This window comes from Hemitrygon akajei, chromosome 11, assembly GCF_048418815.1.
Source record: "Hemitrygon akajei chromosome 11, sHemAka1.3, whole genome shotgun sequence".
Lineage (NCBI taxonomy): Eukaryota > Metazoa > Chordata > Chondrichthyes > Myliobatiformes > Dasyatidae > Hemitrygon > Hemitrygon akajei.
In genome coordinates, this window is record NC_133134.1 from 43,234,162 (window position 1) to 43,482,982 (window position 248,821).

At 42.0% G+C, this 248,821-nt stretch overlaps 2 protein-coding genes and 1 pseudogene across 2 annotated transcripts; 1 reads left to right on the forward strand and 2 right to left on the reverse strand.

Annotated features, from left to right (window-relative positions):
• Positions 1-15,671: 15,671 nt before the first annotated feature.
• LOC140735537 (methionine-R-sulfoxide reductase B1-like) lies at positions 15,672-30,532 on the reverse strand (annotated as a pseudogene).
• A 61,068-nt stretch (positions 30,533-91,600) lies between these two features.
• Positions 91,601-191,107, forward strand: tex2l (testis expressed 2, like). Its single transcript, XM_073060725.1, has 13 exons — positions 91,601-92,030; positions 117,803-117,891; positions 118,416-119,876; positions 134,145-134,345; positions 136,249-136,582; positions 139,761-139,999; positions 156,229-156,363; positions 161,133-161,232; positions 162,809-162,941; positions 173,983-174,120; positions 175,019-175,231; positions 184,957-185,077; positions 190,392-191,107. The coding sequence occupies exons 3-13, from the start codon at positions 118,446-118,448 to the stop codon at positions 190,524-190,526; spliced, it is 3,180 nt and encodes a 1,059-aa protein (XP_072916826.1). The 5' UTR covers positions 91,601-92,030; positions 117,803-117,891; positions 118,416-118,445; the 3' UTR covers positions 190,527-191,107.
• Positions 191,108-197,958: 6,851 nt separating this feature from the next.
• Positions 197,959-232,624, reverse strand: LOC140735539 (large ribosomal subunit protein uL3-like). Its single transcript, XM_073060726.1, has 10 exons — positions 232,473-232,624; positions 232,041-232,233; positions 230,227-230,395; positions 225,042-225,177; positions 222,709-222,895; positions 216,883-217,043; positions 214,863-214,964; positions 206,366-206,461; positions 204,960-205,079; positions 197,959-198,090 (listed from the first exon to the last, which is right to left on the reverse strand). Exons 1-10 carry the CDS (start codon positions 232,473-232,475, stop codon positions 198,034-198,036), a joined length of 1,224 nt encoding a protein of 407 aa, XP_072916827.1. The 5' UTR covers positions 232,476-232,624; the 3' UTR covers positions 197,959-198,033.
• Between the last annotated feature and the right edge of the window lie 16,197 nt (positions 232,625-248,821).

Consider the following 248,821-nt stretch of genomic DNA (forward strand, 5'->3'; position numbering starts at 1 on the left):
CCTCTATTCTGAGGCTGTGCTGTTTGGTCCTAGATTCACCTACTGTAGGAACCATCCTCTCCATATTCACTCTATCTGAGCTTTTCAACATTCAATAGGTTTCAATGAGATCTCCCTTCATTCTTCTAAACTCCAGCTAATACGGGCACAGAGGATACAAACGCTTCTCATACATTAATTCCTTCATTCCTGGAATCATTCTTGTGAACTTCCACTAGACCTTCTCCAATGCCAGCACATCTTTTCTTACACAAGGGGCCCAAAACTGCTCACAACAGCCCAAGTGAGATCTAACCAATGCCTTATAAAGCTTCAGCATTACATGCTTACTTTTATATTTTACTCCTCTTGAAGTGAATGCTAACATCAGCAATACCATTACTCAGAGAGTGGTGAGTGCGTGGAATGGGCTGCCGGCAACGATGGTGGAGGGAGATACGATAGGGTCTTTTAAGAGCCTCCTGGACAGGTACACGGGAGCTTAGAAAAATGAGGGCTATGGGTAACCCTAGGTAATTTCTAAGGTAAGGACATGTTGGGCACAACTTTGTGGGCCGAAGGGCCTGTATTGTGCTGTAAGTTTTCTATGTTTTTATGTTTATCCCTTTCTTTTAACCTCACATTTCTTTCCACCTCCATTTCAGTCACGTCTTCACATTGAATTCACTATTTTGACAACACATTCTAGGCATTTTGCATCTTCAATCTGATGAGGTAAGGAGATGAAGCTTCCTTGCTGGAAAACGTGCAATGTAGGCACACTGTGCAAGTAACCCACGTCAGATGATCTTGATCTCACCTAAAATTTGTGTCAGTCAGGGCAGCCGTGCTGTTTAGCATGACTCAATTACCAAGAATTGCAGTTTCAAGAATCACTAACAACAGTTGAAGCTGTTTAAAACTGAACCTTGACTGCAGCTCTGCGTTCATTGCCTCTGCTGGAAGTCATTTCGCACCTTTGGAAAGGATCTAGCAAACAATGGTACAGGACAGACAAGAGAAGGCTGCCTGATTTTAAAATCCCCAGCACCATCAACCTTCAGGGGCATGTGCTAATATTATTTAAAATTTGGAAGTTCAAAATTCAAAGTAAATTTATTATCAAATTACATATACTGTATGCCACCATATGCAACCTTGAGATTCATTTTCTTCTGGGCATACTCAATAAATCCATAATAGAATAATAACCATAATAGAATCAATGAAAGTCCACACCAACTTGGGCATTCAACCAGCGTGCAAAAAAAAACTGTACAAATGCGAAAAGAAATAAATAATAATAAATAAGCAATAAATATTGAGAACATGAGATGAAGAGTCCTTGAAACTGAGTCGATAGGTTGTGAGAACATTTCAGTGATGGGGTAAGTGAAGATGAGTGAAGTTATCCCCTTTCGTTCAAGAGCCTGATGGTTGAGGGTTAATAACTGTTCCTGAACCTGGAGGTGTGGCTCCTGTACCTTCTTCCTGATGGCAGCAGTGAAAAGCCAGCATATCCTAGATGGTTGGCATCCCTGATGATGGATGCTGCTTTCCTGCAACAATGCTTCATGTAGATGTGCACTGTGGTGGGGAGGGCTTTACCATGATGGACTCGGCCATATCCACTACTTTCTGTTCAAGCGCATTGCTGTTTCCATAACAGTCAGGCAATATACTCTCCACTGTATAGCTATAGAAGTTTGTTGAAGTTTTAGATGTCATGCCAAATCAATGCAAACTCCTGATGAAGTAGAGGTGCTGCCCTGCTTTCTTCATAGTTGCACTTAAGTGCCGGGCCCAGGACAGGTACTCCAAAATGGCATCTGATGTTGACCTGTTGTGACGCAAGGCAAATTGGAGCAGAACTAAGTTGCTTCTCAGGCAAGACTTGATATGTTCTCAACCTCTCAAAACACTTCATCACAGTGAATGTAAGTGCTACTGGACAACAGACATTGAGGCAGGTTACCATGTGCCTCTTAGGCACTGGTATAATTGAAGTCTGCTTGAAGCAGGTGGATACCTGAAACTGCCAAAGTGAGAGGTTAAAGATCCTAGTTAACACTCCAGCCAGTCGATCAGCACAGGTCTTTAGTATCTGGCCAGGAACTGTGTCTGGGCCGGATGCTTTTCATGGGTTTACTCTCCTGAAGGCTGCTCGCGTGTTGGCCTCAGAGACTGAGATCACGGGATCATCAGGAGCTGTTGGAGTTTGTGATGTTCCTCCATGTTTTGATGGTCAAAGCAAACACAGAAAGCATTGAGCTCATCTGGAAATGAAGCCCTGTTGTTGCCTGTGTTGCTTGATTTAACTTTACAAGAGGTGATAGTATTTAAGCTCTGCCACAATTGTTGAGTGTACTTCATTGATTCAAATTTAGTCGGGAATTGCCACTGTCTGTGCAACGGCTTTCCGGAGATCACACCTGGACCTCTTGTTACCAAACTTAAATGCCTTTGATCTGGCCCTCAGCAGATTACAGATCTCATGATTCATCCAGGGCTTCTGGTTGGGAAAGTGTCTGAATGATTTTGTGGGGACACACTCTTCTACAGTAGTTTGAATAAAGTGTGTGACAGCCATGGTGTATTCATTCAGATCCACAGATGGATCCTTGAGCACGGCGCAGTTCACCGGCTCAAAGCAATCATATAGTCACTCCTCGGCCTCCTGCAACCCCCTCTTCGTTGTCCTAATCTCCATAGCTTTTCTCTTTAGTTTCTGCTAATACGCAGGTAGGAGAAGGACAGCCAAGTGATCAGACTTACCAAAATGATGTCTGGACATGGCATTCCTTATCTTAGTATAATAGTAGTCTAGGGTTTTTTGACCTTTGGTGCTACAGTTTATATGCTGATGGTAATTGGACAGGGATTTCTTCATCATGCCTGGTTGAATCTCCCAACTATGATTTAAAATGCATTGGGATGGATTCTTTCTTGTTTGGAGACGGCATCATGCATTATCTCAAGCGCTTAATTATAGCCAATGGCTGGTGGTATGTAAACTGCAGCCAGGACTATGGAGGAGAACTCACTAGGTGAACAGAATGGATGACCTTTGACTGTTCGGTGTTCAAGGTCAGGGGAACATGAATTCGACAAAACCGCCACATCGTAGAACCATCGAGAGTTTATCGTAAAGCACACACGTCCAATTTTGCCTTTTCTGAATCAGTGGTTTAGACCATTCTGTGAATCGAGAGGACTGCATGTCTGATCCACTGCATCTGGCATGCTGGGAGTAAGCCACATCTCATTCAAGCATAGTACACAACAATCTCTCATTTCCCCCCGAAACAGCAATTTTGCCCTCAGGGTCCTCAATTTTGTTCACTAGCATCTGCATATTTTCTAACCACATGCTGGGTTGGTGGGGGGGGGGGGGGGGGGGAGTCTCATCTCTCTGCATTTCAGCCTGGCTTGGAGCCCCCCCTCCCACCTCGCTTCCAATCCTGGTCATGGCGATAAACCTTCGTCCACTTAAAGGTGCCGTACCTGCTTGGTCCACTGAGTCCTTCAGAAGACAGTGAAATCTGTAGATCAGTAAGTTGATTTAAAAGAACAGTATATTGCTTAAAGAGAAATTACATGCTGCAGATTGCAGTGAGAATAAATCAAAAGAGATAAGTTTAGAAGTATTGTACCTATTCCACAGAATGTTGCCATGGCTTACCACTGCCTTCTTGTCATTTTGTGGCTGTATTGTGCTTTATCATAACTATATGTGTTGTGTCATACCTGTATTTGCTATGTGTGACCATATGTACTGTGTTTAGCACCTTAGTCCCAGAGGAATGATGTTTTGTTTAGCTATATATATGTGTATGGTTGCATGACAATAAATGAACATTCTCCATATGTTCTGGATGGTATCCTTTTTCTTGTGGGCCCTAGGTTTGCACTCATCCAGAGAGTATTCAATCATGTTCCTGGTTTGTGCTTTGTTGGTGGTGGAAGGCTCCAAAAATATCCAGCCTCATGTTGTTACAAAATCTATATGGCTGGTTCAGTTGAGTTCCTGGTCAACAGTGAAGCCTGCCCCCCCACACCTGAGGATATTAATGATGGGAAATGGGCAATGATAGACTCATAGACCTCCACAGTACAGAACTGTTTGGCAACTAGCCCATGCCAAGCTATTATTCTGTCCAGACCCATCAACCTGCACCTGGACCACAGCCCTCCATACCCCTCCCATCCATGTACTTATCCAAACTTCTCTTACGTGTTGAAATCGAACCCCCATCCTTCACTTCTGCTGGCAGCTCGTTCCACACCCTCACCACCCTCTGAATGAAGAAGTCTCCCTCATATTCCCCTTAAACATTCCACCTTTCTTCCCTAACCCATGATCTCTAGTTCTAGTCTCACCCAACCTCTTAGTGATGCCACTAAGTATCAGAGGTAAGTAGTTCAACTCTCTCGTGTTGGAGATGGTCATTGCCTCCCACTTTTATGGACATATATGTTAATTGTCCCTTATCAGTCAGTATCTGAATGGCATTTATGTCTTTTGGCGTGCAGATGTATACCGTTTTATTTACTGTCAGGTTACAAATAGAATTGAACATAGCACTATCATCAATGAACATCCCCATTTCTGACCTGAAGAAGGACACAAAAGTCCTTGCTAAAGCAGCTGTAGGTGGTTGAACCTAGGGCATTGCCCTGATAAACACCTGCAGTGATATCCTAAGGTCAGGATGTCTGACCTCTGACAACACATCTTCCTTTGTGTTAAGTTTGACTCTGATCGCTGGAATGTTCCTCTGCTGAGTAACTTCAGCTTTACCGGGGACCTTAATTCCACACTTGCTAAAATGCTGCCCCGTTGCCAAATGACACAAAAGCTGCATCCATATCTCTGCCTGGCTCAATCTGCTTGTCAGTCTTCACCAACCCAACCCCATTCAGTCCACCACTGCAGTTCAGTCTCCCCATTCTCTTTAGATTAACTACTTCTCCATTCCTCACTTAGTCCCACACATGGTTTTGACCTAAGATGTTAACAATTCCTTTCTTCCCTCACCCCACAGATGCCGCTTGATAGGTTGCGATCCTACAGCGGATTACTTGTCTAGTAAGCTGAAAGGAAGGCATGGGAATCCGGTGAATTTAAAGTGATTGCAGTTGCAGAGGACCTGACACACTGAAAAAGAGCACAGAATCAGGGCCTTGCTGACAGAAAGAAACATAAACCTGGGCCATGCTGAGTGGGAATGGAACGTGGGTCGCATGAATCCCAGAGGACTGTGGGTATAAGGACCCAGTGCATTGAAAGGGAGTATGATAAACATTACCTGGTGAGCAAAATGCCAAACCATTAGCATTCCCGGATAGGGGATAATGCATTATAGAGGTCTTAACGTTCTCTGATGTTTAAAGTTAAAAATTAGTTTTAAAAGATGTGTTTCAAAAAGTAGCCTCAAGGTACTTATGGATAAGGAACCCATTTGGTCATGTAACCCAACTATTTAAAAATGCTAATGTTCCCTCTTCGCCTCAGCTGCTCTGTTCACCATCTGACTTCCCAAATCTCTCTTAAATAATCCCAAAGCTTTTCCTCCCACTGCCACATTATGTTGTTAGAAAGTTAGTATATTTACGAAGAAGTTTCTTAATGTTTCTAAAATCACCTTTAAATTTATTCTGGTTATTTCAACCTGATTCTCCAGTTTCAGTTCAGTAGTTTAAATGAAAATACTATACATCTTCTTAACCACCCTTTCAACTTACATGGCAACATTTTGAGAATAACTTTATGCCCTTTACCATCACAATTTATTAGTTCACCTCTCCGACACCTTCGTCAGGTTAAAACAGGAGCTCAAGGATGAGTTACTTGTTATAAATGTGGTGTGGTTTTCCTTCACTCTGATGTCAATAGTCAATCAATTTACCCTCATTTCTTGCTTGGCTGAAATCCAGATACCCCTGATTTTTCCTCGTAAAGTTGCTGCGAGACAATTCAAATTGGAGATATTTAGACTTGTTGACCTTGACTATCCAGAAGTTGAATCTTTCCCAATGCCCCCTTTCCTGATGATGGTGTACATCTGGAGTAGTCATCAATAAACAATGCAGAAAATACTCAGCAGGTTGCACTTCAACTGTGGACAGAAAAAAAAGACAGCATTCCAGGTCATGGTCAAGTGGGTCCACTCTGCAAATATTGTCTGACTTCTGAGTATTTTCAGCAACACTGTATAGCAGCCTATAGTTATCCACCAAGAAAAGCCAGCACATAATTAACTGATTTTACATTATGCAACACGAGTGATTCTGCAGATGCTGGAAATAAGTAAAAACACAAAATGCTGGCAGAACTCAGCGGACCAGACAGCATCTATGGGAGGAGGTAGTGACGATGTTTCGGCCTGAAACGTCGTCACTACCTCTTCCCATAGATGCTGTCTGGCCTGCTGAGTTCTGCCAGCATTTTGTGATTGTACATTATCATTGTGGAACATTGCCATGCACAAGGTTTTATTACACTCAGAATGACTACACTTTAAAAACTATTTCTAGGTGCATCACTTCACTATAGAGCCCAAAGACCTGACAAAAACCTATTAAGTCCCAACTATGGTGTCAAATTTCCAAACAATGCTTTAGATTGGGTATGGATTTTAATTTTAGGCATAGGCAGATGCATTATGAACTCCTCACAATAGATGGCAGCCTTGATGCAACAGAAGCATTTTGGTCTCAGAATGGGTTTTGATTTATCATTTCATTTGGTGATTCCTGACTACCAAATCAGACACTATATGAGGAGCAAAGATGTTTTCTTTACTATTTTAACCAAACTTCAAACCACAGTCAATATCACTAAATGTAAATATTGATCATTTAGCTCAGTATTGATGGTGGAACTTTCATGTGCAGAGAACTTTTGCTGTACTGTTTACAAAATAATAAAATGAACCAACATTAATTGAGAGGGTATAAACTGCTTTTCAGTAGCTAAAACATGTAAAAGGGGAAAGAAAAATACATCTATTTTCCAATAAACTTAGCACCAAGGTAGAAAACACCATAGACCAAAATCTTTTTGTTTTCATTTTAGAAAGCAATAATTTTAAAATTAATGCTTATGATTTAAGTGAGTTCATAAACACATCTTAGTTTCTAATTTGTCTAATGTAACTAAATTAAATTGGATTTCATTGTGAAGATATTCACTAATATCACAATTTGTGCATAAGAAATTGGAATTCAAAAGCTTTGTAAAATTATGAAGAAAATGAATATTAGCTTCCATTATATATTCACTTTTGGATCTGAAAGTCAAATACAAAACCTAAAGAAAATTTATACACTTCACATTACATACGTTTTATGTGTATCCAGCATAAAAGCCAGGACCAGCAGGCTCGGGGACAGCTTCTTCCACCAGGCCATCAGACTGATGAACTCACACTGACTTGAGTGTATTCTATATTACATTGACTGTTCTATTTATTATAAATTATTATAAATTACTATGATTGCACATTACACATTTAGATGGAGACATAATGTAAAGATTTTTACTCCTCATGTATGTGAAGAATGTAAGAAATAAAGTCAATTCAATTCAATTCAGTCACAACTGTGCGACGACGACACACGCAGCGTATGGCAAGGACTGCACAGCACCACACACTTCAAGAGGAAAAGCAATAGTACAGCCAACATTGCCGCCTCACTCCCGGACAAGCCAAATGTTTTTCACGCTCGATTTGAAGTTGATAGGAATGAACCCCAAAGGAGACCTGCACCTTGATTATCTCCGAGGCTGAGCTACATAAAACATACCAATGTGTCAACAGCCGCAAGGCAGCGGGGACGGTCTGTATCTCAGGGCGTGTCCTCAAAGTGTGTGCGGAACAGCTAGCTGGTGTGCTTACGGACATTTTTAATCGCTCCCTCGCCCAGTGTGTGGTGCCCTCCTGGTTCAAATCGTCTATCATTGTCCCTGTACCTAAGAAAACCAAGGTAGCATGCCTGAGCGATTGGCGCCCTGTTGCACTCACCTCAATTATAAGCAAATGCTTTGAGGGGCGGGTTAAAGACTACATCTGCTGCATGTTACCACCCACACTGGACCCCAAGAAATTGCCTACCGGTCTACCAATAACGCCATAGCCACAACACTACACTCTGTCCTCATTCACCTGGAGAAGAGGGATGCAAATGTTAGAATGCTGCTCCTGGACTGCACTTCAGCATTCAGCACCATAATTCCTTCCAGACTTGACAGGAAGCTCAGAGACCTCGGCCTGCACCCCACCTTGTTCAGCTGGATCCTAGACTTCCTATCATATCACTGATAGGTGGTACGGATAGGCTTCCTCACCTCTGCCTCTCTGACCCTCAACACCGGTGCCCTCCAGGGTTGTGTTCTGAGACCCCTCCGCTACTCCCTTCACACTCACAACTGTGCTGCCACACACAGCTCCAAGCTGCTGATCAACTTTGCAGATGACACGACTTTGATCGGCCTTATTTCTAGTGGTAATGAGACAGCCTACAGAGGAGAGGTTGACACCCTGACACAGTGGTGCCAGGATAACAACTTCTCCCCCAGTGTCCAAAAAACAAAACAGCTGATTGTGGATTACAGGAGGCATGGAGACAAGCTCGGCCTGATCAACATCAACAGGCCTGCAGTTGAGAAGGTGAGTAGTTTCAAGTTCCTCGATATACTCATCACTGACTGTACACGCCGACTCTGTGACAAAAAAAAAGCACAACAGCGTCTCTTCCATCTAAGGCAACTGGAGAAGTTCAACATTGGCCCCCAAATCCTCAAGATCTCCTACAGGGGCACCAGTGAGAGCATCCTGACTGGCTGTATCTTTGCCTGGTACGGGAACCGGACCAACCTTGATCACTGGGCACTGCAGAGAGTGGTAGGGACAACCCAGAGCATCTGTGGATGGGAACTTCCCTCCATTGAGAACATTTGCAGCAGCAGATGCAGAAAGAAGGCCTGGAAGATCATCAGGGACACCAGTCACCCCAACCATAAACCGTTTCAACTGCTTCCCTCTGACAAACGGTACCACAGCATTAAAGCCAGGACCAACTGGCTATGGGACAGCTTCTTTCTACAAGCCATTTAGACAAAGAAACCCAAAAGAACCCATTAAAAAGAACAACAAACCCCCAAAAGTGCAGAGAGAAAAAAAAAACAAATCATGCAAACAGTAAAAGGAAGCAAATGACATTTAGAATGAAATTGAGTCCCCCGGGACGAATCCCGGAGCAGCTGGACCAAGCCACAGCCTCAGCCTCAGTTCACATGTAGCAGAGTAAACGTCGCTGAGCAGCGAGCAGAATGAACCCGACCCTCACCTCTGGTCCCAACATCAAGCCCTTACAGTCCTTCTGGCCCAGCATTTAAATCGTCCAAACATCGGGTCATTCCTCGCTCTGAGACCCGGGCCCTGTCCCATCGATAAGCTCCGGGCCTCTATGGCTTGGCCCGTACCTAACCTCTCCAGATTGGCCTAGCGCTTAGATTGATCTGACCTCACCCTCAGCTTAGGAGGACAGGTCTCAACTCTGTCTCTCTGCTTGCCTCAAATATGCCTCGACTTCCACTCAAACATGCCACAACTTTGCCCCATATAGATTTTTTTTTTACAGAATAAGTGTTATTCATGAAGTATTTAGTTGCATTCCTTGCTTGGTTAACCACCAATAAGTAGGTGCTCACCTTCAGCAGCACCATCTTAAATCGGAATTCCCATGTTCATCTCCAATCATCGAGCAAAACATAATTCTCCATAGTTCCTCTCAAGAGGACTCTTGAGGGTCCTTAAGGTGAAAGGCGAGAAGCTTAAGGGGGACATGAGGGGAAGCTTCTTCACTCAGATAGTCGTGAGAGTGTGGAATGAACTGCCAGCACAAGTGGTCCATGTGAGCTCGATTTCAATGTTTAAGAGAATTTTGGATAGGTACATGGATGGTAGGGATATGGTCTACAGTCCCGGTGCAAGCCATTGGGTGTAAGCAATTTAAATGCTATTCAGCATGGACTAGGTGGGCCGAAGGGCCTGTCTCTGTTCTGTACTTCTCTGTGACACATTCCGCTGTATAATCCCACAGGTGTAAGTATGGGAGCTCTTAAGAGGAACTGCAGAGAATTTTTGGTTTCCTGAGTGGATGAAAAAGTGGCATAATGCAACAATGACAGCCAAATACAGTGTACATCAAGTCTATTGTAGACAGCAGCATTCTGGTACCTCACCACAAGATCATGCTCATTGGAAGGTTCAAGATGACATGTTTGCATGATTGCCATTGACTGGCATAGACAGGAATCAGCACTGTAAAGTGAAAAAAGACACTACAGATGCTGGAAATCTAAAATAAAAACAGAAAGTACTGGAAATATTCAACACCACAGGCCGCATCAGTGGGGATCAGTCAATCAGTCAATGTCCCAAGGTGGTTACCCTTTGTCAGACAAACTATCAAACATCTCTCAAGATAATTGTTCTTTCCGCATTCTCAGATCCACATTTAATGCCATATGCATTAGCATGTGTAAGCTCTTGATCTCTCTCTGCATCAACATTGCCTCATTGTCTCAAAGGAGTTGTGTTCCAAGTTTTACTTTATCCTTCAACACATCGTAATAGATGATGTTTCCTTCCTTTTGAACATCAAAGATCATGAACTCCAGTAGCACCTCCATTCTAAATGTGCTCCAGATCTTTCCCTGCATCTTCACTTTTCTAAGGCCTCATCTTTCCCCCAGGTCCTACCCTCCACTGGGTTTTCAACATCCCTTCTGATCTTCCCCTCACTGATCCCAAATGATCAATCCTCAAGAGACTGCAGCTTTATCCCTTAATGTCCCTGTCTAAATGAGTTTTGAGTTCAACATGACATTTTGTGATATGCGGAACAGTCTTTCTTTCAGTCTTCCCTTGGCCCACTGCTTTAACTCTTTGTCCAGTGGATCGATGACTGCATTTCTGCTGCTCATAATCACCCCTCCCAACCCACATTCATGCAGAACTCCACAGTTGCAAAACCTTTGTTGCTAATTTACCCACTGCCTTCATGCTCACATGGTCAATCACTGACTCTTTTTGTGGATCTCTCTGTTGCTATCTCAAGGGACAGGCTAGCTACTAATGTCCATTACAAGCTCAGTTACACTTTTGACTACTTTTCATCACTCAATGCCTCCTGGACTATAATTCCATTTTCACAGTACATCTGTCACCATTTTATTTGCTCCACAGATTTCATACAGGTGCCTCTCAAATGTTTTTATCTCCAATCTATGGATTGGTATCCACTATTGTTAACAAAGCCTTGACTACATCTCATACATTTCCCATATCACTGCTCTCACTTTGTCTTCTTCAGGACAAAACAAGGAAAACATTCTTTTGGTCCTCATCTTCCTCCACAATTGTGGTCATTCTCCACAATTTCTGCCACCTTCCGAGATCCCATGGCCAGACATTTATTCCTTGCTGTTCCACATTGAGCATATTTCAGGAACTGTTCCCTGCACGAGTCCTAATCCACTTTTCTGTTCGTATCAACTACCCACTTTTTTTTACAGCACTTTCCCTTGTAACTGCAACACCTGTCCATTCATCTCCTCCCTTCCCAGCACTCAAGAACCGAAACAGCCTTTCAAAGTAAAGCAGCCATCCACTTGCACTTCTTTCAGAAAATGCACTGCATTTAGTGTCACAACATGGTCTCTGTTACTTCTGAGAAACGAACCACAGATCTGAGATTGCTTTGCAGAGCACCAATATTCAATTCGTAAGGTTAACCTGAGCTTCCTGGTGCCTGCAACTTTGATTCCTCATCCCAATCCAACTCTGACCTTTCAGTCTTTAGCCTCCCATACCGTCAGAAAGACCCAGTACAAGCTTGAGATTTAGTACTTCATTTTCCATCGAGGCATATTGAAGCCTTCTGGTCTCAAAATTGAACTTCACAGCTTCACGTAACTTAATTTTACAGTTTGTATCAGTTAACCATCTGTAACATCAGCTCAGCACTTTATTCCCCCATCCCTCCTTCTTTTTCTTCACCTCTGAGGGAGTGGAGGACATGCCCAGCCTGGGCTGCTGGACTTGTCCTCGGGAACAACATGTAGCACATTCCTTTTTATGCATTCTCTCCCTCTCACTGACCAGATACCTTTACAGTTTACCCCTATAGTCACCTACCTTTACACTATCTGAGATTTCCTCTCCTCCCCTACCACCTCTGTAGCTCAACAAGTTTCTTTCTCCCCAGTTCTGACAGAGGGTCTTCATTCCGAAACACTGGCAGATGGAGTCAATCTGAAACGTTGATTGATGAAGTGATGCACTTTGGAAGGTCGCACTTGAAGGCAGAGTATAAGAAACTCTATTCCTTTGAGACGATGTGGCAGTGTTGATGCAGAGAGAGGTCAAGAGCATGCACAAGCTGATGCATGGCAGTAAATGTTGATCTGAGGATGCAAAAAGAACAATATCTTGAAAGATGTTTGATAGTTTGTCTTACACCTTGAAACATTGACTCTGATTCTCTTCCCCAATACAGCCTGTGCGTTTGAATGCTTCCTGCATTTTCTGCTTTTGTTTTAGATTTCCTCTACTGCATTGAGGAATAGAGGGCTCTTGGGATCAGTGTCCATAGATCCCTCAAAGTTGTTACACATATTGATAGGGTAGTTAAGAGGCCTATGGTGTGTTGGGCTTCAATAGCCAGAGGGTTGAGTTCAAGAGCCATGGGGTAATGTTGCAGCTCCATAAAACTCCAGTTAGACCACACTTGGAGTATTGTAATCAGTACCCATTATCTCATTATAGAAAGATATGGATACTTTCAAGAGGGTACAGAGGAGATTGACCTGGCTGCTGCCTAGATTATAGAACACCTCATGAGGAAAAGTTGTGTGAGCTAAGACTTTACTCTTTGGAGTGAAGGAGGATGAAGGGCAACTTGATGGATGTGTATAAGAACATGAGAGACATAGATGGAGTAGACAGTCAGTGCCTTATTCCTAGGGTGGCAATGACCATCAGGGGACATCCTTTAAAGGCACTGGAGGAAAGTTTAGGGGTGATGCTAGAGGTAGATGTTTTTGTTAAACCACAGAGAGTGTTAGGTGCCTAAAACACACTGCTGGGATTTGTGGTAGAGAATGATATAATAAGGATATTTAAGAAATTCTTAGATTGGCACATGGACATAAGAAAATGTGTTATGCGCTATATAGGAGGGATTGATTGTGGAATAGGTTTATATAGGTCTTAAAGGTCCATACTATGCAGTACTTTACTATGTTTTATGTTAACTATTTCACTTTCAGACCCAGTCTGACATGTTGACTAATTTTGTGTTTTTATTTTAGATTTCCAGCAGCAACAGCTTTTTTCTTTTGTTGGCTACACAAAGATCAAAGAGTCTTTATAAAGCTGAAATATTGATGACTTTACTTAACATCTAGATTTGCAAGAAAGTAAACAAGTTTCCTTTTGTTCTGGAATTAGCACGAATTGTGGAGCAAGATTGAGAGTGCGATGCTGCTTTAGGCACCTTGCCAAAAGCGTTGAATTTACCCTCTGAATCATTAGGCAAATTCATCCAACATTTATATTAAAGAGAATGAGGAAAATTATTAAGTATGGTTTCCTCAACTTAAATGGGACAAATGTGTAATTTAAAAAGAACATAAATTTGCAGGCAAAAGAAATTAACAGAAAATGAAGATTCAAAATAATTTTATTCTTTTAAATTATATCATACATTTTGCTTTTAAAGCACTGTATAACCAGAAACAATTAGTCCAAGAGTGTAGTGTGTGAAAGGAGAGCCTCACCTTCTAATTTATCAATCCCTTCCTCATATTCAAACCTATTTCCAAATGCCCAATTTTTAAACATTGATGTCAGAGTACAATTATCAGTACTAATTGTGAGCAAACTGATAACTGTTTGAGATCAAGTTGCAAATGTGATCAATTATAGCCTAATCAAATGATCTTCGCTCTTTATTTTCTTTCTTGTGAGAAATGAACTCAAACTTGGTCACTACATGTAGATTTATACTGTTACGTATCCCGTAACTGGATCACTTACCAGCAAAGATAGAGAGGTCCGCTGAAGTCTGATGGTACCATTTTTAAATGGTTTTATTTATAAAGGGGCACAAAAGTAAGGTTAATACAAACATTCAGATAACATACGTCGTCAATACTCAATCTAAAGCGCAGGTATAGTAATAATCAATAAGAAATAAGCTCTATCGTTGTCTAGGGGTAAGGTATATATTGTCCGCTGTATATCTAAGAGTCTCTTGCGGTCACTGCAGTTCCACCAGCTGCCGTCTTCTGGGGTGTCGCGGTGGTGCACTTTTGTTGGAGAGAGAGAGATAGAGATTGAATGAAACAGTTACCCGGCGGGTTTTTTCCAACCTTTAGGAGTTTGATCCGTCGGAGTCTCGTTGGGGGGTGGCCGTTCACTTGTGGCCTCTCCTGTAGCTAAAGCCGTTCTTTCGTGGTGAGGTCGCCAATCCCAGGCAGGGAAAAGACGCACACGAACCCCCCCACCGGCTGTCGCTATTAAACGCTGTCACAGGATTTCTAGCGTGTCTTCTGGTGCGTCTGGGGGGCCGTCTTTACAACCCCTCTTTTATCTGAACTCACGGGGTCTCAGATGTCAATCAGGTTGGGATGATGCAATCTCTCTCCGTCTCTCCACCCACGTTGCCCTGAGGGTATACACGTAGTACAGTTCCCAATTCACAAAGGTGTCTCCACGAGACAATGACCACAGTCGCCAGCTTCTGCCTCGCCGTGAAACGAGGGACACCGCACGTATCTCTCTCTTCTCTTGGGTCATTGACCCCCCCCCTTCACTAGGGCTCTTGCGATTCTCACAAAGGAGGGGGCTGGGATCATAACAATACAGGACTATGCTTCCCTGTCAAATACTAAGAATCACCCATGTTTCCATCTGTCCTATAGAGTACGTCTTACAATATTCACAAGCAACAACTATTTATTAAAATACTGTCTATGATTGTAATGCTAAAACAATATTGTTTTTGTGTGTTTGGCAAAATTCAATATCACACATCTATAATTTACTTAAGATTCTAAGAAGATTACTTTAAGTCATATATGTCAAACTCAAGGCCCGCGGGCCAAATCCGGCCCGCGGTGGAATGATCTTTGGCCCGCGAGATAATATCTAATTATTATTAAATCTGGCCCCAGTAATCGAAGCACCTATGGCGTATGATATGGCTAATGCTGAGTTTATTCAGGTACCAGGTTTTCAGGGTTTTTAGTGTTTATTCGGCAGTCTTCTTCATAAGAAACGGAATTTGTAAAGTGAAACACTTTGTAGTTATAGCAGAGACTGAGACACATGAGAGCAGGCTGAAAAAACGGAGGCAATGAAAGCTGCGTTCGCACGCGTCCAACTGATCTGGCCCGCATGAAGTTGCATTTTGCTCAATCTGGCCCGTGACCTAAAATGAGTTTGACACCCCTGCTTTAAGTGAAAGTCAAACCAAAGTGTTGCATTTTCTTAATATACTCGAAGATGTGCTGTGTGATACAAAACATATTTGAACAAACTATTAAGACCGTTTTCTAGTGCAAGTACCAGAGGTAAACACACATTTCAAAGAAGTTCCAAATTCCAAGTGTTCCCAAGTTCTAATCAATATTTGTTTTAATCAATCTTATCAAAAGAGATTTAAATACAAGCTTTAAAAGTCATTCTAAAGCAGCATGTATTTTTGACAGGATAATCATGCAAATTTCTATTTTCAGGACATTCAAGGAAGTTTATCCAGAAAACTTCATATAATGATTAACCAACAGAAAATACTGGTGTACAGAGGTCATTGCTGCTGCTTTCCAAAAGAAACAGTATACTTGACTGCATGGCATTTTTAGACAAACTGCTTCTTCCAGCTGATTAAATAGTCAGTACCATGCTCGTTTCATCTATCCAGAAGAGCTCCGCTGACTGCAAATGAAAAATAATAATCAATCTTTTGCACATTAACAGCCTTTCATATTATTTTTGCTCTATTGATATTTTAAGGGTTCATCTAGGAATCAGACATCTCCTACAACGAACATACTAGTCACTTTAGATACAAATTGAAAATTGAACTGAAATAACAATATTCCAAGCAGTTTTGAACTTATTATGAATTTACCTTTAAAGCATCTTAACTTTCCTAACGAGATAATCTCCATGCCATCTTTAACAGACTCTCTATCTCCCCCCACTGCTCTCCACAAGGATCGCTTTCTCCATGATTCTCTGCTCCATTCATCCCTCCCCCCAATCTCCTTCCTGGTATTTACTCCGGAAGTGGCAGAAGTGCTACACCTGTCCATTCACCTCCTCCCTCACCTCCATGCAGGGTCCCATATACACCTTCCAAGTGAGGCAACCTATGAATCATTTGGGGTCATATTCCATCTCATATTCCAAAGTAGCCCCCGATCTGAAGGCATGAATGTTGATTTCTCCAACTTCCAGCAAAAACTTTTTTTTTTCTCTACTCTTCTTCAATTCCCTATTCTGGCCTCTTGCCTCTCTCTCCTCGCCTGCCCATCACCTCCTCGGTGCCCTCCTCCTTCCCTTTCTCCCATGGTCCATTCTCCTCTGCTATTAGATTCCTCCTTCTCCACCCCTTTGTCTTTTCCACCTATCACCTCCCAGCTTCTTACTTCATTCCCCCCGCCCATCCACCTGACCACCTACCACCTTCTAGCTTGTTCTCCTTCCCCTCCCCCATCCCACCATCTATTCAGGCTCTTCCCCCTTCTTTTCCACTCCTGATGAAGGGCCTCAGCCCAAAACATTGACGGTTTATTCATGTCCATAAATGCTGCTGAGTTCCTCCAGCATTTTGTGTGTTAATGTTCTTAAGCTCCATCATAATCATAGTTTCAAAGCTGAGTGGCCAGACATGTTCATTTTCCTATAAAATCAGTCCAAAAATGCACGTTTGTGCTCCAATATTGGCTTTTTTTGGACCACTCTAGATTTTAATTGTTTTTATAACAATTGTGCCAAAACTGAGGGAATTACTCTGTAGTTTAAACTACATCTGTAATATCTTTTTTTTCTCTATAAAAGCACATCATTGACTTTTAGGTCCAAATACTATAATTGCTTTATGTTTGCAAATACAACCAACATAAAATCAGATTGGATCTGAACTTCAAAATCTGTACCATCATTTTATTAAAAACATTGAGTACATTAGTTTTAAAAGCATATCACATATCATATTTGTAAAACAACTTTGAACCCAAAAAATCAAAATTCTATACCTGTGAGTCCCATTCTTTAAAAATATGAAATATGATGGTTTTTAAATAACAAAGTTATTCACAATATTTCAGTTTCTATCTTAAATCCTTTAAAATCACAATATTGTATATTACTTTCTATAAACTGTTTAAAAAGTCTATTTTTACTTCCTGGTCTATATGTGAGAACTCTTCAAGGTAACTGGTTGACTGATCAGTGAGTTGGAGCAGGAAAGAGAACTAGGCAAGAGAAGGGGCGCAGGGAGAAGAACCTGCTGACTATTACAAAAGCATGGAAAATATAACTGGGTGAGTGGAGCATGGAAATTCATTTCTGAGTAGCTACAAACATGGTGTTCAAGAAACAACCATTAGTAATTCACTTCAAACTCAGCAGCATGGAAAATTGTAGACTGGACCAAAATAGAATTGCTCTGTTACCTCAACATTGCTGTCTACCACCACTCCTTAACTAATCTGGCACAGCTTAAGCAAGTTGTAAGGAAGAATGAGCAAATCTTGCTCTATCGCATTGTATAAAGCAATAGAGACTTAACGAAAAGGACTACTGGCTGTAATAGCTGTGAGAGTTGGTTCAACTAAATACGGAGCTAAATAATGAATACTTTTGATCTGCTGACATTTTAGTTTTTGAATTTTTAGCTTTTCATGGTTTACAATTTTCCCTGTTTATTGGGCTCTATTGTGGAAAAAAAATGGAGCATGTGTTTCACAAATAAAAATTCTCAGTTAAATTGATGAAAATCCCTGGTTGGAATACTCATTTATGTGAACAAAGGATTGGGGGCTGAATTCTTTTAGGAGACACTGTGAGTAACAGATTAAATTTAATACAGGAAAGAAACACTTTGGGAGAAAAAGTCAAATACATTATACATTAAATGGCCGAGACAGAGGGGCCTGAGTGTTGAAAGCAGCAGGACATTTTAATGGAGTGGTTATTAAAGCAGATATGATCCTGAGATTCAAATAATGGATAAAGCATTTAAAAAGAAAAGAGATTATGTTGAAGCTGTATGAAATGCTTTAAGGTTACAACTAGAGAACTATGCCCTTTTCTGTTTACCCTACTAAGGATGCAAACCAAAAGTCAATCTAAAATTAATCTGGATGGCATTTCAAGGAAAACATTTTTCACCAATCTGAGGAAGGATTGGTGGGTGCTGGGAGGGGGTGAAGATTGAGGTGAATGTGATTTCTTGCATCTCTCTTTCCATTTCACACCTTACCAATCTATCAATCTCACTCTCATCCTGCAAATCATCCCTCAATCACAAATGAGAAAATCTGCAGATGTTGGAGATCCAAGCAACACACACAGCATATAAAGAGTGGAGTAACATTTGCAATTTTCCAGTCCTCTGGCATCATGCCAGAGTCCAATGATTTTTTGAAAGATCATTTCTAATGCCACTAACTCTTTCAGAACCCTAGGGTGCAATTCATCTGGTCCGGGTGACTTTAGGTCTTTTAGCTTTTTGAACACCTTCTCTCTTGTAATAGTAACTGCACCCATTTCTCTTCCTTCACACACTACAACATTGGGCATACTGCTAAAGCCTTCCACAATGAAGACTGGTGCAATATTTGATGCATGACGGATCCCATTGGAAATGGCAGAATTTACTGAGAATTATGTGCCTGACTTGGAAGCTACTGGGGTGCTAGGTGAGGACAAGAGAAACCCTGTCCCTGATGGGGTGAGGCCATGCGTGAAATCGAAGAGATGAGGTTGAGGGTAGTATTGATGATGGAGGGAGGGAAGCCCCTTTCTTTTAAGAAGGACATCTCCTTAGCTCTGGAATGAGAAGATCATCCTGAGAGCAGATGCTCCCTCAATGCTGTTTTCTGCTCAGACAATTAACCCACAACTCCCCAATCACCCCTTCCTATACCCGAATGACACCCTGATCCCTGGGTCCAATACAACCAAGTTAACCAAAGACCACTTCAACTCTCTCTCAACTAGCTCATTACCACTACGACCCCCACCCCAACTCATTTAAATGCTTTTCTTCATTTGCACCGCAACGGTATAACGCATAAAAGCAATGCTGATAGACAATTCAATAAAAAACACTTCACATTTTATGTGTTTATGAATTTTGTTGCAATAAACCCACAATCTTGTCGCCTTTGACACCAATAGATTCCTGGCCAAGAAGTTCAGATTCAGTGGAACAGGAGTTTGATTAAGTACATTAATATCTTGTTTACATTATTTCTTCTTGACTCAAGTATGAGCAAAACTACTCAGGTGGATTTGGATTGAAATTTATAAAATCTAATTTGAAATTGATATATAAAATAAATAAGGAGAGAAAAATCAAAAACACATTTACTGTATGAGATGTCATTTTGTTTAGAATATATACAAAGTTCTTGTAAGCCAAATAACCATAATGCACATACCTCTCCGGGACAAATTTCAACGAGCTGCTGAATATTCAGAAACGTGACTGGCCCCGTCTGGGTCCATCATTAAGGAATTCATGACCAAGACCATTCCCACACTTTCCACAAGAAACCTGAAGTAACACATTATAGTAACAATCTATTCAAGCATCTTTGCAAAGTGCACCAAATCATTTCCTAGACTTACAAGATGATAGTGAGTTTGCCTAAAATGATGGATTTTCTTTCATTGCTATTAAGCACAAAAGCATTGTTCATCGATCCATATATTTTAGTAAATTCCATGATAGTAGAAAACTTATTTCCATTCATTATTAAAAATGTATATTTCTAAATTACAAATTCTCTTTATGCCTGCAATCTTCTTCCCATTTTTGAAAATAATAGACAATTTGCAAACCCGATTAAAACACAGGTGATCATATTTCTCATGTTGTGCTTAATGGTAAGCTCAGCTGGTTTATGTAATTTATCTGTTATTAAAATTGACAAAGTTAGTTGAGCTAAGCCAGTCTGCAGAATATTACACCACGACATTGAGTATTGGAATTATAATAAATGTCAATGGACTTCATTAAGTGTTTTGATAAGGTCTGCATGGTAGGATGCCATGGAAAGTTAGATCACATGGGATACAGGCAGAATTAGCTAAATGAATACAGAATTGGCGATGGTAGAAGGTTATTTTTTCAGACTGGAGGTCTATAACTAGTGGTGTTCCCCAGAGTGCGGTAGTAGGCCCTCTGTAGACAATTTGTCATCTGTATCAAATATTTGAATGAGAATGTACAAGGCATGGTTAATAAGTTTGCAGGTGACACTAAAATAGATGGTAAGATAGACAGAGAAGATGGTCGTCAGGATTTTCATTGGCTAGGTAAAGGGGTTGAAGACAGACAATTGGAGTTTAATTCAAGTAAGTGCATGGTGTGGTATTTTGAGGAGACAAATGAGGGCAGGAATTTCACAGTGAATGGTAGGGAACTGGGGAGTGCTGTAGAACAGAGAGACCTTGGGGTACAGGCACATAGTAGCCATAAAGTGTCATTACAAGGAGACAGGGTGGTGAAGGTGGATTTAGGCACACTAGACTTTGACAGTCAAGACACTGGGTATAGAAAAGAAAACAAATCCATTTGTGCTTACAGACAAAATCAGATGCACATCAGCTCTGGCAGGGTTTGTAGGCTATTACTTCCTACAAAACAAAACCTAACATCAGGAATGGCCGTGATGCTTCACTCCCAGATTAGCGTCAACACCTTTTATGCATGCTTTGCAAGGGAAAATAAAACTACATCTTTGTGAATCCCCACAGCATCTGATGACCCTGTGACCTCTGTCTGAGGGGGTCAACATCATCAGAACATCCTATACACACAAAAACACACACACACACCTTATTGTAATTTATAGTTTTTTAAATTATGTATTGCAATATACTGCTGCCACAAAACAAAATAAATTCCCATCTTATGCCAGTGATATTAAAACAGATTCTGATGTTGGGATATTACATTGCATTGTACAAGACGTTGGTGGGGCTCTATTTGGAATATCACGCTCAGTTTTGGTCACCCAGCCAAAAAGATGCCATTAAGCTGGAAACAGTGCACAAGATATTTACCGGGTATGTGTATGTTGCCAGGACAGGAGGGACTGAGATATGGAGAGAGGTTAAGCAGTGACTTTTTCATTGGAGCATGGGAGAATGAAGGGTGACCTTACAAGGTGTATAACATTATGAGGGGCATAAATATGTGCACAGTCTTTATACCAGGGTTTGGGAATCTAGAACTAGAGGATGTGGGCTTAAGAGGGGAAGAGACTGAATGGAACCTGAGAGGCAACTTTCACCTAGAGATCGGTCAGTATCTGGAATAAGCTGTCACAGGAAGTGGTTGATGCAGTTACATTAACACTTAAAAGGTACTTGTACAACTATATAAATAGCAAAAGGTTAGCAGGCTATGTGCCAAATATGAACATACAAGACTAGTGAAGATGGGAATCTTGGTTGGCATGACCAGTTAGGCCGAAGGGCCGGTTTCTGGGCTGTATGACTACATACTGAACTGAACAAGATGTCCATTTAAAAAGGTTATTTTAAGAGTGCTGTGGAGCAACAGTACACTGCCCATGCATTATTGCCAAAATAATATAAAATAATAACAGATACGCATAAAACTGTTCCAAATTTTCCATTTAATGTCACATTGATACTCTACCTTAAGTGTATTATGGCCTTCCTTTCTTTTGGACACGCTGTCTGGATGAATGGTTTCGGTAAAAGCAGGCCATGGTGAGGAGTGCTCATATTTGGCATGGCTTGAAAACAATTCATGTCCACACTTTGAACAGATGTATATACCTGATTAAGATAAAATAAATGTTGAAAGAAGCCATCACTCACCAAACTGTAAATGAGCAACGAACATACAACAGTACATTTAATTTTGTTTATGATTGCAGTGGTTCCCATGAACTCAATTTTCCAAAACTTTTTGCTTAGAACTGGATTGAAGAGTCACATTTTCTGCATTTATTTGATTCCATTTCTATCAATAATAATAAATCCTAAAATAAATTCATGGATTTTTTGGAAGTTCTTCAATTTCCTTGCTAGGCTCCCTGAACATATTACATACCAACACACAGAGGAACTTGGACTTCAAGAGTGGCTTCCACCAGGATCCAAAGCATTGCTACAGGTCCCCCTCAAGTTCAGGTGTAACCCATCCTCTTTGTACAGGCTGTACCTTCCCCAAAAGAGATCCACTGATCTATAAATCTGAAGCCCTGCAACAGTTCTTCAGTCACGCATTCACCTGCCAAATCATTCTATTCTTAATCTCAATGGCATGTGGCACAGGTAGCTCCTGATTTTCAGCTTTCTACCTAGTTCCCTAAAATCTCTATTCAGGACCTCAGCTTTTCTAACCATGTCATTGGTGCCAATATGTATCAGGACTTCTGGCTGCTTACCCTCCGCCCTTAGAATGCTGTGGACTCGATCCAAGACCTCCCTGACCCTGGCACCTAGGAGGCTACATACTATCTTGGTGTCTACTGCACCACAGAATCTCATCTCTATTCCTCTGACTCTGGAATCTCCTATCAATACTGCAGTCTTCTATACCTCTCTTCTCTTCAGATCCATGGCACCAGACTCAATGCCAGGGACCCAGTCATTGTGGCTTCCGCCTGTTAAGTCATTCCCCTCAACAGTATCTAAAGTGGTATATTTATTATTGAGGGGAATGGTCTCAGGGGTACTCTGCACTGGCTGTGCATTTCCCTTACTTCTTCTGACAGTCACCCAGTTAATTACCTTTCTCCTGCAACCTAGGGGTGAATACCTCCCTGTAGCTCCTGTCTATCACCTCCTCATTGATCCTATCTTTCTATCACCTCCTCATTCTCCCGTATGAATAGTTTGTGTGCCTCCATGGTACAGATCGGTGTGACACCACTACAGTGGGAATATACTGTTTGTTTCCCATGTTAATTGGTAGACACTGGTGTGCAGCTCCCATGATCACCCTTGGATCCCTGTTGACTTCAGAAGGAGTAGCAGACCGCACAACACCATCTACATCGGTGGTGCTCAGGTGGAACAGGTCAAAAGCTTTAAGTTCCTCAGGGTGAATATCACAAATGACCTGACTTGGTCTAACCAAGTGAGTCCACTGCAAAGAAGGCCCACCAGCGCCTTTACTTCCGGAGAAAGCTGAAGAAATTTGGCCTGTCCCCTAAAACCCTCACTAATTTTTATAGATGCACTGTAGAAAGCATTCTTCTAGGGTGCATCACAACCTGGTATGGAAGTTGTCCTGTCCAAGACCGGAAGAAGCTGCAGAAGATTGTGAACATAGCCCAGCACATCACACAAACCAATCTTCCATCCTTGGACTCACTTTACACTGCATGCTGTCGGAGCAGTGCTGCCAGGATAATCAAGGACACGACCCACCCAGCCTACACACTTTTTGTCCCACTTCCCTCCGGGAGAAGGTTCAGGAGCATGAAGATTCATACGGCCAGATTTGGGAACAGCTTCTTTCCAACTGTGATAAGACTGCTGAACAGATCCTGACCCAGATCTGGGCCGTACCTTCCAAATATCCGGACCTGACCTGCACTACCTTACTTTCCCTATTTCCTAATTATGATTTATAATTTAATTTTTTATTATATTTACTTCGATTTGTATTTCAGGGAGCGCGAAGCGCAGAAACAAATATCACTGTGATGATTGTATGCTCTAGTTATCAATTGTTTGGTGACAATAAAGTATAAAGTATCCCCATGGGCTGGTCTGCATCCTGCTACCTGGCATGTGTTGTGTCATATTGACGATCTCGCTGACCACTTGATCCACAGCAAGACAGCAGAAAGGGGGTTTCACGGAGGCTGATCGGTTCTGCACGATAGCTTTTTTCCCCCATGTGGTAAAGCCCAGTTATTAAAGGAGGTCATCCTGATGGCCTCAGCCATGGAAGCGTTAGCCATTGAGACTGCGCTGACACGGCTTTTGACCAAGATGGTAGCCAGGAGGACTATGACCCTGCAGAACAGAATGGCAAAGGACTATATCCTGGCAAAGGAAGGAGTTGCCTGCGCCATAATGGGGCAGGAGTACTGATGAGTCAAAGAATATAACAGATTTGGCTGACCATATCCAACAGACGGTAGATAAGATACTTAATGTGGGATATCAGTTCCATAATAATTATTTCCCAGGGAGTGAGTTGGTGACCCTCTGGAGCACTAGGAGGCTGATAGACTACCAGAGTGCTTTGAAATGTTACTATAGACATTCTGCTTTAATACCTAGTCATTTCACAGTTGACTTTTAATATGATGGGGCGGGTATATAAAAGCCTGCGGACTGGACATAACCGGATTGCAATATTTAAGGACTGGAATTATTGCAAAGGGTTAATCTTTGTATCTGTGGCCTTGAGCGTACATGACTGGGACAGTGAGAATGCAATGTGACTGTAGGAATACAACGTGAGAACAGGAAAGTCCGGTGAACACAGGGTAGGACTCCTAAATAACTGTGGCAAGTGAATATTGCCCGATGACACTCACATCTATAGTGATAAAGACCTTTGAGAGGCCGGTCATGGCTAGCATCAGCTCCTGCCTAACCAAGGAGCTGGACTTCTTGCAATTTGTCTATCAGCACAATAGATCTACAGCAGATGCAATCTCACTGGCTCTCCACTCCACCTTGGATCATCTGGACAATAGTAATACCTACATCAGGTATTATTGTTACAGCTCAGCGCTCAACACATTCATACCTTCACTTCTAATCAACAAGCTCCAAAACCTGGGCCCCTCTCCCTCCATCTGCAACTGAATCATTGATTTCCTCATCAGGTAACCACATGAACTTCAAGTTTAATTGTCACTCAACTATAAATGAATACCCATGAATATGACCAAAGAAAACAATGTTACTCCATGGCCAAGGTGCAAAACACAGTACCAATTGTCATGCACAACACAAGGCACATATAGCACATATAAGATAGCAGTAAAATATAGTCACACAAAAAATATAGTCCAAGTCTCAGAGTCCATGAATGTTGCAGTGGTCTGCAATTGAACACAACACAGCTTTTCTTCTACCGAGTGACTGGGGTCAGCACCAACAGCATGGATGCCACACCTGACCGCCTCCAGCACTACAGTGGAGTGCACGACTCTGGCACCTCCCCCGGGCAGCTGCAAACAAGCAATACTGCAGCTTGAGGATTAGTCCTTGTTACAACCAAAGCCACGCAGTGCCCCCACCATTCACCTATAAACCAATGAATTGGGCTTGCAGCACCCCCCACCACCAGTGTCCAACAGGGTCTTGCAATCACATGAAAATCGACTAAGACGATCACTCACTGTTAGACCGCACACAGCCTTTGCTCTTTCTCTGATGCAGGCAACAGCACATTCCACACCTAGTCCAACTCCTTCAGTTTCGCTGCCAATGAGCAACTGACTGATGGGAAAGATGGATGGATGGATGGATGGATGGATGGATGGATGGATGGATGGATGGATGGATGGATGGATGGATGGATGGATGGATGGATGGATGGATGGATGGATGGATGGATGGATGGATGGATGGATGGATGGATGGATGGATGGATGGATGGATGGATGGATGGATGGATGGATGGATGGATGGATGGATGGATGGATGGATGGATGGATGGATGGATGGATGGATGGATGGATGGATGGATGGATGGATGGATAGATGGATAGATGGATAGATGGATAGATGGATAGATGGATAGATGGATAGATGGATAGATGGATAGATGGATAGATGGATAGATGGATAGATGGATAGATGGATAGATGGATAGATGGATAGATAGATAGATACTTTATTCATCCCCATGGGGAAATTCAACATTTTTTCCAATGTCCCATACACCTGTTGTAGCAAAACTAATTACATACAATACTTAACTCAGTAAAAATATGATATGCATCTAAATCACTCTCTCAAAAAGCATTAATAATAGCTTTTAAAAAGTTCTTAAGTAGTTTAAATACATTAAATACAATCAACCCCGGCACTTTAACATATCTTACTCCTGGCGGTTGAATTGTAAAGCCTAATGGCATTGGGGAGTATTGACCTCTTCATCCTGTCTGAGGAGCATTGCATCGATAGCAACCTGTCGCTGAAACTGCTTCTCTGTCTCTGGATGGTGCTATGTAGAGGTTGTTCAGGGTTTTCCATAATTGACCGTAGCCTACTCAGCGCCCTTCGCTCAGCTACCGATGTTATACTCTCCAGTACTTTGCCCACGACAGAGCCCGCCTTCCTTACCAGCTTATTAAGACGTGAGGCGTCCCTCTTCTTAATGCTGCCTCCCCAACACGCCACCACAAAGAAGAGGGCGCTCTCCACAACTGACCTATAGAACATCTTCAGCATCTCACTACAGACATTGAATGACGCCAACCTTCTAAGGAAGTACAGTCGACTCTGTGCCTTCCTGCACAAGGCATCTGTGTTGGCAGTCCAGTCTAGCTTCTCGTCTAACTGTACTCCCAGATACTTGTAGGTCTTAACCTGCTCCACACATTCTCCATTAATGATCACTGGCTCCATATGAGGCCTAGATCTCCTAAAGTCCACCACCATCTCCTTGGTCTTGGTGATATTGAGACGCAGGTAGTTTGAGTTGCACCATATCACAAAGTCCTGTATCAGTTTCCTATACTCCTCCTCCTGTCCATTCCTGACACACCCTACTATGGCCGTGTCATCAGCGAACTTCTGCACATGGCAGGACTCCAAGTTATATTGGAAGTCTGATGTGTACAGGGTGAACAGGACCGGAGAGAGCACGGTCCCCTGCGGCGCTCCTGTGCTGCTGACCACCGTGTCAGACCTACAGTCTCCCAACCGCACATACTGAGGTCTATCTGTCAAGTAGTCCACTATCCAATCCACCATGTGAGAGTCTACTCCCATCTCCGTTAGTTTGTGCCTTAAGATCTTGGGCTGGATGGTGTTAAAGGCACTAGAGAAGTCCAGGAATGTAATCCTCACAGCACCACTGACCCCATCTAGGTGAGAGTGGGATTTGTGCAGCAAATACGTGATAGCATCCTCCACTCCCACCTTCTCCTTATACGCAAACTGAAGAGGATCCCGGGCGTGCCTGGCTTGTGGCCTCAGATTCTGTATTATCAGCCGCTCCATGGTCTTCATCACGTGCGACGTCAAGGCAACAGGTCAGAAGTCATTCAACTCCTTTGGTTGTGGTTTCTTCGGTACCGGGACAATACAGGATGTTTTCCACTGTCTGGGTACTCTTCTCTGCTCCAGGCTCATGTTGAAGATGCGCTGTAGTAGTGCTTTATGTTCTTAATGTTTAGCAGGGTTTTGGAGTCATAAAGTATGCTTACAAAAGACAGTAACACCTTTGGTTGACCAAGTAAAAGCCTCTGCATCCAATCTTATAAATTGGAAATAACATTTCCCCCTTGCTGACAATCAACACTGGCGCACGTCAACGATGCGTGTTTAACCCACTACTCTACTCTACCCTCTCTCTACACACCTACGACTGTGTGGCTAGGAACAGCTCAAACATCATCCATAAATCTTCTGATGACACAACTATTGTTGGCAGAATTTCAGATGGTGACAAGGAGGTGTACAGGAGAAAGATAATCAACTGTCGAAATAACAATCTTGCACTCAGCGTAAGTAAGACCAAGGAATTGATTGTGGATTTCAGGAAGGGAAGTTGAGGGAACACACACTAGTCCTCAAGGGATCAGTGGTGGAAAGAGTGAGCAGTTTCAAGTTCCTGGGTGCCAACAACTCTTAAGATCTATCCTGGGTCCAACATATTGATTCAATTACAAAGAAGGCACGAAGGTGGCTCATTTCATTAGGAGTTTGAGAAGACTTGGTCTGCTCAAGAAGACAACAGCTTTCATCAGAAATATCCGCCATCCAGGCCACACCATTTTATTGCCGCTTACATAGGACAAATTATACAGAAATGTTAGCCCAAGGTACCCCGTCTGCCAATTACATTAGAAACACAAGAGATTCAGCAGATGCTGGAAATCTGGAGTAACACACACAAAATGCTGCAGGAACTAAGCAATTCAGGCAGTATCTATGGAGGGGAATAAACGGTTGATGTTTAAGACCAAAAGGACTGGGACAGAAGTCAGGAAAAAAAAAGGTGGGGGAGAGGAAATACAACCTCAGAATCACACAACTGTGACCACTTTGCACTATAAACAAGAGAATATCTGCTGAAAATCCAAGCATCTTTGCATTATAATTTTTTTTTAATTCTAATTGGGCTCTTTCTTGTACAATTTTGTATAGTCTATGTTATTTATGTTATTCATGTTTTTCATGTGAATGTCAGGTCTCAGATACTATCTGCCTGGGATGCTGCACCTTGTTTTTCACTGCGCCAGATGCATTTGAGCATATGCAAATAAACTCAACTTTGACTTCAACACACACAAAATGCTGGAGATACTCAGCAGACCAGGCATCTAGGAAAAGAAAGTACAGCATGTTTCTGCAGAAGGGTCTCGCCCGAGACATCGACGGTACCCCTTAGATCAGGCATGGGCAAACTACGGCCCGCGGGCCATATGCGGCCCGTTAAGCTTTTTAATCCGGCCCGCAGAACTTGATGAAATTATATTAATAAACCTTGTTAACACCTCAGATCCATCCTGAGAATCGCCACAACAAAACTAAATCCAGACTTTGATGCGCTGGCTAAAAAGGGAGACCAACAACACTGTTCCCACTGAAATTAAAAATAAGTTTCTTCGTTGTGTTATGTAAAAAATGCATTTGAAAATATTTTTTTCAATAAGCCTTACATGTTACATGTCATTTCTGTTAAGTGATGGACATGAGTAGTGCGCAGGTGCACGTACGTTCTCAAAATAAAAAATGCGCTCCAGATCAATCACTGTTCTGTCCTTGTGCTGGTCGTTGTTGAGTTTTGGCACAGGGGACAATTGAATAAGAAGGAGCAGGACAAGTAGACCTGCATCTCCTACCGTTTTTGAAATAAAGACAGTCAGGAGGAGAGTGACGATGATAATATCTTGAAGGATAACAGAATTTTCAGTGCTTTAAAATAATAACTGTTACTATTAAAAAAAGCTGTATTTTATTCATTTAATTTTCAGTGTTTTAAAAGTCATTTCAATAAATAGCTAAATACCATGGGACTTCAAAGATAGATATTTTGTTGTAATGCATTTGTTCATTTTCAATTGAAATTAAAGCACATGTTTTCTACATATCCCATGATATTTTATTTTCTCTTATGAGGTGTATTACCAAAACACTCCGTCCATCTGCTCCTGCTCCATCTCCCTGTCAAATTTTAGAACCCTTTGTGGCCCACAAGTCAAAAAGTTTGCCCACCCCTGCTTTAGATCCTGCATGACTGGCTGAGTTCCTCCAGCATTTCGCGTGTGTTGCTCGGATTTCCAGCATCTGCAGATTTTCCCTTGTCTGACCTCGTTTCCTCCAGATTCTAACTTGTGCAGTCTCTTGTGTCTCACTATCCACAACTCCAGCAATCCCTGTGTTTTCTGTAAACTTACTAAATAGTCCGCTGGAAGTTTTTTTTACAGAAGTTATAAGATCCTGACCACTGGAGACGGACAGCCGGGGTGGGGGGAGAGGAATTGCAGACATCATCTGGTCTCGGCTGTCTTCACTGGGCCAATTCCAGCCGCTATTTGCAGCCGGCCACAACATTTTGTTACCAATAATAAGTGCCCAACGAGGCCAATTTCTTGACGACTACACATTACAGAAGTGAAGGAGAAAAAGATTCCCGCCCCCCCCTTAGATCACGACTGCTTTTCCTTGGTTTGGAAGTTTCTAGACAGTGCAGTCGGAAGTGATTCGGTCAGCCCGTCGATTGATCGCTGAGCTGGGTTTTCACCCCCGAAAGAATCGGACAACCGTCCTCCACACGGCAAGTGACGAAAACCGAAACTAATGCCGACGGCGAAGTTCCGCGCTGTACGGCTTTACCGGAGCCGAACTAAAGCACATCAACTCCAGCGATCGCCGACTCGCTCCCCACTGGCCCGAACTCACCTGGTTTGAAGTGCTCCTTGTAAACCTCCCCGCCGGAAAAAGCGCAGAAAGCCATTTGCCGCCGCTTGCAGTCGGGACTCGGCGCTGCGCCGTTCAAACGCTCGGCTCCGCACTGCCGGGGCCCTGAGCATGCGCACTATAGCCCCGAACGGCGGCTGCCGGGGCCCTGAGCATGCGCACTATAGCCCCGAACGGCGGCTGCCGCTGAGACAAAGAAACATACGGCGGTCCGAAATCCACCCACGACTGCTCTGAGTTCGTGAAGCAACAAGTACATCCCAAGCAGCGGCTTAATGCAAGTTTTGTCTTGAAAACATTCGTGTTTTCAATAAAAGCAAGCACTTGCCAAGAGCTCCTTTAATACCCGCTGATTTTAATACGTTGTAGCGGTGCTACACGCAGCCCTTAAACTTACTGCAGTTAAAGAAGATTTTATTCAAACTTCGCCGCTTCGCTTTAAAGCCTCCCTGATCCCACCCTCCCCGGGCGTGGATGCTGTAGGGGACACGTATTCACAGTCCTGGACGAGCTTTTCCCTTTGTTGGTGAAGCAGACCTGGCCTTTATGCCGGCGCGCTGGCTATTTGTGAGCCGGTTCGAGTGCGCTAGGAATTGGGTCGCCACAACGTGTGTCTATGCGATGACATTGACACACTAAGTATTAAGGCAGATAAATCAGTTAAGAGCCTGAAAGGAGGAAGGAAGTTCGTGGAGGGAATTCTATAGGTATGCTGGAGGTTTGCAAGTCATTGGGCGTATTTAAGGCAGAGATAGATTAGCCAGGGCATCAAAGGGTATGGGGTTAAAGCAGGGGAGTGGGGATGACTGGAAGAATTGGATCAGCCATGATTGAATGGTGGAACAGTATCGATGGGCTGAATGGCCTGCTTCTGCTCCTATATTTTATGGCCTTATGGTCCCATTTTTAACAGAAGAGTCCTACTTGCACCACCAAGTTCAAGAACAGTTACTACTGTCGTGGTTTTTCGTGCTTTTCAAATGACCAGGAGACGCAGAAGATTCTTCAAGAAGGGTTAAACTTTAATTTGCAAATCAAAGCTGAGACAGTCATTGAGCTGGTCGCTGACTGCCTCCCGATTCTCGGATACAGCCGCTTTTTTAAGCAAACCTGGTTTAGCTGCATTAACATATCCAAGCGGTGCATATCACAGTTACTATTGTTTTTACCTATTGACTTATTTGTTCTAGTCGACTATATAGTTTTAATTACACAGCAGACATGTTCAAAGCAAAATATCCCTACATATTGTCTCTACATTGCTTTAGTTACACAGCCGACAAGTTCAAAGCAAAATATCCCTACATATTGTCTCTACATTGCTTTAGTTACACAGCCGACATGTTCAAAGATCCCTGAGTTACTGTTCATTAACACATATTGTCTCTACATTCAATTGGATACCTGATTAGCATATATTGACACATCATTGTCCTTTAGCATTTCACACAGTTTTGGTTACACAGCAACTTCACAGCTGGCGACCGCTCCCAGCCACCTCTCCCTAGCATATACCAACACACCATAGTTTTTAGCATTAAGTTTTATACTCCATAAAGTTTTATACTCCATAATATTCATATTCTCCAATATATTCCCCCTTTGAGACCCCTCTGGGTCTCACACTCACACAGAGAGAAGACTAAGAGTCTGCGCACAAAAGCCCCAATAAACTCAAGCACTTATTCCCAAATCTCGGGTTAAACTAAAATTTCCTGCGCCAAGACCTCAAAGTATTCTCTCCCTGTTACCCTGGGCCGCTGAGCCAAAAACCTGTCCCTTTGTACCTGAGACAGGGAAAAAGACTCAAAAGCCCTTACAATCTACTCCCACACTGTCGTTCTGCTCCTGTTCATCCTGCAGGTGTTGTAGGCTGTAACGATACATTTCTGGTGTTTCTGTCTCCACTACGCCAGCTTCAGCAATCGTCACGAGCATCGGAAACTGTTTGGTTGCAGCACGCACTACAAAAGATTTGAGACAAGGAAGAAAACAGCACAGCACAAGCACACAGCTCAACAACACAATACTGACAGTTATTGCTACTTTAGTCATCCATGCTCCCCATCCTCCGAGTCTACTTTCTAACCAATCAAAGAACTGATGTCCGAACCCTGCATTCTGTTGGACCTCCGTCCGCAGATTCCTTAACTTATCCATTGCTCGGGTGAAAGACCCTTCTGGGCTAGTATTGTTCGGTATGAAAGTGCAGCATTGGTCTCCAAACATTACACACACACACACCCTTTCTCTGCCAAAAGCCAAACCAGTACCTGTTTTGCCACGCCACCCTGCTAGTTGCAGCTAGCTGTTGCCTTAAGGCCTCCAGTGCATCATCGGTGTAGTTGATGAACCTCTGTTGATTATAGTATATATAGTTTATCCATTCAACAGTTTTGCTTACCCCTATCACAGGTATGATAGCTTCCCAGTGAGCATCTCGTGCGGTGTCAGGCATGTTATTCGATTGGTTTGCATGCGGTAACTCATCAATGCTAACGGTAAAGCATCGACCCAATTAAGTTTAGTATCTGCACAAATTTTGTTTAATTTGGCTTTCAGGGTTCCATTAATTCTCTCTACCATGCCCTGCGACTGAGGGCGGTATACACATCCAAACCTTTGCTTTATCCTCAGCGCCTGTAGTACCAGTTTGACCACTTTCTGGATAAAAGCTGAACCATTGTCTGAGCTAACTTCTGTAGGTATTCCAAACCTGGGGATTACTTCATTTGTCAGGAATTTCACCACTGTCTTTATCATGTCTACGTAATCGATCATTAAATGTTTAAATGGTCCTTCAGGTACGGGAATGTGGCCTATTGGGGTTGTAATTCCCTTCCGAACATTATTTTGTGCACATACCTCGCACCGTGATAAGACAAAGTCCACTGAAGCCTGTAAATAAGGTGACCAAAAACCATCCTTCTTTATTTTCCTTATCACTTCCCCCTTTGCACAATGGTCAATCCCATGCGCTTCTGAAATCAGAATCGTCAGTAGAGGGGTGGGCGCTACCAACAAGCCGTCTTCCGTGCTCCACAAGCCTTCCGGGTTCTGCTTGGCCCCCCTTTTTCTCCACATTGTCTGTTCTGCCAAAGTTGCCTTACCTTGTATTTCAATTAGGTCCTCCACGTCAGGTTCTGGAGTTAGGCTTACCTGGGGGGCAATGACGGCTGACATACATCCAGACGCTTTTCTAGCTGCCTCATCTGCAGCTTGATTTCCCTTTGTTATTACATCGTTTCCCTTTTTATGTGCCTGGCATTTGACCACAGCCAATGCTTTAGGTTTCATTATGGCTTTTATTAAGTCTAGAATTTGCTGACAATGTTGTATGGGAGCTCCGCTACTTTTTTTTAAAAAACCTCTCTGCGTCCACACTGCCCCGAACAAATGGCATACTCCGTGAGCATATGCTGAATCAGTATAGGTGTCTACTGTCTCACCTTCCATCATTTCACACGCAGCTGTCAAAGCTTTGAGTTCTGCTAGTTGGGCGGAACACGGTTGGGGACAGGACTCCATCCGAATAATCTTATAGCTCGACTGATCCTGTTGCACTACTGAGAACCCTGCATGATTTCCATCATAATCCCTATAACAAGAGCCGTCTACGAACAGAACCTGTTTATCTATATCCTCTAGTGGTTCTGACCGTAGATCTGCTCTCAATTTGGCAAATGCCATCGTCTTCCCTACACAATCATGGGGTTCTCCTTCATAGTCTAAAGGGATAAAATCGGCTATATTACTGGTAGTGCATCTCTGTATAGTTATGTCAGGAAATGTCAATAGCATCTCCTGCTTAATAGTATTGAAAGCTATCTCCGCCTCTCCAGTCCACTGTAAGCCGTTCTTCAAAGTTGTATGTCCTGCTTCTTTCATTATCTTTCTTAAAGATGCCACAATCTCAGCATATTCTCCTATCCAATCTGAGCTGTACCCTGCCATTCCCAAAAATGTCATCATCTGCCCTACAGTCTGGGGTTTTGGGGCCTTAGCTATTGCCTCAATCTGATCTGGTGCTATCGCCTTCACTCCCTTGGATATTACCCTGCCTAAGTACTCCACTTGCTGCGTGCAGAATTGCAGTTTCTTTTTGGATACTTTATGTCCTCCGTGCGCTAGCTTCTCTAACAGAGTTACAGTGTCCTGCTTACACTGTTCCTCGCTATGGGAGCAAATCAACAGGTCATCCACATATTGTAACAATGTACTTCCCAACGGCATGCCCTCTAGGTCTGCCTTCAATACCTGATTAAAAATGTGTGGTGAATGTTTAAATCCTTGCGGCATTCTGGTATAGGTATACTGGGCGCCTCTGTAGGTAAATGCAAACAAATACTAAGCACTCCTATTTAAGCAACCCCTGCACTGTCGACGCTATTCCTTCTTTATTTTCTGGTCTTAGTGGGTATCGTGGTCTCCTGGGTGGAATTGCTCCTCTCTTTAGCTTTATTTCCACCGGACTAGCTGTTTTTATTTTCCCTACGTCCGCGTCATGCTGTGACCACAGAATAGGCGGCAACTCATCTAACCTTTTATCTTTCTGCTGGCCTCTTTCCTTTCCCAGCAAGGGCATGTGTGGTTGGGGAGTTATTTCGACCTCTCTCACTGTCCCTACCATATCTACACTTACCATTATTTTAATACAATTGTTGTCTTCTGATATCCACACCTCTGGCGTGATTTTCCTCCACACTGTTACGGTTTCAGCACTCTTAACTAAAGGTCCTAAGTCTTTAGACTGATATCCCTTATTTATCACCAACGTTACGTGGGGCGCAGCCTCCGGTATCCTGTACCATTTTTCTAAAAAGGTGTTCCACTTAACTTGTAGAGCTGCCCCTTGCTTTCCAATCATCACAGCCTCCCCTTCCAGGTGCTGCTGGGTACATACCTCTAGGTGCCACCGCTCCTCTAACTCCCTGTTCTGAGTCTCGTCAAAAATCACTGTACAATGTAGCTCAGATTTGGGCACTACAGCCCTAGGTAATACAGCCTGCACGCCTTTTTTCCATTTTTCCCAGGTTTCCTGAATCTGATCTGCAATGTCTCCTATCCAAAAGGCATTAGCCTTCTTGTCTTCTTGCACTATCAATTGAACCCCTGCTCTTTTCACACTCAGCCCATTTCTGGAGCATTCTAATTTTAATTCCAGTTTCAACAAGGCATCTCTGCCTAACAAATTAATCGGAGTTCCTTTAAGTACTAGCACCGGCAAAACAATTTCTTTACTTCCCATTCTCAACCGCACTGGAGCCGTGCACTGTGTTAACTGTGTTTTCCCGATAACCCTACCGTCTTAATAAACTTTCCTGACATGGGAAGGTGAAGGGCAACTGTGGCTGGCTGATTACATTCCCAGCACAATCTCTCTACCTCTCTTTCCCACTGTCTTCTCACTGGTCTCCTTTGCCCATAGCTCCTCTGTCCCCCTCCTTGGGACTTCCAGTCCTGTCTGGGCTGTTTGAATTTAGTTTGTTCCTGATAGAACATTTGTGGGGATGCTCCCTCAAAGTTAATTATTGGCATGGGGTTTTCCAGCCCTTGTCTTACAGTATGATCGGCCCCTCCATATAGCAGTGTTTTGTCCAGTTCGATGGCTGTTCTCGAACCGGTGGTTGTTGGCAGCATCTTTTTATTTTTCTCTTTTTCCTTCTTTTTGAGTTCTTCGAGCTGCATTTGTGTTAACTTTCTTTGCACCTCTTCCTGCTGCTCAGTCAACCTTCGTTTGTCTTTCCGGTATTTCTCAACGGCATGGACTACGTGGTCTCTAAATTCTTGTGGGGTCTTTGACGTTAGCCCAACCACCTCCTCCAGTTTGGATTTTACTTGTGGCGGCATTGCATCCAAAATGCTATGTCGGAACAGTGAGGTCATGAATAAGCTATTCTCCACCTCTTGCTCAGTCTCCAGTCTCCACCTTTTCAACTGGTTTTCTACGTAGGCTGCTGAGTTTTCAGTGTCTCCCAGTGGATCCCCTTTTAAGGCTTTGGGGTCCACTTTGGGCGGATAAAGCTTTCTGAGGGCCTGCCATACCCTCTGCCTCACTCTGTCAAACCCGTCTCCATCAGTTCTTGGGTAGTTCGAGTTTACTATGCCAGCCATTTCCATTAGTTCGTTAAATTTGGAGGTTCCCATCAACCTTATCAACAGTGCCTTCAAATCTCCCATAGCCAATAATCGTCCTGCTGTTTCTTCCTCAAAGGCTCTCATCCATTTCCCTGCTCCTTCATGTAAATTGGGCAGAGTGTTTTTCAGCCCTTCTAGGTCCTGGGATCCCCAAGGGATATACTGCACTTGTCCTGATCCTTTAACTAACAACGGCATCATTCTTCCTCCTCCTTCCCACCTGCCCTGGCTTTCCTCCTCCCCTGACTCCCCATCTGTCTCTGGGTATGTCTTTACTGCCTCCCACACAAATGTCTCCGGGGTTCTGCTCTTCCCTCGGTCTCCCTGTGGAGTCCTTCCTTTCTGTCTTGATTCAATGCCTGGTGGGCCCCTTGAATATTTTTCACATCTCTCCTGGTAATCCCATTTTTGTAACTTATCTGACTCTCTCTCTACTTCCGCAAGCCGCTCCCCTACTGCCTCCTTCTGCACTTCTAGGCTTCTGCCCTCTACCTCTTCCCCATAAATTCTCACACCCTCTCTCTCTCTCCACTTAACTCTTGCTCCTCAAATGAGTCACCTTCTCTAGTCTGTTTATTCCTATGGTATAATCGGTACTCCTCATATTCCTTCGCCTCCCTCAAGTATATCATCCGTTCAATCTGTTCTTGCATTTCTCTCTGTACCTGTTCTATCTTTATCTTTTCTGCCTGCATCTCCTGCCATATCGCCGCTTTTTCCTTCTCATATTGTTTTTTCTCCCCCTCATTATCCCAAACCTGTACTTCTCCCTGCATGTTTACTGTTCCCGTTAGCAGGGGGCACTGCTTAGGGGTTCCTTCCTCATTATAGGGAGGGGGGTTTTCTGTTGCCAACCTCTCACTGTACCTTTCTCTCTCTCTCTCACACACACACACACACACACACACACACACACACACACACACACACACACACACACACACACACACACACACACACACACACACACACACACACACACACACACACACACACACACACACACACACACACACACACACACACACACACACACAGTTTCTCCAGCACCTCTGTATCTTTCTCACTTGCAATCAATATTCTACCTGTCCTCCTCAGCCTTTCTCCCTCCGTTCTAAAGAGTTTTAGCACTTCCATTTCTTGTTCTCTTTTTTGCTCCCTTTTCTTAGATTTATCTTTTGATTTGTACTTTTTAGTTAGTTCCTCCATTTCTGCGCACAAACTTACATCAAATGTTCCTTCTTTTGGCCACTTTGTGACCAGGTTTTTGGTTCTTTTTTCCCATTTTTCTGAAGTTTTTGTGATCTCATTTTGAAAAAATGGGAATTTTTTGCTCAGAATCTCTACTGCTGTTCCTTTACCTGTCATGTTATTCTCTCTTGTTAATGTACTTTTTTCCCTAATTCTATTCTAACACCTCACCCGAGCAGACCCTTCTCTCAAGGCGGTAACGCGAGGACTTTTTTCCCTAATTCTATTCTAACACCTCGCCCGAGCAGACCCTTCTCTCAAGGCGGTAATGCGAGGACTTTTTTCCCTAATTCTATTCTAACACCTCGTCCGAGCAGACCCTTCTCTCAAGGCGGTAATGCGAGGACTTTTTTCCCTAACTCTATTCTAACACCTCGCCCGAGCAGACCCTTCTTCTCTTAAGGCGGTAACCGCGAGGACTTTCTTCCCTAACTCTATTCTAACACCTCGCCCGAGCAGACCCTTCTTCTCTTAAGGCGGTAACCGCGAGGACTTTCTTCCCTAACTCTATTCTAACACCTCGCCCGAGCAGACCCTTCTTCTCTTAAGGCGGTAACCGCGAGGACTTTCTTCCCTAACTCTATTCTAACACCTCGCCCGAGCAGACCCTTCTCTCAAGGCGGTAACCGCGAGGACTTTTTTCCCTAATTCTATTCTAACACCTCGCCCGAGCAGACCCTTCTCTCGAGGCGGTAACCGCGAGGACTTTCTTCTTAACGTACTAACTTATTCGTACTTACCCTCACTGCAGTGTTCTTGAGCAATCCTCTGAGCCTCCTCCGTTGACCCCAAATTCTGCCAGATTCTTTGGCAGCGGTTCCACATTTCCGAGACTCCAAGACCTCCTCAAAGCCAACAGAATTCTTAGTCCAAATTGTCGCAAAAAAGCGCTTTCCTTTTGTTTTGGGTGCACCCATAATTCTGTTAGCCTTGTGGGGGTCCCTAGAGGACCGGGAAGCGTTCCCAATCTGCCGTTTCCCTTCCGCGGGTCTCTGCCCTATCCTGCCGACTGACGCCAATTATGTCGTGGTTTTTCGTGCTTTTCAAATGACCAGGAGACGCAGAAGATTCTTCAAGAAGGGTTAAACTTTAATTTGCAAATCAAAGCTGAGACAGTCATTGAGCTGGTCGCTGACTGCCTCCCGATTCTCGGATACAGCCGCTTTTTTAAGCAAACCTGGTTTAGCTGCATTAACATATCCAAGCGGTGCATATCACAGTTACTATTGTTTTTACCTATTGACTTATTTGTTCTAGTCGACTATATAGTTTTAATTACACAGCAGACATGTTCAAAGCAAAATATCCCTACATATTGTCTCTACATTGCTTTAGTTACACAGCCGACAAGTTCAAAGCAAAATATCCCTACATATTGTCTCTACATTGCTTTAGTTACACAGCCGACATGTTCAAAGATCCCTGAGTTACTGTTCATTAACACATATTGTCTCTACATTCAATTGGATACCTGATTAGCATATATTGACACATCATTGTCCTTTAGCATTTCACACAGTTTTGGTTACACAGCAACTTCACAGCTGGCGACCGCTCCCAGCCACCTCTCCCTAGCATATACCAACACACCATAGTTTTTAGCATTAAGTTTTATACTCCATAAAGTTTTATACTCCATAATATTCATATTCTCCAATACTACCCCCTCAACCATCAGGCTCTTGAATACAAGGGAATAACTACGCTCACTTGCCCCAACATTGAAATGTTCCTACAACCAACGACCTTACTTTTAAGGACTCCTTATCTCATGTTCTTGTTATTTATCGCTATTTATTTATATTTGCATTTGCACAGTTTGTTGTCTTCTGCACTCTGTCATTGATCCTGTTATAGATACTATGTAGATTTGCAGAGTATGCCCACAGGAAAATAAATCTCAGGATTGTATATCGTGACAAATATGTATTTTGATAATAGCATTTACTTTGAACTTTACATTTACATTGCTTTATTATTGTCACATGAGCAAAGGTATAGTGAAAAACTGCATGCAGTCTGCATAGACCATTTCATTGTAATAGTTAGTACAAGGGAATGCAATAACAGAATGCAGAATACAATGTTACAGAGAAAGTGTAGTGGAAGGGAACAGTCAGGTTGAAGGCCATAGCAAAGTAGATTGTGAGATCAAGAGTCCAGTTTATTATACTAGAGGACCTTTCAAAAGTCTTACCATAGCAGGATAGAAGCTGTGTTTGGTGTTCTATAAAGCATGCAGTTAATCAGATTTATCATCACTTTCTTGTATGGTGAGAAGTTTGTTGTTTTGCATGTTCATATTTAAACATATGAACGTGAAGGGAATGGAATGTTGTGGATGATATGCAGACAGAAGGGATTCATCCACGTAGACAACACTGCTCTACCCTTATCAATCACCTTTGTCACCTCCTGGAAGAAGAATCTCAGATCAGATTTGTAAGTCGTGACCTGTCCAGTTTGGAGATCGATTTTGCCACATGCCACGTCCACAACACAGCTAGTGAAACTGATAACTATGCAGGTTCTCAGTCATCCAGGTCACTGTATACCAAGCAGTAGTAAATCAAGGCAACTGGACTTGCTGTGTTGTCTAGAAGATGTTTCGCCACTCATCTGAGTTCATAAGCTGGAAAACTACCCACCATGGATCAGAACTCAAGAAGCCTCTCGGATGAGCTGTGAAACGTCTTCTAGACAACACAGCAAGTCCAGTTGCCTTGATTTACTACTGCTTGATAGTGAAACTGATGGTTTGCTATCTGACTCCTTGGTAATTCCCATGAATTGGCATCTGACCCACCAGTTGATGTTTCCTGCGCTGCCCCGAATGTCACCAGAGACTCATTTCCACACTTCTCCAGGGTTCTATTTCCTGCACTCCCCTGTGACTCAATGGAGTCCAGGCTTCCATGCTCCCTTTCAAACCTACTGGATTCACTGGAAACTTTATTACAAAAGAAGTGAAACATGTAAAAAAAAACATGTATTGGATATTAATTACATGAAATATTTGGGAATGTTTCTCAGCCCAACTGGTTAAAATCCAGAGTTTGCTAGATTTTTGAGAGTTTGCTGTAAATAGTTGAACCCAGTTGGATACATTCATTTCTTCTGCCAGCCATCAACTTTAGCATGTTGTTGGGAAAACTCAAAAATGTCTCTCAGCAGTAACATGGAGGTGATGTGTTCGGAGACCGGGCAAAATGTGTCTGAGAGCAGGCCCATTTGTGCAGGAAGCAGGGAACAGGGCCTGGTATACTGATGGAAAGCAGCTGAAGCAGAACAATATGAGGCTAAGTGCAGTCAAATGTATAGTGTACCTGGAGATAGAGAGAGAGGGGTATAAGATTTGATGGGAAAGGAGTGGGAGAAACTCAGAGTGTAAGGTATGGTTCCAGAGCAGGGGTAGCAGGTGAAATGGTTCATAGAGAATTGAGGATAAAGTTCAGGGACAGATTGAGAGAGGGGAAGGTATTGAATAACACGGTGTGCATGTATGTCAGAGAGAAAGAATAAGTGCTGAGTGGCACTTACACACAACCCTACCCAGCTGTGAGCATTAATATGTATGCAGCAGAATTAGTACTCCACTTGAGTTGGTACCTTGCCAGTTTGTGTGGTAGCTGGTGTGCAAAATTGCCTGTTGTTGAACTTACACTCCACATACTGTGCCAGGCAGTAATCTTGATAATTTTGCAAATATGTCACAAAACCTGCCATGTTCTTATAATAACTACCTTTAAAGCAAATGCAACATTTGAAGAGATATGTCAGTTGCTGAAGCTACTGTGTAATTTGTGAATTATGTAGAGGAAACCACTTTCTCAGCATGTCTGAAGATATAATATGCAATGCCTTCAAACTGAAAAACTGAAAGAAGGAAATGTGTAACTACATATTTCACATGTTTCTGCAAAGTAGTAGGTAGAAGATGATCACATTTGTGATAGCAAAGGACTATTTGATTATAATTATTTTACCATGGATAGTTTTAGATTAAGTGAATAGACACTGAACTTGATTAAAAGTCTTTACCAACTGAACTTTTTTTGTCCAAAAAGCAAGGCAAATTAATTGTAATGTATTGGCATTACTATCCATAGAAGAATTACTGAGTAATCTAAAGAACTGTCTGCTTATCTCACTTGGATTGGATGTGTCAAACAAAAAATAACCACAAGCTGTTCCCACATCTGATGTGTTATTTGCTTCCTATGACTAGGGTGAAAGTGTAAATCACTTCTCCATCAGGTGAACCATCTGATTTATGGCGTGAATTTCTTCATCAATGATTGGGAAAATCAGCTCATTGAATAACTTGTTGGGCTATGTGCAGAAACTTGCAATGTAAAATATGGTGGGGCTGAACAAGCTGGAAAATAACAATGTATATTGAAAATTACAGGACATGCCAGGGAACCAGATATTTGGTATTGGTCCAGTGCTCACTTTGTCCATGACTGCCCTCAAATATCAGCAGACTGATCTACACTTGACCAGGAGTGCTTTGGAAAGATTCCAGTTAGTTGGGACACTTTAGAACCAGTACATTTTGGTCCATATAAGCAGCTGCCCCAATTAGCCAAAGTTTCATCAGAAAAAAGACAAACTAATGTTTAACTGAGTAATAAATTATGTATTTAAATGAAATACAGAACAAATTAGAACACTACTAATACTACTACAATGCTATAAAACTGTGCATTAGTTCCCAATAGTTATTGATGGAGGAATTCATCCAGTGTACACTGCCATGTTCTTTTGATTGAATGTAAACGAACAAAATCAGCACAGACAGCAAGAGCAGATAATGAACTGCCTTCATACAATGCTGTTGACTATCGCATCCTCCAAATCTTCATTTTCATTGGAGTATTCAAAATGATTGGCGATACCTTCAAATTCTTTGTAGTTTCTAACTTGTTGAAGTAATTAAATAATTTCATTTGCAATCCTAGCAGTTTATGGCATCTCCAAGCCTGAATGCTTGAAACTGCAGTGGGCAAAACAATTTGGAATTGATTTACTACTTATTTCTCGCCAACTATCAGTGACAAAAATCATTGCTTTTTAACACAAATACATGCAACTGACGCACAGTGTAGTGACTAACAGCTAGACAAGTGCACACGACTGATGCTATTTAGAAACAGTTTGGCAATGTTTTCCTGTCCCAATTAAGCAGCATAGTGTCTTAAATAAACAAAGGGCATCCCAGCTATTTTCTCAATTAGCTTCTGTTCTTTAAGAGCTGTCCTAAATAAGTGGTTTCCCTGATTAACAATAGCCCAATTAACCAGTATCTTTTGTAGTTCCACATTTATGCTGTTTATGGTAGAAGAATTGAAGCACCTTTCCTAATATGTTAAACCTTGAGAATTATAAATAGCTAAAAATAGCAGCATGAGTTCCTGTCTCTTGGATCAGCACTAAGCAGAATTTTATTGATATTTTTGAGAAATTTAAGTCATACTTCCTACATCAAGAAAAGTGCTCAACACTATTGAAAACATCAGTAGAGTATGGTTGACTTCTCTAGGTCTCCATATAGTCACATTTCAGAAAATGGTAGAGGCTAATGAAATAAAAATGAATTGTTAGTGACTGAAATAGCTCTGCAAATCAAAGAAAGTTTTGCAGAGAGGCTCAGAAAAACATTTATCAAATCAGGCACAAAGGCTTTCTTTTGGCTGAGGAGAGGAAAATTAGCATACAGTAATTCTTTCATGCCGTGAAGAGTTCTTTCTCAGGACTAATGAGTTGCCTCAATCAATGCACTGAAGTGCTTGAGTTGGCTTCAGACAGGAATACACCAGAGTGGAATGATATACAGAGGGGCTTCACCATCTGAGAAATCAGAATTGCTACCCTAAGTTTGGCATACAATAATTGCCTTTCTGATCAATGGGAAAACACAAAACCAACAACCTCCCAATTGATGTCTGATTCGAACTCAGGAATATATTGGTTTCTGAAAGTTGATGCAATAATTTACAGGAGATGAATAAAAATCCAATGGAATACTCAGATCTGGCAAAGGCAATAGTGTTCTTATTCAGCCTTTTCAACAATGAATATAGCCTGGTCACCTGAAAAATCACATTTCAGTTTTTCAGCATTGAAAGCTATTAAGTTTGTTCATATATATTTTTAACTAGAGTGTGGAGCCTTGATTGATAAGCTGTTGAAAGGTAAGTGGGCATTACAAAAGACAGCTTCAAAAGAAATATGTACCCACAAGAAGAACTGCACTGCAGAAAACACAATAACAAAAGGGTATGCCCTTCTAAAGAATATCAGCTGCTTAATTGTAAATAATGGTGAATCTTGGTTTACTTATTATTAATATTGGGATAATTAATGAAGTATTTTTTTCTTTTTAATGTTGGAAGAAAGTTTGTGATTCACTAGTCCAAATGCATGGGGGCTTATCAGGATACAGTGGGTGTCCAGTCCCTGCGAAGGACTCAGAACCAAAGGTCATAATCTGAAAGTAGGGCTTTTAAACCTGAAATGAAGAAAAACATTTCCATAACCAAAGGATAGTACACTCTTCAAAATTCATTGCAACTATAACTTCTTCTCTTATGTCTTTCTTTTCTTTTCAAGGTGGTTGGGTTCAGTTTGAGTCTGTGATTTGCAGTTCAAACTACTGTTCTTCGCAAGCAGTGGGTTTTCAGACTGGCTGTGTGACCTGGTTCTTCGCTATCTCCAAGAATGTTCTGGAAGACCTTGGTGGAGAGAGGGAACCTGTCTGAGATACTGAAGTGCTGGATCAAGGTCTCCTTGGGTGCTTTTGCTATTTGCTTGCATGGTGGAGGGGTGGGGTGTGTTGTGCTTCTACTGGCAGAAGCGGAGGAAGGGGAGAGTCGATTCTTCTGCTGTTGCTTGTGCATGGGAGAGGGGAGGGGGCTTTGAGGTTTTGATGTTTCCATCATTTATTCTGTGGGGTTTCCTGTTTCATGAATGTCTGTGAAAAGTAAGAATTTCAGGTTGTGTACTGTTATACATTCTCTGATATTTAATTGAACCATTGAAACTAGTTTACTCTGCCAACCCCTTTCAAACTCATTGTCTCTGCCACCAAGAAAGACAAGAGTAATAGAAATATTTCAATATTCTTCCTGCCCCCACCCTTTGATCCCTTCCAAATCACATACTATCCTGACTTGGAAAATATTGGCATTCTTTTATCATTGTTGAATGTAAGTCCTGAATCTCCCATCTCAACAACATGGGAACAATGGCTGTTGAAGAAGGTGACTCACCATCATTTCCTTAAAGCAATTTGAGATGGGCGATAAATGCCAATAACATTCTGAAAGTTGGCTGAGTTTAATAAAAGAATCCTGGGAGGGACTTTCTGTGACTGCTGACTCTGCAAAAGTTGGTCATTGTCTGAGGATAAAGAAGCGAGGAAAAAAATACTCAGTGGGTTTGAATATTTGCAATTACCGATCCAATCTATGTTACAGAGTATATCAAGGCAGGTTTTTGAGCTGAAAAAGAATCATGCGATATGGTTGAAATATAGTGTGAACTATGATGGAACAGGATTGAGGAGCATGTAATGTAGCCCTTGTTCTTGTGCTCATAAAATGACACAGGAGGATAGAAAGATACAGCATTTTCAGAGGGAGTTCCGGCATTCAGACTTGATGAAAGAATAACAACCTACATTCAGTGGCCAATTTATTAGGTACCTCATGTAACAAATAAAGTGTATGTTTGTGATGTTATGCTGCTATAGCCATCCACTTCAAGGTTTGACATGTTGTGCATTCAGAGATGTTCTTCTGCAAACCACTGTTGTAACGCATGGTTATTTGAGTTAACTGTCGCCTTTCTGTCAGCTAGAACCAGTCTGGACATTCCTCACTGACCTCTCTCATTAACAAGGCCACTTACTGGATGTTTTTTTTTTTGTTTTGTGCATCATTCTCTGTAAATTCTAGAAATTGTGCACGAAAATCTCAGGAAATCAGCAGTTTCTGAGATACTCAAACTTCCTAGTCCGGCACCAACAATCGTTTCATGGTCAAAGGCATTTAGATCACATTTCTTTTCCATTCTAATGTTTGATCAGAAGAACAGCTGACCGTTTTGACCACATTTGCATTATTCATGCATTGAATTGCTGCCACATGATTAGCTGATTAGATATTTATATAAATGAGCACATGTATAGGTATACCTAGTAAAATGGCCACTGAGTGTATTTCCAATAAGGATAGTATATGACTTGGAATGGTGATAGTGTTTCAATATGCCAGTTTCCCCATGTCCTTTTTGGTGATAGAGATCACGGATTTGTGAGGAGCTTCTGGTGTGGCCTAGATGAGCAGCTCCAATGCATTCTTTAAACCATTGATGCCCTGACAGCCTGCATCTATGGTGTATACTGATGCAGGGAATAAGTATTTACAGTAGTGGATGGGGCATCGGTCTGCTTTGTCTTCAATGTTGTTGATCCTGTTAAAAGTTGTTAGAGCTATACTCATCTAAGCAAGTGGTGAGTATTCAATCACACTCATGCTTTTCGATTTTTAATTGGCAGAAAGGCTTTGAGATGTCAAAGGTGAGTCACCTGCATTAGATATTCAATTTCTGTCCTGCTCTTGTAGCTACAGAATTGATGTGGTTGGTCCAGTGAGCATCTGGTCAATGGTCATCTGCCCCCAGGATGACAAACTTGTAACGTCATTGAATGTTAGGGGTAGATGGTTGGACTCTCACTTGTTGTGGCATTAGCCAGTCTATTCTTGCAGTATGCAAGTATAGTCCAGTTTATTTCCCGAGGAGTTGCAAATGGAGTTGAATATTGTGAATTTATCAAACCCAAAACAAGACAAGAATGATTGAAGCTATACCCTGTATGTCATCTACTTGCACATAAACCCAATACTGCTTCTATAAGCAATGGGTCTATTCAGAATCTTTCAATACTAGAAGATTTCAGAAGTATCTTTTCACTTTTCTGGGATAGATGGATCTAATAATACTGGAACAGCATGGATACAAAAGTGGTTCAGGAGCCATTTTTTTTAAGATGATGGAAGTAAAAAGTGGGTGATTCTTGGGAACTGGCATTGAGATCACTGCTATTTTCAATCTACTCTATGTGAACATACAGGGCATAATTTCAAAATCTAATTGATATTGGACTCAATATGCAATAAACAATGTGGCCATGAGCAACTGAAATTGGGATAATATAAACAGGCTGGTAAAATGCCAATAGGTTTTTACCATAAATAAATATTGAGTAACACATGCGGGAAACAGAATTTTGAAGTGGCCATGTGAATTAAAATTTAGAAAGGCTTCTGAGAGTGCATTATCAATAGCAGATCTGCAAAAGGTAAGTCACCCATTGAAATGTGTGTTCGAAGAGCTCACCATTGACAATAAGTACCAGTTCATTGGCTTAATTTTCCAGTTTTATCTAAAGCAAATCCAGCAGTGGATATCATCCAAACAGTGTGACATTTGAAGGCTAATATGGTGATCCAGCAAGCTGGTGATGCGACTACTTTAGCAGGCTCTTGGCCTACTTTATAAAAGTAAACACTGTTTATTTGGAAACTTTTGTATTTTAATGATATTCCGGAGGCAAGTTTTGGGAAAAAATTGTAGGTATGAGAACGAAAGATATAAAATTAGATAAGCAAAAGGAATTACAGCTAGCTATCTGACATTAATTAGATAGATAAGAAAGGAGCAAGGTGTGGTAAATCATGTATACCTGTCTAGACACGCCCCTCTGCTGACTGCTCCTGTGGCTCCTCCCACAGACCCCTGTATAAAGGTGATTGAGGCACTGCTCCTCCGTCACTCATTCAACATGTTCGTGCTCCTTTTCGCTGTTAATAAAAGCCTATCGTTATTTACTCTACTTCCAGTCTCCTAGAGTTATTGATAGTGCATCACAAGGTAAGAGGAGTCTCGCTTTTATTGAAACGTTAGAGGAGGAATGTCAAAGAGCAAATAGAAATGCATATAATTATTTAATAGCTTTCATGGTCTCAGAGACTCTCAAAGCATAAGAAAGGTAATGATATTATTTAAAATTCAGAGCTAAAGTATCGGAAATACTGCAGCCATCTGTGTTCAACAAGTTTGAATACATAGCAGTGTAACATTGACCAGATAAGACATTAGTAAGGCCTCACTTGGAGTATTGTCAACAGTTTTCGGCCACATATCCCAGAAGGGATGTGATGTCATTGGAGAGAGCCCAGAGGAGGTTCATGAGGATGATTCTGGAAATGAAGGGGTTAGCAAATGAGGAGTGTTTGGCAACTTTGGGCCTGTACACATTGGAATATAGAAGAATGCTGGGGGATTTCATTGAAACCTACCGAATGTTGAAAGGACTAGATAGGGTGGATAGACAATGTTTCCTGTGGTGGGGGTATTCAGAACTAGAGGGCACAGCCTCAAAATTGAGGGACAATGCTTTAGAACAGAGGTAAGTAGGATTTGTTTTTTAAGCCAGAGAGTAGTAAATCTGTGGAATGCTTTCTTTGCACAGACTGTGGTGGAGACCAAGTCTGTGCATATATTTAGGGTGGAAGTTGATCATTTCCTGATCGGCCAGGCATCAAAGGATATGGTGAGAAGACAGGTGTATGGGGTTAATTGGGATCCAGGATCAGCCATGATGTAATGGCAGAGTAGACTCGATGGGCTGAATGGTCTAATTCTCCTCCTATGTTCTGCGTGATGAGGGTCTTTACTAATGGACACTGCATTTCTGATTCACCATTCTTTGATGATATTTTGGATACCACAGAGGCTAGTAGGCGTAGTGGAGTAGACTAATTTTACAACATTCTGTAGCTTCTTATGATCCCCTGCAATAGCACCCCCCCCCCCCCCCCCAGCCCACACCAGACAGTGTTGCAGCCTGTCTGAATGTTCTCCATGGTACATCTGTAGAAGTTTTTTAGGTGACAAACCAAATTTCCTCAAATTCCTAATGAAATATAGCTGCTGTCTTACCTTCTTTATAGTATTGAGAAATATACCTGAAATATAATCACTATGTACTAGCTATTTACTATACTATGTAATCACTCCTATGTACTGAATATTACTATGTAATATTTTACTAGACACATTTTGCTATATATTGTTTTACTAGATACCTTGTATTCTCTTAGCTACATACTGTGGCAGTTAAAGAACACCTGTTTAGCTAGCAGCACTATTAGCTGAAATGTACTCCATGTATTACACTCAGCCTTTGTTTAGTAAGAGATAACGGTGGCGGACAGGATGGTGCGAGCAGGAATGTAATGTGAGGGAGGTTGTCTGGAAAAAATAACCTTGGCCAGGAATAGGGCCCCAATGTGAACGGGTGAAAAATAACGGTGGCGCACCGAGAGCTAGGCAAGAGCGATTGATTAGTTAATATATAGATGATATGCAACTAAAAATTGATTGGGTATGCTGATGAAACCGAAATGTAACTGAGATAAGAAATTACTATAAAGAATGCTGTACATCGGAGCTCGGTGGGCTTTCGGTGACAAGTTCATTGATTGCCTCAGCCTTTGTTTGCAAATAAAGGTTTAAACTTCTTGAACAGTTGTCTGTGTCTCCAGGTCATTTCAAGTAATCACGACAATAGCTGCATCAATATGCTGGGATCAGGTTACAGCCTGCAAGATATTGACACCCAGGAACTTGAAATTGCTAACTCTCTCACTTCTGATCCCTCAATGAGGATTGGTCCATGTTCCCTCATCTTACCCTTTCTGAAGTCCACAATCAGCTCTTTTGTCTTATTGACGTTGAGTGCAAGGTTGTTGCTGCGACACCACTCAACTAACTGGCATATCTCACTCCTGTACGCCCTCTCATCTCTGTTCAAGATTCTACCAACAATGGTTGTATCATTAGTAAATTTATATATGGATTTTGAGCTATGCATAGCTACACAGTCATGAGTATAGAGAGAGTAGAGCAGTGGACTAAGCACACATCCCTGCAGTGCACCAGTGTTGATCGTCAGCAGTGAGGAGATGTTATTACTTATCCACACAGATTGTGGTCTTCTGGTTAGGAAGTCGAGGTTCCAGTTGCAGAGAGAGGTACAGAGGCCCAGGTTCTATAGGTTTTTAATCAGGACTGTAGGAATGATGGTGTTAAATGTGAGCTGTGAACAGCATCCTGACATAGGTGTTTGTATTATCCAGGAGATCTAAGAGCGTGTGGAGTCATTGAGATTGTCTCTGCTGTAGCCCTATTATAGCAATAGGCAAATTTCAGTTGGTCCAGATCCTTGCTGAGGCAGGAGTTCATTCTAGCCATGAACTCTAAGGTATACCTCTAAGGTGATCCCTCAGTTCCAGGGTAAAACAAACCTATTCAGTCTCTCTTTATAACTCAAACTCTCAGTCCTGATCACGCGTTTAATTTTTTTCTACCCCCTTTCCTGCTTATTGGCATCCTTCCAATTGCTTGACAGTACGATAAACATGGTCTCATGAACACCTTGCTCAGTTGTAACACTAAGACCCAACTCTTACACTCAGTGCTCTAACTGTTGAAAGCAAGCATGCCCAATGCCTTCTTCACCACCTGCCCACCTGTGTGACACAACATTCAAAGGCCTATATACTTAGACCTCTTAGTTTCTCTGTTCTCCAACACTTCTCTTGGCCCTTCTCTCTACTGTGCAAGTCCTGCCCTAGTATAACTTCACAAAATGTAACCCTTCACATTTGTCCAAGTTAAATTCCATTTGTCATTCCTTGGTCTATTTTCCCAGTTGATCTAGAACCCTTTGTGATCTAAGGTAACTTCCTTCACTGCCCACTATACCCCCAAGTTCTGCAAACTTACTACACAAGCCAAAAACATTCTCATCCATATTTTTACTACAGATAACAAACAACAATGGACCCAGTACTGATCCCTGCAGTGTTGCAGTAGTCACAATAATCACTGATCACAGGCCTCACATTTGAAAATAACCCTCCCCTACCTCTGACTCCTACCACCAAGCCAATTTTGCATCCAATTGGTTAGCTCACTCTGGATCCTATATGATCTAACCTTCCTGACCACATACCATGCCAGACCTATCAAAGGCCTTGCTAAAATCCATGTAAACATAGAAACATAGAAAACCTACAGCACAATACATGCCCTTCAGCCCACAAATCTGTGCCGAACATGTCCTTAGAAATACCTAGGGTTGCCCATAGCCCTGTATTTTTCTCAGCTCCTTGTATCTATCCAGGAGTCTCTTAAAAGACCCGATCGTATCCACCTCCACCACTGCCACCGGCAGCCCATTCCACACACTCACCACTCTCTGCGTAAAAAAACTTACCCCTGACATCTCCTCTGTACCTACTTCCAAGCACCTTAAAACTGTGCCCTCTCACACTAGCCATTTCAGCCCTGGGAAAAAGCCTCTGACTATCCACACGATCAATGCCTCTCATTATCTTATACACCTCTATCAGGTCACTTCTCATCCTCTGTTGCTCCAACGGAAAAAGGCCGAATTCACTCAACCTATTCTTATAAGGCATGCTCTCCATTCCAGGCAACATCCTTGTAAATCTCCTTTGCACCCTTTCTATGGTTTCCACGTCCTCCCTGTAGTGAGGCAACCAGAATTGAGCACAGTACTCCAAGTGGGGTCTGACCAGGGTCGTATATAGCTGCAACATTACCTCTCAGCTCTTGAACTCAGTCCCACGGTTCATGAAGGCCAATGCACTGTATGCCCTCTTAACCACAGAGTCAACCTGCGTAGCAACTTTGAGTGTCCAATGGACTCAGACCCCAAGATCCCTCTGATCCTCCAATGTAGGTAGCATGTACTGTCCCACCCTCATCAATCCTCTTGGTCATTTCTTTAAAGAAAACTCAGTTATGATACACAATTTCCCACACACAAAGCCATGCTGAATGTCCTGGATGAAAGGTGGAATATCTCTTTGTACTGTACTGGAGAAGCAAGCTATTTACTTAAGCCAACATTAGTAATACTTAAGCCTGGAGAGTTTGGTCATGGGGATACCACGGAGGTGGGTAGTAGCTTGTTAGTAAAATGAGAATGCTCTATTTAAAGGTTAGAATAATCACTTTGGGTTTGATGATCTTTCCTCACAATTCATTTCTTATGTTCATAGACTGCTGAAAGATAATGCTCAAAGTACATTTGGTTTAAAACATTTTCAGCATTTACTTAAACTGTAGCCTATCTGACCATAACCCCTGCATGTTGTATGTTATTGAGAAGTACAAGAGCAGCAATGGTATGGAATCACTATTTAGTTCTATTCACTAGGCTGTGTATCAAGTAGTTTCTTTACCATTCATCATGCTTCTTGAAGCACTGCAAGGGAAATTAGAGATTGTCATGGAAGGAATGTTGTGAGGCATTTCTGGGACAATGTAATTTTCACCATATGGTTCTGGATAGGAAGCCCACTAAAAAAAATCCCAGACTAAAGAACTTAATAAAAATGTTGTTCCTGTGATTTTAAGCATAAATTTATATCTTACTAATAATAGTCACAGAGCAATACAGCATGGAAACAGGCCTTTCGGCCCAACTTGTCCATGCTGACCAAGATGCCCATCTAATCTAAGTCCAATGTCCCCATGTTTTGCCTATATCCCTCTAAACTTTTCCTATCCATGTACCTGTCCAACTGTCTTTTAAATATTGCTATTGTATCTACCTCAACCACTAACTTTGATAGCTCATTCCACATACACCACACTCTGCAAGAAGAAGTTGCCTCCCAAGTTTTTTTTTTAATTTTCCTGTCATCTTACATTTATGTCCTCTAGTTTTTGATTCTCCTTCCCTGGGAAAAAAAAGACTGTGTACATTCAAAGTAACTTTGTGCCTCATTATTTTATACACCCATATAGGGTCACCTCTCAGACTTCTACACTCCACTGAATAAACTCTAGCCTGCCTTTCCTGTCTCTGTAACTCAGCCCTGGCAATATTCTCATAAATCTTCTTTACACTCTTTCCTATAACAAGGTAACTACTATTGTACATATTACTCTAGATGTGGCCTCACCAATGTCTTGTACAATTCCTTCAGAAGATGGTGATAGGTCTTAACCATCACCTGCTTGTTTCCTTATGATAATGGTATGCATTAAGTGATATTAGATTGGAAATAACTGCCATATTGTTGTCATGTCTCCGTCAAGATAATGCATAACTTACAAGATATCTGAAACCTTTAGACCAAAAAATTCGAGTACATCCTAATGTTCCTATCACCTAAGGCTCAACCCAAACTTTTCACCTTTTTTCCTGCTGTGTTTTCACCTGGAGCTAAAGAAATAACACTCAATATGTGAACATAGAGATGAACATTGCCATGATGTAAAACCTGCACCAGTTCTGTGGCTGCCATCATTACCAGTTCATGGTCAGACAGGATCTGAATCATACTTGAAGAATATGAGATGATTGTAGCTGACCCCGAATTCTCATTCTGGGACAATACTGGCCTCTTGCCAAGAAGCAGCTTCAGAAACCTTTCTGATGATTTTTCTGGATACAGAAAGTTGATGGTGCAAAATCAGATTTGTACCAACACTGTCCAACAAAAATTTGGTCAGAGATTCAATCATTGAACCATATAAATGTTGCACCACATTATGACACATTTACATAAGTCACAGAAAGTATAAATATTTCATTAATAAAAGATGCACTAATGCACACTGCAGCCTCATGTTTGAATATGCATACCATAGATGGACTGAAGTACTGTTTAGGATATCATCAGCTGTCTCATAGAGATCAGTATGCAATTTTAACATCCACTTATTCTGCCCTAGCTATACAAAAGAAGATGATTACATTGCTTTTTAGAAGTGAACGCTGATTGGCTCTCAGATTGCAACAATTGGCTTCATTGGGTGGGAAGCACTTTGAGACATTCTGAAAGGTTTGTGAAAGGCAAGAATCTTTCCTTTTTCAGTAATATATTTTAAACGTATCAGGTGTGGCTTCTGCTACATACCTAGATATTCTTAGCAACAGTTAAAATTACACTATGATCCCAAAGCCATCTCAAGTGCACATGTAAGGAATTCTTCTCTGATAGTCATTGACTTGGCTTTTAATTTATATTTAGTCAGATGCTCAGCTAGCGAAGTTAAGATCCGCCTTGGATGAATCTGAATGCAATTAAATAGATAGCTTTAAAATGAATTGGAGAAAATACTATAAGTCAGTGTTCTTAAGGGAATGTAAACAGTTTTGAGTGAATTAATCAATCGTGATACAGGTTGGGACCAACGACATAGGCAGGTCCTGAAGTGTGAGTTTCGGGAACTAGGCAGAAGGCTGAAGAACAGGACCTCACAGGTGGCGTTCTCAGGATTGCTGCCAGTACTACATGATAGTGATGGTAAGAATTGGAGGAGATGGCAGTTGAATGCGTGGCTGAGGAGTTGGTGCAGGGGGCAGGGTTTTAGATTTTTGGACCATTGGGATCTCTTCTGGGGAAGGTGGGATCTGTACAGATTGGATGGGTTGCACCTGAACTCAAGGGGGAGCAATATCTTTGCTGGTAGGTTTGCTAGCATGGTTCGGGAGGGTTTAAACTAATTTGCAAGGGGGATGGGACCCGGAGCGATACAGAAGTGAAAGAAGTGCATGGAGTAAAGCCAGACCTAACATATAGAGAGGCTTTGAGGAAAGAGCAGCAGAATAAAGGGCATTAAGGTAGAAGGGCTAAAGTGTGTATACTTCAATGCAAGAAGCATCAGGAACAAAGGTGATGAACTGAGAGCTTGGATACATACATGGAATTATGATGTAGTAGCCATTACGGAGACTTGGCTGGCACCAGGGCAGGAATGGATTCTCAATATTCCTGAATTTCAGTGCTTTAAAAGGGATAGAGAGGGGGGAAAAAGGGGAGGAGGGGTGGCATTACTGGTCAGGGATACTATTACAGCTGCAGAAAGGGTGGGTAATGTAGCAGGATCCCCTTTTGAGTCAGTATGGGTGGAAGTCAGGAACAGGAAGGGAGCAGTTATTCTATTGGGGATATTCTATAGGTCCCCTGGTAGCAGCAGAGATACCGAGGAGCAGATTGGGAGGCAGATTTTGGAAAGGTGCAAAAATAACAGGGTTGTTATCATGGGTGACTTTAACTTCCCTACTATTGATTGGCACTTGATTAGTTCCAAGGGTTTAGATGGGGCAGAGTTTGTTAAGCGTGTCCAGGATGGATTCCTGTCACAGTATGTTGACAGACTTTCTGGGGGAATGCCATACTAGATCTAGTATTAGGTAACAAACTGGATCAGGTCACAGATTTGTCAGTGGGTGAGCATCTGGGGGACAGTGATCACCGCTCCCTGACCTTTAGCATTATCATGGAAAAGGATAGAGTCAGAGAGGATAGGAAAATTTTTAATTGGGGAAGGGCAAATCATGAGGCTATAAGGCTAGAACTTGTGGGTGTGAATTGGGATGATGTTTTTGCAGGGAAATGTACTATAGACATGTGGTCGATGTTTAAGAATCTCTTGCAGGATGTTAGGGATAAATTTGTCCTGGTGAGGAAGATAAAGAATGGTAGGGTGAAGGAACCATGGGTGACAAGTGAAGTGGAAAATCTAGTCAGGCAGAAGAAGGCAGCATACATGAGGTTTAGGAAGCAAGGATCAGATGGGTCTATTGAGGAATATAGCCCCTTAAGAAGGGGCTGAGAAGAGCAACAAGGGGGCATGAGAAGGCCTTGGTGAGTAGGGTAAAGGAAAACCCCAAGGCATTCTTCAATTATGTGAAGAACAAAAGGATGACAGGAGTGAAGGTAGGACCGATTAGAGATAAAAGTGGGAAGATGTGCCTGGAGGCTGTGGAAGTGAGCGAGGTCCTCAATGAATACTTCTCTTCGGTATTCACCACTGAGAGGGAACTTGATGACGGTGAGGACAATATGAGTGAGGTTGATGTTCTGGAGCATGTTGGTATTAAGAAAGAGGAGGTGTTGGAGTTGTTAAAATACATTAGGATGGATAAGTCCCTGGGGCCTGATGGAATATTCCCCAGGCTGCTCCACGAGACAAGGGAAGAGATTGCTGAACCTCTGGCTAGGATCTTTATGTCCTTGTTGTCCACGGGAATGGTACTGGAGGATTGGAGGGAGGTGAATGTTGTCCCCTTGTTCAAAAAAGGTAGTAGGGATAGTCCAGGTAATTATAGACCAGTGAGCCTTACGTCTGTGGTGGGAAAGCTGTTGGAAAAGATTCTTAGAGATAGGATCTATGGGCATTTAGAGAATCATGGTCTGATCAGGGACAGTCAGCATGGTTTTGTGAAGGGCAGATTGTGCCTAACAAGCCTGATAGAGTTCTTTGAGGAGGTGACCTGGCATATAGATGAGGGTAGTGGAGTGGATGTGATCTACATGGATTTTAAGTAAGGCATTTGACAAGGTTCCACACGGTAGGCTTATTCAGAAAGTCAGAAGGCATGGGATCCAGGGAAGTTTGGCCAGGTGGATTCAGAATTGGCTTGCCTGTAGAAGGCAGAGGGTCATGGTGGAGGGAGTACATTCAGATTGGAGGGTTGTGACTAGTGGTGTCCCACAAGGATCTGTTCTGGGACCTCTACTTTTTGTGATTTTTATTAACGACCTGGATGTGGGGTTAGAAGGGTGGGTTGGCAAGTTTGCAGACGACACAAAGGATGGTGGTGTTGTAGATAGTGTAGAGGATTGTCAAAGATTGCAGAGAGACATTGATAGGACACAGAAGTGGGCTGAGAAGTGGCAGATGGAGTTCAACCCAGAGAAGTGTGAGGTGGTACACTTTGGAAGAACAAACTCCAAGGCAGAGTATAAAGTAAATGGCGGGATACTTGGTAGTGTAGAGGAGCAGAGGGATTTGGGGGTACATGTCCACAGATCCCTGAAAGTTGCCTCACAGGTAGATAGGGTAGTTAAGAAAGCTTATGGGGTGTTAGCTTTCATAAGTCGAGGGATAGAGTTTAAGAGATGCGATGTAATGATGCAGCTCTATAAAACTCTAGTTAGGCCACATTTGGAGTACTGTGTCCAGTTCTGGTCGCCTCAGTATTGGAAGGATGTGGAAGCATTGGAAAGGGTACAGAGGAGATTTACCAGGATGCTGCCTGGTTTAGAGAGTATGGATTATGATCAGAGATTAAGGGAGCTAGGGCTTTACTCTTTGGAGAGAAGGAGGATGAGAGGAGACATGTTAGAGGTGTACAAGATATTAAGAGGAATAGACAGAGTGGACAGCCAGCACCTCTTCCCCAGGGCACCACCGCTCAGTACAAGAGGACATGGCTTTAAGGTAAGGGGAGGCAAGTTCAAGGGGGATATTAGAGGAAGTTTTTTCGCTCAGAGAGTGGTTGGTGCGTGGAATGCACTGCCTGAGTCAGGGGTGGAGGTAGATACACTAGTGAAGTTTAAGAGACTACTAGACAGATATATGGAGGAATTTAAGGTAGGGGGTTATATGGGAGGCAGGGTTTGAGGGTCGGCACAACATTGTGGGCCGAAGGGCCTGTACTGTGCTGTACTGTTCTATGTTCTAACTGTTGTTAATACGTGGTGTCAAGTTGCAAAATTAAAGAGTACTGCTATATTATTGTTCTAATCCTGTGACACAATTAAACTTCAGATATTTAATACCATACATGCGCTTAAGTTTTATGGCAGACTGAGCAGAATGAATAATTCCTACTGGGAGGGCCTGAATTCAAAAGATAATAAGCTCCAGGAGCCACTGAAGTTGAATGTGCAGCCAACAGAATCCTCAGTGTTACAAGAAAGCTCCATTCATTGCAAAGTGCTTTGAGATATCTTGACATTAAAGTGTTACATTACTATATGTCTGTCTTGGTTTTAGATTACTGCTGATGGAAAAGGAATGCTGAAGTACTTCTTGGCACTTGTGGATGCTTGTAATATTTTAAACACTATGGATGGAATTGCTAAAGAAACCATCTATCTTTTATGATTGCCTCACATGTCCAGATTGGCTTTTTAAAAGGAAGAATATTTTCTGTTCAATTTTACATGCATAATTTGCTTTCTTCTATTTCACTTACTACAATTTATTTAAAATGTATTTAAATCTGGACTGATCATATTATTCTTCTCTCTTGCGATCTGGCATTTCTTATAATTGAACTTTCTCAAACCTATAGTAACTTGTTCGGTCTTGTTCATTAAGCTTTTGTTCACTTCTTCCTTCTCTTAACATCCATCTTCTAATCTAAACGATGTCTCTTGGAAGCAGCCAGAGCTATTTTACCTTGTCATCGGTTCTGTCACTGACATTATTGTTCCTGAAGAGAGTTAAAGGATGTTACCAACAGGAAGGCAGACACTGTCAGTCCTGGTTTCCTTTATTCCTTGAGCAGATCCTTATAATAGATAATGCCAGCTAAATTACCTAAACATGGCTATTACTGATCCTTTTGCTCCAGATATAAAGAGTGTTGGTTTTCATCTCCTCTAGATAAATTGTAAAGAATGGCTATCACGATATCAATATGTGAGACATAGTCAACAAAAACATGATGCCTGCTGCCATTGTGGACTGAGTTAAGGTCTCTGATATTGAGTGTTACTCTTCCTTCTTCATGCTTCAAGATTGTTTAGTGTAAAGGAGAACAAAATGTTTGTTGCTCCAGATCCAAAGCAGCATAAAAAAAAACAATAAGCATAAAATCCACAATAAAGAAACAAAGCAAATGCACTATAAGTATGAATATTAAAGCAATCCTATAAAACACAATGTACAAGTAACTGTTGTATATATCGACTGACTCCATGAACATACACTCCATGTGTATGTAGTGGTGGTGGGGCGGGTTAGTGGGTAGAGATACTGGTTAGCCTGATGGCTGTTTTTGAGTCTGGTGGTCTTGGTGTGGATGCTGTTTAGCCTCTTCTCTGATGGGACAAACAGTCCATTAGCAGTGTGGGTGAGATCCTTCATGATATTGCAGGCCTTTTTCTGCCACCTTTCTGTATATATGCCCTTGATGGCGGGTAGGCTGATGTCGGTAATGTGGCGGGCAGTTTTAACTACCTATTGTTGAGTTCTTCTGTCAACCCAGTGCAGTATCTGTACCATGCAGTGAAGCAGCATTTTAAGGATGCTCTCCACTGTGTCAGGGTACGTAGGCGAGTCTTGACTCAAACGCAGAGCAGCAGAGATGATTTAGTGTGAGCAATCATATTGATAATAAACCGCAAAATAACAATCCACAGGGGGCCACAAAGCAAGAGAAGATAGATACTTAACATAACAAGGCAACAAGATAAAAACCGAAGGCTAGGAGCAACTGGTTGAGGCTGGCTGGTTCTTTGAGTGAACAAGGACTGTGAGTGAAAGCTGGGTTCAAATAGGCTGTAGGTGGTGAGTCAGAAGCGAGTGGCAGGTGACTCCTGGTAACTGGGTGGAAACTGGGAGGTACCTACCAGTATAGGCTTGATGGGAGACCTCCCCCCCCCCAACAATTGCCTAGGATGATCCAATGGATTCAATGGAACTCCTCGATGAGTGATGAATCCAAGATGAACTTGGATGGCATCAAAGACCTCTCCTCTGGGCTGTACCCTTCCCAGTCAACCAGATGCTGCACACCCCATCCACGATGACGTGGATGCATCAACGAATGAGCCATGTACACTGGACCACATCCCACCACTCTAGGTTCCAGAGGTGCAGCTGGGTTGAGGGGTCTGTGGGCAATGGGCTTGAGACAGGACACATTGAAGATAGTGTGATTCTGAGGAGTGGAGGCAGCTGGAGATGGTAAGTGGACTGGATTGGTGCAATTGGTGATCTTGAAGGGAGCAATGAAATGGGGCGAGAGATTGCAGGAGTCGGTACGCAGGGGTAGATCTCAGGTGGACAGCCAATCATGGACCCCAGCCCAGAGTTGTCCAGCTGGGCGCTGCTGGTGGTTGGCTTGGTGCCAGTAGACGCGGACGGTAGCTACGATAATCCAGTGCCCTTTTCCAAGCATTCCAGCAGCTGCAAATCAGGGCCCTGGCAAACAGGCCATCTACCGTTGTTCTTCTTTGGGGAACAGTGGGGCTTAGTAGCTATGAAGCACTTCAAAGGGTGACATACCCGTAACAGATGTGGTGTGTAGAATGCCCAGAACAGGTACTATTTCCAAGTAGAAGGGTTAGAGGTGGCGAAGCATTGCATAAACTTCTCAACTTACCGATTGGTTCTTTCTGACTGACCACTGGTCTATGGCTGATAGCCAGAGGACACACTCACTGAGATGCGAAGGTTCGCTGGAAGTGGGAAACGAATTGTGGGCCCCAGTTCTATGCAATATCCTGATGGAAACCATGGTGGCAAGCTACATATTGGAGAACCAGGTCTGCCACCTCAACAGTTGACAGAAGTTTGAGAGGGCAATGAACTGCTCCACCTTGGAGCACCAGTCCACCTCTGTCATGATTACCATGAGCGCATTGGAAGGAGGCAGACCTGTGATGAAATCCATGGCGATTCGGGACCACGGGTGTTGAGAGACTGGTAGAGCTCAGAGGGCCGCTGGTTGGAGGAACTGGACTGGGCATATGGAGGACAGGCAATGATGAACTGTCAAACATCTTCGATCGTATTGGACCACCAGAACAGGAATCACAGAAAACCCAGGGTTCATCATGCACCTGGATGGCTGGAGAGGGGTGAGGAGTGGGCCCACTGGAGTGCCACAGAACACACGGCCACATGCACTTGTCAGGTGTGTCAGCCGGAGCAGGCTCGTGCTGTAGGGCCTGCCAGATCTGGCTCCCAACAGACTGTCGGTTTTCGCAGTGTGCTCAGTACACTGCTGTTCACTCTGCTGACTCATGACCGTGCTGTAACACACAACTCGAACCACATCATCAAGTTTGTTGATGACACGGCCATGGTGGGTATCATCAGCAAGAACAACAAGTCAGCTTACAGAGAGGAGGTGCAGCAGCTAACGGACTGATGCAGAGCCAACAACCTGTCTCTGAATGTGAACAAAACAAAAGAGATGGTTGTTGACTTCAGGAGGGCACAGAGCAACCACTCCCCGCTGAACATCGACGGCTCCTCAGTAGAGGTAGTTAACAGCACCAAATTTCTTGGTGTTCACCTGGTCCCTCAACACCAGCTCCATTTCAAAGAAAGCCCAGCAGCGTCTCTACTTTCTGCGAAGGCTGAGGAAAGTCCATCTTCCACCCCCCATCCTCATCACATTCTACAGCGGTTGTATTGAGAGCATCCTGAGCAGCTGCATCACTGCCTGGTTCGGAAATTGCACCGTCTCGGATCGCAAGACCCTGCAGCGGATAGTGAGGTCAGCTGAGAAATTCATCGGGGTCTCTCTTCCCAGCATTACGGACATTTACACTACACGCTGCATCCGCAAAGCAAACAGCATTATGAAGGACCCCACGCATCCCCATACAAACTCTTCTCCCTCCTGACGTCTGGGAAAAGGCACCGAAGCATTCGGTCTCTCACGAGCTGACTATGTAACAGTTTCTTTCCCCCGAGCTATCAGACCCCTCAATACTCAGAGCCTGGACTGACACCTTACTGCCTATTGTCTTGTTCATTATTTATTGCAATGCCTGCATTGTTTTGTGCACTTTATGCAGTCCTGGGTAGGTCTGTAGTCTAGTGTAGTTTTTTTTCTGTGTTGTTTTTTACGTAGTTCCGTCTAGTTTTTGTACTATTTCATCTAACACCATGGTCCTGAAAAACGTTGTCTCATTTTTACCGTGTACTGTATCAGCAGTTATGGACGAAATGACAATAAAAAGTGACTTGACTTGACTTGACTTGAAATAAAATGAAGTGAGGCATTTTATGCTTAATGAAACCTGTAACACATTTTATTGAATTCCAAAACCTAAACACAAAGGTACGCTAAAACTCTTTATGTAATAACGTCATCACATCAGACCAGCCTCTTAAAGCAAAACCCCAACTCAATTTGTCAGTGGTTGTGAATTATGTACATTTCTCCCAGTTATGTTACCCCACACAGGCCCCCACAGAATTCACTAAAACTAGCATTGTGAGCCTATCTGGAGGTCGGATGAGCTGCCCAGCTTGGATCCTATGGAGGGTGGAGGGTGGAGGAACTGCAGCTGCCTCAGGTTCATCCAGAGGTGCGTTGACACCCTCAAGGTCACGTGGTGTTGGCAGGGGCATGGTAGTGGAATACCCCAGATCCTGGTGGGCGGTTTCAGGTGATCTATTGAGATATGTTCAGGTTTACTCCTCTTATCTATTATAAAAGTCATTTATCTTAAGACGGCCTAAGGGGATGTTGGTGTGTTTCATGGCAGACAGTAACAAACGAGGCAGAATATAGATCAACAGAAACCCAAGAGTGCTGTATGCCATGTTGGGAGGTAGGAATAGGTGAAAAGGAATCAAATTTACTAAGGAGGGTGGAACGTTGTTGGTAGGCTGACCAGGCAGTCGTGGTGTCAGGAATGAAATCACCTGGCTGCCTGTATACCAACTCAGCTGCAGATGACTGCAGGTCCTCTTTTGGAGCTGTTCTGAGCCCCAGCAGGACCCAGGGGAGATGATCATGCCAACACTCATCCATTAAGGAAGCCCTCTGAGCAGCCTTTAAGGAGCAGTGATACCACTCGCATAGGCCATTGTACTGTGGGTGATACACTATAGAGTGATGTATCTTAACAGAGGTTCTGGGCCATCGCAGTCATCGCAGTCTGAAATTAATTGGGGACTGCAGTCAGAGGATGAACGCACGAGCCACGTCTGTGACCATCGATGATAGAGGGTCAACCTCTGGCCACCTGGTGATACAATCCACCATGTTCAGAAGGTGCATGAAACCATGGGGGGAGGGGGGGGGCGGGGGAGGAAGAAGACCAACAAGGTCTACATTGACATGGTTAAACCGTCGCTCAGGGACCTCAAAAGGCACCAATGGCACCTGAACATGATTGTTAATTTTTGCCCACTGGCACTCCATGCAAGCTGCAGTCCAATTACACAAGTGTAATTGAGTTGTGCCAAATAAACCAAACTGTAACCAGTTTTTGTGAGGCCCTCCGGCCTAGATACGAAAGGCGTGTATGGAGTCAAAAACAGTCTGTCTCCAGTTTGCAGGCACAATGGGGTGAGGGCAACCAGTTGAGACATCACACAGGAGAGAAACTCCACCTTCCCTGAACTTAATATTGTCGTGGTTTTTCGTGCTTTTCAAATGACCAGGAGACGCAGAAAATTCTTCAAGAAGGGTTAAACTTTAATTTGCAAATCAAAGTTGAGACAGTCATTGAGCTGGTCGCTGAATGCCTCCCGATTTTCGGACCCAGCCGCTTTTTAAAGCAAACCTGGTTTAGCTGCATTAACATATCCAAGCGGTGCATATCACAGTTACTATTGTTTTTACCTATTGACTTATTTGTTCTAGTCGACTATATAGTTTTAATTACACAGCAGACAACTTGTCTCCTACATAGCTTTAGTTACACAGCCGACACGTTCAAAGCAAAATATCTCTTAGCTACTTTTCATTAACACATATTGTCTCTACATTCAATTGGATACCTGATTAGCATATATTAACACATCATTGTCCTTTAGCATTTCACACAGTTTTGGTTACACAGCAACTTCACAGCTGGCGCGCTCCCAGCCATCTCTCCCTAGCATATACCAACACACCATAGTTTTTAGCATTAAGTTTTATACTCCATAATATTTTATACTCCAATAATATCAGCCAAGCGCAGGCCTATGACTCCTGTTCAGTAAGCCTGAACCTCTGGATCAGTAACCTGGGCAGCTGCCATGCCAGCATAATCAATCCCTACGTGTACAGTAGCAATGAGTGGCCGTGAGAGGCAATCAGCCACGGCATTATTTTCTTCCATGATATGTCATACATTCTTTGTGAACTCTGAAACATAGGCCAGGTGGTGTTGCTGCCGTGCAGACTGTGGGTCTTTTATTTTGGCCATCGCATGCATGAGGGGTTTATGGGAGAAAATAAAAGTGGCAGACATCCAGACAGAGACCAAGAAGCTCACGGTCAAATATGCTGTACTTCCTTTTGGATTTGGAACTGCCGGCTGAAGAAGGTGAGTGGGTGCCACACACCTCCAACCAACTCTTCGTGCACAGCACCCACAGCATAGTCTGAAGCATCGGTAGTAATGGCTATGGGTGTGCTTGGGAGCGGGTGCACCAGTAGGGTTGCAATAAAGAGAACTCATTTGGCAACATCGAAAGCCCTGGTCATGTCTGCTGACCAGTCAAGCACGTGATTAGGGGTATTGCCTTTAAGCACACTATACAGGGGGAATATATGTTCAGTGGCTCCTGTAATGAAGTGCTGATAGAAATTCACCATGCCTAAAAACTCCTGTAGTTTTTTAGTAGTGCAGGGCAGTGGGAAATCCATAATAGTGGCTACTTTTGATGGGAGGGGTTTCGTACGCTCTGTAGAGATTTGATGGCCAAGAAAGTCAATGGTTTACATGTCAAACTAGCATTTGGCAGGGTTAATAATCAACCCAGGTTGGCTGAAGCACTTGAAAAAAGTGCGGAGGTGAGATACATGGGCGGATTTGGACACACTGATGACAAGTATGTCATCCAGGTAAACAAAAGGAAATCTCAGTCTTTTAATACAGAGTCCGTCAGCCATTGGAAAGTCTGTGCTGCATTTTTCAGTTCCAACTGCATGTGTAGAAATTCAGAGGCAATCAATATGTATCATGTTCAGGCAGGTTTTCAAGCAGACAAACCATCCCACAGTTGTGAAATTGCTGAACAATGCTACCACATAGTAGACTTTGGTGTTATTGGTGGAGATTTCTCACAGAGTGAAACTGGCCATGACATGAACGAACCAAGCAACGGCATTTTGCTCCCAAAACTCTGGCATTTTCAAAGCGACTGCATTGGCCAACATGTTCAATTACTCTGGAATCGTCCTGGAGCATCAGGGTCACCAATGTAAGTTTTTGCAAGTAAAACAAAGTGAGGCATTTTATGCTTAATGAAACCCATAACACATTTTATTGAATTCCAAAACCTAAACCTAAATGTGCGCTAAAAATCCTTACATAACAACATCGTCACATCAGACCAGCCTCTTAAAGAGAAACTCTAGCTCAATGTCAGTGGTCGTGAATTATGTACATTTCTACCCTACAATCCCGTCCAGTTCTCACTGAGAGAGGATGGTCCTGGGGTCCATGTAAGATGCACCCATCTCTACCACAAAAGGCCTGGAGGGATTTGGATGGTGGAGAATGGGAGCAGTGGTGAAGTATCTCTTGAGCTACTCTCGAGCACCATTATTTGCTGCTCAGGGTGAGGGTGAGCAGCAATGAGGGTGGTGTGAGAAGCAATGGTTTGGCTGTAGTTCCTGATGAAATGGTAGTAGAAGTTGGAGAAGACCAAGAAGTGTTGTAGCTGTTTGAGGGAGCTTGGTCGGGTCCATTCAATGACAACACAAACTTTCTCTGAGTCCGTGGTTATGCCTTGGGGCGAAAGGTCGTAACCCAGGAAGGAAATGACTGAGGTGTGGAATTGGCATTTCTCTAACTTTCAGTACAATTGGGTTTCAAGGAGATACTGAAGGACTGATCGGATGTGACAGATGTGGTCTCGGGGGTCCTTGGAGAAGATGAGGATGTTGTCAAGGTAGACAAACACATACCTGTGTAGTATGTCTTGGAGGGTCTTGTGAATGAAGGCTTGAAAAATAGCTGGACTGCTGGAAGGTCCAAAAGGCATCACCAAGTATTTGTACTGGGCAGTGGGCGTTATGAATGCTGTCTTCCGCTCACACCTCTGGCAGATGCGGATCAGGTTTTACACGCTCTCTGTAGATCCATTTTGTTGAAAATCTGGGCCCCGTGGAGTGTTTTGAATGCGCTATCCATCAAGGATAGTGGTTCTTAAATTATGATTTTGTTGAGTCCACAGTTGTCAATGCAAGGACAAAGAACCACATCGTTCTCTTTGACAAAGAAGAATCCTGCACTGGGGTCAACTGTAGTGCTTCGGCGATGTAGGAGGGGAGAGCTAGGACAGACAACCTCCGAGAGGAGTGGTGCCCAGGAGGATGTCAATCAGGCAGTCATGTTCCAGTCCAGTTCTCACTGAGAGAGGATGGCCCTGACCCCCATGTAAGATATACCCACCTCTTACTGTCTGTGAGGCTGCAAGGTGCTGGCTTCCCTTTGACTGAAGGCCAATGGGGATTTGGGGAGACTGAGGGTCTCCTCCATCTCCATGGATTTATGGGGTGAAGTCAATTGAGGTTGCAGTAGGTGGGTCCCCAATTCAGCAGTGAACTAGATGACCAGACGAAGTGAGGGCTGTGAGTGGAGAGCCAGGGGTAACCCAAGATGAGAGGAAGGTTGGGTTAGTCGATCAGGAGGAATTGGATGGACTCGTAGTGTTCTCTGACGCTCAGGCTGTGTGCATGCTCTGACGATCCCAGACCACAAGGGATATCTGTCAATGGCCGTGATGTAGAAAGAGTGCATGATAGGCTCAGTATGGAGTCAAGTCCAAGCTGCACACGCAAAGTCCCGTCCAGAAAGCTGCCTGCTGTGCTGGAATCCAGCAGAGCCTCCAGTGCGCGTAGAGCCATCAAGGTGTGGAGGAGGACAGAGAGAATGAGACGGGCCATGGTGCTGGAATGAGGGGCCTTGAGGAGCTTAGCAGACAGAAGGCCCTCGTCACTACCTGGTGGTGCCACAGGGGTTCTGAATTCCATAGTGTAATCCAGCACTGAGCATGAGCCTTGACACAGGCAAAGTATCTAAACCACAGCCTCACTTCCACTTCCCAGTTGGTCAAAATCCTGGCACTTTTCAGCAGTACTTATTGCAGATGGTGGCTTTATTGTCCCAGCTAATGGCAGCCCAGGTTGGAGCTCGACCAGTCAAGAGAGAAACGACGAAGGAAATCTTTGCTCAGTCCATAGAATACAGAGATGGCTGCAGCCTGAAATGGAAAATGGACTAGAGCGGGGTGTTGCGGCATCATGTTGGGGTACCAGAATCTGGGGCTGAAGAGAGGAGGTTGACTAGCGCAAACGAGACAGAGAGCTTGTTGAGAGTGGCGAGCAGCTGGTCAATGGCTTCCTTCTGCTTCTGGATTATGTACTTACGTCAGCAGACGACTTCCTTTAGGCAAACAACCGCAGCTGGGTCGATAGCTGGTTCACCCATCCTGTTAGGATATGTAGAGAAGGCTTGACCCAAACGCAGAGCAGCAGAGACGATTTAGCAGTGAGCAATAACTTTAATGATAAACTGCAAAATAACAAGCCACAGGAGGCACAAAACAAGAGAGAATGGATACTTAACACAACAAGGGAACTGAAGGCTAGGAGCAGCTGGCTGGTTTGATCTGTGAACAAGGATGGTGGATGAGAGGTGGGTTTAAATAGGCTGCAGGTGATGAGTTGGAAACAAGTGGCAGCTGATTCCTGATGGCTCGGTGAAGACTGAGAGGTGCATGCCTATACAGCCTGACACTCTGAGCATCTGTAGAAGTTCATGAGTATTGGCCTTCCTGATCATCCTAGCACAACTCAAGTATTAAACATCTGAAATATTCTTAGCTTACTGCACCAGAAAACTGCTTTCTCCATTGAAGCTCTAGCAGTAGGAGACAGATTAAACAGTGTCCTTCATTTGTCATGTTAGGACTGAGTTGAAAGCTGTCAAGTTGGGCTTTAAGATGATTCAATTTGTTTAACAGTGGAGATACTGGCCCAGAGCCTAGTCAAATGGTGATGTCTGCAAGTTTTCTGGCATTTTTCAAGAGCAGAATCATATGACTGGTCTACATCAAAACACAATGCAAGTGCTTATCTAATGCCCTTTATCCTCTGTTAAAGTCATTTAAAGGCCACTAGTTAATATTTAAATTACAAGGCCACTTATGACCAAAATAATACTTGGAAATACCTTAAAACTCTCAGATTTGTTGTAAATTAGGGGAGTTGTGCTTCTTATTGTTTTGAACGAGTTAAAAATAATTTGCAAAGGAATTATGGCTACAATGGTTTGTGAGGACAGCACAATGAATCAGCAGGGATAAGCATATTTATAGGATTTTTATCTGTTGAATTTACTGTTATAACTAACAAGAAAAGGATTGCAATATTAACTCATCTTAACATTTGGATGTATCAGTGAGAAACCTTAATTTTGCTGAAAGAAGCATTTATGAGAGTACAGAGAATGGTTGGATATAATTGCTTCCTGAATAAACATTGACATTTTGAGCCAAGGCTTTATATTGCATGGATTTTACAACCAAACGACTTAAGTTTTTCTTTAACGTACCACTTCAATCAGTAACTAGGCCAGAAGTCGACTTTAGGATTTCACTAAATGCATTTTGGGCTTTCGAAATGAAAACAAAAGAAGCCAGTACAGCATAAAATAGCCTTAGTGTGAGAATACGACTAGAGCCTAGTAATTACTGTTGATGATGGTGACAGATTTGATGGGGAGAAATTCATCTTTAATTGCATATTTGTAGTGCTGGTGACCAAAGAAACACTTTTCCCCAGAGAGTTTGGATGGCATTTATTTGTCTGGTATTTTAACATACATTAATATCCCCAGTAGATTATCAAGTAAAGGAATGTCAAATTATACATTATGGACCCGTCCATCATTACTGCTAACAGAAATTTCTAACTCTATATCTCTAGATCATATGTCATATTTTCTTTAAACAAATAATGCAACCAAACCAAATTTACCTCTCAGCTAAGACCATAAACTCACCATGGTGGGGAGATAAAGAGAAAGCAGATATACTTAGAGCATTAGTTGTGACAGCATTATAAGTGTGTAATTCTGCATTTAGCAAAAATATTACTCCCACATATGAAAAAACATTATTTCTCACTGCAATATGCAGCCAAAATACTTACTTTTATACTAATGTGTTTTGGAGCTAATGCACCATCAATAACTCTCGGAGACGTGAGTCGAGGTAGGCTTTTATTAGCTGGAAGAAAGCACCATCAGCAGCAAGAGCCCACCACACAACATCCTGGAGACTGAGGGAGGAGCAGTGCCTCCAATCGCCTTTATACAGGGGTCTGTGGGAGGAGCCACAAGAGCAGTCAGCGGGGGGGGCGTGTCCAGACAGGTATATGTAGTTCACCACATTCACCCCCCCCCCCCCCCGTTTGAAAAGAGAGTCTCCATGGGGCGAAGTTTCTTACAAGTATATTTACAGGTTAAGTCTATCAGGTGGTCAAATCTGTCGCCGCGATCTACGTAGCACCAGCGCCAGTGGTGATTGCACCAGAGATGGTGGTTGTGCTGGTTCTGGCCTGACTGGAGGTGTCAGCCTATTAGGCGTCAGTGATCCCTCATGCGTGTGCGAGGCACCCAGTATATGAGTGTGCGAGGCACCCGGTATGGGGGTGTCGTGAGGAGTCTGTGTAGGGCTTGGTGTGTGCGGTGTCAGGTGGGTATACACCTCAGTGGGTACGGGGTTCATAGTTACCGTGGAGTGTTCGGGGTAGTGGTCTGCTGCTCCTGCGGGTGCCAGGTCGCGGACGGAGACCGTGTCCTCCCGCCCATCAGGTAAGACCATGTAGGCATACTGGGGGTTCGCATGTAGTATGTGAACCATCACGACCAGCGGGGAGTATTTATTGCTCCTCGCATGTTTCCGGAACAGCACTAGCCTTGGGGACGTCTGCCAAGCTGGTAGGGTGGTCCCAGTGGCAGACTTCCTGGGAAAAGAGAATAGGCACTCGTGAGGGGTGGCATTGGTGGACGTACATAACAGGGAGCGGATGGAGTGGAGTGCCTCGGGGAGGACCTCCTGCCAGCGAGAGACTGGCAATCCCTTTGACTTAAGGGCTAAGAGTGTGACCTTCCACACAGTGGCATTCTCCCTCTCCACCTGTCCATTTCCCCGGGGATTATAGCTCGTGGTCCTACTAGTAGCAATGCCCCTAGCCAGCAGGTACTGGTGCAGCTCGTCACTCATAAACGAGGACCCTCTATCACTGTGGATATAGCAGGGATATCCGAACAGAGTGAAGAGCTGGCGCAGGGCTTTTATGACGGACGTGGCAGTGGTGTCGGGGCAGGGGATGGCAAAGGGGAACCGCGAGTACTCGTCAATAATGTTGAGAAAGTAGACATTGCGGTCGGTGGAGGGAAGGGGGCCCTTAAAGTCAACACTCAGTCGCTCAAAGGGGCGGGTGGCCTTGATAAGTTGGGCCTTTTCAGGATGGTATGGTAGAAGTGCAGTTTGCACTCAGCGCAGACTTGGCAGTCCCTGGTCATCGTCCTGATGTCCTCCAGGGAGTACGGCAGGTTCCAGGCTTTCACAAAATGGTAAAATCGGGTGACTCCCGGGTGGCAAAGATGTGCATGGAGGGCGTATAGCTGGTCGAGCTGCGCGCTGGCACATGCTCCCCGGGATAGGGCATCAGGGGGCTCATTGAGCCTTCCAGGCCGATACAGGATATCATAGTTGTAGGTGGAGAGTTCTATTCTCCACCACAAAATTTTATCATTTTTGATTTTGCCCTGCTGTTGATTGCTGAACATGAACGCAACTGAGCGCTGGTCGGTCAGCAAGGTGAACCTTTTGCCGGTGAGATAGTGCCTCCAGTGCCTAATAGCTTCCACTATGGCCTGGGCTTCTTTCTCCACCACGGAGTGGCGAATTTCAGGGCCTTGAAGGGTACGAGAGAAGAATGCTACTGGCCTGCCTGCCTGATTGAGGGTAGCAGCCAGCGCGAAGTCGGAGGCGTCACTCTCTACTTGGAAGGGAATGGTCTCATCCATCGCATGCATCGTTGCTTTGGCAATGTCCCCTTTAATGCGGCTGAAGGCCGCGCAGGCCTCGGCAGAGAGGGGAAATATGGTGGACTTGACCAGGGGGCGGGTCTTGTCGGCGTAATGGGGGACCCATTGGGAGTAATAGGAAAAGAAGCCCAGGCACCGTCTGAGGGCTTTGAGAGTGGTGGGAAGAGGGAGTTCTAACAGGGGGCGCATACGGTCGGGATCAGGGCCAATGACCCCGTTCTCCACGACATACCCAAGGATAGCGAGTCGGGTGGTTCCAAGCACACACTTGTCCCTGTTATAGGTAAGGTTCAGAGCTTTGGCCACTTGGAAAAGTCATTGGAGGTTGGTGTTGTGATCCGGCCAGTCGTGACCGCAGATGGTGATGTTATCCAGATAGGGAAATGTGGCCTTCAGTTGGCACTGGTCCACCATCCGGTCCATTTCCTTCTGGAAGACAGAGACACCATTCGTGACACCGAAGGGGACACGCAGGAAGTGATAGAGCCTGCCGCCCACCTCGTCCCGATATTCTGTGCCCTGCACCACCAATGTCGCTACACAACCCCCCCGGATGTCTGTGGAATGCAACCCAGAAGCCATGGTGACCCTCTGGCTTACCGGCTGTGTCACGAGTCCACAGCATTGCACCGTGTCCAGGTGAATAAAACTCTCAGTGCTGCCCATGTCAAACAGGCAGCTAGTCCTGTGCCCCTCCACCAGGATGTCCATCATTGACCTTGCAAGCTGGTGTGGGGCACTTTGGTCGAGGGTTATGGAGGCCAGAGTTGAATCGCTGTCTTGGTGCCCGGTAAGCACCCGTGGGTCGGAGGCGGGGCGAGGTGGCGCCGACAAAGATGGCCGCCCCCATGCCTCACACGCGGCGCTGCTCGACCCCGCTCGTGGTTTAGACTTACAGACTTTGGCAAAATGGCCCTTCTTTCCGCAGCTGGAGCAGGTCGCTTCTCGGGCCGGGCAGCATTTTCGGGGGTGCTTTTCGAGTCCGCAGAAGTAACACTGTGCGGACTTGCGACTGGCAGCAGTTGTGGTCGCTTCGCTGGAGGGTTTCGGGGAGTTTGTGGACTCGCGAGTGGCAGCAGCTGAGGTCGATTGGCCGGGTGGCGGGGTCTGCGGCGTTCACGGGGCCGGCGGGAGATTGCGCGGCTGGACAGTGTCAGCATTGTGCAGAGCAGTCTCCAGCGTGTCGGCCAGCTCGATCGCCGAGCGTAAGGTTAGATCGGCGTTTTCCAGCAGCCGCTGGCGCACGTACACTGACCTGATCCCCGTAATGAAGGCGTCTCATACCAGGAGCTCCGCACGCTGTTCCGCCATCAGTCCCCTGCAGTCGCAGGCCTGTATGAGTGTCTGTAGGGCTCGGAGAAACTGCCCGCTCGACTCGTTGGGTCGCTGCCGCCACATCGCTAAGTGATGTCTTGTATAGACGGTGTTCACCGGCCGCAGATACTGTGTTTTGAGGGCATCCAGTGCCCCTTGGTAGGTCAGCAGGTCCCTGATAAGGGAGTATACCTTCGGACTGACTCTGGAGAGGAGGATTTTGTGCATGATAGCAGGCTCAGTCACGGGAATCTCTTCCCGGTATGATTGGAAGCATGCAAGCCAGAGTTTAAAGACAATAGCTGCTTTTGGGGCTTGAGGATCGATGTCCAATTTTTCCGGACGTAAAATACTCTCCATGTTTTAAAATTCCAGCTAATAAAATTAATGCACCATCAATAACTCTCAGAGACGTGAGTCGAGATAGGCTTTTATTAGCTGGAAGAAAGCATATTCAGCAGCGTCAGCAGCAAGAGCCCACCACACAGCATCCTGGAGACTGAGGGAGGAGCAGTGCCTCCAATCGCCATTATACAGGGGTCTGTGGGAGGAGCCACAGGAGCAGTCAGCAGAGGGGCGTGTCCAGACAGGTATATGTAGTTCACCATAGGAGCTCCATTTTTTATATCATGATTATACTTAAACACTAAAGAAAAGTATTATCCAGAATTATTTTCTCTTTGAAACACAGAACATCATCTTCGAGGGCTCAGATTCTCTGACGTTTGATCTGCAAATTTACAAGCTAATGAAGTGCCTCTAATAACCAGCTAAGATAACGTGAATTTATTTAGACCATAGTAGCAGGTCCGTTGTCTTTGTGCTAAACGTTAAATTGGAAATATGCTGCAAAGATACAATATTTATGTTAACCTCAAAGAAAGAAGAGATACTGCTAGGGAAATTACAGAGAAGTAATTTTGCTTTCCAGTACAGTAAAGCTGGTTGAAAGAACCTTTCTAAACAATTATCTTCCATTTACTAAAGAGGTTGCTCTAAACCTTATCTATGCTTAGGTCACATAGAAGTACAACTAATATGATTTTCACTACTGCCCAGAACATGGGATTGACATGGTGGAGCAGCGAATATAGCTACTCTCTCATTGCTCTAGCGATCCATGTCCATTCCTGACTCCTGATACTGTCTGTTAAGTTTGATTCTTCTCCCTGTGACCACAGGAGATTCCTCTGGATGCTGCAGTTTCTTCCCACATCCCAAAATTTGTGCAGTTTGTAGGTTCGTTTGTCACTTTAAACCGCTACTGCCCTGTAGGTCTATAGTAACACTTCAGCTGAGATGATGGGAATATGGGGAGAATAAATTGGGATTTGTGTAAATGGGTGTTTTACAGATGATTGAACTCAGTGGTTGATACACCTGTTTTAATGCTGCAAGACTCTGTCACTCTAACATAACAAAGGATGTCATAGTGTAAACAGGCTATTTTGCACTTCATGTCTGCTCTGCCTTTAGATTATAGTTGATCTTTTACCTCAGAACTACTTTTTTGCACCAACTCTATATCCATTTATTATGTTGCTCTTCAATCAACCATGGAACACCTGAAGAGCAAAGATTCATATATCAAAATACTCTTCATTAACTACAGCTCAGCATTCAATACAATCATCCCCTTAAAGCTAATCAATAAGCTTCAGGTCCCAGGCCTCAGTACCTCCTTGTGCAACTAGATCTTTGACTTCCTCACTTGCAGATCCCAGTCAGTAACAACATTTCCTCCACAATCTCCATTAGTACAGCTGCACCACAAGGCTGTGTGCTTAGCCCCCTGCTCTTCGCGCTTTATACTCATGACTGTGAGGCTAGGCACAGCTCCAAAGCTGTACTGATGATACCACTATCATAGGTCAAGTCAAAGGTGGTGGCGAATCAGCATATAGAAGGGAGATGGAAAATCTGGCTGAGTGGTGCAATAACAACAACCCTCACTCAGTGTCAGTAAGACCAAGAAGCTGAGTATTGTCTTCAGGAGGAAGAAACCAGAAGCCCATGAGCCAGTCCTCATCGGGGATCAGAGGCGGAGAAGGTCAGCAACTTTAAATTCCTCAGAGGATACGTCCTGGGTCCAGCACATAAGTGCCATTATGAAGAAAGCACCACAGTGCATACACTTTCTTGGAAATTTATGAAGATTTGGCATGCCATTGAAAACTTTGTCTGGCTTCTATAGATGTGTGGTGGAGAGTATATTGACTGGTTGCATCACGGCCTGGTATGGAAAAACCAATGCCCTTGATCGGAAAAGCCTACAAAAAGTAGTGAATATGACCCAGTCCGTCATAGGTAAACTCCTCCCCACCATTGATCACATCCATACAGAGCACCATCACAGGAAAGCAGCATCCACAATCAAGGACCCCCACCATCCAGGCCATACTCTCTTCTCACTGGTGCCATCAGGAAGAAGGTATAGGAGCCCCAGAACCCACACCATCAAGTTCAGGAATGGTTATTACCCCTCAACTATCAGGCTCTTGAACCAAAGGGGATAACTTCATTCAACTTCATTTGCCCCATCACTGAATTGTTCCCACAACCTATGGACTCAATTTCAAAGACACTTTGTCTCATGTTTCTACGTTTATTGCTTATTTTTATTATTATTATTATTATTGTATTTTTATTTTTTCTCAGCTCAAACTGATAAAACCCGAGATACAGGCATAGTCAGGGATACTCATTCTTCAATTGCTAGTAACTTTCGGACTACTCTAGTGGTGTTTAGTATTGTGGCTTTCTGAAGATTAACATAGCTACTCTGTAGCACTAATTGCTTAATGTTATTGTGTAGTGCGTTTGAGATGATACCAGTTGCAAATATTATTATTGAGACAATATACTGTATATTCTGTTCATGTTCCAACATCTTTCAATTTCCTCTTTCAGTTCAGCATATTTCTCGTGTTTTTCGCTTATTGATTTCTGTATGTTATGTGTGCTTTCGGGAGAACTGTATCTATTAAGTAAGTTGTTCTTGCTTGTTTGTCCTGTATTTGTCATAATGGGGGCATTGGAGAGTGGACCCAACAGCAAGACACAGACACTGAACTACCAGGAACAGGACTAGTTGTGAGAAGGAAGCAAGGGAAGTGAGGAAGAAAGGACACTGGACATGACACAGACCCTGGATGAGACAAGAACTCCGGGCCTGGGCTAGGACCTGACCAGGACAGCGGAACCAGGACATGGAACTGGGAACTAGAAGCCTGGGCTTGGACTCTGAGCCAGAGAATGGACAAGGACCCAGAACCTGGGTCTTGACTCGGGCTCGGACCCCAGAACCAGGCGAGGACATGATGAGGTTACAGGACAAGGAGAGGCAACAGGACTGGATGTGAGACTCATGGACAGGACAAGGAAATCCCAGCACTGGGCTGGGCAAGGTACTCCTGAGCTGGGCGAGGCACATGACAAGACGAGAACATAAAGCCGTGGCTAAGACAGAACAAGGACTTTGGACATGACTAGGACTGGACGAGACCCTGAAGCCTTGACTTGGTCGAGGAAGAGACATGAACGCAGAGCTTTGGTCAAGGGGGAGATAGGAACATGGAATACCGAGCCAGGACCCCTCCTTGGGTACAGGATGTAGGGCCGGGACTCATTACACAGAACGCTGAACACGACGAGACAGTTCCCAACGCTAGGTCGCGGCAAAACGGCCGGACCTACCTTGCGAAGACGTTGACACAGACAGACAATTCCAAACAGGGCGAGGTTCCAGAGGCAAGGTGAGGCGAGGCAAGGCGAGGCGAGGAGAGGCAAGGATCCAGTCAGTGGCAAGGTGAGGCAAGGCAAGGCTCCAGGCAGAGGCAGAGCGAGGCACCAGGCAGGAAGGTAAAGAGAAGGGATACAGACAAGGGGTTTGGACAGGAACAACCCAGCAGCTGGAGGCTGAATCCTGAAGCTATGTAGGAGGCCAGGACAAACCAGAATCAGCTGCCTCAACAGAAACTGGGGAAAACCAGAAAACCTGGAATAAGGAACATGGACCGGACCATGAATCAGAATGCAGATTTCATGGACCGGACCATGACAGTATTATTATATCCAGGCAGTTATAATGGATTGTCCAATCTGTAACAACTGATTGGTCATAATATAATTTGTGGTATTCTGATTCTAAAACTGAATCAGGCTTGTGTTTATAGTAAGGTGTGATTTCATTTATGAGTTTGTATTTTAAAGCCAGCTTTTGATGAATGATGTTTGCCACTTGGTTGTGCCTGTGTAAGTAATCAGATTGAGTTAAACTCTACAGGATCCTGTAATGTGCTGGATTGTTTCTGTTTTTTCTTGGCATTTTCTACATTTAGCAACTTGAACTTGTTAGTTTTTTAATGATGTATTTTGTTAATTTTTTGTGGTAACCACTTGTTCCTGTACAGCAGCAAGGAACCCTTCTGTTTCTGGGAAGAGGGCTCCAACACTGACCAGGCAAATGACACTTCCTTGTCAACATCTAGTCTGCCTAGATTATGGGGATGTCTTCCATGGAGGGTCATGCTCTTCCACTGGTTAACTTTTACTTCAATAGTGATAATGTCTTCATTTTTCTGTGTTGTGCTCTCATTTAAGTTTAGTGGTGTATACTTCTTATCAGAAATGCATATGCTTGCAGGAGAGCTGATTCCTGTTTTTGTTGATGAAATTATATCCTTAGAAGTTTTATCTGACTTTTGTGTAGATTCTTAATGTCTGTTATTCCTCTTCCCCCTTCTGTCCTAGGTAGTGTTCTAAGTGCATTCAAATGTACATAATGCTTTCTAAAATTTGTCATTTCAGTTCTTATTTTTCTTTGTAAGTATTCCAGATCAGTTTCAGACCAAGATATTATGCCAAAAGGATACATTAATATAGGTATAAGGAAGGTGTTTATTGTCTTTGTTATATTTTTGCTATTGAGCTCTGTTTGGCAGATTTTCTTATGCTACGAAGTAAATTCTGTCAAAAGTTTTTTTCCTTTATCAAGCTATGATTTATTTCCTTTGCTTGTTGATATCCCAGATACTTATATGTTTCATATTCATCCATCGGTTGTATTTCTTTCTGTATTTGCACAGATTGTTGTCTTTTGCAACCAAGATGGTTGATTGTCCATCTTGTTGGGTGCAGTCTTTCATTGATGCTATTGTGTTTCTTGTATTTATGAATGCCAACAAGAAAATGAGTCTCCGGGTTGTGTATGGTGACATATATGTACTTTGATAATAAATTTACTTTGAACTTAATAATTTCTGTACTATGACCTCTATCATGAACGCACCCAATGACTGAATCTCCTCAGCCCCGCTTGGAATGTAACAGATGCATCCACGGAGTGAAGACAATTCTTTCATCTTAGTTCTGAATAAATGACCTCTTATTTTGTGACTGAATTCTGGTTCAGTACGCCTCAGCCAGGGAAATCATTATGCTTACAAAAACCTGTCAAGCCCCATAATGAAGAGATCCCTGCACATTCTTCTGATAAATTTAATATAGATCAAACTGCATACTCTTTCCTCCTACTACAAGCATATCCCTGACCTATCTTGGAAATCAATTAGTCTGATAAACTTGCCTTGCATTGCATTTGCTGTATTGTAAATACATTGCTTTCTTGGTAATAGACCAGACCTATACACATTTGGTCTCATCAGGGTTGGGTATAATTGCAGTAAGACGCCTGTATTTATTTTTCTACTCAAATCCTCTCACAATAATGGCCAATGTACATTTCCTTTCCTCACTGCTTGCCGTACACGCACATTAACTTCCAGTGTACATGAAGGCCACTAAATTTTTCAGTCTCTCACTATTTATAGTTAGCCATCTAGGGCAATTGAGCATCTTACAATCAAATGCTGGCCACATTACCTGCTCATGGAGTTTACTTTCGTGTCCATCACTGCTGTCTACTCCCTGAGTGCGAACACCGAGGACGAACAGGGAGCATTTTACAGTACCATCTGCTCTCTACAAACAAGCATCCAGATGGTGTCTTCAAAATTGCAAGAGAGTTCAATCATGTTAACCTGCAGGACATTTTACCCAGATTCCACCAACACATCACTATGGCCACAAGGGGTCAAATAGACTGGACCATGTTTATACAAACAGACATGATACTTACAAAGCCATCTCATGCCACATCTTGGCCTCTATGATCAGATCTCTATAACCCTAATCCCAGCATACCAACCACTGCTGAAAATGGAAACCAATCAAGAGGATCATCACTGGATGGCCTACTGAAGCATATAGTTATAGATGCTTCAGGACTGTTTTGAGCAGACTAACTGCAGATGTTCAAGGAGGCCGCCATAAATGGACAAGTCACAGACCTCGAGGAATATGCCTCATCTGTTACCGGCCACATCTGTAAGTGTGTAAACCATGTTGGTAGCTCCAAAATGGTCACCTCACAGCCCAAGCAGAAACCCTGGCTGAACACGGAGAGGCACTCCCTGCTGAAAGCCCAGGATGCTGCCTTCAAGCTGGAGACAGAACAGCTCTCTGAGTAGCCAGAAGAAACCCCAGCTTAGGTATCAAGAGGGCAAAGACTGCCTCTGCACAAAAAATTCAGGAACACCTGTCTGATAACAATCCCCTCTGCATGTAGCCAGGCATCAAGGGCGTTAGATAGATAGATAGATAGATAGATACTTTATTCATCCCCATGGGGAAATTCAACATTTTTTCCAATGTCCCATACACTTATTGTAGCAAAACTAATTACATACAATACTTAACTCAGTAAAAATATGATATGCATCTAAAGTCACCCTCTCAAAAAGTATTAATAAATAGCTTTTAAAAAGTTCTTAAATACATTGAATGGTAACTTAAGCTCAGTCCTAACCCCGGCACTTTAACATATCTTAATCCTGGCGGTTGAATTGTAAAGCCGAATGGCATTGGGGAGTATTGATCTCTTCATCCTGTCTGAGGAGCATTGCATCGATAGCAACCTGTCGCTGAAACTGCTTCTCTGTCTCTGGATAGTGCTATGCAGAGGATGTTCAGGGTTTTCCATGATTGACCGTAGCCTACTCAGCGCCCTTCGCTCTGCTACCGATGTTATACTCTCCAGTTCTTTGCCCACGACAGAGCCCGCCTTCCTTACCAGCTTATTAAGACGTGAGGCGTCCCTCTTCTTAATGCTGCCTCCCCAACACGCCACCACAAAGAAGAGGGCACTCTCCACAACTGACCTATAGAACATCTTCAGCATCTCACTACAAACATTGAATGACGCCAACCTTCTAAGGAAGTACAGTCGACTCTGTGCCTTCCTGCACAAGGCATCTGTGTTGGCAGTCCAGTCTAGCTTCTCGTCTAACTGCACTCCCAGATACTTGTAGGTCTTAACCTGCTCCACACATTCTCCATTAATGATCACTGGCTCCATATGAGGCCTAGATCTCCTAAAGTCCACCACCATCTCCTTGGTCTTGGTGATATTGAGACGCAGGTAGTTTGAGTTGCACCATATCACAAAGTCCTGTATCAGTTTCCTATACTCTTCCTCCTGTCTATTCCTGACACACCCCACTATGGCCGTGTCATCAGCGAACTTCTGCACATGGCAGGACTCCGAGTTATATTGGAAGTCTGATGTGTACAGGGTGAACAGGACCGGAGAGAGCACTGTCCCCTGCGGCGCTCCTGTGCTGCTGACCACCGTGTCAGACCTACAGTCTCCCAACCGCACATACTGAGGTCTATCTGTCAAGTAGTCCACTACCAATCCACCATGTGAGAGTCTACTCCCATCTCCGTTAGTTTGTGCCTTAAGATCCTGGGCTGGATGGTGTTAAAGGCACTAGAGAAGTCCAGGAATGTAATCCTCACAGCACCACTGACCCCATCCAGGTGAGAGAGGGATTTGTGCAGCAAATACGTGATAGCATCCTCCACTCCCACCTTCTCCTTATACGCAAACTGAAGAGGATCCCGGGCGTGCCTGGTTTGTGGCCTCAGATTCTGTATTATCAGCCGCGCCATGGTCTTCATCACGTGCGACGTCAAGGCAACAGGTCTGAAGTCATTCAACTCCTTTGGTTGTGGTTTCTTCGGTACCGGGACAATACAGGATGTTTTCCACTGTCTGGGTACTCTTCTCTGCTCCAGGCTCCAGGTTGAAGATGCGCTGTAGGGGTTCTCCCAGCTCAGTCGCACAGGCCCTCAGTAATCAGTAGTCAGTTACTGACTATGTAAGGAAATTCAGCATCAACTGCACTAGTGATGACTCCCTGCCTGATGCGCTAAGCAACTTTGATGCATTCTTTGAGTCATACAACACAACAGCCCCCACGAAGGCTACAACCTCCCCCCTCCCCCCCGCCGCATCCCCCAGGGGAGCAGCCAATGTCTGTAACAGCAGCAGACTTGAGAAGGACCTTGCAAAGTACCAATCCCAGTGAGGTAGCCGGGCCAGACAACATCTGAGGCTGAGTGCTCGGGTGCACAGTGGCTCACTGATATCTCCACAGACATTTTCAACACTTCACCAATCCAGGCTGCTGTCCCCACTTGATTCAAATTAACCACCATCATCTCAAAAACTCTACATATTCTGAAATAAATGGCTTAGTGGAGCTGACACCAATTATTATGAACACAAAGTACACTGCAGATGTGGTGGTCAAATAAACACGTACAAACAAGCTGGATGTGACTGCTCATTTCAACGGATGCTGCCCGACCTGCTGAGTTCATCCAGCTTGTTTGTACCAATTATTATGAAGTGCTTTGAATGGCTGGTATTGGCACAGATTGAAAACTCCATTCCTGCCGCACTCAACACTCACCAAGATGCTTACCAACAGAACTACCCTATGACAGATGCCGTAACATCCAACATGCACCAGAGCCTGACACAAGGACAAGAAAACAAAGACACTTACGTCAGAATGCTGCTTCAGTTCGGCATTCAACACTGTTGTCTCACCAAGCTTGTTGAACAAATTCCTATTCCTCAGTCTAAATACACCACCGTGCAATTGAGCATTGGCCTTCCGAACCAGCTTTCTAATCAGATAGCTGGTCCTCCCCCTCCATCATCCTCAACATGGGTGCCTTCCTGGGCTGTATGTTGAGCCCACTGCTGTACACACTGCTCACACATGATTGCACAGCCAAACACCTGAATGTTCACATTGTGAAATTCGTTGTTGGCACGGCAGTGTGGGCCTCATCACCAACAATGAGAGACCTACACGGTGGAGGTGGAAGAGCCTAAGGCCTGGTGTCAGACAAATAACCTCTTCCTCAGTGTCAACAAGACAAAGGAGATGGTTATCGTTTTCAGGAGAACTTGTACCACTCACACCCCTCACACCACATTGGTGGCACAGCAATTGGTGTAAACCAGGGGTGTCAAACTCATTTTAGGTCACGGGCCGGATTGAGCAAAATGCAGCTTCATGAGGGCCAGATCAGTCGGAAGCGTGCGAACGCAGCTTTCGTTGCCTCCATTTTTTCAGCCTGCTCTCATGTGTCTCAGTCTCTGCTATAACTACAAAGTGTTTCACTTTACAAATTCCGTTTTTTATGAAGAAGACTGCCAAGCAAGACTGCCGAATAAACACTAAAAACCCTGAAAACCTGGTACCTGAATAAACTCAGCATTAGCCATATCATACGCCATAGGCACTTCGATTACTGGGGCCAGCTTTAATAGTAATTAGATATTATCTCGCGGGCCAAAGGTAATTCCACCGTGGGCCGGATTTGGCCCGCGGGCCTTGAGTTTGACATATATGGTGTAAACAGTTTCAAACTCCTGGGTGTGTACATTTCACACAACCTCTTTTGGCACCAGAACATATTTTACACAGTTGACAAAGCTCACCAACGCCTCTGCTTTCTGAGGAGGCTGAACAGAGCTGGACTATGCACATCAATACTCATGTCCTTCTGCAATGTGCTGTAGAGAGCATTGAAACATCCTATATCACAGAAACGGCACTGCAGCAGACAGGAAGGCTCTACCACGGGTAGTCAAAGCCACCCAACGCATCACTGGCATCAGCCTACCCACCATCAAAGGCATACATACAGAAAGGTGACAGAAAAAGTCCAGCAATAGCATGAAGGATCCCACCCATCCTGTTTATGGACTGCTTGTCCCACACCCATCAAGGAGGAAGCTTCATAGCGTCCACGACAGAACCACCAGATTCAAAAACAGTTACTTTCCCCAAGCAATAAAACTGATCAACACCTCCACCCACTAACACACTCTACACACCCCCAACCACCATTACATTATCATTTCCTGTCAGAGTCACCTTATGCACAGACGCCCCTGTGCCTAGCATCACTTTATGGACATAGACTCAATCTCTGTATATAAGCTATTTTATGTATTTATATTTATTACACTTTTTATTATTGTGCTCTTTGCCTTATTGTGTATTTTTCTGTGCTGCATCAAACCTGGAGTAACAATTACTTTGTTCTCCTTTACACTTGTGTGCTGGTAAAGACCATCAGACCATAAGATATAGGAGCAGAGTTAGGGCATTTGGCCCATCAAGTTTGCTCTGCCATTTCATCATGGCTGATCCAATTTTCCTCTCAACCGCAATCTCCTGCCTTCTCTTCTTATCCTTTCATGCCCTGACCAATCAAGAATCTATCAACCTCTGCCTTAAATATACATAAAGACTTGACCTCCACAACTGCCTGTGGCAAAGAATTGCACAGATTCACCTCTCTCTCACTAAAGAAATTCCTCCTCATCTCCTTTCTAAAAGGATGCCCCTCTATTCTGAGTCTGTGTCCTGTGGTCTTAGACTCTCCCAGCATAGGAAACATCCTCTCCACATTCACTCTATCAAGACCTTTCACCATTCGATAGGTTTCAATGAGGTCACTCCTCATTCTTCCAGATTCCAGTGAATACTAGCCCAGAGCCATCAAATGCTCTTCATATGACAAGCCATTGAATTACATTAAACAATCTTGATTGTTGAATTTTAAAAATGCTCTAATTTTTCCTGCTAAAGTGAAAGATGTCACATCTTTCCACATTGCATTGCACCTGTCGTCTTCTCGCCCGTTCATTTCAATATCCATTTCAGTATCCCCTGAATTCTGACAGCATCCTCCTGGGAATCCAAGTTGACATCCCATTTTTAACAGCATCTGAACATTTTGATATCCTACAAATAGTAATAGAAATACTGGCATACACAAGAGCTGAGACAGCTTCTGTGTAAAGAGAACAGACCGAAGGTTTCTGGTTGATGTCTTATTACTGAACTGAACTAACTACAGTATTCTGTTGAATGGTCTTAGAAAGCTCTTTGTTTATTTCTGGCAGGTTTTCTGTTTCTTCTCCAAGGATAGGTACAAAGTACTTAATTTCTCAGTCATTTCCTTTATTCCCCCAACACAATTTCTCCTGTCTTAATAAGTAAGGGCACACCTTCACTTTAGCCTTATTTTCTCCTTTAAACCTAACTGCAGAAGTACTTACAATTCATTTTATCTGTTCTGCTAGCTTACATTTGTATTCACATTTCCTTTTCCTTATCAATGTCTTGGTCCTTTTTTGATGAATTTTAGTATTTCCTACTCCATGGGCATTTTAGTTTTTATTTCATTGACAACATTATTTGCCTTTCCCTTCAGTCCAATACTATCTTTACCCATTCTGAAAAGTAATTTGTACATCGCAGAGGAGAAGTCATATCTAAACTGAGCAAAAAATCCTCAGGTGGAAGAAGATAATACCATAATTCCATTTAATGTGCACGTAATTTAAATTAAATAGTTATTATGGAATTTTTTTAACTTGAGAAGTAGAATCTGTATCCTTGAAGAAATCTTGAACTTGTAAGAAATCATAAACAATGTTGACTGAGTGCATCCTTGCAATATATTTGAGAAAATTGATCAAATATTGCAAGGAAAATGGACTGGAAATACACACACATGAACAAATATGTCACTGTGTTGCAAAATATATTATTTGTGTCTTGTTAAACAGTTTGTATGGACATTTAGTCATAGACTTAATTATCTGAGTGTTCTGTTCAATAACTAGCGGCAGAGGGATTTCCACAAAACCAGATCATTGCAGAGGGTTTCAAAGGAGCTAAGAGGATCTATGTTGCACTATACATTAGCCCACTGTTTTTCATATCATGGAACACAGTTTGTTTGAATTCAGTGCAGGCTGATAAAATGAAAAGCACTTAGTGGTTGTAGAATCCTCTTTATTTGGACATGTTCATTTCAAAAAGTACAGAATGGAAAGACTCTGCAACCCATCAAGTGATTTTGAAACACAGATGCCTCAAGCACACAATTTATTCTCTTTTAGATTCATCTTCACAATATGGGTTAAATTTGTCTGAGTGTTCTGATCTGTGTGTTCATTATCTCCCCATGTGAGAGACCTGAGTGCATAACAGGAAAACTCCAATAATCAGCTCCCGGAGACTTTGGTGGTGCCAGACTGACAGATTTTCCAAGCTATTATTTGTTCATGTTTTTAATATCTTTGATAAATGTAGAGGGACTATAGCAAACATGACCCCAATGAGTTTAACCTTCAATTCAATCCTGAGGGCTGTGACATGCCCACACAAGATGGACTGATTTTCCTACAACTTACATTGGCCTTTGTTGGAACAGTGGAAGAAGACAAAGACAATAAAGTCAGAATGAAAGAGGGATAGGTACTCTGTAAAGCGGTTAAACAAAATGTAGAAGACCACAATGTGAGTACAAAATACTGTACCCTAAATTGGAAGAATCACAAGTGAATTATTTCAAATTTCCAGCACACTTTTAGCTTTTAGAAAGCTGAAGCAACAGCTATCCATTTTAATGCATTCAAAAGTAAAAAGGAAAACTAAGATTTTAGTACCAGATTTATAAAACATTCAATCTGGAAACAATCAGTACTTACCAAAACAATTGGTAACTTGGTTATACATCTACTCCCTAAGTATAGGCACAGACTGAAGACTGCAGCACCAGTAGTGAGGCACCATCAATAACTCTCGGAGACGTGAGGCGAGATATAGGTTTTTATTCGCTGGAAGAGAGCAGTCAGCAGCAAGAGATCCCCACACAACATCCTGGAGACTGAGGGAGGAGCAGTGCCTCCAATCGCCTTTATACAGGGGTCTGTGGGAGGAGCCACAGGAGAAGTCAGCGGGGGGATGTGTCCAGACAGGTATATGTAGTTCACCACAAGTAGTGAGGACCAAGAAGGTATGGACAAGGGAAGCACAGGAGCACTTACAGGACTGCTTTGAATCGGTGGACTGGACTGTATTCAGGGATTCATCGTCGAACCTTGCTAAGTATGCTGCAGTTGTTACCGACTTCATTAAAACATGTGTGGATGAGTGTGTGCCTACAATGACTTACAGTACAATCCCAAACCAAAATCCATGGATGAACCAGGAGGTACGTCATTTGCTGAAGGCTAGATCTGTGGCATTCAAGTCTGGCAATCCAGGCCTGTGCCAAAAAACCAGGTATGATTTGCAGAGGGCTATTTCAAAGGTGAAGGGACAATTTTGAATGAGACTGGAGGGGACATCAGATGCACGAGAACTCTGGCAGGGTTTGCAAGACATTACTTCCTAACAAGAAAAACCCAATAGTGTAAATGGCAGTGATGCTTCACTACCAGATGAACTCAATGCCTTTTATGCCCGCTTTAAAAGGGAGAATACAACTACAGCTGTGAAGACCCCTGCTGCACCTGATGACCCTGTGAGCTCTGTCTCCGAGGCTTATGTTAGGCTATCTTCAAAGAGAGTGAACCCTAGCAAGGCAGAAGGTCCCGATGGCTTTGAAAACCTATGCCAACCACTGGCAGGAATATTCGGGCATTTTCAACCTTTCACTGCTATGGGCGGAAGTTCCCACTTGCTTCAAAAAGGCAACAGTGCCTAAGAATAGTGTGAGCTGCCTTAATGACTATTGCCCAGTAGCACTCACATCTACAGTGATGAAAATTCTTTGAGAGGTTGGACATAACTAGACTGAACTCCTGCCTCAGCAAGGATCTAGACCCATTGCAATTTGCCTATCGTCACAATAGCTCAATTGCAGATGCAATCTCAATAGCTCTTCACATGGCTTTAGACCACCTGGACAACACAAACAACTACGTCAGGATGCTGTTCATTGACTATAGCTCAGCATTTAATACCATCATTCCCACAATCCTGATTGAGAAGTTACAGAACCAGGGCTTCTGTACCTCCCCTTGCATTTGGATCCTCAACTTCCTAACTGGAAGGCACAGTCTGTGCGGATTGGTGATAACATATCCTCCTCGCTGACGATCAATACTGGGGCACTTCAGGGGTGTGTGCTTAGCCCACTGCTCTACTCTCTATATACACAAGACATCTTCAAGGAGCAGTGTCTCAGAAAGGCAGCATCCATTATTAAGGACCTCCAGCACCCAGGGCATGCCCTTTTCTCACTGTTACCATCAGGTAGGAGGTACAGAAACCTAAAGACACACTCTCAGCGATTCAGGAACAGCTTCTTCCCTCTGCCATCTGACACCTAAATGGACATTGAACCCTTGAACACTACCTCACTTGTTTTTAATATATAGTACTTCTGTTTTTGTGCATGATTTTAATCTATTCTGTATATATACTGTAATTGATTTACTTATTATTATTATTTTATTGTGTGTTTTTTTTCTTCTAGATTATGTATTGCATTGAGCTGCTGCTGCTAAGTTAACAAATTTCATGTCACATGCCAGTGATAATAAGCCTAATTCTGATTCTGAACTTTTTGTATATATTTCAAGAAGACATAGAATGGCAAATATAACAACTTTACCATGAAGTTACTGTTAATTTGTAGAAAATGCATCCAATTTTTGTCCAATGATGTCACATAAATAGCTATGGCATAATGACGAAGTTATTTGTCTTTTTCTCACTGATATTAATTGATAGGTATTAACTTGGTTTCTAGGTCAAAGCCTCTCAAATGTAAAACTCACTGTGAGACATGTCTCCGGAGATCAACTCATTATGTATGTGTATGTTATTTCCTACACAATATCGTGAAAGGAGGAGAGCCCTGTGAAAGTGATTTATTTGCCAATCCAATCCGTGTTAATGAATTTTTAGCTGTTTCCCATTTGTACTACACTACTTTGGCATTTTAACCTGCTGCTCACCATTTTCTAACAGTGCTTTAAGTACAGGTGGTCAATAGCAGATGTTTCAAATACAGCAAGTTATTTTTGTTACCTTGATTTAATACCAATCTGGAAACTGAACAACACATTGCTCAATGGTTGTAGGATACCAGTAGCAGTTTATTCAATAACTGAACTGATTTGTCCGGCTAATCAGTTATAAAATAAAAGCCTCAATTTAATCATCTTTATTCTCCAGGATAAAATTACCATGTTTATGAATGTCAGTTATCATGCTCTCTTCATAATAGGCGTCAAAGGTCTGCAATGTGCTGCAAATTAGTGAGATATAATGCATTGGAGCTGGATTTGTTGCACTCCATGTTGTCGCCTAGACTTGTTGTGTACTGTTGTTGTGCAGAAGGCAGTGCACAGTCCAGTGCAGGATGGTTGTCTTGGACATTATTATTGTGATCGCAAGACCCTGTTGGACATTGGTAATGTGGACTACTGCAAGTCGGGTTCACTGTTCATTGGTGAGACCAGTGGCAAAAGGCAGCTGCATTGCCTCGGTTGTCATATGGAACAGGCCTTCATACCATGAATGTCACCTGTTTCAGATGCCCGGGGAGGAGACACCAAGATGGTGTGAAAGGGAGCAGAGGCCTCTGCGGGCATGCTGGAATCCTTACTGGGGTGGGAGCTGGCCCCTCCCATCAGTGCCGTTCTTCAGTGTTTGATCGATGGAAGACAAGCTGGACTAGGACCACAACACATACACCATCAATATACAGGCGTTTCCAATCAGGGACTTGGGCAATATCTTTTTCTTGTTTTGTGACTGTGTGTTTTCTGCTACCATAACTATATGTGCAGTGTACAGTGTGCTGTTGGTGCTGTGTTTTGCACCTTGGCCCCAGACGAACACTGTTTTGTTTGGTGATATTCATAAATGGTTGAATGACAATTAAATTTGAAATTGAACTTAATTTGAGGTGCTGCATGATTTGTAATAAGTTCCGTGCTGTTTCATTCTAATTTTGCAAACAAGTAGTAGAATAGGCATTTTGGGATAAATTGTTATAGTGGATTCGGGCATATAGGTACCTTGCTTGTTGCCACAGCATACTAGAAAATTGCAGAGACACTTCTGCCATGTTCCAGTCCACTTTCTGACAAATGACATATACCTTACAGCTAACATATCCCTGGTTGTATTTACTCCCTCAATGTAATTCTGATGTTTCAGCAGCATTGTTCTCATTGCACAAATTTTAATTTATTTTTCTAACAATAGTTTGCTGGCTTTGACAATTTTGAACTTTACCACTTGGACCAATCAATGGTTTAAACTGCTTGTCAGCACTTCTCCAATGTTCTGCAATTTGCTGACTGGCACTCTAAAACAGCCGAGCATTAGCTCTCGGTTGATAGCTACCCATTATCTTCAGAACTGATCGTTGCAGGATAACATCTTTTAGCTTATGGTTAAAATGAGAATCAAGCAGCATTCTTTGTGTATAAAACAAAATGGAATAAGATGTATTGCAAAGAACTGCAGCATTTCAACCGTAAACTTTTCTTACCTTGTTTCATACCGCCAGCCTCTGAAATAAGTCAGGTAAACTATATTATGTTTGATACTCAGAAGAGCTGATTACAGCGAGGAACAGGGTGAACATTATTCCTTCTCTAACTGACCAAACTGACTCAATGATATCCCTTTCTGTTCTTCCTGATTAGAACTTGCAAAGTTGTCCCAATAATCACCTGACGTGATAATCATTTCCAGCATCTAGAGCGTGGTGGAAAAGAATACATCACAATCAGACTTTGTTAATATTTATTTTAAATAATTTTTATTGAAGGAATGACATAATACAGAATACATAATACATTACATTTTCCTCCATTTTGCTTTTATATCTTACCCCTAAACAAATGCAGTTGCAGTTTAATGTGCATAAATGTGAGATTATCCACTTTGGTGGCAAGAACAGGAAGGCAGGTTACTATATGAATGGTGTCAAGTTAGGAAAAGGGGAAGTACAATGGGATCTGGGTGTCCTTGTTCATCAGTAACTGAAAGTAAGCATGCAGGTACAGCAGGCAGTGAAGAAAGCTAATGTCTTGCTGGCCTTCATAACAAGGGGAATTGAGTATAGGAGCAAAGGGGTCCTTCTGCAGTTGTACAGGGCCCTGGTGAGACCACACCTGGAATATTGTGTTCAGTTTTGGTCTCCAAATTTGAGGAAGGACATTCTTGCTTTTGAGGGATTGCAGCGTAGGTTCACAAGGTTAATTCCCGGGATGGCGGGACTGTCATATGTTGAAAGATTGGAGAGACTGGGCTTGCATACACTGGAATTTAGAAGGATGAGAGGGGATCTGATTGAAACATATAAGATTATTAAGGGATTGGACACACTGGAGGCAGGAAGCATGTTCCCGCTGATGGGTGAGTCCAGAACTAGAGGCCACAGTTTAAGAATAAGGAGTAGGCCGTTTAGAACAGAGTTGAGGAAAAACTTTTTCACTCAGAGTGTTGTGGATCTGTGGAATGCTCTGCCTCAGAAGGCAGTGGAGGCCAATTCTCTGGATACTTTCAAAAAAGAATTAGATAGAGCTCTTAAAGATAGTGGAGTCAAGGGATATGGGGAGAAGGCAGGAACAGGGTACTGATTATGGATGATCAGCCATGGTCAAATTGAATGGCGGTGCTGGCTTGAAGGGCCAAATGGCCTACACCTGCACCTATTGTCTATTGTCTAAAACTCCCCTCACCCGCCCTCCCCGAACATACTATGGCAGCTAAGGTATTACAAATACAACACTTCACAAATACAAATACAGACATTTCACAGCCATACCCCCACACTCCTTCAAGAAGAAGGCCCACACACATCCACAACATGTCAGATGATCCAGAATACACTCATATTACAATTCATCAACCACCCCGTGAGGTAAACCATATGCGTGTTAAAAGGGGGGCAAATTCCCAACTACAATCAAATGCCCTCAATTAGTAGGTAATTCCTTCATTAATATTTAGTCTCATCAAAATCAAAATCGGAATCAGGTTTATTATCATCGGCATGTGTCATGAACTTTTTTAACTTAGCAGCAGTAGTTCAATGCAATACATAATATAGAAGGAAAAACATACAAATAAATAAATAGATAAATAGGTAGATAAATCAATTACAGTATATACGTATTGAATAGATTAAAGATCGTGCAAAATAAACAGAAATAATATATATTTTAAAAGTGAGGTAATGTTCACGGGTTCAATGTCCCTTCAGGAATCAGATGGCAGAGGGGATGAAGCTGTTCCTGGATCACTGAGTGTGTGCCTTCAGGTTTCTGTACCTCCTACCTGATGGTAACAATGAGAAAAAGGCATGTCCTGTGTGCTGGAGGTCCTTAATAATGGACACTGCCTTTCTGAGACACCACTCCTTGAAGATGTCCCAGGTACTTTGTAGGCTAGTACCCAAGATGGAGCTGACTAACTTTACAACACTCTGCAGCTTCTTTCGGTCCTGTGCAGTTGCTCTTCCCCTCCCCCACCCCCACCCCCCCCCCCCCCCCGCTCCAACCCCACCATACCAGACAGTGATGCAACTTGTCAGATGCTCTCCATGGTACATCTATAGAAATTTTTGAGTGTATTTGTTGACATACCAACTCTCTTCAAATTCCTAATGAAGTATAGTCACTGTCTTGCCCTCCTTATAGCTGTATCAATATGTTGGGAACAAGTTAGGTTGGGAACTTCAAACTGCTCACTCTCTCCACTTCAATTCTCTGTGAGGATTGGTATGTGTTCCTTCATCTTACCCTTCCTGAATTCCACAATCAGTAGCATAAAACAAATAGAATTTGTTTGTATCTACTTGGTGTTGCTTCCTGGTCCAGAGTGACTTCATCATTTGATAGAACATAGAACATAGAATAGTACAGCACATTACAGGCCCTTCGGCCCACAATGTTGGATCTGGTTGGATGGGTGGCAGAGATCTCCTGGAATGAATATCTTTTTGGACCCTGTCCTTCATTAGTTCAGAATGAAATATCTCAAAAACAAAGTAAAATTATAATAATTTCATTGAGCAGCCAGTATTTGTTTCTTCCTGGTATAAGAGCAAATAAATTGCCTTTGCAGCTAACTGACTATGCTTGTTTGGCTGGCTTTGGATGAGTTGTGCACTAAACAGTTTACATCAGCCACAGACTTGGTATACACCACTCATAGGATTGGTTTTGAAGCTAGTATAGATATTAAAGAATATTTTCAAAATGAATTTCATTCTGGTTATTTTCCTCACTTTATTTCATTCTGAAAAGTTTGCATTTTATTTACAGCAGCATCGTTTGGCATACAGGAGAAGCTGGGTGGTATCCTCCCCAGGCAGCACAGAGGCAGGACTTGCTGTAGGAGGCAGGCTTAACAACGTGAACCCTTCAAATCTGGAAAGCAGCTTAGATACAGAATACACGCTGGCTAAGCAAGGCTCGATCAGAGGATAATTACATGTGCATCGACTCCAGCTTCAGCTGCTTCTGACAGACCTACAAAGCAGAGAAGACATCATCAGAGGCATTTCTTTTGTGATACAAGTTAGGTCCAGTCTGCAGGTGTTGTGCTGCTTCACAGTTCAGAAGGCTTAAGGAAAAATACAAAGGAGACAAGAAAAATTCCACCAACCGTCAGTGATATGAATCTGTCTTCATGAAGGAATAAAATACCAAAACTGATTCCATTGCAGAGAATTTACATGGGAAAAAATGGTTAAAGTCACACAATAAAGCAGGAACACTACCATTCTGAGAGATTTTTCATACATCTAATGAAACGGATCCCAGTGATGCAGTTCTTTTAAGAAACTGGTAAGCTCCTATTTTAAATCTGGCTTCTCTGTTTAGGTTTGATATTTTAACAGGGTGGCCAACATAATATAGTCAAGAGTTAACATAGGGATATTAATTAAATTTGTGTGAGTGGCATGGCAACAAAGCCAACAGTTTGACACGATGACTGAATAATAGGATCTTGGATTAACATGTGAAAAATGATGGTTTAAAATCTCTAGTTCAATTCGGTTGTGTTACTCACTGCATTGAAAACCAGAGGGCAATATTTCCACATTCTAAGATCTGATGACCTTGGCTGTCATGTACACATTTTTTTTAGAAGCCTTCATGTTCTTTCTCTTCAGTCAATTATTTTGCATTTCTCGATTAATGTTGTGATTTAAATCCTCCATTTCCAAGATATTTTATCTTTCAATGGCAGAAAACTTTAACCCTGAAGGTGATAAAACACTTCAGCTTATGAAATAGATACAGAATTGCATGAAAGTTATTTTGTATGAGTTTTTAATACTGAATAAATGTAGAGAACCTTATATTGAAAGCATTGTATAGCATAAAATGAAAGGATTTTAAATATAATCCAACTAATTTAGGTGCAGAATTATTATTGGAATTTTCATACATAAATCAAGAAGGATTCACAATAGAACTCCATCGACTGACTACTTGTTCAAATTATTTTAATGAAGAAAAGATCGCATTGTCATTTAAGGGAGGATTAATTCACAATCCTGTTGATGAAAAACCTCATAGTTAAACTGGAATTTGTAATCTATTTGAGTACAAAATAGCTAGAAATATACTCGACAGTACATCTTCTGATGTAGTTATATGATTAGTTAGTTAGATTAAGATGATGATATATTTAAAATCCAGATACATTTCTTTTTCTGACAACTGGCTTGTGGATTTGTTTATTCCGATTTTCATATTTATGGAACTATTTTATGTGCTTCTGTTCATTGTGTATTGTTCACATTGGACATTACCCTCTCAAGTTTTTCTGGCAAACTTGATAATCAATAATCAATAATCTTGATAATCAATAATCCAGAAAATGCAAAATCAGAGTCCATCCTTTTGCCAATAATACGTTATCAAGTGTTACCAACTTATATTCATTATTTAACTTTTCAGGGAATGGGAAGAGGCAATTGTGTTTGTTCTGAAGCAGAAAGCTTGCAAGAGAGTGTCATAAGGATGGAAGAAGTAGGCTATGCAGCCCCTCAAGCCTCCACCACTAGTCAGTAGATCATGGCCACACACACAAAATGCTGGCGGAACTCAGCAGGTCAGGCAGCATCACTGGCGTTTCAGCCTGAGACCCTTCTTCGGGACATCATGGCTGCACTAACTTGGGTCTCAGCTCCTCTTTCCTGCCTGGTTCTAAATACTCCTGATTTCCTCAAAGTCTATGAACGTATCACATCTTTGAATATATTTAGTAACCTAGCATCCAGACCTCTGGGGTTAGGTAGTTCCAAAGAATCACAACCCTCTGAAACATGAAATGTTTTTGCATCTCCATCTAAAATGTGCAATCCTTATTCTCAAACCATGTTCAGAATTCTAGTTTTCACCACTGGTGGACCTTTCTCTCAACATTCATTCAGTCACGGCAGTCATCATCTAATAGCTGTCCACAAATTATTCTGCAACTGGCCCATTTTCCAAACTGATTTTATCCCAACATGTTTCATGAACCTTTTTTTTAAAATTTTGATGCCCTCAGTAGTAATACTGTTCGTTTGAGTTTGATTCCCATTGTATTACATGCTGTGAAGAGGAGACCAATTGGAAGGTACCAGACAATGTGCTCTGTGCCATCGTGACAGTACCCACAGACCCGGCTCTGCAGGGAGAGGTGGCCAGATCGTACTTCAGTAGCTGCATGCAGAGGCATATCTAAAGAAATTCATCTGCTCTCAGTTTCTTCAAAGTTCAAAGTAGATTTATTATCAAAGTACACATATGTCACCATATACAACCCTGAGATTCACTTTCTTGCAGATATTCACAATAGAACAAAAAAAAATAGAATCAATGAAAAACTACACACAAAGACCAACTAACAATCGATGTGCAAAAGAAGGCAAGCTGTTCAAGTAGAAAAAGAAAACATATACAGTGGATTCCAGTTCATTGGAACACATCAGGACCAGTGCATTTTGGCCCAATTAAGCAGCTCCCCCAATTAGCCGAAGTATCATGGCAATAGTTAAAAATGTGTAAAAAAGACAAACTGAAAAACAGATTACATATTTAAATGGAATACAAAATGTATTAGAACACTACCAATACTACTACAGTATTATAAAACTATGTATTAGTTCCTAATAGTTATTGACAGAAGAATTCATCCAGTGTGCTGCTGTATTCTCTCGATTGACTGTAAATGAGCAAAATCAATGCAGACACCTAGTACAGAAAATGGACTGCTTTCATACAATGCTTTTGCCAATTGCATCCTCCAAATCTTCATTTTCATTTTAATATTCAAGATAATTGTCGATATCTTCAAATTTGTCGAAGTTCTTAATTTGTTGAAGTAATAAAATCATTTCATTTTCACTCACGACTACTTCTGACGTCTCCAATCCTGAATGCTTGAAATCACAGTGAGCAAAACAGTTCTGAATTGTCTTAATGCTTATTTCTTGCTGACTATCAATGACAAAAATCTCTTCTTTTTGAACACAAACACACACAAATGATGCTATATAAAATTTGTTCACTCTAAGCACAGTAGCCACACAAGTGCATGCAACTGATACTAGTTAGAAAATGTTCAGCCCATTTTGTCTCTTAGCCCAATAGCGTAGTGCCCCAAATTAGTGAAGGGAGTCCCAGCTATTTTCTCAGATGGTTTTCGCTGCTTAAGAGTTCTAGCTGTTCTATGTGATATGCAAGCCGGTACACAAGACAGGACAGTATGACATGGAGAGCAAGCTGTTACCCACGCAGCAGGCTCCCCCTCTCCGCAGAGCTGATGAATCCAAAGGAACAGCAGAGATCAATGCAGTCTGGCACCAGTGGTGTCACAGGAATTGCCAATCTGTTGGACTTCCTTAGGGACTCCAGCTCCCGATTTATTCCCAAGCCTTTCCCATGAGTGGGTATAGCCACAGGGCAGCAAAGGTTTGAGATCAGAGCTTTTCTTCTCCTAGAAGAGCTGCCAACCACAGCTGATGAGCCCCTCTGCCCGACGCGACCTTTAAGGAGCCATTAACCCTCCTTTTGCCCCTTCTATTAGTAGAAACAGTTCCACCAGGCTTAGTAGCTAAACCAGTGAAGGTCAAGAGGCTGGACTTGGTTGTCAAAGGCTATTTGAGATGCATGAAATTGGGAGCATTTAATAGATAGTGGAAGCTTATCCCCCACTACCAGGCTCCACATCACTGAAGCCTGGAAATGACAGTGGAAGGCTGCCTCTTTACTAGGTCTGAGCCAGCAATGTGTTCTGGATCCGCTGCTAATATCTAACCTACTTTAAGCTCAGGATAATAAGGCATCCAGGAAAAGAAAATCACTTCACAAAATTGACGCTGATTCTACCCGATGAGGAAACGTCGCACTGATCAGGGAGCTGTTCTTAGGAAATGATATTAAACTAAGATCTTCTCAAGTCATTCCCATGAAGGAAGTCAATGAAAAACAGCAGCATTCATCTTGGATATTCAGCTCTTTATTTATCCGTCAGCCAATCACTGAGACAGATTACTGTGTGTTTTTAACCATTTGACGGTTTGATTGAATTGACTTTATTTCTTACATCCTTCACATACATGAGGAGTAAAAATCTTAATGTGCCATCTCATCTAAATGTGCCATGTGCAATTATAGTAATTTATAATGAATAAGATAGTCAAATAATACACTCAAATCAATGTGAGTTCATCAGTGCAAAATGGCATTTATTTACATTCCAGTCATGACTCACTTCAAAAAAGTATTTCATCAACTGTGAGAGTGCTAGGCATGTTCTCTATCTCTTCATGTAGGGCTACTATAATTAATGATAGGACAATTAATCATGGGGCCTGGAGATGGGAGAGAGCTCTTTTCCCATCTATTGCTTTTCAACTACTCCTGGGTTAATTTGTAATACATTGGAGATCTGACTGGGCAGGTCTTGGCACGGTTCTCTTTTGCATCCCTAATCTGATGCACAGGAGCAAGGAGTGATGCCATTCCTCATGCTGTGTCCTCTCAGTTTAGTGTTGGTTCGGGAAATCTGCTGGAGGTAAATTGCTTACCTAGATTTTTGCACCTCTCTTCTTCCACACTGAATTCATCCCATGATATTATCCCATGACTCGTGCTGTTCTTCCCTGATCCCATGTCAAAACCAAATGCCATTCCGTCTCCTGAACAGAATGTGCCAGTCATTACATTCCCAATTACCCACACTCACCCCCTCTCCACCAAATCTTTTTACACACTAAGTGACAGGGTTTGTTGCAACACCTCCATTCAACACCACCACCCCTCCAGCAGCAGAGACATGTTGCTGGTCTAGGTCTGGGATACTAAGATTGACCTGGAGACTGACTGGGCAATGCTTAAAACGTGTGAGGTCTCGGGGACAGGTGAAGTTCCCAATGGCCGAAATGATTATTTCAGCTCAGCTACTGAATTCATCTCATTATGCTCACTGGAATGGATAAGAAGCTTTAAGCATACACATGTTGTTGATTACCAAGTCAGTGGGTTCACCATAGCCTCACCCAGACTGCCATAGTTTCAAGAGTAAAACCTTCGATTGGCATGGATAAAGCTTCAAATTAAGCAAATATATCTTCTTATTGCATCGATTATTTTAACATTATATGATGAACTGTTTGTGTAATTTAGCAACACCTTTCATTAGCTACAGGTTACACCATTTTATTTAAATTTAGTTCAATCGCAAGTGCAGATGTTCATTTTTAAAAATTGGTCAAAAGATTCATTGTACTCTTCTGCATTGCAAAGGGCAAAACTCTAAAAGTTAAAACCAAAACATGACTATTTGTATTATAATCTTGAATCAGTAAGCTAGTTAGTAACCGTTTGATTTGACTGGAGACAATGACAGCCTGGACAAGGGAATAAAAATTCCAATTTAAATGAGACGACAGCATACCATTTTCTGACACACCCTAAAGTATAATTTTCTCATCACCATCCTGTTCAGAAGCGCATCACTTCCAGCTGCTTACACCATTGAAGTGAATTCCTGAAAACATATGTTGATGCATTCATTACGGTCAGCAAAAAAAATACTCAAATCTAGGATAGTCATTTAAAGATTAGTGACTGATAGATTTATTTCAATGCTGTTAATTTTGAAAGCATAACCATGATTCCATGTCAAATTTGAAGATGTGATTGAAAGCATATGATCTTTATATGTATTGCCTTGCAAAATTAAATTGGCATTATAATTACCTATCTTCTGTCTGTCATTTGACCTAAATCTGACTGCAAAGAAAAGAACATGCCATGGTTAACTGGTTTTGTAGTAGCTGTACTTAAGCTGTAAGATATTGAAATTGCTCTTGCATCTGCAAAACATATTAGCTTCTTACCATACATAATTTTAGTCAGGTACAAAACTAGAAGTGGGTCTTTGAGAAAGGGTGGATGATACATGACACACTCTGAACACCAAATTTATTTTATAACCACAAGAAACTTTGCAGATGCTGGAAATCCAAAGCAACAGACACAAAATGATGGAGGAACTCTGCAGGTCAGGCAGCATCCATTGCAACAAACAGTCAACATTTTGGGCCGAGACCCTTCTTCAGGACTGGAAGGGAAGACGCCAGAATAAAAAGACCATTAGACCTAGTTGTATACTAGTTAGACTATGTATAAGACATAGGAGCAGAATTAGACATCTGGCCCAGCAAGTCTGCTCCGCCATTCAATCATGTCTGATCTGTTTTCTATCTCCTTCTCAACCCCTGTTCCCAGCATTCTCCCCATAACCTTTGATGCCATGTCCAATCAAGAACCTATCAATCACTGCCTTAAATACACCCAATGACCTGGCCTCCACAATCGCATGTGGCAACAAATTCCACAAATTTCTCTGCATCTCTGTTTTGAAAGGACACCCCTCTATCCTGAGTCTGTGCCCTCTTGTCCTAGACTCTTCCACAACAGGAAACATCCTTTCCACATCTACTCTGTCTAGGCCTTTCAACATTCAAAAGGTTTCAATGAGACCACACCACCATCCCCCCATCCTTCTGAATTCCAGCGAGTACAGACGTAGAGCCATCAAACGTTTCTTGTATGATAACCCTTTCATTCCTGGAATCATCCTTGTGAACCTCCTCTGGACCCTCTCCAATGGCAGCACATTTTTTCTAAGTTGAAGGGCCCAAAGCTGTTTACAATACTCAAGATGAGGCCTCACCAGTGCCTTATAAAGCCTCAGCATCACATCCTTGCTCTTGTATTCTAGACCTCTTGAAATGAATGCTAACATAGCATTTGCCTTCTTCACCACTGACTCGACCTGCAAGTTAACCTTTAGGGCGTTCTGCACAAGGACTCCCAAGTCCCTTTGCATCTCAGATTTTTGGATTTTCTCCCCAATTAGAAAATAGTCTGCACATTTATTTCTACTACCAAAGTGCATAACCATGCATTTTCCAACATTATACTTCATTTGCCACTTTCTTGCCCATTCTTCTAATCTGTCTAAATCCTTCTGCATCCTACCTGTTTCCTCAACACTACCTGCCCCTCCACCAATCTTTGTATTGTCTGCAAACCTGGCAAACAAAGCCATCAATTCCATCATCTAAATCATTTATATACAGCATAAAAAACAGTGATCCCAACACCAAACCCTGCGGAACACCAATAGTCACTGGCAGCCAACCAGAAAAGGATCCTTTTATTCCCACTCGCTGCCTCCTACCAACCAGCCAATGCTCTAACTATGTTAGTAACTTTCCCATAATACCATGGGCTCTTAACATAGTAAGCAGCCTTATGTGTGGCACCTTGTCAAAGGCCTTCTGAAAGTTCAAATATACAACGTCCGCTGCATCCCCTTTATCTATCCTACTTGTATTCTCCTCAAAGAATTCCAACAGACTCGTCGGGCAGGATTTTCCCTGAAGGAAACTATGCTGACTTTGTACTATCTTGCCCTGTGTCACCTAGTACTCCATAACCTCATCCTTAACAATTGACTCCAACATCTTCCCAACCACTGAGGTCAGGCTAACTGGTCTATAATTTCTTTTCTGCTGCCTTCCTCCTTTCTTAAAGAGTGGAGTGACTTTTGCAATTCTCCAGTCCTCTGGCACCATGCCAGAGTCCAACAATTTTTGAAACATCATCTCTAGTACCAGCACAATCTCTAACACTATCTCTTTCGTAACCCTAGAATACAGTTCATCGGGTCCAGGTGACTTATGTACCTTTAGGTCTTTCAGCTTTTCGAGCACCATCCCTCTTGTAATAGTAACTGCACCCACTTATCTTCCTTTACACAGTACAACATCAGGCTAGTGTCTTGCACAGTGAAGACTGATGCAAAATACTCATTTAGTTCATCAGCCATCTCCTTGTCCCCGTGATAATTTCTCCCGCTTCATTTTCTAGTGGCCCTATATCCACTCTCATTCTCTTTTATTTTTAACATTCTTGAAAAAACTTTTACTTTCCACTTTGATGTTATTTCCTAGCTTGCTTTCATATTTCACCTTTTTCCTTCTAATGATTTTTAGTTGCTCTTTGGTTTTTTTTAAACTTCCCAATCCTCTATCTTTCCACTAATTTTGCTTTGTTGTATTCCCTTTCGTTTGCTTTTACAATAGCTTTGACTTCCCTTAATAAACACAAAGTACACTGCAGATGCTGTGGTCAAATCAACATGTACAAACAAGCTGGATGAACTCAGCAGATCACGCAGCATCCGTTGAAACGAGCAGTCAACGTTTCGGGCCGAGACCTTCCCTTGTCAGCCACGGTTGTACTATTTTACCATTTAAGTGTTTCTTCATTTTTGGAATACACATGTCCTGCACCTTCCTCATTTTTCCCAGAAACACACGCCATTTCTGCTCTGCTGACATCCCTGCCAGCAGCTCCTTCCAATTTACTTTGGTCAACTCCTCTCTCATACCACTGTAATTTCCTTTACTCCACTGAAATACTGCTACATCAGACTTTACATTCTCCCTGTCAAATTTCAAGTTGAACTCAATCATATTGTGATCCCTGGTTCCTATGGGTTCTTTTACCTTAATCTCCCTAATTGCCTCTGGTTCATTACATAACACCCAATCCAGTATAATTAATCCCCTAGTAGCTCAATGACAAACTGCTCTAAAAAGCCATCTCTTAGGCATTCAACAAACTCACTCTCTTGAGATCCATTATCAACCTAATTTTCCCAATCGACCTTCAGGTTAAAATCTCCTATGACTACCATAACATTGTCCTTTTGACTCGCCTTTTCATTTCCTGTTATAATCTGTGGCCCATCTCCCAGCCACTGTTGGGAGGCCTGTATATAACTTTCATCAACATCCTTTTACCCTTGCAGTTTCTTAACGCAACCCACAAGGATTCAATATCTTCCGATCCTATGTCACATCTTTCTACTGATTTGATGCCATTCTTTACCAGTAGAGCCACACCACCTCCTCTGCCTACCTTCCTATCCCTTTGACATAACATATAACCTTGGGCATTCAGCTCCCAACTACAACCATCCTTCAGCCACGATTCAGTGATGGCCACAACATCATACCTGGCAATCTATAAAATTGCAACAAAATCCTCCACCTTATTTCTTATAGTACTTTCATTTAGATACAACACCTTGAGTACCGAATTTGTTATCCTTTCTGGCTCAGCATCCCTAATGATTTGATACTCAGCCTGTTGGCTACAATTACATCCCATCACCTGCCTGCCCTTCCTGACAACCTGACTTCATGCTATCATTACTTTTCTACCACCCATCCTATCCTGAGTCTGGCTCTCACTCCCCTGCCAAATTAGTTTAAAACCCTCCCCAACAGATGTACAAACCTGCCCACGAGAATATTGGTCCCCTTTGGGTTCAGGTGCAACCCGTCACTTTTGAACAGGTCATACCTCTACCAGAAGATCAAAGAATCTGAAGTCCTGCCCCCTGCACCAGCTTCTCAGCCACGCATTTATCTACCAAATCATCCTGTTCTACCCTCACTGGTGCATGGCACAGGCAGCAATCCAGAAGTTACCACCTGGGAGGTCCTGCTTCTCAGCTTTCTACCTAGCTCTCTAAATTCTCTTTTCAGGACCTCTTTGCTTTGACCTCCTATGTCATTAGTACCAAAATGTACCAAGACATCTGGCTGCTTCCCTACCCTCTCCAAAATGTTGTGGACATGATCAGAGACATCCCTGACCCTGACACCTGGGAGGCAACATACCATCGGGGTGTCCTGTTTTTGTCCACAGAATATCCTGTCTGTTCCCCTCACTATCGAGTCCCCTATCACTACTGCTCCCTTCTCCCTCTTTCCCTCCTGCACCACAGACCCATACTCAGGTGGTGGGAGGGGAAGCAGGATAGCTAGAAGGTGATAGGTGAAGCTGGAGAAAGGTAAAGGGCTGGAGATGAAGGAGTCTGATAGGAGAGGAGAGTGGACCATTGGAGAAAGGGAAAGAGGAGGGGCACCAGGGAGAGGTGATAGACAGGTGAGAAGTAAGAGGCTGGAGTGAGGAATAGAAGAAGAGGGGAGGGGGAGAGAATTTTTTTTACCAGAATAAGATAAGATAATATAAGAAAGATGATGAGAGGCATTGATCGTGTGGATAGTCAGAGGCTTTTTCCTAGGGCTGAAATGGCTATCATGAGAGGACACAGTTTTAATCTGCTTGGAAGTTGGTACAAAGGAGATGTCAGGGGTAGGTTTTTCATGCAGCGAGTGGTGAGTGCGTGAATGGGCTGCCGGCGACGGTGGTGGAGGCGGATACAGTAGGGTCTGTTAGGAGACTCCTGGACAGGTACATGGAGCTTAGAAAAGTAGTGGGCTATGGGTAACCCTAGGTAATTTCTAAGGGAAGGACATGTTCGGCACAGCATTGTGGGCCAAAAGGCTTGTATTGTGCTGTAGTTTTTCTATGTTTCTATGTTTCTAGAAGGAGAAATCGATATTCATGCCACCAGGAGGCTACCCAGACAGAATATAAGGTGTTGCTCCTCCACCCTGAGAGTGGCCTCATTGTAGCACAAGGAATCCTTGGATCAACATGTCAGAACAGGAATAGAAATGGGAATTAAAATGCTGGGCTACCGGGAAGTTCCACTTTTGGCAGATGGAACAAAGTGCTCGGTGAAGCGGTCTCCCAGTTTATGACGGGTCTCACCAATGTAGAAAAGGCTGCATCAGGAGCACTGGAAATAATAGATGACCCCAGCAGATCTGCAGGTGAAAGACTCACCTGGAAGGACGGTTTATTTTGTGCATATTTATTGGATGTAGACCTACCTCGATGATCATAATTTTCACAACATGCATGGGATTTTTAAAGGATGTTGACATTCTGTTTTGTACTTGATTAGACAATATTTGTAAAGTCTAGAAACTTTGCTTTCTTTTGGACTACTCTGGAGAGGCCGAGAGGAGGATCTTGATGACTGGGCATCCCAGGATCTCCATGCCTTCCACCAGGCTTGTGTCCAGGAGAGGTCACTCCAGGGCCACTGTCCATTGTCCTTTGAGACAGATGGATGCCTTTATCATCATCATTAACAAAGCATATAATAATCATGACTACCTTTAACATTTAAACTGAAGAAAGTGTGCTCATCATCAGAGAAGTAATCTGGGGTCATCAGGGGGTTTGTGTCTTTCAACATCAGACACTCTCGCCCAGGCGACCCAGCCAGAACTGATCAGGCCTACCAGCCTTGGTCCGTGGCTCACGCCTCTTTCTGTGATGGTTCTGGTGGCTCTTTTATTTTCAGCCCCCGTAATTCCAAGAAGGGAGCAGGTTTTGCACAGCAAGCGTCCAGCAAAACATCTGCACCCCTCCACTATAGGCTCGCATTGTGCCCTCTCCCCCTGTCTTTGGCACTGCTCTACCAGATCCTGGTGTCACTTCATTGAAGCACTTGGTTGTTACCAGGAGTCAATAAGGTCAGGAAAGCAGAGTGGAAGTTCAAGGCTTAAAATTTGCTCTGAATTTTTTTAAAAAATCTGCTACTAATGTGAAGAGATTTTGCCTCTTGTTATCTCCCAAAACATTCTCCAACTTTTACAGTTGATTCTCTCCCTAAATAGAGCACAATTGTGTGTCTATGAAACTTAAATATTAGTTACTTTATAGCATATATGTCAGACTCAAGGCAGATATGTCAGATCTTTGGCCCGCAAGATAATATCTAATTACTATTAAAGCTGTCCCCAGTAATCGAAGCGCCTATGGCGTATGATATGGCTAATGCTGAGTTTATTCAGGTACCAGGTTTTCAGGGTTTTAGTGTTTATTCGGCAGTCTTGCTCGGCAGTCTTCTTCATAAGAAACAGAATTTGTAAAGTGAAACACTTTGTAGTTATAGCAGAGACTGAGACACATGAGAGCAGGCTGAAAAAACGGAGGCAACGAAAGCTGCGTTCGCACGCGTCCGACTGATCCGGCCCGCATGAAGCTGCATTTTGCTCAATCCTGCCCGTGACCTAAAATGAGTTTGACACCCCTGCTTTATAGGAACTGCAGTGAAGGTTGCTGAAGGGTGAATCAATCAATCTTTACAAATAAAGAACTACATCGGAACACAGTTCTTAATGTTATTTACAATGATAGAGCTGACATCCAAAAATTGACACAATTATCATGGAATTATTTCTTAACTGTTCTCAGAAAATGGGGAGTTGTCATCTGTTGTTTTTCTTCAGAATCAATAATAGAAGTTCTTATTTTTTAATCTGTACGCTGCATACATCATAATGCAGTTATTCCCTGAATGACCACAAGTAGTGGACCAAATGGCTGCAATGGCATAAGATGAAGAACTGCTATGGGCTTGTTCTTGTAGAAACATGGCTCCAAGACAGCACTCATGCATTATCAATCTACAGGCCTTGACTCTCAGAGATATGGGCTACATTATTATTTTAAAAATATTTTTGGAACTGTTTTTCTGTGATCATAATTATACTTTCTGTGTGCTGTGTTTGTTGCTACTGTGCTTTGCACTTTGGCACAAGAGAAATGTTTTGTTTGACTTTGTATAGTTGAATGACAATTAAACTTGAACTTGTGTTTACTTGTATCAGTTAAACCAATGGATTTCAACACAGTTCCACTTTAACTGTAGAATAATTGATTATATAGCATGCTGATGTTCCAGAGTAGAAAATCAAGGCTGAAAAATTGCTTTGGACTTTAATAACCTGCCACTAAAGAGCTTATGCATTTCTTTTAAAATCTCCTCTAATTACTATGACAGTTGATATACTGCAATATTAATTATAAATAGGTCATTGTCAAAAGGTTTGTCTGTTGATTTACTCTAAGTACCAATAGAGGAGAATGCATTTTTTTCATATTTGGAAAAGAAACAAAATAAGATTACTTCGGTGATGGGAAAAAAATGAGGAAAGAATGGAAAATGCTGGAAATACACTGCAGGTCAGGCAGCATCTCAGAAGTGCAAAACAGCCTGGATTTTTTTGTGTCAATATTTTTCACGAGAATCCAGTTAAAATAAAATACTGTTAATCTGACATCCCATGTTCAAAAGTCCCAGTGGTTCAGCATCTGACTCACTGGGGTTGATTTCCTGCACTCCCTTTAAACATTCATGGTTATTTCCATGCTCCCATTAAACACAACAGTCCTTATTCCCAGTGTCCTTTTAATCTCATCAGGGCCTTTTATCCTGCAGTCCTTTTAAAATAATTAGTTTTATTACTTTGTTTTAACTGTAGATTCAATGACAGTGTCACTCATTTGACATTTAATCCAATAAATAAATAAAATTAAATATATCACACAATCTCCACTCTATTTCCAATTTGTAGGCAGTGAGTCAATGTTCAATGCAAAGAGTAGCCTTGATTGAAACATGTCAGAAAAAAAACATTTTCTCACTATTTCCTCTATTCCCCACTCTGACCTTTCACCTCGTCTCACCTGCCTATTACTCAATGGTTCAATGGTTCCATTTAATATCACAGAATGTATACAGTGTACAACCTGAAATTCTTACTCTTCACAGACATCCACAAAAAAGAAGAAAACCCCCAAAGAATGAATGGCAGAAATACGTTAGAACCCCAAATCCTATCCTCCCCTCCCCCCATGCACAAGCAGCAGCAAAGCATCAAGTCAAGTCAAGTCGCTTTTTATTGTCATTTCAACCATAACTGTTGGTACAGTACACAGTAAAAACGAGACAACGTTTTTCAGGACCATGGTGCTACATGAAACAATACAAAAGCTACACTAGACTACAGACCTACACAGAACTGCATAAAATGCACAAAACAGTGCAGGCATTACAATAAATAATAAACAAGACAATAGGCACTGTAGAGGGCAGTAATTTGGTGTCAGTCCAGGCTTTGGGTATTGAGGAGTCTGATGGCTTGGGGGAAGAAACTGTTACATAGTCTGGTTGTGAGAGGCTGTATGCTTTGGTGCCTTTTGCCAGAGAGTTTGTATGAGGGGTGCAAGGGGTCCTTCATAATGCTGTTTGCTTTGCAGATGCAGCATGTAGTGTAAATGTCTGTAATGGCAGGAAAAGAGACCCTGATGATCTCAGCTGACCTCACTATCCGCTGCAGGGTCTTGCGATCCGAGATGGTGCAATTTCCGAACCAGGCAGTGATGCAGCTGTTCAGGATGTTCTCAATACAACCTCTGTAGAATGTGATGAGAATGGGGGGTGGGAGATGGACTTTCCTCAGCCTTCACAGAAAGTAGAGACGCTACTGGGCTTTCTTTGCTATGGAGCTGGTGTTGAGGGACCAGGTGAGATTCTCCACCAGGTGAACACCAAGAAATTTGGCGCTCTTAACGATCTCAACGGAGGAGCCATCAATGTTCAGCGGGGAGTGGTCGCTCCGTGCCCTCCTGAAGTCAACAACCATCTCTTTTGTTCACATTCAGAGACAGGTTGTTGGCTCTGCACCAGTCCATTAGCCGCTGCACCTCCTCTCTGTAAGCTGACTTGTCGTTCTTGCTGATGAGACCCACCATGGTATTGTCATCGGCGAACTTGATGATGTGATTCAAGCTGTGTATTGCTGCACAGTCATGGGTCAGCACAGTGACCAGTGGTGGATTGAGCACACAGCCTTGGGGGGGCCCCCGTGTTCAGTGTAATGGTGTTAGAGATGCTTTCCGATCTGGACTGACTGCAGTCTCCCAGTCAAGAAGTCCTGAAGAGGAAGGTGTTCAAGCCCAGTAGGCTCAGCTTTCCAATCAGTTTCAACCCTCTCCCTCTCACTCCCGCACTTGGTCTAGCAGAAAGCATCAGACCCCCCCCCCCCCCCACCACACACCGTGCAAGCAACAGCAGAGCCCCCGAAGAGACCATGATCTAGAGTCCAACCTCTGTTCACCCCAACTGTCTGACATCCCACAGGCTCTCGCCCTCCAAGGGGCAGAGAGGTATCACTTCCCCCTGTGTCCACTCCTCCTCCTTTCCTTTCTCCTATGGTCCACTCTCCTCGTCTACCAGATTCCTTTTTCACCTTCCCCACTCACCTAGCTTCACCCATCACCTTCCAGCTAGCCCCCTTCCCCTTCCTCCGCTGTTTTGTTCTGGCATCTTCTTCCTTTCTTCTCAGTCCTGAAGAAGGTTCCCGGCCGAAACATCGACTGTCAGTTGATTTCCATAGATGCTGCCTGACCTGCTGAGTTTCTCCATCCTTTTGTGTGTGTTGCTTCAGTAAGAAACATGTTGGATATATCAGTTCCCTTCTACAATTAGAATTAGTACAGTCTGAAAATGTGATAAAACAGAAAGTATAAATTGCATCAGTCATGTGAGTTAGATTTACTTAGTACTTTTCTTCATGAGTTTGATTGCAAGCAACCAAAATGTCCATTTTTTTTAATATAGAATTCCTTTTCTCCTCAGTTTATTTGCCACTGCCTGGCACCACCTCTTGTCTTTTGTACTCTACAAACAAAGCAGCAGAAAGGAACTACACTTCCAGTGCCAACTTTTAAAACAATGAATGACACCAAGCACAATAAAATTTAAACTTCCAATCAACTATTATTGTCAGATTAGCTACTCTCAACTTTGAACCATGATCACTCCTAGTCTATTGAATGAAACTGAAATGTTCAATTATTTACGTTTGATTAAAATCCTGCAGATTTAAGTGCGTCTGATAAGGATGAAAAACTGGCAAGTACACGTAATTTGAGACATTGCTTTTCCATTGCCATTGTAACATGCTTTTAGCTTTTATCTTAAGTGGTACTTTACTGAAGAGCTAAATAAAAAGACAAGTGTTTCATCATTATCTAGATTCTCATCATTCCTCCCTCCTGCCATTCCATTTCTCACTGATGATACATATCCTGCTGTTTGCCAAGGCCAATAAAGCTGTTGACACCTCCTGCGACCTTCACAGAATAAATTCCTTTGCTCCATGTTTTATGGTTACTGTGAAAAGCAGCCAATTATTTTGAATTTACGGATATAGCAGAGTAATAGTCCCTTCTGGTCCAGCAAGTAGTGCCGCTCAATTACACCCACCTGACCCTTTTACAACCCCGTACAGCTTTGGAATGTGAAAGGAAACAGGAGCACCTGGATTAAACCCACACTCTCACGGGAGAGTGTTCAAGCTCCTTACTGACAGTAGTGAGATTGAACCAGGACTGCTGGTGATTTCTTCATCCCTGATACCTTTCTTCACTTTCTTGTCTTTGATTGGGAAGTCTTGCATTTCGTCTCACCTCGTGTAAGAAGAAGCAATGCTCAGATGATAGAGAGGAAATACTCACAACTTAATGCAAAATATGCAAACGAAATTTCCTATGTCTGCAGCACTTGAACAAATTGACAGCCCTCTCTTTTTCCAGCACAGTTAAGTTTCTAGACCAAATAACTCTACTTTTCTCTCTACAGATTCTACCTCAGCTGCTGAACGAGTTCAGTATTTTCTGCACTTGTAGCTGAGGATTCTGAACTAGCTGAAGACTTAACCCACTTGTGGAAATGTTGAGCAGGTCTGGCAGCCTCTGTGGGGAGGAAACCGGGGTTAATGTACCATGCTGGAAACTGGAAAAATAGAAAAAATGGAAGTTTCAAATTGTAGAGTGAAGGAGAGATAGATGGGACAGAGGGAACGTATCTTGGTAGATTGACACCAAGTTGCTGTTGATGAAGGCAGTGAGAGAGGAAGTAAGCAAACAAAGAAACTTGTAAAACCTGTAAAACCACAATCAGATCTGTTTGAGAGACCCAGCAGACAAAGCAGTGTTGGTGGAGAGTGAAAGCATGAATTAATCTTGCAGAATTGGCCAGTGTGGTATTTAATTAAGGTCATTTATACGTTATTTGCTGCTGCTGGAAAACATAAGGCTGTCAGGGTGGCAGTTAATTTTTCCTAATCATTCCATTGAAGACATACTCTATCAATAACTTAGAATGCTTATTCCTGAAAGTCTCAAAAGTAACTTCAATTATAAAGTTGGTTATTATTCATTTGTAATCCTCCTCCAGCTTTACGTTGTCTATTTTCTCTGGTTTGATATACACTCATCATTTTCCCAAATGGGACAAAATGGGAATGGAAATAAGTGACTGGATATTTTTCCACCTGATATGTGATGATTATTAATACTATATGGAACAATTGAACATCTCTGTGCTTTTTTAATTTTGGCTTTAATAATGTTCTGGAGAAGAGGGATGCTTATGTGAGAATGCTGCTCTTAGACTACAGTTCAGCATTCAACACCATAATTCCCTCCAGGCTCGACAAGAAGCTCAAAGACCTCGGCCTTCACTCTGCCTCATGTAGCTGGATCCTGGACTTCCTGTCAGATCGCCAGCAGGTGGTAAGAGTGGGCTCCCTCACCTCTGCCCCTCGGACCCTCAACACAGGTGCCCCTCAGGGTTGTGACCTAAGCCGCCTCCTTTACTCTGTCTATACCCATGACTGTGTCGGCACCCACAGCTCCAATCTGTTAATTAAATTTGCAGGTGATACTACATTGATTGGTCTTATCTCAAACAATAACGGGGTGGCCTTCAGAGAAGAAGTCATCACCCTGACACAGTGGTGTCAAGAGAAAAACTTCTCCCTCAATGTTGCAAAAACAAAGGAGCTGGTGGTGGAGTACAGGAGGAACGGAAACAGGCTAATCCCTATTGACATCAGTGGATCCGGGGTTGAGAGAGTGAACAGCTTCAAGTTCCTTGGTATACACTTTACAGGACCAAAATGCTCTGGGACGGCTTCTTCCACCAGGCCATCAGACTGATTAATTCACACTGACACAATCGTATTTCTAAGCAATATTGATTGTTCTGTTGTATATCTTACTGTACTTACTATTCTTTACAAATTACTATAATTTGCACATTGCACATTCAGACGGAGAGGTAACGTAAAGATGTGTATGTGAAGGACGTATGAAAGACAATTCAATTCAATTCAATGAAGTAAGTTTACAATGAAAAAGACAGAAATAAGAATCAGAGGAGAATTAGAGAGAAGTGGAGACCCTTAGGGATTATATATTAGCAGGTAGGACTCAAGCAGCTGTAGGTTCATTCACCAATGGTAGAACAATAAAAGCAGAGGGCACACAAGCGACCAGGATAGCAAAAAACAAATTGCTTAATGGGATGAAGTTCTTTGTGACAAATAAATACATCAATCCAGATTTCTTGAAGGCAAAATAATGCTTCAATAGGGCCGGAAACTTGCCTTCTGTTGCGCTAAATGCAGAATTTGTTACCAGCTGAGCACTGTACTCAGACATAGACTATCACATTATAGTTACGTCAATATGTAGTACAGGTCATTTTGTCCATGAGCATCAAAACGTAGATTTGTGATGGAAAGCTTCAGGTAGAGAATAATGGAGATAGTTCTTGATGTATTCTTTCCATCACATTTCCCGAGAATGTGGGTTTTTTTTTGGAATTATTGGCATTAATTCTCAGAGAAGTGGCATAATGAAGTCCAAAAGTCACAGTGATGCAGTAAGCAGATAGTGGGCATTTCCAGCAAGCAGAAATGGATCCTTTAGAAAACAATATGTGTTCAGCTGAATTTAGCCAGCAGCATAGTTCAGTCTATTGTGATAAAGCACAAAAGAGAATAAAGGGCCCCCGATTGAGCACTTGGGATTAATATTCAGCCCAAGCAGTCGTCAGAGTAGAATAGAAATCCAGAGATAAAGCCAAAGAGATTGGCTCAAGTATACTGAAGCAAGTTGTCGTAAATCAAGCAGAAAGAACTGGAGCACTTAAATACTAAAATAGATATAATTTAGAGAATTGATTAAAAAAAAGTGCAAGACCAAGAATGATGGATATTTATTATCACAAAATAGTGCACTGAAAATTACTTCTATCCTGTTAGATTAACTATCAATAACATTTTTCAGTTACATGTAATAATATAAAAGTAGTTGGCTTTTTGAATAATTAAATGCTTAGAATATCTAGTGAAGTAAACTATCGTCCACTTACCAGCTTTATTTAAAACATTATGTAAGTATAAAATCAATATTGAATCTGCTTCAGGCAGTACATTCAAGATCATAACAACTTGTTGCATAAATCACATTCTTTATAAATGCCTCCGGCTCCTCCGCTAATTACCTTATGTAACACGACCTCTTTTGCCTATAGACGCTGCTTCTCCTTTTATCAAAACTTCAACTTCAGTGGCGAAAAAGACATCTATGTGTGTATGTTTTGTTTGCACAGACTGTCTTAGAGAGAATGTTGCAAAATCTAGCATGTAAAAAAATTGTAATTTAACATTAAATTCTTCAGATATATAGCTTATATTTTCTCTGACTTTATTCATGCATAATAGCTAATGGCAGCAAGCTGTGAAACAACCATACAGAATTGAAAGCAACGTATTTGCAACATAGAACAATGCTTTTTCTGATGTAGCAGTTTTCAAGCATGTAATAGGTATCCCATTGAATTGCTGCCACAGAAATGTAATTTGGATATGTCAAGAATCAATTTTTCTTGAGGATTGCTTATGCTCTTGCTGGAATCAGAGACATTCTGATTCTTGTCTCTATGTGAGAGCAGGGTCATTTTCACATCGAGAATGGGCACTGGAGTCTTCGAATAGAACTGATCACTCACTAGTGGAGGGCCAGGAATTACTGTAGTGACTTCCTGCTGTTCTTGCCAAGGACTGAGAAAACAAACAAGTAACGTCTTTTTTTTATCTTTGTATCGTAAATTGTGATGAAAAAAGATGATAGCAATGAAAAAGTTGCAAGGATTACCTGGTAACTGTTGCAAGTATTAGGCTTTGCACTTCGAGAGGACTAATGAAAGTGGAGGGAATACTGTTAATGGCAGGATCCTTAACATTATTGGAGCACAGGAATCTTGGGTTCAAGTCCATAGCTCACTGAAAGTCACCAGGAGAGTAGATAGAATGGTAAAGAAGTAGTGTAATAGGCATGCTTGCCTTTATTGGTCAGGGCACTGAGAATAAGAGTCAAGAAGTCAAATTGCAGCTAAATTAAACTTTGTTTAGGCTGCTTTTGCAGTATTGTGTGCACTTGTGGTCAGTCCATTACAGGAAAGATATGGAGGCTTTGCAACAGGTGCAGAAGAGGTTCACCATGATGATGCCTGGATTAAAGAGTATGAGCTATAAGGAGAGGTTGGACAAACTGGGGTTCTTTTCTCTGGAGCATCAAAGGCTGAGAGGAGACGTTGTAGAAGTTCATAAGATTTTGAGAATCACAGACAGGGTTTTTTCCAGGGTAGAATGTCAAGCACAAGATCCGTGAATTTCAGGTGAAAGGAGCTAAAGTTTAAAAGAGGTGGGCAGGGAAGTATTTTTTAACACAGAGTGGTAGATGCCCTAGAGTGGGCTGCCGGGCAATGACAGAAGCAGGTACAATAATGGTGTTTAAAAGGCTGTCAGATACACATATGATTGTGCAGGGAATGGAGGAATATGGATCATGCACAGGCAGGAGAATAGTTAGTTTAATTCAGCATAGTAATCAGCACAGTTGTGAACTGAAGGGCCTGTTCCTGTGCTGTATTGTTCTGTATTTTAACCGGTACTTAATAAGTGTGGTTTATTAAAGAATTTGTTGGGATGATGATTAAATGGGAAGTGCATGGAACAATAAGCATTTTTTTCAGGATCCACAACTATGAAATTCCGTTGTGCACAAGGTCCAAGGCAATAGAATTGAGCCAACCTCATTTCTAATAACAATGATATCAGGAACTTACACACATCCCTTCTGTCCACTCTTGCTAGTAAAAAGCAAATAATGTCAAATGGTCCCCATTATAAGGACTTCAATTATAAGGTTAATATTATACACCCAGTATCAATTCTGGAACAAATCACTGGGAATGGCTTTAGATGGTGATCAAATCCAATTTCTCTCTTTCAGCAGTGCAGCTTGTGCAACATTTAGACAAATAATATTTTTGAAAATAAAGCATGAGTTGCTCTTACATAAGATAGTTGCTCCGAGTGTGCTATAAGGCAAACTAAACACAACAAACTTTTACAATGGAACTTCTCATAACTTCAGGACATTCCAAAGAATTTTACAACCAATGAAGTATTTTAGAAGTGCAGTCATTGAACTAAGGATGGAATCACAAGAAGTCACACATAGTGAGATTTCAATCAGCAACACAATAATAACTAGATAATCGTTAGTGATGCTGTCCGCGGAGTACGAACCAGCGATTTCAAGAACACAGTAGTGCAGCCAAACAGTGACACTATTGCAGTGTCAGTAATCCGGTTTCATGTCTGCCATTGTCTGTAAGGAGTTTTTTTAAGTTCTTCCTGTGATGCATGGGTTTCCTCCAGGTGCTCTGGTTCCCTCCCACATTCCAAAGAAGTATGGTTAATAGGTGAATAGGTCACACGGCTGTAATTGGCAGCATGGGTTCGTATGGGCCGGAAGGGCTTGTTACTGTGCTCTACCTCTAAATAAATAAATAAACATCTACTTCCCTTCAGCTATTTGGATCTTGAACCAGCTGGGAAAATGCAAATATCTACAGTTTATGATCACTTTTGCACTAGGTGACTGCTTTCTGTTCTAATTGCTTTTTTTCTTGTAGAAGTTGTGTATAATTTATGTTCAATGGATGCCTTTCTTGGGATTGCTGTTTATGTGACGCCAGAGGAAAAGAAGAATTATCAGCGGGCACGGTGTTTGTTGAGGTTTACCTTTAGCAACAGAGAAAGCAATTGAATTGAGTTATGTACAGACCTTTATCTTCTCAGGTCAAAAATAAGACTGGATATCTATCAATTCAGGTATTGCAGCATATGGAAAGCCATTCAACATCCAGTTTGACAGTGAGCGCAGTAGAGGATCAGCACATAACGTTCTATACTGTGAGCTGGATAATGTGAATTATCCCATTCATTTATAATGAAATGAGGGACATTTGGAATGGATTGAAAACAGGTTTTTCATTTAGGGGTTTAACCTACATTATGAAATTCATCTTGGTAATGGGGAAAGGTAATTATTAGATTTCACAGAGTTCATTATATTAATCAATCATTTCTGCATTCCACGTAATTTTAGGTCACAGGAGCCGCATGAAATGAAATCATTTGCTGTGTTCGGTTTGTCTTAACTTTTAAAAACTGTTCGAACTTTATAAGGGAAAAAAGTTACATTTTGATTCGTCCGTGATCAGGATTATTAAAATATACGGATAAAAGTTCAAAGTTAGTCCCCTGGCCCCCACCCCAGTAGAACTGAGAAATTGAAAATGAACCAAACAAGTGAAGAACATCTCAAAAAATCTCTCTGAAATTCATTGAAAGAATGACAACAATAAAAGCATAGATCGTGCAACAGCCTATTCCCACTTAATATATTAAATCTCACTGACATAGATTGGTTTTTATGAAGATAAGCAGCAAATTTAGTGTGATGCCATCTTTTATACTGTCACCAGATAACTAAGGGGAAAAGATCAATCAAAATTACATGAAAAATCCAATTAACCATGAATTGATGATGTAGAGTGATGAAAATTAGATTACAGGTAGTCTCTGCTACTGGTTTTAATAATGTTAATGGTTTCTAGTGGTTTTTGCCTTACGGATGTTAATTTGCAGTATGTAGCCAGTCTCTTGTGTTTGACAGTGGCTACATAAGGTCAGTTTGCTCCATCCTTATTGGTGAGTACCTGCAAGATGGAGGACTGTCAGAATGTAAATCTGTTCACAAAGGAATGAGGGTTTACTACTACTACTACGTTGACTCAGGCCTAGGGGGCTGGCGTCAGGCACGATGACGGACTCTCCACTCCTCCCTCTCCCTCATCAGTGTGTTCAGTTCATCTACATTAGCTGTGCCGCTATCTTCTAGGAGAGTGTTGACCATAGTCTTGGGAGGGTGCCCGGGGTTCATCCTCCCACGTTTAGACTCCCATGTGATGACTAGGCTGGCAGGTAGCTCACGGTGGCATAGACAGTGCCCCGTTAGTTGCAGTCTTCTCACCCTGATTTTAGTGGTGAGCATCGGTAGGTCGTCACAGAGCTTGACACTCATCATGTGCTGTTGCCAACTCATGTCAAGAACCATCCGGAGCATTCATGTATAGTAACCATCTGGTGACTTTCGCATGGTCTTGGTGAGTGTCCACGTCTCGCATCCGTACGTGAGAATGAACTCTATGACTGCTATGAAGATCCTCATTTTGAGCCCTCTGGTCAGGTTCGTCCTCCAGATTTCCTTCATGTCATTCATAACCCTCCACACCAGCGCCTTCTGTATCTTTATGTCCTTCTCCAAACTCATCATTCTTGACCTGAGGTACTTGAAGTCTAAGACTTTCTTAATGGTATCATTCTTTACAGTCTTGAGAGTACCTTCATCGCAGTTGAACACCGCGTACTCTGTCTTTTTAACGTTTAGGTGAAGTCCAACTTTATTGGAGTTGGGGTATATAAAACAAGCCCCAACCTTGGAAATGCTCAAAGGGACACATAACAATGTAGTTTAACCGGCTTGCATCTTGGTTTGAATGGTAATGGATAATGTAATGTTAATAAAAGGCTGCTCCATGGATGTCAGAACCAGATGTGTTTTAGTGGAGCTGTAGTACTGACATATGCAAGACAATGAAAAAGCATGGTAGATGAAATCTGGCTAACTATTGCCCCATTGATCTACCCTTAAACGTAAGAGCAAGGTGGTGGTAGGTTCTTTGATGCTTTTAAGTTTCCTTGCCTTCACAGGGGCTTCCACTTTTTCTTTGATGGCAATCCATCAGCATCTGCTTTTAGCCCAAGATTTATTTCTGTGCAAACACACACTTGCTTCTTTTGAGTTTTACTTTTTGTCTGTAGAGCTAATTACCACATCTAATAGTCAGAGTTTCTTCATTAGTATTTATGGCTTTTAGTACATCTTGATCAGAATATGCACCTTGTCTGTTACAGCTTGAATGGTCTTTAATGATAATTACTTATTCTAAGATAGTTTTGGCGGAATGAAAATCCTTATGTGCATTCATTGTGAAATGTGCACGGGTTGTGTCCCCTCATCTACATTCAGCTAAGTACGTGCATGTAATGAATCTAATTTGGTAAAGGCTTCGGCTCCTGCTATACCTACATAGAAATTCTATAGAGCTGTTCACCATCAAGTGCATGGGTTAATAACAATGTGTCGTCTTGGCATGCTTTAAGCACTTTTGCTGTAGGTGTTGCCCAGAGCTTAGCTTTGCTAGAACTCCATGTGATTCTATTTTATCTAATTCTTCTGTCAATTGTATCTAACATAGATTGGTTCTGCTCCTTGGTGATATGGATATCAACAATGTAACTGTTATGTCTTTGTAGGTGTCCTTGAACATTTTTGCATATTTTTCCAATTGTGATTTAAAGTCTGATTTTGAAACATTTGTTTGTTATTTCAAAAATATACTCTGTTCCATAATATATACAGGAAATACAAGGTACGCATCTTCCTTAACATTCATTATATACCATCAAATCAATACATTCTATTACAATGCACATTTTCTATTTAAACAATAAGTTCCTGAGGGCTTCAAAGGCTGTTGCACAGTGCCCAACGCTTCAATGTAGGATCTATATTCATCGTCACTTTCCAGTTCAATTTCAAGTGTTTGCCAAGGGTGTGGATTGATTCGCATAAACAGCTAAATCCATTGGCAATACCTTACCAGGGGTGTCAAACTCATTTTAGGTCACGGGCCGGATTGAGCAAAATGCAGCTTCATGCGGGCCGGATCAGTCGGACGCGTGCGAACGCAGCTTTCGTTGCCTCCGTTTTTTCAGCCTGCTCTCATGTGTCTCAGTCTCTGCTATAACTACAAGGTGTTTCACTTTACAAATTCCGTTTCTTATGAAGAAGACTGCCGAGCAAGACTGCCGAATAAACACTAAAAACCCTGAAAACCTGGTACCTGAATAAACTCAGCATTAGCCATATCATACGCCATAGGCGCTTCGATTACTGGGGCCAGCTTTAATAGTAATTAGATATTATCTCGCGGGCCAAAGATAATTCCACCGCGGGCCGGATTTGGCCCGCGGGCCTTGAGTTTGACATATATGCCTTATACTGATAGTTGTGATACAGTAAACATTACAGTAAACTTAAGTCTTATAGTGCCTAGGGTGCTTTGTATAACCTTGGAGTGGGAAACTGAACAGATTGAGAGATTCTGGAGCTGCAGCCCGCCATGACTGTTTATTCCAATGGTCTCTGCAGACTGCTTTGGCAAGTCTCTACAGATAATTGCTGTGTCACATACACTAGACAATCACATGACTGTATGTAATGAAGTCACTTTTAAACCACAAACACTTTTTAACAGCTACTACCAAGTTCACTACCTTTTTCATATTTTACTGTATTCTCCATTAGAGTTTTATGCTTCCATGCCCGTAACTGAGACATCAGCTGCAGTGGTAATGTACTGGCCAATTTACCACACTTTTGCCTTGCAGTTGTTCTGCTTTCTGCTTTTGCAAATGACATAGAAATACAATTCTTCACTGATTATGTTGACCTCAATGCTGTGAAGACTTACTTATTGTGAAGAGATCACAGGAATGGTATTGGTTTGATTCATAATCATTGTTTGAGACTTGCTGAGGGCATGTGCCCTTTGCTCTGATGATTAAAATGCTTTGTAGATATACAAGCAATTAACCCTTTCCATTACAACAATTCTCAGCTGTGTGCTTCATATTCTGATTGGGAAGCCTGAGCCTCTCTAGTATGCAATGATTATATCTACAATGTATTTGTAACTTGTGTTGGACAAAAGTCTTTAGCACTCATCTACACCATCTCCTTCACTTACATAACCTTGCAAGATCCAATGTGAGATTCTGTATGTTTACTAATGAATTAGCTCATTGCATGAACTTGCCGTGGAGAAGAAGCAAAGACGTGAGTAGTTCCATTTGAAAACCCCACCCCACAGAACGTGCCCAACTGCTGTAATGTTTACAAATCCCTGTAATGGTCATTATGTGTGTAGTAAATTACATAATGTTTTGCTCTCTGCAACAACAATTCATTTCCTTTCCATCATTTTTTCTCAGGACATTCTGACATGTTATTCGAAATACTACTTGCAAGAGCAGATGTGAAGCTGACACACAGCCCTGATGGTGGACATTGGATGTTAGCAGTATGTATTCAGTAACTGCAGACTGCCATTCGCTTTCTTTGTGTCAATGGCCATTTAGATGCTTTCTACTTGTTAACCTGTCCCCTTTGAATTTCAACACCTTCTATAGAAACCAACAACTCTACACATTAGGGAGGGACAGAGAAAAAAATCAAACATTCTTGCCTAGTGTGTATATAGAACAAGAGTACAAAAAGCTGCTCAATAAAATCACATATTTGTGCAAACTTCCTTTCAATGGAATCCAGATTTATCTGTAAGATAATGACCAGGATTTTTATTTCAGAGTTAAATTAGGTAGCTGACTGAACATCAGATAGCTGGCTTGGTTGCACCATCCTCGTCCCTGAATTAGAAGGCCTAAGGTTCAAGACTCACACCCTAATATTTCATTATGTGACTGATGTCAAATTTTGTGTAATTATACTTTCATGAAACTTGGATGTTTTATAATATTAAGAGTGGTATTAAAACACAACTTCCTATTTCTTTTGTTATAACATCTATTGCAATTTCCTTTGCAGAAAGATTAATCAATCGTTAAGCTGTAAGTAATGGCAGATCTAGGAGAGGAGAACCTGGAGATGTTGTCGAGCTCTTCAACTGTATCCAAAGTGGAAGAAAATGTTCAAAGGCAACACAAAAATCCTGTTGTTTCCCAGGGCGAGGGCATTGTCATCCATTTAACTTCACCAACAAACAGTGAGGACTGGGTAAATTTAGGAGAAAAGGGATCAGCCTCTTCAAAAGCTGGAGAGAATGTTGGAAGAAGTCTAGCAGTGGATAAAGAAGGAATATCAGAACTGAATATTCCCTTTTCTGACGAGTGCCTAAACTTACCATTGCCAGCTTCATCCCTGCCTTCTTCCCCTTCTGTTGCTGGATTTTTAGGTGAATTATTTTTCCCATTAGTGTCATCCTCTATGTCATCTTCATCAAACTCCTGCAGTTCTTCAGAATCAACACCTTTCATGAGCCTAGTTAAATCTCTGTCTGCAGAAACTGAATCCAGAGATACATCTTCCCTGAAACCGAAGCCTTTGCTAAACCTTGTTAAGTCTATCTCGACTGAAATTTCACGCCATGAGCCAGAGGTTGCACAGTCAAAATCAGACTCAAAGCTAAACATGCATCTTTGGCGCCAGTTCACACAACCCAAGGGAAGAAATGGTGATTCAAAAACAGCTCCACCGTCACCTCTGCTTTCACCCACTGAGTGTAAAATCAGTTTTTTCAAAGTCCCTGAAGTAGAAGCCAAACTGGAGGACACAAAAAGAAAACTTTCAGAGGCTATACAAGAACCTTTGAATATGTTAAGCAAGATGATAGGAGACGATAGTGCTGGAAGCCCCAAATTTCGACCGTCACCATCAAATATGTGTAGCGCTGACTCCTTCTGTGATGCCGGACCTGAACATTGTAGCAATGATTCAGGTAGTAAGAATGCAAGATCTGGGCTTGAGAAGTTCAGAATGGAGATACTTAAATCAGAAAGGAAAGAGAGTGGAAGGCCACCTAACACACAGAGTTCTCCAGGAAAGTGTGCAAAAGGAAAGCAGAAGAAACAATGTCTATCCTTTACCCCGAGTGATGGGGACAACAACGGCACTAGGTATGAGATATGCTCGTATGGAGATGTGTTACAAATTATCGAAACAAAGCCCGGTCAGGACAATACATTGTGCAGTCGTGAACCAATGTTTTCCTACTCAGACAGAACCTTGACTCCACAGTCTTCTCCAAAAGTGCCAAGTAAAACTCTGATATGTTTTGCCACTCTTGCTTACAGCTATTTTGTATTGCCATTGCCATCGTTCTTCTCTGGCCTCTACTTAGGACTTGCCTGTGGATTTATGATTGGCCTGCTAGTTATCTCCCTGCACACACCTAGGACCTTGCAAGCTACCCCTGTCGACCTTCAGAGTTACGAAAATCTCCAATACGGAAACATAATTAGGGAACCCAAGGACCCTGAAGTGGTGAAGGTAAACAGTTATTTTTGATCTTTGTCTAATCTGAATTTTAGTATAGCAAAAAAAAAGATTTTCTTCCACTAGTGGAAGCACCGTTTGATTCATATGCATGATCGTATAATCATGATATCTTGAGTCTTTCATTATAAGACCATGAGAGATAGGAGCAGACTTAGGCCAATCAGCCCATCAAGTCTGCTCTGCCATTCCATAATGGATGATCCCGAATCTCACTCAACCCCATACACCTGCCCTCTCACCATATCCTTTGATGCCCTGATCAATCAGGAAGCTATCAACTTCCACTCTATGTACAACAGATTTGATTGAATTGCAGAGACATTTTTATTTATCACTGTCAGTGTACCGTAAATAAAATAGGTACAATAAAGCAAATATCAGGGCAATGCTTAAGAAAATGCATTCTCTGTTATTTTGTGGTATATATAATAGATAGCCTGTACTCAGGCAATTTCAATTACCGGTATTTAACTATCTGAATTTATTTGTTTATTTACTTGGCAAAAAAATGAAGTCAACTAAAATGCCTGTGAAAGAATCTGAGTATGTCTTCCAATCATTTATTCATACTTCATTTATCATTTTTTAGGTTTGTGAATTTATTTATTTGTTTATTCAACTGGGACCCGAGTTGTGCAAAAAAAAAAATCAGTCTCAAACTGCTAATGAAGTGCCACATACGTCAAACAAGTATTTCTATTGATTGCTTCTTATCCTGGTCTTACAAGAAATTCAAGTTCTTTTTGTATATATATTTTGAAATTGTAGAGCTGAAGTTGAATTACTCTGGTATAAATATGAATGGTAACAGTCTCACCAGGACCTCTCCTAGGCAAACAATGACCATTCATCGAATTGAATAGCAAATATGATCCATTCATTGTTTCTCTCAATATGATAATAGTACCATAATATGTGTGCTTTCAACATAAATGACAATAGCTATGGATCATTAAACATGTTTAAAGACCTAACATTACTCAAAATAATTTCTTCTTATTTCATTGTTGAACAACGAGTGGGCATTTTGTTGATGGCACAAGGAGGCAGGAGAATAGCTGTTCAGTTTGCTAATGGTATTATTCTGTCCTGTAGTTTGGAAAATCTCTTACAACATGTAAAAATGGCTTGAATTTAAAATGTAATACTATATTCCATGAATAATTAGAAACTTTGGGGTCATGTATTTGCATTGTTGATAGAACTATTGAAGTCGCGCGACGTCTATTCTGCAAATGGTTCAAGGACGCAAGGAGTAAAAGATGCGAGAGAGAAGTGGAGAAAAGATGTGAACTTATGGAGTTTACTGTCAATACTGATGCTAAAACTGTGTATTACATAAGAATTTGCGTCTCAGTGGAGAACAAGATAGACTGATTTTCTCTACTGGGACCCACATTTGCACAATACACATCTGTCTATCCTTTCTATACCAGTTATGGCATTGTATTCATCAACACGAAATATTCGTTCTTTCTCTTTCAGTCTCCATCTCTGTTTGTCTATTCCCTACTTTTCCTTTTCCTCTCTACAAGTACTGAGTATTTCCAGTCATTTCCTTTATGCTATGGCTTAGTGCTTTGCCAGTGCAAATTAAATTAATTCCACTCCTCTCAGTCTTCCACTTCCCCATATCCTTGTATCTTCCCGTACTTTAAATATTTATTACACCTTAAAGCCTATAATAGACTCCACCTTAGTTAGCAGTTATGGAAAAGCATTTCATGTTGATAGAATGTGATCCTTTCAAAGACATGGTCAGTGAAATAAGGTCCATTAAATTTATAACCAATAGAGGCAGGAAGTGATTAATGGTGTTCATTGCTTAATTCGTGTAGGCAATAGTATTTCTGGGAACGAATCGTGTAAAATATTCTGAAAAAATGATATTTTGCTTTGAATTCACTTTGTGACCTTTACTTTGACTTGTTTACTGATATCTTGCCAGAACTTTGAAAATATGATTATAGTTTTGTTAGGCGGGTAATTAGTTCGTCAGTATCAAGATTCAAGTGTTTTTATCATGTGGACATCAAAACATACAGTGAAATGTGTTGTTTGCATTTACAACCAACGCACCCAAGGGTGTGCAGGGGGCAGCCCGCAAGTGTCGCCACACATTCCGTCGCCAGCATAGCGTGTCCGTGATGTTCAGGGGCCCCGCACAGAACACAAGCAACAAAACAGCAGCGAGACAAGCTCCATTCCTCCCCCTCCCTCCCACCTACGCACACACACAGTTCTCTAACTCCAAGGACTTGTTTGTTCAATCATGCCATGCTCTAAGGTCAATCCTTATATTTATGTACGGCCCTGCTGATAAGCACTGTCTAATTTAGCTTATCGGATTTAATCCAGTGAGACCATTGAATCCACATAAAGATGCTGATCGTTGTCCAAGTGGCAGAGTAACTGAAGATGCATTTGCTTCCCCTACTGCACAGGAAATCAGATTCCGCTCTCTCTTAGAGGGAAATGCACACACTGAAAAACACAGAAATCCTGCATCTCAAGTATCTGACGTGTGTGCTCCATTTCAGCCAAAATTCCTCCTTGCTCAATTGCAAATTTTGTGCAGGGTGTTCTGGTTACTTCTGAATTACAGAGCTGGTTCGCGGCAGCTCTTGGTTTCATTCTATCCCTGAATTTTCTCAGCTGTTGTTCCTTTGCTGCAATAAAAGAGGGCGTGGCCTATACAAATGTACATACCTGGACTAAAACGTAAAAATGGATAAGCAATTTATAAATCCAGATGCCACTGGATGTAATCAGAATAGAAATTCAGGGAGATGAATAACAGGGAGCAAAAAATAATTCAAAGCTGGGGAAGAATATAACCAAATCAAGTGATGTGGGAAAATAGTTAATTCAAAAAGAAATGAGGCTTTGTATTCAGCAAACACTGGAGTCAACAAAATATGCCCATGAAAAGATCTGAGTGTGTCTTCCACTAATGTATTCATACTTCATTTGTCAATGGTATCAGTTGGTTTACAACTAAAGAGCTGGCTAGAATATCAGATTAATTGTAAAGCCTGTCAAATCACAGGAGGATTCATTTCCTAATTCCAGTTAATTGGCTCAGTACCTGGAGCTTACAGAATGGTTAAAGATCAGTAAGTGTGGAGGGGTGAAAGTAAACGTATGGAACATTGTGACTCACATAAACAGTTTCACAACAAGGAAAATAATTGACACAAATATCAATATTTTCAGAATAATGAAATGTTAAATATCTGGGTACAAACAATATCTGGGCTTTCTTACTCCAGATTTTATTTGACATCTGTTTATTTGCCCATCAATGAGGCCACAAATGAAACATATTAATTATTAATGCTCTTCCCTTTCAATCACTTCAATATGACAGCTCAGTGAGTTAATCAAGAATTTAGCTTTTTTAGAACATAAGACATAGGTGCAGAATTAGGCCATTCAGCCCATTAACTGTGCTCTTCCATTAAATCATGGTCCTCTCAATCCTATTCCCTGCTTTCTCCCCGAAATCTTTGGCATCCTTACTAGTCAAGAACCTATTACTGCACGATGTCGGCTGCAGTCAAGAAACAGCCCATCCTGACGCATTTCAAATTATGGTCAGAGACTTCAACAAGGCTTGCTTGAAGAAAACCCTGCCCAGTTATCACCAGCATGTAACCTGTAGCACCAGAGGTCCCAACATACTAGATCACTGCTACACTGAGATAAGGAATGCCTACTGTTCCTTGCCCACACTGCCTTTTTATAAATCGGATCACTTGGCTGTCCTCCCCCTACTGGCATACAGGCAGAACCCAAAAAGCAAGGTTCCAGAGGTTAGGACAAATAAGGTGTGGTCACAGAAGGCAGAGGAACGATTACAAGATTGCTTTGCGTCAGTGGACTTGGCCATGTTCAAGCACTTATCTAGAGATCTGAATGAATACACCCGGTTGTAATGGACTTTATTAGAATGGGTGTAGGTGAGAGTGTCCCCACTAAATCATTCAGATTAGTCATTATTTTTTTTAATTATATTACTCCAATCTATAATAATACCTAATCTTTCAACTTTCGTGGTATCCTGGGAAATCTTTATAAAAATCTCCATGTTGCTATATGTGTCCCCACCAATCATCCAGGCAAAAAGATAGAAGAAAAATAGAATATAAAGAAAAAAACAAAATACCCCCCTACTAATGTTGTGGAAAAAAAACACAACATTACCCCCCTCTGTTGTACGGGTCATGGCAATCGCCATGATTACACACGTGAATCCCGTAGTAACCGATCCAAAGCTCCCCAGCCCCCCCGCAACATAAAAAAGTATATGTATAAGAAGAGAAAAAAAAATACTATTCTCATTTAGTATTTCTAAAATTTTGCTTTTCTCTTCTATAATATCCATAAATGTCCATCACTTCTGTTCGTTGACTCTATCTTCATCTTTAATCCATTACGTTTGGAAGCCTCTATGTGTAATTAGCCAATAGATGAAAGTTTTTGTACGAACTCCTCCACTTTTCGATAATCGGAAAAAAAAATTTTTCCCTCCTCCAAAAAAATTATCAGTGTTGCTGGATGATGCATTGTAAATTTATAACCCTTTTCCCATAAGGCTTTTTTCGCTGGGTTAATTTCCTTCTTTCTCTTCAACAGGTTGTAACTTATATCAGGATAAAAAAGAACTGGTTTCCCTTCTATCATCAATGGCCCGTTTCTATTTTTGGCACTTTGGGCAGCCGCCTTCAGGATCTTTTCTTTGTCTTGGTATCTTAAGCATTTTATCAAAATTGATCGTGGGTTTTGATCAGCTTGAGGTCTTGACCTTAAGGATCTATGAGCCCTTTCAATCTCGATTGGAATTTCTCTTTCCATTTCCAATTTTTCAGGGATCCATTTTTGAAAAAAATTTATTGGATCCTCTCCTTCTATATCTTCTTTAAGTCCAACAATTTTAATATTATTTTGTCTACTGAAATTTTCAAGCTTATCAATTTTTTCCATAAATTGTTTTCTTTCTGATGTCCAAGCAGTATTTTCATTTTCCATTTTGTCCATTCTTTCAACCATGTCTTCCGTTTTAGTTTCCAAGTCCATAATTTTCTTTTCCATTTTTTCCTGTCTCTTTGTCATTTTATCAAGCATAATCTCCATATTTGTCATTTTTTTTAGTACTTTTTGATTATTTTTAATTACTTTTAATGCGTCTAATTTACGCATTATTTGCCTCAAAGTCTTTTCTATATTTCCAGAAGAACTTTTATCTCCCTCTTCGTCTGATCTTTCCGGAAGATCTGACTCTCCCTCCGATTCGCTATCACTTTCAGTTGCAGTGGTAACTGGGCTTTGTAGTTCTGGTTGCTCCCGTTTGCGCATGCTCCATCCTTCGCGTTTGCGCAGTTCACGATGGTCTTTTCCTTTAGAAATGGCCGATGTTGCCGCAGTTTCCTGTTCCGTATCGCCGGTGGTATAATGTACCTGAGACCGCGGTTCCTTGGTAGACGTGGGCCTTGTTCCTGTTCCAACTTGCGTAGTCTTCCCGGTATTAGTTTTCGTCATCTTCTTTCTTTGAGGCATAGCTTGACACAATCCAGAGTAGTTTATAAGTAACTTTTAGAAAGTATTGACTAACTTTTCTTCATTTAAACATTAATTTATTAACTTTTTACGGGAGAGCTGGGTTCCAGTGTCTCGATCCCACGTCATCACGTGATGTCCCCCCCCCCTAAATCATTCAGAGTGAGAAACCCTGGAGGAACCATGAGATGTGAAATTAGCCGAGGGCCAGATCAGAGGCATTGAAATCTGGAGACCAAGGATGCTACAAGAGGTGCAGGTATGATTTCCAGAAAGCCATCTCACAGGCAAAGTGGAGATTCCGGACCAAACTCGAATCATCTAGGGACATTCAACAGCTATGGCAGGGTTTGAATGCTGTAACCTCCTATGAAGTTAAATCTAGAAACATGGGGGTACAGCAGGGCTTCACTTCCAGGTGAGCTTAATGCCTTCTATGCTCGCTTTGACCATCAGAACATAGAGGAACCATTGTGAACTCCATCATCTCCTGATGATCCTTTGATCTCGGTATCTGAGGCTGACATGTGGGCTGTCTTCAAGAGGGTGAATCCAAGGAAATCATCTGGACTGGATGGGGTACCTGGCCATGTCCTAAAGATCTGTGCTGACCAAATGGCTGGTGTCTTCACTGATATCTTTAACCTCTTGCTTCTGCAGTGTGTAATATCCACCTGCTCCAAGCAGGCTTCAATTATACCAGTTCCCAAGAATGGTGTGGAGATCTGCCTCAATTATTATCACCCAGTAGCATTTACATCCATTGTGATAAGAGCCTGGGGATGAAACCTATCTGCTCCTGCCCGAGAGGCAACTTGGATCTGCCCCAATTTGTGTGACAGACCAATAGGCCACAGCAGATGCCATCTCACTGGCTCTTCAAATGACCCTGGAACATCTGGATATAAATATGCATACATCAGAATGCTTGTTATTGATTACAGCTCGGCATCTAATACCATCATTCCCTCAAAACTAATCAGTAAACTCCAAGACCTGGGTCTCAATACCCCCTTGTGCAAAGGGATCCTGGATTTCCTCACGTAGACCCCAGTCAGTTCAAATTGGCAAAATCATCTTTCCACGATCTCCATCATCATAGGTGGACCACAGGGCTGTGTGCTTAGCCCCCAGTTCTATCTGCTTTACACCTATGACTGTGTGGCTAAGCACAGCTTCAACACCATGTTTAAGTTTGCTGATGACACCGCTGTTGTGGGCCGCATCAAAGGTGGTGATCAATCAGCATACAGGAGGGAGAATGAAAATTTGGCTGAGTGGAGTAATAACAACAACCCCCCACTCAATGTCAGTAATACCAAGGAACTGATTGTAGACTTCAGGAAAGGGAAAGTAGAGGTCCATGAGCCGGTCTTCATCGGAGGATCAGAGGTAGAGAGGGTTAGCAACTTTAAGTTCCTCAGTGTTACTATTTCAGAGGGCCTGTCCTGGACCCAGCATGCAAATGCAATTATGAAGACAGCTCGGCAGTGTCTCTATTTCCTTAGGAGTCTGCGGAGATTTGATGTGTCATCAAAAACTCTGGCAAACTTCCAAGATATGTTGTAGAGAGTGTATTGACTGGCTTTATCATAGCCTGGTATGGAAATACCAATTGTTACATGGAACCAGCAATAATAGATGTGGAATGGAGTCAGGATATTATCGGAAAACAACAGAATTTATTAACACTCAAGCAGAAACATAGAAAATTAAACAAGCGACTAACTTAAAACGAAGTTAACAGCGCTATGTATCTATAGCTCCCAAACAGTTAAACATAGAAACAATTCTTAACAGAGTCTTACTGGAGCACAGTCTCAGAATGTCAGTTCAGAAAGTTTCAGGGATTTGTGGGGGAATTGATAGGAGAGACTTTTAGATTTGAGGTGTAGCGAAGAGACGATCTTGAAGACTGAGATTCAAAATACAGCGAAGAAGCAAGTTTCACAGAGATATGTCAGAAACAGCCACCGTACCTTTCCGAAGGTGATTCAGCAGACACACAGTACCCAAAAAGTGAGAATTTCACCACGTAACTGACAAGAGGCGTCCCTTTTCCAGGACTGGTCACCACACACCCAAGACTTTGCAGGGGTCACCAAAGTGGGTGCCAAAAATCCAGGTTTGGATTATCCAGTTCCACGACATACGAAGTAACTCTAACAGTGATTTGCCACAGGGTGCCTTCTTCAGTGAAATACCACACCCAGACAAGGGTAAACACACAAGTGGTATTCACAAAGGTTTCCCCTCGCCAGGGAACCCTCTCCTGTGGATTAACTATGTGACAACCACACTTTTGTATTGGAAGGGAATCAAACTCACCCTTATGGCCTACTTGGAGAGAGAGTCCAAATAGTGATCTCTTTGTCACTAGGTTTCTTCTGTTTCAAACCTTTTCTCCCCCCTCTTCTCTGCAAATGCCTCCAGCTGCAGCAACTGTGAGAGTCATTGATCAATACTCTGGATCGATCTCAACTCACCCCTTTGGTCTACTTGGAGAGTTTAAACCAGCGACCGCACTCACTGGTGTCTTTCCATGATCGAAACCATACTCGACTCTCCGGAGCAATCTGTGCTGCTCCTTTTATACCGTTGGGGTAGGTCATCGCGTGACACTCACAGATTTCCAGTACATTACGTACCATCCCAAGAATTGATACTGGGGTACATAACACACAGATTCCCCGTACATCACGTACCGTCCCAGGTGTTGAAACTGGGTAGTAAATCCCTCCCAAGCATTGAGCACATCTACATGAAATGCTGTCATAGGAAAGCAGCTTTCATCGTTAGAGATCTTCACCACCCAGGCCATGTTCTTTTCTCACTGCCGCCATCAGGTAGAAGGTACAAGAGCCTCAGGACTCTCACCACCAAGTTCAGGAAAAGTTACTACCCCTCGGCCTTCAGGCTCTTGAACAAAAGGAAATACCTACTTTCATTTGCCCATCAATTGAGATATTCTCACAACCAATGATCACACTTTAAGGACTCTTTACCTTGTTATTTCATGTTCTCATTATTCATCACTTTTTATTTATATTTGCATTTGCACAGTTTGTCTTTCATTGATCCTGTTATAGTTACCATTCTATAGATTTGCTGAGTATGCCCGTAGAAAAATAAATCTCAGGGTTGTATGTGGTGACATATATATATATATACTCTGATAATGAAATTTACTTTGAAGCTTGAACTCCACTTTAAATATACCCAGTGACTTGGCATCCACAACCACCTCTGCAAATGAATTCCATAGGTTCACCACCTTCTAGCTAAAGGAATTTCTCCTCATCGCTTTTCTAAATGGTTGTCCTTTTATTGTGAGGCTACGTCCCTTGTCCTAGATTCTCCCACTATTGGAAACATCTTCTCCACATCCACTCTATCCAAGCCTTTTAATATTTGGTAGGTTTCAGTGAGATACCCTTTCATCCTTCTAAACTCCAGCGAATACAGGCCGGAAGTCATCAAACACTCCTTATATGCTAACCCTTTCATCCCCAGGGTTATTCTCAGAAACCTCTAGACCCTCTCCAAACCCAGCATGGCCTTCCATAGATATGGGAGCCAAAGCTACTTTTTTTGCATATACCCATAGTTTCAAGCTCAAGGTCATTTATCGTCATCTGGCTGTACATATATACAACCAAATGAAACACAGTGCTCCTACAGAAAGCTGTCAGAGTGGGGGTGCAGAGCCTTGCATACCTCGACCCCTTTCCAGTGCACATCAATGGCTCTGCCGTGACGAGTGAAGAGCTTGCTTACCGTTTACCTGTGCTGTGGTTTACTACATGTATTTTGAATTATACATTATTCATTTATTTATAATATACTATTTTGGTTTATGAGCTGTGTGTGATATACATTGTGTGGGTGCACTGTGGTCTGGAGGAACATTGTTTTGTTTGGTTGTATATATGTACAGCCAGATGACAATAAACGTGAACTTGAGCTTGAAACTATGGGCCTATGCCAAAAAGTGCCATCTTGTGGAGTGAGGAGGTGTTGTGAGTCCAAGTTAGATCACCCATTATGTGCACACCAAGGAACTTTGTACTCTTCAGTCTCCTCACGGCACAGCTATTGATGTGCAACGGAGAGTGGCTGATTACTCTTTAGTTTCTGGTGGACTTCACTCTAGGGTCTTACAAGAAGTGGCTAGTGAGATAGTTGATGCATTGCTTTTAATTCTTCAAAACTCTCTTGATTTGCAGAAGGTCCCATTTGACCAGAAACAGCAAATGTATCTCTTATTCAAAAGGGGATCCAGAAATACAGACCAGTGAGTGTAATATTTGTTGAAAGGAAAATGCTATAAGCTATAGTGAAAGATTTTATAGCAGAGCACGGAACAAAAAAAAATGTTCTTGTTGAATTCTTTGTAGAATTAACATGTGTTGTGGATAAAGGGTGTGCTATGCTTAGATCTCCAGAGGCAGTAATAGATGCCACATCAAAGATTATCGTTGGAAGTAAAAACTCATGGTGTAGGAGATAACAGTGGTGTGGATAGAAGATTGGCTGCCAAGCTGGAAACAGGGAAAAAGCATAAATAGGACTTTTTCTCATCTTTTTACCAGTTATACAAATGAATGAAGGAATGAAAGGGATGTTTGCTCAATTTGCTGAAGATGCTGAGAGAAATTTGTAGGAAAATAGCCTATGTCTATTTTAAGTCTAAGGACATAAAGTTGCTATGCTGGGGTACAGAGAAGTTAAGTGATTGGGTAAAGATCTGGGAAAAGGAGTATAATGTTGGAAAATGTGAATTTGTCCATGCTGGCAGGAAAAATAAAAATAATCAGCTTATTATCTAAATGGTTAGCAATTGCAGAGTCTGAGACTTAGCAGGGTATAGCGAGCAAATAGAAAAGCTAATTAAATGTATTTCTTTATTGCTAGGGAAATTGATTACAAAAGTGAGGAGTTTGTTTTATGCTTCGGTTGTACAGACATTGGTGAGACCACATCATGTGTCTCACTCGTTCCTTTGCTAAAGAAGGATTTTAAGGTGATGGAAGCAGTTTAGGGAAGGTTTGCTAGTCAAATTTCTGGAATGGTGGGTGCCTTATGAGAAAAGGCTGGACAGGCAAGGTTTGTACAGTGTTTCTGGAGTTTAGAAAAGTGAGAAGAGCTTAAAACATATAAACTCATGAGAGCTTTTAATATGGTGGATATGCAGTGCAAGTTTACCCTTTGGGAAGAATCAGGAACTCAGTTTCACTGTTTTAAAAGAACTGGATTAAGAGATGAGGAACTAAAAACAGAATCTTAGAATATTTTTAAGACAGAGGTACAAGGTCAGTTTATTCCAAGTCATGATCCTTTGCGACTTGCTTGTGTTCCCATATACCTGCTGTTTATGTAATTTTAAAGATGAGCAAGGTTAGAATGCTGATGGGTCAAGCAGTGGGTAACATCAAGAAAGCTTGGTGAGTTAATATAATCATTCTCACAGGTTACTTCCTTATTACAACAATGAAAGTCATGGCAGCACCCAACAGAATATTCCAATCCTTTCCTTTATTCTCTCTCACATGCCTATCAATTCCACTTTGTCACTCATCCACACAGAGCGGTAACTTACAAAAGCCAACTAACCCATCAGCACATAAATCGGTGGAAACCAGATTATCCTTGGATTATCATGTGCAGTTCTGGTCATGATGCTACAAGAAGAATGTAATTGAGTTAGAGAGGGTACAGGAAAGGTTCACAATGCTTTGTTAGGACTAGAGATCTTGAGTTACAACGAGGGATTGAATAAGCTCTGACAGTTTACACCAGAGCAACGGAGGCTAAGTGGTGAACATATAGATATCAGAAAATCGAGGGGCAAAGTCAGGGTAGATAGTCACAGTCTTTATCCCAAGGTAGGGGAGTCTAAAACAAGAGTGCATAGGTTTAAGGATAGAGGGGAAATATTTACATTTTTCACACAAATGATGACGGATATACAGAATGAGCTGACAAAGGAAGTGGTACGTGTAGGTATAATTACAATATTTAAAATTAATTTGGACAGGTACATGGATAGTAAAGGTTTAGAGGGATATGGGCCATGATCATGCAAATGGGAACAGCATAGGTAGGCACTTTGATCAGCATTAATAGGATGGATCAAATGCCCTGTTTTCATGCTTTATAACTCTGTGACTCTATGACCCAAAAGAAGCTCATAACATCACAGAGAGAACATACAAATGGCACAGAAGCAATCCCATTGGATTGTGAGACAGCATCAGGATATGGCTGTTACTGTGCCGGCTGAATATTGCTTCAGCAGGTCACCAGAGAGAATAAAATGCTCTAACAGGTATTGGGTGTGAAACAAATCAAACAGGTTCCTATGTTCTTCCCATTGTCTTCTCAAGTATTTGTAGATCTGCATTCACCTATACAAATGAAACACAACCCAATTTACTGGCAGTAATTATGTGGCAGTGGGCTACTTAATTAACCTACTTAAATAGCAATTAACCTACTTCAGTTTCTGCTCTACAGTAGTCACAGTTGGAAAACAATGTCTGTAACTATTCTGGATCACAATGGTACCGTGTGATGTGTTTGAAGTAGAGCTTTAATCCACAGTCTTTTTAGCTTGTGCTTCTATCTGACAGAATAGGGACAAGCTGACGGAATTCAGGCTATTAAATATAACTAGACCTACCTGTCAAATGCGGCCTGCTCCAAACTTCAAGCACGTATTTTAATATATAGTTAGTTACTTTGGATAAGGTATGATCAGTTCAGCTGTAAATATGCCACAAAGTCAATTCACACCTTTTTATGAATGTTTCAGTAACATCCGTAAGAGTAGTAGAAAACCATTCCAAATGTTTAAATAAAAAGCCGGTGAGATTTTCCTTTCAATCATCAAGTTGAATTTTACCATAAGATCATAGCTCACTTAACTGAAACAATTCAACCTAGTGTTATTTTCTAATATAAGGATACGAGTTGAGCTGTTGATGAACCAAAAGATTCTTCACAACAATCTGTTCTGCAACATGATCCCAATCCAAGTTCGCCCTCAATATGCTGTGTGCAGATTCCAAGAGAGAAAAAAAAATGTCCTTGGCAATCACTGTGAAAGCAGAATGCAATTAATTGAAAACACTTAAACTTGATAAGGCAGAGATAACTTTAAAGCTTTGAACTTCCAATCTTACAGTTTTCCTTTTAAGGAGATCTTTATAAAAAGGAAAGGTTCTGCTTTAATCATCCATATCCACTGTTAACTGATCTCCTGGGAAGTGTTTAATTTGTAGCATTGAAAAAGTGCAGAAGAAGCTGTTTTGCTGTTGATATTACTGAGGATGTGGGGAGGAAGAAGGGAAGGAGCAGGGAAAGATATAGAGGGATATAGCAGGGAAAGAAGGGAAAGATATAGAATAGCAGAGGGAGCCAGAAGTCCTCTGCCTTTATAGCATACTGGTAGCCTTACTGTAATTCCGTTGGGAGTAGGGAAAAATTGCATTCAAGCCAAAAATTTCTGTGGTCTTTATTTTGAATGGACCTTCTGACCATTTCTTCAGAACCTGTTACATTGAGGAAAGGTACCAGTTATTGCTGTAAATGTCACTGTGACGCTGAGGTCGAGAGGGTGGACAGTTCCTAAGACTGTCCAGGTCACCCATACTGGTGCCATGGCCAAGAAAGATTGGCAATGCCTCTACTTACGCAGGAAGCTAAAGAAATTTGGCATGTCCCCATTGACTCTTGCCATTTTTTTATCCAAGCACCATAGAAAGAATCCTAGACAAAATGGCCCACAGACAATGAATACTACTGAAGCAAAGTCATCATTGTTACATAGGAAACATGGGACCTAATTTGCACACAGTAGGGGTCAACAAAATCACTAAGGCAATTGTCTGCTGTATTAATGGATGGAGAAAAATATTAGTCGGACCAACAAAACTCTCTTTTTAAATAGTGTCCACCCAAAAAGCTGAATTTGATCTTTTTTACTCTTTGTTGGTGCCCGGCACCATACAATACTCACCCAGCACTGTGCTGGAGCATCAATTTGAATATCTGTGTTTAATTTTTTTTTGGAATGAAACTGAAACAACTGACATGCATTCACCATCAATAAACCACAGCCAACTCCAGAAACACCAGTACCTTATATTTTCAATCTTGAAACTGCTGCTAATATTAATCCAGTAATGCTCTGGTCATTAAATTCTGTCTATCTCTTTAAGTGATAACCTCAAATATTGTTTAAAAGTAAACAATTACAAATTGGGTTCAGAGAAGCAGGACCAAAAGATGCAAATGCCAGTCCCTGTCGAGTTTCCATGTAAGCTCAATAACCCTGACTTTAATTATTTTTAACTGTATTTTAATAAGCCAGTACTCTAACTCTTCTATGACCTTATATTGGGACCATTTCCAAAACCAAATTAAGTAGTTTCAGTCCTTTAGATTTTAATCAGGTTTAACTGATGGCACAATTTTGATTTCACCCAGATGGCTTCAAATAAAGGATAGTGTAAAAACTTGTAGCTCATAATGAACAAAAGATATATCTGACAACCAAAATATGATAACATAGGAATTGATTGGTAATCATGTGTTTTTCTAAGTCTCAAAGACAATTTTGTCCTAAATTAAAAAAGAACAATTTCTTGCAGATTTCACAGGTGAGCTGACCACCTGTCTGTCTCTTCTATATTGCAGGGCTGGATGAATGAAATCTATAACTACAATCCTGAAACCTACCATCCATCCCTGACGTTTTCGGTCTTTGTGACACTAGAGGGTACTGCACTGAAACTCTCGTATCCAAGAAGCAACATTCCTCGGCGAGCAACCTTTGATGAAGGCAAGCATGATGTGATTTTCATCAGCCATCGATCCTGTGACCTGGCTGATAGCAAGGTAGGTGAGAATTTACCTAGGAGTGCTCAGAGCTTTTCTTTCTTTCAACTTATTTCAATACCGCCTTCGATACTTCAAAAATTATGGTGTATTACTGTATATTTTCCTTAGTACTATCAATATGCATCCTATTTTGTGGAGAAACTTATAACTTTAATCCATTAAAGCCAGAAATTATGGTGTTACATTGAATTACTGCTCATTTGACTGATTAATCCATCCGTGCTATGTTTTAACAATATCAAGTCAAGTCAAGTCACCTTTTATTGTCATTTTGACCATAACTGCTGGTTACATACATAGTAAAAATGAGACGTTTTTTCAGGAGCATGATGTTACATGGCACAGTACAAAAACTAGACTGAGCTACGTAAAAAACAACACAGAAAAAAACTACACTAGAGTACAGACCTACCCAGGACTGCATAAAGTGCACAAAACAGTGCAAACATTTCAATAAATAATAAACAAGACAATAGGGCAGTGAGGTGTCAGTCCAGGCTCTGGGTATTGAGGAGTCTGATAGCTTGGGGGAAGCAACTGTTACATAGTCTGGTCGTGAGAGCCCGAATGCTTCGGTGCCTTTTTCCAGACGGCAGGAGGGAGAAGAGTTTGTATGAGGGGTGTGTGGGGTCCTTCATAATGCTGTTTGCTTTGCCGATGCACACCAACTGCAGACTTCCCTCATTTAAATCCATCAACAATAAGACCAATTTCTTTTTCTCTCACGCTTATCTAAGTTTCCCTTAAACACATCAATACTAGTTAATATATCACCTGATATATTGCCCCTGTTTCTCCTTCCGCAGATGCTGCCTGACCTGCAGGGTCCTTTCAGCATTGTCTGCCACCCTCAGTGATTTCGGCAACCATACTCTCACAAACCTTTGCACTTGCATCCTCACGAGAGCAGAATCCTTTATTCTGTATCACCTCTCCTCACTCTTCCTAATTAGTGTCACTTCACATTTCTCTAACCAAGTCCTTCGTTCAACCAGTGGAATCTGATAGATTTTGTCACACCTAAGCAATGAAAGGACCACTGGTGTCCCAGTAATTTCCCCATGTTTTGGGAGGGGCTGGATAGAGCCTCCAGAAACTTAGTAACTTCCCACATGGCAGCAGCCCCAGGAACTTCACCTCATTGCTTTGTAGCCAAGGTCTGACATGATATGAACCTCCTTCAAACCCATGCAAGGGAGCCTCCATTCCCATTTCACAAACAAGAGAAAACCTACAGATGCTTGAAATCCAAGTAACACACACACATACAATGCTGGAGGGACTCAGCAGGCCAGGCAGCATCAATCGATGGAATGTTCTGCCAAAGGGTCTCGGCCCGAAACGTCGACTGTAATGTTTTCCATAGATGTTGCCTGGCCTGCTGAGTTCCTCCAGCATTTTGTGCGTTGCTCCATCCGCATTTCCTAGTGTCCTGGTGATTTCTGTATTACCATGGGACTTTCTTGCAGCTATATTATCTGAACCCGAACTGGGGTAGTCCTGCTGTTAGGTGCATGTTTAGGATAATGGGTAATTAGTGTCCACTGACATTTTCACATTTGGAAGATACTGTTGGCTGTTTCCCTGGAGGGAAAGCAGTAATTAATCTTGGTGAGTTTGAGCAGCAATCTAGGTCTATTATTAGCTTTGTGGATGTTTTATTATGAAACTGGTAACTGTTGAATAACAGGTGTACAGATGGCCAATTTATTAGGTACACCTAACCACCTACTCGTTGTTGCAAATATCTAATTAGTTATCACCTGGCAGCAAAGCATGTAGACATGGTTAAGAGGTTCTACTCTCGTTCAGACCAAACATCAGAATGGAGAAGAAATGTGATCTAAGTGACTTTGATCGTGTGTTTGTGTGTTATAAATAAATCTTCTTTTGTCTTAAGATTTTCCTTGTCCCACCTGGCCTTGCAAAGAAGAGAATGTGGAATAAGAAATATCCCATCTGTATTTTCCTCAGTGAGGCTGAGACCTACAAATCCAAATGTTCTGGAGATAGAAAAATGAAGACTGAAATAGATATTGAAGATTCAGAAATCACACAACAGAGTCTGACAACAGAGTTCCAGATGAGAGCTCTCAGAGAGGGCAGGGAAAATACACTCTTCCTCTTTGGAAGAACAGGAAGAGAAAAAGAAGAATGGTTTAGATATTTCCTTCTGGCGTCTAAAGTACAATCCGAGGACAGACAGAACCACAGCAGAGGTAGTGCAAAATCTGGTAATGAAACTTGCATTAATTATGATTTAGATAGCTAGATTCTTTATTGATCCCAAAGGAAATTACAGAGTCATAGTAGCATTACAAATGCCCAGATATAAAGAGTAGAAGAAAAGTAGAAAGAATTTAAAAAAGTAAGTTACCTCAAACAGTCTAACAGGAGGGTCATCAGTCAGTTCCCCAACTATATGTTGACTCATTACAGAGCCTAATGGTCGAGGGTAAGAATGACCTCATATAGTGCTCTTGGGAGCAATGCAGTTGACTTCGTCTATTACTAAAAGTGCTCCTCTGTTCAGCCAAGGTGGCATGCAGGGGGTGAGAAACTTTGTCCAGAATTGTCAGGATTTTCCGTAGGGTCCTTTCTTCTGCCACAGCCTCCAGTGTGTCCAGTTTGACTCCTATAACAGAGCCAGCCTTTCTAATCAGTTTATTGAGCCTGTTGGCATCGCCCATGTTGATGCTATTGTCCCAGAACATCACCACATAGAATATTGTACTGGCAACAACAGACTGGTAGAGCATGTAAAGGAAAGGCCTGCATACTCCAAAGGACCTCAGTCCCCTTAGGAAGTTGAGGTGACTTTGGCCCTTCTTGTACACAGCCTCTGTGTTGATGCTCCACTCAAGTCTGTCATCCAGGTGCACCCCCAGGTTCTTGTAGGTCCTCACCACATCCACATCCTCACCATCAATAATAACAAGGAGCAGTGCAGGCTTAGTCTTCCTAAAGTTATACGCTGGGGGCATGAGTTTGAATCCCATCATGGCAGATGGTGAATTTGAATTCAATAAAAATATCTGATAACCATGAAACCATGGCAATTGTTGTAAGAACCCATCTGGTTCACTAAAGTCCTTCAGGGAGGGATCAGCCGTCCTTACCTGGTCTGGCCTATATGTGACTCCAGACCCACAGCACTGTGGTTACTCTTAAATGCTCTCTGAAATGGCCTAGCAAGCCATTCAGTTGTATCCAACCACTAAAAAGAATATAATAAGGAATAAACCCAGACGGACAACCCAGCATCAACCTAGCACTGTGGGTGTACCTACACCCCAGGTACTGCAGCAGTTCAAGAACCCAACTCATCACCACCTTCTCAAGGGCAACTAGGGTGGGCAATAAATGCTGGCTTAGCTGGTGATGCCCATATCCTGTAAATGAATTTTAATGTCCATCGCCATCTCCTTCCTCTTACTGATGTTGAGCTGCAGATAATTCAGCTTGCACCATTCAACAAAGTCCTCCGCCATCCTCCTGTCCTCTCTTTGTGCACCTACTTATTGTAGAGTCATCAGAATTTCTGCAGCTGACATGACTCAGTGTTGTATCTAAAATCTGAGGTGTACAGGGTAAACAAGAATGAAGCCAATACAGTCCCCTGTGGGGCCCTTCACTACCAGGGTATGGAAGTACACTGCAGTGAAAACATGTGCTTGGTTGTCCTCAGCACCTCAACTCCTTGCTTACTGATTTTTTTTTCCATTTTTACATGATGCACACTTCTAGAATCTTTCTCGGCACCACCTGATAGAGCACCTATTCTATTTACTTTTCAGTTTTGTCTTGACTTTTATGGATTGCAGTGTTTCTTGAAAATATACCACACTCATCCTGCTACAGACTTCCAGGCCCTAACTGTTTAATTAAATATTGGTTGAATTTTAAATGGCGGAGCTATTTCTAACTTATTATCAATTTTATTTCATTATGCTCCTCCCATGTATTGCTGCCAATTCTCCAGACATTTAGTAAACAACAATAATAATAAAGATAAAATTCATAGGTTGAGCAATGTAGATTTTACATCCACAGTAAGAATCCCTTCCCATCTATAACATTCCACCAGTAGTACAAATTAAATAAAATTAAAATTAAATGTCTAGAGCATGTTGATTATCTGGCATAGTGTTAGGTAATCTTACTTAATAACTTTTCTACAATTCTCTATTTTTGAGGACCAACACTGTCTGTCTCAGGTCAATACAGAGACTTAATCATTTCTATCAACTGTACACCTGCAGGAAGGGGCAGTTTCCTTTCATGTTACTAGGTGTGAAACCTGCACTATCCTATAGTACAAAGCATAGAGCTCTTAGGCACACTTTGAGGTAGTCTTCCGGTGATGTGCAGACATACAGTTATCAGCACTGTGCCATTCAGGTACAGATAAGTGTGTGTAATGATTCACCTTTGACGTCATTAACATTCTCTGATCACCACATACAGTATGTAGACCTCGTACTCCAGTGGTTTTATGGACAAATATTTCTTAGGTGTAGATCAGATCTAACTAGATCTGTATATCCTGGCAAACCTGAACTATCTCTGCTGCTACCCTTGAGATAAGCTTTTTGACTCCACAGACAATAAAACTCAGGCTGTTCAGACAGAAACCTCCCAGGAGTGATAAAATCAGTCATGGACATATTGGGAACCTATGTGCATGTTTCCCTATCCTGTACCAGCAAATCTGTTGACTGTAAAAAGTCTAGTTACTGAATTCCAAATCCACCACTGCCAATGACCAACTGGAGACAACAGATACGTATATCTTGCTGCTGTGCATGAGTGCGCTAACGTTTCTATTTTCCTGCCGCCATATGTAGTTCAAGTTCCCACTTTACTATACTGTCTGCCACATGTTAGATAAACTTCACAGAAAGGTTAGCATTTAGAGCAAATGCATCAATCTGTGGCTTTGACATGTTAAAAAGAAGCAATTCAAGCCAAACAGCAAATGGAAAAACATTTAATTGTTGGCAGGAGAACAAGAAACTGGGTGAGTATTTTGTGAGGACAGTTATGTTCCATGATTATTGGAGATACATGTTTCTAATAACTAACATTTTTATACTTATTGCAAGCCTCTTGATGTAACATAAATATTTATGATATGGAAATTGCGATGTCAAATGTAATAATACTATGGGCAATAGGGTGCAGAGTTGCCCAACAACTCAGTAAGTTTGTTTCTCTGTTTTATTCTGAGCATCAGTAAGATGGAGTCTCATGAAAATTGTTAATGGGAGGCTGAAGGGATATTTTGTAAAACACTTTCTACACCTTCACTCAAAGTCAATATAACTTCCCCTAAGGGAGTGCAGTTAGGCAAAATGGGAAGACTAAGCTGGTGATCTTTTGTCCACTTAAATATTTGCATTAATTTTACAGGTCTCACATCAAATCTTGCCTCCAGCCCATCAGGGCGATTGATTTCCAGTGACAACAGCAGCAGAGGCAGCACAGAAGACCTGCCCTCCCTTTTTAAAACTAAGGACTTGGCAGGAAACATTCGACAGAAGATCCTTCTGGACTACAACACTTACGTGTCAAAACTGACCGGCTCTGACAGCTGCAGTCCATTGCTGAGCCCCAGCCAAAGCACCACCAGCAGCCCTATCAAAAGCCAGGTGGGATAATGGAAAGTCAACTAATACTTGCTTGAGTTGGTGAAGATTGTCAGTCACATTGTTTTATAATGTACGCATCACCCATCTACTGAAAACGGTGAGGTCATAAAATGTCAACAGGGAACCTTCTAACCTTTTGCATTGCCTTGCCATTTCTGATCTTCTTTTGCAATAACCTTTATTACAATTTGTAACTAATTATTGCCAAATGCTTGCTGCACAGAATGAGAGGAGATCTTATTAAAATATATAAAATTATGAAAGAGGTAGATATGATAGAGACAGGAAAGTTGTTTCCACTGGTAGGTGAGACTAGAACTAGGGGGCATAGTCTCAAGATTCGGGGGAGTAAATTTAGGATGGAGATTAGGATGAATTTCTTTTCCAAAAGAGCAGTGAATCTGTGGAATTCTCTGCCCAGTGAAGCAGTGGAGGCTACCTCAGTAAATATATTTAAGACGAGGTTGGATAGATTTTTGCATAGTAGGGGAATTACGGGTTATGGGGAAAAGGCAGGTAGGTGGAGATGAGTCCATGGTCAGATCAGCCATGATCTTATTGAATGGCTCAACAGGCCAGATGGCCCACTCCTGCTCCTATTCCTTACAAACGTTTGTATGTTCTTATGTTCAACAAGTAAGAATGTTCTTTATCTGAAACAAAATGACAGCACACGTAGCTTGGAAGCATATTCCTCTTTGTTGAAAGAAAAAAATCATGAGGAAGTCAGATCAGCATAGGAATTATACTATGAATAATGGTCAGACACTGGGGGTGTAAAGCAACAGAGAGACCTAAAAGTACAAGTGGAGAGTTTATTGAAAGCAGTGTAGGCAGGTTTGAGAGAAAGCACTTTTAACATGATGGCCTTTGTCAATATGGGCACTGAGTACAGGAGTTGGGACATTATGTTGCAGCTGTGTAAGTCATTGGTGAGGCTGCACTCAGAGTACTGTGTGTAATTTTGGTCATCTTGTTATAAGAAAGATAGGGTTGAACTGAAACGCATGAAAAGATTACAAGGATGATGCCAGGACTAGAGGGCCTGGGTTATTGGGAGAGGTTGGCCAGACTAGGTCTTTAGAATGTAGGAGAATGAGGGGCAACCTAATAGAAATGTTTAAAGTTACAAGAGGCATAGAAAAAGAGCTTTGACCAGCAACCAATCCAGACATCGGAAGGTTTGAGAGGAGGAGATTTCAGTGAGGTCCACTGCCCGCGTAGGAAAGGCAGCAGTGAGTTGCCTCAGCGGAAAAGAGTTTTGACCAGTGACCAGTCAACATTTGTGATTGATTAACAAGAGTAAATTAAAGGAAGGCAGGGGCAAGCACATCAGCCATTGTTACAGCGGCTGGTGTCTGAGTGGACAGAGTCAGAGTGGTGATCTTGAGGCTTTAGCTCTTTGAGGCTTCAGCGAAGTGAAGCTTCAGCCAAAGAAAGCAAAGGAAAGAAAAGCTCAAGGTTATGTTTAATTTTTCATTCCCTTCTTTATTCTTTATTCCCTTCATTCCCTTAAGCTAGGACAATAGGGATGCTAGGCCAGGTAGTTGAATGCTCCTCTTGCAGGATGTGGGAAGACAGGAAGACCTCCACAGTCCCTGACGACAACAACTGCAAGAAGTGCATCCAACTGCAGTTTCTAACAAATCGTGTTAAGGATTGGAGCTGGAACTGGATGATCTCCAGGTCATTCAGGAGGCTGAGGGGGTAATAGATAGGACATATAGAGAGGCAGTTACACCCAAGGTGCAAGACACAGGAAGCTGGGAGACAGTCAGGAAGGGGAAAGGGGTTAAAGAGCCAGTGCAGAGTATCCCTATGGCCATCCCCCTCAATGACAGGTTTGGATACTGTGGTGGGGAGTTGACCTAACAGATAAAGGTCATCATGGTTGGATCTCTGGCACTGAGTCTGCCTCTGTAACTCAGAAGGGAAGGGGGGAGAAGAGCACACTGTGGTTATAGGGAATTCATTGTTTAGGGGAATGGACAGGATGCTCTGTGGGTGAGATTCCCAGATGGTATGTTACCTCCCGGGTGCCAGCATCTGGGATATTTCAGATCAAGTCCTCGGCATTCTTAAGTGGAATGGTGAACAGCCAGAGGTCATGGTCCATGTAGGTACCAATAACATGGGTAGGACAAGTGATAAGGTTCTGCATAGGGAGTTCAGGGAGTTGGGTGCTAAGTTAAAGGGCAGGGTCTCCGGGGTTGTGATCTCAGGATTTCTATGCATGCCATGTGCTAGTGAGACCAGAACTAGGAAAGTTATACAGTTTAATATGTGGCTAAGGAGTTAGTATAAGAGGGAGGGCATAACATTTTTGGATCATTGGGCTCTCTTCCAGGTAAGGTGGGACCTGTACAGAAGGGACAGTTTGCACCTGAGCTGAAAGGGGACTAATATCCTAGCAGGAAGGTTTGTCAATGCTGCACGATGGGTTTTAAACTAAAGTTGCAGGGGGAAGGGAACCAGATGCCAGAACAGTTAGTGGAGAGGTTGTGGAGGCAGATGTTGGCAAGACTTCAGACAAAGTGAAGAATCAAAAAGTTGAGCATGGTGTCCTGAGCTGTGTATATTTCAATGCAAGAAGTATCGTAGGAAAGGCGGGTAATAGTGCTGAAGATGAGGTAGCTGGTTTACAAACAGAGGCAATGTGTAGTGAGGCAAGGCTATTGATAGGGCAAAATTGCAGTTAACAGGATGAGTTGCAATGTAAAACGTGGACAAAATTGCTAAGAGTGAATACAGGACAGTAGGTGGTATATTTAAATACACATCAAGTAAAGTCAAGTCACTTTTTTATTGTAATTTTGACCATAACTCCTGGTACAGTACATAGTAAGAATGAGACAATGTTTTTCAGGACCATGGTGTTACATGACACAGTATAAAAACTAGACTGAACTACATAAGAAACAACACTGAGAAAAAAAAAACACACAACAACTACACTAGACTACAGACCTACCAAGGACTGCATAAAGTGGACAAAAACAGTGCAGGCATTTACAATAAATAATAAGCAGGACAGTAGGGCAAGGTGTCAGTCCAGGCTCTGGGTATTGAGGAGTCTGATAGCTTGGGGGAAGAAACTGTTTCATAGTCTGGTTGTGAGAGCTCGAATGCTTCGGTGCCTTTTCCCAGATGGCAGGAGGGAGAAGAGATTGTATGAGGGGTGCGTGGGGTCCTTCATAATGCTGTTTGCTTTGCGGATGCAGCGTGTAGTGTAAATGTCCATGATGGCGGGAAGAGAGACCCCGAAGATCTTCTCAGCTGACCTCACCATCCGCTGCAGGGTCTTGTGATCCGAGATAGTGCAATTTCCGAAGCCGATAGTGATGCAGCTGCTCAGGATGCTCTTAATATAACCCCTGCAGAATGCGATGAGGATGGGGGGGTGGGAGATGGAGTTTCCTCAGCCTTCACAGAAAGTGGAGACACTGCTGGGCTTTCTTTGCTATGGAGCTGGTGTTGAGGGACCAGGTGAGATTCTCCACCAGGTGAACACCAAGAAATTTGGTGCTCTTAACAATCTCTACCGATGAGCTGTCGATGTTCAGCGGAGAGTGGTCGCTCCGTGCCCTCCTGAAGTCAACAACCATCTCTTTTGTTTTGTTCACATTCAGAGACAGGTTGTTGGCTCTGCACCAGTCCATTAGCCGCTGCACCTCCTCTCTGTAAGCTGACTCATCGTTCTTGCTGATGAGACCCACCATGGTCGTGTCATTGGCGAACTTGATGATTTGGTTCGAGCTGTGTGTTGCAGCACAGTCGTGGGTCAGCAGAGTGAACAGCAGTGGACTGAGCACACAGCCCTGGTGCTCAGTGTGATGGTGTTGGAGATGCTGCTCCCGATCCGGACTGACTGAGGTCTCCCAGTCAGGAAGTCTAGGATACAGTTGCAGAGGGAGGTGTTCAGGCCCAGTAGGCTGAGGGATGATTATGTTAAATGCTGAACTGAAGTCTATGAACAGCATCCGAACATATGTGTCTTTTTTGTCCAGGTGGGTTAGGGCCAGGTGGAGGGTGATAGCAATGGCATCATCTGTTGAGCAGTTATGGAAGTACTGAGTATATGGAATAAGGTAGATGAACTTGTAGCACAATTGTAGATTGGCAGGTATGATGTTGGAGGCATCACTGAATCAAGGCTGAAAGAAGATTACATCTGGGAGCTTAATGATCAAGGATACACATTGTGTCAAAAGGACAGGCAGGAAGGCAGAGGGAGTGGTGATGCTCTGTTGGTAAAAAATGAAATCAAATCATTAGAAATAAGTAACATAGGGTCAGAAGGTGTTGAAACATTTTTGATAGAGCTAAGGAACTGCAAGGGTAAAAGGACCCTGACGGAAGTTGTATACAGACCCCCAAACAGTAGTAAGGATGTGGTCTACAAATTACAATGGGAGAAAGAAAACGCATGTCAAAAGGGCAATGTTATAATGGTCATGGGGGATTTCAATATGCAGGTAGATTGGGAAAATCGGGTTGGTGCTGGATTCCAAAAGGAGGAATTTCTAGAGTGCCTACAACATGGTTTTTTAGCGCAGCTCATGGCTGAGTCCACTAGGGGATCAGTTATTCTGGATTGGGTGTTGTGCAATGAACCAGAATTGATTTAAAGAGCTTAAGGTAAAAGAACCCTTAGGAGAAGTGATCATAGTATGATCGAATTCACCCTGAATTTTGAAAAGGACAAGCTGAATTCAGATGTATCAGTATTACAGTGGAGTAAAGGGAATTACAGAAGCATGAGAGAGGAGTTGGCCAGAATTGATTGGAAAAGAACACTGGCAGGGATGATGGCAGGGCAGCAAAGGCTGAAATTTCTGGAGGCAATTCCAAAGGCACAGAATATATACGTACCAAAGAGGAAGAAGTATTCTAAAGAAAAATAACACAACCATGGCTAACAAGAATTGTCAAAGCTAACATAAAAGCCAAAGAGAGGGCATTTAATAGAGCAAAAAGCTTTTTAAAAACCAACAGAAGGCAACTAAAAAGGTCATTAAGAATATAAAGATGGAATAGGAAAGTAAGCTATCCAATAATATTAAAGAGGATACCAAAAGTTTGTTCAGAGACATGAAGTATATAAGAGAAGTGAGAATGGGTATTGGACTGCTGGAAAATGAGGCTGAAGAGGTAGTAATAGGGGACAAGGAAAAGGGCAGATGAGGTGAATAAGGATTTTGCATCATGGGAGTTGTATTCAGACCCCCAAACAGTAGTAAGGATGTGGTCTACAAGTTACAGTGAGAGAAGGTGAAGCCGGCACTTGGCTGGGAAAAGGAGAAGTGGGTGGATGGTCCGGAGAAGGGGAAACTGGTGCTTGGTCGAGAGAAGTTCACCTGGGTGCAGACTGTGCTACTGTCTGCTACTCAAAGACATCCGAGTTGGTGCGAGAAAGCAGCGTGCAGTGTAACCATGAGTGACTGTCTTGGATGTTTCTCTTGTGATGGCAAGGTCCTGTTGGACATTGATAATGTGAGATGCCGCAGGCTTGTTTCCCTTGTCTGCTGGGAAGACAGGTGATGAGGCTGCGCCGTGGCCTCAGTTGTAGTGAGGGCAAGGGTCAGGTGGGCTTGCCTGATGCTGCAGTCCAGATGAGAGGATGCTGGAGATGATGCAGTGTGGAGTCGGTGCTTGGTTGGGAGCTGGCTTCTCCCGCCAGTTCTGCCCTCCAGTGCTCGACTCACGGGAGGACAAGATGGATTGTCAGGAGCTGTACCACCAATTTGCATGTCGTTCAGGTACTTGGACAGTGCATGTGCTTTCTTGTGTATCAATGTGTGTGTGTTTTTTTCTCTCTTGCTATCTTGAACGTTATGTACCTGGGCTCCAGAGGACATATTTGATTGTATCCATGTATGGTCTGAATGGTAATTAAACTTGATTTGATTTGATTTTAAATTGCAAATGCCACTCCTCTCTTCAAGAAGGGAGAGAGGCAGAAGAAAGAAAGCTATAGGCCAGTTAGTCTGACATCAGTGGTAGGGAAGATGTTGGAGTCGATTATTAAGGATGGGGTCTCAAGGTAAATGGAGGCACATGCTTTATCTAGCATGGATAAAGCAGTGGTTAATTGGCAGGAGGCAAAGAGTGGGAATAAAATGAGCTTTTTCTGGTTGGCTGCCAGTGATTGTGGTGTTCCACAAGGATCTGTGTTCAGACCAATTTATATGTCAATAATTTGCATGATGGAATTGATGGCTTTTTTGCAATTTTTGCAGATGATATGAAGATTGGTGGAAGGGTAGGTATTTTTGAGAAGTAGGGAGGCTACAGAAGGAGTTAGACAGATTAGGAGAATGGGCAAAGAAATGGCAGATGGAATACAATGTTGGGACGTGTATGGTCATGCACTTTGGTAGAAGAAATGAAAGGGTTGACTATTTTCTAAATGGAGATAAAGAACAAACAAACTGAGATGCAAAGGGACTTGCGCAGGATTCCCTAAAGATTAATTTGCAGGTTGAGTCTGTGGTGAGGAAGGCAAATGCAATGTTAGCATTCATTTCAAGAGGACTAGAATATAAAGGCAAAGATGTAATGTTGAGACTTTATAAAGCACAGGTGAGGCCTCACTTGGAGTATTGTGAGCAGTTTTGGGCTCCTTATCTTAGAAAGGATGTGTTGAAACTGGAGAGGGTTCAAAGGAGGTTCACAAAAATGATTCCAGGATTGAATGGCTTGTCATATGAAAAGCGTTTGATGGCTCTGGGCCTCTATCACTAGAATTCAGAAGAATGAGGGGTGACCTCATTGAAACCTATTGAATTGTGAAAGGACTTTATACATAGGATGTAGAGAGGGTGCTTCCTGTGGTGGGACAGTCTAAGACCAGAGGACACAGCTTTAGAGTAGAGGGGGGCCCTTTTAGAACAGAGATGAGGGGAAATTTCCACAGTTTCACCACTCTCTGGCTATAGAAATTGTCAGCCTTGATGAAATAGTGGAGCAGACTCGATGGGCTAAATGGCCTAATTCTGCTCCAATATCTTATGGTCTTATAAGCTGATGGTAACTGCTTTTTCCCCAGGGTAGGAGATGCAAAACTAGAGATTATAGGTTTAGAATGAGATGGGAACTTTTTTAAGCAGAGTGTGATGCAGAGTGTATAGACCAAACTGCCAGAACAAGTGGTTGAGGCAGGTACAATGGTATCATTTAAGAAACATTTGGATATGTACATGTAGGAACAGGGCTTAGAGGGATATGGGTCAAATGCAGGAAGTTGGGACTTGACGGGTGGGCACCGTGGCCAGCATGCATTCATTGGGCCGAAGGGTCTGTATCTGTGTTGTTTTGCTCTATGACTCTGTGACTCTGTTGTATTGCTGGAGTGGAAATTTTTGAGGAAGTTATTCACCTTTGTGAATAACACTTGGAAATAACCCTAGAACACTTGAAAATGCTGTAATTTTATGTGGGTAAATGCTAAAATGTCCAAGCAGTATTTAGGCCGAACTTACAGGACTAGTGACCATATGGCCAAGCATGTCATTGCCTTTGTTTTTTGCTCTGTATGAGCTTCCTCCCAAACTATTTTATCCATCTGACCTACATAATTTCCTGCTCCATTCTGTTCCCATCCATTTAGTTTTCCTGTTGAAAGCAGCTGGAGGAACCGACTTAATGGCTGAGCATTAAACATTTATTGTAATGAATTATTTACTCCAAAATAACTGGAGTCAATTGCTTGTAGCATGTAAGATATAAATATTCAATCACTTGCTCTCTTTAGAGAGGCTGTACTTGTTCATCATTCACCCTACTTAATGCAAACCCTTAGTCAGGTCTCCCAGGTCATCTGTAGCTGTGAAAGCTATGAAAGAGAAACCAATTTACTCTTCTCTTCAGCCAGTTGTTATAAATTGTACAGGAATACCCTGTGGTCCTTCTATTCCCCTGCTGGAAAAAATCTGGTTCCTGTGCAGGCCCAACCAAAACAATGGCGGAACTTCAGCTCCAAAGAAGGATGAGTAAGGGCAAGGTGAAATGTTACAACTTTAAAATCGGCGAGCCTGTTGCTAGCCACCTCCACAGCAGTGACTGGAAAAAGATCAACTGCATAACCTGCACTAAAGGTATAAACATTTTTTTAGTGACAGTAACAATATCTGAAATAATGGCCTAGAAATTCTTCCATTAAATCAAATAAGGCCACAAGTAATTCGGAGGGCTAAGAGGCACCATGGCAAGTAGGATTAAGAAGACTCCCAAGGCATTTTAAACATATATTAGTGTGTAGATGTAAAAGGTCAAGGAGGGAATATATGCATACAGCTAGAGGAAACAGGTGAAGTCATTAAAGATATTTTGCATTGGTATTCACAAGGAAAAAAGGTGAGGTGGATAGTTAAATTACAGGATATGTGGATATTCTAGGGCACATCAATATTAAGAAGGAGGATGTATTGTGTGTTTTTAAAAACATTAATGTGGATAAGGCCCCAGTGCTTGATTTGATAAAGCTGACATAAACAAGGGAGGAGATTGCTGGGGCCTTGACAGAGAACTTTGTATACTCTTTAGCTAAATGTGAGATGCCAGAAGGCAATATTGTTCCTTTTTTTTAAGGAAGTTCAAGTTACGTTCAAAGCGTAAATGCCTCACATCAGTGACAGGAAATTATTGGAGAAGATTATTACAGGATTTATTTGCATTTGAAAAATCATGGACAAAGTGTGGGTAGTCAGTGTGGCTACTGTCTCACAAATTTGATTCCAATTTTTGAGGAAGCGACAAAGATAATTGATGAGAGTCGGGCTTTCAATGGTGTCTACATGGGCTTCAGTAAAGCATTTGGAAAAAATGTGATCGACAAGATTAAGTCACATAGGATCCGCATTGTGTTGGCAAATCAGATCCATAACTGGCTTGATCATAGAGGATGTTTTGTGAGATCAAATGCAAAAAGAAAGTATTCAGTAGCATTTATATACAGAAGAATCTTGGCATCCAAGTCTATACTCGGAAAGGAAGGTAAGGAAGGTATTCTGCATGTATGCCTTCATCTGTGTAAGTACTGAGTATAGAGTCATGTTAATACTGTATGAAACTTTGATTTGGTATCAAAATTACACATGCTATATGTGCTGAAGAAAAGTGTTAAGAGTTCGTTAGATAGCAAGAAGACCCAACAAGTCAATACTTGAAGACATACTGCCAGACTAAGAGGCTTGATTATGAGACAAAGGCTCAATTATTTTGGCCACATCATGAGAAGACAGGATTCCTTGGATAAGATTCTCATATTAAGAAAAACAGAATGTAAAAGAAGAAGATGATGACAGGGGCTACAATGGATAGATAATATCACTCAGACAATGTTTATGACCTTGGGGATCTTAGAGAGGCAGTTTCCCACAAAAAGGCTTGGTGTTCAGGAGTCCATGAGATCACGAAGAGTTGGACTCGACTTAACAACTGAACAACAGCAGCAACGTATGTGCTACGTGCTGCGTGTGATTTTTGGTGTTGTGTTTTGCACCTAGGCCCCAGAGGAGCCCTGTTTCATTGGGCTGTCTTCCTGGGTAGGGTTGATTGACAATTAAACTTGAACTTTAACGTGTTTTATTGACTGCAGTATTCCAAAGTTGATTGGAAGGATCTAGAAGCTTTGAAGAGAGTGCAGGGAAGTTTCTCCGGGTTGTTGCAAAGACTGGAATGAATTAGACATAAAGAGAGGTTGGACAAACTTAGGTTGTTTTCTCTGGAGTATCAGAGGTTGAGGGAAGATCTAGTAAGTCTTTATAAAATAACGAGAGGCATAGACAAGGGTAGAAATGGGAAAAACTAGAATGGATAAACTTAATGTTAATGGGGGAAAGCACTCTTCTCATCAGTGGGTGATAGGTGTCTGTAATACATTGCCAATGGAGGTGGTTGAAGAACATATGATAGTGATATTTAAGAGGCATTTAGACACATGAACAGGCATGGAACAGGGGGATATGGAGAATATTCAATCACATTTTTGATTTGCGCTTTGTAAGTGAAAGTGGAAATCAATTGCCAGAAAATGGTCTATTCATCTCAGAATAGCCAGTGGCTGACCTTCTCTCATAACCACAGTATTTATGCAGGTGGGTCTGGTTAATATTTACTCTCAGGATATTGACTGTGTAGACTCGGCAACAATACTGCCACTGAATGCCAAGGTAGATCTATACATTTCCTCTTGTTGAAAATGTTCATTTCCTGGTACTTGGTATAAATATTCCTTTCCTCTCTTCAGCCATGACTGAATGATGACCGGGTCTTCTAATATTCAGTTACGGACTGCTTCATCTAATGAACTACATATGGAAACAAATACTGTGCAATCATCAGCAAATAATCCCATTTCATCTCTTATGACGGACACAGCTAAAACAGTTAATCCTCAGGCATTGTCCAAAGAAAATCCTGTGGCAGAGATGAATAGCCTTTAACAAAAGACAAGCCCTTTCTGTGTCCGGTATGATTCCTGAAATTTCTTGATACACAATATGCTACCCTGATGACAAGGGCAGCCACGTCTCACCTCTGGAATTTATCTCCATAGAAAATAATTGCCAGTGCATCGTATTTTGTAATACTTGTCATGTAAATTCTTCAAAGGATTGTGTTATTATCAGCAACTATTGCTTGCCCTTTTTCAAGTTATAAGGTTTTACCTTATTTAGGAAACAATAATATGAAGCAGCTTGCTGTTTCACTAATTTGCATTTACAGAATTTTGGCACTTAAAAACACCTCCAGTGAAATAGTTTACACCTATTATTTTGACTCAGCTTCACTTCAGTTTTAAAATCCTGTGTAAGTTATAGTCTGACTTACAACACCCTTCGTAATTCTGAGAGTAAGCAAATCTGAAAGACTGTATTCTTTTATTTCAAAAATAGACTTTATTCATAATAAAAAATATTTAGAAAGGAATGAAACAGTGCAAAGAACTTTTATGTTCAGGGTCATTACATTTAGTAGTGAGGTGTTAGCCTTCCCTGCCCGGCATCATCCCTCCATGTGAGGGAACAGAAGGAGCCTAGATTCTGGTTCTTTCTGGCAGAGACTTACCATTGACTTTCAAAGCATGCCAAGGCATGTACACCTGCAGCTGCCAGTCTTCAGCATTTCCTTACAGACAACTCACTGTGCTGGAAGGCCAACAAGTTTCTGGCAGACCAGTGGGTGTCTGTCAATGAGTTAATGGCCCTTCATCAACAATTGATATCTGTCTCAGTGTGTGTCCCTTGGAACAGCACAAATTTGGAGATTCCCTTGTAAAGCAATTGCTGGATGACCCAGGACATGGGCCGTTGCGTATCTCTCCACACCTTATTTGCAAATTCACACTATGCAAAGGGGTGGGTGACCAAATCTTCCTCACTCGCCCAAAACATTTGTTGGGGATGACTCCTTGTCTGCGTAGGTAAGATCGGACTGTGAGGGTCCCTTTTACCACCAGCCTAGCAAGGTATTGGTGCTTGTTGGGCAGGTTTGGCGATGAGGCATTCTGCCAGAGGTTTGTACCATTTGCTCAGGGAACCACCTACTGTATCCATAGTGTCCTTGTCCCACAGTGTCTGCAGGGTCCACATTGACCACTGCCTGATGGGCCTGTGGTCAAAGGTGTTTAGTTGGAAGTACTCTTCCACAAAGGACAAGCAGTGCAACAACATCCAGCTGACAGGCATGCTGCACAGTACCAGGGCCAGGCCTGTCTTTCACAACACCAGGGACAAGCAGAACATTAGCATGTCATAAAACTTAGTTCCCACATACTTTGGTTCCAAACACCACCTGATACAGCCACACTCAAAGGCAGTCATCAGGTTGAGGGCAATGTCAAGTACCCTTTTACTGAAAAACGACCGAGGTGATTACTGAGGCAGAGGACAGAGGAACAGGCCTCACCTGTACCTAGTACAGCAGACCGAAGAGCATATCATGCCTGATAACCAAATTGTTCACAGTTATTCACAGAGAATGCCAATTCCATAGACCTAGTTTGTGTTTGACCTTCCCAATCCACTCCAGCCAATTCTCGTTATGCACCTCACCCCCTCCGAGTCATATCTCCAACACCCTCAAGTAGTCAGGCCTGATGATGAAGAGGATGTTGGATCAGTCAGACCAGCTACCAAAGAGCATTGCTTTCATGCCATTGACTCTGGCCCCAATGCCAAATCAAACTGGTTGCAGATACTGATAAATCTGTGAACTGGCTGTGTATCTTGCAACATCATCCATGTGCAGGAAGGTTTTGACTTGGGTGCCTTCACAGCCTAACAACGTCACCCCCTCGTATGCTGTCCTCCCTCCTGATGGATTCAGCAAAGGGTTCTATGCCGTACACAAACAAGCTCAGGGGAAGTGGACAACCCTGCCTGATTCTAGACTTGTTGGGGAAAGTACTTGTCTCCTACCCATTAATTTGGATTGCACTACAGACATCTGTGTAGAACAGTTGGATTCTGACTGCCTCCCCAGTACCCATCTTGAAGAGCGCATTCATCATGTATGTGTGTGATATCCTATCAAAAGCCCTCTCCTGGTCCAACCTGTCCAGGCAGACATCCACCCCTCTGCCCTGTAGGTAATGGTATCCCTTAACAGTACAAGGGTATCAGAGATTTAGTCTGGGTCGGTCATCTGTCCCAGAGCAGATGACCCCATTGGCAATTGCCTTGACAAGATCTTATAGTCCATATTCAACAGTAAAATTTGTCTCCAACTCCTGATGTCCTCCCTAGCCTCCTTCTTCATGTTGAGAAGGGTAATGAAGGGTAATGAGTCTGACATACTGCCAGCCCAGAAGCATAGTGTTGTACACTTCAAGGAAGTCTAGGCCAGCGCAGTCCCATAGAGCCAGTAATAATTCTGCTGGTAAGCCATTGCTCCAGGGGTCTTATTTGTACCAAGGGAACAGATGGAGCCAATCAGGTCCTCCAGGATCAGTGACAGGTCCAGATTCTCCCACTTGTTATTGTGTAACACGTACATCGGTGATAGAGGACAGGAAGTTCCAGGAGGCTGTGTTGTTTGTAGCCTTTCTGTCATACAGACCAGCATAAAAAGGTCTTCAGGTCCTCAATGTGAGGATCTTACTGACTTAAGGTTGTGGATCATGAGCTCCACTGTGAACCTTTTGGCACATCCCATTCTGCTCCACAATGTAGACATGAGATCTGATGATGACGTTAGAGGAAAGAGCATGGCTTGCAGGCTCTTCATTCCTGGGTTTCGCTCTCACATCCACCCTCATTAACTCCAGGGGGTGAAGTTGCTCAAGTTAATCTGGAGTTGGCATAGTTCCATCTGAATTTATCTTGCTTTTTGAACACCTCTGAGGATGAAGAACCTCTTGATTTCTCCTTGGTTGCTTCCCACTCATTGGAGAGTCAAAGAGAGGCTTTGCGGTTTCCAATCCCTCTTTAATTCTTCGGTGTTCTCTGGGGTCAGCACCTTGACATTCAACTTCCATATCCCCCTACTTGCCTACTAGTCCTCCTGTAGGTGACTGGAAGAAAGGAGGCGGTGGTCAGAGAAGAACACGTTGCTGTTGATGTGAAGAGGAAGCCTGTCAGGGTTCATAAAGAGCTTCCCATTCTGGTACAAGTGGGTTGTGCCTCTGTTCCACCTGCAGGGGTGCTGAAGGCTTCACACAGTCCTGCATTGTCACCATTTTCATCAGGAGTCAGGAGTTGCTGTCCAATTTCCTGCCAGCACAGTAGTGCCATTATCCGAAAATAAAGAATAATTTCAGTTGTTAGGTAGGTTTGTTTGGCATAATAGAGTTGAAAGTGCATTTCCATTATGTTGGACAACGTAATTTTTTTCTCCAACTCTACTGAATTTCTGATAATATTTATAAATTAAATTATTAACATTAAAAAACTCAGTGGAGCAGATTTAGTCAACGTTGCCAAATTCTACCTAAGAGCATTAACAAATTTTAGGAGTACATTTAATTTTGTATTAAATCCAGTTTAACTGACACATTTCCTAATTTATGTTGCAACACCAAAATGAATGATTGAGGAGATACTGGTACAGGAACTACAATTATCCAGTTTCAACAGGTGAAGATTAAAACCTTCATCTCAGCCATAGTAAAGTACTACCCACAAAATGCTGGAGGAACTCAGCAGGTCAGGCAGCATCATGGAGATGAACAAATGGCCAACAGTTCATGCTGAAGAATTTCTTGTGTTTATGGTAAGGTACAGTTTTCACTTCAGTGTTTCCATATATTTCTCCATTGGGAAAGGTGCTATTTCTGAAATAGTACAGGAGCAAAATTTGTACAGGTGCAAGGCAAAGAATAAGAGCCAAGCAAAGATAGGACAACCCACAAGTAGAGAAATACGGGAGAAGGGACACTGCTGCTTACAGCTTTAAGTAGAAAGCTTTGTTTTTATCATAGATAGCAAAATTATGTAAAAATATACAATATTGATCCAAGTAAAATTTAACAAAAATGTTGTAGTAAGTGTTCAGAGATCAATGAAAACATTTTTTGCCTGTATGTTTTTAAATCATAAATAATTGAAATATTTGCTCCCATGTTTGCCTTAGAAGATAAAAATAAATGGATATGAATCACCTGATGGTGTTAGAAGCCATGTATTAAATTAAGTATTAGCTGAACTGCTGAACTTGAAACTTAATTTCCTTTGGGAGAGATAATGTGTTGCTTGGTGCTTGTGGCTGTGCAACCAGATGCTTGGCCTGCTGCACAGCCCATAATAATGTGATTGGAAGGCACTTGTTCTGCCAGCCAGTTGTACAGCAGATTACACGGCCTCTTTAAAGTCATGCTGAAATGTGAATGAGACCTTGGCCCACTTAGGTGTTCTCAGAACCTGAAATGAGCTCATATCACTGAGCACCCTTGATATAATTTGCCTTTTGGTAGTCCTGCACATATTTTCCCAGATTCTTTGAGCTACGTTGACCATCTCTAAGAATGGAGCAATGCAACACTCTTGCACCTTTGCAACACTCTTGCACCGACCAAAGGATTGATCGTCACATCCTTTGGTCGGAGGACGGGTATCTGAGACTGGAGGATGGTTAATGTGATAATAATGTTTAAAGGAAGGAGAAAGAGGCAGACCATGTAATACAGGCCAGTTAGCCTAACATTGAAGAAGCCCAAATCAGCATTAGGGGAAGCACCATATTAAGCAAGAATAATCAACATGGATTTCTTTGGGAAGGTTGAAACTAAATGATTTTATTATATTTTAAAGCAGATAACAAAGAGGGTTAATGACAGAAGGGCATTTGATATAGTCAACATCGATGTTAGCAAAGTGTTTGAGAAGGTGTTTCCTTGCCAAATAATCAGTAAAATTAAAATCCACAGGATCCAAAGATAATTGACAAATTTAATTAAGAAATTATTTAGTGGTCAATTGAAACTGTAGTGAGCAGAAGCCCGCTTTGTATTTAAAAGGTGTATTGGTGAGTGCTAGAAAAGTTTTAATCTACAAGTGTGTAGATCAAAAACCAGTAACAGGTAGTAAAGACGGGCTGCTCAATGCCCTTTTACTTTGCATAAATGTCATCATTGATCCTGTTATTCCTCTGCACCTGAACAGGAAGATCAACGAGACGATCTGGGGAGATACTGTAGGATGTGTCCATTTTCTTTTTGCTTCATTGGCAAGCATTTATGATCAGTCAAAGACTCTGCACTCTATCTTCCTGCCCAGGTTAAATATTTGAATGTCAAAATTAAAAAAAACTAGAGACAAGAGTGGGTGATCCCTTATCCTAAGAATAAGTTGCTTAATTTTTGACTCTTCCCACGAGGGGAAAGATACTTTACCCTGTTTGTGGTTCCCAAAGTCTCATATTTTTCAACAGATCACCTCCCATTTTTCTGAACTCTTGAGAAATCAGGACTATTCTACTCAATCTTTCCTTACTAGAGAACCACCTTACCCAGTAGTTAACATAAAGAATCTTCACAGTGCCTCTTTGAAATCAGGTTGATTCATTGATAATTAAGAAACCTAAAACTACATATAATATTTCATGTGTGAGTTTGTTCAGCTCCTCCACTGTTGTAGCAAGACTTTCTTACTCCATTGCTTGCAATATATTCCAACATACCTCCCGTTTTCTCAATTATATGCTGTACCTAAATAATTGCACTGTCCTCCGTGAACTTATTTCCGTACTGATGACCATCTGTTAGCTCCTGTGTGACTTTTTCTCCTCAGATGCCAGTTTGTGGGGAATCCCAAGTATCCTGGATAAATGCATTGATTGGACGGATCTTCTGGGATTTTTTACGGGAAAAGTACTGGGCGGATCTAGTTGCTTACAAAATTCAGAAGAAGTTGAGTAAAATCAGGGTGAGCTGACTGAATTTTCAGAATGATTGCCCTGTAGATCAGAAGTAACTGTAAAGCTCAGTAAGACAGTCAGTATGAAGTGTGCTCACATCAACATAATGCATGATCCTATGCTGGATGCAGAAATAATTCCTGTTTTATGCAGTCATGAAAAAAATTATCACCTTTGGCATTGGCACTGCATGCTTTTGTACATTACAATTAATATTTCTGTGTAACAAAAAACATAATTTTATTAAAAACAAATGTTTTCAGAAGAAATGTTTCATTCATTCTACTTAAGGTGAGACATAGCCTAGAGACAACACTTATTGTTAATTTATAGGGTTTCAAATTTGCCTTGACATTTCAGTTCCAGTACTAACCAGTGCCGTTTTGTTGGAAAAGCCATTTGGACTAGATGGTAAACCCATGATTTCTCTGTTAGATGCAATTAAAATTTTCCTATTGTGTTACTTTAAAAAGGGGCAGGAGAGCCTTCCCGAGGCTACTTACCATCATTTATCCTGCAACCAATATCCAAGACTGAATATCTGCCCCTCAACTCATTACTTATAAGTGTGCTGCTGTATTTGGAGTTATTGGGTGACTCTAAATGCAGCAGCAACCAGCATCATAAATAATGAGTTGAGGACCAGCACAGAAGTAGGCCCTTTGGCCCAACCCATCCATGCTGACCAAAATGTACATCTAAGCTAGTCCCATTTGCTTGTGTTGCCCCATTTCCTTTTATCCTTGTCTGTCCTAGTGTTTTTTAAATGGTGTTATTACCCCATCTCAACCACTTCCTCCAGCACAACCATAACACACTGGAGGAACTCAGTAGGTCAAGTAACATCTATGGCCAGACATGGATAGTAAACATTTTGGGTTGTAGACCCTTCATCTGGCCTTTCTCCTGCCGCTTGGTCCTTATATACATCACCCTCTGCATGAAGCAGTTGTCCCTCAAGTCCCTTATAAATCTTTCCTCCTTCATATTAAGCCTATGCCCTCTGGCTTTAGACTTCCCTACTCTGGTAAAAAGAAGGTGTGTATTCACTCCATTTATGCCCTTCATGATTTTAAACACTTCTATAAGGTCACCCCTCAGTCTCCTACACTCTAAGGAATAAAATCCTAGACTGCCCAGACTCTGGCCCTCGAGTCTTTGTAACATTCTCCTAAATCTTCATTGCACTCTTTTTAGCTCAATAGTGTCAATCCTAGAAGAGAGTAACCAAAACTGTACACGATACATGCTGTACATAGTGGCACTTCAGTGAAGGACCTCACTGACCATCAAATGCTTTATTACATCCTGACATCTTAAAACAGAGACAAGTGAAAATCTGCAGATGCTGGAAATCCAAAGCAACACACACAAAATGCTGGAGGAACTCAGCAGGAGTTTTCTTTTTCTTTGAGTGTTGTTCCATTTCGAATAGTGACATGGAACCCACTTCTAGAGCTGTAGTACTGTCACACTGGAAAGATGTTAAGACTATCAGTCATAACCCCAAGTCTGGGCACTAGGCAAATGAGCTCCCTCATCTAAATGTGCAGCCAGAGGAAAATATGCTATTCTCTTTGGACTTTATGTGTTGCTTTGGACTTCCAGCATCTGCAGATTTTCACTTGTCTCTGTTCTAAGATGTCAGGATGTAATAAAGCATTTGATGGTCAGTGATGTCCTTCACTGAAGTGCCACTATGTACAGCATGTATCGTGTACAGTTTTGGTTACTCTCTTCTAGGATTGACACTATTGAGCTAAAAAGAGTGCAATGAAGATTTAGGAGAATGTTACAAAGACTCGAGGGCCAGAGTCTGGGCAGTCTAGGATTTTATTCCTTGGAGTGTAGGAGACTGAGGGGTGACCTTATAGAAGTGTTTAAAATCATGAAGGGCATAAATGGAGTGAAAGCCCATTCCTGCATTTGATTCTCAAAAGTTTTGCAGCAGATTAAAATAAGTTCACCCTTTATATCTGAGCAAATAGTGAATATTTCAGGATTTTCAGCTCAATCCAGGAAGATTCCATATGCAACCACTAAGTGTCTGTCCCTAATGGAGAGAAAAATTGACTGTGGTTATGGACAGGAAAGATCCAACAGTTCATTAGTGTGTTACCACAAGAAATGCGTTTTCTCTTGTAAGGAAACGAGCTAGATTGCATCAAAGACAAGGTTGCAGATCCATGGTGAAACACTGGCTGGCTGCAGTGCACGCGTCAGCACAATCCAGACTTCTGTGCTAATTCAAAGGATTCAAAGTACATTCATTACCAAAGAATGTACGTAGCATGCAGCTCCGAGGTTCATCCTCCCCACATACAGACACAAAGCAAAGAGAAACCATGGAACCCGTTCAAAGAGAGAAAAAAGTCAATCCTTCCCACCCCCCCCCCCCACCCCCATGTACCAAAAAAGACAAATGAAAGCACGGAATATAAAACACAAAATCAAAAGGCATATTCAGTTCAGCTCAGCTTATCTGCAGCCTGCCCCACTTGAAAATTGCACATTCTAGCAAAAAAATGAGCCACCAAAAAGACCAGAATTTAGACTCCACAATCCACAAACCTTGTTGATAGAACCTTGCACCGACGCCATTCTCTGACAGGAGTGAGAATGAGAGAGAGAGAGTGTGAGAAAGAGTGAGTGAGAGAGAGAGTGAATGTGAGAGAGAGTGAGTGAGAGAGAGAGAGTGAGATAGATCATTCAAACACAGGAAGCTTCCTGATCAATTTTGAAACCAACTCCAAAAAGAGCACTAGACTCTCCTGTCCTGTGGTTGTGCAAGACACTATTTAAATATATAACAGTCTGTTGGGACCACACTACAAGTCAGGGCATCAAAACAGAGAGAAAAAGAGTCAAGGACCTTTTATCAGAACCAAACAAGTAAGAAATAAGTATAATTTAACTTGCAGAGAGGAGAAGATGAAGCAAGCAGAGGGAATGTCCTTAGTGGGATCAGACCAAAGTTATGTTTTTAAAATTTATTTTCCAGAGATGGTCAGTAAATGTTCTTTTTTTTTGTCCCAGTCCGTATTCCATCATCAGAAGGTACCGTCCACTTCATCTACATTAAGTGCAATGTATTCTAGCTGTCATGACATACAATATGTTGCTGTCAGAAAAAACAGTAGGAGATGAGTGATTTGACCCTATTGGAGATTCAGAATGTTCTATAAAACAGTCAAACTCTCATTCCACAGGTTATTGCTTTGTCTGAATCCTTAAATGAAACAGATGACCTGTAATCATTCCTAGATGCTCATTATTCTGTGCACACTCCAGTTTGTGTTTGCAATCAAGCCACTCAAATCAGCTGCAGTAATTTAGATGCCAGAGAGATTGGATCCACTCGATTAAATGTCCCTATTACTTCAGAGAACATATCTGCATTCTCTTCAGTCCTGCAACAGAGAAGATCTACTTCCCACTGTTCAATGCCACTGTATGATATTTTGATAATACCCTGTACTTACAATTCCTTTCCCTTCATACTTTAATCGGTAATGCTTCTCTTCAAATCTAACCTTCGGATTTTTGTGTTCAAATCTATTCATGGTCTCACCTATGGATGCCATTTTATTTCTTGTCATACAGATAATGAACTACAAAATGGAGTTCACCCCCATTTGACTCAGGAAGTATCTTCTGTGTGTACCACTAATGGCCAATTCAGAGTGCCCCTACCACCTGAAAAATCACAAAATTAGGAAAGGTTATAGTCAAAATTCAGGAGGGTACTTTTCACTCTGATTGCTGCAATACAATGCAGCCTGCAAAATTTCCCGCAAATGCAGATAGAGATTATTGCTGCCATACTTTTACAATTGTGAATCAAGGAAACAGGCCATGAAGAAAAAGAACACTTTCCAAGGCAGCCACAGTGCAGCCAAGGTTAAGCGGCACCATGAGGTCAAGCAGAACACGAGAGAGAATGAAGGCATAGCACCAGTTGTGTGGCCACCCCAACCCGTCCACATTTGTCCTCAAACATTGAGTCCAATTCCACTGTAAAGCACGGGATCTTTATTCAGCATATTTGTGCAGTGCATGATTTTGGAAACCTGCAATAGAATCGGTAAACTTCAGTCAGATTGTAACAAGTATACTCAACCATGAAAGCTCAGAAAGGCACACAGAGAGACAGAGACCTGTTGATACGCCAGCCAGCAGTCTTTCATTCACATCTTGTAGTTGGCACTGCAGAGTTATAAACAAAAGTTGTAGGTTGCCTGTTAATGATCCAGTTTCCATCAATAAGGCAGGGGAATAACTCCTGAAGAATGTAAATCATGTTGAGGTGAATTGAGCCTGGAGATATATTGTTCAAATTCCCAGTGTCAAAACTTCTACCTAAAACAACCACTGGCTTTTATATGTGATTTGCACATAGAAAAACAGGTGCCTATGAGTCAAATTTATAGTCTGACCTCATGGGTTAAATGTGAAGGACTTGTCTTTGGATGTCAACCCCAAGACTTTAAAATTTCCTCCCTAAACCTCCCTTCATCTACTTTGCTTTTGAAATTCCACTTAAAACCTAATACATTGACCAAGATTTTGGTTACCTGTCCTATTTTCTCATGTAGCTCTTGTGATAATTATCTTATGAGACAGCTCAGGGTATTTTACCATGCTAAAGTTGTTAGAAAATGTATAGTCTTTGATAATAAACTTAAAATCTCAGTGACTACGGGCCAAAATTAGGTCTAATGTCACTTAAAAAGCCATTAAAAGTCATTAAGCAGTTTAATTTTATATCTTTCATTAGCTGCCATATTTTATGAATGAACTTACTCTCACTGACTTGGACTTGGGAACGTTGTTACCTGTAATCATCCGCACTTCCAGCCCATCAATCAATCAAAGGGGTAAGTAGGTTTGAAATGCTCAGTATTTCCTGCCATAGAACAAAGTTGCTTCTCACCGTCAAGAACTTTAATAATTGGAATACCAATTTTATCTAGAAATAAAATTGATTTATTGATCCTTTTCCTTTAAGATGACATCCTTTTTATAGCCTTGAAAAGGAAAGGACATTGAAGCTTGCGGCAACAGTATGTCCAATTGATTAAATTCTGGGTGTCCATGTGGGAATGAAGTCCTTTACTTCTTTTTCCTAGTGTTCAGAGTTATTAATTATGATCGATATACTTAATATTTTAGCTGAGGGTAAAGATTAGCTATGCACCGTCTGTAGCAAACAAAGAGTTGTGCTTTCTGCTTGCAATATCACAGAATGCTTATTGACGACTCTGCTAATGAACCATGGAATTCTCCAGCTGTTAGTCATCAATGTATTACCAAGGTGATGAAACTCATTTGATCTTTGCAGTTCTTCTACTTAATCGATCTCAGGCATAACACTAATAAAGGGATTTAAATTAGCCTCTGTGGAACTAGTATAGTTAGGATCTGTGGTGGTGTGGGGGAGGCAAATCACCTCAATATTTCCATTTCCAGATTGAAAACAGCGACCTCTGCTGGAGAGTGTATGCATGTATAATGAATGGTGGGAGCATTTTGTTAAAGTCTTCACCATATGGGTGGTAATCTGAGAAGTGAGTTCCCTGTTGGTGTATGGTTTTCATTTCAACAGTATCAGTAGCTTGAAAATCAGATGAATGGGCAGAAAATTCTTGCCAAACCCAACAACCAGCCCAAGCCACCTGGAAAAAGTAATATCATTACAATGACAAGAAAAATACTCAAAATTTATAGTTGCTTATTCTTTAAGAAAAGGAGATAGAATAACAGTTATAAATGTACATCAGGAATCCATTCATTTCAATGATCCTTAGACTAACATTCCAGATAACATTATCAATTTTCCAGAACTAACCCAGAGTCTCCAGGAACTAATGATTGATCTGCTGGATACTGATGAAATGACATTTTTTAAAAATGTACAACTCTTTCTACTTTGTTTATTCTTTTTGTTTAGCAGTTACGAAAGGAAGAAATTTTATTTACCTCAGAACATAGAATATAGAATTGTACCTATCCAAGAGCTGTTTGAATACCTTTATTGTATTTGACTCCACCTCCACCCTAGGCACCCACCACTCTGTGTAAAGAATGCCCTCTAATCCAGACAGAAGTCTCTTCTACACCCTCTCTAAAGCCTCCAGAAATGAATGCAACACTCCAGATGCAGCCTAAATAGACTTTTCCATCAAGGAATAATCATACAATACAAGTAATGGAGTCTGTTCTCTTTCTAACTAATTTGAGAAGGTGACGTTCTTTGAGAGTGGACATCTGATAGCCATTGACGGATCAGGCCACTGAAGGCAGGTCATGTGATAAAATGTCCGGGAAGATATTTCAACCGGGGCATGAGTTTCTAATTCAAAGAATATAAACTTAAAGCTCCAATCTAGTAGAAAACTCATTATTTTTAATAATGTGAGATGATAGTGTGATAGTGTCTCTGTCCTTTCACAGGGCTCTGGGTAGACTTGGAAATTGCATACCATGGAGCATTACAGATGACACTGGAAACCAAGATGAATCTGTGTAAGTTGGGGAAAGAATTGGTCCCAGAAGGGATGAATCTGGTTGACACAAAAACAGAGAGGCAAGTGAACACTTTTCAATATTTCAGTGCTAATTTTTTTTTCTGATTAGTTAATGCAAGAACCTGTATTCTTATATTGATGTTAGGAAAGTATACACACCACAGATTTTACCTGATACTGTATCTGAAATCTGATTTTTTATACTGTGAGAGGACTTTCACTTGTAGGACTGCAGCATTTCGAGAAGGTGACTCACCATAATATTCTCAAGGAGAGTTAGGGATGGACAATAAATGCTGGCCATACAAATAACTCTCTGATCTCAAAACACAAATTTTAAAACATCTCCAATCTCATTAGGAGGCACTGCTACTTGTCAGCCTCTGGCTATGTTTCTCCCTGTGCAGATAGTTCAAGATTAAATTCAAAGCAGATAGACAGTGGCCTATTAACATCCTATATCCTACATGAAGCAACTCCCCCTTCATGTACTGTAAACTTATTGCACTAAATTCCAACAAAATAATTATGTTCCATATGGTAGGAGTATTTCTCTCCAATTCATTGACAAGGTTGGAAACGTTTCTGCACCATTTACATAGAAATTGGTAGAAAAGGTTCATTAATCAGACTGTTTGCAAGGACCCATGAATATTATATTCGGTAACATCCAAGGCCTGAGGTGTTGTATGCTTCTGAACAACTTTTGCACATGCAAGAATTTTCATTTGGGGTTCTACGTAGGAGAGCATCCCCAAGGAGTCACACTTGGGGATTCAAAGATACACGTCAGGCCAAATAATTAGCTACAAATTTCAAGCTAACTAAAAACCTACCTGCAATTTTCGAGGATCATTAATCATGGAGATTAAGGCTGGAAGTTAGTGGGCAGGATCAGAAGTTAGAGTAGACTTAGTAATTTGTTGCAAAAGCATGATAGATGAGTGGGGAAGGTTGTGTTCTTTCTGCAGATCAGTAGGTAAGAGTTCAAGTCAAGCAAGTGCCTTGTATCCAAGAGTGGGTGTTGCTTGAAACTGGCAAAATCCTGACAAGGCTGCGCAACCTAGATGTAGAGAGGTAACTGGGTTGCATAGATCTAAGACTCAGGTTACAAGGCAAAAGATTTGGGACCAAAGTGGAGGAACTTCTTCACTTGAAGAATAGTGAACCAGTGGAATTCACTACATTGCAGAGACCAAGTTGCTGGAAAAAAAAGTAAGGAAGATTGATAAGATTCTGGACACCAAGACATCAAGGATGTGGGAAGAGGGCAAGAATCTGGCATTGAGGATAATGTTCAGTCATGATCACAGTACATAGGGGAGCAGGCTCGATGTCCTTCTCCTGCTCCTATTTTCTTTCTTTCTGTTTTCTCTGTCAGGCTTCTCATTCCAAAGGAGAGAATATCCTGGCCAGTAAGCTTTCTCCTGTTCACAGAGTTCTCAATTCAGCTGTGCAGATTGCCTTTTGCATTTCCTCAGTCACCAAAACAAAACTTCCTTAAAATAACAAAATTAACATGCATGCAGATTTTAAAATGCACCCTTGAGGATTTTATGGTCTGTGGTTTAAACCATGATCTCTCTGTTCAGATGAGCCCTCGACCAGAGACTGCTGTACTTTTCTGGCCTTGTATTATGCATCTACTCAATTCTGTCTATGTACACACACAGTCAAGCAGTTATTTTTGTAAGACCAATTACATTCAAGAACGATGAACATCTTAGTCACTCACAAATGTACAGGTGTGGTCACATATACACATACACAAGTATTCTAATGGAAAGCTAGTCCTTTGGCTGCTACTATTTACTTAGCTGGTCCTGATGAAGCTTATCTTAGAACATGGTGCTGTGTGATTGATGAAGAATCAGACATACTGGTGTGGGTGCCAGGTGAGTGGAGAATTGGGCTCCTGACATTTGCCCACAGATCCTCCCCCAAAAGATCCCCATCTCCTACTGTCAGTAACTCATAGGAATCCATCAAAAAGGCTACGTTAGGATGGAATCAGGATGTCGTGCTTTTAAGTCAGAAATTTCATTAGGGCCAGATTCTCAACACGTTCCGAACATGGCTAACAGATAAAGAGGAAGGAAGAGAGCCTTCCTAAGTTGGAAGTTCCTGCATGCCCAGTCCGCTCTACCAGGACCAGACAAAGATCCTGCTATGCTGTGCTCTACAGTGATTGGAACATCTATCAGAAGTGGGTGGAGCCTAAGACCTCCCTGACTACCATCCTCTGGATCGTAGCCAGCCATGATGACCCAATGGCCAAGTCATTGGGTATATTTAAAGCTAAGGTTGATAGGTTCTTAATTAGTAAAGGCTTCAGAGGTTTTAGGGAGAAGGCAGAAGAATGGGGTTGAGAGGAATTATACATCAGACATGATAGAATGGTGGAGCAGACTCGATGGGCCAGCTGGCCTAATTATGCACCTAAAGCATGTCTTATGGTCTTCTGAATACCTCATAGTAACTCCTAGTAGCCCAGGAGAAAGACCTACAGAGATTTTGACTGGGCATTTCTCAACTCTTAGAGCTTAATCCACTTTTGATATCAGAACTGGTGTGGATTTATTATTGTCACATGCTCAAAGATACAATGAAAAGCATGTCTTTCATATTATTTATACAGATAAAACCATTGCACAGTACTTTGAGCTAAAATAAGGTTAAATAAAATAGCAATGCAGTATGAAGTGCAAAAGCTACTGAAAAAGTACAGTGCAGGTAAACAATAGTAGGCAGCCGTCAATCCCAGGGGATCATGGGCTTGTGCCTCTGGTGGTCTATGCCCTCTCCGGGGTGCAGCCGGTTCCCCCTCTCCACGTCACTGATGTAGTCCAAGGGAAGGGCAAACAACGATACAGCTTGACACCAGTGCCGTTGCAGAGGTTGCCAGAGTGAAGTTGTAAACAACATCAAACTGCCTTAGGGACCCCGGCTCCGGATTTCTTCCTCAGGGTTTACTCCCGAAGCCTCTCCCATGGGTGGGTATGTCCGCAAGGCAGTGGAGGCTTAAAATCAGAGTTTTCCTACTCCGGTAAACGATAAGGTGCAAGATAATAACGAGGTATGTTGCAAGGCCAGGAGTCCTTCATATCATACAAGAGGTCCATTCCAGTGGGACAGAAGCTGTCCTTGAGCCTGGTGGCATGTAGTTTTGGGCTTTTGTATCACCTCCCTGAGGGGAGAGGGGAGAAGAGAGAATGTCTGCGGTAGGTGCGCTGGCTGCATAACCGGCACTGCGAGAAGAATAGACAGAGTCCGCAGAGGGGAGGCTGGCTCCTGTGGTGTGCTGAGCTGCCTCCACATTTCTCTGCAGTTTCTTGCAGTCACAAACAGAGTGGTTGCCACAGCAAGCCGTTATGCATCAAGACGGAATCTTGTTTGGATCTGCAGCTTTTGAATTTTTAGGACCAAGGATTTTGTGCTCTCCCAGTCCAAATTTAAAGTTGTAAATGTTTCTCAATTCTTATTCCTTTGATGGACTGAGTAATGCAAGAAGTCCTACAAATGCACAACAAACCTTCTTCAGTGGTATTGCCAAGGAAATAACACGTGAAAGTGTAGATTGTTATGATGTAAAAGGTTGAACACGTCTTCTTGCCAATCTGAGAATTTGTTATCTGTAAATGTAACACTGTTGGCCAAGAGAATATCTTTGTATATTATCTGGCTCAGCCAGTTTACCTGTGACACCATATAATGCTGAAGCTTTCCAGCATTTCAACTAAAATCTGCCGTGCAACCCATTTCATGGGGATTGCACACTGTGTTAATACTGTGGGTTGATTAAAACACTGCAGATTAAGTGAGAAGGCCTGATTCTGAACCAGTACCCATTTTCTTTATTCAGGTCATTCTCCAAGCTGAGCCAATTGAGCCCCTTCTGCATTCGTCAACGTTTGGCGTTGCGATTCAGAAAAGCTGCTCAGCTGACTTTACAGCCTCTGTGGCGTTTAAAGAAAATTCTGATTTAATAAGAACTGGAGCCCTGACATTTGCTCCACACCCAAAAGAGACATTTTACTTTGTTGTGACGGCTCATTGGTTCACCACGTATATCATTTATGATATGAATTGATTTACAGAGGTCAGGAGATTTCAGGACAAATAATTAGAGCCATAGAGACTTAGAGAACCACATCACAGAAACAGGCACTAGTTTGACCTCAACTACTATTCTGTTTTTTAAAAATGTACTTTTTAGCTGGTTCAGCAAAACATTGTGGGCGGAAGGCCATGCCCCTGTGCTGGACTGTTCTATCTTCCATCTTTGTTCCTCACCCTGAACCTGGACCGTGCTCCTCCCAACCATGTACTAAATCCAAACTTTTCTTAAGTGTTGAAATCAAACTTGCATCCACCACTTCCATTGGCAGCTCGTCCCACACTCTCACCTCCATCTGTGTGAAGAAGGTCCCCCTCATGTTCCCCCTATGTTTCACCTTTCACCTTTATGATACAGAACATCCAGAATGATCCTCTTCTGGTTGGCTGCCAGTTACCAGTGGAGTTCTACAGGGGTCGGTGTTGGGACCGCTGCTCTTTACGATGTACGTTAATGATTAACCTCCAGGTTGAGTCGGTGGTGAAGAAGGCGGATGCAATGTTGGCATTTATTTCTAGTGGTATAGAATATAAGAGCAGGGATGTGATTTGAGGCTCTATAAGGCACTCGTCAGACCACACTTGGAGTATTGTGTGCAGTTTTGGGGTCTTTATTTTAGAAAGGATATACTGACATTGGAGAGAGTTCAGAGAAGATTCATGAGAATTATTCCAGGAATGAAAGGGTTACCGTATGAGGAACGTCTGGCAGCTCTTGGGCTGTATTCCCTGGAGTTCAAGAGAATGAGGTGGGGGAGCTCATAGAAACATTCTGAATGTTAAAAGGCCTGAACAGATTAGATATAGCAAAATTATTTCCTATCATAGGGGAGTCTAGGACAAGAGGGCACAATTTCAGGATTGAAGGACGTCCATTTAGAACAGAGATGCTGAGAAATTACTTTAGTCAGAGGGTGGTAAATCTGTGGAATTTGTTGCCATGAACAGCTGTGAAGGCCAAGTCATTGGGTGCATTTAAGGCAGAGATAGATAGATTTTTGATTAGCCAGGGCATCAAATGGTATGGGGAGAAGGCAGGGGAGTGGGGATGACTGGAAGAATTGGATCAGCCCATGATTGAATGGTGGAGCAGACTTGATGGGCCAAATGGCCTACTTCAGCTCCTATATCTTATGGTGTTATGACTTCTAGTTCTACTCTCACCCAACCTCAATGAAAGAGCCTGCTTGCATTCGTCCTATCTATACTCATTATTTTGTATACCTCTCGCAAATCTTTCCTAATTCTTCTATGCTCCAGAGAATGAAGTCCTAACCTATTCAACCTTTCCCTATAAGTCAGGTCGTCAAGTCCTAACAACATCTTTGTAAATTTTTTCTGCACTCTTTCAATCTTACTGATATCTTTCCTACAGGTAGGTGACCAGAACCATTCACAATTCTCCAAATTAGGCCTCACTAACCTCTTATACAACTTCAACATAGCATCCCATTACTGTACTCAATACTTTGATTTATGAAATCCAATATGCCAAAAGCTTTCTTTGCAACCCAATCTACCTGTAATGCCACTTTCAAGGAATTATGGATCTGTATTGCCAGATCCCTCTGTTCTACCGCACTCTTAAGTGCTCTACCATTCACTCTACCCTGGTTTGTCCTCCCAAAGTGCAACACATCACACTTCCCTGCATTAAATTCTATCTGCCATTTTCCAGCCCCATATTTCCAGCTGGTCCAGATCCCACTGCAAGCTTTGTAGCATTCTTCATTGTTCACTACACCCCAATCTTGGTGCCTTTGCAAATTTGCAGATCCAGTTTCTACATTATCATTCAGATCATTGATACAGGTGACAAACAACAACAGTGTCAGCACTGATTCCTGTCAGAGAGATAGCCCTCTACCACTCTAGCTTCTCCCATGAAGCAAATGTTGATTCCTATTTACTACCTCATCGTGAATGCCAAGCGATTGAACCTTTTTGACCAACCTCCCATGTGGAATCTTTTCAAAGACCTTGCTAAAGTCCATGTAGACAACATCCACTGCCTTTCTTTCATCAACATTTTTGTAAACCTCCTTGAAAAAGTCTATAAGATTGGTTAGACATGATCTACCCCACACAAAGCCATGTCAACTACCCCTAATCAGTCCCTGTGTAACTAAATACTCATATATCCAGTCTATTAGAATACCTTCAAATTGTTTACCCACTAATGACACAGAGGGCATGGTTTGAGAATAAGGGGTAGGTTATTTAGGACAGAGTTAAGGAAAAACTTCTTCTCCCAGAGAGTTGTGGGGGTCTGGAATGCACTGCCTCGGAAGGTAGTGGAGGCCAATTCTCTGGATGCTTTCAAGAAGGAGCTAGATAGGTATCTTATGGATAGGGGAATCAAGGGATATGGGGACAAGGCAGGAACTGGGTATTGATAGGAATTGATCAGCCATGATCTCAAAATAGCGGTGCAGGCTCGAAGGGCCGAATGGTCTACTTCTGCACCTATTGTCTATTGTCTATTATCAGGCTCACCAGTCTATTCTTAGAGCCTTCTGCAATCTGTTTGTAATGTCAAATCATTCCAACTACAAAAAGTAAAGTGAACCAATAGTTGTCCCTTATCAAGTCCCACAATTCAATGTATCGGTGCTAATTTATTCAACCTTTCCCACCTGCTCTAGTGTGCTGATGATCACAATCCTTACTCTCCAAATCATTCACCCTTCCCAAAGACTACCAATCACTAATCCCTCCCCTCCAACCTTTAATCACCCACCCTCTCTGAGTACAGCTGATTACTAAACACCCAAATACCAAATCACCCACACTTCTCCCTGAGTGTTGTTGATCTCCGAGACCTAACCTTCCAAATTAACCCAGTCTTCCCAAGGGCTGCTTACCATTATGCTCATTTCCAACCACTGCCACCTTCCTTCTAACCCACTAATGAAAGAGGCCTAAGTCCTCTGTTCATAATGTGATGCCCGTGCAATTAATTGCCAAGTTTGGCCCCTCCTCAACTTCCTTCCTGCACTGGTTTTTGAGTTTGCTTGAATTTCTGGTTGATTATCAGTTTTATTCCATGCTTTCTTATGCATCAAATTTGACATCTCTGATCTTTCGAGACATTGCATCTGTTGAGAGGTTTTCTAGGTTACCTCTGGGAGTCTTGCCAAATAAACAGACAGTAAATTGTGTTCATCAAGCCAAAGGTTCCTGGTACTGCATGTCTAGTTGGCAACATCTCAGAATGTCAATCTGATGAGATAATTAGGATTCTGGATAATAAATCAGCAACATTTTTCGGACTGGATAAGCTATTGGTTTTACGTAAACAGACACACAGTGATCTCCTGCACCTAATAAATTTGGCACCGACTATAGGTTCGTGGTCTTCTGCTGATGTATCCTGTCCATTTTAAGATTCAACATGTTATGCATTCAGAGATGTTCTTCTGTACTCCACTGTTGTAACGCATAGTAATTTGAGTTACTATCGCCTTCCTGTCAGATTGAATCAATCTGACTATTCTCCTCTGACCTCTCTCAATAACAAAGCAATTTTTCCCACAGAACTGCTGTTCACTGGATTTTTTTTTGCACCATTCTCTATAAACTCTAGAGATTGTTGTGCATGAACATCCCAGATCAGCAGTTTCTGACACACGCAAGCAACCCCATCTGGCACCAACAACCATTCCATGGTCAAAATCACTCAGATCACATTTCTTCACTCTTTTGATGTTTTGTCGGAGCAATAACTGAAACTCTTGACCATTGTTGCATGCTTTTATGCTTTGAGTTGCTGGCATATGATTGGCTGAATAGATATTTGCATTAAGGAGCAGATGTACAGGTGTACCTAATAAAGTGGCCACTGAGTGTAGATTTCTGGATTTTAACTGTAATTTTAGTCTTGAATTACATAATATCGTTTGAAAAATCATGGAGTCAAAAATCATACAGTGTATAATTTTCATGAATTTCTCTGAACCCATGGGGGTCCAACATCTTTGCGGGCATGCTCGCTAGAGCTGTTGGGAAGGGTTTAAATTAATTTGGCAGGGAGGTGGGAACTGGAGTGATAGGGCAGAAGATGGGGCAGTCAGTATACAAGTCAATGCAGTGTGTAGTGGAACTGTGAGAAAGGACAGACAGATGATAGGGTAAAACTGCAGTCATTGGAAGGAGTTGAAGAGTAGCATGGGGGCAAAATCGAAAAAGGTGATGAATACAGGACTAAAAGTGTTATATTTAAATTCACATAGTATGTGGAATAAGGTAGATGATCTTGTAGTGCAATTAGAGATTGGAGACTATAACATTGTGGGCATCACTGAGACGTGGCTGAAAGAAGATCATAGTTGGGAGCTTAACATCCAAGGATACACCTTGTATTGAAAGGACAGGCAGGTAGGCAGAAGGGATGGGGTGCTTCTGTTGGTAGAAAATGAAGTCAAATCCTTAGAAAGTGGTGATATCGGAAGTTGTAGAATCCTTGTGTGTAGAATTAAGAAATGGCAAGGATAAAAAGACTCTAATGGAGTTATATACAAGCCCCCGAAAGGTAGCCAGGATGTGGGATATAAATTACAACAAAAATAGAAAAGGCATGTAATAAGGTAAATGTTACGATAGTCATGAGGGATTTCAAAATACAGATAGACTGGGAAAGTCTGGTTGGATCTCAATAGAGGAAATTTGTAGAATGCCTATGAGATGGTTTTTTAGAGCAGCTTGTGGTCAGACCCACTAGGGAAAAGGTTAATTTTGGATCGGATGTTATGTAATGAGCCAGATTTGATCAGGGAGCTAAGGTAAAAGAACTCTTAGGAGACAGTGATCATAATATGATAGAATTCACCCTGCAGTTTGAGAGGGAGAAGGTAAAGTCAGACATATCAGTATTACAGTGGAGTAAAGGGAATTACAAAGGCATGAGAGAGGAGTTAGCCAAAGTTGACTGGAAGGGGACACTAGCAGGGATGACAGCAGAGCAGCGATAGCTGGAGTTTCTAGTGCAAATCGGAGGGCACAGGATATATACATCCCAAAGAGGAAGCACTCTAAAGGATGAATGATGCAACCATGGCTGACAAGGTAAGTCAAAGACAGCATAAAAGCAAAAGAGAAGGCATATAATATAGCAAAGATTAGTGGGAATTTAGAGGATTGGGAAGCTTTTAAAGACCAACAAAAGGCAACTTAAAAAACCGTGATGAGAGAAAAAATGAAATATGAAGGTAAGCTAGCCAAGAATGTAAAAGAGGATAACAAATTTTTTTTTCAGATATATAGAGTAAAAGAGAGACAAGAGTGGACACTGGACCACTGGAAAATATACTAGAGAAGTAGTAATGGGGCAGGCAAAGAAGTGGCAGACAAACGCATTAAGTATTTTGCATCAGTTTTCATGGAAAGAGGTAGCTGAAGAGATTGTGGAAGCATTAGTAGTGATCTTTCAAGAATTACTAGATTCTGGAATGCTTGGGAAGATGTTGGAGTCCATTATTAAGGATGAAGTTTTGGGGTACTTGGAGGCTCATGATAAAGTAGGCCGAAGTCAGCAATGTTTCCTTAAAGGGAAATCTTGTCAGAAAAATCTGTTGGAATTCTTTGAGGAAGTAACAGGCAGGAATTACAAAGGAGAGTCAGTGTGTGTTGTTTCCTTGGATTATCAGAAGACCTTTGACAAGGTGCTGCACATGAGGCTGCTTAAGAACCATGATACTACAGGAAAGATACTAGCATGGATAGAAGACTGGCTGATGGGCAGAAGACGAAGAGTTGGAAAGAAGTGGGCCTATTCTGGTTGCCGTCGGTGATAATGATGTGCTGAAGGGATTGGTATTAGGACCACACATCTTTTTATGTTGTTTGTCAATGATTTGGATGATGGAATTGATGGCATTGTGGCCAAGTTAGCAGATGGAGCCTGTACCTGCTAGGTCCAGGTCCTGACAAAGGGTCTCGGCCCGAAACGTCAACCGTGCTCCTCCTTATAGGTGCTGCCTGGCCTGCTGTGTTTCACCAGCATTTTGAATATATTAAGGCCTAGATGTGGAGAGGATGTTTCCTGTAGTGGGTGAGTCCATGACCAGAAGGCACAGCCTCAAAATAGAGGGACATAGATTTAGATCAGAGAGGAGAAGGAGTTTCTTTAGTCAAAGGGTGGTGAATCTTTGGAATTCATTGCCACAGATGGCTGTGGAGGTAAAGTCATTGAGTACATCTAAAATGGAGTTTGATAGGTTCTTGTTTAGTCAGGGTGTCAAAGGTACAGAGGGAAGGCAGGAGAATGGGGTTGAGAAGGAAAATTAAACAGCCATGATGGAATGGTGGAGCAGACACGATGGGCCATGCTGCCTAATTCTGCTCCTATGTCTTCATGTCTTATTACCATTGAACTCCTAAAGCAGTTAAACTTATTTGAAAGGAACCTAAGTAACGTTTTAGCATCAGCCTCAAAGTGCTTTCTGTCCACTTTTCATGTAACTTTGTTTCCATTTCAGTTTTCATCTTTGTCTCACTTTTTAATCAGTTTAAAAATGACTGGACAGCCTATGGCTGGTCCTTCACAGTGAAAATCTAGATGAAAATTACGGAGCACAGAAAGAGACTGTGCCTTTTCTTTTCTGTATTGGTCCTCCAAAGCAGCTTTGATGAATAGACATATTCTCAGATCTCAAACCTTCCTACTCTTCCTCAGCATTCCTCTGTGATCTCTAGAAGCTCAGCTTGCTGAGTTATCAATACAGGAAAAACGAGTTAAGCTATGCTGAGCATATGTAGGCAGCAGAAAGCTCGAGGGAGCCAGTTAATGAGGACATCTCACGCAGTCAGAACTCATTCTTTCAAATTGAGTTTATTTGATGATAGATACTTCAAGTGGGAACCAGAGAAAATACCGAGTGTGACAGATACTAATAAATTTTGTGCTGAAGACTCCGTTTCTTTTTGGTGGCGTCTTTGTCTTTTTGCTAACGTTTTCCAGTAACATTCACTTCTTCCTTCGTGAAGATCAAAGCCTCGGAGCTTGATACTGACAGACAGCGATGAAGAATCTTCGAGTGCCGGTTCTTCAGACGAAGAGGAAGTACCTACAGCAGAGCTGCAAGGAACCGCTGTTGACAAATTAGGTCCACCTGGCGTGGAGGGGTAAATTGTCTTTATCATGGAACTCCTTTCAAATAATGCATCGATTATAACGTCAAAAAGCTGGAATAGTTTAGTTTTGAATTTTATCGAGCCAGGGTCTGTATGAAGGCTATCAGAAGCAGGACCCTCTTTACACTATATTCACATGTTATCTTTATTTGGGGACATTTATACCATAGTATGCCATCAAAGACAGGGTGATCAGCAGCAAATTAATGGTAAATATGCAAGTCTTACTGTGAATCCTTAAAAATAAGGAATAAATGTAGATATTTTAACTATAACTATTGTTGCTGAGAATATATTCAAAATAATAAGATAAGATAAAACTTTATTTATCCCAAAGGAAATTATTGTTGCAAGGTTGCTCAGTCAGAAATATATATTTTAAAATTCCACATATAAGAATTTACTCTTCAGTGTAAGCAATAAGATGCTCTTGTGACTGTAAGTAGCAGGAACCTGACCTTTTGAATCTCTTGTCCACATAAACACTCAGCAAAACTATAGTCAGTCTATCCCAGTTTTCACTAATATGAAGTCTGGCTGCAAATGTAGACCAGCCATTTCCCCTACTGCATTAGTTAGAATAACAAAGCTATTATATTGACCACTGCAGACAGACTGCATTAGCTTGATGGTAAGAAACAATTGTTCAACATAGTGGTTCCCATTCAGCAGTGAATGGCAGCCAGACAGCATCCTGTTTTCAATCCCTAAAGCTGTTCTCTTTTCGCTCGGAAGGAGCATCACACAGAGCAAACCATATGGCCCAAAGAAAGACAAGAGGATTATTGGATTGTGGGGAAGGATCAGTGGAAGGAACAACTCACAAATCATTCAGGGATCAAAATAAAACAGAAATGATTTGTAAAGCTAAGCTTCTTTGTTGTTTCAGGTATAGCACAGGAAACAGTACCAGCAGGAAGATTCTCAAATTTGTGGACAAGATTGCCAAATCAAAGTACTTCCAAAAAGCCACAGAGAATGAGTTCATCAAGAAGAAAATAGAGGAAGTGTCAAACACTCCACTGATTCTGACTGTGGAGGTTCAAGAACTGACGGGAATGCTAGCTGTCAATATTCCACCTCCTCCTACTGATCGAATATGGTAGGTTTCACACTGTTGCCTGAAAATGAACAGGAAAACAGCACTTCTGTTTCAATTTACAATAACACATGTTCATGAACAAAAGCAAGATATGCTTGCTAGAATGTTGGAGAATTAATGAGAATATCCAATAAAGAAGAAAGTCCATCACTCTGAGGTCTAAATGTGTGAGATTATGAGTTTTATTCTATTCCCCTACCAGTAAGCAATGACACTGTTAGCTTTTGGAATTGCTTCTTGTACATGCATTTGAGACTTTAATAAATCCTGCATTAGGTCATGCAGATCCCTCAGCATCTCAGAGCTTGGCAATCTCTCCCCATTAACATAATATGCTGATTTTTAAAAATTTTCTTGCCAAAATTTACAATTTCACATTTTCCCACGTTATGTCAGGCCTTTGCTTATTCACTCAATCTACTTTCCGTTGTAGATTCATAAGTCCTTTTCACAACTTGCCTTCCTACCTATGTCAGCGTCATCAGCAAACTTAGAAACCATAACTTTGGTGGCATCATCGTCATTAACACAAATTGGAAACAAACTTGAGACCACAGCACCAGTTTCTGAAGCATATTATTTATTATTTCTTGCAAACTAGAACTGGATCCATTTATGCCAGCTTTCAGTTCCCTGTTAATTAGCTGGACGTCTATCCATGTCAATAGTTTATAGCACATCAAATGCATTGCTGAATATCTTTTGAATCTGATGAGAGTTCTTCCCTCAGCCACTTTTACAGGTAGGAATTTCCAAGTTCCCACTATGCTTCAGTGGAAATATTTCTCATTTCCATTCTATCATTCTGGCAATTAACTTAAACACACAAAATGCTGGAGGAACTCAGCATCCATGGAAGTGAATAAACTGGTGACATTTCAGGTTGAGGCCCTTCTTCAGGACTGAAGAAGATGTCAGAATAAAAAGGAGGGGAAGGGAGAGGAGGCTAGCTGGAAGGTGACAGGTGAAGCCAGATGGGGAGGAAACAGTGAAAGGAACAGCTCACAAATTATTCTGAGAGCTCATAAATTGTTCAGGGACCAAAAATAAAACAGAAATGATTTGTAAAGCTAAGCTTCTTTGTTGTTTCAGGTATAGCACAGGAAACAGTACTAGCAGGAAGATACTGCTGGGAAAGATAAAGGCCTGGTGAGGAAGGACTCTGATAGAAGAGAGTGAACCATAGGAGAAAAGGAAGGAGAAGGGGAACCAGGGGGAGGTGATAGGCAGGTGAGAAGTAGGAAGAGGCCAGAGTAGGGAATAGAAGAAGAGGGGAGGTGGATGGATTTTTTTACCGGAATGAGAAAGCAATATTCATGCCATCAGTTTGGAGGCTACCCAAATGGAATATAAGGTGTTGCTCCTCCACCCTGAGGGTGGCCTCAACTTGGTACAAGAGGAAGCCATGGATCAACATGTCATAGCAGGAATGGGAATCAGAATTAAAATGTTTGGACATGAGGTTATTCCACTTTTAGCAGATGGAGCTGAGGTACTCGATAAAACAGTCCCCCAGTTTACGACAGGCCTCACTAATGTAGAGGAAGCAGCACTGGGAGCACCTGACAAATAAACAACCCCAGAAAATTCGCAGATGAAGTGTTGACTCACCTGGAAGGACTGTTTAGGACCTAAATGGAGGTGAGTGAGCGAGTGTAGCATTTAGGCTGCTTGTAGACATGAGTGCTGGGAGGACTATTAGTGGGGGGAATGAATGAACAGGAGAATCACAGAGGGAGCGATCCCTGTGGAAAACATGGAGGAGGGGAAAGTAAAGATGTGTTTGGTGGTAGGAGCCCTTTGGAGATGACAGAAATTGCAGTGGATGATGTGTTGGATGTAGAGGCTCATGGGGTGGTAGGTAAGGACAAGGGAAACTCCTTCACTGTTAAGGCAGTGGATGGAGTGAGCACGGATGTTCAGGAAATGGAGGTGATGCAGATGAGGGCTGCATCCATGGTAGAGGAAGGGAAAGCCCATTCTTCAAAGAAGGAGGACATCTCTGATGTCCTGGAATGGAAAGTGCAGAGGCAAAGGAACTGAGAAAAGGGAGTAGCATTTTTACAGGAGATAGGGTGGAAAGAGGTATAGTCAAGATAACCTTAGGAACCGGTAGGTTTATAAAAGATGCTGGTTGAAAATTTATCTCCAGAGATGGAGATAGAGATATCGAGAAATGGAAGGGAGGTGTCAGAAATGGACCAAGTGAATTTAAGAGCAGGGTGGTCATTACAGGCAGTGTTGATGAAATTGACGAGCTGCAAGTAGAAGTTGGTTCTTCCTGTGTGCTTTGCCTACTCTTTTCAAAATTCTATGCTTTTATACAACTAATCATACTCTCAATTCCTATCATCTTACTGGTAATTAGATCTTAACTTAAAATTTTGGAGACTTAGTTCTCTCCTTTAGGATTTTTTTTTCAAACCGCCTCAAAAGGACACATCTCACTTTCCTTTCTTTATTATATAAATAAAATGTATTATTTTTATATTAAAGATAGGGTATTATAACTCATTTTCACCAATAGCAAAGATAAGCAAAAAAACTCCTGATTGTGCAAACATTCCACCATTCAACAACTACTGAGTGAAAACAAAATATTGTGTTCACAACTTATCAATACATTAAAAAAATCAATAAAAACAGTATCCTCAAAGCAAGTTTCTCTGTTGTGTGTCCCCATGATGAGAATCTGTAAATTGACAGTAAAGTTCTATTTTTGGTTTCGTATTTGACATTCGTGAGGAGTGATTGACATTTAAGGTAAGTGACCGTCTCGGGTGTTACTTCTCCCTTTAACATGAACTTAGCTGCAGGCTGAAAACACCATGATTGCTTGTTTCGGTTGGGACTTTTTTAATTATCATTTCTGTTCCTGACTTGCTCTGTACCGCTGACTTCAATAATAATATCATAATCATCCAATTTGACATGCACCATTTATTCATACCTTTAATTATGTTTATAAATGAATGAGTGCAGAACCCATTACCATGTTTCTGAGTATCCGAAGCAAACCTTGGAAATCTATGCGAGTAGAGTTTGTCTGCTCAGTATGAAACATACACATTATCCTCTCGGGCAGTCTGTGTTTATTTCAATCTTCAGAGCTCATGCCCACTTTTCGTTGAGCCAAGGCTTAGAAACCTTAAGATGTACATGAATGTAATGCTTGGATTGTCTAGTCAAAACTAGCAAAATGGGTTCAGGGCTTTATTACAGCTCCTGCTGAATGTCTAGCAAAGATAAAGCTATTACAACAAATGACTGCAATATGGCCAACACCGCAGTGCAGTGCAGCATTATAGAAACATAGAAAGCCTACAGCACAATACAGGCCCTTCAGCCCACAATGCTGTGCCAAACATGTACTTACTTTAGAAATTACCTAGGGTTACCCATAGTCCTCTATTTTTCTAAGCTCCATGTACCTATCCAGGAGTCTCTTAAAAGACCCTATCGTATCCACCTCCACCACCGTCGCTGGCAGCCCATTCCATGCACTCACCACTCTCTGCGTAAAAAACTTACCCGTAATATCCCCTCTGTACCTACTTCCAAACAACTTAAACCTGTGCCCTCTTGTGGAAACCATTTCGGCCCTGGGAAAAAGCCTCTGAGTATCCACACAATCAATGCCTCTCATCATCTTATACACCTCTATCAGGTCACCTCTCATCCTCCGCCGCTCCAAGGAGAAAAGGCCGAGCTCACTCGATCTATTCTCGTAAGGCATGCTCCCCAATCCATGCAGCATCCTTGTAAATCTCCTCTGAACCTTTTCTATGGTTTCTACATCCTTCCTACAGTGAGGTGACCAGAACTGAGCACCGTACTCCAAGTGGGGTCTGACCACAGTCCTATATAGCTGTAACATTACCTCTCGGCTCGTGAACTCAGTCCCACAGTTGATGAAGGCCAATACACCGTATGCCTTCTTAATCACAGAGTCAACCTGCGAGGCAGCTTTGAGTGTCCTATGGACACGAACCCCAAGATCCCTCTGCTCCTCCACACTGCCAAGAGTCTTACCATTAATATTATATTCTGCCATCATATTTGTCCTACCAAAATGAACCACCTCACACTTATCTGGGTTGAACTCCATCTGCCACTTCTCAGCCCAGTTTTGCATCCTATCAATGTCCTGCTGTAACCTCTGACAGCCCTCAACACTATCCACAACACCTCCAACCTTTGTGTCATCAGCAAACTTACTAACCCATCCCTCCACTTCCTCATCCAGGTCATTTATAAAAATCACAAAGAATAAGGGACCCAAAACAGATCCCTGAGGCACTCCACTGGTCACCAACCTCCATGCAGAATATGACTTGTCTACAACCACTCTTTGCCTTCTGTGGGCAAGCCAGTTCTGGATCCACAAAGCAATGTCCCCTTGGATCCCATGCCTCCTTACTTTCTCAATAAGCCCTGCATGGGGTACCTTGTCAAATGCCTTGCAGAAAACCATATACACTACATCTACTGCTCTACCTTCATCAATATGTTTAGTCACATCCCCAAAAAATTCAATCAGGCTGGTAAGGCACGACCTGCCTTTCACAAAGCCATGCGGACTATTCCTAATCATATTATAACCATATAACATATAACAACCACAGCACGGAAACAGGCCATCACTCTCTGAGTAAAGAAATACCCCCTCGTGTTTCCCTTAAACTTTTGCCCCCTAACTCTCAAATCATGTCCTCTCGTTTGAATATTATGCCTCTCCAAATGTTCATAAATCCTGCCTCTCAGGATCTTCTCCATCAACTTACCAACCACTGAAATAAGATTCCCGGTCTATAATTTCCTGGGCTATCTCCACTCCCTTTCTTGAATAAGGTAACAACATCTGCAACCCTCCAATCCTCTGGAAACTCTCCCGTCCCCATTGATGATTCAAAGATCATTGCCAGAGGCTCAGCAATCTCCTCCCTCATCTTCCATAGTAGCTTGGGGTATATCTCGTCCAGTCCCGGTGACTTATCCAACTTGATGCTTTCCAATAGCTCTAGCACATCCTCTTTATTAATATCTATATGCTCAAGCTTTTCAGTCCGCTGTAAGTCATCCTTACAATCGCCAAAGTCCTTTTCCATAGTGAATACTGAAGCAAAGTATTCATTAAGTACCTCCGCCATCTCCTTTGGTTCCATACACACTTTTCCACTGTCACACTTGATTGGTCCTATTCTCTCATATCTTATCCTCTTACTCTTCACATACTTGTAGAATGCCTTGGAGTTTTACGTAATCCTGTTCATCAAGGCCTTCTCATGGCCCCTGCTGGCTCTTCTAATAAGCTTCTTAAGCTCCTTCCTGCTAGCCTTATAATTTTCTAGATCTCTATCATTAGCTAGTTTTTTGAACTTTTCATAAGCTTTTCTTCTTGACTAGATTTATTACAGCCTTTGTACACCATGGTTCCTGTACCCTACCATCCTTCCCTGTCTCATTGGAATGTACCTATGCAGAACCCCACACAAATATCCTCTGAACATTTCCCACATTTATTCGGTACATTTTTCTGAGAATATCTGTTTCCAATTTATGCTTCCAAGTTCTTGCCTGATAGCCTGATATTTCCCCTTACTCCAATTAAACACTTTCCTAACTTATCTGTTCCTATTCCTCTCCAATGCTATGGTAAAGGAGATAGAATTGTGATCACTATCTCCAAAATACTCTCCCACTGGGAGATCTGACACCTGACTAGGTTCATTTCCAAATACCAGATCAAGTACAGCCTCTGCTCTTGTAGGCTTATCTACATATTGTGTCAGGAAACCTTCCTGAACACACCTAACAAACTCGACCCAATCTAAACCCCTTGCTCTAGGGAGATGCCTATCAATATTTGGGAAATTAAAATCTCCCACCATGACAATCCTGTTATTATTGCTTCTTTCCAGAATCTGTCTCCCTATCTGCTCCTTGATGTGCCTGTTACTATTGGGTCGTCTATAAAAAACACCCAGTGGAGTTATTGACCCCTTCCTGTCTCTAACTTCCACCCACAGAGACTCCATAGACTATCCCTCCATGACTTCCTCCTTTTCTGCAGCCATGACACCATTTCTGATCAACAGTGCCACGCCCCCACCTCTTTTGCCTCCCTCCCTGTCCTTTCTGAAACATCTAAAGCCTGGTACTCTAAGTAACCATTCCTCCCCCAAGCCATCCAAATCTCTGTAATGGCCACAGCATCATAGCTCCAAGTACTGATCCACGCTCTAAGCTCATCTGCTTTGTTCACAACACTCCTTGCATTGAAATAGACACATCTCAAACCATCAATCTGAGCATATCCTTTCTCTATCACCTGCCTATCCTCCCTCTTGCACTCCCTCCAAGCTTTCTGTATTTGTGAGCCAACCGCCCCTTCCTCTGTCTCTTCAGTTCGGTTCCCACCTCCCAGCGATTAGTTGAAACTCTCCCCAATAGCCTTAGCCATTATCTGGAGCCAAGCAGGAAGAACCCTGGGTTAGGAGGTAAATTGATCATGTTGAAGTAATTGGCAGCAAGGACTGGGAGAGCCTGATAGCATGCTGTCTCTCGAAATAAGCAAACATACTGAGGGTTACCTTTGAGATTCTGATTCTGTACTCAACATGCGAGAAGCATTAAATTGCATTTGAAATTCCATTGCTGCGGTTTCAATTTAGAATCACCTCAAATGCAAAAAGCACATATTTCTTGAGCACAGAAACAACTGACCCTTAGACAAGTGGTAAACACAAAGCTGAGTCTTCACAAAATGTGCAGCAAGGGCAGCAAAACTAAAGGTAGACCTCAAAAGCATCATGTTGAAGATCAAAGCTTGCCCTCATTTGAAGGTGTAAGATGTATTCCAATCACCCATATGGTGCATTAGACTGTTCTGTAAATGGCACCTTGCTGTTGAGTGAGAGATGCATCCACACATCCCAATGTGCTTTAAGTCACCCACAGGCCATGGCAGAAAACCTGTCACAAGTGCCTGTAATAAAAATTAAATACAAAATAATTACCGGGTTAAAAATCCATCTTCTTCAGCGATCCATAGGTTTGTGTAAATAGGTAAACTTCTAACAAATGGAGAATTCAAAATATTAGTTAGAAAAATTAATTTTGTTTGTTAAAATGGGGGAGATTCACCTTAAAAGTTGAAAGGAAGGTCAACTTGAGGATTTTAAGTTATCCTGAATTTGTGAAAATTATAACAGGAAATAAAATTAAACAATAAGGATTTGACAGTAGCATAAAACAAACTCAATATTCAAAACCAATTTGCGCAAGCCAATATTTTTTATTTAGATTCCAAACAGTTCACAATTCTTAACATGATCATCAGCTTTAGCCAAGAACAGCCTTCACAGAATCCTTTCAAGGTTCCAACACACAGTATGTAGAGGAAGAGTGAAACAGGAAAGCCAAAGAGTGAGGGAAATCATTTTCATTTTGATTTTGTGGGTCCAAATTATGATAAAGTTTTGTTTTACTTTTCTTCTCAATTAATCAAAAATAACCTACATGACTTGCTTCCTGCTCTGAGAGACTGGAACCAAAAGAGAATATAAAATTATAAAATACCTCAATCTGAACTCAGCCTTGACAAGATTAGATACAATTAAACCTGGATCATATTCACTGTATTTGTATAATTCTTATTTCTCAGAACTTAGTCATTTTTTACCAACACAATAAGTAAACTAATTTAGCCTAAATATTAATATGCAATGCTTCCATTTAGATGTTATACTTTCTGTTTTGCTGTTAATTCTTAGATTAAATATCATATCATTAGAAGCATCTCCTTCAATTTCCTAACAAGAACATTGTTAGGGGAATATTTAATAGTAAACCAGGATCTTCTTTCTGGAAAATGCCAAAAGGTTATAGAACTTCTGTCATCCCATAACATTGGGAATTTAAACATCAGGTTTGGGTGGCACATTGTTATAAATAGCAGTTCTTCAATGACAAAGGCATTTGGAGAGAGTCACCCAGTTACATTTTCTAATCCTCAAAAAAAGTGTTTAATAACAAAACAAAAACATTGAAAGTTACCTTAGCAATAAAAATTATATTAATATTGCTGCACTGAAGCATGAAAATGGAGCTGGTTTTTGAAGTAGCTGTCTGATTTACCTTCAGTTGTAAATGTTAGAGTTTGTTCTACGTCACTCTTATCTATTCATTTTTTATTACTTTTAAGTGTTCCATGCAGTTGTAGCATGCCCTTGCAATATATGCCTCGTTCAGTAAAGTCAAATATCCTATAAACCTGCTTAGCCACCCAATCTACCTGTAGTTCTGTGTTCTGTCGGGGATTCGTAGATACACTCTGGAAGGTCCCTTGGTTCCTGTGCACGTCTTAGTACACCACCACTTTGCCTTGCTGTTGCCAAATGCATTGCCTCTCACATCCTCTGAATGAATACCATTTTTGAACCCACCTTATTGATCCATGAATATCTTCTTGTAACCTCGACCTTTCTGCCTCACTATCAAGCAAGCTAACAATTTGAATATTGCTGGCAAATTTCAAATATATATCATGCTTTCAAGGGACCAAGGACTGGGCTCTGCATAACCCTGGGGCATTGCCTTTCGTTCTTAGAAGCTCACGTCAGCAACTACCCTTTGCTTTGCTGCCACTAAGCCAAACTTTAATCCAATTTAGCTCGCCCCCTGGATTAATTGGCTTTTAAGCAAACTGCCATCACTCTTTTGACTTCAAATGTAGTTTATGTTAAAAAAAGAAATATATTAATCAGATAAGACCTTCACTTATTAAATCCAAGACCTCTGATTACCCTATGCTGCCCAAGCACAGATTTATTTCATCACAACAATTTTTTTCCAATAATTTCCCCACCACTGATGTCAGAACAACTAGCATATACTTACTCCTTTATTCCTTTGTACGTTCTCCCCATGACCGTGTTAGTTTCCTCTGGTTGCTCCAGTTTCCTCCACAGTCCAAAGACATATCGGTTGGTAGATTAATTGAGCATTGTAAATTGTCTGGTGATTTGGCTAGGATTAAATCGTGGGATTGCTGAGTGACACAACTCAAAGGGCCAGAAGGGCCTATTCCATGCCGTACCTTAATAAGTAAACAAACAAACAATAGTACCACACCAGCAAATTTCCAATCCTTTGTCACCGTGCCTTTAGCCAAAGACAGTTGGAGGATTATGGTAGAACCTTACAATTTTTAATGCATTTAATCATCAAAACTATTTTAAAATAGGACCTATCATGTCATATATTTTCAAAAATGCCTGACCCTTCAATATCTTCCTCTCTACTTTTACAATTTACAATAACTTACATTTCTCCTCGGTTTTGCCAATGCTTATATTGTACCATTTTCTGTGAGGACAGATGCAAAGTATTCTTTGGGAATTTTATATAAGGCTTTCTTGTTGTCCTCACCTCTCCTCCTCACTTCCCCTGCAACTTAAAAAAATGTTGTATCTCTAAATTTCCCCAATTGTTATGAAGGGTCATTAATCTGAGACATTTACTAATTTATTCCCCTTATCGCAGTTATTGCCTGGACTGCTTGGTTTTTCCCACAGTTACTATTGTATTTCCGATTTTCAACATTGATAGTATTTTGCTTTTGAAAATCACTAGTCTTACAGAAACAATACAACGGGTCCCTAAGTCATTGAGAAACTGAGCGTGAAAATAGGAAATGAATGCTCTGCATTTCTGTTAATTAGGTACAGTTTCCGGACACCACCTAGACTGGAATTTAAGGTGCGACCCAAGCTAGGTGAACGGGAAGTAACCTTCACGCATGTGACAGAATGGATTGAGAAGAGATTGCAACATGAATTCCAGGTAGGACATTATTTTCTTGTAACAGATATCTGAATGTTATCTTGCTGAGATTTTAAACGACATCTAAAATCACGCAGTCATTACAATAATTCGACGGACCTTCTGCCCATCCCATAATGACAGAAAACATTGAGGGTTTGTTAGGCTCGAAGTCCAGCTAGGGTGGAGAGAAAGGTCCTCCTCCTCCTCATGAACTGGATAAGCCAGTTCATGCCAGCACAAGCCTTAGCAGCAGGCTGCAGAGGCTGAAACTGGAATTGCAATTGAAACTGGAATCACTGTCACATGTACCAAGATACAGTGAAAAGCTTTTCTTGCATATTGTTCATACAGATCAGATCATCACATGGTGCATTGAGATAGAACAAGATCATACAATAACAATGCAGAATAAAGTATGGAGAAGTGCAGTGGAGGTAAGCATTAAAGTTCAAGATCATAATGAGATAAATTGGTCAGGAGTCTGATTTTTCATACCAGGGAACTATTTTATAATCTTACAACAGCGGGGTAGAAACTGTCCCTGACCTTGGTGTTATGAGCTTTTAGGCTTTTGTATCTTCTGCCTGATGGAAGAGGGGAGAAGGGAGATGATCTGGGATGTGTGGGATTTTTGTTTATGTTGGCTACACTACTGTAGCAGCAAGTATAGACGGAGTCCACAAAGGGGAGGATAGTTTCTGTGATGTGCTTAGCTCTGCAGTTTCTTGCAGACATGGACAGAGCATCTGCTCACCAAGCAGTTACTTTCTATGGTGCATTGATAAATGTTGGTAAGAGTCAATACGGACATGCCAAATTTCTTTAGCCTCCTGAGGAAGAATAGGCATTTCTGAGGTTTCTTGGCTACGGTGACTACGTGGTTGAACCAGAATAGGCCATCAGTTGATGTTCACTCCAAGGAATCTCTCAGCCTCAACCTCCCAAACTCAGCACCATTGATGTAGGTAAGAGCAAGTGCACTTCCAAAGTCAATAACCAACTCTTTTGTTTGGCTAGCATTGTGGGAAAGGTGGTTGTCATGACACCATGTTACTAAGCTCTTTACCTCCTTCCTGTACTCTGACTCATCATTATTTGGCTCACTTCAGTGGTATCATCTGCAAATTAGTACAAAGTAGATGGAGATAGAGCAGAACCTGGCCACGCAGTCAGGAGTAGACAGGGAGCTGAGCAGGGGGTAGACGATGCAACCTTGTTGAGCGCCAGTGTTTAGAATAACCATAGGGGCGGTGTTGCTGCCTGTCCTTACTGATTGCAGTCCATCAGCATTGTTGTACTTAGCCTCACAGTCATAAATATAAGGTGAGTAGAGCAGGGGGCTGAGCACGCAGCCTTGTGGTGTATCTCTGTTGATGGTGACTCTGGAGGAGATGTTACTGCCTATCTGAATTGACTGCGGTCTGCAACTGAGGACATTGAGGGTCCAGTTTCAGAAGGAAGTACTTTGGCCCAGGTCTCAGATCTTATTGGTTAGCTTATTGATTGTTTTTTGTACATGCAAAATGTCCATAGAATGCATTGAGCTCATTGGAAAAGGATATGCTGTTGTCAGTGATGCTGTCTGACTTCACTTTGTAACCTGTTGTTGCACATAAGCCCTGTCACAGCTGGTAGCTGATCTGATACTCGATTTTGGACTGGTGCTGTGTGTTGGCGTCTCTGATAGCCTTCCAGAAGGTGTATCTCGTTTCATGTAAAGGGCAGGGTCACCTGATTTGAACGGCAAAGTCCTAGTCTTCTATCTATGATGTCACTCCTTACGTAACAAAGTTTTAGATCATTACTGATGGAAGTAAGGTTGCATCATTCTAAAGTATGGCAGCCACAAACCCAGAGAGATTTGCATAGCCTGACCTGTAACAGCACTATTTACAAGGCCATTCCTGCTAAATGTCTGCTACAAAGCATTCTACTGGCCTGGACCTGGGTTGCTTGAATGCCCTTGAGCAGAAGGACCCTCTTCTCTGACCTGGTTGGGCTGAGTCCAAGAAAAGCCCACTACTTTCTGCTAATATCAGCCTGAAACACCGAATAATGTAAACTGAAAAGTCAAAGGCAAGATTTTTTTTCAGAACTGGAAATGAATTGGTTTATTAATGTCACATGTAGCAAGATACAGTAAAATGTTTCTCTTACATACTCTTCATACAGATCAGACCATTGAGGTAGAGCAAGTAAAACATTAACAATACAGCATTAGGTGTATCAGTGACAGTGCAGATAAACAATACAGTGCAAGATCACAACAAGGTAGATGCTGAGGCCAAGAGCACAATTTATTGTGCTAAGGAACTGTTTAATTGTCATAACAGTGGGTAGAAGTTGTCCTTGAGCCTGGTGGTACGGGCTTTCGGGCTTTTGTATCTTCTGCCCAGTGGAAGAAGGGAGACGAGAGAATGCCCAGGGTGGTGGGTCTTTGATTATGCTCGCTCTTTACTGAGGCAGTCAGATGTGTACTCAGAACTCAGAGCTTTGTGTGTGTGTGTGTGTGTGTGTGTGTGTGTGTGTGTGTGTGTGTCTGTGTGTGTGTGTGTGTGTGTGTGTGTGTGTGTGTCTGTGTGTGTGTATGTGTGTGTCTGTCTGTCTGTGTGTATCTGTGTGTGTGTGTGTGTGTGTGTCTGTCTGTCTGTCTTTGTGTGTGTGTCCGTGTGTCTGTGTGTGTCTGTGTGTGTGTGTGTGTGTCTGTCTGTGTGTCTGTGTGTGTGTGTGTGTGTGTGTGTCTGTCTGTGTGTGTGTCTGTGTGTGTGTGTGTGTGTCTGTCTGTCTGTCTTTGTGTGTGTGTCCGTGTGTCTGTGTGTGTGTGTGTGTGTGTGTCTGTGTGTGTGTGTGTGTGTGTGTGTGTGTGTCTGTCTGTCTGTCTTTGTGTGTGTGTCCGTGTGTCTGTGTGTGTCTGTGTGTGTGTGTGTGTGTGTCTGTCTGTGTGTCTGTGTGTGTGTGTGTGTGTGTGTGTCTGTCTGTGTGTGTGTCTGTGTGTGTGTGTGTCTGTCTGTCTGTCTGTCTTTGTGTGTGTGTCCGTGTGTCTGTGTGTGTGTGTGTGTGTGTGTCTGTGTGTGTGTGTGTGTGTGTGTGTGTGTGTGTGTGTGTGTGTGTGTGTCTGTCTGTCTGTGTGCCTGTGTGTGTGTGTATGTAGCTGTCTACACGAGTGTTGTTGCAAGTAGTTTAGCTGCTTGTGCAGAAGCTGGACATTTCAGGAGCAAATTAAAGTGTTGGGAGTTCTTACCTTGACATATGTTATAAGTCGTGGTAATTTTGTTTCACTACTGATGGACAGCCTCTCCTGACTATGGCCCTTCAGGGTCTCCTAGGCTACCTGGCACATAGTAGCTTATCCATGCAAATCTCCATACCGTGCTCTGTAGAACAGAGGCAGGTTTCCTCTCCTCTCCCACCTCTCTGTCTATCAATTGCCCTAGGGCACGGCTACTTGCTTGAGGTGATTGAAGTGCATGGCACATGCTCTTTGCACTACTGCCATCAGATAGAAAGTACAGAACCCTTAGAGTCCACACCACTACTCGGAATTAATTCCACGACCTATGGACTCACTTTTAAGGACTCTTTACATCTCATGTTCTTAGTATGATTTTTATTTTTACTGTTTGTCTTCTTTTGCACATTACTTATTTGTCAGTCTTTGTTTATATTTAGTTTTTAGTAAATTGCTACTGTATTTCTTTATTCCTGTAAATTTCTGCACCAAAATGAGTACCACATGATAATATATACATACTCTGCTAATAAATTTACTTTGAAATTCGAGCAAGAAGAATCAGAATCTACACCATATCCTTTTTGTGAACGCATTGCCAAATCTACACATGCCTTCACTGATGTACTAGGATCACAAACTAAAATCATAGTCCTAATATGTAGAGGTGAACTGGTCACGTTGTTTTAATGTTCAAAAGAGAGAAAGAACTATTTAATTTCAAGGTATCCATGTCCAAACACCTTCTTCACCACTCCCAGCTTTAAAACATGGCATTCTCCAAAATGTTTAGCTACATTCCTTTGGTAAGAATATTACAAGTTCCTGTATAATGATTCATAAGAAATTGTAAAATGTTCAAAACATATGAGGTTAACATTACATAAAGGAATTTAATGATTTAGTCCAACCAATTTCAATGCTTATCATGATAGAGTGATAAGTGAGCTGATAAGACTTAATCACATATTCACACGCCTTTCCCATATTCCTTTATCCACTTTTCCACCCAAAGTGTTGAGCTCCAGTGGATCTACCCATGAAGACACCCATTCTTTGGGACATGGATAAATGGAGTTTGAAATGAATTGTGAGATATTCTTATTCCTACTACCTGTTACAAACTAGTTCACTCTATCTTCACGCTTATTGCGGCCTCTTTGGAACAGCCTTTCAACCTCAGTGCCATCATTTGGTGGTAAAAAAACAATGAACATACTAGAGTAGAACACATTCCTAATTTTCAGTTTTCACAAGAGAGCCTAATTATAATTCCATTACTATTTCCTGGAGGAATTAATGTTTCTCAAGCCAATTTTTGCCTACATTGGAAGTAGGACTATGGTTATGATTCTTTAGGCCAATTTTCAATAAACATCTAGAGTAGACTTGGTTAGTTCATTAGCCACTGTAAGTTGCCCCAACTGCGCAGCTGAGTGGCAGAATCGAGGAGGAATTGATGGGAATGTGGGAAGGACAAAATTGAATTAGTGTAGGATTAGTTTTAAATGCATATTTGATGGCTGGCATGACTGAATGGACTGAAGGGCCTGTTGCATACCTTATGATTCTAAAGTCACAGCTGAAGTTTTCTTTGTGGACTAGACGTGGGAGGAAGCTTTTATACCAGATCACATGAACCATCGACTATTTGCTGACTACAAGATTCACAACTCATTGAACGATCCACGTCTTAAACCTCAGTTGTCAAAACTAATTGTAGATGTGAATAAGAGGTAACAAAGGACTGTGAGCGTAAGTCAGTGAATCATGCACACTGACAACTTCACAAGAAAAAAAAGCATACTCAGCTTTTGGAGAAATAATCAAAATGTTAGCTTGATTCAAATTGTAGCAATACTCCAGATTTAAATCGCTCAGCCCAAACAAATACATTTTCACAGCTGATTTTCAAGACATTCTAAAGGACTCTTGACTGACACATTTTTACAAAAGATAAAAGACTGAACCTAAGGTCTTCTCTTATGAAATATTTTATTTTATTTTATTTAGAGATACGGCACTTGAACTATTGTACACTACATGGTAATGTATTGAAGTTTTGGTTTCTGGAATTTTAATCGCCTGCCGTTGTAATTACAGAAAGTTTTGGTGATGCCAAACATGGATGACATCTACATTCCTGTCATGCATTCAGGCCTTGATGAACCAGGCCACTCCAAGCAATCTCCAGCAGAAATCACAAGACAAGCTTCCTTGACCGATACTAACAACTAGAGTGATATTCAGATAAAGGTGATATTTCATGTTCTTTTCCTGCTCCTCTGAATGCTTGAAAAATGCAAATATAGGACCAAATTTGATTGAAGAATTCCTTTTTGAATTGATGTCCAATTGACGCATAGCTCAGTATGTGTGACCAGCTCTTCAATTCTCTACATTCAAATCAAATATTGAATTACCACTTACTGCACCGTGTTTGTTCTTGAGGATTTTCGCTGTAAGTATTTCTAAAATATCTTAATGAAGATTCAACCATGGAGAAGATATCCGTGAGATTGAATCTATTTTTTTCCCTGCACTCACACCAATTCTCTCAGAAAGAATATTGGAAGACAGTCAAGAATCCCCTGTACTTCATTTTTTACTTGTTTGTTGGATATTGACAAAAAATAGGCATAAATCAGTCAGCTATTTAATATACTCATCATGATACTGAATTCTACTGACTGCAGTGGGAAAGCAGTTCAGAAACTACGTGAAATGCATGGCTGATCCAATACTGCCTATTTACTACTACTGGCCTACATAAATTTCTACTTGTGCATGGTTTTACTATCCTTTGGAAACAGTGCTGATAGTTGGTATTTTATTGTTTTGGTTTATGTGGTGGTGGTGGTGGTGGTGGTGGTGGTTGTCTATTGTGTCCAACGGTGACAGGAATCATGTGCAGGAGAGTTTTTAAAGCAGAAAAGCCCTTGCACCGGGGCAGCTCCACTCTCTCGACCTTGGAGGTCCAAGTCCAGTGGTACGATCAGAACTGGGATCTCTCTTGGTTGTAGTGGTTGACCATGGCCTCTTCTGTGCCTCATCATGCCCTTCACTCTCCATGAAGAGTTGCAGAACCACCTTCCTGCCATTAGATCTCACTGTAGATCTCATCCACCAGAACTGACTTCACATATTAGGAAGTCCCTGTCCCACCAGGGCATGAGGCTGCTGGCTGCCCTCACCTGGTTCAGCCCACCTGTTGAAGCGGTGTGCCAATCACGAGCAGACGGCGACTTGGAGTCGCAGATAAAAGCCAAGTATCTGGTGGGGACCAAAGGTGAGCAAGCTACTCCAGAATGGACACAACAAGCCCTTTCACCAGAAGAGCTACCCCCCCCTGGACACCTCATAAACTCCTTTGGTTTGTGTAGTCCCAAATTAAACATGAACGCCATTAAAGAATTCTTATCTAAAATCTATAAACTTGATTGCAGTTTTAATGAATTTCTGCCAAGTTTACAGTTTTTAGAGGAGTTTTTATTTACACAATTTACACAGAATGCAGCTGTACTCAACCCCTTCCTTACGCAGTGGACATACTTTAACTTCCTATGTCCGTTTACTGGTGGTGGAATTTTAATCATTCAAGCTATTTTCTGAAATATTACTTTAATTTGCCTAACCTTTCAGCTTTACGAAACCCTTCCAAAAACCGAAAGGGAGCCTCACAGAGCTATAAAATGAGCCCTGAGCTATTTTAATCAGAGAGACAAATACAAGTCACACTATCAAAAACATCTTCTAAACAAAGTGTTATATTTTCTTTTGAGGGCCAGGATAGTTAGGAAAAGGAAAATGCAAGATCCCCCTACCCAGACCTCCTCTCACACCAGCTATTAAAACCAGATTTGGAGCAGAACCCCACCATCCTTCATTCCCTCACATGCTTTTGGTCCAGTTGCTTCATTAGGGATGGCTCAATTTCCCAGAATGCTCTTGGAGGGACTAGAATTCACCAGGTCATTTGCCTATTCAATGCTTAAAATTCCCATCTAAGTTAATATTTCTTTAGTGATGGTTCATAAACTACAAAACAGAATCTACGGTAGCTGGGCATCTTCAAACTCTTTCTTTAGGTATTTTAAACACAGGGGATCATTCAAAAGACTGGTATTAAGTCTCCATAAGGTATCTTTGGGTTTGTTGTCTAAATGTAATGTTAAGCAAACCCCTGCGTGGTCAGAGATGTCTCTTACCCCTATATCACATTTTATAATCCTGTGTCTCTCTTAAATAAACATAAAATAATCTGTTCTAGAGTATACAGAGTGGGGGTGAGAAAAAAAGGTGAACCGTCTATCAAGTGAGTGTAACTCTCTCCATTTATCTATCATGCCTATTTCTTTGAGCAGTTTCTTGACATGTAATGTTTCCAGGTTTATCTTTTTTTGTTTTATTTGAGGAGTCCAGGGAATGATGTAATTGAATATTCCAGTTCCCCCCCGCCCCACATATTACCACACCAGATGTTTCCATAGATATCATATTAAAAACTTTCTTAATCAACTGTTTATCATTTCTGGAGGTTTGTAAGCATTCAGTAGTGTAACTTCTTTGTGATCAATAAAACCCTTCACCAGTAAATAACACCCTTCTTTGTAATCTGCGAGGAAAACCGGAAATTTAATTTATTTGAGATTAATATTCAATTAAACTCCCCTCGTGTTTCCTTTCTCAAAAAAAGAGTAATAACAATTTTTAAATCCCATTTTGTGTAACTTCTCAAAAAAAGAGTAATAACAATTTTTAAATCTCATTTTGCATAACTTCTCATGTTCAATCTTTGAAAGGTGAGTTTCTTGCCAAAAAATTATATCTTGCTTTTCTCTTTTCATTTTAGCTATAGCCTTACTCCTTTTGATTGGGTTCTGTAACCCATTCACATTAAGGGTGATTTCTCTGTATTCTTAATACAGCATTCCACACCAATAAAAAAAAGTTTATATAAATAGTTAACTATCCCTAGATGACCTAAACTAATGAACTTCTGTCTACACAACAAACTAACATGTAACATATAAACAACACATATAACATCTGTGACTTCCATCTTTGAAATTTAAACTAAACTTCTAAGTCGGGAGAGAAGCCCTTAAACCCGAAGAGGCCCCTCCTAACACAAGTTGATGCCTCTGAATAATTGAAATCAGGACAGTGCACTAAAAAATCAAAATCAAACATCAGCTCCCAAGTTTGTGGTCAGTTATAGTAATAGCTTACAGAGGAAAAATCTTTTATGTTCTATTTTTAAGTTCTTAATACAAAGTCAATTATATTTTGGTGTTAGGTTACATGTGATTTTACCGACTTGATGGAAGGATATTTTATCACTATACTTTTGAGAGCTCTCATGCAGTATCTTTGTTGCATCGAAATTCCTTTAACTTGTCCTGGATGCGTTTCACCGTGTGTCTTGATCCCGGCGGGATTTTGCACCGGCTGTCTCCCAGGAAAGTTGTCTCAGTTTCGCCGTGGCCGCACCTTCTGCGGGTGCCACGATTCCGGGACGTTCCGGGGAAAATCCTCTGTTCTTCAGGTCTTCCGTCGCCTCCAATGTAATTGACTTGTCCAGTGTCAAAAAACACTCTAAGTTTGGCTGGGTGAAGAGTCTGGAACCAGAGCCCCTTTTCTTTAAGCGTCTTTCTGATGGTGGAGTAGGCCTTTCTTTTCACAAGTAGTTCGAGCTGGGTATCTTGTATGGAGGGAGATCCACGAGAATGCTTAAAACTCAGCTCCTAATCATATTGTTCTTAACGTTAATTCTGTTTCTTAGTTCATCTCTACATAGATATTGCCTTGCCTACACGTCTGGTATGGGGGTAGAGGCAAATACATTAGAGGCTTTTAAGAGATGTTTGGGTAGGCACAAGGATGTAAAGAAGATTGAGGGGTAGGGACATGTTGTAGGTAGGAGGGATCAGTGTTTGGGTGTTTCTAATTTGCTCTTTAGCTGGTTCAGCACAACATTGTGGGCCGAATGGCCTGTCCTGTGTTGCACTGTTCTACGTTCTGTTGTGCCTTTCTTGCATATTCTTTTTTAACATATTTCCATCTCTCATAAGTTTCGGCTTTCCATTTGTGCTGGATGTGCTTCGATCAAAGGCAAAATTCAAGTAGTTAATTGGATTCTCATGGAGTTCCCTCTCCCCAGGATGCATGGGTTGCTAGTTGACTATAAGCTGTTAATCAAGTACAGCTTTCTCCCTCAAGACCCACTCACCCCACCGGAATATTCCCTGAAAAATAGAAGATCTGTTCTCCTGCAGATATTTGTACATCAAAGTACAGCAGAAATTTTGGTAACAGGAGTTTGCCAGACTGACAGCCCTGACAAATTTGCTGTGCTTCAGTCCTGATAAACTGACATCTGGTGGCAGGATTTACGCTCACTCTAAACAACTGCATAAATATTTCAAAATGACTATGTGGAATAAAAGATATGCAAAAGAGTTGGCATAAGGAAAATATTTTTAAATGGTCGTCTATCCCCAGAAATATTCACATAACTATTTACTGTAATTTATTGCATAGTTTTTTTTTGCCACAGTGATAGAAAAGTGAAGTTGTAAAAGTGAAGTTGTATTTGGGAAACCTTCCCTCCTTAATTCATGCATGTTATATGTTTCTCTGTATTTGTACAAAGAAATGTGTTGCCTTTACGTGAGGCAAGTATTAAGTGCAATAATACTGATTAGTGTTAGTAGATATTTTTTAAGAATTCTCTTTGTATTTGTGTAAAGAAAAATGATGACAGGTATGCATGTAGTATTTTTAAAATAAAATGAAAATATGTGGCTACCCTGCAGTGTATCCATTTCAGGTGGCTCGTTGTCAGGTGCTTATTGTCCACTATTACAACAGTTTAGGGAATTTTGCACTTCTGTGCACTCTGTCCCTGAATGAGCATAATGTTATTTGTATCAACAATAGTTCACATTGGCAGTATTTTCAAATGTGAAAAAGACCCATCTCAAATTTGTACAGCAGCTCTCAATGAGATAACAGCACTTCAAGCAAATATTGCACTAGAAATATAAATTTCATAAGAAACTTAGAATAATTTGACTAAAGATAGCAGTTCCGTGATTGATGAAGTCATTACTTAGTTATTCCTTTTTTTGTACTATTTATTTATATTTCTACTATATTGTAATGTTATGCCTTTGCACTGTTCTGCTGCTACAAAACAACATATTTGACTTAGATTTCATATAAGTCAGCAACAATAAATATGATTCTGATTATCTTCTACTATTCCACACAGAGGAATGATACAATGATAATCATAGCAAACAATCTCTTCACATGGAGTTGCTTAGAACATGCTTTAAAATGGGGTATTCAGACCAACCAGTGCATTTGGCACAAGTGGTCCATTTGAGACACTCCTGTCTTTCCTTTCAGAACTCTGTCAGTGCACATTCTATTCAATCCCTTGTCTCAGTTTATCTTCACTTTAACTCCAACTACATCTAAACCTCTAGAACTATCTCTAGTAATGAGGCCACATGCTAAACATCCTACAGAAACAGAGATTTATTCTAGATGCTGTTAAACATCTGTGAACCACTCCAATTCCAGTAATAATGGAGGTGGAACGCCAGCCCTACCACTCACAGGAAGCAGACTGGTTATGCAAATTGAATGGAGATTCTCCCTGCCTGTATTTCACACCACTTGACTTTCAATAACAGACGGTTGTATTTTTCATACTCACGGAAAGCCAGCAGCTGAAAGAAAGTGAGAAAGGCTGACTTTGGAAGGTTTATTGCTTCATAGCCAGAAGAAGCAGAAATATTTCCTCCCCATTCAAATGTTTGATTCTACCCCTGCCCCCTAAAACCATTATTTATACCCCTCTTTCCCAATTAAACTATTTCAAAGGAAAACATGTGAGTCCAGGAACACAGGTCTAGCTTTGAGTTTACCTTCAGTGAGGCATGCACCTATCACGTGGTGGCATGATGACTTACGCAATGCACATATTTTTAGATATAACCCATATTTAATTACTTAAGCAGACAAGAATACTTAGTCAAACAATATACTGCGTGTATATATACACACACACACAAGATTACTCAAATATAATTAAAATTTAAATACACAACACTCAGCTTTTCCTGAAACAGACGTGGTCACCAAAATCCTTTCTTTTTGATTTTCACTTAAACTTTGCAATTTTTAAGGGCTGCTGGTTAAGGCTTGTATGAATGGATGGATCAAGGACTACATTTACTCCATGAAAATTGGAATCAATTTTCTGCACCTGGTGCAGTAAGATTTAATTTTTACATAAAAATATAGACAACGCCTGCCAGCAAGGGAATTAATTAGACAGGTCCTTGGAATGAACAATGGCCCTTTCAGTGGTGTCTAATTTTATTTTCAGTCATGAACTGGCCTACCAGCAAATGACAATCACCATCAACGAGTATTTTAAAGAGAGATAAACAATGGGAATGCAGCCACCGCTACTAGAGGACATAACAATGGAAAAAAACCCTACAATACATAAAACTGCCTTTGGCTATAAAATTATTTTCCATCACATATTATTAAGTAATACAGCAATGTTATCATTCTAGAGGATCTGCCTTGGGTCCAGCACATAAGTACGATTTCAATGAAAGCACGGCAGCGCCTCTACTTCCTGAGAAATTTGCAAAGATTCGGCATGTTATCTAAAACTTTGACAAACTTCTATAGATATGTGGTGGAGAGTATATTGTCTGGTTACATCATGGCCTGGTATGCAAACACCAATGCACTTGAATGGAAGAGCTTACAAAAAGTAGCGGATGAGGCCCAGTCCACCACAGGTAAAGAGCCCACTATTGAGCACACCTACACGGACCACTGTTGCAGGAAATTAGCATCTATCACCAAGGATCCCCACCACCAAGGCCACGCTGTCTTCTCACTTTTGCCAACAGGAAGGTGGTCCCAGAGCCTCAGGACCCGTCAACCATCTGGCTCTTGAACCAGCGGGGATAAGTTCACTTGCCCCACATTGAAATGTTCCTACAACCAAAAGACTCACTTTTGAGGACTCTTCAGCTCATTGTCTCAATACTTATTATTTATTTGTTTAATATTATTTATTTATTTTTGTATTTGTGGTTTGTTGTCTTTTGCACACTGGATGAATGCCCAAGTTGGTGCAGTCTTTCATCGATTCTGTTATGGCTATTATTCTATTTATTTATTGAGTAAGCCCACAGAAAATAAATCTCAGGTTTGTAAATGGTGACATATAAGTATTTTGATAATAAATTTACTTTGAACTTTGAATTTCACTTAATCCATCACTGAACTATTCCCACAAGGTATGGATTCACTTTCACGGACTCATCATCTCAGGTTCACGATATTTATTTATTGTTATTGTTGTTTCTTTTTGTTTCTTTCTGTATTTGCAGTTTGCTGTCTTTTGCACTTCGAGTGTTGGTCCATCCTGAAAATGAATCTCAGAATTGTATATGGTGACATTTACGTACTTTGAGAATAAAGTTACTTTGAACTTTGAAGTAAAAATAGCCGATACATTGGTATTTCAGTACTGATTCTACTTCCTGAATAAGGTTTAATTTTGTGCAGTTTATGTGAAAGTGCAGCTGTTGTTGTTATATGAGTAATACAGACAAGACGACAAAAGTACTGAGCATGGCCTTTCTCTTTATTATCTTTAACGCCAATCCATTGCCAGATGTGATGCTTCCTATCAGTCCTATCAAGATTCAGTCGGGATGCTGGCCTTTGCTTGTACTCGTTCTTTCTTGAGTGGGCCCTGAATAATGGAAATAATAACAGAATGTAAAACAATCTGTGTCTGATTGGTTTCTGTTAGAGCAAAAATGTATCATCAATCCTATGATTAAGCATGCATAACATGGTTTCAATGTTTTAAAATTTGGAATAGATAATATGTTCTTTCTTATGTTATGCAACCAGCAGCAATAGATGTGAAACTGAGTCGTGTTTTTACAAATAAACAACGAGATGTATTAACCTCTACTCAAAAACATCAAAAAGTAAACAAACGACTAACTTAAATGGAAGTTAACAGTGTTACGTGTCTATAGTTATCAAACAGCCGAACTTAGAGATAATTCTTAACAGAGCTTATTCAAACACAGTCTTAAAGTGGTAGTTTAAGAAGTCCAAGTGATTTATGAAATAATTGAGAGGAGAGACTTCCCGAACCAGCGATCAGCCAAACCTTGAAGAAAAGACGAAACTGCTGACACAGATCCCAGCCAATAAATGCCTTTGCCGAAGATCCCAAAGAATAAGATTTCTCAAAGTAACTGACCTTTCGCCTGAGGTGGTCAACACACAACTGAGACCTTGCAGGGGTTAACCAAAAGTATGTGCCACACTTCATGTCAATCACTTTGATACACACAGAATGCCATTGATTTCTACCCAATTCTTTGGGTTCGCACGAAGCTGGTATTACTTCACTCTCTCTCCTCCTATGCTTATATAACCACCGACTGTGACTCCCAACAAAACAACTACACAACAAATTATTGTCTCCCCTTTTGTACCAGCAGGACATGCCGTCATGTGACATCACATCACCCCACTATCACAAGACAATTACATCATACCAATATCACGAGACAATTACATCATACCAATATCACAAGACAATTACATCATACCAATATCACGAGACAATTACATCATGCTCACGACAAACTCACGGGACAGGTAACACTTATATAACAGAGTTCCTGGCATAGCTTAGCCTGGGGGAACTGAACAATTTCAATAAGATTACTGAATTAGTCATACATAATAAAAATGTACTGTATGTAATGCAGTTCCTTATTGACACCCATTTGATTTTTACTTTTCTTTCCTCTCTACACTGTTTCAGATCATGTCCAAGATATCCTGCGGTGGGAGGGAGAACAGCCAGAGGTCATGGTACATATTGGTACCAAAGACATAGGTAGGAAAAGGGAAGAGGTCCTGAAAAAAGACTACAGGGAGTTAGGAAGGAAGTTGAGAAGCAGGACCGCAAAGGTAGGAACCTCCGGATTACTGCCTGTGCAATGTGACAGTGAAAATAGGAATAGAATGAGGTGGAGGATAAATGCGTGGCTGAGGGATTGGAGCAGGGGGCAGGGATTCAGATTTCTGGATCATTGGGTCCTCTTCTGGGACAGGTGTGACCTGTGCAAAAAGGACGGTTTGCACTTGAATCCCAGGGGCACCAATATCCTGACGGGGAGGTTTGCTAAGGTTACTGGGGAGAGTTTAACTAGAATTGTTGGGGGTTGGGAACCGAACTGAAGAGACTGGGCAAGAGGAGGTTGGCTCACAAATAGAGAAAGCTTGTAGACAGTGCGAGAGGGAGGATAGACAGGTGATAGAGAAGGGATGCGCTCAGACTGAAGGTTTAAGATGCGTCTATTTTAACACGAGGAGTGTTGTGAACAAAGCAGATGAGCTTAGAGCGTGGATCAGTACTTGGAGCTATGATGTGGTGGCCATTACTTGGATGGCTCAGGGACAGGATTGGTTACTTCAAGTGCTGGGTTTTGATGTTTCAGAAAGGACAGGGAGGGAGGCAAAAGAGGTGGGGGCATGGCTCTGTTGATCGGAGATAGTGTCACGGCTGCAGAAAAGGTGAACGTCATGGAGGGATTGTCTATGGGGTCTCTGTGGGTGGAGGTTAGGAACAGGAAAGGGTCAATAACTTTACTGGACGCTTTTTTTCCCAATTTCCCAATTTCCCTCGGGATCAATAAAGTATGTCTGTCTGTCTGTCTTATAGGTCGCCCAATAGTAATGGGGATATCGAGGAGCAGATAGGGAAACAGATCCTGGAAAGGTGTAATAATAACAGAGTTGTCACGATGGGAGATTTTAATCTCCCAAATATCGATTAGCGTCTCCCTAGACCAAGGGGTTTGGATGGGGTGGAGTTTGTTAGGTGTGTTCAGGAAGGTTTCTTGACACAGTATGTAGATAAGCCTACAAGAGGAGACACTGTACTTGATTTGGTATTGGGAAATGAACCTGGGCAAGGGGTCAGATCTCTCAGTGGGAGAGCATTTTGGAGATAATGATCATAATTCTATCTCCTTTACCATAGCATTGGAGAGAGATAGGAACAGACAAGTTAGAAAAGTAAACAGCTATTGCTGCCTGGCCTGCTGTGTTCCACCAGCATTTTGTGTGTTTTGCTTGAATTTCCAGCTATAGATGTCTTCCTTTTTTAACAAAGGGGCTTCCCTTCTTCCACCATCAACTCTGCTCTCAAACGCATCTCTCCCATTTCCCGCACATTTGCCCTCATCCCATCCGCCCACCACCCCACTCGGGATAGGGTTCCCCTTGTCCTCACCTACCACCCCACCAGCCTCCAGGTCCAATTCTCCGTAACTTCCGCCACCTCCAACAGGATCCCACTACCAAGCACATCTTTCCCTCCCCCCCACTTTCTGCTTTCCGCAGGGATCGCTCCCTACGCGACTCCCTTGTCCACTCGTCCCCCCCATCCCTTCCCACTGATCTCCCTCCTGGCACTTACCCTTGTAAGCGGACAAGTGCTACACCTGCCCTTACACTTCCTCCCTCACCACCATTCAGGGCCCCAGACAGTCCTTCCAGGTGAGGTGACACTTCACCTGTGAGTCGGCTGGTGTGGTATACTGCGTCCGGTGCTCCCGGTGTGGCCTTTTATATATTGGTGAGACCCGACTCAGACTGGGAGACCGTTTCGCTGAACACCTACGCTCTGTCCACCAGAGAAAGCAGGATCTCCCAGTGGCCACACATTTCAATTCCACGTCCCATTCCCATTCTGATATGTCTATCCATGGCCTCCTCTACTGTCAAGATGAAGCCACACTCAGGTTGGAGGAACAACACCTTATATACCGACTGGGTAGCCTCCAACCTGATGGTATGAACATTGACTTCTCTAACTTCTGTTAATGCCCCTCCTCCCCTTCTTACCCCATCCCTGACATATTTAGTTGCTTTTTTTCTCTCTCTCTCTCTCTGCCCATCACTCTGCCTGTTCTCCATCTCCTTCTGGTGTTCCCCCCGCTTTCTTTCTCCCGAGGCCTCCCGTCCCATGATCTTTTCCCTTCTCCAGCTCTGTATCACTTTTGCCAATCATCTTTCCAGCTCTTAGCTTCATCCCACCCCCGCTGGTCTTCTCCTATCATTTCGCATTTCCCCCTCCCCCTCCTACTTTCAAATCTCTTAGTATCTTTCCTTTCAGTTAGTCCTGACGAAGGGTCTTGGCTGGAAACTTCGACAGTGCTTCTCCTATAGATGCTGTCTGGCCTGCTGTGTTCCACCAGCATTTTGTGTGTAAAGTTAGAAAAGTGTTTAATTGGAGTAAGGGGAATTACGAGGCTATCAGGCAGGAAACTGGAATCTTAAATTGGGTACAGATGTTCTCAGGGAAAAGTACGGAAGAAATGTGGCAAGTGTTTAGGGGATATTTGTGTGGGGTTCTGCATAGGTACGTGCCAATGAGACAGGGAAGTTATGGTAGGGTACAGGAACCGTGGTGTACAAAGGCTGTAATAAATCTAGTCAAGAAGAAAAGAAAAGCTTACAAAAGGTTCAGAGAGCTAGGTAATGTTAGAGATCTGGAAGATTATAAGGCTAATAGGAAGGAGCTTAAGCAGGAAATTAGGAGAGCCAAAAGGGGCCATGAGAAGGCTTTGGGGGACAGGATTAAGGAAAACCCCTAAGCATTCTACAAGTATGTGAAGAGCAAGAAGATAAGGCATGAAAGAATAGGATCTATCAAGTGTGACAGTGGGAAAGTGTGTATGGAACGGGAGGAAACAGCAGAGGTTCTTAATGAATACTTTACTTCAGTATTCACTATGGAAAAGGATCTTGGCGATTGTAGTGATGACTTGCAGCAGACTGAAAAGCTTGAGCTTGTAGATATTAAGAAAGAGGATGTGCTGGAGCTTTTGGAAAGCATCGAGTTGGATAAGTCGCCGGGACCAGATGAGATGTACCCCAGGCTTCTGTGGGAGTCAAGGGAGGAGATTGCTGAGCCTCTGGCGATGATCTTGGCATCATCAATGGGGACGGGAGAGGTTCCGGAGGATTGGAGGGTTGCGGATATTGTTCCTTTATTCAAGAAAGGGAGTAGAGATATCCCAGGAAATTATAGACCAATGAGTCTTACCTCAGTGGTTGGTAAGTTGATGAAGAAGATCCTGAGAGGCAGGATTTATGAATATTTGGAGATGTATAATATGATTAGGAATAGTCAGCATGGCTTTGTCAAGGGCAGGTCGTGCCTTATGAGCCTGATTGAATTTTTTGAGGATATGACTAAACAGATTAATGAAGGAAGAGCAGTAGATGTAGTGCATATGGATTTCACCAAGGCATTTGATAAGGTACCCCATGCAAGGCCTATTGAGAAAGTAAGGCTGTCATGGTCCGGATCAGTTCCCCTTTAAATTTAGTTAGGTTGCGTTATGATCTGGACCATTGACTCCTTGTTCTCTTCTAATTTCCTGTTTCACGTGTCCCTTGAGTTTGGCCATTAAGGTAATCTACTCGCGACTGAACCGGCAGTTTATAAGCCCCTGGCTTTAGCCGCTCGGGACGAGAGTGTTAAGGAGCATTGGCAAAGTTACCATCACTACTACAAGCCAGAGTCATCCAGCTGGAGCCAGCTACGTTTCTTGCGGAAGCAAGCCAGGTCCTATCCCGCAGCGGAGTACCAGCAATCCGACTTCCCTTGCCAGAGTGGGTCTGGGTAAGGTCAAACTGTCAGGGGTGAGTTAAGAGCTCTCGCAGCTTGAAACTAACTTGGGTCCGGTGTTCACGTCCTGTGTCTGTGTCTGTCCTTTGAAGAAGAAGAGTCCCGACTCGATGCCTGACCTGAAGGTGGAGTCTGGGCTCGGTGTTCACGTCCTGTGTCTGTGTCTGTCTTTTGAAGAAGAAGAGTCCCAGCTGTGGCGATCCAAGTGTCCACGTTCTGGCTGTGGCGATCCAAGTCCAAAGTACCAAGTCCTGGCCGCAACAATCCAAGTTCCCAGTGTCCAAGTCCTGGCAGCGACAATCCAAGTTCCCAGCCTTCAAGTCCAAGGTCCGCTTTCCTCCTGGTCTCCAAGTCCAAGGTTCATGTTCCTCTTTGCCCTTTTCCAGTTCTCCGTGTAGAGAGTAATAAATTCGATTTTATTAAACCTAAGAAAGACGAGTTTGTGTCCTGCTTTTGGGTTCTCCTCGAGCATCCTTGCCCCCACCTTGTAACAAAGGAGGCATGGGATCCAAGGGGACGTTGCTTTGTGGATCCAGAACTGGCTTGCCCACAGAAGGCAAAGAGTGGTTGTAGACCTGTCGTATTCTGCATGGAGGTCTGTCACCAGTGGAGTGCCTCAGGGATCTGTTCTGGGACCCTTACTCTTCATGATTTTTATAAATGACCTGGATCAGGAAGTGGAGGGATGGGTTAGTAAGTTTGCTGGTGTCACAAAGGTTGGAGGTATTGTGGATAGTGTGGTGGGCTGTCAGAGATTACAGCGGGACATTGATAGGATGCAAAACTGGGCTGAGAAGTGGCAGATGGAGTTCAACCCAGATAAGTGTGAAGTGGTTCATTTTGGTAGGTCAAATATGATGGCAGAATATAGTATTAATGGTAAGACTCTTGGCAGTGTGGAGGATCAGAGGGATCTTGGGGTCAGAGTCCATAGGATGCTCAAAGCAGCTGCGCAGGTTGACTCTGTGGTTAAGAAGGCATACAGAGTATTGGCCTTCATCAATTGTGGAATTGAATTTAGGAGCCGAGAGGTAATGTTGCAGCTATATAGGACCCTGGTCAGACCCCACTTGGAGTACTGTGCTCAGTTCTGGTTGCCTCACTACAGGAAGGATGTGGAAGCCATAGAAAGGGTGCAGAGGAGATTTACAAGGATGTTGCCTGGATTGGGGAGCATGCTTTATGAGAATAGGTTGAGTGAACTCAGCCTTTTCTCCTTGGAGTGGCAGAGGATGAGAGATGGCCTGATAGAGGTGTATAAGATGATGAGAGGCATTGATTATGTGGATAGTCAGAGGCTTTTTCCCAGGGCTGAAACGGTTGCCACAAGAGGACACAGGTTTAAGGTGCTGGGGAGTAGGTACAGAGGAGATGTCAGGGGTAAGTTTTTTACTCAGAGAGTGTTGAGTGCGTGGAATGGGCTGCTGGCAATGGTGGTGGAGGCGGATACAATAGGGTCTTTTAAGAGACTTTTAGATAGGTATATAAAGCTTAGAAAAATGGAGGGCTATAGGTAGGCCTAGTATTTTCTAAGGTAGGGACATGTTTGGCACGACTTTGTGGGCCGAAGGGCCTGTATTGTGCTGTAGGTTTTCTATGTTCTATGTTTCCACAAGATCTCAAACTCTGGCACAACTCACTAATAAACTCTTTTACACCCAACACACCTGTAGTCATATACCTTGGAGTAGTTTTTACCTTTTGAGGATGTCATTGCAGATTGTAAGCTGTTCCAAACTTCTCTCTATTACTATTTCCAATAACATCAATGGAATTATATGATCTAAAATAGGCTGCCAATTCATCATCTTCCATTTTGCACTGTCACACAATGTCAAAATCACCTCAGTGAATCTGAAGCATGTTACAGGACATTGAAGCAAACTTACCATAAAAGCTCTTTTCTCTTCAGGTGTCTGAAAATGTCCATAGCCAAACTTTGAAGTTGTGTCAATGAACTTGAGCTCCACTGTGTCCAAGTGACATCGTTTTGTGTGGACAAGAAGGGACTGCAAAAACAGAATCATTTTAAGCACTTTGCAGTTTACAGAGTTACATTGATAAATAGTTGATCCAGGAGATCATTTGGAATGTGAAATGGCAAAGATATACGAAGGACTAGCTTCTTGCAGTGTTTTTGGGGGTGGAATAGTAGTGTAGTGGTTAGTGTAATGCTATTACAGCCCCAGTAACCCGGGTTCAACTCCCACTGCCGTCTGTAAGGAATTTGCATGTTCTCTCCATGACTATGTGTGTTTCCTTCCACATTCCAAAGACAGGTTAGTAGGTTAATTGGTCACATGGGGGTAACTGGGCAGGGTGGGTTCATTGGGCCAGAGGGGCCTATTACGTGTTGTACCTCTAAATGAAATTATTCATTCTCATATCACATAGACTTCCACCCAGGTAACTACTGGAGACATTTACCCAGTTCTTATAAAGATCTATAAGAAATATATACGTTGCTCTTTCACTGCTTCCGCACCAACCTCATGCTATATTAGACACTTTCTTTGAAAATGAACTATGTTGCATTTTTGGGTTCCAAAAAATCCAATAAGACAATTGGTCCAGTCATTCTACGATAGGAATCTACCAACATGTTACATTCCTAATGGCTCATGTAAAGATACCCATTCATGTTATTCCCTTTACATCTCTAAATGGACCACTTTATGCTTGATTAATGTCTTCTTCATAAAATGTGATCCAGCATGACAGTGCCATGTGCCAAGGATAATCCAGCCAGTCATAGTGATTGCTCTTAAGTGGATTGCTGGAGACTATCACTGGACCTTTGCTCTTTTATTTACCTTATTATGTAATTGTTGATTTCAGGTGCTCCTCCTACCTCCATATTAAATACACCAGCCACCCATGTGACCTGCCTCCCCAGACCACTTCTCATGACTGGCATCCTAACTCTACCCCACAACAATCTTCCACACTCTCTGAAATACACTGACCACTACCCATTCCAATTCTCCTTCACTTTCATAAAATCTTGTCTATTGCTTGCCAGGCATGTGATTAATTCCCAATTGTAATCATCAGTTCCCCTTCCTTGAGGCAACTGCAGTGTGTGTGACCCAAGCATCAGGACCTGAATCACATGTGATCCAACTCAACACCACTGTTTCCACCTGTCAAGAGTTATCTTAACAGTTGATGCATGAAGATAATCTGAGGAAAATTCTATGTTGTTATATCTGGCACTCATTATCCAAACATGCCATAGATAGGAAAACAAAATTCCCCAGTACATTGTACTGCCCAGAACATGCACAAATTGTACCTTTCTGAGTGTAAGCACACGTTTTTTTGTTCCCATTACACAGCCTTTTATCATAATGTAGTCATTGTTCACTTCACCATAGTGTGAAAAACCACCCTGAAACAAAGTAAACAGTATTATCAGTCTTTCAGTACCAGTTACTTAAACCAAACTACTCACACAATTACACAAATACATGTGTTTGAAAGCTAAAAGTAATAAAATCCAAATCATAACTATCCACTTTTAAATATCATTTTACATGGTAAGATATATGATAACTTTAATAGACCATTTTGTAAAGGAACAACAGATTTAATGTTACTAATATGTACTGGTTTAATATTTAAAATTAAATGATTCTTTGAACTGCTTTTTTATTTCACATGCCTATTAAATTGCAATCCAAATTATTGCTCTTTGCATTCTCCAAACTATGAAATGTTGAGTCAGCTGGACAGATTGGTAAACATAAAATCTTTCCTCCATCACCCACCACTATCATAAGAACATAGGAACAGAAGTGGGCCATTCGGCCTATCGAGTCTGCTCCGCCATTCAATCATGGGCTGATCTAATTCTTCCAGTCATCCCCACTTCCCTGCCTTCTCCCTATACCCTTTGATGCCCTGGTTAATCAAGAACCTAGCTATCTCTGCCTTAAATACACCCAATGACTTGGCCTCCACAGCCACTCGTGGCAACAAATTCCACAGATTTACCACCCTCTGACTAAAGTAATTTCTCTGCATCTCAGCTCTAAATGAAAGTCCTTCAATCCTAAAGTCGTGCCCATTTGTCCTAGACTCCCCTACCATGGGAAATAACTTTGCCATATCTAATCTGTTCAGGCCTTTTAACATTCGGAATGTTTCTATGAGATTTCACCCTCATTCTTCTGAACTCCAGGGAATACAGCCCATGAGCTGCCAGACGTTCCTCATATGGTAACCCTTTCATTCCTGGAATAATTCTTGTGAATCTTCTCTGAACCCTCTGCAATGTCAGTATATCCTTTCAAAAATAAGGAGCCCAAAAATGGACACAACATTCCAAGTGTGGTATCACGAATGCCTTATAGAGCCTCAACATCACATCCCTGCTCTTATATTCTATAGCTCTAGAAATAAATGCCAACGTTGCATTCACCTTCTTCACAACCGACTCAACCTGGAGGTTAACCTTTAGGGTACCTTGCACAAGGACTCCGAAGTTCTTTTGCATCTCTGCATTTTGAATTCTCTCCCCATCTAAATAATAGTCAGCCCATTTATTTCTTCCACCAAAGTACATGACCATACACTTTCCAACATTGTATTTCATTTGCCACTTCTATGCCCATGCCCCTAAACTTAGTCTCTCTGCAGGCTCTCTGTTTCCTCAGCACTAGCCACTCCTCCACCTATCCTTGTATCACTGGCAAATCTAGCCACAAAAATCCATTAATCCCATAGTCCAAATCATCGACGAACATTGTAAAAAGCAACGGTCCCAACACCAACCCCTGTGGAACTCCACTGGTAACAGGCAGCCAACCAGAATAGGATCCCTTTATTCCTGCTGTTACGAACCCAGTAACTGGGTATCTTACCAGCAAAGATAGGAGTATCCGTTGAAGTCTGATAATACTATTTTTAACAGGATTTATTAGTAAAAATACACAAAAATAATATCAATGCAAATATACAGATAATATACGTCATCAATACTAAACCTAAAAGTGCAGGTATAATAACAATCAATAAGAAATAAGCTCTATCGTTGTCTAGGGAATAATGAATTGTCCGATGGAAATATAAAGCTCAGTTCAGTTCATGCAGGCTGCGGTAGTTGTTTGTCGCTGTGTTGCAATTGTTGGAGAGGGGGAGAGAGAGAGAGAGAGAGAGAGAGAGAGAGAGAGAGAGAGAGAGAGAGAGAGAAAGCAGTAACAGCTATTGACTTGCCGACTTTTCTTTTACGATCTTGATCCGTCGATGCGTTGTTGTTGTGGCCATTCACATATGACCCCTCCGTCCTTTAGCTAGACCGTTCCATGGAGGACTCATCACCCAGGCAAGGGTGGACACACACACAAGCCCCCACCGGTCTCGTAGCATCTCTCCTGGTGCATCTGAGGGGTGTTCCCCAGACCTTACTTTTATCCCCACTCACAGGGTCTCAGGTGTCAATTAGGTTGGGATGATGCAATCCATCAACCAGACCACTCTGGTTGCCCCCTGAGGGGTTTCAATGAATAGAACAGTACTCAATACACAATTCCTTCTCCAAAAGACAATAGCAGTAATCAGTGGTTCCGTTCCGCTTTTGGTATGAGGAGACATTCCACTTTTGTGTATCCCTGCGTTGTCTCTCTCTCATTAACTGACATGAGCTGTTTATCTCTCTCATTTCCTTGGCATCAGACCCGAAATAATAGCGATTTTGCGATTCTCAAAAAAGGGGGGCGACTTTGCACCCTTCTGCCCATCAGAGTTGCTCCTCATTTGTAACACCACTCTCTGCTTTCTGCTGACCAGTCAATGCTCTACCCACTCTAGTAACTTCCCTGTAATTCCATGGGCTCTTATCGTGCTAAGCAGCCTCATGTGCGGCACCTTGTCAAAGGCCTTCTGAAAATCCAAGTACACCACATCTACTACATCTCCTTTGTCTACCCTGCTTGTAATTTCCTCAAAGAATTGCAGTAGGTTTGTCAGGCAGGATTTTCCTGTCAGGAAACCATGTTGGCTTTGGCCTACCTTGTCATATGCCTCCAAGTACTCTATAATCTCATCCCTAACAATCGATTCCAACAACTTCCCAACCACTGATGTCAGGCTAACAGGTCTATAGTTTCCTTTCTGCCGCCTCCCACCCTTCTTAAATAGTGGAGTAACGTTTGCAATTTTCCAGTCATCCGGTACAATGCCAGAATCTATCGATTCTTGAAAGGTCATTGTTAATGCCTCCGCAATCTCTTCAGCTACTTCCTTCAGAACCAAAGGGTGCATTCCATCAGGTCCAGGAAATTTATCCACCCTCAGCCCATTAAGCTTCCTGAGCACCTTCTCAGTCGTAATTTTCACTGCACCTACTTCACTTCCCTGACACTCTTGAATGTCTGGTATACTGCAGATGTGTTCCACTGTGAAGACAGTAGCAAAATACGCATTCAGTTCCTCTGCCATCTCTGCATCTCTCATTACAATATCTTCAGTGTCATTTTGTATTGGTCCTATATCTACCCTCTACTATCTTTTACCCTTTATATACTTAACAAAGCTTTTAGTATCTTCTTTGATATTAGTCGTCAGCTTCCTTTTATAATTCACCTTTTCCTTCCTAATGACCTTCTTAGTTTCCTTCTGCAAGTTCTTAAAAGCTCCCCAATCCTCTATCTTCCCACTAGCTCTGGCTTCCTTGTATGCCCTCTCTTTTGCTTTTACTTAGGCTCTGACTACACTTGTTAGCCATGGTAGTGTCCTTCTTCCCTTTGAAAATTTCTTCTTATTTGGAATATATCTGTCTTGCACTTCCCTCATTTTTTTCAGAAACTCCAGCCATTGCTGCTCTTCTATTCTTCCTGCAAATGTCCCTTTCCAGTCAATTTTGGCCAGATCCCCTCTGATGTCATTGTAATTTCCTCTATTCCACTGAAATATTGACACATTGTATTTTATTTTTTTTCCTCTCAAATTTCAATGTAAACTTGATCTGGTGTGGCTCTGTGTACAAGAAATAATATTAAATCATTAGAAAGGGATGACATAGGATTGGAAGGTGTAGAGACCCTAAGGGTTGAATTAAGAAATAACAAGGGTAAAAGGTCCCTAATGGCAATTGTATACAGGCCTCCAAACAGCAGCCAGGATGTGGAATACAAATTACAGCAGGAGATAGAAAAGGTACATCAGAAAGGCAATGTCATGATAATCGTTGGTGTTTTTAACATGAAAGTGGATTGGGAAAACCAGGTCAGTACTAGACCTCAAGAGAGAGAATTTGTAGAAAAACTTACCTGTGACATCCCCTCTGTAGCTATTTCCAAGCACCTTAAAACTGTGCCCTCTTGTGGCAACCATTTCAGTCCTGGTAAAAAGCCTCTGACTATCCACGCGATCAATGCCTCTCATTATCTTGTACACCTCTATCATGTCACCTCTTATCCTCTGTCATTCCAAGGAGAAAAGGCCGAGTTCACTCAACCTATTCTCATAGGGCATGGTCCCCAATCCAGGCAACATCCTTGTAAACACGAGGAAATCTGCAGATGTTGGAAATTCAAGCAACACACACAAAATGCTGGTGGAACACAGCAGGCCAGGCAGCATCTATAAGGAGAAGCACTGTCGACGTTTCGGGCCGAGACCCTTCGTCAGGACGACAGTGCTTCTCCTTATAGATGCTGCCTGGCCTGCTGTGTTCCACCAGCATTTTGTGTGTGTTGCTTGAAAATCCTTGTAAATCTCCTCTGCACCCTTTCTATGGCTTCCACATCCTTCCTGTAGTGAGGCGACCAGAACAGAGCACAGTACTCCAAGTGGGGTCTGACCAGGGTCCTATATAGCTGTAACATTACCTCTCAGCTCTTAAATGCAATCCCACAATTGATGAAGGCCAATGCACCGTATGCCTTCTTAACCACAGAGTCAACCTGTGCAGCAGCTTTGAGTTTCTTATGGACTCGGACCCCAAGATCCCTCTGATCCTCCACACTGCCAAGAGTCTTACCATTAATACTATATTCTGCTATCATATTTGACCTACCAAAATTAACCACCTCACACTTATCTGGGTTGAACTCCATCTGCCACTTCTCAGCCCAGTTTTGCATCCTATCAATATCCCACTATAACCTCTGACAGCAATTCACACTATCCACAACACCTCCAACCTTTGTGTCATCAGCAAATTTACTAACCCATCCCTTCACTTCCTCATCCAGGTCATTTATAAAAATCACGAAGAGTAAGGGTCCCAGAACAGATCCTTGAGGCACTCCACTGGTGTGACCCATATGACCCATCTAAACCACTATTTGCCTTCTGTGGGCCTTGCATGGGGTACCTTCCAAATGCCTTGCTGAAATCCATATTAACTACATCTATGGCTCTACCTTCATCAATGTGTTTAGTCACATCCCCAAAAAATTCAATCAGGTTCGTAAGGCACGACCTGCCTCTGACAAAGCCATGCTGACTATTCTTAATCATATTATGCCTCTCCAAATGTTTATAAATCCTGCCTCTCAGGATCTTCTCCATCAACTTACCAACCACTGAAGTAAGACTCACTGTCTATAATTCCCTGGGCTATCTCTGCACCCTTTCTTGAATAAGAGAACAACATCCGCGACACTCCAATCCTCCGGAACCTCCCCCTTCCCCATTGATGATGCAAAGATCATCGCCAGAGGCTCAGCAATCTCCTCCCTCGCCTCCCACAGTAGCCTGGGGTACTTTTCATCCGATCCCAGCGACTTATCCAACTTGATGCTTTCCAAAAGCTCCAGCACATCCTCTTCCTTAATATCTACATGCTCAAGCTTTTCAGTCTACAGTAAGTCATCAAAGTAGTCATTAAGTACCTCTGCTACCTCCTCTGGTTCCATACACACTTTTCCACTGTCACACTTGATTGGTCCTGTTCTCTCATATCTTATCCCCTTGCTCTTCACATACTTGTAGAATGCCTTGGGGTTTTCCTTAATACTGCTTGCCAAGGCCTTCTCATGGCCCCTTCTGGCTCTCCTAATTTCATTCTTAAGCTCCTTCCTGCTAGCCTTATAATTTTCTAGATCTCTATCATTACCTAGTTTTTTGAACCTTTCGTAAGCTTTTCTTTTCCTCTTCTCTAGATTTACAACAGCCTTTGTACACCACGGTTCCTTTCCCTGTCTCATTGGACAGTACATATGCAGAACTCCACACAAATACCTCCTGAACATTTGCCACATTTCTTCCATACATTTTCCTGAGAACATCTGTTTCCAATTTATGCCTCCAATTTCCAGCCTGACAGCCTCATATTTCCCCTTACTCCAATTAAACGCTTTCCTAACTTGTCTATTCCTATCCCTCTCCAATGCTATGGTAAAGGAGATAGAATTGTGATCACTATCTCCAAAATACTCTCCCACTAAGAGATCTGATAACTGACCAGGTTCATTTCCCAGTACCAGATCAAGTACAGCCTCTCCTCTTGTACGCTTATCTACATATTGTGTCAAGAAATCTTCCTGAACACACCTAACAAACTCCACCCCGTCTAAACCCCTCTCTCTAGGGAGATGCCAATCAATATTTGGGAAATTAAGATCTCCCACCAGAACACCACTGTTATTATTACAGCTTTCCAGAATCTGTCTCCCTATCTGCTCCTCAATATCCCTGTTACTATTGGGTCGATTATAAAAAACACCCAGTAGAGTTATTGACCCCTTCCTGTTCCTAACTTCCACCCACAGAGACTCTGTAGACAATCCCTCCATAACTTCCTCCTTTTCTGCAACTGTGACACTATCTCTGATCAACAGTGCCATGCCCCCACCTCTTTTGCCTCCCTCCCTGTCCTTTCTGAAACATCAAAAACCCGACACTTGAAGTAACCATTCCTGTCTCTGAGCCATCCAAGTCTCTGTAATAGCCACAACATCATAGCTCCAAGTACTGATCCACACATCCGCTTTGTTCATAATAGTCCTTGCATTAAAATAGACACACCTTAAACCATCGGTCTGAGCCTGTCCCTTCTCTATCATCTCCCTCTTGCAGTGTCTCCAAGTTTTCTCTATTTGTGAACAACCGCCTCTTCCTTCATCACTTCAGTTAGGTTCCCACCCCCCAACAATTCTAGTTTAAACTCTCCCCAGTAGCCTTAGCAAACCTCTCCACCAGGATATTGGTCCCCTCATTTTTGTACAGGTCACATCTGCCCCAAAAGAGGTCCCAATGATCCAGAAATCTGAATCCCTGCCCTCTGCTCCAATCCCTCAGCCACGCATTTATCCTCCACCTCATTCTATTCCTATACTCACTGTCACGTGGCACAGGCAGTAATCCCAAGATTACTATCTTTCTGGTCCTGCTTCTCAACTTCCTCCTAACTCCCTGTAGTCTGTTTTCAGGACCTCCTCCCTTTTCCTACCTATGTCGTTGGTACCAATACGTACCCATGGCCTCTGGCTTTTCTCCTTCCCACTTCAGGATATTGTGGATGTAATCAGAAACATCCCGGACCCTGGCACCTGGAGGCAAACTACTATCCGTGTTTCTTTCCTACGTCCACAGAATCGCCTGTCTGACCCCCTAACTATAGAGTCCCCTATCACTGCTGCCATCCTCTTCCTTTCCCTACCCTTCTGAGCCACAGGGCCATACTCTGTGCCAGAGGCACAGCCACTGTTGCTTCCCCCAGGTAGGCCGTCTACCCCAACAGTACTCAAACAGGAGCACTTATTATTGAGGGGGACAGCCACTGGGGTACTCTCTAGCATCTGCCTCTTGCCCTTCCCTCTCCTGATTGTTATCCACTTAACTGTCTCCCGAGGCCCCGGTGTGACTACCTGCCTATAGCTCCTCTCTATCACCTCCTCACTCTCCCTGACCGGATGAAGATCATCGAGCTGCATCTCCAGTTCCCTAATGCTGTCCCTCAGGAGCTGCAGCTCGACAGACCTGGTGCAGATGTGGCCATCCGGGAGGCTGGAAGTCTCCTGGACTTCCCACATCTGACACTGAGCACAGAACACCGGCCTCACACACATACTTCCCGTCTGTATGCTACACAGTTAACCTACCTCGCCTCGACCCGGTATCACCAAACCTTTCCTACTCTGTCACCTGCTCCTCCAATGCCCACTCTACAAAGTTGTCTTCTTTTTAAACTCTTCTCGCTGTTCTCACTGGCTGACATCCATGCACTTGCGCAGTTGTGCCCTGATCAAACCACTGAAGAAATAACTGCCTCCTTTTAAAATCCTCTCAATTTAAAACTCTTTTCACTGTTCTCACAAGCTGACATTGACACGGTTGTGCAGTTGTGCCCTGATCTTGGAATTTCCAGTTTGATGTACTTAAGTCCCTTTCAACTCACAGGACCCAGGACCATGTACTCCTTTCAATTCTCTGAAGTCCTGATTCACATACTCCATTTCAATGTACCAGCACCTGGTTTCGGTGTTCAGTCTGAACTGTCTGGGGTCTCATTTCCACTGTTCCCTTTAAATTTACTGGGTTCACTGAAAAATGCATAATACTGTGTAACATCTAACAGGGAACAGTATCCAACAAATCTACCTGTCTGACAGTACCAAAGTCCTGAGCTTGCCAGATAATTGGAAGTTAAGTGTATAACTATTTGCAATAGAGCAACAGGACAGATACATACTTAGGTTTGATGGGCCCTTTAACAGAAGAGCAGGTGTTTTGAGTCTATGGGAAAAGAAAATGTAAGTAAGATAGTTCAGAGTTGTTTGTGATATTTCCTTTGCCATTGTGCCAATATCTGCCACTAAATAAGTGAGATTATTCAAACTTACCATTGGAGTGATGCTCTTATTAGTCAAATCGTAATTAGTGGAAGCATTGTTTTTCACTACTTTGCCATCTTCCACATGGATCCCTTTACCAAGGCGATAAATCTGATCAGAACAGGAAAAGAGGGCTTAGACAGTTCATAAAATAAGCTGTGATGTGTTCAAGCTAAGCTTAAGAATCAGTGCAGGTACAGACTTTAAGAATTGTCAGTGAATTAATATCACTTCACATTGATCCAAAAGTTTCCATAGCTGCATTCAATCCAACACCTTCCAGGGTGATACTGTAATATATTTCAGGTGGTCATTGCAAATGGCCAGTTTTGAATTCCCTAGTATTTGTTGCTACACCACAATATTTTTATTTCTTTATATTTCCTCCAAAGATATGTATGTAGCTTTTAAATTTATCCCACGATAGTTTTGAATGGGCCTTGAAAGAATCTGTACAAACTCATACTTTCTCAAGGCAAAGTCAGGATGACATCAGGAGATACATGAGCCTGAACTAACGCAAGACAATTGTTAAAAGATCATTTGAAACAACTGCCCACTGATTAAAGTACCATCAGTGACATGAGTCCATATCATTAATTCTCTCTTTCCCATAAATGCTCAAAGGTGAACATGAGGTGAGGATGGGATTTGGTGTCACTCTTATCCTGTGAAACAGCTTGCTCATATTGTTAAACCAGTGTAGATGGATGAAAAGTTGGGATAGCTGGACATTCAAAGATGCAAAACTCATACAGGCCACTACGATATGCCAAATGTTGGAATGATCACACAATGAGCTCGCTGAGATACTTCGCAAACTGCAAAGCAAAAAGACATTATTGACTTCACTTTAAACATTGTTATCGTGCTTCTCAAAAGTGACGTTAATTTGACCTGGCTCATTGCTTTTCACTAGTAACATACTCCGGTGGTGTCAAACACACAAGAAAGATGTGCTATTGTTTTGACGGCATGACAGTGAACATTTACAACAGGGATTGTATTGTGCCAAAAGCTTAAGGTGGTTAGATTCTATGCAGCAACCTTGAGGATTTCCAATCAAGGGGCCACATCTGATCAGCAACTCAACTCCAGCTGCCACTTTCCAATGTGCAGTCGTGGGAGTTGGGGATGAGCTGATCCTTGAGTAGGAAATCGTTCAATTCCCCATCGAATTGCCAGCCAGAGATAATCACAACTTGGCCTATTACCTTAAATCCCAACAATCGGTGGAAGCTCTGTAGCCATCCATTTGGCAGTGGTGGGACACATTCTTGGGAGTTATCCTGGGGTTAAAGGTCACATGTAATATCAGAGTGTGGCTCTGGGAGTTTGAGCATGAAGAAGCTAGAAAGCATGTGGGAATATTTTCTCACTTTCCGACTGATAATAACATCATAACATTTATGGTTAGTAGAGGAGTATCATACTTGACTAAGTCTGAATTTCCAGGGTATTCTTGTCCTATTGATTTCATACAATTTTTAAATGACATACAGTGCAGAACAGGCCCTTCAAGTTGCACCGCCCAGCAACCCTATCCTAATCACAGAATAATTTTAACCTAACAACCGGTACATCTTCGTACTGTGGGAGGAAACCCATGCAGTCACAGGGAGAACATAACGTACAAACTCCTTGCAGGCAGCAGCAGGAGTTGAACCTGGGTCACAAGTACTGTAAAGCGTTGTGCTAACCACTACGCTACCTTACTGCTTATATCAGTGGGGTGGCACAGCAGGGGCCTTGTCAGTTTACAAGTTGTTCCCAGAAGAACAATCTATTATAATCCAATTCCCTGCTCTTTCCCTGTGGCCTGGTAAATTATTTTTTTCCTGGGTGCCTTTCACCACCTTCAAATAAAGTGGTTTCTTGATCATCACCTTCTCTGGGTAAAAATGATTTTCCTCATGCCTCCTCTGTTTCTTTTACCTTTGGCCTTTTGTGCATCCCAGTTATTGAACCATCCAGAAATATAATCTCTTAACCGTTCAAGTAACCATTGAAGTAAACATTTGACATTTACTTTCTTATTAATTTCTGTACGGTGGAAATAACCCTTCTGCCCTGCACGGGCAATCGTGTACCCGACTCGAGCTGGATGCCAGGCCCCAATGCAAGCAACCTTTCGCAGACCTTTATGGGTTTTCCTTGGCAGTTTCTTAGTGTGCCACCGAGAGGTAACGCCTGTGAACCAACAAAGAAGTGGTCAATTTGGAGTTACATTCTGTTTGCATGTTAACATTGGAATAACTTTCAACAAATCAAAGAAAAGGCTTTTGTTACTCAGAAAAGTTAGTAATTTATAATCTTTCTATCTCTAAACTCACTAATTCTAATCTAGGGTTTTTTTGGCAAATGTAAAGAAGTAGGTAGAAGGAGGGGGAGTTGGACTACTAATCAGGGACAATATCACAGCTGTACTCAGAGTGGACAAAATGGAGGGCTCGTTCACTGAATCTATATGGACAGAACTCAAAAATGAGAAGGGAGCAATCATGCTGATGTGATTGTACTACAGACCCCCCCCCCAGGAGCCACCGTGACATTGAGGAACAGATTTGCCCGGAGATAAAGGAAAGGTGTAAAAACAGTAGGATTGTTGTCATGGGGGACTTCAACTTCCCTCATATAAACTGGGACCTTCTTAGTGTAAATGGTTTAGATGGGGCAAAATTTATTAGAAGCATCCAGAAAGGTTGCTTAGATCAATATGTAGGTAGTCCAACATGAGAACGGGCTATACTGGACCTGGTGTTGCCTGACCAGGTGTCTGACCACTCAGTAAGTCAGCAGTTAGGGAACAGTGACCACAAGTCCTTAAGTTTTAAGACAGTCATAGATAAGGATAGCATGGGCCTTGCGGGAGAGTATTAAACTGGAGCAGGGCAAATTACGAATGCATTAGGCAGGAACCAGGGAGAGTTCATTGGAAACAACTTTTTTTGGGCAGGTCCACATCTGACATGTGGTGGGTGCTTAAAGACCATCTGCACAGAGTACAGGACAGGTATGTTCCAGTCAGGAGGAAGGACTAAAGGACCTTGGATGTCGAGGGAAGTGATGAATTTAGTCAAGAAGAAATAGGAAAAGTGCGTACAGCTCAGGAAGCTAGAATCAAGCAGAGCCCAAGAGAATTATAAAGGAGCCAGAAAAGAAACTCAGGAAGAGACTTGGAAAAGCCAGGAGGGGCCAGGAAAAGCCCTTGGCAAGTATGATTAAAGAGAATCCCAGGGCATTCTAAACATACATCAAGAGCAAGAAGATAACTAAGGAGAGGGTGGGATCAAGGGGGGGAATATTTACTTGCATGCAAAGGATCCACTATTAACCAAGAAGGATGTGAAGGGTAGTGAGATCAGTGCCAAGGGTATTAGTATGTGAGGGCATTTCAAAGGAAAGAAGAAGGAAGTGCTGGATCTCCTAAAGGACATTAAGGTGGATAAGTCTCCAGGGCCAGTTGGGATATACCCTTAGGTTACTGGCAGAAGCAAGTGAAGAGATTGCTGGGGCCTTGACCAATATCTTTGAGTTCTCTTTAACCACAGGTGATGTCTCAGAGAACTGGCAAGTAGCTAACATTGTTCCATTGTTTAAGAAAGGAACCGGGGATAATTCTAGAAACTATAGACCAGCAAGTACTACATCAGTGCTAGGGAAGTTACTGGAGAGAATTATTAGGGATTGGATTTATGATCATTTGGAGAACCATGGGCTAATTAGGAAGAGCAAGTATGTCTTTGAGCAGAGCCATGTCTTCCTAACTTGACTGAGTTTTTTGACAAGGTGTCAAGGATGATTGATGAAACTAGAGCTGTGGATGTTGTCTGCATGGATTTTAGGAAGATGTTTGACAAGGTCCCTTATGAGAGGCTCATCCAAAAAATTAAGATGCATGGGATCCATGGTGAATTGATTCAGAACTGGCTTGCTCATGGATGACAGAGGATGGTGATTGAAGGGAATTATTCTAGCCAAAGGTCTGTGATTAGTGGTGTTCCACAGGGATCTCTACTGGGATCGCTGCTGTCTGTAATTTATATAAATGGCCTGGATGAAGATGTAGATACCAGTTCACAGAAATGAAGGGAGTTTGGATGAAAAACTTGATAAGATATTTTATTACATCGTCTCAGAAATCCTATTATGATAGTAACCTCCCTGTTTCCTGGAAAAATTGTGGAAATCAAAATGCAAATCATTATCATATTTTTTGGGACTGCCCTGTTATCAAAAACTATTGGAGGGGGATACACAATGCCCTACAAGACATCTTCAAATGTGAAATACCCTTAGAGAGTAAGACCATATATTTTGGATATATACCTCAAGAATGTTTGAAAAGAGATAAATATTTAATGAATATACTGTTGGTGGCTGGTTAAAAGACTCTTTCTAGGAAATGGTTATCATAGGAGAGCCCAACTTTAAATACATGGATGGAAATTACAATGGACATTTACAAAATGGAGAAGATAACAGCATCTGTTAATCATAAGATGGAACAATTTGATTCATACAATTTGAAGAATGAGAGGCGATCTTATTGAAACATATAAGATTGTGAAGGGGCTTGATCGGGTGGATGCGGGGAGAATGTTCCCAATGATGGGTGAAACTAGGACTAGGGGGCATAATCTTAAAATAAGGGGATGCCATTCCAGGACTGAGATGCGGAGAAATTTCTTCACTCAGAGGGTAGTGGGGCTGTGGAATTTACTGCCCCAGAGAGCTGTGGAAGTTACTACACTCAATAAATTCAAAACGGAGATAGACATTTTCCTGGATAAAAATGGCATTAGGGGATACGGTGAGCGAGCAGGTAAGTGGACATGAGGCTAGGTTTAGATCAGCCATGTGATCTCCTGGACCAGTTTTCGATAGCCTGGATGGGTCGGAGAGGAATTTTCCAGATTTTTTCTCCTCAATTGGCAACTCGGTTTTTTTCCCCCGGGTGATCACATGGGTTTGGGCGGGATGAATAATAAAATAAAATGGGCGGCATGGTGCCCTGTTGGTTGGCACTGTTGCCTTGTGGGATTCGGTGAAAACTAGAGTTAAGATTGGATCAGCCATGATCTTGTTGAATGGCGGAGCAGGCTTGAGGGGCCGATTGGCCTACTCCTGCTCCTATCTCTTATGTTCTTATGTTCTTATATACTGGGAAAAATGGTTCAACTACATAATGCCTCATAGGCCTGATTTTATTCTCACAAATCAATGAATCTGTTGTAAAAAAATAGATGACTCCCTACTTGTACATAGTTCTTTCCTTTTGCTTGTTTTTTCTTTCCACTCTTTTCTATAAGTGTATACCTCAGATAAATACTTTGTGGAGATATGATTATATGATATATATGTACAATGTCTGAAATACATCTTATGGAAATGTTTGTTTGATGATGAACTTCAATAAAAAAAATTACCAAAAAAAATTTGTGGTGATGTGCATAGCTTAGAAGACTGGCAAAGAATACAACAGGATCTGGAACAGTTGAAGATAAGGACAGAGAAATAGCAAATGGAGTTTATCCTGGCCAAATGTGAAGTATTGCACTTTGGTAGGTGAATCGTAAAGAGACAACACACTGTTAAGGGTCCAAGTGCATGGCTCCCTGAAAGAGGCTACACAGGTTGATAGGGTGGTTAAGAAGGAATTTGGTATGCTTGCCTTTTTTGTCAAGGTATTGAGTTCAAATGTTAGGAAGTTACATTGCAGCTTCATAAAACTCTAGTTAGGCTGAATCTAGAGAATTGCATACAGTTCTGGTCACCGTATTATGGGAAAGATTTTGAGGCTTTGGAGAGGGTGCAGAAGATGTGTACACTGATTCTGTCTGGATTAGAGGCCATGTGCTATATCAAGAGATTGGACGAACTTGGGCTGTTTTCTCTTGAGCGGCGGAGGCTGAGGGGAGATCTGATAGAGGTATATAAGATTATAGATAGAGCATACAGACAATATATTTCCCAAGGTTGAAATGTCTAATAACAGAAGATATGCATTTAAGGTGAGGGGGGTAATTTCAAAGGCGATGTGAGAGGCAAGTTTTTACACAGAGGGTGATGGGTGCCTGGAATATGTTGCCTGGGTGGTGGTAGAGGAGAATACATTAGGGACTGTTAAGAGAAGTTTGGATAGGTACAGGAATGTGAGGAAAATGGAGGGATATGAACATCATGTAGGCATAAGGGATTAGTTTTGTTGGTCATTTGGTTACTGATTTCTTTGGTTTGGCATGATATTGTGGGGCTGAAGGGCCTGTTCCTGTACTGTTCTATGTTCAATGTTTAATCATAACAATCCCATCCATTCTTCAAAACATCAGGATCAGTTTTCATGTTTCATTAACCACTTTATTGTTACCCTTGCCCAAAATTCTGGGATCCTCCGTAAATCCATCCTAACCCCTCAGGAAGGAAACAGGAGATGGATTGTCTGTGGAAGGAAATCCCAAACGTGTTCAGCACTTTGTAGAACTGTTCCTTTATAGGTCAAGTATCACTCCCCAAATAATAAATAAAAGATTTCTCCTTTTCCATCCTTTATGTTTCCCTTAATGTCAGGGAAGCTTTCATCCAGTCATCTCAGGATATTTTAGAATTTAGGCTCTACGAGTTGGTCTATATAATGTCTCCTCACAATTTAGCCTGGAGTCAAGGTCATGAAGGCCATAAGCCTGCCTATGAAATGGTACTGAAAAGTTTTCACAATACTTTAGGCATGGTTTTAATATAACTAAGGCATAACCTCTGCCAATGAGCATCACAGATAAATAATGGCTACAAGTTTAAAAGGCTGGGAGGAAGTTTTCAGCAAGTATCTCAAATGTCTTTCAAATTCAAGTGCAAATTGAAGAAAGAAGGACTCATCTGCAATGTTATATGAAAGATTTTCATTCTAACTGATCGACTTTCTTCTTGGATCTATTGTCACCTGAACATGAATCATAGTTTTTGAAGCTGCAGCATAACTGGAGGTGTCATAGCTCGATTACCTTTTTGACCTTTGGCCTGAATAACATATATTTTTCCTTCTGTAGTCACTTACGGTGCTGAGTATAGACTGTGCGACTATCTTCCTAAGAACCTTAACCAAAGTTAACATAATATATCATAGACAGCATAATCTGTAGATGCTGAACTATGGAGCAAAAATAAACACAATATTGAGGAACTCTGCAGGTTAGGTAGCATCTGTGGAGGGATAGATGAGTTCAGATGAAGGCCCTTGACCTGTAAATATTGACTATCCTTTTCTCCCCACAGATGTTGCCGGACCAACTGAGTTCCTCCAGCAGCTTGTTTTTAACGTATATTGTCAGAATGAATAATTCCCCAAGACATTCTAGAACCTACTAATATTGCAACTAATGTGTCAGGTATGAGAAGGCATATCACAGGTCCTGGTTATGCAACCACTGACACCAGGCAGACGATCTCTGAAGAGTATTGTTAATGGCTGGGGTCACCCGTCTTGTGAAGACACTGCCCAGAAGAAGACAATGGCAAACTACTTCTGGAGGATTTGCCAAGAACAATCAATGTCATAGACCACGATCGCCCATATGATATGACACAGCACATAATGTTTCAGCATACACGGTCATTTCTGAATCATAATGGGAATGTTGATAAAGCTCAGAAGAAGAAATGGTGCAATTTTCCCTGTTCTCTCCGACTTCCAATATGGAGTTTGGGTTTGGCAAATATTACATCAGAAGTTTTCAGTAGTCCAAATAGATCACTGTTTTTGTTTTAAGTTTGAAAAAGGATGTTTTAAAATAAGGCAATTATTTCCATATTGTATTTTTAAATTACAGAAAAATTCTGGATTAAGCTTTTGAACTACCTTTGAATCCCTTTCCTTTGGTGACTCCAATTACATCTATATTTTCGTCTTGATGAAAGATGGAATGTACTGAGATCTGCTTCTCCAGTTTCTCATGTGCCCAGTCTACTTTCTCCGCAACGGTTCCACCATTCAGTTGAATTTCCATCATATGGGCCTTCTTCTGGCGTAAAGGTAGCAGCTTCATCTAACGGGGAAGGAAGAACAGGATTGCATGTATAATATAAAAACAAGGAATGCAAGTCAGGCAAGATCTATGCAAGGAGACATATTTCAGGTCGGAGCCCTTCACCAAATTAATCATAGGCTGTGTGCATGACCACACTGTGTAAACAAATGACTCCTGTCAATAGACCCTACATTCAGCCAAGGCATGTCAATTGATTAAAAGGATACACAAGGCTTATGAGCTTCTTCACTCTGCTGTCTTGCGATCTGCTCACAAATGATCTGGCTAACAAAAGAGATGCATTTTTTTTATTGAACCTTTTTCAACTCAGTGCTTCATATCTCTTTAGGTCACAAATAAAGAGATTCCCCGGATACAGGACAACCAGAGTAATACACACAAAATGCTGCAGGACCCCAACAAGTCAGGCAGTATCTGTGGAGGAGAATAAACAGCTGATGTTTTAGCCCCGACCCTTCACTGGAACCAGAAAGTAAAATGGGAGGTGATCGGTGAAAAAGGTGAAGGGCTGGGAAGAAGGAATCTGTTGCGAGAGGAGAGTGAGCCGTGGGAGAAAGGGAAGCAGGAAAGACAGCAGGGGGATAGGCAGGTAAGGAGAAGAGAAGAGGTAAGAGGTGGGCATCAGGAGTTCCTGCAAGTGGAAGAAGTGCCACACCTGCCCATTCATTTCCTCTTTCATCAACATTCAGGGCCCCAAACAATCCTTCCTGGTGAGACAGCACTTCACCTGCGAATCTGTTGGAGGTGATGGGCAGGTAAGGAGATAAGGTGAGAGAGGGAAACAGAAATGGGAATGGTGCACTTCCAATGAACATTGATTTCTCAAACTTCTGGTAATTACCCCTACCCTTCACCATTCCCATTCCCGTTTCCCTCTCCCACCTTATCTCTTTACCTCTCTCTGGTGCTCCTCCCTCTTCCCTTTCTTTCATGGTCACTACCCTCTCCCATCAGATTCCCCCTTCTTCAGCCCTTTATCTTTTTCACCTATCAACTTCCCAGCTCTTTACTTCAACACTCCTCCTCTCCCAGTTTCACCTCTCACCTATCATCTTGTACTTTTTCCTCCCCTCATCCCAGCTTCTTGCTCTACTTTCTCATCTTTATTTTCCAGTCCTAATGAAAGGTCTCAGCTCAAAACATCAACCGCTAACTCTTTTCCATAAATGCTGCCTGCTCCTTGAGTTCCTCCAGCTTTTTGTGGGTGTTGTTTGATTTCCAGCATCTGCAAATTTTCTTGTCCTTGTGTCACTCAGTTTGATCAGTTTTTCAATGGAGGAATTAATGAAGTACATACAACAGAGATTACTGCTAGGAGGGCCCTCACACAAATGACACGTCAGCCCACCAAGTGTAGCTAGCTTAACATGCCTTGGGACAAAGAGAGATTGCCAGCCATGTTTTGTTGATGTTGAAATTGCTGCCTGCAGGATCTTGGTGTCAACACATAATTGATTTTGCAGAACAAAGGGGCATCCTAAGATTGGTTAAATCAGTACAAAACCAAAACACCTCGGACACTGTAAATCTGAAATTTAAACAGAAATCTGGAAATACTCATAGATCAGAATGGAAAGAAAAGCAAAATTAATGTTGCAGACTGATGACCTTTCAGATCAATGCCCCTCAGAAGATCGTCAACTTGCAGTTATTTAACAACATTAACACTTCAAAACTATTTTTTATTTTAACTTGGAATTATTATATAAATGCACTGGTATTATATAAATGCTGTGTTAAATTCCGAATTGTGTACACTTCTGATTTGTCAATACTAATCAACTGCTCTGAAATTTTAAAACTGGTTAACTTTATAATCCTCAGAATGCCATAGTCCTGATCACTAGTGCCGAAGATGAATCCTTACACCACATTATAGAGCTCTGCCGTAACAATCAAGCTGCAATAGTATAGGCTTGAAGTCATAGTGAGAAATGGCATCTAAGAATTCTCAGTCTTTCCACTAGTTCTGAAGATGCTGCTCCCATGCTTCAAGTAAAACACATTGGAAGTCATCACAGTAGCACGGCTTTTGGAATTTCTTTGATACCGATCTGGCCCCACTGTGTAATATGGGTCTTAAAAATTAATGTCAAGAATTGGAAGAAGTAAATAAGTACAAGAGAGAAAAAAATGTTCTCACCTGAGTATGAACAATGACTCTGATGATTTTGCAATACTTCTTCATGGCTTCAAAATCTTTCTCCAGTTGTTTTTTCCCAGCCTCATCCTGCCATTTCTTGTTGTACTTAGTAAAGGCTTTCCTCTTACTCTTGCACCTAATTGAACATGCAAATATGGCATGGACTGTATCTTGTACTATATTGAAAAGATATTAATTATTCCTCTGAAAGACGTGACAAAAAATACCCTCTACGTTTATATTATAAGGCTGAATTTTCTAACTGAATCTTGCAAATTTATAAGAAATTGAGAAGAATGAGAACTGGACATGATCCTACAATGCCCACCTGTGAACCTGCTCTACGTTCCAGCAGCTCATACATTTTACTTTCCCATTTACAACCCACCTTATTTGCATTGTTTCAGCTTTTCTCCATTAAACACGGGAATCCATGGTTACAAGGCACTTGAAAAGCTGGGCCAGGAATTTACAATTGAGTAGTGGCCCCATCAACAAAGTGTTTCCAGTGCAGAAAAGCACAATTTATAAAATCTTGTAACTGCTATCAGTCAGACTCTTGTTCAACTAACCATACTTTTCAAATTAGTCGGATACCCAAGCAAGAGACAAATTTTCCAGGGCAGGAGCCCAGGTTGAGGCAAAACTATCATTCAAACTGTCTTTCTCAGAATCAGAATCAGGTTTATTATCACCAGCATTTGACGTGAAATTTGTTAATTTAGCAGCAGCAGTTCAATGCAACACATAATATAGAAGAAAAAAATGAAAATAAAATAATAATAATAAAAAATAAACATAATAATAATCAATAAAATTACATATATTGAATAGATTTTTTAAAACATGCAAAAGCAGAAATACTGTATATTAGAAAAAAGTGAGGTAATGTCCAAAGATTCAATGTCCATTTAGGAATCAGATGACATAAGGGAAGAAGCTGTTCCTAAATCACTGAGTGTGTCCCTTCAGGCTTTTGTACCTCCTACCTGATGGTAATAGTAAGAAAAGGGCATGCCCTGGGTGCTGGAGGTCCTTAATAATGGATGCTGCCTTTCTGAGACACTGCTCCCTAAAGATGTCCTGGGTACTTTATAGGCTAGTACCAAGATGGAGCTGACTAGTTTTACAACCTTCTGCAGCTTCTTTCGGTCCTGTGCAGTAGCCTGTCCATACCAGACAGTGATGCAGCCTGTCAGAATGCTGTCCATGGAACATCTATAGAGGTTTTTGAGTGTATTTGTTGACATGCTAAATCTCTTCAATCTCCTAATAAAGTATAGCCACTGTCTTGCCTTCTTTATAACTACATCGATATGTTGGGACCAGGTTAGATCCTCAGAGATCTTGACACTCAGGAACCTGAAACTGCTCACTCTCTCCACTTTTGATCCCCCTATGAGGATTGGTATGTGTTCCTTCATCTTACCCTTCCTGAAGTCCACAATCAGCTTGGCAGCACCACTCCACTAGTTGGCATATCTCACTCCTGTACGCCCTCTCGTCACCACCTGAGATTCGACCAACAATGGTTGTATCATCAACAAATTTATAGATGGTATTTGAGCTATGCCTAGCCACACAGTCATGTGTATATAGAGAGTAGAGCAGTGGGCTAAGCACATGCCCCTGAGGTGCACCAGTGTAGATCATCAGTGAGGAGGAGATATTATCACCAATCTGCACAGATTGTGATCTTCTGGTTAGGAAGTCAAGGATCCAATTGAAGAGGGAGGTACAGAGGCCTTAGTTCTGTAACTTCTCAATCAGGATTGTGGGAATGATGGTATTAAATGCTGAGCTATAGTCAATGAACAGCATCCTGATGTAGCTGTTTGTGTTGTCTAGGTGGTCTAAAGCCGTGTGGAGAGCCATTGAGATTGCGTCTGCTGTTGACCTATTGTGTCGATAGGCAAATTGCAATGAGCCCAGGTCCTTGCTGAGGCAGGAGTTCAGTCTAGTCATAACCAACCTCTCAAAGCATTTCATCTCTGTCGATGTGAGTGCTACCAGGTGATAGTCGTTAAAGCAGCCCACATTATTCTTCTTGGGCACTGGTATAATTGCTGCCTTTTTGAAGCAAGTGGGAACTTCCGCCTGTAGCAGTGAGAGGTTGAAAATGTCCTTGAATACACCCGCTAGTTGGTTGGCACAGGTTTTCAGGGCCTTACCAGGTACTCCATTGGGACCTTCTGTCTTACGAGGGTTTACTCTCTTTAAAGACAATGGATATCACAGGGTCATCAGGTGCAGCAGTTCTGTGAGTAATCTGAGGGCTGCATCTAAATCAGTGATTGATTTAGGTCTACCCTGCACTTACAAACAATTATGAAGGGAGGCAGTACAGAAATGAATCAAAAAGAAGGGAGAAGAGAGATTTTATAGGTGAATTTATGAGAGGCTTAGCTTGCCTGAGCAGATCAAGAAAATGACAAAATCTCAGTTGTTCCCTTGATTATTAATCACCTTCTATTTCCATTCAAACATCTAGTTGATGTAATTGTAGTCTGATATTTTATGATCAAGTTCAATTTTATTGTCATTCAACCATATGTATATTCTGCCAAATGAAACAACATTCCTCAGGACCAAAGTGCACAACACAACACATACAATTCACACACAACACAAAAAGTAATATTACCACAAATAAGTTAACAAATAATAAGGCAGGAAGTCCTGATGAAGGGTCTCAGCCTGAAACGTTGACTGTGCTTCTTCCTATAGATGCTGCCTGGCCAGCTGTGTTCCACCAGCATTTTGTGTGTGTAACAAATACTAAGTTACATTTACAACACAAGTTAAAAAATGAACAGTCTAACACCACTGTTGCTTCATATGTGACGAGACCTGGGTATGGCTGGGAGCTCAGTAGTTCTATGGCCTGGGGGGAGGGAAGCTGTTTCCCATTCCAACAGGTCTTGTCCTAATGCTATGGTACCTCCTGCCTGATGGTGGGGGTGCGGGTGGTCAAAGAGATCATTTGATGAATGGTGGGGTTATTGACAATGCTAAGGGTCCTGTGTACCAAGTGTTCCTGATACATTTCATATGGGTGGAAGAGAGACCCTGACGATCATCTCAGCAGTACTTTGTAGAGTCTTGTGGTCATTTGCCTCACAATTCCCATACCAGACCAGACACTGCAGCTGGACCAGGCACTGTCAATGGTGCTCCTGTAAGAATTGGTTAGAATGGGAGGGGGGGGGGGGGTAAGATGTTGCTACGATTTCTTGATTAATGAGATGGTGTTGAGGGTCTGACTGTGGTCTTTCCGTCAAGATCCAGTTACAGAGGGAGGTGCTGAGACCCCCTGAGGACAGAGTATCAACCAGCTCCTGAGGAATGACCACGTTAAATGCTGAGCTGCAGTTGATGAATAGCATCCTGATGTATGAGGCACCAGTTCCAGGTGGGACAGGACACAGTGGAGTGCAGAGGCTATGGCATCATCAGTGCACCAACTTGAGTGAGAAGTGAACTGGAAGGGATCTAATGCAGCAGGAAGATGGGACTTCATGTGATCTATAACCATCCACTCAAAACACTCCATTACTGTGGAGGTCAATGCCACTGGACAGTAGTCATTAAGCAACAGTGGCATGGTGAATACTGTCTTGAAGCCTGTGGGGCAGGGGACTGTTCCAAAGAGATGCTGAAGATGTCTGTTAAAACCTCTAGTAATTGGGCTGCACAGTCTCTCAGCACCCTACCCAGAATGTTATCAGGCCCTGCAGCCTTACATGAGTTGACCTTGGCTAGGGTCTTCCTCACATCAGCTGTAGCCAGACAGACTGCCTGCTCCTTGGGGGGAGGGGGAGTCTTCCTCACCGGCGCATTATTCCACGTATCAAACTGTGCGTAAAAGACATTCAGCCTATCAGGAAGAGTGGCATCACTATCACTGACACATATGGTCTGAATGACCTGCCACTTGCGCTTCATGTCTATGGTGTCACAGAAATTACTGTGAGTAGTGCCGTTTTGCCTTCCTGATGGCACGGGAAAGCCCAGCTCATGCTGCCCTGACCATTTTATGCCCGAATCTGAAGGCAGCTTCCCGATCCCCAAGCAGTGTTCGGTCTGTTGTCAACCATGGCAACTATGATATTTATGCTGTCACTTCCCAAGGAGCCAAAAAACCACTTTATTTGTTAATTTTTGTGTAATATCTAGAAAGAGCTCAAAGCCTGAAACATATTTTGAATAACATGGAGGCATAAAATTACATATATTACATATATTAATGGATTTAGCAAAGGTAAATGGACTTCAGTATTGGCAAGTATAAGGTCATCTATAGAGGGCCCAGAGTTGAAAGAACTGAGAATCTTCTAACTGATTAAGCACTACAAACTTTAGTGATGTTGAAAGGGTCTTAGAGGTAGATGTACTATATGTAAATAATTAAAATGTCACAGACAAATATAGAAATTAATCAAAATGTCTCTGAAATTAAAAGTTGTGAAGCAATTATTCAAAGCTTTGGTTTAACTATGTCTGGTGAACTGTGAGCTGTAGAAAGGATATTTCTGCTCTTGGAGACAGTAAACATTAAACATATGAAAATGATACCTAATAACTGGACACAAAAGTGACATTATAAAGACGGATTACCCAAACATTGTTGAATTTAGGGTACTAAGAAGTGATCTGTTCTGAGATTTAAAGATATTAAGGGAAGAACTGACAAAGAGTTTAAGACTAGACGACTTCCTAAACTCTGCATCCAAGTCTCTTAAAATTGGAGTTTGGAAAAATGGAAATGTGGAAACCATATGATTCTCCAGGCCCAATTCTAGTTATTGGAACACAAGAGAACCATCAACACCTGGGATGTAATGCAAAGGATATTCTCAATGGTTTTGATTCAAAGGTTAATGAACACTTTAAATACTGTGAAGTGACAAAGTTAATACATCAGGAGATTTTAAAATTAAATTTGGTGTAGGATGAGAGAGAAATGCACTCTGATAGAGCAAATGAACTTGCTCTGGTAGCCTTTAGTCTACTCATGGTCTCTAAGGATCTTCTGTCTAAACAGATTGAATCCCGCATGAGATGGGGGCACCAAATGAACTTGAGATTGAAACTTTGCAGCTTCTTCCTTTAAGTTTTATTCCACCCATATTTACCAGTACCTGACAAAGGCAAATTTTTGAAAAAGAGAGAAAAATATTATTACCAGTTCTTGTAGAAACGACGCTTGCATTCATCACTTATGTGCTCCGCAAAGATCGTCTTAAATGCCCGCAATCCCCTGGGAGTGTCCACATATCCAACAATCCCAATGATTACTACTGGAGGGGTATCTATTATTGTAACAGCCTCCACCATTTCACGTTTTGAGATCTCTGAAATATTAAAACATCCAACTCAAATATAGAAAGTTGAGTGGGAATGACATTGTATTGGAAGTAATGCCCTGATATTTTTTCAATACCAGAGCTGCAAAACCAATGACTGCACCAAAATGTGATTCTCTGTAAAATTAAGCAAAGGGAACTGTACCACTATCAACCATTATAAGCAAAATACTATTCTGCAGAGAGTGCAAAAGCAAGGCTTAGACAACCATGAAGCATTGGTGACTGACAATAAAGAATGAAAAATGAAGTACTTGCAATTCTCTAGCACCTTTCACAACTTTAGTACACTTCAATGTAAATTATAGTGAATTAAATACTTCAGATATATAACTCCTGTGGTAATTAAGTTAGGGCAGCCAATTTTTGCACAGTAAACAATAATGACATAATCTGTTTCTTAATTGTGTTGATTAAGGAATAAATACTGCTCGACAGCCTGAGAGATTTTCAGTCTTCAAAATGGTGCCACAGGATCATGAGGGAGCAAATGGGTTTTGTATGAATGGACAAAATCTGCTAATCTGATGGACTATGCCTTTCTCAATGAAAATATAAAAAATTCAACAACTGTTGGATATAGCAGATTTAGGCCAATCTGTGGAAGAAAAACAGAGTTAACGTTTCAGGTGAAAGACTATTTTTCAGAATGCCCCAAAAAAGGGACTTCAACCTGAAATGTTAATGATTTCTTTTCCCATGGATGCAGCCTGATCTGTCGGGTATTTCCACCATTTTCTATTTTTAATTTTTGTCCCTTCTCAGGGTTGTCGTAGAACTTGAGCCAAGAACTTTCCTCAGACAGGCCACTGGTTTGAATTACTGCCATTGGAGAGGCCGCTGGTTTGAATTACTGCCATCGGAGAGGCCGCTGGTTTGAGTCGCTGACGTCGGAGGGGTCGTTGGGTCATGATGCTCTCAGGGATGTTATCAAAATTCTGAGATTTATGGATTGGTCTGTAGTTCATATTGGCCTCTTTCGGTTCTGTAAATTTTTTTGTGCTTTTGTCCATACTGTTTTGTTGCAAGTTGGCAGGCTGGGGGTTTGGTTGATCTGTTAGTTTTTGTACGAGGGAGGGCTTGGGTGAGCTGGGGATTTGTGAGTGGTTCTTTTCGTGCAGGGGATTGGTGTCGTTCTTTCAAGTGTTTATATAGTTTTCCATATTCTATGGCTATCTGGAGAAGAGGCAAATTTCGGAGTTGGATTCCGTGTACTTACTTTGATAATACAATGAACCTATGAACTTGGCTCACACCTCTGGAGTAAGAATTGAATCCACAATATTCATTCTTGGATGACTGAAAAGAACTCTAGTCTCTAAATTAAAGTTATAGGTTCAAGCCTCATTTCTGAGACCGGAACCCAAGAAACTATCCAGTCCGTATTTGAAGGAATGCTGAAATGTTAGTCGAGCCATCTTTCTGATGATAGGACATGAAATAAGAAGTCCCTTATGTTGTTTTCATGGACAGTACATTGCATAGACAAACATTACATGGTCTGACCAGATAAGAGTTTTTACGGACAGGTAGACACATATAAGGCATTAACAAGGATATAAAGTTTAATTGCCTGGGCAACACATAAACAGAATGTTACATGGAACAAGGAGAAAAATAAGGCAAATCTTACTTTGGCCTGGTCTGTTTACATCCCGCAAAATATGAGTCATGCCGGCTTTGTATCCCAAAAAGGCTGTCAAATGCACTGGCTTGCTTGGGTCATCTTTAGGCCAGCTTTTAACTTTCCCTCTGTGCCTGGAACTTCTCTTACGGGGAAGGAATCCTGTGTGCCCGTGCCTGGGCGCTGAAAATTTGCGATGTGACTGGAGAAAAAAGTCTAATCATTAAAAAATGCCCTTCACACAACAGTCAATCACTGAACACCCACAGCACAAATATAAGCTCCAGATCTTCTGAAAAAAGTTTCATTAAAGTTCAGAGTAAACCATATAAAAACAGGAATTATACAACATATGCATTCACAGTCCCTTTTATGGCTAATCTAAGAAAGAAATTCTTGTGTCCAATCACAAATTTTAAAATTAAGAGAAAGCATACAAACCATAATGTGGACCGTGCGTTAGCGGACAGCTGAAAGAGACAGTTTCTAAATGCTGAAATAAGCTCATACTTAAGATGTTACTTAATATACAATCACAAATTTAGCTCCTGGCTCCATTACCCCATGGATTGATTTCAGGAGCAGAGTGGCAAACCCAGGTTTGACACCACAGCAGTTGCAGCCACTGAAGCACCAGGTGCCACTGTCACTGTTCATTGAATGACAAATATCTACTGGCATCTTTTGACGATTATTATTTGTGCTATTCTCCTTCATGGGATACATTACTCCTGAAAATAAAATGAATATTAATAGTGTTAGTCAAATGATATTTATGCTGTGTTACTAAAGATAATATGGATTCAGGGCTGTTGAATTACATAAAACTACATACGTATATTTTGTCATCCTTACTTATGACAGGACCCACATATGAAAACTTAATTAATATTGAAAAATATATACTGGTCACTTTTTAATAGCTAATAAAATCAATTGCATGTAAGCCCAGAATTAAAATGAGTAAGATGTGTATGTCCAGGGACATGGGTGGGCTCAGTCTACCAGACGTCAGGGTATATAAATTATCCTTTGAAATGACCAAGTTAGCTAAACATTGGGACAGGGCTGATGTTGATTTAGATTGGGTAGTTATAGAACGGAGCTTGGCTGCACCACATTCTCCCCTTCACATTCTCTCACAACATGTGGAAAACAAGACTAATCTAAATCCTATACTATTTCACTCAAGGAGTGTGTGGAGTAAAATTCATAAAGCTTGTAGAATGTCACATTTAAATCAGAAATACTCTTCGCTCTGAAATAACCCTGAGATATGCATTGGGAAAAGAATGGTGTACTGGAAAGAATGAAAGATTAAAGGTGTAAATTTAGTAGGTGATCTCTATGAGAATGGGGTTTTTATGTTGTATGTGGATTTGCAGAGGAAATATAACTTTGTAGATAAAAGGAATTTCTGGAAGTATTTACAAATAAGACATTGCGTTAGTAGCATACTCAAGAATGGTGGCCCACAAAGTAACCCTTAAACTGAATACTTTACCACAGGAAGTTCATAAAGCATCAGTGCTTTATAAAATGTTCAAGCACTCTGTGGGTGAAACATGTAACAATCTCAAAGCAGTATGGCAGAAGGATCTTGGAAGCGATATTGAAGATAATGAGTGGTCAAATATTTTATCAAATATGGGTAGACATATTAGGGAAGCAAGAGGGAAATTTATTCAGTGTAAGATAATACACAGATATTATTGGACACTAACTAGACTCTACAAAATGGGGATTGTTGATAATAATTTATGCTGGAAATGTAAAAATGAGGTGGGCACATATTTTCACATGATCTGGGAGTGTTCCATGGTTTGTCCATTTTGATGTAAAGTTCTTGATTTGTTGGGAAACTGGTCGGGTTCTACATTGTCCTTGCGCCCACGGCTTTGTCTCCTGGGTGATCGGACAATGATACCTAATGTAAACAATGACAAATTTACTATTTTAAAGGTGGGTCTCATCACAGCTGCAAGAATTATTTTGCAAAACTAGAAAAACCCCAGATGTCCCACTGTGAAGGAATGGACTGAGGAAATGGTTAAGATTTCATCCTATGAACACATGTTGAGAAGAATTAACAGTGAGGGAAAAGTGCGAGATGCATGGGATCAATTTTGGTTGTATGTTAATTTAAACTTAAATTAAAAGTTTTTTTCTGTTTCTTAGTTTTATATGTTTTCTTGTCATGTGTAAATATGCTGTACTGTATCTGCTCCATGATATGCTGTGCTGCTTTGTAAAATAAGAATTAATAATAATAATAATTTGAATTACAAAAAAAATCAATTGCATGTGAGACAAGAGAAAGTCAAACATGTGTGTGGTTTCCTCAAGCACTGTACACCGATTGTTTGTGGAACTTTCTACACACACCGATGCCATCCAGAGAATGGTTAATGTGACACAATCCTTAAAAAAACTAATAACATTAAAACACTCAATATTTTCTATATACTGAATATATAAAATGTACTGTTCCTACATTTCTTACCAAAAGTATAAACTGTTATGTTTACATATCAGTCTTTATAAATGTAGCTCAGTCACAGGCTTTGGCATCCTCAGAGGTGATCACTACTCACAGATACTGTGAATATTTCTGAAGCATCACCCATCTCTGGATCCAGAATACAATGTCTCATCTTAAATAACAGACTGTGTTGAATCATTTCCAATGCAATAATAGCACATTATCCCAGCAGGACTCTTTCCTGCCCCACTTCAGTTGTCATGATCTGGATTCTGCATCATAACAATCAAGATTTCCAATAAAATAATTCTAACTAGACCTACAGTACATTAGATTTGGGGACGCACCCTGAAAAACTAATGTTTCCTCAATGTCCCTGACTGCCTTGTCATATTTAATGATCTTTCTTTCCTTATCAAAATTGTGCCTTAAAAGCTACCTTTGATTAAGCAACTGAACAGTTTTCCTGACATCATCTTCAGTGGCCCAAAATCAATTTTGTTGGTTTGGCAATGCCCCTGTGAAGTGTTTGAGATGTTAGTCAGATTATTTAAAGGAAAATAATTGTTTATAGTTGCTCCCACTATAATACAGATTTTTAATGACATTGATGACAAGAAAAGTCTGCACAGCATAATAACTATAGAATCATGACTGGAGATTTCTGTCCCTCCACAATCATCACCCCTCATCCAAGGTGACATGAAACTGGGAGTGGAACCTGTGGTATACCCAAGCTATCATTATCGATATTTTGTACTTACCTTGACCCAGAAAGTCATTTTGAGCATTCTGTTAATCCCTGTCAAATGTAAAATGTGTACACACGTGTATTTTAATGATTTATCACAAATCTTGCTTACATATAATGAGCTTTATTTTTAGATAGCTCTTAAGGAGCCATGTATCTGTTCTCTATTGCTTGGTATTGGGTGTGATTATGTATATTATGGTAACTAGTCTCATTAGTTTGGTTGTGGTAAAAGTGAAGGGAATAAGTTACATTTTCTTGCTTATTTTGTGGCGGTCTGTAGCTTGGGACTGGTGGAGGTCATATCTTTGCCGAATAACAACCCCGTGGTGGTTGCATGCTAGAAGCAAGTGGTTTCCTTTGATTTTGGATTATTTTTACCACTACAAACAGTAGCATTTTTTAATCTTACAACCACCAGAGGATATGGTAAATTTTAATTCCTTTCTCAAACCATGAATCTTGAAATGTAAAACATCATTAAGGTTGAAACTTATAGTAATGCTGCCAAATCTTCAAGTGAAGACTTCTGACAAGTACAAGACTAAAGATGCACGCTTGAAATTTCTTCCAACTGTTCAGATTTAATATTGCATTATCAGAAGTGCTGTACTTCAGATAACATATCTACATGAGGCCCTGCATCCCAAATAGGTAACAGGAGAGATTCCCAAAGAGCACTTTGCAAAAGAGCAGGTGAGACTCCATTGTATTTTGTCTAAATTTTGTCCCTCATTAAAGTAAGTTATCTGTTCATTGATGGGGCCCAGCTATGTGCAATTAGTTGTTATGAATTACAACAGTGATTAAACTTAACAGGAATTAATTTGCTGCAAGGTATGTTGGAAATGTGATCCAAAAAGAATATTTATTTGCAAATATTTACTTCTTTATATTGATATGCAAAGTTGTAACTCCTAAAATCAAAACTTTCAAAGATGATTCCAATAATATTTTCAATTTTCAATTAAAAATTAGCCCCTGGTGCTGCATGGTTCCCATTAAGCAGTGTAATAAATTCCAAAGTAATGCTTCACTTTTTCTAAATATGACAATGAACAGGAGTGTGTGGCAAAGTGAAGCTGCCTGTAATTTCTCTCGTTAATAGTATAAAAGGAATGGAGTCCATCAGTTTGCATTGAAAAAAGTTGGAAATTAATATCTTAGATTTAACTCTCAATGCTAAGAGAAATTATCGATAATCAATGTCCAAAATATCCCAAAGAAGAAAATAAAAGGCAGAAAAGTGTTTGAGGTGATATTACATTATAAAACAAATAGGCAAGTCATTTAGAGGAAACAGAAAATGAGTGAATAGCTATGCTCACAAGCATAGAATTCATCAAAGGATCTCTATCTCAAATTCCAACCGACCTCACTCCATACCTCCAGAAGTTCTGCCACAGCTGATCTCGTCAGCAGCCAAGAAAGAAGTGAAACTTAATGCTATGATCTGAAATAATTAAACTCTATATAAAGGCAAGACAACTGTCAAATGTTCATGAACCATGCTACTCATCAAGCTTGAGAGAAATAGTTAGGGCAGCATTATAAGGTGAACAGAGTTGCTCTTGAAGACAGAACAGAATCATCTGAACAAGCAACCAATAGATCTACTATTGACTTCCTTTGGATTTCTCGTACCTCAATACGTTAAGCTCTTTCTACTCGTCTTCCATCATCATTACTATTAAAAGTCATCTATAATCCAGTCTTGTCCACTGTATGGAGGACATTGTCTATTTTTCAGATTGAATGTCCTCTGAGTTTTCCTTGAACTTCTTGGCACTGCAGAATAAAGACAGAGGTCCTGCTGAGTGATTTTGAGCAACTTGGGACTATGTTAAAATGCAGAAACAAAAAGGTAATAATCTCTGGATTGTTACCTGAGCCACATGCAAATTGGCATAGGGTTGATAAGATTGGAAAGCTAAATGTGTGGATCAAAGATTGGCATAGGAAAAATGGGTTTGAATTTCTGGCGCATTGGTACTCGTATTGGGGAAGGAGGGAGCTATTCTGATGGGTCTAGCTAAACCATACTGGGACTAGGGTCCTGGTGAATCACATAACTAGGGCTGTGGATAGGACTTTAAACTAAATAGTAGGGGGTTGGGTTCAACAGCTTGGAGAAGTATACATAAAGTAAAAAGAAAAGAAAATACAGGAAATTAAGAAGAGGGACGCCTCACGTCTTAATAAGCTGGTAAGGAAGGCGGGCTCTGTCGTGGGCAAAGTACTGGAGAGTTTAACATCGGTAGCTGAGCGAAGGGCGCTGAGTAGGCTACGGTCAATTATGGAAAACTCTGAACATCCTCTACATAGCACCATCCAGAGACAGAGAAGCAGTTTCAGCGACAGGTTACTATCGATGCAATGCTCCTCAGACAGGATGAAGAGGTCAATACTCCCCAATGCCATTAGGCTTTACAATTCAACCGCCAGGACTTAAGAACTTTTTAAAAGCTATTATTAATGCTTTTTGAGATAGTGATTTAGATGCATATCATATTTTTTACTGAGTTAAGTATTGTATGTAATTAGTTTTGCTACAACAAGTGTATGGGACATTGGAAAAAAGTTGAATTTCCCCATGGGGATGAATAAAGTATCTATCTATCTATCTATCTATCTAAATGTCACTGGAGTCTCAAGAATAAAGAATAAGACAAAATGTTTAGAAAGGGGTAAGAATTTGACTTCAGATAGCATGGAGCCAAAATTGAAAAGAAGAATGGTGAATACAGGACTGAAGGTGTTATCCCACACAGTATATTTCATAAGGTATATTATCTTGTAGCGCAGTAAGAAATTGGCAGGTATAATGCTGCATGCATCACTGAGTCCTGGTTGAAAGATTATAGCTGGGAGCTTAACATCCAAGAATACACATCCTATTGAAAAGACAGGCAGGTGGCGGCTAGAGTGGGGTGGTTCTGTTGGCAAAAAATTAAATCAAATCCTTAGAAAGAACCAACATAGGATCAAGGGATGTAGAATAATTTTGGGTAGAGTTAAGAAACGGCAAGGGCAAAAAGACACTGATGGGAGTTAAATACAGATAAAATGCAAAAAGAGATTAGAATCATAATCAGAATTGGGTTTAATATCACTGTCATATGTCATGAAATCTGTTGTTTTGTGGCAGCAGCATGACGCAATACATAATATTTTAAAACTATAAATTGCAATTAGAAATATATGTAAAATGCTAAGTTGAATAAGTAGTGCCAAAAGGGAGCAAAAAAAGAAGAAAATAGAGCAAGTGTACACGGGTTCATTATCCATTCAGAAATCTGATGACAGAGGGGAAAAAATCAGCTCCTGAAATGTTGTACATGTGTGTCTCCTGTACCTCCTCCTTGATGGTAGCAATGTGAAGAGGGCATGTTCTGGGTGATGGGGGTCCATAATGATGGATGCCACCTTTTTGAAACATCGCCTTTTGAAGATGTTGTGGCGACCCACTTTCTGCGCAGGCGAAGCGGCTCACAAATAGCCAGCACGCGGGGAGAGACTTTGGTAATGCACCTCTGATGTCATTTCCGCCCAGAGAGGGCAGGCGCTAGGGATTTAAATACCAGCACCAGGAAGTTTGAATAAACTAGTCTCGAAATGACTTACCGACTGCGTGTCGTTATTTCAGTGCTGTGTGTAGCACATCGCTACATTGGTGACCCCGACGGTCCAAACGGGATTTGGACCAAAGATGACCGACTCTTCATCTGTTCACGCTGTTTCGCTACAACTGCCGACTTTCTGGACGCTGCGACCATGCGTGTGGTTTAGCCAAGCAGAAGCCCAGTTCCAGATTTGGCAGATATCATCTGATTCCACGCGTTACTACCATGTGGTGAGCGCCCTTGACCAGGAGACGGCCGCCCAGGTTGCGGATTTCATTCAGTCGCCCCCAGAAGAAGGCAAATATGAAGCATTCAAAGCGCTGCTCATTGAGACCTTTGGCCTCTCACGGCGTGAGCGGGGTGCCCGCCAGCTTCACCTGGATGGTTTGGGAGACAGACTGCCATCAGCATTGATGAACGAGATGCTGTCCCTGGCTGACGGACACAAGCCCTGCCTCATTTTCGAGCAAGTGTTCCTAGAGCAACTGCCCGAGGACATACATCTGCTGCTGGCCAATGCAGATTTCAGCGACCCCCAGAAGGTGGCAGCCCGGGCAGACGTGCTGTGGAAAGCCAAAAGGGAGAGCGTGGCGTCGGTCGGTCAGATTACCAGGCCACGCTCCCAGCAGCAGACCAGACCAGGCCCGGCAGGGGGGCGCACAGAGGCAAGAGAGAGGAGGCCAGTGAACAGTGATGTTTCTAACACCAGCGGTGGGGCACAAAAGCCCGCCGTTGTCGCCCGCCCTGCCAGGGCCAGCTGCCGCTAATGACTATGGCAGCTGGCCACCAGGACAGCCTCTTGTACATCTGGGACAAACAGTCAGGACGCCACTTCTTGGTCGACACTGGAGCGGAGATCAGCGTCCTGCCCCCGATGGGGTACAACACCCACAACAGGAAGCCAGGACCCACCCTGAGGGCTGCAAATGGCAGCACGATATGGACCTACGGCACCCGCACAGTGGAGCTGCTGTTCGGCGCCAGCCAGTTCAAGTGGGACTTTACATTGGCTGCGGTGGCCCAACCACTCCTGGGGGCGGACTTCTTGCGAGCTCACAGCCTGCTGGTCGACTTGCAAGGGAAAAGACTGGTACATGCCGAGACTTTCCAGACGTTCTCCCTGGGTGAAGCCAAGTTGCCAGCCCCACACCTGGACTCCATCACGCTGTCGGACAACGAATTCACCAGAATCCTGGCGGACTTTCCATCGATTCTGACACTGCAGTTCACAGCAGCCATGCCCAGACACGGGGTACAGCACCACATTCCGACCCAGGGACCACCCCTCCATGCCTGCGCACGAAGGCTCCCCCTGGAAAAGCTCTGCCTGGCGAAGGAGGAATTTAAGTGGATGGAGGAATTGGGGATCATACGGCAGTCCGACAGCCCATGGGCCTCCCCCCTGCACATGGTGCCCAAAGCAACAGGGGGCTGGAGACCATGTGGCGACTACCGCAGGCTGAACGAGGCTATGACACCGGACCGCTACCCTGTGCCGCACATTCAGGATTTTGCAGCAATCCTGCACAGGGCACGGATCTTCTCCAAGGTGGACCTCGTCCGGGGATACCATCAAATCCCGATGCATCCGGACGACGTCCCCAAAATGGCACTCATCACCCCTTTCGAGTTCCTCCGCATGCCATTCAGCCTCAAGAATGCCGCACAGACGTTTCAGCGGTTAATGGACGCGGTGGGATGCGACCTGGACTTCGCTTTCATCTATTTGGACGACATCCTCATAGCCAGCAGCAGTCGTCAGGAGCATCTGTCCCACCTCCATCAACTCTACGCCGGACTGAGTGAATACGGCCTGACAATCAACCTGGCCAAATGCCAGTTCGGGCTCGACACCATCAACTTCCTGGGCCACAGGATTACTAAAGACGGGGCAACATTACCTGGGACGAGGAGTCCGCCGCTGCTTTCATTAAAACGAAAGAAGCCTTGGCAAACGCCGCGATACTAGTGCACCCCAGAATGGACGTCCCTACCGCCCTCACAGTGGACGCATCTAACACGGCAGTTGGTGGGGTGCTGGAACAACTCATCGAGGGTCACTGGCAACCCCTGACGTTTTTCAGCAAACACCTGCGACCACCCGAGCTCAAATACAGTGCTTTCGACCGGGAACTGTTGGCGCTATACCTGGCAATCTGGCATTTCAGGTACGTACTTCTTAGAAGGCAGGCCGTTCACTGCGTTCACAGACCACAAACTATTGACCTTCGCGTTCACGAAAGTGTCCGATCCCTGGTCGGCTCGCCAGCAGCAACATCTGTCCTACATCTCGGAGTACACGATGGACATCCAGCATGTCTCAGGAAAGGACAACGTCGTGGCGGACGCACTCTCCAGACCAGCTGTCCAGGCCCTGTCCCTGGGGGTGGACTATGCAGCACTGGTGGAGGCACAGCAGGCAGACGACGAGATGCCCAGCTACAGGACCACAGTCTCGGGTTTGCAGCTGCAGGACTTTCTCATAGACCCAGATGATAGGACCCTCCTGTGCGACGTGGCTACCGGCCAACCTCGCCCCATCGTCCCGGCAGCCTGGAGGCGGCGGGTTTTCGACTCCATACATGGTTTGGCGCACTCATCTATCAGGACAACCGTCCGGCTGGTCTCCAGCAAGTTCGCGTGGCACGGACTTCGCAAGCAGGTCAGTGAATGGGCCAGAACGTGCACGCAGTGCCGAACAGCCACGGTACAGCGACACACTAAAGCCCCGCCACAGCAGTTTGAACCCACCCACCGGAGGTTTGACCACATTCACATCGATATCGTGGGCCCCCTACCAGTGTCCCGAGGAGCGCGGTACCTCCTAACGGTGGTAGACTGGTTCACGAGGTGGCCAGAGGCGGTCCCGCTCACCAACACATCTACCGATTCCTGCGCCCGAGCACTGATCGCAACCTGGGTAGCACGCTTCAGGGTACCGGCCCACATTACCTCCGACAGAGGCGCCCAGTTCACCTCCAGCCTGTGGTCGGCTGTGACCAGCCTGTTGGGAACGCAGCTGCACCACACAACTGCCTACCACCCACAGTCGAATGGACTGGTGGAACGCTTCCACCGTCACTTGAAGTCGGCTCTCATGGCCCGCCTGAGAGGACCTAACTGGGTGGACGAGCTTCCCTGGGTCCTGCTTGGAATTCGTACAGCGCCCAAAGAGGATCTGCACACCTCGTCGGCCGAGTTGGTGTATGGCGCACCCCTGGCTGTCCCGGGAGAGTTCATACCAGCCCCAAGGGGGCAAGAGGAAGAACCCATAGCAGTCCTGAACAGACTACGCGAAAGGCTTGGCAACCTGGCCCCCGTGCCAACTTCACAGCACGGACGGACCCCGACCCATGTACCCAAAGAACTGCAAAACTGTAAGTTTGTGTTTGTACGAAGGGGCGGACACTGGGCACCGCTACAGCGGCCGTAAGAGGGGCCGTTCAGGGTGATCAACAACAACGGGTCCGCGTACGTTCTGGACATTGGGGGGAAAGAGGAGGTTTTCACGGTGGACCGACTCAAACCAGCCCATGTGGACTTGGCGCAGCCGGTCGAGGTTCAGGCACCGCGGCGCAGAGGCAGACCTCCCAAACAGAGTCCGACCCAGACTGAGCACATTGGGTGGTGTATCGCCAGTTCTGGGGGGGGGGGGGGGGGTTATGTGGCGACCCACTTTCTGCGCAGGCGAACCGGCTCACAAATAGCCAGCGCGCGGGGAGAGACTTTGGTAATGTACCTCTGACGTCATTTCCGCCCGGAGAGGGTGGGCGCTAGGGATTTAAATACCAGCACCAGGAAGTTTGAATAAACTAGTCTCGAAACGACTTACCAACTGCATGTTGTTATTTCAGCGCTGTGTGTAGCACATCGCTACAATGTCCTTGATGCTGGGTGGGTGGGGGGGGGAGGAGGTGCGGTCAGTGCCCATGATGGAGTTGGCTGTGTTTATAACCCTCTGCCGTTTTTCTGATCCTGTACAGTGCCCCCCCACCACACCAGATGGTGATGCAGTCAGTTAGAATGATCTGCATGGTACATCTGTAGGAATTTGCGAGAGTCTTGGTGACATGCCAGGTATTCTCAAACTCCTAATAATATACAGCTGCAATCATAGCTTTCTTTGTAATTGCATCAATATGCTGAGCTGTAATTAATAAACAGCAGCCTGATGTAGGTATTGCTATTGCCCAGGTGATCCAGGGCCGAGTGGAGAGCCAATGAGATTGCACCCACTGTAGAACTATTGTGGTGAAAGGCAAATTGCAGTGGGTCCAGGTGCTTGCTTAGGCAGGAGGTGATTCTGACCATGACAAACCTCCCAAAGCACTTCATCACAGTAGTTATGAGTGCAACTGGGTGGTAGTCAATGAGGCAGCTCACCCTGCTCTTCTTGGGTGTGGTATGATTGTTGCCCTTTTGAAGTAGGTGGGAAACTCCAACTGCAGCAGTAAGAGATTGGCGATGTCCTTGAACACTCCCACAGTTGGCTGGCACACATTTTCAGTCCCCTACCAGGTACATTAGATTAGTTTTATTTGTCAGATGTACATCAAAACATACAGTGAAATATGTCGTAATGCATCATCATTTTTGCAATGTGCTTCTGGAGCCAGCATAGCATGCCTACAATGCACTAAACTTAACCAGTTGTCTTAGGAATGTGGGAACAAGCTGGAGCACCCACAGGAAATTCACAAGGTTACAAGGAGAACATCCAGACTCCTTACTGACAGCAGTAGGAATCAACCATAATCAATGATCATTGACATTGTAAACCAACTGTGTTAACGGCAATGCTACCTGCAAAAGGGGCAATGTTACAATGATCATGGGGGATATCAGTACATAGGTAGATTGGGAAAATTATTTTGGTGCTGAATCCCAAGAGAAAGAACTTATAGAGTGCCTACAAGATGGCTTTTTGGTTTGTGGTTGAGCCCAAAAGGGAAAAAGCAATTCTAGATTATGTGTGTGTAATCAACCGGATTTGCTTAGGGAGCTTAAGGTAAATGAACCCTTAGGAGACAGTAATTATAATATGTTAGAATTCACCCTGCTGTTTGAAAGGGTGAAGCTTAAATCAAATGTATTGGTATTATAGTGGAATTGAGGGAAATGCATAGGCACGAAGGAAGAGCTGGCCAAAGTTGATTGAAAGGGGACACTAGCAGGGATAATGGTAGACAATCAATAGATGGAGTTTCTGGGAGTAATTCAGAGGATGCAGGATCAGTTCATCCCAAAGAAGATGCATTACAGAGGGAGGATGAGGCAACTGTGGCTGATAAGGGAAGTCAATGAGAGAATAAAAGCATAAGGATTTGAAAGCTTTTAAAAACCAACAGAAGGTAACGAACAAAAAAATAAGAAAAGATTAAAAATGAAGTTAAGCCAGGCCATTTTTTCAGAAATATAAAGAGTTAGGAAAGGTAAAGGAAGTGGTGGCATCAGACACTGCACTCTGTTACGAACCCCGTAACTGGGTAACTTACCAGCAAAGATAGGGAGGTCCGTTGAAGTCTGATGGTACTATTTTAACAGTATTTATTGGTAAAAATACACAAAAATAATATCAATGCAAACATACAGATACTATACGTCGTCAATACTAGGTCTAAAAGTGTGGGTATAATAATAATCAATAAGAAATAGCTCTATCGTTGTCTAGGGGATAATGTATTGTCCGATGGAAATATAAAAGTCACTCAAGTTCATGCAGGCTGCAGCCTTTGGTTGGAGTCAAGAGACAGATTTTTAGAACTTGCCGGCTTTTCCTTTTTATGATGTCGATCCTTCCAGAGTTCCGTTGGTGTTGGTTTCTCCTTTTAGCTAAAGCCGTTCTTCTGTGGTAAGGCCCCCAATCCCGGCAAAGGGAGAGGACGCACACGAGCCTCCCACCGGCTGTCGCTACCAAACGCTGTCACGGGACTTCCAGCGTCTCTCCTGATGCATCTAAAGGGGTTGTTCCCCAGACCCTCTTTTATCCTTACTCACGGGGTCTCAGATGTCAATCAGTTTGGGATGATGCAATCCCTCAACCAGCCCACTCTGGTCATTCCCTGAGGGCTTCAATGAATAGTACAGTACTCAATACACAATTCCGTCTCCAAGAGACAATGGCCGGTATCCGTGGCTTTGTCTCGCTGAGGGCAGGACACACATTCCAAACCCTTGAGGATTCTCTCTCATTTCCTGGGTCCCCAGACCTGAATTAATAGCGATCTTGCGATTCTCAAAAAGGAGGGGGCTACTTTGTACCCTTCGGCCCCTCAGAGTTGTGGCACATTCGTAACAACTCAAGCACTATGATTCACATCGTCCAGTGCAGCTTGCCATGCACTGTTCGGGATGCCAACGCACATCCAGGAGGAAAGTGTCCAGGGCTGTCAGAACCACTTCCTTTAGTCGCAGAGTCAACTCCTGCAGACACAACGGAGGAGGCCCCAGAACCAAGGATTCGTTCACAGTCACAAGTCTCTCCTGCCAAGCAAAGTGAGTTACTTTCTCCATTGAGTTGGAGTTTATAGCTAAGCAGGGAGGAGTGTTATTTAATAATTTAGCGATATTGTAAATATATTGCTTGAGTAAGCATTCTTTATTTGTTTAAATCATTCATTACAGATTCTCTGTAAAAATACATGAACGGCTGGAAATCCTGAGAAACACACCCAAAATGCTGGAGGAACTCAGTAGGTCAGGTGATAGGCAGATGATAAAAAGAGCCAAGAGGCCAGAGGAGGAAGTAGAAGAAGAGGTAAGAGGGAGGATAAAACATTACTAGAAGGTAATTTCTTGTTTCCTGTTACCTACCGATTCTCCACAACTTCAGTGGGATCCTATCACCAATCACATCTTTAGCGAGTCTCTGTGATTTCCTTGTCCATTAATCCCTTCCCCCTAGTCTCCCTCCTGACACACACTCTGCAAGAGACAGAAATACCACACCTGCCCATAGATGCTGCCTGGCCTGCTGCATTCCACCAGCATTCTGTGTGTGTTGCTTGAATTTCCAGCATCTGCAGATTTCCTCGTGTTTGCGTTTACACATACATATACACATAACACTGTTAACTTTTGTTTATTTTGGTTAAGTTACTATATTATAAGTAGATACTAATAAAGATAGTGGTTTTAACATTAAAACCGTACTCAGTGTGAAATCTCTTGTTGCTGATTTGTTCCTAAAATGTTACAGTTCATAACAGTTGTCTACTGTATCTGGTGCTTGTGATATGGCCTCCTCTACATTGTTCAGACCCGGCATGAATTAGAATCAGAATCAGATTTATTATCACCGGCATGTGTTGTGAAATTTGTTAACTTAGCAGCAGCAGCTCAATGCAGTACGTAATCTAGAAGAAGTGGGAAAATGATAAATAAATAAATAAATAAATAAATAGCAGTATACTGCATGTATGTTCAATAGATTAAAAATCATGCAAATATAAATTAATAATATATATTTTTAAAGTGAGATAGTTTTCACGGGTTTAATGACCATTTAAGACTTGGATAGCAGAAGGAAAGATGCTGTTCCTGAATCGCTGAGTGTGTGCCTTCAGTCTTCTGTACCTCCTACCTGATGGTAACAGTGTGAAAAGGGCATGCCCTGGGTGCTGGAAGTCCTTAATAATGGATGCTGCTTTTCTGAGACACCGCTCCTTGAAGATGTCCTGGGTACTTTGTAGGCTGGTACCCAAGATGGAGCTGATTAAATTTACAATCCACTGCAGCTTCTTTCGGTCCTGTGCAGTAGAACCTCCCCCGCCCCCCCCCCCCCTTACCAGACAGTGATGCAGCCTGTCAAAATGCTCTCTACAGTACATTTATAGAAGGTTTTGTCTGTTTTTATTGACATACCAAATCTCTTCAAACTCCTAATGAAGTATAGTCACTGTCTTGCCTTCTTTATAGCTGCATCGATATGTTGGGACCAGGTCAGATTCTCAGAGATCTTGACAGGAACTTGAAACTCTCTCCACTTCTGATCCCTCTATGAGGATTGATATGTGTTCCCTCGTCTTACCCTTCCCGAAGTCCACAATCAGCTCTTTCGTCTTACTGATGTTGAGTGCCAGGTTGTTGCTGTGACACCAATCCACTAGATGGCATATCTCACTCCTGTACGCCCTCTCATCACCATCTGAGATTCTACCAAACAATGGTTGTATCATCAGCAAATTTATAGATGCTTTTTTAGCAGTGCATAGAGAGAGCAGAGCAGTGGGCTAAGCACACACCCCTGAGGTGCACCAGTGTTGATCATCAGTGAAGAGGAGATATTATCAACAATCTGCATAGATTGTGGTCCTCCGGTTAGGAAGTCAAGGATCCAATTGCAGAGGGAGGTACAGAGGCCCAGGTTCTGTAACTTCTCAATCAGAATTGTGGGAATAATGGTGTTAAATACAGTGCTATAGTCAATGAACATCATTTTGATATAGGTGTTTGTGTTGTCGAGGTGGTCTAAGGCCATGTGAAGAGCCATTGAGATTGCAACTGTTGTTTACCTATTGTGGCGATAGGCAAATTGCAATGGGTCCAGATCCTTGCTGAGGCAGGAGTTCAGTCTAGTCTAGCATTTCATCACTGTAGATGTGAGTGCTACTGGGCGATAGTCATTAAGGAAGCTCACGTTATTCTTCTAAGGCACTTTTTGAAGCAAGTGGGAACTCCCACCTGTAGCAGTGAGAGGTTGAAAATGTCCTTGAATACTCCCGCCAGTTGGTTGGCACAAATTTTCAGAGCCTTACCAGGTACACCATCGGGACCTTCCACCTTGCGAGAGTTCACCCTCTTTAAAGACAATCTAACATTGGCCTCTGAGACAGAGTTCACAAGGTCATCAGGTGCAGCAGGGATCTTCACAGCTGTATTTATATTCTCCCTTTCAAAGTAGGCATAGAAGGTGTTGAGTTCATCTGGTAGTAAAGCATCACTGATATTCATGCTTTTGGGTTTCGCTTTGTAGGAAGTAATGTCTTGCAAACCCTGTCATACATCCGATGTCGCCTCCAACCTCATTCGAAATTGTCTCTTTGCCCTTGAAATAGCCCTTTGCAAGTCATACCTGATTTTCTGGTACAGGTCTGGGTCACCAGCCTTGAATGCCACAGAACTTCAGCAGACGACGTTCCTCTTGGTTCATCCATAGCTTTTGGTTTGGGTATATACAGCAAGTTTTTGTAGGTACACACTCATCCAAAATTAGGGGACCACTTTGACAAGCACCTCTGCTCCATTCAGCCAAAGTGGAATTTTCTGATGGCCAACTTTTTAAATTCCTATCCCCATTCTGATATATTAGTCTATGGCCTCATGAGGCCACTCTTAGGGTGGAGGTGCAACACCATCTAGCTAGCCTCCAACATGTTGGCATGAACATCGATTTCTCCTTCCGGTAAGTTTTTTCCTCCCTCTTTCATCTTCTTCTACTCTCCACTCTGGCCTCTTAACTTTTCTCCTCACTTGTCTATCATACCCCGAGTGCTTCTCCTTCTTCCCTTACTTCCATAGTCCACTCTCCTTAGCTATTGGATTCGTTCTTCTTGAGACCTTTATTTTTACTTTTCCACCTACCTGTCTTCACCTATCACCTTCTAGCTGGTCCTTCCCCTCAGAACCCCTCGCACCACCCCACCCGGCCACCTTTTTCTTCAGGTCTCTTCCTCCTTCCTTTCCAGTCCTGAGAAAGGGTCTCAGCCTGAAATGTATTCTTTTGGTCTTAATAACATAAGATCAGGAGAAAACTCATACTAATGACAATTGTGATTCTTCCTTTGTTTGGGAACACATTTATATATCAGAGAATGCAGAGATTCAGGTCTACAACTAAATTGGGAAAATGCCAGTGAGACCAGGTTAACTAGTTCAGGTGACATTTCAGAGAGTGGTTCCAATTTGATTTAACGTAATCAATGGAAAACAACGT

Coding starts and splice junctions, on each gene's coding strand:
- tex2l (XM_073060725.1), top strand. CDS start 118,446: ATGGCAGATCTAGGAGAGGAGAACCTGGAGATGTTGTCGAGCTCTTCA. Junction 119,877..134,144: donor AGGACCCTGAAGTGGTGAAG/GTAAACAGTTAT, acceptor TCTATATTGCAG/GGCTGGATGAATGAAATCTA. Junction 136,583..139,760: donor CAGAGGTAGTGCAAAATCTG/GTAATGAAACTT, acceptor TTAATTTTACAG/GTCTCACATCAAATCTTGCC.
- LOC140735539 (XM_073060726.1), bottom strand. Junction 230,396..232,040: donor TGTAAACAGACCAGGCCAAA/GTAAGATTTGCC, acceptor TTAATATTTCAG/AGATCTCAAAACGTGAAATG. Junction 222,896..225,041: donor GAGTCATTGTTCATACTCAG/GTGAGAACATTT, acceptor CTTCCCCGTTAG/ATGAAGCTGCTACCTTTACG.